This window comes from Dama dama, chromosome 6 (genome assembly GCF_033118175.1).
Source record: "Dama dama isolate Ldn47 chromosome 6, ASM3311817v1, whole genome shotgun sequence".
NCBI classification, from domain to species: Eukaryota; Metazoa; Chordata; class Mammalia; order Artiodactyla; family Cervidae; genus Dama; species Dama dama.
This window is the reverse complement of record NC_083686.1, coordinates 1,030,115-1,308,389: the sequence shown is the minus strand read 5'-3', so window position 1 is coordinate 1,308,389 and position 278,275 is coordinate 1,030,115. Positions and strand designations below refer to the sequence as shown.

At 56.4% G+C, this 278,275-nt stretch overlaps 8 protein-coding genes and 1 non-coding gene across 24 annotated transcripts in view; 4 read left to right on the top strand and 5 right to left on the bottom strand.

Moving 5' to 3' along the window:
• Positions 1 to 74,960, top strand: part of HAUS3 (HAUS augmin like complex subunit 3) — a 159,122-nt gene extending 84,162 nt beyond the window's left edge. Inside the window, exons 16-26 of the mRNA XM_061145370.1 lie at positions 570 to 635; positions 9,493 to 9,550; positions 10,461 to 10,535; positions 11,391 to 11,505; positions 53,905 to 53,987; positions 57,449 to 57,580; positions 59,967 to 60,077; positions 62,152 to 62,230; positions 70,044 to 70,111; positions 72,642 to 72,703; positions 74,722 to 74,960. Coding sequence (XP_061001353.1) covers positions 570 to 635; positions 9,493 to 9,550; positions 10,461 to 10,535; positions 11,391 to 11,505; positions 53,905 to 53,987; positions 57,449 to 57,580; positions 59,967 to 60,077; positions 62,152 to 62,230; positions 70,044 to 70,111; positions 72,642 to 72,703; positions 74,722 to 74,901 — 1,029 coding nt within the window. The 3' untranslated portion in view covers positions 74,902 to 74,960. The remainder of the gene's footprint in view (positions 1 to 569; positions 636 to 9,492; positions 9,551 to 10,460; positions 10,536 to 11,390; positions 11,506 to 53,904; positions 53,988 to 57,448; positions 57,581 to 59,966; positions 60,078 to 62,151; positions 62,231 to 70,043; positions 70,112 to 72,641; positions 72,704 to 74,721) is intronic.
• Positions 74,961 to 80,200: 5,240 nt separating this feature from the next.
• NAT8L (N-acetyltransferase 8 like) lies at positions 80,201 to 84,185 on the bottom strand. Its single transcript, XM_061145132.1, has 3 exons — positions 83,810 to 84,185; positions 82,370 to 82,534; positions 80,201 to 80,593 (listed from the first exon to the last, which is right to left on the bottom strand). Exons 1-3 carry the CDS (start codon positions 84,183 to 84,185, stop codon positions 80,226 to 80,228), a joined length of 909 nt encoding a protein of 302 aa, XP_061001115.1. The 3' UTR covers positions 80,201 to 80,225.
• Positions 84,186 to 89,952: 5,767 nt separating this feature from the next.
• NICOL1 (NELL2 interacting cell ontogeny regulator 1) lies at positions 89,953 to 92,516 on the bottom strand. 2 transcript variants are annotated; one of them, XM_061145130.1, is made up of 4 exons: positions 91,883 to 92,516; positions 91,205 to 91,375; positions 90,904 to 90,992; positions 89,953 to 90,063 (listed from the first exon to the last, which is right to left on the bottom strand). In XM_061145130.1, exons 2-4 carry the CDS (start codon positions 91,347 to 91,349, stop codon positions 89,998 to 90,000), a joined length of 300 nt encoding a protein of 99 aa, XP_061001113.1. In that variant the 5' UTR covers positions 91,350 to 91,375; positions 91,883 to 92,516; the 3' UTR covers positions 89,953 to 89,997. The 2 variants fall into 2 exon arrangements, with proteins under 2 accessions (XP_061001113.1, XP_061001114.1); XM_061145131.1 differs by lacking the exon at positions 91,883 to 92,516 and adding an exon at positions 91,651 to 91,713.
• A 15,382-nt stretch (positions 92,517 to 107,898) lies between these two features.
• On the top strand, positions 107,899 to 128,663 carry NELFA (negative elongation factor complex member A). Its single transcript, XM_061145369.1, has 11 exons — positions 107,899 to 108,223; positions 123,016 to 123,187; positions 124,324 to 124,485; positions 125,260 to 125,349; positions 126,110 to 126,240; positions 126,319 to 126,388; positions 126,533 to 126,621; positions 127,129 to 127,240; positions 127,737 to 128,017; positions 128,090 to 128,189; positions 128,303 to 128,663. The coding sequence occupies exons 1-11, from the start codon at positions 108,014 to 108,016 to the stop codon at positions 128,485 to 128,487; spliced, it is 1,602 nt and encodes a 533-aa protein (XP_061001352.1). The 5' UTR covers positions 107,899 to 108,013; the 3' UTR covers positions 128,488 to 128,663.
• A 720-nt stretch (positions 128,664 to 129,383) lies between these two features.
• On the bottom strand, positions 129,384 to 200,873 carry NSD2 (nuclear receptor binding SET domain protein 2). 4 transcript variants are annotated; one of them, XM_061145365.1, is made up of 22 exons: positions 200,780 to 200,873; positions 173,397 to 174,021; positions 171,369 to 171,531; positions 162,697 to 162,863; positions 161,713 to 162,195; positions 156,018 to 156,162; positions 153,783 to 153,901; positions 151,729 to 151,810; positions 150,535 to 150,659; positions 141,583 to 141,714; positions 141,368 to 141,491; positions 140,476 to 140,676; positions 139,562 to 139,741; positions 139,113 to 139,269; positions 138,780 to 138,985; positions 137,860 to 137,963; positions 136,713 to 136,982; positions 135,619 to 135,735; positions 133,737 to 133,878; positions 133,404 to 133,510; positions 132,703 to 132,907; positions 129,384 to 132,276 (listed from the first exon to the last, which is right to left on the bottom strand). In XM_061145365.1, the coding sequence occupies exons 2-22, from the start codon at positions 173,991 to 173,993 to the stop codon at positions 132,005 to 132,007; spliced, it is 4,098 nt and encodes a 1,365-aa protein (XP_061001348.1). In that variant the 5' UTR covers positions 173,994 to 174,021; positions 200,780 to 200,873; the 3' UTR covers positions 129,384 to 132,004. The 4 variants fall into 4 exon arrangements, with proteins under 4 accessions (XP_061001348.1, XP_061001349.1, XP_061001350.1 ...); XM_061145366.1 differs by lacking the exons at positions 139,562 to 139,741; positions 200,780 to 200,873; XM_061145367.1 differs by lacking the exons at positions 150,535 to 150,659; positions 151,729 to 151,810; positions 200,780 to 200,873.
• On the bottom strand, positions 133,961 to 134,084 carry LOC133058915 (small Cajal body-specific RNA 23). The gene has a single exon (XR_009693426.1). It is a non-coding gene; the product is annotated as a small Cajal body-specific RNA 23 (non-coding RNA).
• LOC133058572 (collagen alpha-1(I) chain-like) lies at positions 195,067 to 215,116 on the top strand. The gene is made up of 9 exons (XM_061145282.1): positions 195,067 to 195,204; positions 195,382 to 195,541; positions 197,770 to 197,869; positions 200,320 to 200,818; positions 200,952 to 201,977; positions 203,894 to 203,984; positions 206,349 to 206,623; positions 213,757 to 213,872; positions 214,546 to 215,116. The coding sequence occupies exons 1-9, from the start codon at positions 195,067 to 195,069 to the stop codon at positions 215,114 to 215,116; spliced, it is 2,976 nt and encodes a 991-aa protein (XP_061001265.1).
• Positions 215,117 to 215,206: 90 nt separating this feature from the next.
• LETM1 (leucine zipper and EF-hand containing transmembrane protein 1) lies at positions 215,207 to 242,223 on the top strand. 2 transcript variants are annotated; one of them, XM_061145364.1, is made up of 14 exons: positions 215,207 to 215,327; positions 219,210 to 219,270; positions 224,038 to 224,449; positions 225,626 to 225,769; positions 226,298 to 226,435; positions 227,119 to 227,322; positions 231,439 to 231,558; positions 232,106 to 232,237; positions 232,493 to 232,651; positions 232,965 to 233,096; positions 236,233 to 236,367; positions 237,896 to 238,086; positions 239,255 to 239,393; positions 240,114 to 242,223. In XM_061145364.1, the coding sequence occupies exons 1-14, from the start codon at positions 215,249 to 215,251 to the stop codon at positions 240,261 to 240,263; spliced, it is 2,196 nt and encodes a 731-aa protein (XP_061001347.1). In that variant the 5' UTR covers positions 215,207 to 215,248; the 3' UTR covers positions 240,264 to 242,223. The 2 variants fall into 2 exon arrangements, with proteins under 2 accessions (XP_061001347.1, XP_061001345.1); XM_061145362.1 differs by having other exon boundaries at positions 215,219 to 215,327; positions 232,962 to 233,096.
• A 3,898-nt stretch (positions 242,224 to 246,121) lies between these two features.
• FGFR3 (fibroblast growth factor receptor 3) lies at positions 246,122 to 260,310 on the bottom strand. Of its 11 annotated transcripts, none has more exons than XM_061145350.1 (17): positions 260,156 to 260,310; positions 254,747 to 255,013; positions 254,579 to 254,632; positions 253,013 to 253,185; positions 252,799 to 252,922; positions 252,528 to 252,718; positions 251,747 to 251,897; positions 250,271 to 250,467; positions 249,832 to 249,977; positions 249,347 to 249,468; positions 249,153 to 249,263; positions 248,781 to 248,971; positions 248,572 to 248,694; positions 248,422 to 248,492; positions 248,122 to 248,259; positions 247,923 to 248,028; positions 246,122 to 247,834 (listed from the first exon to the last, which is right to left on the bottom strand). In XM_061145350.1, exons 1-17 carry the CDS (start codon positions 260,262 to 260,264, stop codon positions 247,688 to 247,690), a joined length of 2,421 nt encoding a protein of 806 aa, XP_061001333.1. In that variant the 5' UTR covers positions 260,265 to 260,310; the 3' UTR covers positions 246,122 to 247,687. The 11 variants fall into 11 exon arrangements, with proteins under 11 accessions (XP_061001333.1, XP_061001334.1, XP_061001337.1 ...); XM_061145351.1 differs by having other exon boundaries at positions 249,832 to 249,980; positions 250,277 to 250,467; XM_061145354.1 differs by having other exon boundaries at positions 250,277 to 250,467.
• Positions 260,311 to 278,275: the final 17,965 nt, after the last annotated feature.

Sequence of the window (278,275 nt, the reverse complement as noted above, 5' to 3'; positions counted from 1 at the left end):
GATACAAGTAGAATTTCTTTAAATAGTCTAATAGTCTTGAAACTATGAGCCACAATTTTGTTATTTCAGTCTACAGTGTAAGCTGACATTTCACCTTAAAATCTCGTATTTATGTGGAAGCTCTGCTGCCGACCACATGCTTTTGCAACTGTTGCCGCATGTCCTTTCCACAGTCCTGGAGGGGGATGTTGTTTCAGTTCATGCATGAGAAGTCTGCGGTCAGAGGTGCTGCGGCTTGCGCGAGGCCACACGGCAAGGGACAGCCACCGCCTGTCAGGGGAGGGCGGCCCCTCTTCGGGTCCACGCTGAGCCCTGCCACAGCATGTCAGCCCACATGCAGCCTCTTGCAGCCTCTGCACCAGTTGGGGAGAATCTCAGTCACCCTGACCACGTGTGGGAGTCCTGTAACCCCAAGAACACTCGAGTTGGGAGTTCAGGACCGGTGGCCCCCGTCTCTCCCGGGCAGCGCTCTGCGAGCTGTGTGCTGTAGCAGAGACTGGGGGGCCAGCATGTGGGAGCCTCTGCACGGCATCATCAGAGCCTAAACTGATTCTTTCCAACTGATCAAGGGCTCCGTATCCTCCACGTGGAACCAGACGGGCACCGTGAGCGGAAGGCTGTCAGCGAAGCACCCCGTGAGTTAGCGCTGGTGAAGCGCCCGTCTCTGTGTGAGGGTGAAGTTTCACCTGGATGCGTGGCTGCCTGTGCACTTTTTGTTTCTGAAAGGAGATCTCATCCCTGTAGACCATGGGGTTTTCTGCGTGTTAATCCAGCTGTCTCTTATTTAGCACGTGCTCAGTTTGGGGGGACTCGGTGGGGGATCGGACTAATAACCCTTGCCCCTGTGGTCCCAAGCCAGTCTGCCTCATTCTGTCCCCCTGCTCGCCCGCCTTGGTTCATCCGGGCCTCCGGGTGTACCAGTGGGGGGGTGGGAGAGCACCCTCACACCTTCCCGGAAGTGTAGTCTCCTAATTGGCAGCTTTAAATGAACAAAAGCCTTGCTTACACAAGGAAGCTTTCAAAACACTGTCTTCTGTGGATTTCATTCCCAGCACCTCTTGGGGCCGAGGCCTCTGTTTCTTCAGAGGGAGAGGGGGATACAGCTGAGAATAAAGAAGTCTGTGTTTGGCTCTGGCTTTCAACATGGAACTTGTGAAAGTGTTCAGCGGAAACAAAGTGTCAGGAAGACTGTCAGAAAGTGGGTTTTTTTTTTTTTTCCCCCTTTCAGAAGCTCCCCTTTAAATATCAAGACTATCTTTCAGAGTTTATAATGTAAGGTATGCAAGTATGCTATACGGGCAGGTCCATTTCACAGGGAACTCCTCCTGGTCTTGGAGGAAGTGCTGAGAGGGAGGCAAGCACCTGTGAACGCCTCTGAAAAGGGCCTCGCCAGGCCCTCTGGGGGAGAAACCCAGAGTAGGGTAGGCTGACACAAGCTGCAAGCCACAGGGCTGAGGCTTGCTTCCAGCCCAGAAGCCTGGGAGAAGGAAGTGTTTCCAGGAGCTCCAGGCCAAGATGGGGCATGAGCCTTGGGCAAGAACCAGAAGTGGCTCTCCTACCAAGACTCCGCAGGGCCTGAGTGAGGGCTGGGAAGTCCCTGGGTCCTGGGTCCCCTAGTGTGGAAATGCAGGGCTACCACATTTGTCTGGTCTGAACAGGTCACGGCGGGGGCTATGGACAGTCCAAGCCCAAGTCCAGGACCTGAGTTTCAGCAGATCAGCAGTATCTGGCAGAGCCAAGGCCGGAACCAGGTCGGCAGAGGAGGGGCCATTAGATGTTGGCCGTGGTGTGATAACTGGCTTCATCAGCCAAAGCAGTGAGGGCAGGTAGCCCCAGGCTACTGACATAGGTCCCACCCCTTCCTGATACTGTGGGTTTGTAGGCTCCTCCCCACAGATGCCACCCGGAGTGGGAGGGGCATGACTGAGACAAGTCAGGGAGAAAGGCTGGGCTTGGAGGACCGTTCATCCTTTGCTGAGTGGGTGCCTCTCCCCACGTCTAAACTGGTGATGAAAACACCGCTAGTCCACATATTCATTCAAATACCTTCAGCTCCAAGTGGCAGCAAATCAGACTAAATTGACCTCAACAATCTCAGCATACTTGACTTAAGAAGGTCAAGGAAGGGCTGGCTTCAGGCAAGGTTTGATCTAGCAGCCAAAGTCATATGGGCAGGTCCAGCTTCTGTCCCCTATCTCCCAGCTTCTCTTTCTCAGCATCTAAGCAGGTCTTGGGGATACCAGCTTAGTTTCTCTCCAGTGGAAATGAGCAGTGTCTCTCCATGCCCCTTCCATGAAAGGAGGAGGAAACACCTTTTGCAGACACTCTCAGCAAGCATGTCTTTGCATCTCTGTCTGGAATAGCCACTGGTCATCCTTGAGCTAGTCACCGTGGCCAGAGGACAGGCTCTGCTGGCTGATGGAAAGTGGGGAGGGGGACCCTCGTGAAAATTGGAGTGCTGTTTTCTAAGGAAAAGGAAAAAGAGCTGCAAGGCCCAAACCAAGTGGCAAGATCGTGGTATTTTTCACGTTCTTAGCAGAAATAAGGGTCACAAATTTTAAACCTACTACATAAGTTTAATTTAACCAATGTCTCTTTGAATGCACTAAAAGGGGTACTTATTCCTCATCTTTTTGCTCCTAGTAGCAGATGTTCTAGTCTGCCTTCCAGTGGGCCAGTTGTTCTTACTTTGTCATTTGGTGAGGAGTCTCAGAAACCTGCCTTCAGGCTCAGACTGTGCCCCAAACAAAGAGTCCTGCTCTCCCTGTTCTGTGTTTGAGCCCAGTGCTCATCTGTACTACCAGATGTTACGGTGGCTCGTTTGGAATAATCTAGTCTTGCTCTTTCCATTGTTCGTGTGTGAATTTTTCAGCTTTGCTTATTAATATCCCTCCCACGTGATATCATTTAAGTGAAAGTTCCTCAGCCGTGTCTGACTTTTTGCGACCCCATGTACTATTATACAGTCCATGGAATTCTCCAGGCCAGAATACTGGAGTGGGTAGCCTTTTCCTTCTCCAGGGGATCTTCCCAACCCTGGGACTGAACCCAGGTCTCCCACATTGCAGGCAGATTCTTTACCAGCTGAGCCGCCAGGGAAGCCCAAGATTACTGGAGTGGGTAGCCTATCCCTTCTCCAGCAGATCTTCCCGACCCAGGAATCAAACAGGGGTCTCCTACACTGCAGGCGGATTCTTCACCAAACTGAGCTATCAGGGAAGCCCTGATATCATTTAAATATCTATCAAAATATTTATTAGCAAGATTTTCATAAATTAGATAGTTATGGCCAAAACTGCACCACTATTTGAACCCAAGTGAGATTTTTAAGCCTCTGTGTTTTGTTATTTTGGTGACTTACTACTTTCCTGCTCTCATTGGGGTAACATGGTCCGTCGCCTCATGGTCCTTGGCGGAGTCACAGCCCCTTCCACGCGCCCGCCTTCACGGAGCCCTGGTGGGTGGAGGTGATTAGGGGCAGGTACCACCTAGCCGCGCACACTGCTGCTTTTTGTTCTATCCAAGCTCATCTTTGAAAGCACTGGTTGTGACCTGCAGCTGAACAGACCTTCAGAGTCAAAGAGCCGCCGGGAGAGGAGCCTGTTCTTGGAGTCACGCTGCCCGACGCCCTGTGGCCCCACGGGGCCCAGCCTCCCTCCTCCTCTGCTTGGCAGAGGCTCAGACTCTCCCTGGTGGCCGAGCGCTTGGCTCCGCTCCAGGCTGCCCACACTGTCCCCCTGCTGGTGGGCTGGTTCTCCTTCCTCCCAGGGATGGTCCCTCTCCTGTTCCCCTGGGGGTGGGGGTGGGGGGGGGGAGTGCAGGGGGAGGCTAGTTCCTTCCCCAGCCCCCTCCTCCTTGCTGCTCTCACCAGCCCCATGCCCCTCCCTCCTCTGGGCCCCCTGCACACACCCCTTCCCCACCAGTAGCTGCCCACTCACATCTCTCTTTACTTAGCTCTCCTTCAGATCTCTCAAAAAACCCCACGGAGTCACAGTCCCTGTCTCAGCCCCCTGGTGCCTCAGGCAGGACCAGCTCCTGTGGGGCCTGCCTCCTGGTCTCTCCTCTCCCCCCTTCTCACCCTCCTCCATCCACCAGCCTCCTGGGCCGCAGCCAGGAAGCCTCTCAGGTGCCAGCCCGGTGCTCTTCAGGCCCACCTGCGGCCCAGGCTCTCAGGCTGAAGTCTGGACCCCCGCTCCTCTGCCCGCCTCCCTTCCTGCCTCTCCTCACTCATTCATTTCACAGAAGCGCTGGGCACCAAAACCTCTGCCCTCGTGGAGCCTGGGGGTGGAGGGCCCGAGACCGACAGCAAACACGCTCAGCTGGCCGTGGTGTGGGTGACGATGAACGCTGGAAAACGCAGAGCAGGGGAGGGGAGGGCCGGAAGAGCGGGGAAAGGCCGCGTTCCGGAGAGGAGTCGGAGCGGGCTGATGGGGGAGGCGACGGCCAAAGGAGGCCCGCCCTCGGGGGTGCGTCCTGGGGAGCCCGGCTCTTCATTTACCCCAATAGCCCCTGGCGGGCGTCCCACACAGCGCTCAGAAGACGGGGAGCCGCTCCACTGGAGAGCAGGGCAGAGGAAGCCGCGGCCCGCCCTGGGTTATCCGAGGACGCCGCGGTCCCCGCGCCTGGGCTCCCATCGCCTCCCCGGCTGCCTGGAGTGTGGAACCGGCGCGCCTGAGCAGCGAGGCTGCGGGAGAGGCCCGCGGGCGCGGCTGCCTTCTCCACAGGTCAAATTGTTCCCTGTTTTTGCTAAAACAACTGCTGACATTCCGACAGACGCCAAAGGAGAGACTTCAGATGACACCTCTGCACCTCGCCTGTCGCTGAATGTGGACTGAGGGTTGTTAGCATTGAGTTTTTTCCAGATCAGTTCTCTTATTTTTCTTACACGTGCCAGAGTCCACCATGAAGACAAATGCGCCCCGAGTGCCCAGCCGTCACCCCTCCAGAGCAGCAGGCGGAGGCTGAGGAAGGGACTCAGTGCGGAGCCCCGGCACTTCCCGCAGGGCGTCTCAGGGACCTGGGGACTCTGGCAGGGTTTCCACACAAAGGACTGGGAGGTGGTTTTCATTCATTTCGATGTCCACCTCATCAGCAGAAAATTTTATGCCCTATAGGAGAATGAAGTCCCACTTGCTTTCAGTATCCATAGTTTGGGTGCCTTTCCACACAGTCCTCCTGACGTGTGGTCGCGTCTGTGTGCCCATGCTGCAGCCACTCTGGAGTGTCCCCGAGGCTCGTGGACCTGGTCCTGCCCACGGCCCGGTGGACCCGGGAGAGTGACGTCGTCACCGATGGCAGAAGCCAGGTTTCTCCTGTTAGACTAGGGAGGAGGCTGGAGTGATCCATGTGGTGGTGGACCAGAGTTGGAGACAGCAGGGTGGACTCCCCTTTAACTCCATACAGACACAGTTTAAACACACACCTATCTCCTTCTTTGTCAGCCTAGAGGGCCTAGAAGCAGTGACACCCCTGGCAGAGAGCACACCCAGCACCCAGATCTCACACCTGTTGGATCATAGAAAAAGCAAGGGAGTTCCAGAAAAACATCTGCTTCTGCTTCATTGACTACACTAAAGCCTTTGACTGTGTGGATCAAAACATACTGGAAAATTCTTCAAGAGATGGGAATATCAGACCACCTTACCTGTCTCCTGCAAAACCTATATGCAGCTCAAGAAGCAACAGTTAGAACCAGACATGGAACAGCGGACTGTTTCAAAATTGGGAAAGGAGTGCTCCAAGGCTGTATACTGTCACTGCTGCTTATTTAAATTTTCTGGAGAGTACATCATGTGAAATGCCGGGCTGGATGAAGCACAAGCTGGAATCAAGATTGTGGGGAGAAATATCAATAACCACAGATATGCAGATGATACCACCCTAATGACAAAAAGTGAAGAGGAACTAAAGAGCCTCTTGATGAAAGTGAAAAAGCTGGCTTAAAACTCAACATTCAAAAAACTAAGATTATGGCATCCAGTCCCATAATTTCATGGCCAATAGATGGGGAAACAGTGGAAACAGTGACAGACTTTATTTTCTTGGGCTCCAGAATCACTGTGGACAGTGACTGCAGCCATGAAATTAAAAGATGCTTGCTCTTTGGAAGAAAAGCTATGACAAACCTAGACAGCATATTAAAAAAGCAGAGATATTAATTTGCCGACAAAGGTCCATCTAGTCAAAGTTATGGTTTTTCCAGTAGTCATGTACGGATGTGAGAGTTGGACCATTAAAGAAGGCTGAGTGCCAAAGAATTGGTGCTTTCGAACTGTGGTGCTGAGAAGACTCTTCAGAGTTTCTTTGGACTGCAAGGAGATCCAACCAGTTAATCCTAAAGGAAATCAACCCTTAATATTCATTGAAAGGACTGATACTGAAGCTGAAACTCTAATACTTTGGCCACCTGATGCGAAGAGCTGACTCATTTGAAAAGACCCTGATGCTGGGAAAGATTGAAGGTGGGAGGAGAAGGGGACAACAGAGGATGAGATGGTTGGATGGCATCACTGACTCAATGGACATGAGTTTGGGTAAACTCCAGGAGTTGGTGATGGACAGGGAGGCCTGGTGTGCTGCAGTCCATGGGGTCACAAAGTGTTGGACACGACTGAGCAACTGAACTGAACTTTTCTGTAAGATTGTTCTAAAATAAAACGGTTACTTTTATTAAAAAAAAAAACAAAAACCATTTACCATGATAGAAGATTTTATAGATTTTTTTTTTGTGTTCTCCATCAAAATATTGTGGTTCTATCTTTAACAATTGATTTAATAACTTACCTCTAGACATATTTGGGACACTTCATAAAAGCAATTCTGATTGAAAGTAACTTATTTTTTCTTATTTGGTGATTGTACATTCCTCTAGTCTCCAGTCAGCGTGAGCAACCTTTTTATCTGGCTTGTTTTAAGATTAACTTAAGGGAACTCAGCCTTAAACTCTTGTTTCCCTGCAACTTGACAGTGACAGACGGTGTTCAAGGTTGAGGTTCTCTGCCACAGTCAGATGCCAGAGCCTTCCTTCTGCTCACCGTGGGCAGAGCGGCTTCCATGTAATAACAGAAAAGAAGAGAGGCTTGAGATGAGTGAGGGTGCCTGGGAATTGAGCTCATGTCTGTCAGCCGTGGTGGGGGAAAAAAAAGCTATACCCTTCAAGCCCCTTCTCACCATGCATTCTGTCATATGATCAAAGGACAAAATACACATTTTAACTCTCCTTAAAATGTGCAAACTATAGAGCGTTATGTAGTGTGCAAAGTGTGCTACACAGTTAGATATTTAGTGAAGTTTCTGTTGTTTTTATGGGGCTTCCAAAGTGGTGCGGTGCTACAGCATCCGCCTGCCAATGCAGGAGATGAAAGAGACCCAGATTCAATCCCTGGGTTGGGAAGATCCCCTGGAGTAGGAAACGGCAACCCGCTCCAGTATTCTTGCCTGGAAAATTCTACGGACAGAGGAACCTAGCGTGCTGCAGTCCATGGAGTCACAAAGAGTCGGGACACGACCGTGAGCACTCACTGTTATTTGATTATTTGTTATATTGTAAAACATAAAAAGTAGCGTTTAATTATAAAAAGTTTCCTTTAGCAAAAGGTAATCACATTTCTGCTTTCTCAGGACAAATAAGTTTCTTTATCCCTCTTTCCATTGGTAAAGCAACTTTCATTAAGCAGACATTTTATGGGCTGTGGAAGGGAAATGATTTTAGGAGCCGAGTCCTTGCTTGCCAGGTGAGCTGACACCAAGCTGTGATCACCAAGAGCTTTTAGCCGAGCACGTTAGTTACAGTCTGGTCTGATCCTAGTTTGACATGCTATTAGCTAGAGAACATATTCTGTTTTATACAGCTATAGACCCTGACATTACTCAGAGTGAGTTAATTTTGTAGGTGTTCTTCTATTAACTTGAGAAAAGTTCTCTTCCTAGAAAATGAAATATTTTAATATGAAAGAGTGTTGGATTTTTGTTGAAGGCTTATGTTCTGTTGTGGTGATGATGTGTTTTTGTCCTTTATTCTACTAATCTGGTGTATTATATTAATTTTTTTTGGATTTGAACCCACGCTTGCACTTCTGAGATAAATCCCGGTCGGCTGTGTACAAACCCCTTTTTGTATGTTACTAGTTTCAGTGTGCTAATATTGATTGAGGATCCTTGTGCCTGTTTATGGAGGATGTTGTATTTGGTATCTGGTCTTTGCATCAGGGTAGCACTTCATAGAATGAGTTGGCAAGCTCCTCACTCTACCATTCTGGAAGTACCTTTCATTGCTGACTTTTTTTGAGAGTTCCTTTTTCTTGGCCATACTGTGGGGCATGTGGAATCTAGTTCCCTCAACAGGGATTGAACCTATGACCCCTGCGTGGAAGGGCAGAGTCTTAGCCACTGAACCACCAGGGAAGTCTGAGAGTTCTTTATATGTTTTGAATCCAACGTAATTTGCAAAAAACAAAAGTAAGTTTGATAGAGTCCAGTTTTTCATTGTTTTGTTTTATGGACCATGCTGAAGGGATATATCTAAAAATTCTTTGTCTAATGCAAGATTACAAAGATTTTCTCTTAAATTTTCTTCTAAAAGTTTTAGAGTTTTGCATTTTACATTTATATTTATGATCCATAATTTATAGAATCAGCTTGTTGATAGCTAAGAAAAATACTGCTACTATTTTAATTAGGATTGTATTGAATTTACAGATCAATTTGGGAGTCATTGGCATATTAATGTTGAATGTTCTAATCCATGAACATGGTATATCTTTCCATTTATTTGGGCTATTTATTTTCTTTCATCAGGGTTCTGTAGTTTTCAACATACAAGTTTATACCTAAATGTTTTGGGAGTGCTGTTATTAATATAAATGGCATTGTTTATTTAATTTCAGTGTCCAATTATTCATTGGCACTATGTAAACATAGAATTGATTTTTGTATATTGACTTTACATTGATACTTTGGTCTCCCCACCAAAATTATGTTTCAGTATTAGTTGTATTAAGTATTGATACACATATGCATAATACATTGGCGTTAGTTATTTTGTTAGTGTTTAATAAAATGTGACACATTTTAGGGGCTTCCCTCGTGGTCCAATGACAAAGACTCTGAGCTCCCAATGCAGGGAGCCCAGGTTTGATCCCTGATCAGGGAACTAGATCCCAGATGCCATCCCTGAGACTTCAAATGCTGCAACTAAGACCTGGGGCAGCCAAATACATAAATATAATCTCAGTTCTTCCAGTTTATTGCCACCAACCCATCTCCCTCCACTCTCCACATGTGTTCAGTCTGTAACCCCATGGACTGCAGCCCACCGGGCTTCTCTGTCCATGGACTTTTCCAGGCAAGAATACTGGAGTGGGTTGCCATTTCCTTCTCCAATAAAAATATATATATATATTTTTAAACTGTAACACATTTTAAATGCCATTAAATGGTTCAGATTAAGAGAAGATATTTCAACTAAAGCAGTTTCCCCTTTATTATTCGCAGAATATCCAAGGTATCTCCAAGCACCCAATTCAGATAACTAAACCTCAAAGTTTTAAAGGTAACACATTTCTTTTTACTTCACAAAAATCTTGAGTAACATTTTTTTAAGAGCCTAGAAATGTTTGTAATTGTTTTTCTGTTAAAGTAACTGCTTTTTTTTCCTGAAGTTCTCTGTATTTGCATGACCAGGATTTAAATATACGTTGAAAAATAAAACTCAGCTAAAGTGGTATGGCCCCTCCCCTCTAGCGGTTTATAAGTGAAAATAGATGATAATTACAACAGGGAAGCGGCTCCCCTCCCACCACCTCTTCCCTGCCAGCTTCCCAACAGAGAAGAAACAGATGATGGAGCCGGCTTTTATTAAGGTCTGAAAATTACTGGAAATGTTTGTAAAAGCGTAGCAACACTCTTCTTTCTCTCGACCCACCCCACTGCCACGCGGGTGATGACATTTCTAAAAAAGAAAAGGTCAAGCCTGAGCAAAGTTGGGTTCTGTGGCCCGTTCCCAGTAAGCTCCTGCCCCCTTGGCTTCGGGAACTGCTGCTTCCAGAAGGTCGAAGCCAGACAGTGAAGCGCCATGAGCAGTCCTTCTAACGGGCACATCATTGTACGTGAGCAGAACTCCTGGAGGTGGGCAGCAGCTTGGCCTCCGCCAGCCCTTCACCGTACGCTCCATGGGGAGACCTTCCCTGAAGGAGGCCTCCTATTGGCGAGGCACAGAGGGCACAGAGGGTCAGTGTTTGACCTTTCCCTCACTAAGAATTCTGCACAGAATAGGAAATTTTAACAGCAGAAAATCTAGTTTCCTTTCAACAGTCTTAAGGATGTTTTAAAATTGCATTAAGAAAAATTAGAAAAATACTCTTGTGACTTCCGAGTGATGTTAAAATAACTTTGTGTGCGGAATAGCTATGAATCAGCTCACGATCAGTTCACCAAGTGCTCTTGAACTCATAATGATTCAGGTGAAGAGGACGAACTCACCATCTCCCCAAGGACGGCGTTTGTTTCATCCGAAGGCCACACCTTCCTGGCAGCAGGTAGGCGCAGGCCACAGTAGGCACGCCATGTCACTGGAGCCCACGTTGTGATTCACATGTTCAAATATTTAGAAACTGAATAATCCAAAGGCCCTTACAGAACTCATTCTTTAAGGTAAATCCCGAGGCAGATATTTATATGAAGCAGAGGTTTCTTATGCACAGTAGACGAGAACAGCTCTGCCTCCTGGGCTTCTTCACGTGACTGCATCTAGAGCCCAGGTTCCCTGCGAGGCCCCCCAAGTCCACCCCCGCCCCGCTTCTGCCCCGTCACCCTGGCGCCCCTTCCCGCTCGCTGCAGCCCTCTGCCCTCTGCCCGCAGCCCCACCTCCAGCCCCGCGTGGAGCCTTCTGCCCAGCATGGTCCTGCTCCCTCCTCCACCTCCTTGCCCCTGCTGCCTCCCTACCCACACTCACTCTGGAACCTCCTTCCCTCGATCTGTCTTTCCTGTTTCATTGCTCACCTTCTCACACACCGAATCATTCACCCAAACCGTCTCCCTCTCCTCGAGTAGCAGCTCTGCACAGGAAGGGGCCGTCATCTGTCTTGTTCACTAGCGCACCCCAGGCACACAGCCTGGCACAGAGAGCCCTTTCTGAACCTCTGATGTTCTGATGAATCAGTCAATGAGTGCGGCCCCCTGGAGGCCTTGCCAGCCTGATGGAAGAGGTCACAGGGACTCTTAGCCCCAGGGATGGCCAAGAGCCCGGACGCCCAGGGGCCCGGCAGGTGGGAGGTGGGCGTGCCGACCTTGATTCCCCGTGGGGAGGGGAGATTGAGGTCACCTGGGGTGGGCGGCAACAATGAGGTGTGTTGTGGATAGGTTCTGAATTAACGCAGAGCTCTATCTGACAGACTTCTCGCAGATCGAATTGCGCATTCTTGCACACTTATCTGGGGACCCAGAACTTTTGAAGTTGTTCCAGGAATCTGAGAGAGAGGATGTATTTTCCACCCTGACTTCACAGTGGTAAGATATACGTGCTCATAACAGTATCAGATCCACAGGAATGCAGGCATGATTTTAAAAACCTGAAGTTGGTCCAAACCTATTTTCAATAAGAAATTATGTTTTTCTCTAGTGGTTAATCTTTTTGAAAAGAGTAGATAGCTACGATGCCAAGCATCTCCTAAGTATGAAAGAGGTGGTTGTTCTTCAGCTCCAGAAGGGACGTCAATTACTAAAAAATGTACAGAAATATCAAAAAATCAGAAGTGAAAGTCACATATGCCTTCCAGATGAGTGTCAGTCGGGGAAGACAGAACCCGCTGCCTGCAGGCAGCCTGGTGGAGACCCTGGCGTCAGCCCCCCGCACCCTTAGCTGCTGTCTGGGGGCAACACAAGCCTGCACTTAACCCCTCTTCCTTCTCACTGCCGGCTCCTTCTTGCTTTTTCGTTTTGCCTACTTAGGCTTTTTTTCTGTCAGTCTGAAGCCTAGAACTCCTCCCATCTAAGGCGATGATCACATTTCTTGAGGATGCAATTGTCCTGAGGTCCAAAGTCAGCAAGAGCAGGCTCAGACCCTGCCCGCCCCTCCTTGCCCGCCCCCAGCTCAGCGGCTCTGAGAGGCTGGGTTGACCCGGCGCTGCCAAGTCCCGGAGCTGGCTCCCCTCCCGGGCTCCCAGGAAAGGCCCTTCTCCTTAGTGTGTCCTGTGTACTCTTTTAAAAATTGTGATTTTATTCACATAAAACTCACCCGTTTAAAGTATACAATTGAGTGGGTTTTAGCACATTCACAAGGGTTGGCAACCATCACCACTGTCTAATTCCAGAGCATCTCCTCTCCTTAAAGAGAAACCGCCCCCCCCCCCCAGGAGCAGTCAGTCCTCACCCTTCCTGCCCCACGGAAAGCATTCATCTTCTTTCTGTCTCCACACTTTCCTCTGTTCTGGACATTTCACATTAACGGAATCATACAGAGTGTGGCCTTTTGTAACTATCTTCTTTCACTGAACATAATGTTTTCAAGGTTCATCCATGGTGAAGCATGTATCAATACTGCATTCTTTTTTGTGGCTGAATAATATTCCTTTCTATGGAATAATGTATTTTATATATATATATATATATTAGTATAAACAAGCAAATAATATTCCATATTCCATTTGTTTACCTCTTTATCAGCTGATGTGTATTTGGGTTATTTCCATCTTTTGACTATTATGAATAATACTGCTGTGAACATTCATGCACAAAACTTTATATGGAAATATGTTTTCATTTCTCTTGGATAGATACCTAGGAGTAGAACTTCTGAGTCATATGGTAATTCTATGTTTAACTTTTTAAAATTATGGTAAAATAACAAAATTTATCACCTCAACCATTTTTAAATGTGAAATTCATATCACAGCAGTAGCAACTATATTTAATTTTTTGAGGAATTATTGAACTAGTTTCCAAAAGAGCTGCAGCATTTTATACCCCACAAATAGTGCACAGGTCTCCAGTTTATCCACCTTCTTGCTAATACTGTTTATCTCTTTTTTATTCTAACCATCCCCGTGGGTATGAAGTGATATCTTTGCGGTTTGGTTTGCACGTCCTTGATGACTGCTGATGTTGAGCATCTTTTCTTAGAGAATCGCTGTCTCTTTCCCTCCCCTACACCTTTACACAAACGCACCTGCGTGTTTTGCTCACCCCAGCTTTCTCTGTGCTTCTTCCCAGAAGACGCACTTTCTTCCATTTCAGTTTCTCTCCAGTAAGGATATAAGACAGCATAGAATTTTCAAGGCATGGAATAGATTTAGTAGTACCCCTGCCCTCTCTCCAGAGGTGTGCAAAGTCTGAGAAGAGCATTTCTACCAAGGCAGGAAGAGTGTTTTGCTTGTTCAGTTCACGTTTGAGCTTCGTTGCCATCTGAGTGTGTTGGTGTAATGGTGCCCTGGAGTTCTCCTTGCAGTGTGTGAGAGAATCTGTCTGTGATTCAAGGTGAGTGCTTGTGCATAGATCACCAAGGGTGTTTTTTGTTCAGTGGGCCAAGAGCAACTCTGGCTGTTGCTGACGAAGTGTTACAGAAAAACATTCTTTTCAAAGTGTCAGGCGAAGGATGCCGCTAAAGCGGTCCCAAGCGGAAAGTGTGCCATACTGAACGCTACATCAGAAATGAGGAGAGACCTCAGATAAACAGTCTAAGCTTCCGTCTCAAGAAACCTGAAAAAGGTGAGTAAGAAGGAAGGAAATTGTAAAGATAAGGGCAGAAACCTACGAAAATGAAACATAGAAAACAACAGCAAAAATCAATGGAAAAAAGTTGATTCTTCAAAAAAAATAAAATTAACAAACTCTAGCAAGACTGACAAAAATAAAAATAGAGAAGACACAAATCATCAATATCAGGATGGAACAGAAGGTATTAGTACAGATTCTGCAGACATCGAAAAGACAGTGAGGAAATGCTATAAACAACTTTATGCTCAAAAATTCGGAAGAAATGGATGGATTTCTTGAAAACTACAAACTATCAAAACCCAACTCTGATGAAATAGATAACATGAATAGTCCTTGAACTTTTAATTTAAAATCTCCTGATAAGGAAATCTGCGGGGCCAGATGTCTTCCATGGAATATTTTACCAACTGTTGAAAGAATTAACACCAGTTGTATATGACCCCTTTCAGAAAGTAGAGGAGGAACACTTCCCAGTCATACTCGCAAAGCTAGTATTGTCCTGATACCAAAACCAGACGAAGAATAAAAAACAGAACAAAACCCCACACAGACCAATATCACTCCTGAATTTAGATGTAAAAACTCCTCAGCAAAATATTAGCAAACCAAACCCAACAACATAAAAAACTATATACTATGTCCAAGTGGGATTTATTCCAGATGGGCAAGGCTGGTTTAATAATATTAGAAAATCGATCGGTGTGGTCCAACATATGATCAAGCTAAAGAATAAAAATAGTATGACGATATCCATTGACCCAGACAAAGCATCTGACAAAATCCAACACCCATTCATGATAAAAATTCTTAGGAATTTAGAAATAAACAGGAGCAACCCCAACTTGATAAAGAACATCTATTAGAAGAAAAAAAAACTACAGCCAACAGTATGTTAAACGGTAAAAGGCTGAATGCTTTCCAGTCCAGGTTCGATACATGAGACAGGGTACTCAGGGCTGGTACACTGGGATGACCCTGAGGGATAGGACGGGGAGGGTGGTGGGAGAGGTGTTCAAGATGGAGAAACACATGTACACTCATGGCTGATTCATGTGAACGTATGGCAAAAACCACCACAATATTGTAAAGTAATTAGCCTCCAATTAAATAAATTTAAAAAAAAAGATCAGTAACAACTTGTTAGTACTGAATGTGGAAGTTCTGGCCACTAAATGAGTCAAGGAAAAGAAATAAATGGTATATAGATTGGAAAGGAAGCTATAAAGCTGTATTTGTAGGTGGTATGATTGTCTATATAGGAAGTCTTAGAGTATGTATAAGAAAACAATATTTTTCAACTTCTAGAACTAGTGAGTTTAGCAAGGCTGCAAGACACAATGCCAATATACAAAAGTCAATTGCATTTCTATAAACTGACAACAAACCCTGAAGAAATTGAAATTAAAAATGTAATACCATATACATTCACTCCAAAGATAATGAAATACTTACTTCAGTTGGCCTTCCCAGGTGATGCTAGAGGTAAAGAACCCGCCTGCCAATGCAGGAGACATTAAGAGATATGGGTTCAGTCCCTGGGTCAGGAAGATTCCCTGGAATAGGAAGTGGCAACCCACTCCAATGTTCTTGCCTGGAAAAGTCCATGGACAGCGGAGCCTGTTGGGCTATAGTCCATAGTGTCACAAAGAGTCAGACATGACTGAAGAGGCTTAGCATGCACGAATGCATGTATTCAGTTAACAAAATATGTATAGGGGGACTTCCCTGGTGGTTCAGTGGCTAAGACTCTGTGCTTCCAATGCAGGGGGCCCGGGTTCATACCCTGGTCAGGGAACAAGATCCCGTGTGCTGTAACTAAGACCTCATGCAGTCAAATAAATAAATAAATATATATATATTAAAAAAAATATGTATAGGATCTGTATGTCTAAAACTACAAAATGCTGATGAAGGAAATCAAAGATTTGATAAATGGAATGACATCCTGTGTTTGTAGAATGGAAGACACAACACAGTAAATATGTCAGTTCTCCCTAAAGTGATCCATAGGCTTAATTCAATCCCTATTAAAACCTAAGCAAGTTTTGTAGACATGAACAAGCTGACTCTAAAATTTAGATGAAGAGGCATGGCACTAGAATACCGAAAACAATGTTGACAAAGAAGAAAGTGGGAGGAATCACTGCCTGATATTAAGACTTAACACACAGTAATCAAGAGAGTGTGGTATTGGCAGAGGAACAGATACATAGACCAACAGAACAGAAAAGAGAACCAGAAATAGATCCACACAAACAGGCTCCACCGATTTCAGGGAAAGTATAAAGTCCCAGACAGAAAATAATTCTCTTCCGATTCATGCTAAGCTGATCACTCACAAAGCCAACTTGAGAAGTTCATTTCTATATTGGATGTTGTATATGTCTTTCCTGCATTTTTTTTTATCTTGTACTAGTTTTGGGGAGAACTTCAAAAATAAGAAGCTTTTAATATTTGCATGATGGTTGCTTCTAATTTCCTACTAGCAGCAGTAATCCAACACTTGTGACTTATACTATAATTAGTTGCTTTGGAAATGATTTTTGTGTTCCAAACAGAGGACTAGAATAGCACATGGTGAAACAGTCGCAGGATCAAACACGCTCTTAAAAATGTTTGTTTCATGTAAATGGCTTATTGTTTGAAACACAAAAAGCAAAAAAGATGTAATAACATTTTCAAAGAATAACAATTTTCTTGAAAAGCCTTTGAAAATATGTAGATTATATATAAAAATGGAGACTTGGGAGAAGCATTGGAGATCATCCGTGGAGCCACGATGTCCCTGACGAAAGCCTTGATTCCCAGAGAGCCGGGCCTGCCCCTGGGCCCACGTCTGAGCCGGGCCAGGTCTCAGAGCCACCTCCTCCAGCCCCAGTGTTGTCACCCATGCTCAGAAGACAACCTTCTGCACGGAGGTGTCCTTCCCAGTAATCACTATGTATGTACCCGATTAGATGGTTTCCTAAAAGTTTTACAAAATGCAGATAAAAACCATTTCAGTCATATGTTCACCTCAACATTTTCAAACTTGAAGCTTAAAAAATAATTTTCACTGCAGAATATATTAGTTTTTCTTCTTCTTGGAACTCTTCTTGGGTGCTTTTCTGAGATATTGTCTCATAGGCAAGTGTGGAGGATGGTATCGTGGGTTGCTCTCCTTCTCTGGGGAACGATGGTGCTTCCCTGTCTGGTAGATGTCAGACTTGGGTGTGTGATTTGCTCTGGCTAATGACAGTAAGTGAAAGGGACACGGGTCACGCCTACACTGAGGCTTATGTGACTGCGTGTTTCTTCCATCTCTTTTCTCTCTATTTTGGCAAAACTGACAGAGGCTGCTCCATCCTCCTGCGTTATAAATGGTGGACCAGCCCTGCAATGGGAAGGAGGTGAAGGGGACGTGCCCCCGTGCTGGGGGCGTGGTTTCAGAGGGACTTCTACGGCGAAGTAACTCGGCCTCTCATAGAGTCTACAGGCCTGGGTGCCAGGAGAGAGCCACTGCTGCGTGGGGTCCTGAAACCGCAGCACTGGCTCCAGGGCCTGGTGGACCGCAGAGAGGGGATGTCTGTTGGAGGCTGGAGGGTGGCATTTGGTACCTGGTATGAGTGACAGTCGCTCAGTCATGTCCTACTCTTTGTGACCCCAAGGACTATACAGTCCATGGAATTCTCTAGGCCAGAATACTGGATTGGGTAGCCTTTCCCTTCTCCAGAGGATCTTCCCAACCCAGGGCTCGAACCCAGGTCTCCCACATTGCAGGCGGATTCTTTACCAGCCAAATCACTGGGGAAGCCCATGGTACATGGTATGTATGATAGTTAGTAAAACTGTCTCCTGTGATAACTTGTGGAGTAGATGGAGACCCAGGTTTGATTCCTGGGTTGGGAACATCCCCTGGAGAAGGCAATGGTAACCCACTCCAGCATGCTTGCCTGGGAACTCCCATGGACAGAGGAGCCTGGCAGGCTATAGTCCAGGGGTCTGAAGAGTTTGACACAAGCACCAAGATCATACCCTAATGAGCTGAGGTTTGGGCTAGCAGAATGCTAGAGTGTGTTTTGGTGGCTGCTGTCTGCATGGGACAAGGTACTGTAAGAAACACTTGGAAAAGAACTATCCCGTGTACAAGTAGGAATGAAAAGAAATAAGGAGATTCCAAAAAACATAAATTTTACACATCTGAGTATAGAAATTATTCTCACCTCCAACCAGTAAAAGGTGGATCTGAAAAGGGCTCTGAATGACAAAAGCCAATCAAAGCACTGCCTTCCACAAATTAGCTGTGTGGCTCAGATGCCTACTGTTAACATCTCTGAAAGACTTCAGGTGACACCCATAAGTCCTTGCAGAGACTAACGGTAGCTTTCTCCCAGTTCCTGATAAGCTTCAGGCGCCTGCGTTGAAGTCCAGGGAGAGGGTGCATCTCTCTCTCGGTGGATTGTGGGTATGTCTGTGGGCGCATGGAGCTGACTGAAGTCAATAGAGCTGCTTGTGTTTCTGAGCCCTGTGCCTCCAGCTGTGCTGGAAGAGACTGTGACCGCAAACCTTGGGACCCGGTGCCTTTGATAACCAAGAAATAGCCCAGGAGACATGCTCCTTTCTCCAAGGAAAAGAAATCCTTCAGTGCCTCTTACACGTAGCCAAGAAAGAGAGTGGAAAAGGGAGGTCCCAGGAGTGGAGAGAATGATCACAGCAAACAGGTGACTGAGCAAGGGTCCTCTTCCAGAAGGTCTCTCAGCCCCTGCCCAGTGAAGGTCAGAGCTGCCGTGGACCAGTGACACCATGTGCCTCCCACTCTCCTGCTTCCCACACAGGAGTGCTCATTGTGGTCCTCTCAGCCCTGCCCCACCCACCACTGCCTATCACACGAGTGGCGTGAAAGGTAGACTCAAGTTCTTAGTTCTTTGGCCTCCAGATTAAGACCTGATATAAACACACAACCCTGATGCCCTACCACCTGGGACTTTGGATTGTCACTCTTGTCAAGGGGGAGGAAAGCAAATATGTGTGGTCAGAAGGGTGAACTGTGGTGGTAGGTTATTATTCAAACATATTGTTATCTCTCCTTAGAGGAAGAGTGTACTTCCTTGCCCATTGATTCAGGTTCGGCCACATGACTTGCTACCAACGCTATGTGAATAGAAATGATATTTTTCGCAGATGGGTAGAAGAGCCAACCATGGTTATCCATATTTTCTTCTTCCTCTGCCACGACAGCCGTCAGTGTTCCAGATGTAGGCTGGACTCTGCTCCTGAGTAGCTTCAGCTGACCCAAGATGGACATGTTGCATGAGCAAGAAGCACACTCTTGTGTGTGTAGGCCTCTGAGCACAGCCTAGCGGGTCCTTACTGTATAGCAAAGGTGCATCCATTTGTGTTGTCAACACTTGGGTATTTCTTCCTTAAAGATGAAATTCAGTATCACATCTAACCCACTGACCAAGGTCATATCAAGTGTTCTCACCTGTATCAACTTGGCATCTCACAGGGAGGACAGAGAGAAGGAGGTTCAAGAAGCTTTTGAAGGTACAGCAGCCGACAACGTTCCAAAACCAATCAGAGATGCCCGTCTCCATGCCCAAAGCTCAGCAAACCCTCAGCACGTCAAAAACAGAGAAAGGTGCACACTAGGCACATTAACCTCAAACTCATGGAAACCAAAGATAAAAAGAACCTTGAAAACCACCCAAGGGAAAATGAATCTCAGCTGACTTTTTATAGAAAGAGCAGAAACCAGAAGACAATGGAGCATACATCCTTGCCATGCCGAAACAAAATCAATCTAAAGGTCTAGATCCAGGGCTTCTTGCTTGGGAAATCCCATGGACAGAGGAACCTGGCAGGCTACAGTCCATGAGGTTGCAAAAAGTCAGACACGAATAAGCGACTAAACAACAATAATAATATATAGTTTACATGTGGTTTTAAATTGTCTATTTGCTTGTTTATCTCTGGCTGTGCTGGATCTTCGTTGATGCACTCGGGCTTTCTCTAGCCGTGGAGAGCGGGGGCTGGTCTTCCTGGTGATGCACAGGCTTCTGGTTGTGGAGGCTCCTCTTGTTGCAGAGAGCAGGAGGAGCCGTCGTTGCTCAGGCTTCAGCAGTCGCGGCTCACAGGCCCCAGAGCACAGGCTTAGCCGTGGTGGTGCGTGGGCTTAGGTGTTCCATGGCCTGTGGGATCTTCCCAGACCAAGGATCAAACCCATGTCTCCTGCATTGGCAGGCAGATTCCTACCGGCAAAGTCCCTATATATAGTTTTGAATTCTTGAAAAGACTAAGGTGTCCTTTTTTAAGTTTATAGCATAGAAGTAAAATGAAAGGCACTTAAAAGTACAAAGGGTGGGAAAGGGAGTATATGAAATTATGCTATTTTCAGGTTCTTACACTGTCATGAAATATTATTTAAAGGTATACTATGAACTTAAAGATATATACTGTAACACTGTAATTTCTAGGACAGCCTCTAAAACAATACCAGAAGAAGTATAACTTTAAAAATCAATGGATTTTTTGTTCTAGTTCTGTAAGAAATGGACAGCTACATATAAAAAAAATGAAATTAGGTCATTCTTTAACACCAAACACAAAAATAAGCTCAAAATGGATTAAAGACTGAAGTGTGAGACCAGAAAATATAAAACTCCTAGAGGAAAACAGACAGGATACTCTCTGACATAAACTGAAGCAATATTTTTTTGCAGTCTGTCTCCCGGAATGGAAATAAAAACAAAAGTAAATACATGGAAACTACTTAAACTCAAAGCTTTTGCACAGCAAAGGAAACAATAAACAAAACAAAAAGACAGCTCATAGATTGGGAGGAAAATATTTGCAAATGATGTAAAGGTGACATCATTTGATGACAAGGTACTAGTCTCCAGAATTTACAAACAACTCATCAAAACCAACAACCTAATCAACAAATGGGCAGAAGACCTAAAGAAACATGTCTCCAAAGAGGACATACCAAAGATGGCCAAAAGACACATGAAAAGACTTTCAAGATTGATAATTATTAGAGAAATACAAATCAAACTGCAGTGAGGTATCACCCCACACCAGCTAGAATGGTTATCATCAAAAAACCCACAAACAGTAAATGCTGGGGAGGGTGTAGAGAGAAGGAAGCCCTTCTACACTGTTGGTGGGATGTAAATTGGTGAAGCCACTGTGGATAACAGTATGGATGTTCCTTAGAAAACTAAAAACAGAGCTACTACATAATCTAGCAATCCCACAATCCTGGGCATATATCCAGGGGAAACTATAATGGAAAAGATACAAGCACCCCAATGTTCATAGCAGTGCTATTTACAGTAGCCGAGACATGGAAGCTACCTACGTGTCCATGGACAGAGGAATGGATAAAAAGATGGCACATATGTAAAATGGAGTATTACTCAGCCTTTAAAAGGAATGAAATCATGCCATTTGCAACAACATGGACAGACCTAGAGAGTGTCATCCTGAGTGAAGCAAGTCAGATCGAGAAGGAGAAATATTGTATGACCTTCCATTATATGTGGAATCTAAAAAGAAATGACACAAATGAACTTACAAAGCAGAAAGAGGCTCGCAGACTTAGAGAATGAATTTACGGTTGCTGAGGGGTAGGGGTAGTTAGGGAGTCTGGGGTGGACATGCACACTCTGCTGCATTTAAAATGGATAACCAACAAGGACCTCCTGTAGGGCACAGGGAACTCTGCTCAATGCTATGTGGCAGGCTGGCTGGGAGGGGAGTTTGGGGGAGAGTGGATACATGTAGATGTGTGGCTGAGTCCCTGTGCTGTTCACCTCAAACGATCACAACATAGTTCATCGGTTATACACCAATACAAAGTAAAACAAAAAAAATCCATGGAGGCAATGAAATTGGATATTAAAAAAAAAAATCTGTGATTCACCCAAAGGAATTCAAGGAAAGAGAGACAGAACAAAATGCAAATAGTGTAAATGAAAACCAAATACCAAGATGGGAAGCTGACACTGCAAAAACATACAGTGTCACAAGAAGTGAAGAGAAAATTTCATAATGATAAAAGACTGGTTTGTCAAGAGGACACAACAGTCCTAAATTTGAATGTACCTAATAAGAGAGCTTTAAAACACCTGAACCAGGGGCTTCCCTGCTGGCTCAGTGGTAAAGAATCTCCCTGCCAGCGCAGGGGACACGGCTTTGAAATCTGATCCGGGAGGATCCCACCTGCCACGGAGCAAGCAAGCCCAAGCTCCACAACCACTGAGCCCGCACTCTAGACCTCATGGTCCGCAATCAGAGGAGCCAGCTTAACGAGGAGCCCGAGCGCCACAACTGGGGGGTCGCCCTCACTCACTGCACCTGGAGGAAAGCCCGTGCGGCAGCAGAGACCCAGCAAAAATACTTGAAGCAAAAATCGACAGAACAAAAGCGAGAAATAGAATTAGCATTTCATTCATTCACAGAAAAAGTCTTCTTGCATTTCCCACAGGGGAAATTTATTTTTAAATGGAAGTTTAATAAATACATAGTTAGGATGTCCCATTGTATCATTTGGATTATTGCTCTTTTAGGATACAGTTTATGCACTGAGTTCAAAATACATGCAGTGTTAAACATTTGATTACCACATATCATTATTTTTTTCCCTAGATCCTGTATAGTGCTTCCATAAGAAAGTTCAGACAGGATGATTAATTACAGCAAAGGAGTCCCCTCATGATTAGTTCTGCTTCAGAGGGCTTGTTGTTGTTTTGTTTTCCCTTATCCAGTCACTTTTTCCTAAATGCTATTGCTTAATCTTTCAGACTCTTCTACTACACAGTTGATCAGATCTCTGGCACATCGAACTCCCTCCAATATTCCTACAAGCACTGGCAATTTTAAAACAATTTCATGTTAGGGGCTTCCCTGCTGACTCAGTGGTAAAGAATCCTCCTGCAATGCGGGAGATGTGGGTTCAATCCCTGCATCAAGAAGATCCCCTTGGAGAAGGACATGGCAACCCACTCCAGTATTCTTGCCTGGGACAGCCCATGGACAGAGGAGCCTTTCGGGTTGCAGTCCACGGGGTCGCAAAAAGAGTCAGATATGACTTAGTGACTAAGCAACAAGTGTTCTATCAGCTCAGAGCTTCCTAAGGTCACACATTCTCCCAAACAGCACAGCAGCGACTTTCACAGGTTAGCAGACAAGGCAAGGTCTCCAGCATCCGTGAAGAACCATCACCTTCAGCCGGAGGAGGTTGTTACTGTTCTCATTAAAGAAGAGAGTCCTGACCTGCCCGGCGACCTTGGCTGTGTGCCTGCTTCCCCACCAAGGTGCCCAGAGCCTCAGAGCTCGGAGGGGGCTCCCCAGGCCTTTGCCCAGCACACCCCCCACATCCTCCCCAAGGCAGCTCCCATCAACGCAGCCGAGTTACAGCCTCGGGGCGACACAGTCTCCCTGCATCCCTCACAGTGGTGACAGAATCACCTGGACCTTTCTTAATCGTAAAGGACTTCGGTACACGCATGACTGTTATTCCCCCGTGTTCTGGAGACGCTGAAAGTGCTAAACTTGCCCAGGTCACATGGCCGCCGCCTCAGCCCGTGATCCACACACATCAGTGGAGGGCATCTGGGGCGGAGGCGCTTCACCCTCAGAGCTTCGGGGAGTCCGTGCCCACACCTCATTCTCAGCCTCTTGCTTCTGGAACTCTGACAGAGCCTCCGCCCAGATTTCACTGTGAAGAGGGGGCCACTGATTGACAGTGGTGAGAGCGGGCAGCCTTGTCTGTTCCTCATCTTGGACGAGATGCTTTCAGCCTTACACCATTGAGGACAGTGTTGCTGTGGGTTGTCGTATATGGCCTTTATTATGTTACGTTCCTTCTGTGCCTCCCTTCTGGAGAGTTTTTACCATAAATTGGTGTTGAATTTTGTCAAAGGCTTTCCCTGCAACTATCAAGACGATCATGTAGCTTTTATCTTTCAGTTTGTGAATATGAATCAGTATCACACTGATTCATTTGCACATGTTGAAGAATCCTTGTACCCCTGGGATAGCCCCTGTATCCCTCTTAAACCACCTCCCACCTCCCTCCCCAGCCCACCACTCTAAGTTGTCCCAGAGCGCTGGCTTTGGGTTCCCTGCATCATACAGCAAATTTCCACTGGCTGTTTGACAGTTGGTGATGTACATGTTTCAATGCTATTTTCTCAAGTCATCCCACCCTCTCCTTCCCCCACTGTGTCCAAAAGTCTGTTCTTTGCATCTGTGTCTCCTTTGCTGCCCTGCATGTAGGACCATCAGTACTATCTTTCTGGATTCCATATATATGTGTTAATATACGTCATTTGTCTGTCTCTTTCTGGCTTACTTCACTCTGTATAATAGGCTCTAAGTTCATCCACCTCATTTGGACTGACTCGAATGCATTCCTTTTTATAGCTGAGTACTATTCCATTGTGTGCATGTACCACAACTTCCTTATCCATTCATCTGTCGGTGGACATCTAGGTTGCTTTCATGTCCTAGCTATTGTAAACAGTGCTGCAATGAACATTAGAGTGAAGTGGAAGTCACTCAGTCGTGTCCGACTCTTTGCGACCCCATCGACTGTAGCCTGCCAGGCTCCTCTGTCCATGGGATTCTCCAGGCTCCTCTGTCCATGGGATTCTCCAGGCCAGAATCCTGGAGTGGGTAGCCATTCCCTTCTCCAGGGGAACATTAGAGTACATGTGTCTTTTTCAGTTGTGGTTTCCTTGGTGTGTGTGCCCAGTAGTTGGATTGCTGAGCTGTATGGTAGGTTTAGTTCTAGTTTTTAATAATCTCCATACGGTTCTCCACAGTGGCTCTATCAATTTCCATTCCCACCAACAGTGCAAGAGGGTTCCCTTTTCTCCACATCCACTCCAGCATTTATTGTTTGTAGACTTTTTGATTATGGCCATTCTGACCCATGTGAGATGATACTTCATTGTGGTTTTGATTTGCATTTCTCTAATAATGAGCGATGTTGAGCATCTTTTCATGTGTTTGTTTATTAGCCATCTGTATGTCTTTTTTGGAGAAATGTCTGTTTAGGTCTTATGCCCACTTTTTGATTGGGTTGTTTGTTTTTGTGGTATTGAGCTGCATGAGCTGCTTGTATACTTTGGAGATTAATCTTTTGTCAGTTGTTTCATTTGCTATTATTTTCTCTCATTGCGAGGGTTGTCTTTTCACCTTGGTTATAGTTTTCCTAATTATGCAAAGGCTTTTCCGTTTAATTTGATCCCATTTGTTATTTTTGTTTTTATCTCCATTACTGTAGGAGGTGGGTCATAGAGGATCTCGCTGTGATTTATGTCAGAGGGCATTCTCCCTGTGTTTTCCTCTAAGAGTTTTACAGTTTCTGGTCTTATGTTTAGGTCTTTAATCCATTTTGAGTTTATTTTTGTGTATGGTGTTAGGGAATGTTCTAATTTCATTCTTTTACACGTAGCTGACCAGTTTTCCCAGCTCCGCTTATTGAAGAAACTGTCTTTTCTCCATTGTATATTTTTGCCTCTTTTGTCAAAGATCAGGTGCCCGCAGGTGGGTGGATTTGTCTCTGGGCTTTCTATCTTGTTCCATTGGTCCATAGTTCTGTTTTTGTGCCAGTACATACTGTCTTGATGCCTGTAACTTTGTAGTGAAGAGGAAGCTGTTTGCAGGCCGCTGGGGGTGCCTGGAGGAAGGCGGCCCTGGAGCCGGCTGAGTGCGGGGAGGGGCGTGGGGTCACACGGGGGTCACACGGGGGCACAGGTGGTGGTGGGCAGCAGCGCCCCGGTGAAGGGCAGGAACCCAGGCAGCCTCCTCCCGGCCGTCCTCTCTGCCGCTGCCCTGTGGCCTAACCGGGGTTGTCGGAGGAACCAGAGCCGCCCCTGGAGTCCAGTCCCTCAGGACACGGGGTGATGTGGGGGTTCAGGGAGAAACCCACTGAGGAGCATTCAGCCCCGCCACCTCCCGATGGAGCCGACTGGAAGCCAGCTTGCCCTGCGGTCAGACGGCTGCCCCACCCAGCCCTAAACTGACCCGAGCCCACGTTGCAGAGGTTGTCCTGCCAGGGTGGTGGTCACCCACAGGAGGGCAGACCGGAACGCGTCCAGGCTGGTGCAGAGCAGGCTCAGGCCTCCTCTCCCCTCCCCAACATGCGAGTCAGCCAGGCTGCCCTCCCACCCCGTGGGGATGAGAGAGCAGGTCCAGGCAGCCCCTTACGCCCCCTGAGGGGTCCCCGCGGCTCTGCTCAAGGCCCCTCCCTCCTCCTCCAGCTCCCGGAACCCGCTCCCCTCCCTGGTTCCAGCCGAGCCTCAGCTCCTCGTGTCAGCTCAGATCTCTTCATCCAAGTGGGAACCAGGACGCCTCGGCCCCGGGACGATCATCCAGCCGCCCGCTCCTCGGATAACTGAGCAGCAATCTCGTGTTGATGGACAGCTGGGCAAGACGGTTGGCCCTGCCCACAGAGCCCGCGGCGGACATTGCACAACGCAACCAGATACTTCGCTGCAAGCTTCTGAAGGTCACACAGGAAAAGCCCAGAGCACCGCGCCGTCAGGAAGCCTTCCTGGAAGAGTGGAGGTCGCCCTGAACCCCCAGGAGTGAGGAGGCAGGAGGGAAGAAGGGGGCTTCGAGCGTGGAGACCTCGAAAGGGACGGCGCGTCCTTGCAGCGCCTCTGTGCTGAGCTCCAGGCCAGCCCCCCGGGGTCTGGGCGGCCGTTGCCCTGGCTGTCCCAGCAGACTTCAGACGGGTCTGGAGAGAGCTCAGTGCCAGGCCCCTCCCTGCAGGACCGTCCAGCCTCTCCCCTCCCTGCAAACCCCTGCTCCAGCCAGGCCTGCGGGCCTTCTCACCAGGCGCTTCTGGCTGCGACCCCAGCTCCCGCCTCGGTGCCCCTGCCCTGCCCTCCCCACCCCCTGACCAGCCGCTCCGCGTCTGTGTCCCACGGCCCTGCCTCACCCCCCTGAGATGCAGTCAGATCACAGGACGCCCAGCCCCTCACCCCCCACAGTGATACTCACCCACCGCAAGCCAGCAGACCACAGCCAGCCAGGCAGGAGCCCCGAGCAGCCCTGTGAGGCCCAGGACGGGAGAAGCCGCTATCACCACTGCCCTGGTTGGTGAGAGAGGAGAAGCGTGACAGCCGGGAAGGAAGAGCAGGAGGGTCCCTGGGTAACGATGGTGCTGGCCTGCCTGGAAACCAGAGAGTCAGCTGGAAGGAAGCCTTGACCCTGGGGTCCAGAAGGCCAGGTACCAATGGACCACGGACACTTCCTCCCGAATACAAACATCAGCCACTTAGAAACGTGATGTAGGAAGGACACAATGAGAAAGACACAATACCTATAATAAACTTAATTAGAGATGTGCAAAATCTAGATGGAAAAAGTTAAAAATAGAGAAACACAAAAGAAGATAGGAAATCTCAATTTTAGAGCAATATTGTTTACTTTAATGTATAGATATAAAACTGCCCAAATAAATATGCCAAAAATACCAATAGGATTTTTTAGTAGCTAGACAAACCAATCTTTAGTTTATGATGCAAAAATAATCCATAATAATCATGAAAAAAATTAAGAACGATAAGGAAGACCAAGTCCTACCAGATATTAATATTTATTATAAAGCCACGATTACTAAAACATTGTTATATGATGCAAAATAGGATGGATTGACTTATAAAACAAAGTTCAAAAATAGGCCCACAGATGGATAGATAGATTAGCAGTTGGTAAAGGAGATATTAAAGTGAAAAGCAGGATCTCAAATGATTTATTAAATAGTCCTCTGGGAGCTGTGGGTTTCTATTTAACCAATGCCGTGTGTATTAGGAGAGACGGGCAGTAACACTTTTCTTATTTAACGCCAAGTTTTATAAGTATACGAATTAAGAACACAGACATGCCAATTTTAGCATTATTCCCAGGGCAATGAGCCAGCAACAACCTATCAAAACGCCAGGGCCTTTTGAGATGATTGTCACAAGACGCGGCAGTGGGTTGTCCAGTGGGGGCCGTTCGAGACTTCGAGGGAAAGTCCACGATGAGAGGGAGTTGCGGGGTTCCTGCCAGCTCTCCTGTTTCTCAGGAAGCCAGGAAGGACATGCATGGGAAATTCCCTGCTTCGCGTCTTTTCAGGTCGGATCTAGGGGTGCTGTCTCTTCCCCCACAGCTGTAGGGCAGAGGGGACATCTCTCTTCGATGTGTTCTTTTTTGAGAGACTTGCATTTTTTAAAGCCAGACTCTGGAATTTCTTTAGTTAGCATTAGGAGGAAAAAGCGGACCTGTAGGGATGACCTTGGCGAGCTGGAATGCAGAGGAGCCGACGGCGGGGTTTATGCCCTTCAGTGTCTCCTTCAAGGGCGTCCACATGCACCCAGACTGAGAGGCTGCCAGGCTCGGCCACGCGGGGGTCGTGGGGAGGTGCGGGGGCGCTGCAGCAGCGTGGAGGGCAGACCCAGCGAGGGCACGCCTTTGTTCAGAGTTCAGGGCGAGGCGGTGAAGGGCCGCTCAGGGCTCTCAGTTCCACCCTGAGTGCTGGCCAGCAGCCTCCACTTTGGAATGACCAGGCCCTTGGCACAGCGCACTCAGGACCCCAAGCGCCCCGATACGGACGTCGCTTTCCGGGGGGGCCTTCAGTTTCCGCAGGGGACCCTCCCCGGGAGCGCAGCTGCCCGGCTGGACTCGCGGTCACGTGGGGTGGGGTGACGGGTGGTGAGGCAGGGACGGGCGCGCTCCCCCCTGTCCACGCGCTGATGTCCGCCCGCCCCGCCTGCAGCCCCGCTTCTCCCTCCCACCCAGGAATGGGCCCGTCCTCCAGTCCCAGAGACGACCCTGGCCGTCACCCTGGTGCCCCTGTGCTGGCCTCGCCCCCCGTCACGTGTGCGTGAAGTCTCCCCGCTGCCGGCAGCCTCTTCCTTCCGTGGATTTGCACTCTCGCTCCTTTGCTCTGTTTTAGGGGGCTCTCAGGAGGGAGCAGGTAGCCGGGTCTCAGTAGCATGCCATCTTTTTAAATTTTATTTATTTAGATGAATTAGAGGGTGATTCCAATATAGTGATGGCCTCTGCTGTAGTCCCCTCCTGGACTCCCCTCCCACCCCCCTCCTCCCCACCCCAGCCCTCCAGGCCTTCACAGAGCACCGGCCTTGGGTTCCCTGCGTCAGACATCAAGCTCCCGCTGGATATCTGTTTTTCATATGGTAGTATATATATATATGTATGTATTTCAATGCTTTTCTCTCAAATCATCCCCCCTCACCATCTCCCTCTGTCCGAAAGTCTGTTCTTTTTGTCTGTGTCTCCTCTGCTGTCCTGCATGTACCATCATCAGTCTGTCCGTCTAGGTCCCGTTGTTGTTCAGTCGCTCAGTCCTGTCCGGTTTTTTGCAACCTGGCTCCAGGGCTTATGTGGTGAAAGCGCCTGTCTAGTAAACAGGATATCCTGGGTTCGCGTCCCAGTGGGGCCTGAGACAATGCTGTTGGGCTTCCCTGGCAGCTCAGATGGAAGGAATCTGCCTGCAAAGCCGCAGACCTGGATTCAATTCCTGGGTCTGGAAGATTGCCTGGAGGAGGAAATGGCAGCACACTCCAGTGTTCTTGCCTGGGAAATCCCATGGGCAGAGTAGCCTGGCGGGCTACAGTCCAAAGGGTTGCAAAGAGTCGGACACGACTGAGCAACTAACACTTTCACTTTCTTTCCCATTCCATTGAATGTCTGGACCACAGCGTCCTTGTCCATTCATCTGCTGATGGACATCTAGGTTGCTTCCACGTCCTAGCTATTGTAAATAGTGCTGCAGTGAGCACTGGGATACATGCATCTTTTTCAGTTTTGGTTTAACTGGGGCCGTACCGATGGTTTTCAGCAAAGAAGCATTTACACTTCAGTGTGGCTCCTGTGGGGTGAGAAAGGCAGAGGGGCGGTATCGTCTTCTGGGCTCGTGTCAGGGAGAAGTCGGTGAAGGTGGCAGAGCCCGCGGGTGTGGGACTGACTCGCCCGAGGCGGGGCTGGGGGAGGGAGTGGAGGGCGAGCAGCTTGGTGGGTGAAGAGCAGGCGGGAAGCTGGTGGAAGTGAGTCCAGTCTTGAAGGTGTTGCCTGGTCTCTGCAGCAGCCGCTTGGAGATGCCAGGCGGGAGGCTACAGGAGGCAGCCCGGGAGGCCTGGGCCTTGGTGCGCGCTCAGCCCAGGATCACGGTGGACCCGCTTGTGCACGTGTCTGGGGAGCCAGTCTGAGTCAGGGTTGCCCTGGCAGCCCCGGCACAGCGCCTGCCTCACGCCAGGGCGGGGATGGAGGGGGCGTGGGGGGCGGGGGGTGACCGGGCGGAGGGGCACAGGCTTCGGGGGAAGTCGGGCTGGCTGCATGACTCGCCTCCGGCCAGGGCTCGGGACAGCTTGGACTGAGCCTGGCCGGCCCTGACCCGTGACCGAGGCCGTAATCTGCCATCAGGGCTGGCTTCCTCCCCAGGCCGCAGAGGCAACTGCCGTGGCTCCGTGGTCTGCTGGCCGGGGAGCAGGGCCTCAGCGGGTCAGTCAGCTCTCCCTGCAGGGAGCCTGCCCTGCTCATCACAGCTCAGGAGTGTTCTCTGGGTAAAACGGAGGGAAGAGCGCAAGGACTGAGCCTGACTTCTGCTTCCCCGGGGACAAAAGTCGTCAGTTCTCAGACACAGCAGGCGGACACAATGCTGCCGCCGCTGGGGAAAACAGCCTGGCACTTCCTCAGAAAAGTAAACAGAACGTTCCCACATGACCCAGCAATTCCCTCCTAGTCCTGTGTCCAGGAGAAATGAAACACGTGCACCCGGAAACGTGTACAGGGGTGTTCAGACAGCGGTGTTCACAGCAGGTGAAGGCTGGAAACCGCCCGTGTCCGCCGACACGGATGGAAGCCACGGTGGGGTCGGTGCACAGCGGGGGCTGTGACTCGGCCACAGGAGGGGGCGGAGATGAACCCAGACACACACAGCATGACAGAGGCCGGCCAGCAAGGGGCACGTGGTGTGGGACACTCTACCTGAGACGTCGGGAATAGGCGAGCCTGTAGACAGAAAGCGGAGCGCCCCTGACCAGCGGCTGGGGTGAGGGCAGTGAAGGACGACTGATGATTGGTATTAGGTTTGTTTTTTTGGAGTAAAGAAAATATCCTGGAATAAGACAGCACCGATGACTGACAGACCGTATGTGAACACACGAAAAACCCCTGAATTGTGCATCTTTAAAGGATGAGTTTTATAGTGTGTGAATTATATCTCAGCAGTAAAACAAGGTGAGTGATCAGTTCCTCCCCATAACAACATTTTCAATTATAGTGAAACATGAATGGAAATATGGGTACAGAGGTTTGGTTTGAGGTGATGAAAAAGTTCTAGAAATAAAAGTAGTGATTCATAACACCGTGAATGTACTCAACACCAGTGAAGTGTGCACTTAACGTGGTTAAAATGATCAGTCGTGAGTTACGTACGTTTTACAAAGCAAAACGATTCAGAGGGAGCAAGCCATTGTAGATGAGACCCCACGTCCGCCTCTGGCAGGCGGACACAGGAAGTGCAGGGGCTCTTAGCAACGTCTCTACGTCCGGCTGGACTGAGGCCTGCAGCGGGCAGGTCCGGCCTGGCCGCCCACCCCTGGCGGTCCCCGCTCTGCAGTCACACTAGTTCTCTGCTCGCGGGGGCGCAGGTGGGGGCCTGGCCTCTGGAGAGCACAGCCCCAGAGGCTGTCCAGGGGCTGCACGCACCCTCAGGCCAGCGGCAGGTCCCGGGAAGTCCCCTCTGGCCAGCGTCTCCCCGCCGCCACGAGCCGGGCGGTGGGTTCGGGTCTGCACTGCCCCCACCCCACCCTGGGCTCAGTTACTCCTGAGCGTGCACAGGCTTGGCGTTTACTCAGCTGCTCGGTGAGAAGTGCTATCTTGTAATCTTTACTAGAACTTTACAGGGCTATACGGTTCTCTTAATTAGCCCTTCCCATTTCCACCTTAGACGTTATCTGTTTGTATCATTTGCCCAGTTTTCTATTAGAGTCTTTTTCCTAATGACTGGTAGAGGTTCCTTATACATGCTGGATGTTATAATTTTTATTTGTATAATTCTTAATTGTCTCTTAACTTTTTAAGCGTATACTTTTTGCCCCTTATCATCCTTTTTATCATACAGGATTTTCAAATTATGATGTAGAGTACCTCATGATTTCTTATTACAGTTTATACTGTTTTGTCTTTTCATCAATAATTCTTCTATTTGGAGAACTTATATTCTCCTTTGTTTTCTTTAACTTGATCTAAAGCTTGGTTTTGTTTTTTTTTTTCACGTGTAGGTTTTTAATCCATCTGGTCTCAGATTGTTTTATTTGTGGTGCATTGGAACTAACTTGATTTTTCCCAACAGGGTGAGCCAGTCACCCCAGGTCCGCACGTGTGGGCACGTCTGTTGTGCCCACAGCCCAGCCGCTGTCCAGCCTGGGGCCCACGACCACAGGCCTCTACGCTGGCCACACTGCTCTGTACTCACACTTTATCCTCCCCCTTTCACGACACATCAGTTTGTCCCTAACTTATTTTTGTGTATGATATGAAGTAGGCACTTAACTTTATGATTTTTCAAAGTTAATTAATTCCAACCCAACAGAGATTTGAAATGCCAAATCACAGACTCCACCACAGTGCACCCTCTGGCCTGCTCGAGGCTTTCTGCTTTCTCCGGCTGACCTGTCTGCCTTCTGTCAGCGTTGTACACAACCGCTGTTCCCCGTCACCTGCCCTTCTTAACATCGTCAGGACTGTTCTCCTTTGGGTAGTTTTTCAAATGGGCTTTCGAATCACTCTATCGAGTTTTCACTTTACAATCCCACTGATGTCTTGATGACGAAACTTACTGTGCAGAGTTGGCATCTTTTCGGCGTCTCAGTCTCTTCTTCCTGAGTGTGGCTTATCTTCCGTGTGTCTTGTGAGTGCAGTCCTTTCATTATATTTTCTATCTCAGTACTGGTAGGAAAGTTGCTGATTTGTTTGTATTTATGGTGAGATTTTTTTTTATGGCCTAAATTTTCTGTAGAATTTTTATTGGTTAGAAAAAAGTTTAATGGCCAGATGTTAAAAATAATAAGAACCAAATAGCCATAAGCCCACTAGAGTTCCTCTTGTTTTTCCCCCACATACTTATTTATAATTTTGACTCAGAACCCAATCATATTATATATGTTATTTTGTAATCTGGCATAATTTTGTCTGTTTTTTAAATAAACTTTTTGTTTTAGAGCAGTTTTAGGTGTACGTAAAGATGGTAAAGACAGTACAAAGGTTTCCATATATCCCACACCCAGCTCTCCCTGTTATTTTCATCTTACTTTAGCACGGAACCTTGGCCACAGTTAACGAACCTGCTGCTGATACATTATTATCAGCTAAAGGCCATACACTATTCCTGCTCCCTCTGTACTTCCCTCCTATCCCCCTTCTGTTCCAGGACCCACCCTGCATTTAGTCGTCACGTCCCCTTGGGCTCCTCGGGGCTGTGACAGGGCCTCAGACTTTCCTGTTCTCAGTGGCTGTGACAGTCTTCCGGAGAGCTGGTCAGGTGGGTGCTGGAATATGCCTCAGTGGGGTCTGTGTGATGTTTCTCTCGGGGTTACACTGGGGATACAGGTCCTGGGAAGGGTGACCACGGAGGTGACATGCTTCCTCACTGATCCCGGCCAAGTTTCATTCCATCAACAGGGCCCACCGCTGCTGGTGTTGACCTTGATCACCAGCCGAGGGGGTGTCGGCCACGTTTCTCTAAAGCTCCTCCTTCGTCCCCATTTGAAAGCCAGTCACTAACCACAGCGCATCCTTGTGGGAGTCAGGCTCTGTCCTCTTGCTGACAGAGTGTCTACATGGGTCATGTGGGATTCTTCTGCATGGGCGGTCTGCCCCCCCGCAGTTAGTTAGTTCCTCAGTCTCTTACTTATATCAATATGAATGCATATGCATTTATTCTATTCTTTGGGTTAGACTCCAATATGACAGTATTTTGTTATTCAGATTATTCCGGTTTTGCTCAGTGGGAGCTCTGTCACTTGGCTGCCTTGTCTCTATCTTCACCTCTTCCGTGTGTGTGTGTGTGTGTGTGTGTGTGTGTGTGTGTGTGTAGACATATGCTAATTAAAACAATTCCCCAAATGCCTTCTTAATAAATATCTTCAAACCAAATCTATTTCCTTAGGACAAATTCCTAGAAGAGGATTTTGGGGGTCAGAGAGAATACGCACATTTTAAGGATATGCACATTTTAAGGATTTGCTGTATACTCCCTACATGCCTTCCAAAAGAATGTCATAGTTTGTTCTCCCATCAGATGTGTAACAGAATGCCCTTCCCCCTGCACCTGTGCTAACAGCAAGTATTTCAGTTTTGTTTAATGTCTGCTAACTTGATAAGTTAAGTCTCTCATTAATTCACTTGATTGTATTTGCCTAATTATGAATGAAAGATGAACTTTTATTTACTCATTGAACATTTCTTTTTCTTTGTGAATTACCTGTTCATATCATTTGCCCATTTATATCAGAATATTTTTTTTTTTTTTTTACTCTCATTCTTTCTGAACACGTTTATCTCCTAAGATCTCTTCTGAAACAGAGACAGTGTGCCCGTGACCACAGAGGAGGCCCCGCCCTGCAGGGCCAGGTACAGTGGGGTACGCCCAGCACGCGCTGGCCTTCGGGTTTCCACGGCCCAGGGGCCCTGCCAGGCACCGAGAGGCCACCGCCTGCTGCCCCAGAGCAGCTCCTCAGGGCGAGACCCGTGGCCTGGAGAGTGGGCACCCTCATTACCGCAGGCTGCAAGCAACGTGGCCATGGGGACCCAGGCACAGCCAGGGATGGGCAGCCGCTGTCCTTTATATCAGAATATTTTTAAATTTTTAAATATTTATTTGTTTGGCCTCTCCGGGTCTTAGCTGCAATACTCAGGATCTCTGACTGCGGCGTGTGGGATCTAGCTCGCTGACCAGGGGTGGAGCCCTGGCCCCTTCAGTGGGTGCTCAGAGTCCTCGTTACTGGCCTCCAGGGAAGTCCCTTAGGGTATTTTTTTCCTTATTACTTTTCAGGAACTCTCTTTGTAATAAACATATTAGCCCTTTGGCAATATGAAACAAGTAGTTCTCCCTGTTTTTTTGTTGGTATTTGATTGTTAATTATTCCTTATGTTCAAACATTTTAAATTTTATACCATAAAAAAAATCTGTTAGTCCTTTTATTGCTTGTCTTTGAAACAAAAGCTAATAGAGGGAAAAAAGCATTAATCCAAAGGAAGGTAAGAAAGAAAAGAGAAGATAAAACAGGATAAATAAAAACTGTAGAATAACACATCCAAAAATAAGTGATTATATTAAATTTAAAAGACTGAGATTTCTAATTAAAAGAATATAAAAGTCACACTGAACTAAGACCTCAAGCCCAACTATATACTGCTTGTGAAAGTGACAGTGTTAGTCAGTCAGTCGTGTCCAACTCTGCGACCCCACAGACTGTAGACCACTGGGCGCCTCTGTCCTCGGAATTCTCCAGACAAGAATTCTGAGTGTGTGACCTATTCCTTTCTCCAAGGGGTCTTCCCGACCCAAGTCTCCTGCATCGCAGGTGTATTCTTTACCCTCTGAGCCACCAGCGAAATCCTATATACTACTTATATAATACTAATACTATAATCCTATATATACTGCCCATATAATACTAAATCCTATATACAACTACAGAAGACGCTGCTCTTGCTTTAGTCACTAAGTCGTGTCTGACTCTTTGCGACCCTGTGGACTGTGGCCCGCCCAGGCTCCGCTGTGGGATTTCCCAGGCAAGAATACTGGATCAGTTGCCGTTTCCTTCTCCCAGGGATTGAATTGTGTCTCCTGCATTGGCAGGCAGTTCTTTACCACAGAGCCACCAGGGAATCCCCACTAAAGACATAGTTTATTTATTAATTTATTTTAACAACATATTTGATGTACAATATTATATGTTATAGGTGTACAGTGTAGTGATTCACAAGCTTGAAAGGTTATACTCCATTCAGAGTCATTATGGAATATTGGCTATGTGCCCTGTACTGTGCAGTGTACCCTTGTAGGTTGTTTTAGACATGATGGTTTGTGTTTCTTAATCTCCCACCTCTATGTTTCCCCTCCTCCATCCCCTCTCCCCACTGGTAACCACTAGCTTTTGATTTTGCAGTCTTAATGTTCTCACAGTGGTTAAGGACAGCACGAATCATTGACATCACCGACCATCATATGTTAGTTCTCCTCCCACTTCCCAGACAGCGCTGTGACCTCAGGGCCCTTCGACTCTCTTCACCCCTTCCTACCTTTTGAGTTGTTCCTAATCATGCATTTTACTTCTACATATAATTAAATTTCATAAGGTGATAATACAGTCAGTAATCTATTATTGTAAAATGTTCTCCAGCTCTAGTATGTGTCTTATCTTAAAGTCTTTGATATTTTCTACAAAGGCTTTCTTTGGTCAGTGTCTTCATGATATATCTTTGCTTATCTTTTTACCACCCACCCTCCTGTGTTTTTATATTTATAGTGTATCTTTTTAGGCCACATTTTAAAAATTTTACTATTTATGTATTTCTGGCTGTGCCGGCTGGGTCTTTGTTGCTTCAAGGGCTTTTCTCTAGTCACGGTAAGCGGGGGCTACTCTCCAGTTGCAATATAGTTGGGCTTCTCTTGTTGCAGAGCATGGGCTCTAGGGCACACGGGCTTCAGTAATCATGGCCTGTGGACTCAGCGGCTGCAGCTCAAGGGCCCTAGAGCACAGGTTCAGTAGTCACGGCACACGGGCTTAGTTGCTTCACGGGCTTAGTTGCTCCACGGCATGTGGGCTCTTCCTGGACCAGGGTTCTAACCAGTGTCCCCATTAATGGCAGGCAGATTCTTAACCTCTGGACCCCCAGGGAATTTCTCTATGCAGTATTTTTTAAATGTAATACATTCTGACAATTTTTGTCTCTAGATTGGAGTATCTTTCTCATTGACATATAGTTGCTGATGCATTTAGGTGTCAATCTCTCCTTTTAGTATTGTTTTCTATTTGTCCTACTTTTTCTATACTTCTTTTCCTCTCTCGTTTGACCTTTTTGGACTTCAGTGTTTTTTGGTATTTCATTTCCTGCTCTATTACCTTGTTAGTTATGTGTTCTTTCACTATTCTTTTAGAAACTATTCTAGAGATTATGATAAGCATCCTTCACTTATGAAAAATGTGATATAAAGTTGTACTTTTACCACTTCTCAGACTATATAGCACTTTAACTCGGTTTATCTCCCATATATTTTAATTCTACATATATTATGAACCACACAAAACATTACAATATGGTTTGTATAGTCAATATTCATTTTCAGTTCAGTCGCTTAGTCGTTTCTGACTCTTTGCGACCCCATGGACTGCAGCACACCAGGCCTCCCTGTCCATTACTAACTCTCAGAGCCTACTCAAACTCATGTCCATCGAGTCGGTGATGCCATCCAACCATCTCATCCTGCCGTCCCCTTCTCCTCCCGCCTTCACGCTTTCCCAGCATCAGGGTCTTTTCCAATGAGTCAGCTCTTTTAAACTTGCTTGTATATCCCATCCACTGATCTTTATTTCTTTCCACATCTCGGCGCTTCCACATGGAGCCGTTTTTCTTCTGTCTCAGCATTTCTTTAGAGCGAGTATCCGGGTGACAGACCGGGTCGGTGTCTGTCTGTCTGAAATGCGTTTTTCTCCTGTTTGTTTGCTCTCAGCTGTGCTGGGTCGTGGTTTCTGCACTCAGGCTTTCTCCACAAGCAGAGGCTGCTCTCCGTGGAGGTTTGCGGGCTTCTGATTCGCAGTGGCTTCTCTTGTTGCCGAGCACAGGCTCTTGAGCTCAGGCTTCAGTAGTTGCAGCTCGTAGGCTTAGTTGCCCCGCGGCATGTGGGATCTTCCCGGGCCAGGGGTCAAACCGTGTCCCCTGCATTGGAAGGCAAATTCTTAACCACTGGGCCACCAGGGAAGTCCTTCCTACCTTTATTTTTGAGGAATATTTGTGCTGGAGGTGGAATTCTAGTTTCACAAGTTGTAAGGTTTGTTTTTGTTTTTTTTTAAGCATCTCTATGATTTCATTCCATTAACTTTATTAAGAAGTCACTGTTATTTGCATTGTTGCTTCTTTGGAGACAATCAATTATTCATTCTAGATGTTTTTAAGAGTTTCTTTTTGTCTTTGTTTCAGCAGTTTTACATTATTCTTATATGTGCTTTTCTTTGGATCTGTCTTGCCTATGGTTCCCTTTATCTACATTTTTATGTCTTTCATCATCTTTGGAAATTTCTCTGTCATTATCTCTTTAAACATTGCGTCTCTCCCTTCTGTCTCCTCTCTTGCAGGAACTGTGGTTACGCCTATATTAGAACTTTTTACCGTATTCCATGTTTCTTTCATTGCTCTTTTCTGTATTTTCCATCTTTTTTCTCTACATGTCGCAGGCTGGACATTTTATGTAAACTTCAATTATTTTCCCTATGTTCCATCCATAGTCTTCTCTATAGGCATAATCAATAGGCTGTTAAAGTTAAACCCTACTTAACTATACTTTTGAGTTCTTATTTTTAATTACTGTACTTTTCAGTTGTTCAACCTGCCATTTAATTAATTTTTATAGTTTTCCGTTCTTTGCTCAATTTCTTAGCTTGTCATTTCTCTTAAACATATTAATCACAATCAACTGGTAACTGCAGTGTCTGTGTCTCCCATAGACCTGTTTCTATTGTTTCTCTCTTGGTTTTTAGTCATTTGATCTTGCTCCATGGGATGCCAGGTGATTTTTGATCAAATAGTATGAACAAAAATGAGAGCTTACAGCTATGAAAAAATGAGATGTCACAGCTATGAAAAAATGCGACGTTGCAGCTATAGTTATTTTCCTCAAAAGACGACTTTGTTTTGCTTCTGGCAGTTAGACTGGGGCCAGATGGCCTTAGTCCACCCCAAGATGGATCCTTTGGGAAGACAGGCTTCAGTCTTTGTGAAAGCTAGTGAATTTCAAAGTCTCATTTCCGCCTGGAGTACCAAGGATCCTCTTTCTTGATAAGCCCTAAACCTCAAGTTTTTCTCCAGTCCCATAGACTTCAGGAAGCTGATATCAGCCTTTCAACTATCACTTGAAAAATATCACCAGCAAATCCTCCAGGGCGAGTCTGGCCCCAAACACCAAGCTTGCATTTATTTCTAGATGTCCCCTTCCTGAAGCCATAGCCTCCCAAGTTCTTACTGCCTCAGGGTTTTACTTACTGTTCTCTCATACCTTCAAACAGATGCTTTTTAACATTTTCTCCAGCATTTATAATTGTCCTACATGGAAACTGATTTACAGCGTGCTGGTCCATCACTTCCAAAAGCAGACAACTCTCCAGGTTGTTTAAAAGTTATACATTTAAAGCATAAATTATTATGCTTTTTGCCCTTAAGAATCATACCTATTCATTTCTTTACACACTCACTGACTAAGTACTTACTGACTATGTTCTATGTTCCAGTCACTGTGTTAGGTACTAGGGTAAACACTCACGTTCTTTTGTTCATCCTTTGATTACTAAAATGGTCAATGTTTGATCTTCCTTCTAATACAGCACATGACTTAGTGTGTCTTCTTGTCCCCTTTCTGCTCCATGCTGTGCTGACGTTGTTGAGAGTTTCTGTGTGCACTTACAGATTTCTCTCTGTCATTTGACCTGAGCTTTTTCGAGAAGAGAAAAGCCAACGATAAATTTGCCAAGATGTTGTATCCCCCAGTCTCTTACAGCAACTCCTGACGTTGTTTCTTTTATTCTGGAATCCTCCTTCTGGAGTTTCCTCTGCGTGGCTTTGTATGGCGGACTCTCCCACCCATCGGTGTTTATCAGCTCCGTTTCCTGAAGTCCTTTCTGGAGCCCCATCTGTCCCAGCCTCGCCTGATGCCCTCTCTCTCTGCCTGGTGCACATCTGTCAGCCTGTGCTTCTCCTCGCCATCCTTTGGGGACCCTTCTGCCCCTCTTCTCTCCCAGATTCCCACTTCCTGCCTCCCTTTCTTGGGTTATTCCCCTGTCTTGGTGGAACACCAAATGGAACACCAAGACACCAAGACAACATTTCTGGCTCCCTCAGATATGGTACATGGAAGGTTAATTTTTAGCGATCTTACCTGTGTGAAAATGTCTCACATTTGGTTGATAATTTGGCTGGGGATAGAAGTCTATGTTGGAGATGGTTTTCCTTCCAATTTCTTTCTTTTTTCCTTCTTCTGGCTGTGCCAGGTCTTAGCTGCCACACAGGAGGTCTTCATTGCAGCAGGGGGAGCTTTAGTTGCAACATGAGAAGTCTTAGCTGCCACATGTGGGATCTGGTTCTCTGACCGGAACTGGAACCCAGGCCCTCTGTGTTGGGAGCTCAGCGTTTTAATCACTGGACCACCAAGGAAGTCGCTTCCTTCCAGTTGCTGAAGGCAGTGTTTCCTTATAATATCTTGTGGGTATTTTTCTTCATCTACCAGAAGTCTTTCTTCTTTATAGACCTTTCCCAAGGACTATCTCTTGCAAAAAGAAGTTATTATGTACAGCTCTCTGCTACCTAACATGTAAGTGTTAATGATATGAATGGAAAATGTAAATTACTTACAAGGATCCAAGAAAAGGCAGAAAGCCCCAAAGACCAATAACCTTTTCAGAAGAAACAGAAAAAGAAAGAAGAACTGCACTTCCACAAATTCCAAAAAGAACAAAAAAAAAAAGGCATCCCGGCCAGCTAGTGCTTTCAAACCGCCAAAGGATGGAGGAGGGTGCTTGTGGTTTCAGCCGGTTCCCAGTCCTGGGAACATGGACAGGCTCACTTCAGCCTGTGGCTGGACAGGCGGGCTGTTTCAGGAGGGCAGGGGCATCCTCTAGGAAAGTGGGCTGGCTGGGCCAAAGGCAGGCCCCCAGCGTTGGCTCCCCGCTCCTTTCTGTCTGCCATTCACAGCTGTGACCTCTGGGAACCAGCTTGCCCACATTTCCTGTCGTTCCTGCTCCCTCCAGTCGTCACTGGACCTGGGTGCTGCTCTCAGCCCTGGGGAGGAATTCACAAGGCTGCCTCCCCTCAGGAAGCCACACCTCTTCTCTGGATAGCATTTGCTGGCCCTTTCCAGTTTGGGGGCAATCCCCTTCCAGCAAGGAAACAAGACGCAACAAGGAGTCCGTGTTCCTGGGCCATCCCATGTCTGTGGGCTCTGGCTGGAGGGGGCCGTGAGCGTGCTGAGCCTCCTGGCTCGGCAGGCCTGGGCCGCCAGCGGGTAAGGCACCTGGGGGAGTGTGGACGCCCTGCAGTGGTGCTGAAGCAGTCTGGCTCTTGCTGTATGTAGGTGAGGGGACCACCTGTCGCTGCCCCGGGCACAGAGCTCTGGGCCACAGCTCCCAAGAGGCACAGTCAGTGGGCTCTTAGAAGAGAACCCGGGGAGCCCATTCCTTCCAGGGTCTGCTGTCCCTCTGCCCCTGTGCTGCCGATCACTTCTGCTGGCTGTGCCATGGGGTCCAGACTGGAGGCCTGTCCTAGCAGCCCTGTTGGAGGTAGGGAGGCTCTTTGGCCTCCTTTTCCCTGTGGGGTCTGACTTATCTGCCCTCGCCCCTGAAGCGGCCCCTCGTGAGCCTCCGGTGCTCCCGGGTGCCCTGTCCACCCTGTCTCTGCCAGGCACTTGCAGGCCTGACCACAGTCTCTTCCCTGCTTCTCGGCTGCCCAGGGACAGCCTCTGGCATGGCTGGCATAGTCAAGTTTGGGTCTGACAAAGGATTTAGATAGCATTGTACTGACGTGATTTTTGTACAGATCTCATTTCATCTTTCTATTTCTCACCCATGGGGCGGGAACACACGTCTGACTTCACTGAACTGGGGAGCCTCTGATCTCTTGTACCCCTGGCTTCTGGACCACCACTGGGTCTGCGTCCATTTTCTCCTTGGCTAAGGCCACATACGGGGGCATTTTGCTCCTCACCCCACATCTGTCTTCCTGCCAGATTTCCCTTCCTATCCGTCCTTTCTCTCTGTCTCAGTGTCCATCTCTCATACACACACTTCTGTGCTCCTGATGCCCACTCCTTTGTTTTTGTTTTCAAAATCTGGGTCTAGTTGTATAAATGTTTCGAGGGTTTTGTTCTTCACGTGGTGTGCTGAGCTGAATAGTGGCCTCCAAAAGAGATCCGCATCCTAAGACCTGGGACCAGTGCAGGTTCCTTATGCAAAAAAGATCTCTGCTGCAGGATTACGTCAACCATCTCGAGATTATCCTGGATTATTGCCTGGGCTCTGCCTGCCGTCGTAGTTCAGTTCAGTCACTCAGTCATGTCCGACTCTTTGTTGTGGACTACAGCACGCCAGGCTTCCCTGTCCATCACCAACTCCCACAGTTTACTCAAACTTATGGGCATCGAGTCGGTGATGCCATCCAACCATCTCATCCTCTGTCATCTCCTTCCCCTCCTGCCTTCAATCTTTCCCAGCATTGGGGTCTTTTCCAGTAAGACAATTCTCCGTATCAGGTGGCCAAAGTATTGGAGTTTCAGCTTCAGCATCAGTCCCTCCAATGAATATTCAGGACTGATTTCCTTTAGGATGAACTGGTTGGATCTCCTTGCATTCCAAGGGACTCTCAGGAGTTTTCTCTAACACCACAGTTCAAAAGCATCAATTTTTCGGCACTCAGCTTTCTTCATGATCCAACTCTCACATCTATACATGACTACTGGAAAAACCATAGCTTTTTGACTGGACAGACCTTTGTCAGCAAAGTAACATCTCTGCTTTTTAATATGCTATCTAGGTTGGTCATAGCTTTTCTTCCAAGGAGCAAGCGTCTTTTAATTTCATGGCTGCAGTCACAATCTGCAGTGATTTTGAAGTCCAAGAAAATAGGGTCTGTCACTGTTTTCATTGTTTCCCCATATATTTGCCGTGAAGTGATGGGACCAGAGGCCATGATCTTCGTGTTTTGAATGTTGAGTTTTAAGCCAGCTTTTTCACTCCCCTCTTTGACTTTCAAGAGGCTCTTTAGTTCCTTTTCACTTTTGGCCATAAGGGTGGTGTCATCTGCATATCTGAGGTTATTGATGTTTCTCCCGGCAATCTTGATTCCAGCTTGTGCTTCATCCAGCCCAGCATTTCACATGATGTACTCTGCATATAAGTTAAATAAGCAGAAAGACAATATACAGCCTTGACATACTCCTTTCCCAATTTGGAACCAGTCTGTTGTTCCATGTCCATTTCTAATTGTTGATTCTTGACCCGCATACAGATTTTTCAGGAGGCAGGTAAAGTGGTCTGGTATTCCTATCTCTTGAAGAATATTCCACAGTTTGTTGTGATCCAAAGGCTTTGGCGTAGCCAGTAAAGCAGAACTAAATGTTTTTCTGGAACTGTCTTGCTTTTTCTATGATGCAATGGATATTGACAATTTGACCTCTGGTTCCTCTGCCTTTTCTAAAACCAGCTTGAACATCTGGAAGTTCTTAGTTCACATACTGCTGAAGCCTGGCTTGGAGAATTTTGAGCATTACTTTGCTAGTGTGTGAGATGAGTGCAATGTGAGGTAGTTTGGACATTCTTTGGCATTGCCTTTGTTTGGGATTGGAATGAAAACTGACCTTTTCCAGTCCTGTGGCCACTGCTGAGTTTTCCAAATTTGCTGGCTTATTGAGTGCAGCACTTTCACAGCATCATCCTTTAGGACTTGAAATAGCTCAGCTGGAATTCCACCACTTCCACTAGCTTTGTTCGTAGTGATGCTTCCTAAGACCCACTTGACTTTGCATTCCAGGATGTCTGGCTCGAGGTGAGTGATCACACCATCATGGTTATCTGGGTCATTAAGATCTTTTTTGTACAGTTCTTCTGTGTATTCTTGCCACCTCTTCTTAATACCCTCTGCTTCTGTTAGGTCCATACTGTTTCTGTCCTTTATTTTGACTATCTGCTTCCCTGATAGTTCAGTTGATAAAGAATCTGCCTGCAATGCAGGATACCCCAGTTTGATTCCTGGGTCAGAAAGATCCACTGGAGAAGGGAAAGGCGACCCACTCCAGTATTCTTGGGTGTCCCTGGTGGCTCAGCTGGTAAAGAATCCACCTGCATTGAGGGAGACCTGGATTTGATCCCTGGGCTGGGAAGATCCCCTAGAGAAGGGAAATGCTACCCACTCCATTACTCTGGCCTGGAGAATTCCGTGGACTGTACAGTCCATGCGGTCACAGAGTTGGACATGACTGAGCGACTTTCACTTTCACTTTTGCATTAAATGTTCCCTTGGTATCTCTAATTTTCTTTAAGAGATCTCTAGTCTTTCCCTTCTATTGTTTTCCTCTATTTCTTTGCTTTGATCACTGAGGAAGGCTTTCTTATCTCTCCTTGCTATTCTTTGGAACTCTGCATTCAGATGGGTATATCTTTCCTTTTCTCTTTTGCCTTTGACTTCTCTTCTTTTCTCAGCTATTTGTAAGGCCTCCTCAGACAGCCATTTTGCCCTTTTACTTTTCTTTTTCTTGGGGATGGTCTTGATCACTGCCTCCTGTATGATGTCACATACCTCCGTCCATAGTTCTTCAGGCACTCTATCAGATCTAATCCCTTGAATCTATTTGTCACTTCCACTGTATAATCACGAGGGATTTGATTTAGGTCATACCTGAATGGTCTAGGGGCTTTCCTCATACCTCAGTTGGTAAAGAATCCGCCTGCAATGCAGGAGACCCCAGTTCAATTCCTGAGTCAGGAAGATCTGCTGGAGAAGGGATAGGCTACCCTCTCCAGTATACTTGGGCTTCCTTTGTGGCTCAGCTGGTAAAGAATCTGCAATGTGGGAGACCTGGGTTCGATCCCTGGGTTGGAAAGATCCCCTGGAGAAGGGAATGGCTATCCACTCCAGTATTCTGGCCTGGAGAATTCCATGGACTGTATAGTCCTGGGGGTCACGAAGAATCGGACATGACTGAGCGAATTTCACTTTCACTTTGAATGGTCTAGTGGTTTTCTCAACTTTCTTCAATTTAAGTCTGAATTTGGCAATAAGGAGCTCACGGTCTGAGCGACAATCAGCTCCTAGTCTTGTTTTTGCTGACTGTGTAGAGCTTCTCCATCTTCAGCTGCAAAGAATATAATCAATCTGATTTTGGTATTGACCATCTGGTGATGTCAATGTGTAGAGTTGTCTCTTGTGTTGGAAGAGGGTGTTTGCTATGACAAAACTCTGTTAGACTTTGCCCTGCTTCATTTTGTATTCCAAGGCTAAACTTGCCTATTATTCCAGGTATCTCGTGACTTCCTACTTTTGCATTCCAGGCCCCTATGATGACAAGGACATCTTTTTTTGGTGTTAGTTCTAGAAGATCTTGTAGGTCCTCATAGAACTGTTCAACTTCAGCTTCTTTGGCATTAATGGTTGGGGCATAGACTTGGATTACTGTGATATTGAATGGTTTGCCTTGGAAGCCAACAGAGATCTTTCTGTCGTTTTTGAGATTGCGTCTGAGTACTGCATTTCGGAATCTTTTGTTGACTACGATGGCTACTCCATTTCTTCTAAGGAATTCTTGCCCACAGTAGTAGATATAATGGTCATCTGAATTAAATTCACCCATTCCAGTCCATTTTAGTTCACTGATTCCTAAAATGTCGATGTACATTCTTGTCATCTTCTGCTTGACCACTTCCAATTTACCTTGATTCATAGACCTAACATTCCAGGTTCCTATGCAGTATTGTTCTTTACAACATCGGACTTTACTTTCATCACCAGTCACATCCGCAACTAGCCATTGTTTTCACTTTGGCTCCGTCTGTCTCTTCATTCTCTGGAGTTATTTCTCTAGTCTTCTCCAGTAGCATATTGGGCACCTATCAATCTGGGGAGTTCATCTTTCAGTGTCATATCATTTTTGCCTTTTCATACTGTTCACGGAGTTCTCAAGGCAACAGTACTGAAGTGGTTTGCCATTCCTTTCTCCAGTGGACCACATCTTGTCAGAACTGTCCACCACGACCTGTCCACCTTTGGTGGCCCTACACGGCATGGCTCATAGTTTCATTGCGTTAGACGAGGCTGTGGTCCATGCGATCAGTTTGGTTAGTAGTCTGTGACTCCGGTTTTCATTCTGTCTGCCATCTGATGAAGGCAGGGCCGTCACAGGGCCCTTGTGAGAGTGAGATGAGGGAGACTGGACACAGACCGAGGGGAGGAGGCCCTGTGACCACGGGGCGGAGGCTGCAGCGATGTGACCACAGGCTGGAAGACACAGGGGCAGGCCCTCCCCGGAGCACCGGCAGGAGTGGGCCCTGCTGGCTCCTTGATTTTGCCCAGTGGTACTGACCTCAGACTTCTGACCCCCAGGACTGGGAGGGAATAAATATCACTCTCTCTAAGTCACATACTTGTGGCAGTTTGTTGCAGCAGCCACAGGAAGCTAATACATATGCCAGCCCTCTCCAAGGTTCCTTCAGGCTCCAGGTGTGCTAGTCTACAGGATGTCTGCTCTGACTTTAGTAGTGGTCACTGCAACAGGAAAATGCAGTTAGTGAGAAATGTATACTTTTTCCTGGAATGCAGTCCCAAAGAGTACCGGCGGCCTCACTCTCTGCTGTTGTGTCCAGGCACAAGCTATGGAGCCGGAGAAGCGTGCTGCTCAGGAGGCCCCAGACTCTCCCCAAACCCGGGCACTGGTGACGGAGACAGTGCTCGGTTGAGTGGATGAGAGCATAGACTACAAACCAGGAGCTCGAGACTCATCAGACACATGTTTGAACGGCTGCGCTAGTCGCAGGCAGTTAGATGTCAGGACAAGGACTATTACGAGGGACAGTAAATAAAAGGGCCAATTCATCAAGAAAACGTAACCATTCTCTGCAGGGTGCATCGAATCGGAGAGATTCGGAATACATGAAGCATACCTCATAGAAATAAAATGAAAAATCCACAGATCCACAAGAACAGCTGGAGGTTTCAGCAATACTTTCTCAATAATTAATAACAAATACAAGGAAAGTCAGAAAGTATATGGAAGACTTGAATTATGTGATTGACCATTGCAGAATATACTGCATTTTATGTGCACAATAAATCGTTCATCAAGATGGACCGTATATTTGGCCACAGTACGTGTCTTAATAAATTTAAAACAACTGAAATCATAGAGACTGTATTTTCTAATCCAGTGAAGTTAAATTTGAAGTGAAGAACAAAAATATGTATAGAAAATCCCCAAATATTTGAAAATAAAGATGATATTTCTAAATAACTTATTTGTTGTTGTTCAGGCACTCAGTCCTGTCTGACCCTTTGCGACCGCACGGACTACAGCGCGCCAGGCCTCCCTGTCCTACACTATCTCCTTGAGTTTGCTCAAACTCATGTCCACTGAGTCAGTGATGCCATCCAACCATCTCATCCTCTGTCACCCCCTTCTCCTCTTGCCCTCAGTCTTTCCCAGCATAAGGGGTCTTTTCCAGTGAGTCAGTTCTTTGCTCTAGGTGGCCAAAGTATTGGAGCTTCAGCTTTAGCATATTCAGGGTTGATTTCCTCACAGGTCAAAGAAAAGAGTCAGAAGGGAAATTAGAAAATATTTTGTGCTAAATGAAAATGAAAACGTCAGAAATTTGGGAGGCTGTTCTGGAAGCACTTAGAAATTTATGACATTAAATGCTTAAAAATAGAAAATAAGAAAAGTCTAAAATAAACTCTCAAAGCTTCCCAGCTTCCACGTTAGGATGCCATAAAAATAAGAGTGACTTAAATCCTCAGTAAGTAGAAGGAAGTTAGGAGGAACAGAAACCAATGTAATGGAAACAGAAAAACAGTAGAAAAATCAGGGAAGCTGAAAGGATATTTGAAAAGACGAATAAAGTTGAAATTCTTAGACTGATCAAGAGAAAAAAAAGAAGGAATTCACAAATTACAAATATCAGGAATTACATAAGGGCACATCAGAGAACTTCCCTGGTGGTCCGTGCTTCCACCGCAGGGGCCACAGGTTTCACCCCTGGTGAGGGAACTAAGATCCGTAAGACAAGGGGTGCATCCAGGAAAAAAGGTGCGTTATTAGCATAATCTCTGTAGGTATTAAAAGCATAAGGGGGGGTGTGATGAGCAGGAAGACACACACACAACAGATGAGTGGATTAACTGTTTGAATGGTGGTGACTCACTGTTCAGAGCGGAGGCGATCTCCAAGGGCCTTCCCCCTCGCCATCCTCACGCTGGGTGAGCCGAGCGGCAGGAGGGTTGGTCCTGCTGTCTTGGGGGCAGAGATGGGCAGGGGAGGCAGGAGAGACAGGCACACCCAGTGCGATGTTTTAGAAATACATCGAAATTTCTGCCCGGCTTGACTTCTTTGCTTCTTTTTTTCTCTTAAGGCACCGATCCTTCTTCTAACTTTTGCTTTGGCTCCAGCGTCTCATCACGGGGGGAATCCATGTCTTAAAAGAAGTCAAAGCCAGTCTTGAATATCGGAGCCCTTCTACCAGGTTTGGTCCTGGCGTGGCTTCCTCTACGTCTTCCTGTTTGTCTGGCACCGGTGGGGAAGTTCTCATTTCCATCAATGAGAACTTCTGTGAATTTCTCTGGTGTGGGGGTCTGCTAACTCTTAAGGTTCTCCAAGATCCACGTCTTGAAACCCTTCACCCCTGATCTATTTTTCCCAGCCCATAGTTTCTTTCATGATTTCCTTGGTTGGCTCCATCGTAAATCCTATGGAGTCATACACAACGTCTGGTCACAGTTTTCGCCAGCAGCAATTGATTGTTTGGGGTCTGATGGCTTTCACGATCTGTCTGTAACAATGGTGGCGCCTTCAATGGTGTGATCCTTCCAGGCTGCCGTGAAGTTCTGTCCCTCCCGCGGCATTGACAGTCCTTTCTGCGCAGCGCCGAGTTCGATGAGCCTTAAAGGTCCTTCTGGCCCCCCTGGAGAGGCCAAATAGAGACGTCGTATCTGGGGGCAAGTAGACCACTCTGACACCCGCGGAGCTGAACCCATGAGTTCTGGGTGGCCAGGGGCATTGCCCACTATCAAAAGAACTTTACAGGGCAGCCCCGTACTGGAAAGATGCCTCCTGACCTCAGGAGCGAAGCGTTGATGGAACCGGTGCAGGAGAAGCGGTCTGGTTGGCGAGCCGTCTTGCAGTCCAACGAAAGCCCAGTAGCTGTACCCATCTTCTCCCTTCAAGGCTGGGGTTCAGCAGCTTGATAGATGGGGGTAGTTCTGACCATAAACCCGACAGATTTCAGGCAGAATGAGGGTCAGCCCCTCCCTTCCTGCCTTCAGTCCTGCTCTCGATTCTCTTCCTTTCTGGTAAAAGCCTTTGTGGCATTTTTTCTCCCAGAATAGGACACTTTCATCTGCATTAAAAACCTGTTCAGGCAGATATTCTTCCTTCCCCGTGATTTTCTTAACAGCTTCTGGCCCTCGTCTGCTGCCCTGTGATCAACAGAAGCTGCTTCTCCTATCTTTACATTTTTAACACCAGTCCTTTCACTAAAATTATCAAACCATCCTTTTCTGGCATTAAATTCTCCCAGTTTAGATCCTTCACCTTCTTTTTGCTTTAAGTTGTCATGTGATGACTTTGCTTTTTCTCAAATCATATCCGAGTCTATATCTATCCTGTACCCACATAAAAGCTGCATTTTCTTTTTATTTATTTATTTTTGGCTGCACTGGATCTTGGTTGTTGCACGTGGGCTTTCTCTGCTTGCCGTGGCTTCTCTTGTTTCAGAGCTTGGGCTCAGTAGTTGTGGCAGGTGGGCTTAGTTGCCCCGAGGCATGTGGAATCTCCCCTGACCAGAGATCAAACCCGTGTCTTCTGCATTGGCAGGAGGAGTCTCACCACTGGACCACCAGGGAGGTCCCATAGAGGCATTTTCAGTACAAGATAAAGAGGTTATTTTGCAAAGGATCCGAGGTTTTTGTGCCTGCAGGCATCAGTTCAGCTCAGTTCAGTTCAGTCTTTGTCTTGTCCGACTCTTTGTGACCCCATGGACTGCAGCACGCCAGGCTTCCCTGTATAGCCTGCAGCAACAGCTTCACAGATTTCCTTTTCTTTTTTTACAATGATCCTTATGCTGGCTTCGTTTACCTTGAAACAGCAGCAACCACAGCCGCAGACCTTAATCTACTGTACGTATCACAGAATTCAACTTTTTCTCGGAACGTCATTCATTTTTCTCTGCTTCTGGGGAGCGCTTCCAGCGTCACTAGTGGCACTTCGTGTGGTGTTATTGAAGGCTCACGGTGTTGCTCTAAAGTGCATGAGACATGAGAGGTCACCTCTTAACTGCGAGGATCAGTTTACGGGAGAGACAAACTGCTCACTCGGAAGTGACAGGCGTCCCAGGGCATTTGTAAGTGGATCCTCAGAGCACCTGAACTCAGCGTGGTATCAATAGGAGGAGACGTCGCAGTCGTCACAGCAACTCAGCGGGCACCGAGGTTCATTCCTGCGGGGGCGGTTCCACACCGTGGCGTCACGTCTGTCTGCATTCCTCCCCACTGCCAATGACTCCATGTGTGTTCTGTCTGTGTGCTTCAGTTGTGGTAAATTTTAACATTTTATTGCAGATCTGGGTGCAGTTTATGGTAGTAAATGACAAAATAAATTAGCATCTTATATTTTATGTGTTCATGATGCACCGAGTCTTTTCTTAATTTTTTCAATATTCAGACTATAAAGTTCATCTCCAAGTTTTTTCAAATTGTTTTAAATCTCAGAAACATTTGCAGTCTATCTATTGGAAAAAATATACATGCGTATGTGGACCCACTGCCCTAACCCGGGCTCTTCGCGGCTCAGCTATTCTTCCAGCGCATTGCTCAGTGGGCAGGCGGCGGACACCTTGCCTGGGGTTCCCTTAATAAGAAGCTGGCTTTAAGAGTCTTGCTTTTCGAGTTTAAGGAAATACGCAGCTACTCCTGTTTTCCCAAGAGTTTTTATTCAGAGTAGGATCAGGCTGGACTGGAGTTGGATTTTGTCACAAGGGGTTGTTTTCAACAGCTGTAATTTTCTCCTTAGTCCTGTTCATGCAGTGAATTGTGTTAATAGACGTCCTAACACTGAACCGACCTTGCTTTCCTGGCATTGGCCTTGGCCTTGAGATGCTGTTTTCTCAATGTAGTGTTGGACTCTGTTTGCAAATATTCTATTTAAGATGGTCACGTCAGGAGAAGGAAATGGCAACCCACTCCAGTATTCTTGCCTGGAAAAGTCCATGGACAGAGGAGTCTGGCGGGCTGAAGTCCATGGGATTACATGACTGAGCATGTGTGCACGAGGGTGGAGGGAAATGGGTTGGTAGCAATAAAGTGGTAGAACTAAAAAAAAAAAAAAAAAAAAAAAAGATTGTCACGTCAATCAATATTCATAGGCAATATTAGTCTATAATTTTCCTCTTTTGTGCCCTCTTTATCATGTTTTGGTATAACGGTGAGACTTTCTTACTGAACTTTACTTGGACATTTTTGTTCATTTTCTCTGAAATGGTGTGTACAGTATGAGGACTCTAGTCTGAAGATTTGTAGAATTCCCCTTCAGAACCACCTACGCCTGGTGCTTTGTGGGATAGTTCCTTAATAATTTTCTCTACTACTTCTACAGACATTGGTCTATTTAACTTTCTTTCTACAAGAGTCAGTTTTTATGACTGTGTTTTCTTAAGAAACTATCCATGTGAAAAAGAAAAAAAAAAAAAAGAAACTATCCATGTCACCTGGGTTTGACAATTTACTTGCATAACATAGTGCAAAATGATTTCTAAGTTGTTTTTAACTTCCTGTGTGTCCTCTGCTGCTTTCCTGGGTTGCTTCTTATTTTGTGTGTCTGTGTTTGCCCGTTTGATGAAACTAGCTGGTGGTTTGTTTTGTATAAGAACCAGGGTTTTTATTTACTAATGAATCGTCTTGCTGTTCTCCGCTTTATTTCTGCTCCCATCTTCAGTCTAACTTTATTATTTCACTCCTGTGTATTCTTTCGATTTGTCTGTCTTTTCTTGTGTTTATTTAATTCGTATGCTTTTATTCTTTCATTTGTATTTATATAGGCATTTAAGGTTGTGAAATTTCCTCACTTTTAGTGTAATTCATTGGTTTTGACATATGCTATCTTCATTGGAAACTATTTGATTTCTGTTTATATTTCTCTTCAACCGAAAGTTGCTGACAAGAGTGTTTTTTGTTTTACTTTTTTTAGGTAAAACAGGCTTTTGGGGATTTTGTTTTTGTTTTCAGTTCCTAGTTGTCTTGCACTGTGATCCGGGTGTTATTTTAATTTTCCTACTGTGTGCAGTGTTTGAGGTTTTTTGTGCCCTGGCGCTTGATGGGTTCTTGTGTGTGTGCCGTGCATGCTGCAGAAGAAAGTGTGTTCTGTTATCAGAAAGTGAGGCTCGCTACACATCCACCGCTTCTGTTGATTGTGTGTCTGGATTCTGTCACACCTTGACTCGGAAGAAGCAAGTCCCGGGAGAGTTTAATGCTGCTTCCTCAGACAGCTTTGCAGCTCTGGATAGAACTGAGGGGTCACCAGCGTGGTTCCATTGCGGGGTGCCTTCTCCAAAATGCCTCCCTTGGCCTCTCTCTGCACGGTCACCAGACCGGGTTATTGGGCCTGGGCCCTGGGCAGCTAACGGGGAAGCGGGTTAGGTAAGGTTTTCATCAGGGTCCTTCCTGATCGGGTTTGGAGCACCTGTGGATTTCCAAAATAAAGGGAGGTGGGTGAGGACCAAGGGTGGCTGGGCACAGGGGCGGGCACGCATATGCTCTGAGCTTGGGCGCATTTTGGTCTTATGCCCCTCATCTAAAGACAGCTGCTCTCAATACCAAGGTCAAGGGCAGGGTTTTAAAAAGTGGGCAGAACCGCTTCACACAGAAGGGAAAGGAAAATGCGTCAGAACTTGGAAGTCAGGTAGTGAAACAGACGAACTCTAGGACATCACTGAAAATGGTGAGGCAGGCAGCTCCGAGGGCCTACCTGCCAACAGAAACATCCCAAACAAGCACAAGCCGGCACCGTCAGACTTGGCTTTGTGAGAATGCTGAGATACTGTCGGCTGTCGGCAGCAGTCACGCCAGTGCTGAGTCACGGAAAACGGACTGAGACGGTCGGGAGAGCTGTGTGGTCTTCTCGCTGCCCGCCGCACACCCGCGGCGTGGCAGCCCCGCCCAGGGTGGGCCCCGTCCCTGGCCCCAGAGAGCGCACACAGACAGCCTACAGAGCCGTGTCTGTCTGTCCCGACCCATCCAGGGGCAGCCTGAAGCGCTGGCACGGAGTTGATTCCCCAGCTCAGAACCCTCTCCAGGCAGAAAAGGGCGGACTTGCCGGGAAACATCAGAGATCAGCAGCAGCGGGGGCTGCGGGGGTGGGGGGGGGGAGGGCAACAACAGAGCCCACAGCTCAGGGGTGGGAGGAGAAACTGGAGGCCAGGGTCTTCAGGAAATAGGACGTTCAGAACCTTGGCCTGCAAGGACAGCTGGGAGCCACGTGCAGGCCGGGGCAGCCCCCACGCCGCCCCCCCCCCCCCCCCCACAGAGCCCTGAGTAGACCCTGAGCGTTGCAGCCGCTGCAAAGAAGGCGGGCTCTGCAGGAGGCCCCCTCAGGCAGGACAGGCTCCTCTGTGCCGCTGCTCTCCCTTCCTCCTCCCTGTCTCTCTGTCAGGGAGACACGGGGTGCATGCGCAGCTGGGCCAGGAGGGCCTGGCAAGGGGAAGGGGCCCAGGTGCCCGCCTGCCCCTGTGCTTCCCAGGCTCAGCTTTACCCTTAGGAGATTGCATGGGCACGCGCTGTCATGCATGGGCCTGCTTCTGCTGTCTGGGCGCTCGGGACCAGCTCATGCCCCGGCCCCTCCCTCTGGGCGCAGGGTGCAGGCAGCCTGTCCAGTCCCATGGAGAGTGCAGACGCCACCCCTTCGCCACCTCCAGCAGCAGGGCCCGGCCCAGGCCTCTCTCCTGGCAGGCTGGCTCTTGGGTGCTGGAACCGCTGTCTGGTTTGGGGTGTGGGCGCCCCAGAACCTGGCTGGCTTGCATCTGTTGGGAGGCCCCGGCTGACACAGATGCTGCAGACGCTGACCCGTCTCCCCTGGGAAGGTCCTTGGGGTGGGGGGAGGCCGTGTGGTCGGACCCCCGAGGACCTCTGCGGACAAGGCGCCAGCCTGCCTGACCGCATGCTGTCTTCCCAACGCAGGAAGGACATCTCCCCAGAGCGCATGACGCACGCGGACAGGGAGCAGACCAAGAAGGTCGTGTACTCGGTGGTCTACGGAGCAGGTAGGTGCGGCTGGGCGGGAAGCCTGCATCGCCAGGAGGCCAGACGGTGGGGGTGCCTATGTTGAAACGTGGCTGAGACCTGGAGAGGTGCTCGGGCCCTGGAGCTCGTTCTGCGGGTCCCCGGGCCCCGGTTCACTCATGTGTTGGTGACTTGGTGGGCACCGGGTGCAGGCAGACCGCTCACCCCCTTATCCCTCCGTCTCCACAGCCTTTGCAGTGGGAGCAGGCGGGCGGGCGTGCAGAAGCGAGGCCTTCCCGAGGCCTGCTCCCCGTCACAGCCTGGCTTCCAGGGGACTCTACCCTGGCCCTCCCAGTGAGGAGCTGTGTGCGCGCTGGGGGTGCCCCTAGACTCAGTCCAGCTCCTTCTGGAGAGGCCGCTGTGTGGTCTTCCGCGGAGGAGCAGAGCTCCGTGCTGTAAACACTCGGGGAGTCGGTAGCCGTGAGGGTGAAGAGGGCGATTCGGCTCCTCCCAGCCCTCCCGGTGACGGGGTTCCCACCCCGGGCCTCCGCGTCTGTGGTCCCCAATGCCGCCGTCCAGGCTGACGGCCGGCTTCTGTGCGCCCACCTGCGGGCTGTGTCCGCCTCACGGGAGGCGCGGGGCACCCTGGGCACCCAGGCTCTGATGCTGTGTGTTCACCCAAGCACGCCAGAAGCGGCCACTTTGGGCATGGAGGGCATGGGGCCAAGGCCGGGGTTTGGGGTCGTGATCATTGTGACGGCAAGAGGCCACAGAGAGAGGGCAGGACAGGGACGAGTGAGACGACGTCCCCCTCCCCCTCCCCGTCCCCAAGGGGTCCCCCCGCCCCTCTCACCAGGGCTCAGCGAAGGGCTGTCCCCTAGAAACGGAAGTGTCTGATGCCTGGGGCCTTGGCCAGGAGGGCAGGGCTGGGCTCACTGCTCCCCTCGGCCCCCTGGACTCCCTGCCTGCCCCCGAGCCCAGCCCCGGCCTGCAGGCACCTCTGCCTGGAAGCGGCCCCTGGGCTTCCCGTCCTGCTCTGAACTCCCACCACCCATAGAGCTGGTTCTAACTTGATTCTCCTCCAGCTGGTGCCGCCTCTGAAGCTCGCCTCCACACCCGGTCTCTGGGGGCTGCTGCGTGCCAGCTCCACCCCAGGCTCCAGGGCTGCTGCTCTGCGGGGCTGGCGTTTGTCAGACGAGCCACACGAGCCGGTCCACGGGGGCGCACTGAGCCCCCAGACTTGTCCAGCGCAGCTGCTGGTGCCCGCGGGGCCCACTGACCCCAGCCGGGCCGGGCTGTGCTTTAGGGGCTGCCCAGGAGCCGGCCGGCCGTGGGCCAGCATCCCAGGATGCGCGCCAGGCTCTCATGAGGCCCTGGGGCTGAAGCAGGAGAACAGTTCCAGTTCTGCATGGAGCAGAGAGTGCTGGGGAAGACGGAGTGGAAGTTGCTCCTAAACCTGGCTTCCTCTCACACACACACACCTAGACACATGCAGACACACGCACACGCATGCACACAGGAGGCAATTCACTGTCTGCGGGAGAAGCCAGAGGTGTCCACGTGGGGCCTGGGAGGTGCGGGCCCCTCGAGCTCCTGCCCAGGGCATCCTCGCCCCCTGCTGCCCCCAGGGAGACCGGCCTGCATTTTCACAACTGAAACAACAGGAACTGATCAGCTCAATCGAAGTGTGGAGGGAAATTGTGCCTGAAGAAGGGGCAGGAAGCTCAGGACAGAAGCCCTCACGGAGCCAAACAGCGTCACACTTGGGGGCAGGGGCACCGTGATCCTAGAGCGGGACAGACCCCCAGCAGGGGCGTGGGGAGCAAGTGCCAGGGCTGGACAACTGAGCGGAATTTCGGTCTCCGGCTCAGCCCGTCTCTGCTTCTCTCAGACTTCCATAGCACTGGCCCCTCCCGGGAGCAGGGACCTAGGGACGCCAGCAGCCCCACAGACAGAAGAGGAGCCCTGCCCAGCCTCGGACACAGGGAAGGAGACTGTGGCCTCTGCACCACGCTCTCCGCAGACACCGGCTGTATAGCACCATAGCAGCCACCCGAAGGCCCTGGAGGTGCCCGAAAGCGGGCAGAACTGCAGGGGGCCAACACTCGGAAGGAGGGAGGGACACGGGGAGCCTTCTCACTCTCCACTGAAGCGGCCTCGTCAGTGCCGGGTGTGGCTAAGACTCCAGCAGGAACAAGAGCCTCACTAGCGTGAAGACCCAGGGGACAGAGGCTGGGCAACCAGCGAGTCTGGAGAGTGGCAGGAGAAATCTCAGAAAGCGGAGCCCTGGAGGAGAACGCCGCATCCTGACCGTGCACTCGGCCCACACCTCTGGCTACCCCCTCCCCGCCCGGGCACGAATGGGCCAGCTTCAGACAGCCCTGCTTCAGCCAGCAGGACCGGGCCCACTGCAGGGGGACCAAGTCTGAACTTTGACTTTAGCCAAATTAACTGATTCTATGCTGCTGAGAGAAACATAGGCGAATCTAGAGCATCTATAACATGCCATCTACAAGAGCCAGGACGGTCAAAAATTACAGAAATACGAAGACAGAGGATAGCTTGATCCACACGCAGAAGAGATGTGTATACCCGAGTCACTTCACTGCACACCAGAAACTAACACTGTACGCCAATGATACTTCAGTTACTATAGGTCCAACAAACTACTGATCCATCTGTCAGTGTGAATGAACCGCAAATATGCCAAATGAAAAAAGAAATCCAGGCACAAAGGAGAACTTATAGTATATAATTGATTACACCATTTAAATGAAATTCTAGGACATTCACAGTTAATTTACAGTATGACATACTTTATGTTATATGCATTTTTCCACAATAAAATAATGAAAATCTGCACTGATAGTGGTTTCCTGGGACCCAGAGTTGACTACAATTCGGGGTGTCATCCTAGAATTTGGGGTCCTGGCCTGGAACTTGGGGGGTTGTCCTGGAATTCAGGGTGCTATCCTGACCAGACACCTTGCTATTGGAAGCTTCATCAGAACACCTGTGTCCTGAAAGAACTAAAGATTAACCTGGACCAGATGTATTTGTTTAAAAAAAAAAAAATCCCCTGGAAGGGAGCTCCCCACCACCATTCCCTCATGACCTGGCCCGGGGACTTTCCCTTCTTCTTTATGCACCCACACTCCCCAGCCTTCCCCAGTTCTGGGGCAGGCCTCCCTCTGGACAGGCTGCAATCAGGTCTGCATCCCCTGAGGCACCTGCCAGGCCCTCGGTCAGCATTCTAATAAATGAGTGTTTACCAGGCCCCGGTCCAGACTGGCCAGTGCCAAGCACTTAGATCCTGGAGCTAAAAGCCAGCACCATCCTGACTGGTCAGAAGAGGCAGAGGTGCCCACCGGACCTTGACGCCCCGAGTCTCTCCAGAGCCTCTGTGGGTTCGCTTCCACGCATGCCGGTCACTGCCTGGCACCCCCCGGGCCCCACTGGGTCAGAGGTAGGCTGGCCGCTGACTGAGTTTCTGCTCACACAGGGAAGGAGCGGCTTGCTGCTTGCCTCGGAGTTCCTGTTCAGGAAGCTGCCCGGTTTTTGGAGAGCTTCCTGCAGAAGTACAAGAAAATAAAGGACTTCACGCAAGCAGCCATTGCCCGGTGTCAGCAGACAGGTGAGCCAGCTGCAAGCGAGGCCATGGGCAGCCCCCTCCTCCCAGGGCCCCTGTGCAGTAGCCAGGGGGTCTCCCGGGCCCTCCTCTGCAGGGAGGGGGCGGGGGGCGCTGGAGCCGGGTGAGCTCCTCCCCGCCGGGTAGGTGGGACCACAGACTCCACGCGAGGAGGGTCCAGAGCCAGGCTCTCCTCGAGGGCTCACCCCAGCGTGAGTGAGGAGCGGGAAATGCCGAGTGGGGGGACTCACGGAGAGCAAGTCCTGCCCCTGAAAGTGGAGAACGGTGGTTTATCTACAGAATTTGCCCACAGTCTGGCCACAGATTTCAGAGGATATCAAATAGAATATGTTCTGTGACCATGGTGGAAGAGGAAGATAGTTTCATATCTGCGTGTGAGGCCATCCATCCATCAGCCTACTTGAAAGACTCACCGCGCTCCTGAATAATCTCGGAGTTTATTTTGTTGCTTAATTATTTATTTGGCTGCACCTCACGGTGCGAGGGATCTTAGTTCCCTGACCAGGGATCAAACCCGTGCCCCTGCAGTGGAAGCACAGAGTCTTAACCACTGGGCCACCGGGGAAGTCTCCGATGTAGGACTTTAAAAAGAAGTCCCAAGCGAATGACAGACATTTTAGAAATAAATGACACTAAAGTATCCCATTGTAAAACTGTGAGACATGGCCACCATTTAGAGATGAAGGGATTTTTTTTTTAAGTGTTTCAAAAAGGAAGACAAATCTCTGGACATAAAAGACAGTCTTCAACCCGAGACACGTGGCAAAGAGCAGCAGGGCAGACCAAAGAGGGAAGGAGGTCAGCGCCGCAGCAGCTCCTGGAACAGACGTGGAACGGGGCTCAGCGCACGTCCCAGAGCAGGCCCCAGACCCACCCCCGCCCCGGGGGCTCACTGCTGACCCTCTCTCGAGAGCCCAGCCTGAGTGGGGCCTGCGGCAGCCTGGGGGCTCCAGAAAGCCAGCAAACCATCTCCACCCCACAGCGAGCGCCCCACTGGCCTCGGGCTCCTTGGGCCGGGGGTGAGCCCCACACCTGGATGAGACGAAAGGCTACCGATTAAGAAATGTTAGAACGGTGACAGAGCAGTGTTGATGAGTCAGTCCATGGAGCTGCCGCCGGTGGAGACAGTCAAACGCAGGCCCTCGTGCCGAGCGGTGTGGGCCAGTGTCGACGGGCTCCTGTGATACTGACCTAGTCCTCGCTGCGACTCAGACGCTTGGGCGGCCCCGTTGCCCGCCTTACAGGGGAAGAGGAGGAGCGCCGAGGGGGCAGCCGCTTCCCAAGTCCACGTGGCTCGCGGAGGTGCCGGCTGGGACCCCCGGCTGCCCGGTGGGGCCAGCGTCCCCTCCGTGGGCGGCCCTGCAGGCCTGCCCAGTACCTTTCTCGAAGGGCCCAGGGCCTCCCGTGTCCCAGAGCAAAGCACGCGTGCCCTCTGACCCACTGTTGCACATGTGAGCACACACTCAGTGACCCTCAGTTACGCTGCAAGCATTTGTGGAAGGCCTACCTGGCGCCAGGCGCCGTGCTGACACCAGGAGCTCATTGCTTCCCTGGAGCCCCGATCCTGGGACGCAGCCCACAAGTGAGCAAGTCCATCCAGACAGCGCAGACGTAGGAAGCACTGTGCCCAGCACGCAGTCAGAAATCCCTGGAAAACCACAGAGGCAGAGGCGGCAGGCACGGCTCACGCGGCCTTAACTACGCTCTTCGTCACAGGTGCTCAGGACACGGTCATTTTTGTAACAACCACACCTACAAGCAGTTCTTCCAGGCCCCAGACACGTGTCAGATCAAGCTGGGGATTTCGTTCTTACCAACACCTAGTAAAACCAGCGTCCTCACCGGTCAGGAGCATAACCAATGCAGCACCTCTCGGTTCTTTTTCCTGAAGAGGATCCCAGGGACGGAAGCGTGGGGCCCACAGAGCCTGGCCCTGGAGTGAGGGATGTGGTCTCTGCCGCAGACCCCCAGCCCCTCCCTGAGCGGACTAAGGAACAATGTTTCCTCCCCAGTTCCAGCTGCCGCCCGCCCAGAATTACTCCTGCACCCAAGTCCCGCACGTGGCTTTTCACCTCTTACTGTAAAAACCGTGCTTCTGCCCCATGTCAGATGTGAGCGCGGCACAGAAGTCAGAGCGGGTGCAAAGCCCAGGCCCCTGCCGCTGTCCCGCTTCCCGACACAGAATCCGTGTCCACACAGAACAGCGTGTCCTGCGCTGGATGAGGCCTGAAGGCCTCTGGGCGGAGCTCCGGCTGCGGCAGGGTGGGGTGGGGGCGGGACCTCCACTGGAGCAGCCACGGCCAGAGGGCAGGGCCCCAGGCACCGCTCCTGCTCACCGCTGCCCTCCTCCCGCTTCCCTCCCGAACTGCAGGCTACGTGGAGTCCCTCATGGGCCGCAGGAGGCCGCTGCCCAGGATCCGAGCTCATGACCCGCAGCTTCGGGCGCAGGCGGAGCGGCAGGCGGTGAACTTCGTGGTGCAAGGTGCTGGAGCCCCTCTCCTCCGGGGTTTTCAGCCCCGCGGGATGGGTGACTGTTGGAGCTGCCCCCCGTGGGGCCAGCTCTGCAGGCGGCGGGCAGGGTCTCGGAGGTCGTCCACCAGTGCTAGAGTCAGTCGGAGGCCCGTCCCACGACCCTCAGCCCGGACTCTCCCTGCAGCCCTGGCAGGTGTGAGGCTGCGGGGCCCAGTGCACCTTCCAGGGATCCGTGCAGGAGGCAGGCGGAGGGCCCACGTGCACGGGCCTCCAGGTCCGGGAGAACCCTGGGCATCCAGGTGGAGAGAAGGCAGGGGTGTGACCACAGTCCACATGCCCGGCGCCCTCCTCAGGAGGCCCCAGGGAGCCTGGGAGCCCAGCTGTGTCCCCACTTGTGACCCCAGGGGTCAGGGGTGGAGAGCCAAGGCCGGCAGGCCCAGAGGCAGGGCCGGAGGCAGGACGGAGCCCTGGAGGGGCGTCTGCGGTAGGAGGCACCCAGACCCGGAGCAGGAGGCGTGGGCCGCAGGGGACGGAGGGCGAGCCCCACGGAGAGGCCAGAGCGGCGCTGCCCCAGGCTCAGCCTTGCGCCTCGCTTTGCCAGCGGAGAGGACGCTGCAGGCGGGACTGGTCTGGGCTCAGGGTCGCGCCTCTCCAGGTCCCACCCCATGTGACCCCCCAACAAGAGCTGGGAACACCGACAGCCCCAAGCCTCAGAGGGCCTGCTTCTCAGGAGGCTGTCTCGGGTGGAGACGTGGTGGGGCCACGGCCGTGGTCTGTTCCCGAGACGTGGGGGTTGGCCCTCAGGCTGGTTTGGAGGGGGAACCGCACACAGACGTCTCCACGTCGGGGGCTGACGGGAAGACTTGGCCACGGGGTCACCTCCTAGCCGAGCCCCCTCCTGAGGGGCCGGCTCAGAACTCGTGGCCCACCTGCAGGCTGGGCTGCGCTCATCTGGTACACCCTCTGCCCGGGGCCCCACCTCCGCCCAGCCCCCCCCCACACCCTGCTTCCTCTCCTGTCTCCTCACCTCGCAGCCCTGCCCACTCCTCCTAAGGCAGCAAGCCTCCCGACATCCAGCCAGGGCAGAGGGTCTCCAGGCCCCAAGATCCCGCGAGGCCGGCAGGCTGGCTGCAGAGACCAGGGGGTGCTCCGGGTGCGGCTGCTGCCCTGAGGTGGGGGGAGGCTGCCCACGGACAGCAGACTTGTTCCTCGGTGAACCTCGGAACTCTGAAGGGCTTAAGGCCAGGAGTGGAGACCTGAGCTTCAGTCTCATCCCAGGAGCAGAGCCAGTTGTTGAGACACCCACCGTGAGCTGGGCACCAGAACAAGCAGCTTCCCCCGTGCCGGCCCACACCTTGCAGGGTGCCTGCTGACCATGTGACTGGCCTCGCCCACGTCCTGGGGCTGGGGCGGCAGCCACACTCCATGCACCGGGAGCCTGAGGCTTGCTGAGTGCCAAGGGCCACGTGGCAGGCGGGCTGCGGGAGCAGGGAGTGACCCACGGCCTCAGTCCCGGCCCCATCGTCCTGCCGGCTGGTGCAGTGGACACGGTGTGGTCAGAGCACGTGAGCGTGCTGAGACCCTGCTCCCAGGGCTCCTGGGGAGCCGTGTTATGTGGCAAAAGGGGGTCTGCAGGTGTAGGGTCCTCAGTCAGCTGACCTCAGCTCGTCAGAAGGGGACATCCCAGGTGGACCTGGCCTGACCAAGTGGGCCCTTGAGAGAAGGTTTAGGGGCCAGTGTCCGAGGCTCTGACCGTGGAGGAGTCAAGCAGACTCTGGGGAGATGCCCATGGCCCCCAGGAAGCAGGAACCTCAGTCTGCTGGCTCCAAGGAAGTGAACCCGGCCGTCACCCAAGGTCGTCCAAGAGGGAGCCTTCCCTACTGGAGCCTCCAGATGACCCAGCCAGGGGCCAGGTGCGCAGGAGCAGAGGGGCCCCACACCTGCAGGAGCTGAGGGAGACCCACAGTTCTGACCCACGGGGTGCGGCCCACGTGCCCCGCGGTGTGGACAGCTCAGGCCCCCGGGCAGCAGGCTGCGGGCGGGGCCTCACACAGCGCCTGAACCGGAGCCCTCTGGTCCCACAGGCTCGGCTGCTGACCTCTGCAAGATGGCCATGATCCGCGTCTTCACGGCTGTGGCCACGTCGCCTACCCTGACGGCCAGGTCAGTGAGCGAGCCGCCAGCCCCCCGGCCCCCCAGGGCCTGCCCTCCCTGGTGGGGTGTGAGCCTGCCGCCCACCCCGGTTCCAGCTCTGCCCACCCAGGCTCTGCTGCCCCCTGAGGTCCCGGCCTGGGCGCAGGTGGGGGTGAATTCTCCCCCTGGATCCCAGGGTCCCCTCCTGGCAGCCCCCTGGTCTCCCCCTCCCTCCTTGGCCTGCACGTGCATTTGCCTGCCTCACCCTAGGGGCCTCCGGCTCTGCGTGTGGCCGGGGGGGCCTGCCCTGCTGAGGCGCCCCTCCCTGGGGCCAGCCTGCCCACACCTGGGGCAAAGCACGCGCGGGTTAGGTGGGAAAACCTTCTGAAGCGCTGTGTGTCATGGGCCCACCCTGGGGGTGCGTGCTCACCCCCACGTGCTTGCAGCGCGTCCCCAGCGGTGAGGACAGCTGGACTCCTCTCCTGCCGCTGCTGGGACACGGGACCCCCAGGGGCAGGGGACCCTCTGGGACATGGGACCCTCTGGGACAGGGGACCCTCTGGGACACAGGGGACCCTCTGGGACACGGGACCCGCTGGGACACGGGACCCGCTGGGACACGGGACCTTCTGGGACATGGGACCCTCTGGGACACAGAGGACCCTCTGGGATACAAGGGACCCTCTGGGACATGGGACCCCCTGGGACACAGGGGACCCTCTGGGACACGGGACCCTCTGGGACACGGGACCTTCTGGGACATGGGACCCTCTGGGACACAGAGGACCCTCTGGGATACAAGGGACCCTCTGGGACATGGGACCCTCTGGGACACAGGGGACCTTCTGGGGCAGGGGGACCCTCTGGGACGGGGCGACCCCCTGGGACGGGGACCTGCACCCGGGCCGCCCTCCCCACAGAGCTTTTGCCGCGTTCTCGGGCTCCTGGTGCTGTTACATCCTCACGGTGAAGGACGCTTCCCGCACCTGAGGCCGTCCACCTTCCCTCAGGAAGCTTTCTCCTTTACGTCGTCAGACGTTTCCTCCTGCTCATGGTCACCGTGGAGCCTGCATTCTTTGTTTAATTATTTACTTTAATTGAAGAACAATTACTTTACAATACTCTGATACTTTCTGCCATACGGTGACATGAATCGGCCACAGGTGTACCTGTGTCCCCCCATGCTGATCCCCCCGCCACCTCCCCCCCCACCCCATCCCCCTGGGTTGCTCCCGAGCACTGGCTTTGGGCCCTGCTTCATGCACTGAACTTGCCCTGGTCAGCTGTTTCACATATGGTAACGTGAAAGGGAAAGTCACTCAGTTGTGTCCGACTCTTTGCGACCCCATGGACTATAGAGTCCTGGAATTCTCCAGGACAGAATACTGGCGTGCGTAGCCTTTCCCTTCTCCAGGGGATTTTCCCGACCCAGGAATTGAACCGGGGTCTCCTGCACTGCAGGCAGATTCTTTACCAACTGAGCTGTCAGGGAAGCCCTATGTACCTTAGTGCCAAATTCAGACTTAAATTGAAAGTAGAGAAAACCACCAGACCATTCAGGTATGACCTAAATCAAATCCCTTACGATTACACAGTGGAAGTGAGAAGTAGATTCAAGGGATTAGATTTGATAGAGTGCCTGAAGAACTATGGACGGAGGTTTGTGACATTGTACAGGAGGCAGAGATTAACACCATCTCCAAGAAAAAGAAATGCAAAAGGCAAAATGGTTGTCTGAGGAGGCCTTACAAATAGCTGTGAATAGAAGAAAAATGAAAAGCAAAGGAGAAAAGGATAGATGTATCCATCTTAATGCAGAGTTCAAAAGAATAGCAAGGAGATATAAGAAAGCCTTCTTCAGCGATCAATGCAAACAAACAGAGGAAAACAGTAGAATGGGAAAGATTAGAGATCTCTTCAAGAACATTAGAGATACCAAGGGAACATTTCTTACAAAGATGGGCGCAATAAAGGACAGAAATGGTATGGACCTAACAGAGGCAGAAGATATTAAGAAGAGGTGGCAAGAATACACAGAAGAACTGTATGAAAAAGATCTTCACGACCTGTATAAAAAGCTGTATAAAAAAGATAATCATGATGGTGTGATCACGCACCTCGAGCCAGACATCCTGGAATGTGAAGTCAAGTGGGCCTCAGGAAGCATCACTACGAACAAAGCTAGTGGATGTGATGGAATTCCCGGTGAGCTGTTTCAAATCCTGAAAGATGATGCTGTGAAAGTGCTGCACTCAATGTGCCAGCAAATTTGGAAAACTCAGCAGTGGCCACAGGACTGGAAAAGGTCAGTTTTCATTCCAGTCCCAAAGAAAGGCAACGCCAAAGAATGCTCAAAATTCTCCAAGCCAGGCTTCAACAGTATGTGAATCGTGAACTTCCAGATGTTCAAGCTGGTTTTAGAAAAGGCAGAGGAACCAGAGATAAAATTGCCAACATCCAATGGATCATCGAAAAAGCAAGAGAGTTCCAGAAAAACATCTATTTCTGCTTTATTGACTATGCCAAAGCCTTTGACTGTGTGGACCACAACAAACTCTGGAAAATTCTTAAAGAGATGGGAATACCAGACCACCTGACCTGTCTCTTGAGAAATCTGTATGCAGGTCAGGAAGCAACAGTTCGAACTGGACATGGAACAACAGACTGGTTCCAGATAGGAAAAGGAGTACGTCAAGGCTGGATCTTGTCACCCTGCTTATTTAACTTACATGCAGAGTACATCATGAGAAACGCTGGGCTGGATGAAGCACAAGCTGGAATCAAGATTGCCAGGAGAAATATCAATAACCTCAGACATGCAGATGATACCCTTATGGCAGAAAAAGAAGAACTAAAGAGCCTCTTGATGAAAGTGAAAGAGAAGAGTGAAAAAGTTGACTTAAAACTCAACATTCAGAAAACTAAGAGCATAGCATCTGATCCCATCACTTCATGGAAAATAAATGGGGAAACAGTGAGAGACTTTATTTTTCTGGGCTCCAAAATCACTGCAGCTGGTGACTACAGCCATGAAATTAAAAGATGCTTGCTCCTTGGAAGAAATGTTATGACCGACCTAGACAGCATATTAAAAAACAGAGACATTACTTTGCCAACAAAGGTCCATCTAGTCAAAGCTATGGTTCTTCCAGTAGTCATGTATGGATGTCAGAGTTGGCCTATAAAGAAAGCTGAGCACCAAAGAATTAATGCTTTTGAACTGTGGTGTTGGAGAAGACCCTTGAGAGTCCCTTGGCCTGCAAGGAGATCCAAGCAGTCCATCCTAAAAGAAATCAGTCCTGAATATTCATTGGAAGGACTGATGCTGAAGCTGAAACTCCAGTACTTTGGCCACCTGATGCGAAGAGCTGACTCATTGGAAAAGACCCTGGATGCTGGGAATGGGTTGAAGGCAGGAGCAGAAGGTGACGACAGAGGATGAGATGGTTGGATGGCATCACCGACTCGATGCACATGAATTTGAGTAAACTCCAGGAGTTGGACAGGGAGGCCTGGCGTGCTGTGGTTCCTGGGGTCGCAAAATGTTGGACACAACTGAGTGACTGAACTGAGCTGAAATGAACATACATGTTTCAATGCTATCCTCTCAAATCATCCCACCCTTGCCTTCTCCCACTGAGTCCAAAAGTCTGTTTTTGGAATTTAGAAAGACGGTACCAACAATCCTACATGCAGGGCAGCAAAGGAGCCTACATTCTCTGGGCGATTTCAGCAGCTTCATAGAGAAGCACGTCCCGGGCAGAGGCCTGGCCCAGAAACGTGGTGTTGCGTCCCAGCCCTGTGGACCCCCGTCCAGCCCTGCACCCTGGCCCGTGGGTCACCTCATAGCCCAGGGAGGAATGCTGTCACCCAGGCCTGGAGGAAGGACGCAGCGTGGGACGCCTGAGAGCCAGTGCTTACGGCTCCTGCCCGGGGTCTGGGCTGTCGTCCCGCCTCTGCAGCAGCGGGGTGGAGGGAGCCCAGTGGGCACATGCTCGTCTCTCAGGGTCTCTCCTGCCGGCTCCCTGACCGGATCCTGAGTTCGCGCCTCCTGCTCGCCTGTGTCGTTTCCGGGGCTGACATGGCCGAGGGCTGGGGGCCCGGGCCCGCTCTCTGTCTTGGCAGCAGCCAGAAACCGGGGCCTGCTCTGCCCTCGAGCTGCTCTAGGTCCCGGAAGTTTCTGTGGGCCGTGGGAGGGAAGCTGGCAGACGAGGGTCTGGGGCTGTTTAGAGGAATCCAGAAACACAGCGGTCACCTCTGCCCGCTGTCTGCAGGAAACGTCGACCGCATCCTGCCGCTTTAGAAACTGCAGCAGGCCATCCACACTGTGCCCGTGAACGTGACCGCAGGGACGGAGGGCAGGTGCAGGCCAGGTGCCCGGAGCTGAGGCAGGACCGCATCACGGCCTCACCCGGCTGGAGCCGCAGGGCGGCCCCCGCTCGCTGCCCACGGGCTGCAGGGGAGGCTGGGCGCTCCTGACCCCCATACCCTCTCTGCGGACGGGGGACAGGCCCTCCAGGTCTCAGGACACGTCGGGCCTGGAAGGAAGCTCTGGGGACTGTGGATTCCATCTCGCACGTGCAGAGAAGGGAGGCTGAGAATGCATCACAGCACGGTCCAGCTCACCCGACCTGGACCAGCACGGGGCCTCCTCGCCCTGGGCTCTCAGAGGCCTGCAGCCCCTCGGCAAGACAGCCTCCAGAGGATCCTCCCTGCCCCTCTGCCCGGGGCTGCGGGACTGCAGGGCCATCTCTCCACATGGGCAGCCCTCTGCCCTCTGCCCTCTGACCTCCTGAAGGCAGCAGCCACCCCAGGGCCCCGTCAGGCTGAGCCGCACCTGGGTCCCTGCACTTCCGGCCGCAGGAGGGGCCTGGGGCACAGAGGAGATGACCAGGACCCCGAGGTGGCGAGGGCACGGGAACCTGGGCCGCCCACGACGCAGGCGTTCGGGCCGAGCCCCACAGGCGCTTCAGCCCCAGGACGCGCCGACCAGCCCTGCCGGGGTGGACACGAGCCTCCCAGCAGCTGGCCCTGCGGCCCCCAGTGACCGTCTGTGCCCCCAGGCCCCCAGTCCGCACCCTCCGGGCACCCGTCCGCCAGCAGCCACCTGTGGGCGCGAGGCCTAGAGCCGCCTCCTCCTGGGGCGCTGGTCCGTCCTCAGTGGGAGGGAGCACTGAGCGTCAGCGCGACAGAGGACGAGGGCCTGGCTGCGTCCCTCAAGGCTGGAAGCCCAGGCCTCCTGCACTCTCAGCACGCAGAGCTGGGCCGCCTGGAGGGCAGCCGCCCCGGGCACAGACGGGAGACGCGGTGCGGCTCTGATGGGGCGTCTCCACAGGAGCGCATTCTGTGCAGCCTGGCCTGCCATCAGTGCAGGACTAGTGGACAGGACATCAGCTGGCTTCCTGGGAAGCAACGGGTCTGACAACCCGCGCTCACCACCCACGTGGGGCACCTCCCGCTCCCCAGTTCGCAGTTAGAAACACGGTGACGTCGCAGTCAGCTGCAGAGTGAGGTGTGAGTGACTAACGGTTGTGCTCTTCGGTCTCGGCTGCTCCAGCAGCTCAGAAGTTCACCGTGTGATTTCAGGAAGTGTGAGAACGCTTGCTGCTAAATCTGGAAGAAGTTGCAAGTGCCTATTCTGAGTTCTGCCCATTGGAACACTAAGTCCCCCTGGGAGCCTAAGAGTACAGCAGAGGCCTTGACATCGGCCAGGCTGGCATCTGGGAGGACCGCGCCGACAGCCTTGATCCCAAGGCTGCACAGAAAACTCAGGCCCCTACCAGGGGTCTGCTGGCCCCCAGCCTGCTCCCTGTGGACCCCACGTGCCCTGTGGATGAATCCGTCCCCCAGGTGGGCTGTCCCCACGGGGAGGAGTCCAGCACCAGCACTGGCTTTGGTTCAGAGGCTCAGGGCGGCAGGCTGAGGCCTCTCTGGCTCCCTGGCCTTTCCCCTCTTGGTGCCAATGTGGAGGCGGCTGCTCCGGCCATCACAGCACCTCGCAGACACAAGGAGGAAGTAGAGGTGATCGAAAGTGTACCTGACCCCCATCCCGGCCAGTCAGCCCTTAAAGAGCCTTCCTAGCAGGTAGTGGGGCCTTCACTCTGGTGGCGGGGGCCCAGCCTCATCGCCACTCCACCCGGCCCCAGAGAAGGGGCAAGTGGGCCGAGTGGCCTGTGCTTCTCAGTTCCAGCGTCCTGCCCTTCGGTCTTGAAGCTCCCCGCCCTCAGCCAGGACCCACCACCCTGCTGCCCCGTCGGGGGTGGGGGGCGCACCTCGCTGCCATGTGCTGCCCCTTGCCTGCTGCGTCCAGGCCGCGGCGGACAAGGACAGAGCGCGGCCCCTCCCCTGGGAAGCAGCGTGCTGGAGGCAGAGGCTGGCTCACACAGAGGGCGGGCCGCCCACCCTGCCGAGGGCCACGGGCACTGCCCCGCCGCCCCTCCCTGAGCGCTCCGTCTGACCAGCCAGGGGCCGGTTCCAGGCCCAGCTCATGGCCCCAGCAGGTGTCGCCCGCACGCCGGGCCCTCGCTGGCTGGGTCCTGGGCAGCCACGCAGAGCTGCAGGGGCTGATGCCTGGGGTGCCCCCCTCCTCCACTCCCACCCCGGGCACACAGGAGCCCCCCGCCAGCCACGGGGGGTGAGTGCAAGTCCTTCCGGAGCCCCAGCCCCTCAGCAGCACCTCTGCGGCCCCCACATCTCTCACCGCAGCGTCTGTGTACCCTGAGGTGGGTGGGGACAGACCTCCTCCAGGGGGTGCGTGAGGGCGCTCAGAGAGGACGTGGAGCCAGGACCCGCCCAGCGGAAGGGGCCGGAGTGAGCATGAACCCTTCCCCTGCGGCTGAGCCCCGGACCCGGAGTCTAAGGTGCGGGGTAGGGGGTGAGGAGTGGCCTGGCAGGCAGTCTGAGGCGCCCAGGCTGTGGGCTGGGGTCGTGTGCCCACAGAGTGGCCTCAGCTAGAGGTCAGTCCCTGTTGGAGTCCTGCCCCCATGACGGTCTCAGGGGGGTTCTCTAACATCTATTGGAAAGAGCCAACTTGTTGGAAAAGAGCCTGATGCTGGGAGAGATTGAGGTCAGGAGGAGAAAGGGACGACAGAGGACGAGATGGTTTGAGGGCATCACCGACTCGATGCACATGAGTTTGAGCGAGATCCAGGAGTTGGTGATGGACAGGGAGGCCCGGCGTGCTGCAGTCCATGAGGTCACAGAGTCGGACACGACTGAGTGACTGAACAGCAGCAGCGGGGGTCTTCGGCCCCTGTCTCTGGCGCACGTTTCTCTGTTTGTTCACGTCTGGCCGCGTGAGTCTCAGGCGTGACACACGGGGTCCCTGCTGTGCTCAGGCTCGGTGCCCATGCCTCGCGGGCTCAGCTGCTGAGCTGAGGCACCTGGGATCTCAGTTCCCTGATGCGAGATGGAACCCACGTCCCCTGCGCTGGAGGCAGATTCCTAACCGCTGGACCACCAGGGAAGTCCCGGGTGGGGGGAGAGGCTCTTCTCAAAGGCTCAGCCCCGCCGTGTCCTCAGCTTCCTCCGGGGGAGGGGGCAGGAGGGCCCCCAGGCCCTCGTCCTGACCCTCTGCCCGCAGGCGCCTCTCTCCTGAGCCCCGTTCTCTTCCTCCTGGAGGCTGTCTTGTGACGCTGCGCTGACCCCAGCCACTTGCCCACCCTGGTCCTCCCGCTCCCCTGAGCCACAGCCTCCCAGGCTGCCGGTGCCAAACCCCAGGCGGATTGCCCAGTGCCGTGGGGCGCCCTGCACGCCCCCAGCCACCCGACCCCCACCCCGCGGCCTCCCCTGGTCGCAGGCCGAGGGCCCACACCAGGGCGTCTCCTTCCCGTGTGTCTTGCAGGTTGCTTGCCCAGATTCACGATGAGCTGCTGTTTGAAGTGGAGGATTCACAGGTTCCTGAGTTCGCGGGTGAGCCCCCAGGGGCCGGGGTTGCTCCTGTTTCAGGAATAGTTAAAGCTTCTCTTGGGGGGCTCACAGGCCCCTTCCCTGCCCCCTGCAGGGGCCACCGGCAGAATGCCCAGGCTGGTCTAGGGGCCCTTGAGAGGCCCAGAGGGCTGCACCCTGGCCAGCAGCCCCCAGAGAACGCCAAGTGCCCTGCTGGGGGCCCCGGAAGATGGGGGCAGCACTGGGACCCCCTCTGCAGGAGCTGGGCTGCAGGACAGTGGCAGTGTCAGCCCCGCCCCCGGCTGTTGGCCCAGAGCCTGGCCTCCAGCTCGGTCCTCAGGGGGGCCCGGGCCTCCTGCCGTGGCAGCCGCTCCTGCAGCCGTGGGGCCCCTTCCGCCTCCCGTGAGAGCAGGAGCAGACGGCCCGCTGGTGGAGGAGGGATGCCGGGCAGGGCGTCTCAGGGCTGGGTCCCCAGCTCCACCGGCTCTCGGGGGATAACTGGCCACGCACCCCCAGCGCCACCACCTGCCTGCAGACCTGCCTGTAAAGGGGGGGCTCTGGGCCTCAGCGCCCTCACCTCCAGGGACCACCCCTGATGGTGGGGAGGCCACCCTGCGTGGACCCCCCCCACCCCCCACCCCCCCCCACCCCCCCCACCCCCCCCCACCCCCCCCACCCCCCTCATGGGACCCACCCTATGTAGGACCCATTCTACCTAGGACCCACCCTGCATGGGACCCACCCTACATGGATCCACCCTGCATGGGACCCACCCTACTTGGACCCACCCTGCATGGGACCCACCTTACATGGATCCACCCTGCATGGGACCCACCCTACGTGGACCCACCCTGCATGGGACCCACCCTACGTGGATCCACCATACATGGATCCACCCTGCATGGGACCCACCCTCCATGGACCCACCCTACATGGGACCCATTCTACCTAGGACCCACCCTGCATGGGCCCACCCTACGTGGATCCACCCTGCATGGGCCCACCCTATAGGGACCCACCTGCACAGGGTCCCATCTTACATGGTGGCTGTGGGTTTGGAAATGACAAGTCTGAAACAAACCATTTGAAGGGAATGCTGTGCGCTCACTTGCTGCTTGAAAAGGAAGGAGAAAGTCCCACATCTGGAAGGGAGCCCTTTAGGAACAGTCCTGTCCCCCGCAGGCAGGCAGCGAGGTGAGGCTCCCTGAGACACAGGGGCCCCCCGCCCGCACTCGGGAGCCACCACCTGGCACTGTGCTGAGGGCGCCCCGGGGTCCCGGCCCAGCCAGGGACCACGAGACAGGTGACATCTCTGAAATGCTGGGTGGTCACGACACACGCGGTGGGGCCCGGGGGCAGATGCCGGCTGAGGCTGCATGGTGCTCTGGTCCCTGCCCTCAGGGGCCCTACAGAGCGGGCTCAGAGCATGGGTGACCACGGGGAGCGCCAGCTCCACCCGGGGCTTACTTGGTGTCCCTCGGCAGGTCCATCTCACAAAGGAGGGGACACGCGAGGGCCTGGCGTCGTCTACGCACCCGGTGAGGGGCCAAGGTCCTGACTCCCCTTGGGAAGCCCTGGACCCCCGCGGTCCCCAGGGAGGCCGGGGCCTCTGCCAGCGCCCTGAGAGCAGGCTGGGGTCCCCCAGCCCGACCCACCCCCCTGTCACTGCCAGGGTCCTCTGCCAGCACAGGGGCAGCCGCTGGTCCTCCTGCAGGCACCCGGGCCCAGCCCCCCGTGAGGCCACCGTGAGCCCCGAGGCCGTGGTGGGGCAGACAGCAGCCGCTGGCCCCGGCCCTCCGCGCCGCCTGCAGTCTTTGTACCCAAGTGTCAGCTGACTCAGGGCAGGAGGAATGTCCTCTCATCCAAGGGGCAGAGAGCTTGGTGCAAACGCTGAGGAAGCCCGAGCCGGTGACCCCGCCGCGGGCCGCTCCCATCCCCAGGCCCACCCACCCCCCGGTGACCGGGCCCCCAGTCCCCAGGGCCTCCAGCCGTCCTTGCGGCTTTGCTGGCACCTGAACCCTCACAGGGGTTTCGGCAGGGGCACAGGCCATCCTACCCGGGCTGCTCTGGCCTGGCCATCTGGGGGTGGGGGTCAGTGGGTGGAGGTCAGGGGGCAGTGGCAGAGAAGTGGGGGGGGCTATGGCACTCCTGGGGGCCGAGGGCCCTGCTCCCCACTGCCTGCGGCTGGGCCAGTTAGGGTGCCTCAAGCATGAGCTGTGGACGCGGCCAGCGGGAGCTGGAAGCTGTCAGGGAGAACCACGGGGCTGCTCGGGCGGCGGGGGACCATGGCCATGTGAACTGGGGGAGCCTGTGGACTCAGGGGGACCCTGTGGACTCGGGGACCCTGTGGACTCAAGGGGACCGTGTGGACTCAGGTGGGCTGTGTGGACTCGGGGGAACCCTGTGGACTTGGGGGGAACCATGTGGACTCAGGGGAACCCTGTGGACTCGGGGGGACCCTGTGGACTCGGGGGGACTGGTGAGCTGGGGCCGAGCGTCCTCCTGGCATGGCTCTGCCGGCGGGCTTGAGCGGTCTCTGTCTTGCTCTCTCCAGACCTCGTCCGGGGAACCATGGAGGCCCTGCAGCACGTGCCGGCGCTGGAGCTGCAGCTGCAGGTGAGGGGTGGAGCCGCGGGCCACGCTCAGCCCTGCCAGCCCTCCCTGGGCCCTTGCCCGGCCCATTCCAGCCAAAGCGCTGGCGGGCGGCGCTCAGAGGGCCCGGGTCCTCGTGGGAAGAGCTCTGGTCCAGGCTCCCCCTGGAGGTACCGGAGGTGGAGGGGTAACAAGGGGGCGGGAGGCCCTGAAGCCGTGCAGACGGCCCCCGAAGGGGCCACAGGTGGCCCGGGGCCGCTGGAAACACGCAGGAGAGGGCCGGCCTCCCCTCAGCCCACCTGGGAGCAGCCTGCTCTGAGCACCATGCCCTGTTCACTTCACCCCGACCTCGCCCTGTGGGTGAAGGAGCGCCCCCGGGGCCAGCCAGGGCCAGGACCACCCGTCATCCAGGGTGGTCTGTGCTTGTTCTCCTGGTGGGTGGAGACGTGGGGACCCCGAGGTACCTGGAAGCCCAGGAAGCCTGACCTCACCCCGCTAGTAGCCCCGTGGTGGCCACTGCAAGTCCCCCCCCCCCACCCTCCAGTGGGGATGGAGCTGTTGAGCTGTGGTCAGGGCCCACGCAGCATCAGGTCCCAGGGAGAGCTCTCCAGGGCCCTCTGCACCCCTTGGAGCCGGCCGATCCCCGGGGGCCCACAGGGCACCGGGACACCCCCATCCCCGAACCCCTCACCTGGCCCAGCCCCCAAGGCCTCCCTGCCACACAGAGGCCCAGCAGGTGAGGGGGCTCAGCCAAGGTCGAGGCGTCATGATGGGGTGGGTGTGCCAGAGCCTGTAAGCCTGCCAGTGTGTGTGAGTGTGTAAGTGTGTGTGTGTGAGTGTGTAAGTTCATGAGAGTGTGTCTGAATGTGTGTGTGCATGTGTGTGAGTGTACATGTGTATGTGCATGTATGTGTATCTGAGTATGTGTGTATGAGTGTGTGTGCATGCATGTGTGTGTGTGAGTGCATGTGTGTGTATCTGAGTGTGTATGTGTGTGTGCGTATGCAGGTGTGTATGAGTGTATGTGTGAGAGTGTCTGAATGTGTGAATGTATGTGTGTGTGCATATATCTGAGAGTGTGTGCATGAGTGCGTGAAAGTGTGTCTGAATGTGTCTGTGTGCATGTGTGTGTGTCTGTGTGAATGTGTGTATGAGTGTGAGTGTGTGTGTGTCTGAATGTGTATGAGTGTGTATCTGAGTGTGTGAATGTATGAGTGTATATGTATGTGTGCACGTATGCATGTGTGTGTCTGAATGTGTGTGCATGAGTGCATGTGTATGAGTGTGTGTGTGTGCGTGCATGTATGCATGTGTGTGTGCCTGAATGTGTGTGTATAAGTGTGTGCATGTGTGTATGAGAGTGTGTGCACACGTATGCATGTGTGTGTGTCTGAATGTGTGTGTATAAGTGTGTACATGTGTGTATGAAAGGGTGTGTGAATGTATGAGTGTGTGCGCATGTGTGCGTGTGTGAGTGCATGTGTGTGTATGAGTGTGTGAATGTGTGTATGAGAGTATATGTGTGTGTGCCTGAATGCATGTGTATAAGTGTGTGCATGTGTGTGTATGAGAGTGTGTATATGTGTGTGTGTGCCTGAATGTGTGTGTACAAATGTGTGCATGTGTGTGTATATGTGTGCATGTGTGTATATGTGTGTGTGTGTGTATGAGTGTGAGTGTGTGTATGAGAGTATATGTGTGTGTGCCTGAATGTGTGTGTATAAGTGTGTGTATGTGTGTATGTATGAGTGTGAATGTGTATGAGTGTGTATGTGTGTGTGCCTGAATGTGTGTGTACAAATGTGTGCGTGTGTGTGTGTGCGTGAGTGCATGTGTGTGTGTCAGTGTGTATATGTGTGTGTGTGTGCGTGTGTGTGCGTCTGTGTCTGTCCCTAGCAGAGCTGCCAGGCTGTCTGGTCGTGTGTCTGGGCAAGGGGCTGCCTGGGCACCATGGGCCCTGGCCTGCCTGCCAGGGGGCGCGGGAGGTGGCGGTGGCCGGGAAGGCCAGGAAGGCCGGGCACTCACCTCTGCTGCCCGCACAGGTGCCCCTGAAGGTAAGCCTGAGTGCAGGCCGCTCGTGGGGACACCTGGCACCTCTGCAGAGGGCCCCTGGCCCCGGCCCCACCACCGTTCTGCCAAGTCTCCAAGCAACAGCTGGGCCCCCGCCAGCTCTAGAGCACCGACCCCCGCGCCTGCATTTTTTGCCTTCATTTGGCCTGTAGCCCCAGGCAACAGCGAAGAGAACCGCGTCCACCAGCGCTTTCTATGTGGTCAGGGCCACCTTCCCCCGGGGCCGCCTGCAGTAAACGCTTCTCAAGGAGCTGTCCTCACCTGTCTGTGTGAATCCTTCCCGTGGGTAGGAAACCGTGCCCGCAGCCCTCTGCCACTCTGGGTCCCCCCACCGGGCAGCTGCTCCGCACCTTGCAGGAGCCGGGAGCAGCCAGCAGCCTGGCTCCCGGAGGCCCCCCGGCGCCAGCGGGCGGGTGGCGGTGCGCTGGGCGGAGAGCACGGCCCGACCACCCTCCTGAGGGCCAGAGGGGCCTGTGCCTGGGCGCTCAGCAGCCACTTCTCACAGACACCCCGGGCCCGAGAGAGGGTCTGGCCTGAGCACCCCAGAGCCTCCCCGCGGCCTGAGACAGAGCTGCCCCCTTGGACGACAGGGACACTGTGGCCAGAGAGGTTGCCTCGCCGGACAGGCCCCAGCAGGCCTGCCCCGCCCCGGCTCCTGGTCTGGGTTCCAGCTCCGCGAGCCACCTCCAAGAGGGGCGCAGTGCTCGCCGGGCAGGGCAGACCAGCAGGGCTGAGGGAGCCCCTCCAGGAGGGGAGCAGGCTCCCCGCCCCAGCCCGGCTCCCAGCCTTACAGCGACTCGAGCCCACGAGACACGGCCTCACTCTTCCGGGTGACGGGGTCGTCGCCGCTCACCATGCCCAGGCCCGTTCCTCTCACGGTTTCAAATCGTTGTCGCTGGTCTCCCAGGGCGTGCAGGGCCTGACGGCCGGGCCTGCCCCTCGCAGCGGGCGCGGGGCCCCCCACACCACTGCATCCGGCGTGTCAGTGTCTGAACGACGTCCTGTGTTCATGCCATCACCACAAAGGCAGAGATCACCGCCTCCTCTCGTGAGGACCTCGCGCAGACCAGCGACCGTCCTGGGAGCGCCTTCCTGGGGCCGGGCTGGGCCCCTGTGTGCAGGCAGCCCCGTGGGGCAGGCGGGACCCAGTCAGACTCAGAGAAGAGGGCGCACCCCCGCCCGGAAGGCGGCCCCAGCAGGAGGGGGCAGCCAGAGCAAGGCCCGCCTGGGGGCCGTCACACTGGGTGGGCTTCAGCAGCCCTGGGGCATGCTGGGCGCCTCCCCCGGGGTCTCAGCGCCCCTGTCCCTGGCTGACACCCCAACCCCCCCACGGCCCTTCCTTACAGGACCTGGAGGTCCCAGTGCCCTCCACCCACCCCATCCGGTGAGCCCATGGCTCCAAGGAGCGTCAGACAGGCAGGCAGATGCAAGCGGGCAGGGTGGCCAGGTCAGGGCTGCAGACACAGGAACGGGGGGCCCCCCCGCCCACGGGTCACCCCACCACTCACCCCCACCCCGGGGTCGGGGGGAAGCCCAGCACCTCAGGGAGGAGCCCTTCCGGGCCCAGTGTTACACAGAGGACACGGCAAGAAAGCACGGAGCCCGATTCCATCAGCTCGGGTTTTATTGAAAAACAGCAGCATCGGGGGCCGGGCAGGCGCAGGGCCGTGGATGCGGCCCCTCCCGTGGCTCACACATGCACAGGGGGCCAGGGACCCCCCGCCCGGCAGCCCACGCCCCCAGAACTCGGCGCCCCTTGGGGCCCTCCCGCGGGCCACTGAGCACGTCCTGGACACACAGACGGTGGACTCAGCAAGTGGTGGTAGCCCACCCAGGGCCGCCGTGGTCAGATGGCCTGGCCCGGGGCCCCCCATCCCCAGATCTGACCTCCAGCCTGCAGAGTGTCACCGAGTGTCCCTGCCCTGGCCACCCTCCCCACAGTGCCAGCGCCCCGGGCAAAAGCTCACCCCAGGCACCCCTGCTGCACGCGGGCCCATCCAGCAGCCTCAGCCCAGGAGGAAGGAGGGCTGGGACCCAGGCCGGCTGGGCCGGAGGAGAGCGGACGAGGCCGCGGGGCCAGCCCGCCCCGGCCAAGCACCCCCGGCCCCCTGGGGCCCTCAGACACCAGGCTCTCCCCCTGCACACGTGCACACACACACAGGCACACACGCACACACACAGGCACACCCCTTCTCCAAAGTGGCTGATTATTGCTGTTAAAAAACCACATCCAACACTGGGAGTCAGCAGATCTCATGCCGCCGAGGCACCCCGAGCAAACGCAGCCCAGGGTCTGCCCGCACCCGGCCCAGAACTCAACCCCAAAAAGTCCCCAGGGCCACCAGCTCAGGTTCAGGGGCTGGAATGATGCACAGCAGTGGTTTCGGACAGACATGGGAGCAGAGGTGGCACACGGCACGCGCCAGGGAGGGCCCAGGGCCACAGTCCAGCAGCCCCCGACACTGACAGCCCCCAAGGGCAGGCAGATGCTTGCACCCATACTTCCAGCATGCCCCCTGGAGGCCAGAGCAAGGCCAGGGGCCCAGAGGGCCTCCAAGCCCTTGCCAGACACAGGAAGGAGCCCCTCACCCCCAGAGGACCATCTCTGAGAAAGGACCCCCAGAGCAGGATGGGGGCCCCGGGACCACGTGGCCTCCCGGTCCAAGCCCCTCATCCGTCCACCCCCAACCCTGCCCTGGGCCAGCCCCAACACAGACGGAGGGACCAGGGGGGACACCACCTCGGCCCTGCGTGGGGCCAGACCACCCAGCCGGCCCCAACACATGCCCACCACCCGCTCTGGCTGCCCGCCCTCAGGACCAGCTGCCTAAAGAGCCTTTACCCGGGCAAAGCCTGCCAGTCACGGGCCAGGACGCTGGGCCTTCCAGCAATGCTAGAGCCTCAGCCACCCTGGGTCCCGAGACCCGGATGGGCCCCGAGACCCGGATGGGCCCATCGGACCGGTGCTCCAGGCCCATCTGACAAAGACGTGCTCAGGCTCCGCCTCCCGCTTCTGTTGCCTGGAAGCTGGGCCCCTAAGCGCGGAGGGGCCCAGGGCCGCCCCACACAGAGAAGCTGCCCAGACACACCCCCAGGCAGGACCCCGGGGCACGCTTCACAGAGGTAGAAGTGACATCAGGATTTCTACAAAGGTATAAAACTCACAACGCAGTGCATGTTTGTGGAGCAGTTAGCTCCCAGGCTGAGGGGAGGCTGGAAGACCTGTCCCCAGGAGCCCAAGCCGCACGCTGGCCGCGCAGGGGTCCCAACCTGGGCTCAGCACGCACCCAGCCTGGGGTACACGGGCACCTCAGGGCAGGGCGGCAGCTGGACAGCAGCGTTCCTGACATGCGGCCACCCTGCCACACCCCTCCTGGTGTCCGTCCCGGCAGCAACAGAGGGCACGAGGGGAGGCTGAGGGCCCAGCCCGTGCCCAGCACCCTCTGGGCCATCTGCAGGGGTGGACAGGGGGCCCAAGCAGCAGGGGACAGGAGGGGCCACACCCCTGCCAGGAGGGACCCCCTCGAGGTGCTCCAGTCCACACCAACAGATGCTGAGGGCCCCCCGCGCCCACGCCCCCACCGGGGACAGGGGCCCCAAAGGCACAGGGTGGGAGGAAGCCCGCGGCGTCCCGGAGCCGCCACCGAACAAGGACATGACCCGGCAGGCCCCAGGCCGGCCGCAGCCCCACCGCACCCCTCGCCACCTAAGGCCACCCCGAGCCGACACCAAACCCAACAGAAAGAGGAAAAAGGCACAGCTTTGTTTTCCGTTTTGCTAAAACACTTTACGTCTGTCTGTATTATCCAGATTAACAAAATCTGAGAGCTGCAAGAAAATAGGGGGCCGATTTCTGTACAGTCTACAAAACTCCCACCCCCGATGGGGGCCGGGCGCCACCGGGGAGAATGTACAGGGGAGCGCGGGGTCTGTACAATGTTCTGCAAGTTATCTCAGCCGCTCACAGTACCCAGGGCCCCTCGGGAGGCCAGGCGCAGCCCGCTCAAAGCGCCTCTGAGGACGCGCCCTCCAGGGCCCCACATGTGGGGCCCAGGTCAGTGGCCCACGCCACCTGCCACTCCCCGCACCCCCAAAGTAAGGGGTCTCGGCGGGCCTCTATGTCCCTCCGGCCACCACCTTCCTCCCCTGCTCTGGGCCACCCCCGCTCCCAAAAGCCCCTGCCTGCGACCTGGGGCAGGGGGTGAGCACCCCGAAGGCACCCCACTCCTACACTGGACGCTGCTGGCAAACTGCTCCCGCCCGCGCCCGCCCAGGAGTGCCCTCAGGGCGGAAACGACGTTCAGTCAGGGTCTCCCTCCAGACTCCAAACCAACCCTCCATCCCCCGGCACCCGCCCCCACCAAACTGGGCCGGAAATAGTGCATATTCTAGACCACACAGGTGTGTGTGTGTGTATGTGTGTAGGTATCAACTACCATTTTGTCCCAAGAGTTAAAGTCATGCAGAGTGCTATTCTGTCTAAATAACTTATTAAAAAATAGGTCGGCTTCAGGCTGGGAGAAGCTACGGGCTCGGTGGTGCGGGCAGCAGCCTGGGTTGGTCAAGATTCACAGGACAGAGCCCGGCTGCCCCGGGGCAGGAAGTACCCAGGGGGTCCGGGAGCGGCCACCAAGCCCGATGGAGCTGGCCCTGGGGGAGCGGGGACCCCCACAGCCGCCTCCACCCTGCCCTCCCAGAGGGCCCTGACCGCTGCTGGACCACACGTCGCTATGGGAACCACACCTGGATGACGACGCCAATCAGCAAAGCCCGGGCGGAGGAGGGGCAGGTACCGAAAGGAAAGGGTGTGATCCGACGTCGAAGCAGAGCTGGACTGGGGGAAGCGAGGGGCGAGGTGGACAGCAGGGCTCCAGAGAGCCGGGTGGGGGCCAGGGCGCTAACCAGTCTGGTCCAGTCTGGGCGGGGCAGGGGTGGGGGCTGCGGGCATGCGGCATGCTGCAGCCAGGCCACATCCTCGGCATGCACAGAGCGGAGCAAAGCGGCCTGCTGGCAGCCCAGCGCCCCGGGGGCGCGGCAGGCCACGCCCGCTGGGGGCGGACGGCCGAGCCCCGCCCCACTGCCGGCCATGGGTCTGCTGGGCGCGGGGGTCCTCACCCCAGAGGCTCTGTGCTTGGTGGGCAAGGCGGGGCCCCTCGCCACCTCAGGGCTAAGCGGGACGGGGCGCACCGGCCGGGGCCAGCAGCTGCGTGGGCTCGTGGCGGCCCACGCTGTCCCTCTTCAGGGCGTGGCCCGACCCAGGGAGGGCGGGGGGCGTGGCTGGAGGGCCCACCCACCTTCCCACGTGTCACCGATGCACTCCGCCCCGGCATCCTCCCGGAACCAGCCAAGGAACCGTGTGGTGTCGAAAAGGGAGAAGCCCAGCACACACGCCAAGGTGAGCGTCTGAAAGCGGCCCGGGCGGCGGGCGGGGCGGGCGCAGGCGGGCGGCGGGCGGCGGGCGGGCGGACGGCGGCGGTCACTCCTCGCGCAGCTGCAGGCGGTAGCGGTGGTAGCGGACCTGGAAGAAGAGGCGCTCGGCCAGTGAGAGGGTCATGCCGGGCATCACGTAGCGGTCACTTGAGCCCATGTGTCTGAAGCCCAGCGACTCGTAGAGCTTGTGGGCGGCCACCTTGACGGCCGTGGTGCCCAGCACCACCGCGGAGTAGTTGTGCACCAGCGCGAACTCCAGCACCTTGCGGCCCAGCGCCTTGGCGATGCCCTTGCCGCGGAAGCGCGAGTCCACGGACATGCGCAGCAGCTCCACGGTGTTGTCCGCCGCGTGGGCCCGCGCCGCCACGATGCCCACCACGTTGCCGTCCAGTACGGCCACCCAGAAGCAGGAGCCTGTGGGGAACAGGGAGGCGGTCAGGGCCACGGGCACCGCCACATGTCAGCCGGCCCGCAGGGCCCCTCTGGGCCAAGCGCCGGGCCCAGCCTGCCTGCCACCCTGCCCCCAGGCCCGGCCCAGACCCTCCGCAGTTCCGGGCAGGGCAGGAGGGGGCTTTGGGGGGGGGATCTCTGGGGAGCTGAGAGGCACAGGAGGGTCAGAGGGACGAAGATGGGAGGGGAGAGGCCTGGGGGCACTGGCCACAGGGAGACCATCGCCTCCAGTGACCCGAGGTCCAGGGGCTCCAGGAGATTAAGCCGGGGTGGTGCCCACTCCAGGGAGCCTGCCTGCGCACGCCCTACCCACGGCCACACCAGCCTCCACTGCCACGTCCTCTCCCTAAAGCGCCTTCACATGACCCCGCCGGGAAGACACTCTTCTCCCGTCCGCTTGACACCTCAGGGTCCCCCCCGCCTGCTTCCCCAGCACACCCCCCGCCCCGGCCTGTCACCTCTGTGGGGGTCTCCTCACTGCCAAACCCTGAGACTGAGCCCGGGCACGCAGCCAGAGCTTGGGAATGACCGCCCCCACCCACCCAGCCCGCTGACCTGCCCACTGGCCAGGGGCTTGGGCTCTCCCCACCCACCCAGCCCGGGTCAGAGGTCAGCACAGACTCAGTTTCCCCAGAGCAGAAGCAGCCCCCACAAGCCCCAGCGGGGCCTGGTTAGCCGAGTCCAGCATCCCCGCCCCCCGAGGGGTCTTCCTGTAGAACCCCCCCCCCCCAGCTGTCTCCGCCCACCTGATCTCGCGTCCAGGGGGACTACGCCCCAGAGAGGGTGGGCCATTCCAGGCTTTGGTGCAAGGCCCCTCCCGTCCTGGGCAGAGCTGGGCTGAAGATGCTGGTAAGATGCTTTGTTTGGACTTGGGAGAGGGTAAAGCAGAACCAAGGGTGCCCAAGGTCTGCCAGGCGGCTTCGGGGCTGGGAAAGGACCTACCGCCACGGCCCGGAGCTGGTCCCACCAGGCAGATCAGCCTGGCCCTGGGAGCCTTGCTTCCCCTGGCCCGGCCACCCTTCCCTGCCGCCCACCAGGGTCCTACTTGACCCTCACCAGCCGTTCAGGCCCCTCTCCACACAGACCTTCCTGCACCTGGGGGACCTTCACGCCCCAACTCCAGGCATGGAGAAAAGCCTGCCCCTGCCCCCAGGCCAGCCTGGAGCATAAACTTCCTGGAGGGGATGGCTCCAGAGCAGGTACCAGCCCCTCCGTCTACAGAAAGCCAGGGCCGGGGCGAGACCCTGGGATTAGTTAAGTGGCCCAGGGACCAGAAGTGGAAGCCGTGACGTGAGACCCCCGTTCTCCTAGGGTTCTCATCCCCTCACTGTGCAGTCCCCTTTCCTGCCACTCAGGGCCCCAGCATTCTGGGTCAGCCTGGGACCCACAAGACACACCGAAAGGGCCCCTGGGGGGCGAGACAGGCGCCAGGCGACGGGCAGCGGCAGCCCGAGAAGCAGGGCGGGTCAGCGTGGCCCAGGGCCAGCTCGGGCCACCGGCGCCCGGCCCTCAGAGGACACAGGACGGAAGCCGGCGACGGTCCGGGAGGAGGACCCAGTCCTGCCAGCCCGGCCCTGCCAGCGCGTGGCGCCCCACCCCTCGGCCAGCACCCTCGTCCCCAGGAGGCTCAGTTCACCGGGCGCCCGGCCCAGGCTGCCCCCGGCCCACCGGAGGCTGCTGGGGCGGGGGTGGCTCTGCCGGGAGGAGGGACTGGGGGGCGGGGCACGGCTGGAGCCTCACCGGGGGGCTTCATGTAGTACTGCTCGATGTCGGCCATGTCCGTGTGCAGCGCGCAGTCCAGGTAGGCGAGGACCACCTTCCGGCTGTAGTAGTAGCGCAAGGCCAGCAGCCCCGCGGGCACCAGGCAGGTCAGCAGGAGGGAGCGCGTCAGGGCGAAGCAGAGCGCTGCGGGGAGACGGCGCGCTGAGTGCCCGCCGGGGCCGCCCGAGTCCAACACCGCACTGGCCCCCGGCCGACAACCACCGGGCGTGGGCGGAGGGGACCCCAAGCCCACAGCCCGGCCTGTTTTCTCTGGAAGAGCAAAAACCAGCACAGCTGCTGCTTCCACTTGGCCCTGATGGCAAACTTCTCGCCCGAGGACACGATGCCGTCACACCTGACATCACGACTTCCAAGTGTCCTGGGCACAGCAGCGGCCTCTGGCAGGCTGCCCTCAACCGCTGGCGAGCATGGGTTAGGGCATGACTGGGGGGGCAGGGGGCCTGCCCGCCCTGCCCATCACCCGGACCCTTAGCTGAGGAAGGGCGCTTTGCCCATATCCTGGCCCACATGAGGCTGGGGGAAGTCAAAGAGCCGGCAGGCCAGGCACCGTCTCTCTCCGGAACTTGGGCGGGGGCCCCACCCCAGCCAAGAACCCTCAGGGCCGGCTTCTGGGCGTCATGAGGACAGGGGCCAGGGAGGAAGGCCGAACCGGGCCTCCAGCGCTCAGAGGCAGACGTGCCTGCAGTGAAAGGCCTCTGCTGCGTGACCTTGGGAAGTCCCGCCCGCCCAGCCTCAAGCTCCACATCTACGAAATGGGGAGAACCGCCCTCCCGCTGCAAGGCCTCAAGGGGCCAAGCCTCAAAGCCCCCCGCGGGGGCGCCGCGTCAGGCCCACCGCCCCTCGCCCCGCCTCCTCAGCGTGCTCCCTCCGCCCGGCACCCCGGGGAGCTGGCTGCCTGCCCCTCATAAATTAGCACTTGGAGCCGGCAAGGCAACCTCCCCCGCCCGGCGGATTATATATAGTTACACGCGCCGGGCGCGGGGCCTCGGCGGCGGGCGCTACCTGCCGCCCCCCCCCCCCCCCCGCCTCCAACCGGGATGACTGGGGAGGGGACGCCGGTGGAGACCCCAGTCCTCCCCGCCCGCAGCCCCTGCACTCGGCTCGCACCGGTTCCCACGCCCCCGCCCCGCGCGCCTTGGCCGGGAGCCCGGATCGGCCCCAGCGCCGGGGGCCACCTCGCCCCAGGGCCGCCGCAGAACGTGCGCGTCCGAGGCGCAGGCAAGGGTCCGCCTCCCTCCCGGGACGAGGCCCGGGGCCAAGGTTGGGGGGTGGGGGGCGAGAGGACCGGAGGGAGCCCCGTGCGCGTCCCCAGAGGGCCGGGCGGGCACGGACTGCGGCAGGCCGGGGTGCGCCCCGCGGCCCGGGCCCCGCCGCCCCGCCGGGTCCCCGCGCACTGACCGGCCAGCAGGGCGTAGAGCAGCTGCGCGCGCGGGTGCTGCCGCAGGCCGCGGAAGGCCGTGTTGGGGATGCGCTCCATGATGCCGTCGTAGAAGATGCGGCGCGCAGCCTCCTGCTCCGCCGCGCGGAACTCGCGGATGTACACGCCGCGCCCCTCGGCCGGCTCAGCGCCCCCGGCGCCGCCGAGAGCCTGGGGGCCCGGCGCGGGCGGGGGCGCGGCGGGGGCGGCGGCCGGCCCGGGGGCGGCGGGCAGCGGGGGCCACATGGCGCCGGCGGCGGCGAGCAGCGCGTCCTTCTGGGCCCCCGGCAGCGCCTCATGGTCCTCGGCGGCCACGATCTTCGTCTCGCAGACCATGTCGGGAGGCCCACAATGCATGCACCCGGCCGGGCGGCGCAGCGCAGGGACGCGGGCCGGGCGGCGGGCCCAGGGCAAGGGCGCGGCGCCCTCGGACCCGCGGCGGCGGCGGCGGCGGCGGCGGCAGCGGCGGCGGCTCAGGAGCGCGGGGCGGAGGCGGCGGGCGGCCGGGGCGCGCGCAGGGAGCTGCGCCGCATTTTGGAGAAGTATTTATAATGCAGCGGCGCCGGTGCAGTCGCGGCGCCCGGGGTCCCGCAGGGTCCTAGCGTCCACTGCATTGGCTGCCGAGGGTCACCATGTGATCTCGAGGGTGGGAGCAGACGCCGCCCCCGCGCCCGCCCGATGGCACACTCGGGCGCTGCACCGCGGCCGGCCGGGGGCGGCGCGGGCGCCCCGGGAGCGCGACGGAGCGGCCGAGCCCCCGCGAGGCCGGCCGGGGACGAGCAAGCGTGCGGCCGGGAGTCGCGGCCGGGGTCCCGGCCCGGAACGGGCGCTCCGTGGGACTCCCGGCCGGGCGCCTCCCGCCCGGGCCCTGCGCTCCCGCGCGTGCCGCCGGTGAGCGCTCGGACCTGGGGCCGCGCCGCCGGACCCCGCAGCGCCTCGTCCTCCTGCTCCTCCTCCTCGGCCGCCGGGCGCTGTCACGGAAGCGTCTCCGTCTCCATCTCCCGCCCCTTTGTCTGAACGCGGCGCTTGACCGAGATCCTGGGGAGGGGGCGCCCCGGCTTGCCCCGCCCGGCGTCCCTGGGAACCTGCGACCGGGGCCGCACGGGCTGGCGGCGCGGGGACGCGGTCAGAGCGGGGTCCGATGCCCACGCCGCCCGCAGCCCAGCGGGTCCCCGCGCTCCGATGCCGGATCCCCAGCGCCGGCGCGGGGGCGCGGGGCCCTCAGGACCCCTCCCGGCTCGGCCCCCGCCCTCCGCGGCCCGCGCATGCGCCCCGCGATCTCGGTGCAGGTGCAGGGAGGGCGCTCGGCGCTCGCCCCGGGCCCCCGCGAGCCCCCCGCGCCGACGCCGCGGGCAGGGGGCGAGAGGGCCAAGTGGAAGGGGGAGGGCGGGAGTCCCAGGCCCGCCCCCAGCGCTTGACTAGCCCAGCCCCCGCCCCCCGCATCCCCGCACCCCCCTTCCCCGCGTCGCCCCAGTTCCCGGCAAGTGACCCCGCGGGCCGGTCTGGAGCGGAGCTCACACCCGCCCAAGTGGAGAGCAAGCCTCGGGCTCCAGGCCTGAGGACCTTCGGGCCGCTAGGGCCCAGTGAGGCGGCGGCGGTCACCCAGAGGCCAGGAAAGGGACCGCCCCTAGCGGGGTCGCGCTGAGGGACCCAGGGGGCGCGAGAAGAGGGAGGACCCAGGGCCCAAAGCGCTGGGTCGTAGCGGGAGGGGCAGCCGAGCTGGGCCGTCACGCGCTCGCCGTGTTTCGTGTGTCAGGATTTGTCCGGGGTCCGCCTGTGACCTTCCAGGAGAGCCGGGTGGGATCACGAACAACGTCAGAGGCACTCCTCTGGCCGTTCAGAGAGCCCTCCACGCGCCGCCAGGGGCTGCCCCGCGGCGGCGGAGGCCGGGCTCCCGGGCATCCTGAGGATGGCCGGCTCCACGGCAGGAGGAAGGTCGCAGCCAGAGGACAGCGTGCAGGGAGTCCAAGAAGGAAGAGGGTCGGGGGTGGGAGTGCCCTGGGCAGCGTCCTGACACCCGCCCCCAGATCCGGGGCTGCAGGGGTCCCTACAGGCCCGTGGCCTCTGCTGGCCGTTGTCAGTCACTCAAGCATGTCCCACCCTTGTAGCCCCCCAGGCTCCACTGTCCATGAGATTCTCCAGGCAAGAATACTGGAGTGTTTGCCATGCCCTTCTCCAGGAGATCTTCCTGACCCAGGGATCGAACCCGGATCTGCTGCATTGCAGGCAGATTCTTTACTGTCTGAGCCACCAGGTCTTTCCTGGGTCCATACATAATCAGCCCTGCCCCTCCTCCACCCCAACAGCCAGGCCCAGATACGGAGTGGGGGCCTGGGCCCCCACTCAGCCTGACCTCGTAGGGCCCCCTCCCGCCTTGGTGGGTTGAGCTCACCCTCCAGCCTGCACAAGTGGGAAAGGCCGCGGCGCCCTGAGGCAGTGGTCCAGCTCCTGGGGGGGAGGGAGAGCGCCAGGACCAGGTGGCAACGGACAGGGCTGGCCCCCAAGGGGCCCGCCCGGGTTCTGGACTTCAAAGGGCCGCCAGCTGGGGCAGCCTGGGAGAGGCGTGAGGTGCGTGCAGGTAGCTGGGTGGCCCCAGGCCCCGCTGCCCGGCCTCAGTCCAGGGCCCAGGGAGGGGACTCCCCTCGTGCTGTCGGGCGCAGCTGGACTGGGGGCAGGGTCCTGGATGCTGTTGGGAGCCTGGGGCGGGCGGAGTCTGGCTGTCTTCCCAGCACACCTGGGTCACCCACCCTGGCCCAGCCCACAAATTCCCGCCCACTCCTCTTGACTTTGGCTGACCCGACTATCCTGACCTGACACCTACCAGAGCCCCACGGGTCCCTGACGGCGGTAGTGGGGGTGCTCTGAGCACAGCGAGAACCCCGCCCAGACCCCAGAGTGGGGAGGAGGAGGGCCCAGCACAGGACCGTTCGTTCAGCGAACGAACCCCACTCCCAACCCCAGGCGAAGAAAGGGACCCATGGGCAGAGAGGGTCTCCGGGATCCCAGGGAGAGGAGCACCTGGGAGGACTGCAGAGGTGGCAGGGGTGCTGGCGGAAGTGGGCCGGAGGGCCAGGAGCTGGGAAGGCGAACAAAACCTGGAACAGACTTGGCGGGGGCCAGGGCCCAGCCCACGGGAGCTCTTCCCAGAGAATGCCAAGGGGAGGAAGCAAGAGAAACCTAGACTGCCCAGCTGGGGGACTGGGCCCCCTGCTTAGAACCTGCCCGGTGCCTGGCTGGGCCCTGGGCTCTGAGAGCTCCTGACGGCGGGGAGGGAGTGACGCTCCTGACCCATCCGCTGCACCCCAGGCTCCTAACCAGGAGTCTGTGACCCAGCACCCAGCCTTCCTGCCAACAGGCTGGGGGGTGCCTGCCCTCTACCGGGCCCTGAAAAGGACAAAGCAGCGCTCTCCTGGTGCTTTACAAGCTGGGGGTGGGAGCAGGAGCCCACCAGTCACAGAGGCCGGCGCTCCAGCTGGACTTTGGGACTAAGGAAAATAAGCTGGGACAAGGGCTGAAGAGCAGGGCGGGTGGTGGAGGCCACGTGGGAACTCTGTGGAGAGGGACAGCACATGTAAACACCCGGGGGTGGCGGGGACTACGAGGCCAATGTGCCCGCAGAAATTTTCAGACGGCTGATTTACCACACAATTGTCTAGGAAGCTATTTGAAGGCAGGCCACCATGAGAAGATGGTGTGGAATCTAGGAAGCAGTGCCTCCAAACCAGAAGCGTGAAGGTGGGCAGCAGGAATGCCCAGCTGGTTGGGAGCCGGAGGGCACAGGCCACGGAGAGGAAAGGCTGGGAAGGACCAGACTGCTGGAGGATGAGACAGATGTGACGAAGGCAGACGGGAGGGAACAATCGGATGAACAGTCTGCAGGGGCAACAAAAGCAACGCCTTCCCAGCTCACGCGGCCCCGACGCCGTCATGAAGATGCTCTTGGTCTCGTCAGCAGAAAGCGGTGGAACTGCTCAGGGCAGAGCCAAGACGCCCTTGGCCTTGACCGCACGCAAGGCTAAACCCTTCACGGGGCCCAAGCTGCTTCTCCAGCATCACCCCCGAGCAGGCCTTCCCCACCCCAACCAACTCTGCTCCCTTCGAGGCTGACTGTGGCCAGAGCTGCCCACCCCAAAGGGCCCACCTGGGGCCTTGCTTGACCTCCGGGGCCTGTGACAGGCTGGCTTCTGCCTGAAGCCCCCCCCCCCCGGGTCTCCGCTCTCTCCCTGCCCCGTGAAGACCCCCCCCTCCTCGGGGGCGTCGCCTCCCCGTCCCCATCCCTGAGCCCCAGGGGCCTTCTCTCCCCAGCGCCTTCCCGGGCGTGTCTGCCCCATGGCCTCCTGGGCTTCTCTGCTCACCCACCTCCCCCAGCCCCGGCCCCTCACTCCCGACGGTACCCACTCTGTCCCCAACCTGAGCCCATCCTCGGCCAGCAGCCAAGAAGGTCCAGCTCAGACAGACCTCAGCCTGCCCACCTCCCCGGCCCAGGCCAGAGGAGGCCCCATCCTTCACGCCGCCCCCCACCCTCAGCGGCCAGACTGCCCAGAGCTGCCGCCTGTCCCTTCTGCCTGCGGCCGCTGCCTCCCCACCCAGCGGGGCCCTCGGTTCCTCCCAAAGGGCAACCCCTGCAGAGGTTCTATCACAGGAACTCCAGCTGGAGCCAGGCTTTGGGGCTGCCCAGCCCAGTTAAACTTCGATTTTGGATACACCGGTGATTTTCACTTTAAACGTGTCCCGAGTATTGCCTGGGACATGCGTTCACTAAGTGCTCACACTTCAAGTGCCTGCTTGCTCCCACCAAGAAGGGCTCAGCGAGCCTCGTGTTTGGGAATCTGGGCTCCCTGGCAGCCAGGAATGTCCACGTGACTGAGGCCAACCTGTGGGACATGGGCACTCTCTGGCAGTGCCCTGATGGAGGTGCCTGTTTCTGCCACCCGCTGCTCCTTTGGGGCCCCAGGACAGGTGGCCCTGGTTCCTGCCCCCCATGCCCAGGCCCGAAGACCACCGAGGCCGGCCGTGGCTCCAGCTCTCCTTCCCCGGGGCCTCGCTCTGGCCTGACTGAAATCAGCCCACGGGCATCATCACCCCTAGACATCGAGCTCAGCCCCCCATGAAGCCAAGGTAGGACTCTGGTTCGCTCCCTGTGGTCCTAACACCTGGAGCAGCACCCGCAGGCTGGGCGGGTCCAGCAGAAAAGAATTGAGGATGGGAGGGAGGTCACGGTCAAGAGTCGGGAAGCCACTGGGGCAAGGAAGGGCCTGGGCAAAGCATCTGAACGGCTGTGTGCACTCAGACCCCCAGGACAGGACAGGACAGGCTGGGCCGGGGACTAGGGTCACCCTCCCGGGCAGGGGACCAGGAGTGTCCAGCTCTGGCCACCTCGGGCAGCAGTGCCAGGTGTAGAGACGGCCACGGCCGAGGAACTAAAGCCACTGAGAGGCCACATGTCCCATACCGGTCACTTGTATTTGCAGCCCTGCTGAGTTCCTGGATGTTTCTTACCATATGCACACGTTACTTTGAAAAAGAGATTATAGTATTTACTCAAAAAAAAATTCCTCCAGAAATGAACGGAGGGGAGGAGGAAGGCCTCTGCCTGTTGTTGTGCACACACACGTGGACACGAGTGTGCACCACCCCAGAGTTCTCGCTGCCCAGGGGCCAGGCCAGGGTCGGCAGGAGGGAACCAGCAGGCAGGGGGGAAGCTATGAGGGGGCCCAGCCCGCTCCTCCCAGAGGAGCACTCCCCCACCGCCCAGTCACCCCCTCTCCCGGCACTTGCTGGCTTGGTTACGGGGCCTTGGCCACAGTGGGTCCACCATCCAGACCCGGGGATCCCCTGACCGCAGGGTCCTCACTGCACCAGGGCCTGGGGGGGCCTGGGGTCAGGCAGGCGCTCCAGGCACCCCGCCCCCCAGCGCACCCTCCGTGCTTCAAAGGAAGTGCAGACAGGGAACAGGGTGGGGGGGGGGGCCTGGAAGGCGGTGGCCCCCGTGCCCACGGATGCACGCCCCCAGCCTGGCGCCGGGGTGGGAGAGTTGCCTGGCAGGGAAACCAAGGCCCAGGCAGAGACTCCGGGGGACGACGGTGGGCCCTGGGGGCCCGAGCAGGGACACAGGACACAGGCGTGGGGACCAGGCCTTTATTGGTTGGGCACGTGCTGGTGCGGGTGCTCAGTGCCCGGCCGGCCAGCAGGCACACAGGGCCCGGCGCTCGGCCTGCAGCAGGAGGCTCTCCGTCTACAAAGCAACGAGGGGTGTGAGGGCTCCGCTAGGCGGCACCCAGAAATACAAGCCCGGGGGCCGCCCAGCTCCTGGCTTCCCCCCAAGACACGCCGGCTCCCAGGACTCCTGACGCCTAAACCCAGCTGCATCCGGACAACCCCCAGCCCCAGCTCCGCGGACTGACTGCAGGGGAACCTCAGGGGACCCTCAGCTGCTGCCCAGACCTCCCCGCACTCCACCCGCCTCTGCCGCTCCTGCCCGGGGCCCGGCCTTCCTGAGCCCCCCACCTAGACAACTCTTCCAGCTTCTCTTTCAGGGGCCCCTCTGTCCTGACAGCTCCTCCAGCCCCCAAGGGTGGGCTGGCCGCAGCTCCTCTCAGGAGCCCAGCTCCAGATGCGTCCCCAGGGGGCACTCCAGATCTGGGGAAACCCTTGGGAACTGGGAGCAGAGGGAGCAGGGCGGTATGTTCCCTTCTTCCTACTTCTCAGAGTGCTCCCCCTTCCCAGAAATACACATTTCTGTCACAAAGGAGAACTTCCTTGGCTGGGGCCCAGCGAAGGCGGAGGGGAGGGGCACTGTTCATTCCACACTTAGGGGGTGACTCCGGGCACCCCGGGCCTGCACCCACCCCCTGCAGAGGAGGGGGGGAACTCCCGGCCCCCGGACTGCTGGGCCCAAGCTGGCCTTCCAGCTCATACGGATGGTCTCCCTGCCGCGCCCTCTCTGCCCGCTAGGAAAGACTGGGTTGGGGCAAGCTGTCTTTTCCAGTGACCCCGGGAAAGGAGCCGGGAAGGCCACCGGGAGGAGCGGGAACTGGGCTGCCTCCGCCCGCCCCGCACCCCTCGGGAGGCTCACCCGCGCGTCCAGGCTGTAGGCCGTCTTGCGCAGGTCCTGCAGAGCGCGCTGCATGAACTCGAAGGCGTGGCAGTCCACGCACGGGCGGCCTGCGCGGGGGTCGGGGTGGGCCGTGTCCGGGTCAGGGCGCGCTCGCAGCCGGACTCCCCCAATCCCGGGCAGCGGCCTCCGCGCGCCCCCCGCCCCCCGCCCGCGGGGGCGGGGGGACCACCCGGGAACAAAGGCGAGCCACGCCCCTCCCGCGCGCCCGAGTGGGGTCAGGGCACCCGGGGACCCCTCCGCGTGCGCGCGGGGGACCTACTCTGAGCGGGGACGGCGCTCCCGGCGGCGGGCTCGGCGTGGGCCTGGGCGCCCAGCAGCGCGGCGCTCAGCAGCAGCAGCAGCAGCAGCAGCAGCAGCCGCGGCGGCGGCGACCTCGGAGGTCCGCACGGCGGCGGGGGGGCCATGGCCGAGCTGAGGGAGCCCGGGCGCCCTGCAGGAGCCGACGGTCAGCGGCGTCCGCCCCTCGGGCCTGCGGACCCCGACCCCGAGCTCGGCTTCGCGCGACCCACCCACCCGGACCCCCCGGGACCCGTGAGCCCACCTCGAGGGCCCCGCCCCCCGAGACGAGCGAGCCTCCCAACCCCGCCCCCCGGGTCTGGAGGCTCCCCACGCCCCCGACCCCCCACTCCCGCCACGCCCCCCGGGCTCTGCGACCCCTTCCCTCTCCGTCCTCCCCAGCCCATCGAGCCCCCGCCCCGCCTTTACCGCGGTTCCGGGGACCAAGCTACAGCGGCGCGGCGACTCGAGAAAGACGCGCTGCGTCCCGCGCGTACCGCGCATGCGCCTCGACCCCGCCCCGGCCACCCCCATCCAACGTCGTAGTCATGGAAACCCGGGACGGCGCGAACCGCTCGCTTAAAGGGACCGAGGTGGTGGCTCCCGGACTCGGTACGCGCGGCCCCGACCGGGATCCGCACCCAGACGCCGTCAGGCCTACCCTATAGGCGTGGGCTCCTGAGGGCTGCTTGGAGGAGGCGGCACCTGGACAGGAGCTCCAGAGCCACCGCCGGCGGCCCGGGCACCCGGGCGTCCCTGGACCGATTCCGAGGGAGGGGGCTCGGTGCCCGCCCGGGGCTGGGGGCCGGTGAATGCCAACGCGCGGCCTCTGCGCCCAGTGGGCTAGTGGGTCCAGTCGGGGCGGGTTGCTCCGGGGAGCTCGGCTTCGGGAGCGACCCAGGCCCCGGGGCCCGTCCGGTCTCCTCTCCTCGCCCCGGCTCGGCCTCGTGCCTGACCCTCAGGCCACAGGCACAGGTAAGAAGCCATCGGGCTGCCCGGTCCCCTCCAGCGCTCCGCGTCCGGACACACTCCACGCCAGCTGCGTGACCTGGGACGGGTCGCGTGGCCTCTCTGCGCCCTTGGCTCCTTCGCGATTGCACAAGGTCGTGGGAAGAGTCTCAGGTCCCCGCCCGGCTCACGCGCGCGGGGGCCACCCGTCCTTCTAAGAAGGGTGCTGCCTACTTGGCGTCCACAGGGTCTTTACGAGGCGCAGCACCGTTGCGGAGGCGGCGACCTCCGGGCCGTGCGCCCAGGCCCTCGCGTCCCCGCCCTGGAGCCACCAGCAGCCCGCACGGCGCGGGGCAGCGCCGGGCTTCCTTCGTGGTGGCGGCGCCCGGCCGGATGGACTCCGCCCCACCCCTGGGCCTTGGGTCGGGTGGCGGCCGGGCACGGGATGAGACGTCCGCGGCCCCGACCGTACGCGGGCGCGCTGGCCCAGGGGCGGGGCAGGGCTGCAGCAGGGCCTGCGCTGGGGGCGTCCGGAAACTCCGACCGGCCGGGCGCGGGGGCGCGGGGCCGGCGGGCGGCCTTCCCGGACGCGCGCGTTTCCGCGCCCTTCGTCCGGAGCCCCGCGACGCCGTCCAGCCTCACCATCCCTGCCCCGCTGACTCTCGGGCCTCCGGCTTCGGCCTCCCCGAGACCGAGAGGGGACCGAGAGGACCGCGCCGCCGGCCCGCGAGGGCGGCACCGCAGGGCTGCCTGGGTCCTAAGTCCCTGCCCAAACCCCGTCCGCGCCGGGGTCCAAGCGCCACGCCGGCCCCCCGCCCCTCCCCGGGTACGGGCTTTCCGTCTCCACCAGGTCTTCCGCAAGTCGGCTGTGATTTCTTTCATATCCCAGTGGGACAGACTTCGTGAGCCCCTCGACCCCCATCACTTCTCCCTAACCAGTTTCTCCCCCTTCCTCTCTTTTAAAATGCCTTTATTTTTGGCTGTCCTGGGTCTGCGGGCGGGCTTCGTCTAGTTGCCTGGCGGGGGCTTCACACTGCAGTGTTTCTCCTGCTGCTGAGCCCGGCCTCAGTGGTGCCACAGCGGGTGCAGTCTGCCCAGACCGGGGGCTGACCCTGTGTCCCCCGTGTAGTCAAGCGCATTTTTAACCACTAGACCACCGGGCAAGTCCTTTCTCGAGCCCACACCTGTTGCCTGGGTTGCCTGCAGCTGTCCGGCTGGAGATGGACACGGAGAGGTGTGGTCCGCCAGAGCGTGGCCGGTGCGTGACTCCAGGAAGCTCTGGGAGCAACTGGCTTTGATGGCCCAGAACCCCCAACCCCTCGGAGCCCTCCGCTGTGGGCTCCGCCCAGGGCGTCGTCTGGGGACCCTGGCCCCAGTCCGGAGGAGATCCGCCCCCAGACTCACTGCGCCCACTCTCGGCTGTCACCGACCCCCTGCACTTACCCCCCACCCCCGCCCCGCCAGGGGAAGCCCAGGAGGTGGATCCCGGCGGGGGGGGGGGGGGTGCCAGTGAGCCAGCGGAGCAGAGAAAGGGAGGAGGCGAAGGTGTATGTGCTTGGAGGTGGGGGGCTGGCAGGCTGGTTTCCAGGGGCAGAGGCTCTGCCAGCAAACAGCGGCCCGGCTTCGCGGCTTGGGCGCAGCGTGAGTCCCAGGTTCACACACACGCCCAGTCCTCCTCCGTTCGCCCGCAAGCCTGGGGGCGGACTGTCTTGACACTGTGGGGGGAACAGTGGCTATAACACCGGCGCCACAAGCAAAACCCACACCGTTAAAAGCACCAAGAATGTGTCCGCGAGGAAGTTATTTAAAAATGGCTCTGGACTAGGGATGCTCCCTCAAGTGGCAGAGGAAAATTCACATGCTACTTGGCAGAAAGCATCTTCATCTAGGGCCTTGGAAAAGCGGAGTGGAATGGATAAAAACACACAGTCCAGCTCCGTGGTGTCTGCAACAGGCTCACTTTATTTTTTTTTTTATTTGCATCTTTTTAAAAAGCATGTTTATTTATTAGGCTGTGTTGGCTCTGAGCTATGTCCTCGTTTGTGGCAGGGTGGGGACTCTATCTGTGGCTCTGTAGTTGCAGAACGCAGGCTTATTGCTCCCCAGCTTGTGGGATCTTCGTTCCCCACCAGGGATCGAGCCCGAGTCCCCTGCCTTGCAAGGCAGATTCTTAACAACTGGACACCAGCAAAGTCCGTCCCTGAAAGAGGCTCAATTTAAATCCAAAGACACAAATAGATCAAAGGTAAAAGGATGAGCAAAAGTATTCCCTGCAAATAATAACTAGAAGAGAGCTGGGGTGACTAAACCATGGCCAGACAAAAAGGAGTTTACATCAAAAAAGTTTACAGTAGACAAAGAAGGACATTATCACATGTTAATAAAAGGTTTGATAGGGCAGGAAGATAGGACAAATATAAATGTTTACATACCTAACGACAGACGGTGAAAATATATGAAGCCAAAGCTAACGGAATGAAAGAAACAGACAGTTCTACAGTAACAATAGACTTGAATACCCCACTCATAGCATTGGCTAGAACAACCAGACAGAGGACCAGTGAGCCAGACCTAACGGATGTGTCCAGGACACCCACCTGATGACACCCATCCTTCTCAGGCACATGTGGGATGCTTTCAGGAGACCACACATTGTCACTAATTGAGTCTTCATAGACTTGGGGGCAGAGAGGCACTGCACAGCTTGTGAGATTTTAATTCCCAACCAGGGATTTGAATCCAGGCCCTCAGCAGCAAGAGTCCAGAATCCCAGCCGCTGAACCACCAGGGAATTCCCATCAATAGATTTTAAAAGCCAGATGCCGTAAAAGGTGTATTCTCTGACCACAGCAGGATGATGCTGGAACTCAATAACAGAAGGAAAAGTGGAACGTTGAAGAACCAGAGGACCAAAGGAGAAATCACAAGGGAACTTAGAAATGACTTGGAGAGGAATGAAAACAAAACGAAACGTACCAACATGTGCGGGACCCCGCGAGCACAGTGATAAGAGGGAAAGTATAGCTGTAAACACATTAAAAGAAAAAGATCAAATCAACAGCCCAATTTTACAATTTAAGGAACTAGAAAAAGAAGAACCGAAACCCTAAAACTAGCAGCAGGAGGGAATTCCATGGTGTCCAGGACTCTACTGTCACTGCTAAGGACATAGTTTCAATACCTCGTTGGGGAACTGAGATCCCGCAAGCTGGGTGTTGTGGCCAAAATGAAAAAGCCTAGCAGAAGGAAAGAAAGATTAGGATGGAGATATAATGAAAGAAATAGAGAATAGAAAAACCATAGAGAAAGATCAATGGAACAAAAAGTTGGTTCTTTGAAAAGACCAACATACTTGACAAACCATTAACCAAATGGACTAAGAAAAAAGGAGAGAAGACACAAATGACTAAAATCAGACATGAAGTACGGAGGCATTCCTACCAATTCAGCAGAAATGAAAAGGATTAAAGGAGACTGCTGTGAACAGCTGTGCACCAGCAGGTCGGGTCAACTAGATGAAATGCACCAACTCCGAGAAACAATGGAGACGTGAGGAGATTGATCAACAGTCTCCCAACAGAAAAAAAAGCCCTGGATCTGATGGCTTCACTGGCGAATTCTAGCAAACATTTAAAGAAGCATTAGCACCAAGCCTTCTCAAACTTTTCCCCAAAATTGAAGAGTATAAAATAGTTCCTAACTCATTCCATGAAGCCAACCTACCAAGGCCAGCCAGAGAGACCCTACAAGAAAACCTCAGACCACTCAGACCAACGGTTCTTATGAACACTGAGGCAAAACTCAACAGAACGCAAGCATCCCGAGCTCAGCAGCACAGTTGAAGGAGGGCCCTGGGAGCGGGCACAGCAGCGGTCCCGGGGCGTGGGCGGGTTTCCGGGTCTTGATTCCGGTGTTAGAGACACAGTGTGTTTACTTTGTGGAAGTTCAGCTGTGTATTTATGCTTGGTGCACGTTCCTGTTCGGATTTACTAAGGAAAGTTGTGTATAGTTCTAAACAAAGAGCGATACAGAATAGACACGCATTCAGACAGAGACAGAACGTCCTTAGGAAGGAAATTCTGAAGGATATAGTTCAGGCTGAGATAAGAGATCTGAAATGGAAGATCTGGAACTAAGCGGGGGGCACAGTGAGAGGAGAACCTGGGGGTGAGTATAAAGAGGCTGTGTCTCGGCTAAACGACAGTAGGAAAATAGAATTAAAATACAGGACAACATTAAATCAAGAAGGGGTACATGAGGTTAAAGTGTTCTGGATAAAATACCCTTTAAAGGATCTATATGTCTGGTAGGACAGTGAAAGGATCATTAAATATGTTTTGTCACTTTTTTTACGTTTATTCAGGTGTGGTTGACAGGTAATACACAATTTGATCAATTTTGGGAAAATTAATAAAGGGAAACCTCACTAAAATGGAGTTGGGAGGCCAGAAGGGGGCGCTCTCTGCAGCACCACTCAAAATCAGTCACGGTAAGAATTAATCACAGGTCCCCCGCAGGAAAACTGGGCTTCCCTAGTGGCTCAGCTGGTAAAGATTCCGCCTGCAGTGTGGGAGACCTGGGTTGGGAAGACCCGCTGGAGAAGGGGTAGGCTACCCGCTCTAGTACTCTTGGCCTTCCCTGGTGGCTCAGATGGTAAAGAATCTGCCTGCAACGCGGGAGACCTGGGTTCGATCCCTGGGTCGGGAAGATCCCCTGGAGAAGGGAGAGGCTACCCATTTCAGTGTTCTGGCCTTTGTATTGCATGTTTATCCCAAACTGCAATTCTTTGCTGTTCTCCATTCCGTACAGCCCATGGGGTCACAAACAGTCAGACTACTGAGCGACTTTCACTTTCAACTTCACAAGAAAACGTACCTGGCCTCTCCTACAAGGAGTCCACCACTCCAACACCTCAGACAGAATCCGTCCCCACTCTGAACTCTCCCTTTTCTCCAGCGGACTTTGGCTCAGGACCACCCCTCCCCACATCCATCCTCTCCTCTATAAAATAACACGCCTCTCCTTTGTTAGACCTGCCTCTGGCCCTTCTTTGCATGTCTGTCCCATATTGCAATTCTCTGCTATTCTCCAGCAAACTCATTTTTGCTGGTAAGATGACTGTTTTATTTTTAAGGTCAGCATGCAGCTGTGAGGCCATCACCTCCTGAAGGTGGGGGCACCCCACCCCACCCCCACCCGAACACCCTCAGCCTCTTGTCGATCTCCACCTCCGCTCACTGGCTTCTCCCCTCAAAACAACCACCGCTCTGCTTTCTGTTGCTAGTTTGCATTTTCTACAGTTTTATGTAAGTGGAATCATGCCATATTCCACTTTTTGTCTGTTTTTATTTTTTGGCAACACCATGCAGCATGTGGCATCTTAGTTCCCCCACCAGGGATCACGCCTGCGCCCTCTGCGCCCTGAGCAGAGTCTTAACCCCTGACCGCCAGGGAGGTCCCTCTGTCTGACTTCTTTAAATTAGTAAAATTACTTTGAGATTTGTCTGTGTTGTTGGGCTCATCCATAGTGCATTCTTTTAAGAATAAAAATAAGAGAAAAGAAGAAAAGTTTTTTAAATAGCGCATTCTTTTTATTGGTGAGCAGTGTTCCATTGTTTGAAAAAACCACAATTTGTGCATTTGTTTGTTGATCGACATTTGGGTAATTTGCAGCATTTGGCCATTACAAGTAAAGCTACTCTGAGTATTCACGTACAATTCTTTACACTGACATGTGCTTCCATGTGGGGTTTTTAATATCACTACTTAACACCTTTTCATCTTTCTCCTAGCTTCCCAACTATTTCAGATAGTTGTATAACCTTTAATGCCCGTGTCTGTTACCTTGTCATCTGTCTGATTTCTGGCGCAGTTCCCAATTGATTTTTTCTTCTTTATTATGAGTTGTATGTTCTTGCTCCTTTACATTTATGGTGATTTTTGTTGGATGCTGGATATTGTAATTTTTATAATGTTGGGTCCCTGGGATTTGTTTCTTTTTTAATGTTTTTGAGCTTTGTTCTGGAATGCACTTAAGTTACCTGAAAAATAATATGATCCTTTTGGGTCTTCCTTTGAAGTTTCACTAGGTGAGCTCAGAACACTCCTTGTGTGTGTGTGTGTGTGTGTGTCTGTGTGTGTGAGTCACTCAGTCGTGTCTGACTCTGCGACTCCATGGACAGTAGCCTACCAAGCTCCTATCCATGGAATTCTCCTGGCAAGAATACTGGAGTGGGTTGCCATTCCCTTCTCCAGGGCATATTCCTCACCCAGGGATTGAACCCAGGTCTCTTGCACTGCAGGCAGATTCTTTACCATCTGAGTCGCCAGGGAAGCTCAGAAAACTCCTCAGTCTGGGCCCATCTGACCCTATTACTAAAGCAGTAGCTTTCTGAGCACTCTGCTCAATGCCCCATGGCCGCTGGAAACACAGCCCCTTTCTGGCCCCGTGAGGGCTGTTAGACGTTCTCGTTCCGGGGTCGCGCCCGGCCTTGGGCGCTCGGTCCACACACTGAGGACCTGACGGGACTCAGGGCAGAGCCTGAGAGCTGAGCCTCTTCTCTCTACAACTCCGCCGTAGAAGTTCCAGTCCCCGTGGGCCCCCAAATTCAGAACACTGTCTCCTCAAGTCAGGGTACACCAGTTGTCTTGGGGCTCCTCCCCCCGTCACACAGCCGGAAAGCCCCTCTGGGGCAGGTCAGCCGGCGTGGGCCCGTCTTGCTGTCTCCCTTCTCCACTGCTCTGCAGCGCTTATCTCCACCTGAAAAGCTTTGGTTTGTATTTTGTCCAATATTTTTAGATGTTTAAAGTAGTCGTAGGCTGACACAAAGAGCTGATTCATCGGAAAAGACCCTGATGCTGGGAAAGACTGAGGGCAGAAGGAGAAGGGGACGACAGAGGATGAGACGCTTGGATGGCATCACCGACTCTATGGACATGAGTTTGAGTAAACTCCGGGATTGGTGATGGACAGGGAGGCCTGGTGTGCTGCGGTTCATGGGGTCGCAGAGAGTTGGAGACGACTGAGCAACTGAACAACAAGTGTGTGATTTCTACAAGGTAGTAGGCCGCATGAACACGCGTTGGAATTGGTATCATTCATTTTAGATTGTGATAGGTGAAGCAGATCCATTGTGATTGCTGGTGAAACTACTAAAAAGAAAAAAGAAACAGTGAATAACTGCTAAACTAATGTGTGTGATAAAATGAACGGTAAAGAAGAATCCATCTGAGAGAAGACACAAAGCAGAGAACCAATACATCGATGATTTTTATTCAACAATAATGGACAAAATGGTCCAGTTAGTAGACAAAGACTGTCACTGTTAAAAAACGACAACAAAACCAACACAGCTACATGCTGTTTGTATGGGACACAACTGCATCCTAGGGAGACAGAAAGGGTGAAAGTAACAAAACGGACAGGACTTCCCTGGGGGTCCATTGTTTGAGAATCCGCCCACCCGTGCTGGGAACACGGGTTTGATCTCTGGCCCGGGAAGGGTCCACCTGCGGCAGGGTCCCCGAGCCCGTCACCACCACTGCTGAGCCCGCCCTCCCCAACGAGAGAAACCACCCCAGTGAGAAGCCAGCATTGCCGCGGAGGCCCAGCACAGCCAACAATATGGGAATTAACTAAATTTGTTTAAAAAAGAATGGATAAAAGCTATACCACGTAAATCCTCATTAAAAAACAAGGTTAGGATCACCATGTTAGTATCAGATAAAATGGATCTTAAGGCAAGAACAGAAAAGACACAGATGATCCACTGTGATGGTCGGAGACTTCCACAGCCCGGTCAGCGAGGAGACCCTGCAGGCAGAGACCAGGAAGGACGTGGGTGAACTCTGCTCCACCGTGAACCGCACATAACGGACATCTACAGACGGCATCCTCCAGAGCAAGACTCGCTTTCTCCGGGACATCCCTGCCGGTCCAGGGGTTCAGAATCGGCCTGCCAGTGCAGGGGCCACAGGGGCCGTCCCTGCTGCGGGGCGGCCCCACGTCCGGGAAGCAGCCAGGCCCGCGTGCAGCTGAGAGCCGCGCTCTGCGACGAGAGAGGCCGCCGCCGCGAGGGCACAGCGCGGCTCGGGAGGGGCCCGCTCCCGCACACAGCTCGAGAGAGCCTGTGCAGCGACTGAGACGCAGCGCGGCGGGAATAAAGAGACACATTCTTCTCACGCTCACTGGAAACACTCACCAGGACAGACCACACTCTGGGCCGTAACACACTCCCTCACCAACTCAGGATCACAGAAATCACACGGTGTCTGCCCTGAGACCGCGAGGGAACTGACGCAGAAACCGGTGACAGGAAGACAACTGGAAAATCTCCGAACACGTGGAGACTCAGAACGCACGCCTGGAAATTCCCTGGCAGGCCACTGGTTAGGACGCTCCATGCGTTCACCTCCAAGGCCTCAGATTCAATTCCCATCAGGAACTAGGATCCCACGAGCTGAGCCAGAGCCAAAAAAAAAAAAAAAAAAACCACCCGAAAACAACAGCCACAAGAAAACCTACACACTTCTAAAAAACACATGAATCGAAGAACTCTCGAGAAATTAAAAATAATTTGAACTAAATGACTAAATAAAAATGAAACACAACTGATGAGAATGTGTGGGATTCAGCAAAAGCAGTGCTTAGAGGGAAATTTGTAGCATTGCTTGCATATATTAGAAGAGAAGAGGCTCTGTGGGCAACCATCTAAGCGTCCATCTTCGGAAATGAGAAAATGAAGAACAAGTTAAATCCCAAGTCAGCAGCAGAGAAGAATTAATAAAAGTGAGAGTGGAAATTAATGAAATGGAAAAGAGAAGAGACTACAGAAAATCAGTGTGATGAAATAAAATCCGTATTTTATGACAAAACAAAATCTTTTTTTGTTTTCTCGTTGAAGTAGAGCTGATTTACAACGCTGTGTTCATTACTGCCTTACAGCAAGCTGATTCAGTTATCCGTATGCAGACGTTCTCTTTTTATGCTTTTCCATGATGGCTTCTCATAGGACATTGAATGTCCCTGTCTCTGCTGAGCAGTAGGCCCGTGTTGTCTGCTCGTTCCGTCGACATATACAAAAGCTTAGGTCTGCTAGCTGCAACTTCCCACACCCCAGTCTGTTCTCTGTGTCGTGATTCTGGACAAAACAAGAAATATTTGAACGTACAGTTTTTCTCTGCCCGTCTGAGCCCCCTCCCACCCCTCGAGTGAGGGCTGAGTGCCTGCCTTCACCAGACCCCAGGAGAGAACCTTTCTTCTTGCCCTACTGGGGGGCGGGGGGGCGCCACGGCCCACCCTCACGGGTGTGTGCAGGCCTGGACTGCACGGCCTGCGGCTGAGTCATCTGATGTACAGCCCTCTGTCTCAACAGCTCACATACCTTGCTCTGACCTCCGACGGGCAGGCCTGAGAGCTTCTGAAAGGCTGTCTCCTGGGTTAGGATCATCAGGTTGGTGCCAATAAAAATTTACCTTTCTTTCTTAGATCAATTATTGATGAGTCTCTTGTCGATGCTAGCTTGGTGTATCAGAGATAACCCACCCTCCCCAGAGGATGGCTGGAGTTCGCCCCTGTGAAATGGAATATTTCCGGCCACATCAATAAACAAAGACGTCTCAGCTGTCAAGGGTTTCAGCCCTCCAAACATGAATTTCTGAGCCCGGGAAGAACAGAGCCCACTATCAGCCAGTGAGCTGCCACCGCCAGCCGCCAACACTCCCTACGGTGAGCAAGGAACTACAGACGTATAGCGTCAAATCGCAGGACCCTGACCCAGATGGCTGAGATGCCTGTGAGAGGAGTGATTTCAGGGATCCCGGATGCCTGCATCTGCCCGTACACAGGTGGCGCTAGCGGTAAAGAACCCGCCAGCCTAGCGCTGAAAGCTGCCTATTACCCTGTGTGAAACACGTGACCAGTGCAAGTTCGATGAGTGAAGCAGGGCACTCAAAGCCGGTGCTCTGGGACAACCCAAGGGATGGGGTGGGGAGGGAGGCGGGAGGGGGCTTCAGGATGAGGGGACACATGTGCACCCGTGGGTGATTCATGTGGATGTATGGCAAAAACCACCACAATATTGTAAAGTAATTATCCTCCAGTTAAAAAAAAAGAAAAGAAACTGCCTGCCAATGCAGGAGATGTGAGACGTGGGTTTGATCCCTGGGTTGGGAAGATGCCCTGGAGAAGTAAATGCCTACTTGCTCCAGTATTCTTGCCTGGAGAGTTCCACGGACAGAGGAGCCTGACTGGCTACGGTCCATGGGGTCGCAAAGAGTCGGACATGACTGAAGCAACTTAGCACATACATAGGAAAGCGCTAAATACCTTAATTGGAGCTATCTGGCTTTCCTTAATTACAATAATCCTTTGCTGTTCAGACTACCATGGCTTGTTACAAACTTCTCTCCGCCCCACCCACCTCCTCAGAACAGTTTTCCCAGGATCACCTGAGATGCTGTCTCCCAGGCTTAAAGTCCTAAAAACTCCCACCAAATAAAATATAACTCTCAACTTGTGGGCTGTGACCATTTTTTAAGTCGACACCCGACCCTGTGCTCAGCACCACGGGGGCCCCCGGGCCCCACTGGCTCCTTGGTGCCCCTGGGGGGTTCCGCTGGGCTCTCCTCTTGGCCAACCCTCGCTGCTCTTAAGGGACGATCCTGACATTTTTATTCAAGCTGTTTCTACGTGCCCTGGAGCCTTTCAGGGCTCCGGTGCATTTCCGAGTCGGGGACCCAGGAGGGCAGTGAAGGAGGCCCAGGGAAACAGAAGTGGCTGGTTTGTTAGGTTTTGCTTAAGTTGGAAAAAAAAGAAAAAGTTGCTACATGGTCTGAATAAACCCTCTGGTAGTGAAAGGACAGATCGAATGAATTCAGCTCCCAAGAACAGGGAAACCTGGGTTCGATCCCTGGGTCGGTAAGATCTGCTGGAGAAGGGAAGGGATCCCCACTCCAGTATTCTGGCCTGGAGAATTCCCAGACTGTATAGTCCACGGGGTCGCAAAGAGTCGGCCACCCTGAGCGACTTTCACTTTTAAGAACAGGGACCTGTGCTTCTTGCAGCCGCAAGGTGTCCCGGGAGACTGGGAGCCCGGTGGGGGTGTCCGAGGGCCCACCCCCGGGCGCGGCTCGGTCCCGCAGGGGACCCGGATCCCCATCCACTGCTCGTCCAGGACACACAGTGTGGCACGACCGCCCGGGGCCCCAAGCCCCCGCCGCCGTTCCCCCGGAGGGAGAGACGGGACCCAGGAGAGTCAGCCGCCGCAGGAGACTCCGCGGGGGGCTAGGGGCAGACCGGAGCATGTGCACTGCCTCGCCCGAGATTCCTCCGGAAGCTGGGCTCACGTCTCACCGCCAACTTGGGCGCCGCGCCTCAAGGGCCCAGCGGTCCCGCGCAGACGAGGGCGCCAGCTGAGCTCAGACGGCAGCACGTGTGTGCACGCCAGCGGCCTGCACCGGGAAGTGCAGGGCCATCCCGAGGCGCTCCTGGCCTCACTGAGCTTTGTACGCACAGAGAAAGGCGACAGAGGACAAGGTCCGCTCCTGTTGGCCCGTCTCTGGTTCCCCTGCCCACAGGGTCTGTGGGACACAAGGGGGATCAGAGCTCTCCTCTTCTAAAATAGATCCCTGGGACTGGAGAGACTTCTAAATTATAAAAACGCTAGAGAGCTCTCATCCTGTTATTGTACCTTTTTTAATTGGTATGCAAAAGCCCCGAAGGGCTTCAAAACTCCAAAATAGCTTCTAAGGATGCTGCAGAAGACTAGTGAAAGGTAAGGGGTGCAAAAGTGCCTAAGGCAAACAAACAGAACCCCTGAGGCTGACCTCACCTCTGCTCCCTCCACGCCCCTGTACTGAGCCCCCCGCTCTGGTCTGCCGTCTGAATGGCCTTCTATCCCAAAGACACTATTCAATGGTCACGTTCAGAAATGGGACCACCCGAGGCTGGAGGCAAGCCTCTTCACATCAAAGTTGTAAATGAGGGCCGTAGGTAAAGAATTTCTTAAACCCAAGTAGGAGCCTCTCAGGTTTCTGTAAGTAGATTACCGAGATTGAAGGCCACGGGTCTGACTGAACTAAACATAGCTGATATTCAGAGCCTGGGAGGATTTTTTTATTTTTTTGGCCTTCTTCCCTGAGCTAGATGAAGGAAAGTAAAACATTCCAAAGTCCCTTGGACAGCAAGATAAAAACAGTCCATCCTAAAGGAATTCAGCCCTGAATATTCATTGGAAGGACTGATGCTGAAGCTGAAGCTCCAATACCTTGACCAGCTGATGTGAAGAGCCAGCTTATTGGAAAAAAAAACTGATGCTGGGAAAGACTGAAGGCAAAAGAAACGGGTAGTAGAGGATGAGATGGTTGGATGGCATCACTGACTCAATGGACATAAGTTTGAGCAAACTCAGGGAGATGGTGAAAGACAGGGAAGCCTGGCGTGCTGCAGTTCACGGGGTCACCAAGAGTCGGACATGACTGACTGAACAATAAAACGTTCCATCAGGTGGACGGGTATGTCAGCACTTTGGTATCATTTTCCCTGAAGTGGCCACCCCATTCTTTGAGGAATTAAAAGAGCTGTCCTTATTTCACAAATCTAGTCTTTAGAGGACTGAGATGAGGCTCCAGAAAAACTCAAAGCCCATCAATCTTTTTACTGCTCCTCAGACCTCCCCTACTTAGCGTGAGGCTTAAATATATATTATATATTAATATTGTGGCCTTAAGGGAACAGAAGTTACTCCTAGAATTTGCCTTCTTCCTCCTATGCTTCTGAGATGTAAATGGCCCACCTGGTCTTCTCCAGAAACACTTATCTAGACCACCTTTTGAAATCGCAAATTTCAGGAAAGTAACTCTTCTCAAAAGAGAGAAACAAAAGTGGGATAGGTAACTTGAAACTTGTCAAGGACAAGACAACTCTTGCGTCTTCTCCATAAGTATTAGTGAAAAGACTTTCGCCATCTAAACAGGTGACCTTTATTTGTTCCATCGGTCAGAAACCCAATTTGAATCCAACTTCTTTTTTTTTTTTTTAGCCACACCATGAGGCTTGCAGGATCTCAGTTCCCAGACCAGGGATTGAACCCAGACCACGGCAGGGAGAGCCTGGAATCCTAACCACTAGGCCGCCAGGGAAACCAACCTCTTTTGTTACTGTTCCTGATTCATGGATGAAATTTGGGGATGTGAAGTGATGCCGAAACTCAGTCTCTGTGAACCAGCACTGAACTGAATCTTGGAGACAAGAGTTTTAGGTGAAGCAGGAAAGTTTTATTGCTTTGCCGAGCAGAGAGGGCCACTACGGCTAATGCCCTGAAAACTATGGGGGGGGGGGGGGTAGCTCATGAGGCATCTGTAGTCAAGGGGACACAGAAAGGTTGTGTGCCCAGGAGCCCCACAGGGTCCTGCTTGGTTTCGAAGCTACAGGATCTCTGTTGGTTTGAATCTGTGTGTATGTGTGTACTGCAGGTATGTGGTCCTGCCAAAATTAACTGGTAAAAGAGGCCTAACTGGCTAATACTCAAATGAATTTCAGGATCACGTAACCCAGGGTTTATTTTTATTCTTGGCTGTCCTAGGTCTTTGTTCCTGCATGTGGGTTTTCTCTAGTTGCAGGCAACAGGGGCTGCTCGTCATTGTGGTGTGCAGGCTTCTCATCACACTGGTGGTGGTTTAGTTGCTCAGTCGTGTCCGACTCTTTGTGACCCTATGAACTGTTGCCCACCAGGCTCCTCTGTCCATGGGATTCTTCAGGCAAGAGTACTGGAGTGGGTTGCCATTTCCTTTCCAGGGGATCTTCCCAACCCAGGAATTGAACTCGAGTCTGCTGCCTTTCAGGCAGATTCTTTACCCACTGAGCTTCTCATCACACGAGTTTCTCCTCTTGTGGCTCTAGGGCGTGCATGGGCTCAGCAGTTGTGGCACACTGGCTTAGCTGCCCTGCGGCCTGTGGAATCTCCCCAAACCAGGGCTTGAACCCATGTCCCACACATTGGCTAGCAGATTCTTAACCACTGGGATCACTAGGGAAGTGGTATTAATTTTTAATGAATGAAAACAAGCTTGGTTTAATGACTATATCTCTAGACTCATCAACATTAATATTTTCATTGTCCTTAGGTTTACTAGAAGTCAAATTTTAAGATCTGATGATTCCTGTTACAAAATTTGTCAGCAACAGAGATAACTTGAGATGATAAAACTTAAATAGGGCAGGACCCATGCAAACTTTTCTTCTGGTGCGCAGAGGCAGAGTCAAAGATTGTTAAGTACATGTCAATGAAGTAAGAGCTTTTAGATGAACTCTTTTAGGAGTAATCAGCTCCCTTGTGGCTCAGCTGGTGAAGAATCCGCCTGCAACACGGGAGACCTGGGTTCGAACCCTGGGTTGGGAAAATCCCTGGAGAAGGGAAAGGCTACCCACTCCAGTATTCTGGCCTGGAGAATTCCATGGACTGTATCATCCATGAGGTTGCAAAGAGTTCGACACAACCAAGTGACTTTCACACACACACAAGTAATTATGTTTTAGGACTGTCTACTTTAAATGGTTTCTCCATATTTTTGGTAACTTGAAACAGCTAAAATAAGTTAAGATGCTGGTGTGGACTGAAAAAAACAAACAAAAAGTACAACTTGAAAGTTACGTTTTATTTGGTAGACAAAACCAAAGACTTAAGTCCAGGACACAGCATCTCAGCTAACCTTGAGACAGCTCTCGAGGTAAGGGGGGAGCCAGGATATACAGGAAGTTTTGTAACAGAGACTAGGTAGGTGGAACATCTGGTGACTCAGCGGCAGTCCGCCCGCAATGCAGGCGACCCAGAGGTCAGCGGGCCCTGATAGGAAGGATGTGGTGGGCCCGCTGACCTCTCCATAGCCCGGGCTCCCTGACCCTCTCCCACCAGGGGTCTGGGTGAAGGGGCAAGGCTGGAGCCTGTGGCCCAGAGGGCAGAGTCGGGGCGCTTGGGCCACAGGCCCTCTTTCCGGCCGGGCGGGGCAGACGGAAGGCAAGTCTGCGCGGTGAAGAGCCCTCCCCGACAGCAGCGCCCTCCCTCCCCGGGCCGTGGGCTGGAGCCTAAGGGCGCACAGCCCGAGGTTCGGCCCGAGGCTGGCTGGAGCCTTAAGGGCGCTAAGAACCGCCCCCCTCACCACCCACCAAGCAGGGCCGACTCTCTTTCAGATGGGACTCCCACCGCCTAGAAGGGCACCTACGCTCGGGCCCCCAGGGGTGGGGGGGCTCCCTGAGACTGGGCAGGAGCCCGGAGGCCGGCCGTGCGGCGTGCAGGGCCCCGCGCCAGCTCTCCGTCCGCAGCGCGCGCGCCCCCTTCCCCGGGGCCGCCAGGGCGAAGGCTCGGGCGGGACAAGCTCCCCGCGTGTCCCCAGCAGCTGGGGCAGCTCAAGGCCCGCGGCGGGGGGCGCGGGCTGGACCCCAGACGCCCCAGTTTGGCGAAGACTTCCGACTAGCTCAGCTTCCCTCCGGGGGGCGCGGGACCCGGATCGCGGCCGCCCTCCGGGCGCCCGTCCCGCGGGAACAGGGTCGGTCAGCGCCGCCACGCCCGCCGACCACCCACATCCTGGACTCGCGGCGCCCACGCCCCCACACGTCATCTTCCGAGGCCCGGGAGGCCCGGCCGCAGGCGCCGCCATATTACCTTACGGCCGCCGGCGAGAGGACCTCGCGCAGCCACGAAGCGCCTCGCCGAGGCCCCGCCCCGCCGGAACGTCACCGCGGCGCGCCGGGCGGGCGCCGCCATATTGGGGGGGGGTCCTCGCCGCGGGAGCGTAGGTGTCCTCATAAGATGCCGGCTCGGCGGCGCCCGGCTTTTTCCCCCCCAAGATGGCGTCCATGCGGGAGAGCGACACGGGCCTGTGGCTTCACAACAAGCTGGGGGCCACGGACGAGCTGTGGGCGCCGCCCAGCATCGCGTCCCTGCTCACGGCCGCGGTCATCGACAACATCCGCCTCTGCTTCCACGGCCTCTCGTCGGCCGTGAAGCTCAAGCTGCTGCTCGGGACGCTGCACCTCCCGCGCCGCACGGTGGACGAGGTGAGGCGGGCGGCGGTGCGGACGCGAGACCCCGGCCCTCGCGGCCCCCTCGCGCGCCGCCGCCTCTCCGCTCGCGCCCCTCGGACCCCCTGCCCCCCGGCCGCGCCCGCTCCCTGGCCCTCCCCGCGCTTGAGGGGCTCGGGGCGCCGGCCTCTGTCCCCTCAGCTTTTGGGGTCTCCGCCCGGTTGGGTCGCCTGGCGCTCCGGGTTCTTGCCACACGCTCGCGTATTTCGCTTCGTTCTCCTCAGTGGGTCTGTCCTCTTTCCTTTTTTCCTCCTTAACGGTACATTGTGTCACTTTTTGCGCAAAATAAGGAGTTTTTCAAAACGTTGAGGCACCATCCTCGTTTACACGCCCTCCAGCTCCCGTCGCAGCGCCTCTCCCGCTCTGGTGGTTTCCTGTCCCGTCGTGTACAGGACGCCTAACGTGTCCAGTTCAGTTCAGTCGCTCAGTCGTGTCCGACTCTTTGCGACCCCACGGACCGCACGCCAGGCCTCCCTGTCCACCACCAACTCCCGGAGTTTACCCAAACTCATGTCCACTGAGTCGGTGATGCCATCCGGCCATCTCATCCTCTGTCGTCCTCTTCTCCTCCCGCCTTCAATCTTTCCCAGCCTCAGGGTCTTTTCCAGTGAGTCAGTTCTTCGCATTAGGTGGCCAAAGTATCGGAGCTTCAGCATCTAACGTGCACAGGAGTGCACATTGATCAGTTTACCGAGCCACACGGCAACCCGCCTGTCCTCCTCACGCTGCTTAAGGAGCAGAAGAAAGCTGTGTCCGGAGCCCCCTTCCCCTCCGCCCGTCCCCTTGGGAGGGGACCGATTCTCTGCCCCGCTTTGCGACATGTTAGTTGTAGGTGCCTTTTCCAGCCGTCCGTTGGGTTTGCCCTGGTTTGAGCTGGGCTCATGGTGTCGTGTGTTTTGGGTGAGGGGTGCGGGTGTGTCTGTGTGCTTCCGGTAACACCTTTGACAAATGCGTCCGGCAGGCGCCCCCGCTGTGGTTTAGTTTTCACTGCTGGATCGTATTCCGTGCGCATGCGTGTGGTGGAGCACCTTCTCCCGTGTTTGTTCACTGTTCTTTTTTGTGAATTGTCCCAAAGTTGTTTTCCTCATTGGGGTTTCTTTTTTCCATTGTCTTGTAGGAGCTTTTAAAAGTTATAATTTGTATTGGTGTCCCAGGTAGCTGGTAGCATCTTAGTTCCCGTTCCCCCTGCAGTGGAAGTGTGGAGCGTGGAGTCCTAACCACTGGACCCACAGGGAGTTCCCACTTTGTAGGAGTTTTCTTAAAAAATAAATTTTGAATAGCAGACTTCTTTTTCAGTTATGTATGTTACAAATGTCTTCCAGTTGTGTCCCTGCTTAGCTTCCTTCGTGAAGTCTTTGGATCCCAGAAGCTCTTAGCTGTAACTAGGCAGGTGTACTCCTCTTAGGATATGCTTGTGGGGTGGGGGTGGGGGGGAAGCTCCCTGATGTCTGGTTTTGCCTTTCACTTCTGCAAAGCATTTCTCTGGTGCAAAGCCCTCCAGGAACCTGGCCTAGTGTGGGTGGAAGTTTGCCTCCTGCCCCAACCTATTTATTAACCATACTTGTCCTGAGTTCATGGCCAAACTTTAAGAAAAAGCCATTTTGGGCCTAGGCCATTTTGCCATCTAAGCCTGGCCACAAAGTTTGCCCTTGAGCGGGTTCTCAGTAATTAATGATCTTAAGGGAAGTGAGAGAAGGCAGGAGCAGAGGAAAAGTAGTCAAGAGACTGTTGTTGTTCAGTCACTCAGTTGTGTCCAACTTTTTGCGACCCCATAGACTGCAACACGCCAGGCTTCCCTGTCCCTCACTGTCTCCCAGAGCTTGCTCAAACTCATGACCATTGAGTCAGTGATGCCATCCAACAGTCTAATCCTCTGTCGTCCTCTTCTCCTCCCGCCTTCAATCCTTCCCAGCATCAGGGTCTTTTCCAATGAGTCATGTCTTCACATCAGGTGGCCAAAGTATTGGGGCTTCAGCATCAGTCCTTCCAAAGAATATTCAGGACTGATTTCCTTTAGGATGGACTGGTTGGATCTTCTTGTAGTCCAAGGGACTCTCAAGAGTCTGCTCCAGCGCCACAGTTCAAAAGCATCAATTCTTTGTTACTCAGCTTTTTTTATGGTCCAACTCTCACATCCATACATGACCACTGGAAAAACCGTAGCCTTGACTGTACGGACCTTTGTCAGCAAAGTGATGTCTCTGCAGTCAAGAAAATGTAGTTGCCATAAAACAGAGTCCTAGTTCTTCCTCAGGGGACATGCACAACAATCTGATACCTGTCTTGGAGTTCTGCAAGAACTGAGACCCCCACCCAGGTAGAGGATGGAGTGATGATCTTGACCCCTGGGATTCAGTCACCTAAAGGTTGGACTGGCAACCACCAAAAACCCTTTGGTGAATACGCAGGCAAGGTCGCTTCGGGTCGCTTCCTCCTCACTCCCTCCTCCCACCATTCAGCCTGCTTGTGTCTTCTGGCTCAGTGCCAACCAAGAGGTGAACCCAGTTTTGTTAGCAGTTGTGGTGGGGGTAAATATGAGTGAATATGGAACTTATCAGATGTTTTTAATGTCTATTGACATATTGGTTGCCACATTTACAAAGTAGCGTTAATTGCTAACCAACCTAGCTTCCCTGAGGTAAACCTAACTTGGTCATTTTATGTGTAGGACTGTGCCATCCCAATGGGCTTCCCAGGTGGTGCAGTGTGAAGAATCCGCCTGCCAGTACAGGAGACACTAGAGATGTGGGTTCGATCCCTGGGTCAGGAAGATCCCCTGGAGAAGGAAATGGCCACCCACTTCAGTATTCTTGCCTGGAGAATCCCTTGGGCAGAGGAGCCTGGTGGGCTACAGTCCATGGGGTTGCAAAGGATCAGATACAACCGAGCGCACATGCAGTGTGTAGGAATTTTGTATCTGTGTTCATGGGTGAGATTAACCGCTAGTTTTACTTCCCCAGGCTGTCTTCGTTAGATACTGGTATTGAATTTCTTTATAAATGCGGTGGTAATACATCTTCTGTTTTCCTCTCTTTTGGAAATTTTGTTTAATAGTGGAATTATTTCTTCCCAAATGTTTGGTAGAACTTTGTAATAAGCCAGCTAGGGGACTGGATTTTCCCTGTGGGAAGATATTTGAGTACTGATGTTTGGTTTTATGTTCTTCTTAAATTTTTTGGACACTGTATATTTTCTAGTGGTTTGGCAGTTTGCATTAAAACTGCGACTTTATTAGCATAAAGTAGATGATAGCCTTCTTTTATCTTTTTTAATGTTAGGAGCATGTGTACTGTTGTTTCCTTCCCCCCTCTTTTCCCCCTTGATTGATCTCATCAGCTGTTTGCCAGTCTCATAAGGCTTTTCCAAGTATCACCTTTTGACTTTATTCATTTTTCTGTTATCTGTTCATTTTCTGTTCGCTAATCTTTTTTCCTTAACTTTAAGATTTGTTTACTCATTTTATTTCTTGTCTGTGGTGGGTCTTCTTGCTGTGCTCGGGCTTTTTCTGGCTGCGTGGAGAGGAGGCTCCTCTCCAGTGTGACGCGTGGGTGCTCACTGCAGGGGCTTCTCTTGTGGCCGCGGGCTCAGTCACCCCTCCGCGTGAGGGATCTGCCGGGACCAGGAATCAAGCTGCTGTCCGCTGCGTTGCAAGGTGGATTCTTAACCACTTGACCCCCAGAGGAGCCCATGGTCAATAATTCTCCTACTTTAATTATTTTCTTCCTTTATTTGGTATGTATGTTGTTCCTTTTCTGATTTCTTAAGGGGGATATTGACCTGATTTTCCAGTCGTTTTCCTTTTCTAAAATATTCTATTAAGTCAGGTTTTTTTCTCTTACGTCTTTAGCTGTGTCCTACAAATGTTGATGGTGTTATCATTACCAAGGGGCAATATTTTGTAATTTCTATGCTGATTTCCTCACTGACCTCTTTGTAATTTAGAATGTTTTTTAATTTTCGTACATTAGAGGGAGTGAGGTTTTACTTATGTTTTTACTAGTGATTTCTAGCTGGGATAAGTGCTTGTCAGAGAACATAGTCTGTATTATTTCAGTCATTTGAAATGTAAGATTTGCTTAATGGCAAAAATAAATGGTCAGTTTTTATAAGCATTGCGAGTGAGTTTGAGAAGCATTTTTTTCATCTAGTTTTGCGATCCATTGCCCAGTATATATTCAGTAGGTCAAATCTGTTTAATCATCTGTATCAGTTAATGAGAGGCGTATACTTACCTGAGTCATGATTGTGCGTTTGTCTGGTTTTATAGTTTTATCGACTTTTGCTTTCTACACTGTGAAGCTATGTCGTCAGGTGTGTGCAAGTTCAGAATTGTAACTGTTGCCTTGTGAGCTGAATCACAGATCTTTATGTAAAGGTCTCTGTAGCTGGTCATGTTTTGTCTGGTTGGTTTTGGTCTAGCTTTGCTATAAGTAGACCAGCTTTCTTTGGTTGATTCTTCTATAGTTTATTCTTGGATTTGCCTATCATTACAAGAAATTATAATGAAAACTTTACTTAGCTAGATTGAAAGAACTAGGCCTTTCTGGATAATTTACTTTTCTGAAAGACATTTTTATTTATAGATTTAATGTTAAACTTTTTATTCCAAAACATCTTGATTTACTTAGCTATCTTAGTTCCTTTTCTTCAGTTACGTAAGGATCTGATACCTTAGGGGATAGCGTTCTGCGTTTTTTATGTAGGACCATAAATAAAGGGACACCAGATAGCTGGGCTGTGTGTGCTCCACCCTAATGGCAGAAAGGGAAGAGACACTGAAGAGTCTGTTGATAAGGGTGGAAGAGGAAAATGAAAAAGCTGGCTTAAAACTCAGCATTCAAAAAGCTAAGGTCATGGCATCTGATCCCCTCACTTCATGACAGGTAAATGGGGAAACATTGGAAACAGTGATAGATTTTACTTTCTTGGGCTCCAAAATCACTGTGGACTGTGATTACAGTCATGAAATTAAAAGACACTTGTTCCTTGGAAGGAAAACTATAACAAACCTAGACAGTGTATTAAAAAGAAAAGACATCACTTTGCTAACAAAGGTCCATCTAGTCAAGGCTATGGTTTTTCCAGTGGTCATGTATGGATGTGAGAGTTGGACTATAAAGAAGGCTGAGTACCAAATAACTGATGCTTTTGAACTGTGGTGTTGGAGAAGACTCTTGAGAGTCCCTTTGACTGCAAGGAGATCCAACCAGTCCATCCTAAAGGAGATCAGTCCTGGGTGTTCATTGGAAAGATTGATGCTGAAGCTCCAATACTTAGGCCACCTGATGTGAAGAGCCAACTCATTGGAAGAGACTGATACTAGGAAAGACTGAAAGCAAAAGGAAGAGGGGGGCGGCAGAGATGAGATGGTTGGATGGCATCACCAACTCAGTGGACATGGGTTCGAACAAACTCTGGGACATGGTGAGGGACAGGGAGGCCTGGTGTGCTGCGATCCTTGAGTTTGCCAAGAGTCAGACACGGCTGAGCCAGTGAACAAGAACAACACGCGTTCCACACTGGGTCAGGGTTCCCCAGAGAAACAGAACCACCCGGATGCCCCTGTGAGCCTCATGTACCCTTGGTGCTCGTGCCCAGCCGTGTCTGACTCTGCGACCCCGTGGACTGCAGCCCACCAGGCTCCTCTGTCCATGGGGTTCTCCAGGCGAGAATCCTGGAGTGGGGTGCCATGCCCTCATCCAGGATCTTCCTGACCCACAGACTGAACCCTGAGTCTCCTGCATCTCCTGCATTGCAGGCAGATTCTTTACCATGGATCCATCAGGGAAGCCTTATGTGTACCTATATATGCCATATAGAGGGGGAGAGAGAAAGAGGTCCTGGCTTTATTAAAAGGAATTGGCTTATGACAGCCTCCTGAAAAGGCCCAGGATCTGCAGCCAGCAAGTTTGAGACCAGTCTGAAAAACCAGCAGGCCGGAGAACGGCCAGTATCTCATCTAAGTCCCAGGGTTGGGAAAGATCAGTCTCAGCTCAGTAGTCAGGCTGAAGGAGTTTGATCTTACTAGCCTGTCTGTTCTGTTCAGGTCTTCAGCTGATTGAATGAGGGGCAGCCACGCTGGGGAGGGCGGTCCACCTCACTCCTTGCAATTCCGGGGTTGATCTGATGCAGGTGCACGCTCGGACACACCCAGAACAGCTTTGGACCCCTTAGCCCAGGCGTGTGAGCGTAAACATACGTGGCTTCTGCTCCAGCTTGTGTTTCTTAATGAAATCTTCAAATCAGTCCATGTGTTTTGTGATGTATCTATTTCTCTTTAAAGCTAAGTAAACAACAGTTCTTAACTAATCCCAGGGAGGTAGAAAAAGTAGTTTGATGACCCAGTATTTTAAGTTTATTCATTGAGGGGGGTACAGAAGTGATTTAGGGCCCCTTCTTCTAAGTATTTTGAAATTGTCTCAGGAAGTCAGAATGATGTCAGGAGGCAGTGTCCATAGGTGTCTGGCCAGCTGCCAAGTGTCAAAAAGCATAAATACTGACTTCATGATGTTTTAGCTATATTTGAAAGGACTTTGAGGAAACGAGATGCTGCTGCTAATAAAACCAGGGATGGCTCTTGTCTGAGACCTTGTCATTGCCACCATAGGACGTTTGAGGAAGAGTTTTAGGGATGACTGAGATAACACTTTAAATCATAAAGTTATCCCGCTTGCGAGACTTCCATGGGATCCCTGTAATCCCTGACAGGGTCAGCTGGTTCGTCACCCGGGAAGCCAGGCCAGACGCCCAGTGAAGGAGAGACTGTTCTGCCCACACGCGCACCAGCTCTGGCTATGGCCAGGACATGTTTTGGTGAAGACATTTTGTCAAAGGAATCCTCCAGAGTCCGTTGGGCTTCTGAAATTGCCCTCGTCTTTCCCCCGCTGACCCGCCTGTCGCCCAGTCCTGTCCCTGCTCTGCGGCCGCAGTCGGCTATGGGGCTGCCTCTGTGTCCTCTGCGGCCGCTTCAGTGTTTTCTGACAGCGTCTTCCTCTCTGGGGATCTGGGCAGCCTCTGACTTACCCATGTCTTCCTTCTCCTATTGTTGAGCTGATTTACTGCCAAAAATAAATAAGTTAAAAAAATTCTTTTAGCTTTACTTTCCGATTCCCTCCATATTCTCATCAGTTTCACTTCTCTCTCACCCCCATTCCTACTCCCGCTTCCCCTAGGCAGCAGCTTTCCCTGTTCTTCCTGTGCGGACATTTTTAAAATTGATCCTGCAAAGCCTGTTGGGCTTCCTGAAATTATGTCTTTCAACATGTGTGTTGTTTTTAGGGACTTTTTTCCACTCTAAGTGCAGCGGGCATAAACGTGGTTGAGTGTGCACTCTGACACGTGCTCACCTGTGAAACCACCCCGTGAAGGTGGGGGCTCCTCCTGCCTCTCCGTCGTCAGCCCCCCTCCCGTCGTCCCCCGACCCCGCGCCGAAGGAGCCGCTCACCCACCTCTGTCCCCATAGCGAGCTGGCGCTCCCTGGACTGCTGTATCAGTGGTGCTTGGTTTTGACCTGGCTTTCATCCAGCAGCAGCATTTCAGATCCACGTGTGTGTGGTGTGTGTGAGCAGCCCATAACTTCCTGCTGACGGGTATCGTCCTGAGGGGACACGTTTCCTGTGTGGACTGTGGCCTACTGTAGAGGCAGCGCCCGGGAGGACGGCTGGGTTCAATGGTGGGAAACTGCCAGGCTGCTTTCCGAGGCATTTCTCTCATTCATTTCACTGTCCCGCTTGGAGCGTGAAGTTCGTGAGTAGATTTCAGATTCAGTTTCTGTTGTCCCTAACGATGTTGAGCATGTCTGGTAGAGTGTTCAAACTGAAGGGAGGTGGCGTATATTTTTAATTGATTTAAATTATATTGTCTTCTATAGCTCTATCAGCTTTTTTGCACAAAACATTTTTAATATTCATCCATGTTGCTGCTCCTCTAACCCAGGGGTTGACAAGCTGAGGCCTGTGACTTGTTTTCTGTGCGATCTTTAAACAGAGGCTGTTTTGAACTTATTAAAGGGGTTGGTTAAAAAAGACGACAGAGCCTGGGTGGCCAGAAGGCCTCACGCGTCCCTGTCTGGCCCTCGGCGGGAAAACGAGTGACCCCTGGCCCACTGTTGCCGCTGTGCGTCCCCCTCCAGCCCAGATGGCAACAGGCCGCGACCCGGGGCTCCTTACTTAGCGTGCACGCCTGGCTGCAGTCTGTGCCCGACGTGGGGTGAGGTGAGTTTGCCGCCGGGGCAGCGAGGCGCACGCTCGGCTCGCAGTGACCCACCCCACCCTCGCCCCAGCTGTGATCACGTGCCTGCTCCTGGAAGGCTGCTGGTGGGCAGCGCTGCCGTGGGTTCCTTTGCTGCTCTGTGCTCCGCCCGGGGCCTCTGGCCGCGTGTGCTGCCTTCTCAGGTGTCCCCTTTGCTCGTTGCCTCTTAGTAATGCCGGCCCGTGTCCTGCCTCCGTGTGTTTCTGCTGTCCTGTTGTGGATCTGCAGGGGCTCTTTGTGCATTTCCATGTTAAACGCTGCTGGGTTTGAACATTATAGATTGCGTCTGCCATCTTGCTACCGCCTGCTAAAATTTTCCGTCTGCTCATCACTTAGGTACCCAGTAACGCATTTTGGGGCTCGTGGTTTATGCTTCTGAAGTTCCGTTCGAGAAGTCGTCAGGCGTGCTGCTTTCGTTTCTCTCCACGCTGCGTCCGCAGTCCCGCGAGACGCCCCAGCGCGTCTGTCTGGGCCGTGGGTCCCCGCCGGGCGCCTGCATGAAGCTGACCCCTCTTTTCTCCTGGGTCTGTGGGGCCGCGTGGGTCTGTGTATTCAGGGCAGCCCGTGCCAGTCGGCCCTCGGGGCCGGAACCCTGTCCCCGCCGGAGCCACAGTCAAGCCTGGTCACTGGGAGAGCGTGGCTGACAGCAGGCCTCCCGCTGTGACAGTTTCATCTGAAGGCCTGGGCTGCCGGAATAGGACACCTTAAGCTTGCTGATTTACACAGTCCGCGTCCTGGATGATGGGACGCCTCGATGAGCCATCCTTCTGGGCGGGCTGCTCGGTTTCCCTGGAGGGCCCTCCTCACCCGCGTGGCCGTGAGAGGGGCTCCTTTGAAAGGACGCTGAGCCGCTCAGGACGGCCCGGCCTGCTCACCTGTCTCCGGAAGACTAGGCTGTCAGCGTTGGACCGTGCAGTTTGTAACAGTGGGCTTTGGGTCTTTAACCCCCTTCTTTTTTTTTCCTCCCTTTCTGCCCAGCCGCCTCCTGTAGCCAGGCTGTTCTGCTCGGGTTGCCCTCGGACCCACAGCGGCATGCGGTGTCGCAGCTCTGAGGGCCCCTCCTGAGCTCTGGCTGGGGAAGGCCTCGCCCCTGACCCGAGCCTGGCTCCCCCGTGGAGGCTGCACGCCGCCCTGCCTCTGCGTGTGTGTGTCTGTCCAGACGGCCCTTTCAAAAGGACGCTAGTGCCTGATCCAATGAGCTCATTGTAACATGGCCTGTCTGCGAGTGGGGTTGGATTCTGAGGTCTGTCAGGACTCCAGAGCTTTTTGGGGGCCCGGTCAGCCCGTAGCAGTAGCTTTTGTGGACACAGCTGACATCTCTGTGTGTGCAGTGCTTGCCCGGGGCTGCCTCTGAGACCCGGTGCCCTGGCCTGCTGTATGCCGAGTGCCCCAGGCAGCCGGGCCTGAGGAAGGGGCCGGTGCCTGCGGGGCGGGTGAGTGGTGGGGCTGTCTCGCGACGTCCTGGCGCCTGTTCCGCGCTACAGCCTCGTCTCTCCTGCCCAGGACCTTCTTTATCGCTCGGTCCCCCGTCCGTCTGCCTGGGTGGGCGTGCAGTCGTTTGCTGTCTGCTGCTGCGAATTCTCAGGTGTGCGAGGTAACTAGAGGGCACATCCTTTGCTGTTGTAGTTTTTATTTTTGTTAAATATAGCTGCTGCACAGTGATGTCAGTGTCAGACATGTAGCGTAGATATTCACACACAACGCATCTTCTTTTTTAGATTCTTTTCCTTTATACATTATTAACAAACTATTGAGTATAGTTTCCTGTGTTATATGGTAGATTCTTGTTGGTTATCTCTTTTATGTATAATAGTGTGTATATTTTAATCCCAGACTCCTGATTTATTCCTCCCCCTTTGCCAAGCCTAAATTTGTGTTCTATGTCTTTCTGTTTTGTGTGTAAGTTCACTTGTATAATTTGTTTTAGATTCCACACATAAGTGACATCATGTACTTCTCTTTCCCTGTCTGACGCACTCAGGTCACCTGGTATGATGTCTAGGTTCACCCATGTTGTTGCACATGACGCGGTTTCTGTATTCTGTTGTGTGTGTACACCACGTCTTGTTTATCCACTCCTCTGTCGATGCACATTCAGGTGGCGTCCATGCCCTGGCGGCTGTGAGCATAAAGGTGCGTGTGTTACAGTTCTCTCTGGATTTACGCCCAGGAGTGGGATTGCAGGGCCACGCGGCAGCTCCATTTCTGGTTTTTAAGGACCCTCCTCACGGTTCCCCATGGTGGCCGCACCAGTGCCCACCCCACCAGCAGTGTAGGAGGGTCCCTTTGCTCCACACCCTCTCCAGCACTTACCTGTTGATAAACTCTTTGATGGCCATTCTGACCGGTGTGAGGTGATACCTCAGTGTAGTTTTGGTTTGCATTTCCCTAATATTTAGCAGTGTTGAGCATTTTTCCGTGTGTCCTTTTGGCCATCTGTAGGGAGGCCTGGCATGCTGCAGTCCACAGGGTCACAGAGCTGGACAGGACTGAGCAACTGGACTGAACTGATGTCTTTGGAGAAATGTCTACTTTGATCTTTCTTCCAGTTTTTTAAATTTTTTATTGAGCCATATGAGCTGTTTGTACATTTTGGAGATTAATCCTTTGTCGGTTGCATCATTTTCAAATATTTTCTCCCATTTTGTGGGTTGTCTGTTGTTTCCTTTGCTGAGTAAAAACTTTTAACTAGGTCCCATTGGTTTATTTTTGTTTTTGTTTCCATCCATCTCTGGGAGATGAATCCAAAAATATATTGCTGTGTTTTATGTCAAAGAGTGTTCTAGGAATTTCTAGTATCCATTCTTACCTTTAGTTCTTTAATCCAGAGGATAAGTTCTGAGATATGCCAGTTGCTCAGGCAGCAAGTGCATTCGTCATAAACTGATGAGCATCACTGAGGTGAACTTGGCAGAGGGCGTTCCCTGCTGGTCCGCTGGGTAGGAGCCGCACCCTCCCTGCCGAGGGCGCGGGCTCCGGCCTCGGCTCCGACCCGTGTGTGGCCCCCTGCTCCGTGGGAAGCACTCTGGCTCCTGCTCGCCGCGGCCGCACCTGCTGAGGCCCCGGGTGAGCGCGGAGCTGCTGCTCCTGCCGTCCTGGGGGCGGCCAGGCCGGCTCGGGCCATGGCCCTCGGGGGCTGGACGCAGGCTAGACGCGGGCCCGTGCTGCCAGCCCTTCACTGTCCTGCCCATTCTCCTGGGGCCCGCAGCGGGCCCCCCTCACGGGGCCCTCAGGGCTTGGATGCACCTTGGATGCGGGCCTGTGTGGCCAGCCCCTCACCATCCTGCCTGTCCTCCTGGGGCCCACAGCAGCCCACCACTCCACCCCGCCATCCCTCACGGGGGAACTGTCTCCTTCTGTGTTTGTTTTGCACTTCTTTTATGTTGAATGAGGCCAAGTATCCCTTGCATTTTTAAGGGTCTTAAATCATTTTTCTGATGGTAAACTTTAAAAAATTGACATGTAGAATCAGTCTCTTTGTTCTCTATGTGTAATAGAGACATCTATATGATATAACACTCGTGTGTGCCTGTGTGTGTTTAATTGCCTGTGAGAGGAGTTACAAATTTTTATTTTTTTACCCAGTGTGACATTTCTCTTGATTTCATTTATGGGATTTGGATTTTTTTCTGTAGTTTTTCATAGAAAAAATACTTAAGTGGTAAACTTCAAGCTCTTGTCTTTTATGGCTCCTCAGCTGAGAATCGTAACTCCAGAGGACTTGCTCTCACCAGTCACACAAAAGAAAGACTTCTGCGGTCCTTCCAGGGCATTTAGGTCTCATTTCTCAAATTGAACTTCGATCCATTTGAAGTTTATCTGGGAATAAAGCGAGAGGTAAAGGACGTGTTTAATCTTATCTGGCATTTATAATTGTGATATCTGGTGGAACTGATCTTTCTTGTGTTATCTTCTTTTACAACTTCTTACTTTTATTGCTTTTCTCATAGGAAGTTAGAATCAGATTGTAGTTTTGTGAAGGAAATATTTCTGCAGCTTGAGTGGGGTCCCCCGAACTTAGGGGTTACTGAAGGACAGCATCCATCTTTACATACTGGGAGCACCATGCCCTTCATCTCTGTCATCCATTCAAGCTTGCGGGAGGCTCCTGGTCATTGGAGTGCATTCTTAGAGACTGCATGATGCCTTAAGTCTATTTCTTGGTATGGTCTTTTTATTGCTTTTATTACCTCCTGTTGTCTTGCTGTGTCTAAACTCATTTCTCTGCTTTATCTCCTTATTTTGTAGAGTGTAAAAAATTCTTGGCGCTGTAAGTGGTCAGAGACATCACGTGCTCGGTGGAGGCGTGTCTCGTGGCTGTTGGTGTTTCTGCCCTTTGCTCTTTGTTTGACTGTGGCTGCTCCTCTGCCTGCTGGTTCCTCCCTGACTGTGACTCCGCTGGACTGAAGCAGGCGCTTCCCAGCGCGGCTCTTCCAGGGTCTCCGTGTCAGGGGGGCCGGGCTGAGGACTGTCCCTGCCCCTGCCGGCTTCCCTCCAGAGAGCCCAGCTCTGTCGCCCAGAACGGACACCTGGGCACGCGACGCCCAGCCAGGGCAGGGACACACCGCCTCCAGGCAGGCGCCCAGGTCTGCCGCCAGCTTTGGGGACAGCTGCGGGCTTTGGCTCCCCTGCGGCCCCCTGTTCTTTGCGCATACAGTTTTTCAGACTGAGATACTCAGGTCAGATTCACTCTTAAAGTGCATGAGTGGTTTGGGTACCTCACAACGCTCTCTGAGACCAGAACACTTGTGTCACCTAGAGGAGGCGACCGCGAGCTCACTGGAAGTCTGTCCCTGTCCCAGCTCCAGCCCTGGGACCTCCGTCCACCTCCCGCACCTGCTGGGCAACCTGTCCTGGTGTCTGACCCGCGCAGAACCACACGGCGTGTGTGCTCAGGGCTGGCTGCTTCCCAGAGCTTTCATGGCTCACCCGTGTTACCACGTGTGTCCTTTTGTTGCCCGACCAGTGTTCCCTTGTGTGGATGAAGCTTTCATTAGATGGTGGCCTTGGCATCGCTGCTGCTCTGGGGGTGTCATGAATGTAGCCGTTCGCCTACAAGTGTGGTGAGCGGGCTTTCCTGGTTTCTGGGTCTGTGCGCGGAGTGGAGTGCCGGCCCTCCTGCTGCTCTCCTCGTGTCTGTTTCTGTAATTCTGGTTGTGCCTGGTGGTCTCTGGCATCTTGGTTCCCCGGGCAGGGGCTGAACCCGGCCCTCTGCGGTGAGAGTGTGGGAGCCCCGTGGGAGGCCTCCCGGGAACCCTTTGTTGGTCTCCTTGAGGACCGGCCAGGTGGTCCTCCTGACGCTGCCCGGCCCACCGCCCCGGCCCCCTGCTTTCTGACTCTGGGCCCAGGCGCAGGGCGGGCCGCCCTGCCATCTGCCTGCCTGGGTTTCACGGTCCTGACGGTACCCAGGGCACAGCCTGCCTGTGGAGCCCCTGGGGAGACGGGGTGTGAGTTGGGGTGTTCTTGTTCTGCATTTTATATAAATTTAGTTTGTCGTCAACATGTTCTTACCCTCTAACTCATTGTAGTAAGTGACAGATAAAACTTTTTCGTTTCATACCTTTTGTTTTTAATGGAGGAAACAGTGGAGCTCAGCTAAATCAAAGGTGGAGGGTAGTAGACGCCGTGATAGCCCCCAGCACAAGCGTTAAATTAATAAAAGGAACTTTTACTGTTTAGTCACACGTAGCGAGAACACGTTTCCAGATATTTCAGGGTACAGCCTTGCAGAGCTGGGTCAGCTGGCCCTCGACCCTGCACGCAGCCAGCGGGAGGGACCCAGTGTCGGGCACCAAGGCTGGGCCTTGCGCTCTGAGCCCCGGACGCTGGTGGGCAGCCAGGCGTGCAGGAAGGGCGCTGGGCCCAGGCAGGAGGGCTCCCTGATTCCCGAGGGCTGTGCTGGGGGGTTCGGTCTGCGGGGCGGGGCCGGGAGGCGGTGCGGCTCTCGCCAAGTCTGGGCCTCCAGCCGTAGGGAGCACAGACACTCAGCCGCTGGCGGCCTGGGGAGGTGGCTGAGGCCTTGGCAGAAGTGGCCGCAGCCCAGGCCCAGGCCCCTGTCACCAGGGCCTCGGGAGGGCGGCCTCCCTGGGCGCTGCTCCGTCCCAGAAGCCCAGACGTGGCAAGGGGCTCAGGTCCTCGTGGCAGCCTCTGCCTGTTCCCTGCCCGCTCCCTGCCCTCTGGCTCTGCCCGCCAGGCCCGCTCTCCACTGCCCGCCCTGGCCAGCTCCACACCCGACGCCCCGTCTGCAGGCTCCCGTTTTGTCTGCCGTGCACTGGGAGGCCTTGGGGGCTCTTGATGGGGGTCTGCGAGCCGGGGATCCGGGGCAGCCGGGTGACCTTGGGGCTCGGGGAGGGCCCCTCGAGGCTGGGCCCCTTGGTGCCTGCGGGAGGTCCGCAGGCCTGACGCGGGCCCGCGTGTGAGAAGGTGAGGTGCTCAGAGGCCCAGCTCAGCGCCCGCCCGTAGGCCCACGCAGGGGAAGGACAGGGTGGCCCAGGACGCTCTTCTGTGCTCTCTGGCAGATGAAGGGCGCGCTCACGGAGATTATCCAGCTCGCCACCCTGGACTCGGACCCCTGGGTGCTCATGGTGGCCGACATCCTCAAGTCCTTCCCCGACACCGGGTCCCTTAACCTGGATTTGGAGGAGCAGAACCCTAACGTCCAAGATATCTTAGGAGAGCTCAGAGAGAAGGGTAGGTCGGGTGTGCAGTCTGCAGGGCAGGCAGGGGCCTGCCCTGAGAGCGCTCCTGAAGTGACTGTTGTGTCCTGAGTCGGGTCCCCGCCCTGTCCCGGGCACCGCGGCGACCTGTGCTCACCTTGCACACCCCCCCCTCAGTTCCCGGCGGGCCGGCCCGGCCCACGCGGGCCGTTCCCCGGAGCCTGGGTGCTGCCTGGCACGGGCTGGCCACTCCTATGCGTGCTGAAAATACTCGCAGCGCGTCTGTCCAGAAAAGAACTCCAAACCACTTAGGAACTACTTGCAAACGGACAGAAGAACATGAAAAGATGGGAAGGCCTGTTCCTCCCCGAACCCCTCTAGTTTTGAGAACTGGCACCGCAGCTCGTGAAAGGCGGGCCTGTCGCCCAGCGCTGCTGCAGGGCCGGCGGCCTGGCTGTCCGGGGTGGCTGCCCGTGCCTGCTCTCAACCCTGAGGTGGCCGCTCCCGCTCTTCAGACTTGCGCTCGGCCCACTGACCCATGGTCACCCCAGAGCACCAGGGCGGACACCGGCTATCTGTGTCCCAGGGACTAGCTCGTCCAGGGTCCCGGCAGGTCCAGGTCCTCCTGGGCGTGCTCTTGCGGGGGAGGGGCCCACTCTGTCTGCAGCCCTGGAGAGATTCAGAGTGCTCCCCTGGGGCCGGGAGTGTGGGGCCGCCTGCTTTCCTTGCTCCTGAGCTCTCGCCCCCAGCTTACACACAGGCCGGGAGGCGGGCCTAGGTGCCGTTCCGGGGGACCAGGGTCCAGCGGGACAGGAGCGCCCCAGACGGGGTGGGTGGGTGGGGAGACCGGGACCGCTGCGGGCACCCTCGTCCTGCTGGCCCTGGGCGTGCACGGAGCACTGTCCAGACAGCCGTGAGGCTGCTTGCTGTGCTGGGCCAGGGGCTCCGGCCTTCAGGCCGCTCCTTGGGGATTCCGGCGCCCTTGGGCCCAGGTCGGTGGCTCTGACTGCTGGGTGACGGCAGGCATGCGGTCAGCGGATACTTGTTCTCTGTTTTGAGATCAGAGCAGAAGCTCCACGAACACAGATAGGAAACTGCGCTTCCACACTGGCTGTGGAAACGGGGTCTGAGTGCGGGGTGTGCCTCCTGACGCGCTGGCTCTCCGAGCAGTGAGCGAGTGCGAGGCGTCCGCAATGCTCCCGCTGGAGTGCCAGTACCTGAACAAGAACGCCCTGACGACGCTCGCCGGCCCGCTCACCCCCCCGGTGAAGCACTTTCAGCTGAAAAGGAAGCCGAAGAGCGCCACGCTGAGGGCCGAGCTCCTCCAGAAGTGTGAGTGCCGCGGCCTCCGCCCGCCCGGGGTGGGGGCGCCCTGCCCGGCCGGGCCTGGGAGGTCCTGCAGGCTTGGGGAGCCTGGCTGCCGGCAAGCTGTCTTTCTGTTCCATGTCAGTGGTTTTTATTCTGAGGTTTCCTTCAGGTTTTATGGTACCTAATTATCTTTTAAAGACAGTGTTCTACATAATTTTTTGTTTTATTAGAAATTCATTGCTTGCTGTGCTAAACTGTAGGTTCTAAAAATCTGTAGAAACTTGCAAGTTTTCAGGTTAAGGCATTTATAATCTTTGTTCCAAAAACTATCTGAACCAGCTGAGTCACACAGGTGACAAGATAGTCCCCTGACTGTTCTGGAGTTGCAAATGGCCTGAATTTGACTATAAAGATGTTTGGTCATTTTCTTAAATGTTTCCTTAAGTAGCAGCTATAAAATGTACCTAGAAGGTGCTTGTTGGGAAAGAGGCTAGGATATTGATTGCTTTGACCGATAGCAGACTTCTGTTTTAAGTGGTTCTGGTGTTGGTGTTGATAGCTGTGTAAGTGGCCTGTTTTCAAAGAATCAGATAGAGCACCGCCACCCTGGCTCCCCTGGACAGTGTCCGGGGTCCACGCTGGTCTGTGGCCTCGCGGAGCTGGGGCCTCGGGACCCCCCCCACCGTGCTGACGCTCCCCTGCCAGGGAGGAGCCCCAGGCTCTCCTCCTCGAGGCCTCGCCGCTCTGCCCTGTGAGCCCACAGCCCCCCGGAGCGCTGACACGGCCCTTGTCTTCCAGCCACCGAGACAGCCCAGCAGCTCAAGAGGAGCGCAGGCGTGCCCTTCCACGCCAAAGGCCGGGGGCTGCTCCGCAAGATGGACACCACGAGTAAGGCTGCCACCGGGGCGAGGGTCGGGGAAGGCTCGGCTGTGCGGACTGAGGGGCTCCTCTGCCCTGCCGAGGAGGCATGGCTTGGAGGGGGACGCGCGTCACGGCGGGCGTGGTGGGCCGCCCCCTCCTGCCTGGGTCCTTGCACTCACTGGGGATGGCCCGGCTTCTCCGTGCGGAGCTCCGTCGGCCCCCGTGGCCTCCGTCGTGGCTGGAGCTCCGGTGCTGTCTGCCGGGGCTGGCCCACAGGTGGGAGGTCGGAGAGGGCAGTGGCCGAGCTGCAGGGCGCCCGGCCCCCACCGCCCTGGGGCCCGGGCCTTGCGTCAGGTGGACGAGAGCCCCTGTTCCGCCACGTCCCTGCCCCTGCGCCCCATCCTCTGATCGAGTTGCCGCAACCTCCTCTCCAGCCCCAGCCGGGCCTGATTTCCACAGGGGGTTCGGGGTCTCCCCACTGTCTGGCAGACCTGCTGAGGACCCACAAGAGCTGGTGTCCACTCACGGGTGCTGGGCTGGGCCGGGTGGCGGGAATGGGGGCCTACGGAAGGCACCGTGCCTCGCGTGTCAGGGGCCCCGTGAGAGACGGGGCAGCTGGACCTCCAGCTGAGACGGCGCCCGGGCCGCTGACGGGAGGAGCTGCGGCCCCGGCCTGGGGTGTGCATGCCCCCTGCCCTTGAGGAGACCCAGGACCCTTGGGGCGTGGATGGGGCTGTGGGGACTCGCCAGGCAGCGCCCGAGGCTCCTGACAGCCGCCCCCTCACAGCCCCGCTCAAAGGCATCCCGAAGCAGGCACCCTTCAGGAGCCCCACCGCCCCCAGCGTCTTCAGCCCCGCTGGGAACCGCACGCCCATCCCGCCGTCCAGGACGCCCCTGCGGAAGGAGAGGGGCGTGAAGGTGGGTGCAGGCCCCGCGCAGCCCTGGGCCGGCCTGGCGCACCTTTTCCGAGGCTGAGGGGCTTCTTTCTGTTGGCAGCTCCTGGACATCTCCGAGCTGGATGTGGTCGGGGCCGGCCGGGAGGCCAAGAGGCGCAGGAGGGCCCTGGGTGTGTACTTGGCCGCTTCCCCGACTGTCTGTGCCTGCGGGCGACCTCGTCTCCTGAGACTGGCCTGGCTTCCCCTCGAGGCGGCCGTGGCCTTGGGGGCCCGTTGCCCCGGCCTGGGGCACTGAGGCTATGCTCTGCCTGCAGACACGGAGGCGGTGGAGAAGCCCGCCAAGGAGGAGACGGTCGTGGAGAACGCCACTCCCGACTACGCGGCCGGCCTGGTGTCCACGCAGGTAGCAGGGCGGGCCTGGGCGAGCGGGTGCTGCTTTCCCAGTGTTAGCCACTGGGGCGTGTCCGCGGGGACACACGCGGGAGCATGGGGGCTGACGGGGGCCTGGTGTGGACACGGGCTCAGGGCAGGGGCTCCTCGGCATCCCCTCGGTCCCGCGGGGCGGCCGGGCAGCCTTGCAGGAGGGTGTCCCTGCACCGAGGCCCCTCCGCTGTGGGGGCCACACAGGCGGGTGGCGGGCATCCCCTTGTCTGCCGAGCTCCTCCGGGGAGCATTGCAGAGCTGTGTGTTCTCACCGTCTTGAAAGGACTGGGTTTTCCCTTTATCACATATTTGTGGTAAGACAAGCATCGTTGGATTTTTTCCTCAAAGACGGCTGCTTTGGGGGGAGGTCCCTGACCAGACAGGACCACCCAGCCCAGCCGCCACGGGCGGCTCCAGGCTGGGGGTCCGGCCCTGAGGGGTCAGGGTCCAGGGCTCTTCTGGGAGGAACATGGCCTCTGTCTTCCAGAAACTCGGGTCTCTGAACAGTGAACCCGCGCTGCCCTCCACGAGCTACCTGCCGGCGACGCCCAGTGTGGTCCCGGCCTCCTCCTACGTCCCCAACTCCGAGACGCCACCAGGTGAGCGGCCTGCTGCCCACTTGAGCCTCACCACGTGGACGAGGCTCCACCCTCCCGGGGCCGGGCAGGCAGCGACCCCGTGCGGCCTGCTTTGGGGGCAGGGGGCCAGGCCAGGGTCCCTTGACTCAGGGCCCACCCAGCCCTGTGGTTTCAGAAGTGGGCGGGAAGGAGAGGCGGCCAGGCCCCTGAGGCCCAGCCCGGCATCCGCCCCGGGCCCAGCTCAGATGCTGGCAGGAAGCGCGGCCCCTCGGGGAGCCCGAGGCCTGGGGCGGCCCGTCCCCTCAGAGCCCAGGTGCCCCCGGATCCTGGACGCCTGTCTGCTGGGCTCAGGGCCCTGTGCTCCCGCCTTGCCCGGGTTCGCCCCCACGTGCCGGCGGTGTGGAGCCTCAGGGCGGCTCCCTGGCCGTGGACGAGGGTGCGTCCGCTTCTCGTTCAGGGGTTGGACGCAGAGCGGGGGTCTTGGGCCTCAGCAGGCAACGCTCTGCTCTGCTCGCAGCCCCATCTTCGCGGGATGCCAGCCTGCAGGCCAGCCGTCCCCCAGAGGAGCCTGGCGCGCCGAGCCCGGCGCTCCCGGCGCAGTTCAAGCAGCGGGCGCCCCTGTACAACAGCGGGCCCGGCCCCGCGGTGCCCCCGCCCGCCGCACCCCCCTCGCCCCTGACGCCCGCCACGCCCCCGGCCGCCGCCCCTGCCGCCCAGACGCCTCCGGTGGCCATGGTGGCCCCCCAGGCCCAGCAGCCCCCCGCCCAGCAGCAGCCCAAGAAGAACCTGTCGCTCACGGTAGGTGGGGGGGCTGGGGTGCTGGCGGCGCCCAGTAGGGGGAACCCAGTGCCCACACTGGCCTCCCCGCAGAGGGAGCAGATGTTCGCGGCGCAGGAGATGTTCAAGACGGCCAACAAGGTCACGCGGCCCGAGAAGGCGCTCATCCTGGGCTTCATGGCCGGCTCCCGAGGTGGGTCTGGGGTGGCGGTGCGGGTGGGCGCGGGTCCCGCGGGGGCCAGGGGCGGGTCCGGGGGCCGGCCCTGTAGCCCCGGCCCCGCCCAGCGGCCCCGCCCGCCCCCACAGAGAACCCCTGCCAGGAGCAGGGCGACGTGATCCAGATCAAGCTGAGCGAGCATACGGAGGACCTGCCCAAGTCGGACGGCCAGGGCAGCACCACCATGCTGGTGGACACCGTCTTTGAGATGAACTACGCCACCGGCCAGTGGACGCGCTTCAAGAAGTACAAGCCCATGGCCAACGCGTCCTAGGCCCGCCGGGCCCACTTACGCTTCAGACCTGGTTTCTCGGGTGTCCTGGACTTGTTTTCTAAATTTTAATATGGGTCCTTTTTGTGTGATTTAAGACACTTTTGGATTCAATATTACGTTTTTGAATGTTAAACTTAGCCAAAAAAAAAAGTTATAACTTCTTAATCTTGGCAACAGCTCCGCCTGTTGGACTTGTACCTTTTCTTAGTTTTCCTTACATCCCGCTGCCCTGGAGGGCTTCCCTGCCGGGGCCGCACAGGCCCCACCCGCACGGTTGAGGGACCAAAGGTGGCGCCGCGGTGGTGCAGAGCCGGGTGGGGCCGGCTCAGGACCCAGGGTGGGCTGCGCTCACAGCCACAGGTTTTGTATTTACCTTTTGTACAGTTGTGAGCATTTATGACCAGTCCTTGGGTACCTGTTTTCATTGTAAAAAAACTACCTAATTAAAGTGTAGCTTTTCTAAAGAAAAAGCACCAGAGCTGTCTTTCCAGCCAGCTCAACTTCTCTGCTCTGGGGCGTCACTCTGGACGCTGGGGGTGGGGGGCACATCAGAGGCTGGGAGTCAGGAGACCCAGGGGCCTTGGGGCTGAGGCGCACGAAGCCTCCTCTCCTGACTCTGCCACGTTTGGGGGGCTGGGGGGTGTGCAGAATCAGAGCCCCCCCACCACTTCAGGGCCATGGTGGCCTCTCCCTGGGCGTCAGGACGGTGTCAGATGCTCAGAGCAACAGACAATTCCAGGGCGGGACGTCCTGGTGTCCAGGCTTAGGACCCCTGCTTCTGTTGAAGGGGGTGCGGCTTCAATCCTGGACGGGAACTAGGACCCCACATGGGCGGCGAACCCCCTCTACCCACCTCCCCCCACAAATTGGAAAAATTAAAAAAAAACAATCCCACATAAAATAAGAAAAAAGCCTTTAAATTTTTTTTAATACAAAAATACTCATACAATCTTCAGACAGTTTCCAACCTTAAAACGCTATTTCCCCCCAACCAGAAATTCTCAAATCTACATTTCAGTATATCCCCCCAGAAGTGAAGTTCAAGTTTTTAGTCTGTCAGAACTGGCGGTAGCACCAGGTACCCAGAGCTGGAGCCGGGCCCGCGTCCACGCACTGCTGAGACACCAGCGCGCGTGCGGGAGTCGTTCCAGTCCACGCCTCGGCAGGGCGGCGGGCAGCGTGCCGCCCGCAGACAGCGTTGCACGTGAACGTCCTTGTTCACTACACGTTTCGTGGGGTCGAGGGTCTGGCGCCTGACGGTCTCTGAGTGATGAGAACGGGCTCGTCTTCCTCCCGAGCGTGAGGTGGCTGGAGAAGGGGCTGCACACGCGTGGTGGTCCGCGGGTCAGGGGGTCCTGCCTGGGACGGCGGCGGGGTGACCCCAGCCCCTGGGAGGACGGGATGGGGGCCTGCGTCCTGCCCACAAGGAGCCCTGAGGCCGTCGGCACTCAGGGAGCCTGGCCACCCCTGTGCTGAGTCCTGAGGCCCTTGGGCAGCTTTGCTTTCTTTTCTGCCTCATGTTAATGACCAAGGACTGAGGCTGAAGTTCAGAGAAGACCGAATTCCCCACGTCCAGCGCCCCTCTGATTTGGGGCAGAGGCCTCTACGGAGGGAGGCCGGGGCCCTGCCAGGAAGGCCCTTCGCTGCTTCTCCAGGCCCGGGTTCTGCTCAGAGCTGTGAACCGGCTTCTAGAGATTCTCAAAACTTAGTGTTATTTGCTCATTAGTTTATAGTAATTTTTGGAAAGAGGGCAACCACATCTAAAGTAAGTTTTCCAGTATTTCCTTCAGAAAGATCATAAAAGAATTTGGAAACATCAGAGTGACTCAAAGATCACAAAACTTGACTACTGTCAAATATAAAAATAAGTTAACCTGTTCCCAAAGTGAAAAAGCAACTGCAAAACCAGTGGCGGTGCTCTGGGGGGCAGAGGCCCCACCCTGGCAGGAGAGGACGGGGCCGCCCCCCAGGCCCCCCAAGCACAGGGCCTCAGGAGGTGACCTCCATCCACCCAGTACTCCTAAGAGTCTGAGAGCTCTGCACGGAAACGCCCCTAGCCCCCCAGAGACGGCGGGGACGCTGAGGACGCAGCTGCTTTTGCCTTTGGTCCCACGTGGTCACTCGTCCCAGGGTCACCAGAGAAGGGCCAACAGGATACCTCGGTCAGCAGCTCCTGGTCTGTGCCCGGGAGGCCGCGGGAGCCTGGGACCCGGAACAGATGCTTCCCGGGGGTCGGCTGCAGAGACCCCCACCCCCTGCTGACGGCTCATCAGTGGACCGCACACCCCGCGATTCCGAGGTGGGATGGTGAGAGAAACAGGCACCCTCGGGCGTGGTTTCCTGGGGCAGGTGTGTGAACCGCAGGACAGGCGTCCTCTGCGTGGTCTTAGTGAAAGGGTCAGAGGACAGCACCTGCCGAGTGGCCGCTCCCCTCGCCTGGAGACAGGCAGGCAGGGGGCTCCTGCTGGGCTCGTGCCTGGGGCCCAGGTCCACGCGGCGCCCCGGGGAATCAGCCGGCTGTCGCAAGGCCAGGTGCCCATGCCCGTCCGCCCAGCCCGGCTCCCGCCGCCCCTGCCCAGGCGGCCTCTCCTTGGCCCGAAAGGGCTGTCCGGACACAGGCTCCCCTCAAGCGCCAGGCCCAGCACCAGGCAGCCCAGGCTCCTCGGCGGGGCCATGGCCACCGCTCCGTCCTGCGGCTGCAGGAAGTCGGGACGCATCAGTAAACAAGCATTGCAGTCGGTGGTAGTTTGTGAAACAAGTTTAGCAAAAATATATTGAGAGTAAAAGCCAGAAACTGGTAAAGATAAACCAACCAAGCCATCCACAAACGCTTCCCCACGCGAGGGCCCCTCGGGGAGCTGCCCACAGGCCTGTGCTGCAGGCCCGCTGTGGGGCCAGGTCCACAGACGGAGCCGCTCCAGGGAGCCACACGCTATACTATTGGCTTCTAGGATGGAAAAGAAGCATTTTGAGGAAAAACTTCACATTAGTACAAAAAAAAACCATACAGCTGTTTCGTAAGCGCAATAGTCAAAACCCCACTCCCAAGGCGTGCAGGGTCCCGGTCTGTGCCAGGCCCCACCCTGGGCTCCTCTCCTGAGTGACGCGGGCGGGCGGGGATTGGGCAACGTCATGAAGATGGGATAAGACCCTCAGGGAAACACTACCCTACCCCTCGGTGAGAGAAACGCATTTCATGTGCCAGTTAATCTTCAATCCTAAATTTGGCCTAGAACAACAGCGGGCACGGACGAGTTGAGGTTCAAGTGTGGCTGTGGTGCTGTGTAGTGAGGCTGTCTGTCCTGGGACGTCGGCGCCGCGCGGGGTAGCCGCGGGGCCCGGACGGTCAGTGCGGGCGCAGCGGGTGCTGCAGAGATGGCTCAGTGGTGGGGCGCTCCCTCCCGGGGAGGCCTGTGCGTCTGTGCTGGGGGGCCGGGGGCGGGGGCCTCCGCCGCTGCCAGGCCCGGCCCTCCGCCCGCCCGTGGCACCCCTGGTCGGACCCAGGCCCAGCCAGGCGCTATTTGCCTTCCGTGACCCTGCGCCAACACCGCCGCCGCCGCCGCCGCCCCTTGGCCTTGCCGGGCCCCGCACAGGGCTGCTCGGTCTTGGTGCTCCGAGCTGGCTCCGCCCGGAAGTCGTGCTCGCTGCAGTAGGACCGCCCATCCTGCGTGGAGCTGAAGGCTGCCGCGTCCTGGTGCTCCTTGCAGAAGGAGTTGGGGCAGAAGTGGCAGAAGGCAGTGGAGGGTTTGCCACACACGTCGCAGTGGTGCCAAGGGCACTCCCACTTCCCTGCAAGGAGAGTGAGTGTCACTCACCAGGGCCGGGCCTCGCGTCAGCTCTCACTCCAGTGAGACGGGCCCGACTTTGCACATGACTCATAAGATGGAAGAAAAGCTAAAGCTGGTGCTCAGAAGCCTGGTGGGCACGCAAGCCCATGTCCGTGCCCAGGCCAGCGGCCTCCCCAGCTGCTCCCAGGACTGGCTGTAACTAGACCGAGCTTCTGGGGGCCCTGCCTCGGAGGTGCACCTGTGAAGGCGCTCCGCTCAGTCTGGAGAACCACCGTCTGTATGTCGGCCTGTCCCCCACCCCCAGCTTCCTATCCAGGCTCGCGTGTCTGCCTCCCTCCGGTCTGGGGCCAGGGCCTCGGGGCTCCCTCCTGACCACAGCTGGCGGCACCCCCGCCCCGCAGAGACCCGGGCGCCCACCGCGACGCACCGAAGGGCCGCTTGCCCAGGCCCAGGCAGGGCAGGTGGTAGGCCTTGGTGCAGCACTTGCGGTCGCAGAGCACCAGCTGGCCGCCGTCGCCGCAGCGGAAGCACTCGTCCTCCGAAGGCTTCTTCCCTTCGCCCTTCATGCGGCGCCTCCGGGCCTTCTTCTTGCTCTTCTTGCCCTTCTCCTCCGAGGACAAGGGTGCCGACGTCTGCAACGGGGAAGTTGGCACAGTCAGCACGGAGGCTGGGAGCCCAGGCAGGGCCGCGGGGGCCACAGGGGGTGAGGGCGCGGCGGCCCGTCTGCCTGAGGACCACGTGGCAGACGGGCTGCTCCCCACGTGGCACGCCTGGGCCCTGAAGGACCTCATTCAGGACGCGAGAACACACCAGAGCCGGGCCAGGCCGGGCCGGCCCGCACACGGCAGCTCCAGGCCAGACGCCTGCAGTGACCCAGCATCCTCGCGAGGGGGCCGGTGTCCCGAGTCCCGGGCCTCACGGTCACGCAGCTGGGATGCAGGCCCGGGGAGGTGGGGCGGCAGCCACGGGATGCTGAGGACACAGGTGCGGGCACCAAGCCCGGGAGCAGACCCGCCCTGACCACACCTGGCCTTGGCTCATGGCCCCAGACTGTGAGCGCCCCCAACCCCGTGATGCTCCGCAGCGGCCTGCCTGTGCCCCACAGACCCCGTTCCTGGCGTCACTCGCCTTCGGCCTGTCACCGAGGAAGCCGCTGCAGTTGGAGGCTCCGCAGCGACACACGGTCTTCTCGTTGCCCAGACAGTCAAGGTTGTAGTTGAAGGTCAACTCTGTCCCTGCGAGGACACACAGCACTAGGGACGTGGCCTCCCGTCTTCCCCAAGAGCCTCACAGCTGCGGGGGCAGCCCCCGGAGCCTCCCAGTCTGCTCTGCGAAGGGGACACTCCCAGCAAGACACAACTGCTCCACCACCCCGCACTCCTGACCCGCCACGCGGCCTGGGCCGGGGTCCTCTGCTTGCCCCTCGGCTGGGAGCCCCGAGTGCAGCCCGAGGCAGCATACCTGCGGGAATGTCACACACGGCGAACAGGCCCACACGCGTGTCCCCGTTCACCGTCCACTTGAGGGTCTCGCAGTTGGGCTGGCAGCTGTGGTTCATGAACCGGGAGTAGTTCCCCTTGGGGCCGGCATCGATGATGCGGTCCTGCAAGGCACAACCCGGGCGTCACGGGGCCCCCGCGGCGCATCCAGCGCTCACCCAAGGCTCTGCCCCACGCAGACAGCAGTGTTGCACTGGAAACCGTGGTCCCCCACGGCTGCTCGGATGGGACACCCCCAAACCAGTCCTGTTTCTCTGGCTCACGGAGGGCAGGTCAGCACCACGTGGAGAGACCAAGCGCTGGTGAGCGGGCGGCAGGGAGGGAGAGGTCGGGGGTCACCCCACCACCTAGACACACACGCTGATGGGGGCAAGACGGACCCGCTGAAGACACAGACTGCCTGCGGGTCCAGCCAGGCCAGCAGCGAGCAAACGGATCAGAGGACACGTGACCGCACACTGCGGGGGAGCCTGGCCGTCCCACTGCCATTCCGAGAAAACGCCCTTCTCTTCTCCGCCAGCCTGGGAAGGGCCCTCACTGCCCGACTTGTGGGGTCTTACTTCCGGGACCAGGGACAGACCCCAGGCCCTCGGCAGTGACAGATCCCAAGTGCGGGGCCACGAGGGAAGCCCCTCGCTTGCTTTCCAAGTCTTCACAACGTTTGGCATCTTACAGTTTTGTTTTTTTTAAACAACATATAAAGGCATAGATTTATTTACCCTGCTCAAAAAACTTGGTCAGGTTCATCCATGAAATGACCCGTGTCACACAGATCCTGGAGGACTCTCCCCAGGCCTCCTGTCTCTCCTTCACGCCTATGGACCGTCCCTCTGGCATCTCCCCGCCTCTCCCACCCGGTCTCAGCACATCTGCTGCGTCCAGTTTCTTGGGAGCTTCTTCAGTGGCAGTAACTTCCTCTGTCACCATCTAATTTTTCTTAGCCCATCCACTGGGTTAATTTCACTGAATTTATGTTAACTCCCAGTTTTAACTGTTTTATCAAATATGCCTGATTTATTCCTCAGTATCTTTTGTGTCTCTAAATCTCCTTTTAAGGTTTTAACCATTTTGTAACATATTTAATACCCTCTTTCAGATCTGGGCTTCTTGTCCCAAATTCTCAGCAGAGCCAAGTCTCTGTGAGGTCGTTGCACAGAGACCTCGCTCTGTTGTGCTGGCGCACATTAGGGGGGCAGGGCTTCTCCTCTGGTTCTCGCGGGAGAAAGGTGAGGGCGGGCTGTCAGGGCTGCTGTGTCAGGAGGCGCCCTCAGTGAACGATCATCTCAGGGGCTGATCTGTGTGTCAAGTGATCAACCTGGCATTTCTCACAAGATACAAGTAGTTCAAATATAGACTCTCAAACACAGGGAGGCACAGGCCTAGGGTTTTCATTTCTAATAAAATAACCTCCCTCACCACCACACCCCAAAAGAAGGGGGGATGGCAGGGGGTGCGGAAATCGGCCACCTCCTGGGATGGCTGTGTCCCCTAGAGCCCCCAGAGACGGCTGGTCAGCAGGGCGCTGCTCCCGACGAGCCTGCTCTCCTCCACCCCCTCCTGTGACAGTCCAGCTCAGCACCGCCCGAGCGCTGGGCCCCGCAGAGGACACATGCCCCCACTGCTGACGGACGTGGGCCCAAGACAAGGAACAGACACTATGGGAGTCTCCCCGAGTCCCTGAGGGTGACCTCCCGAGCCCTCCTCTCTGGCCCTGGGAGGACTGTTGGTGCCCCTGCGCGGATCAGGGACACACAGGGCTCCCAGAAGTTCTGCGCGGGGTGCTCGGCCCCAGCAGATACGGCGGAGCACATTCCTGCGAGACGGGCGGGAGCCGCCCCCATTACCTTGTCTATGGTGAGCATGTAGAAGTGGGTGATGTCGTTCTCGTGCGCACGCTTGATTCTCGCCATGCACTCCTCCTCGTCAATCAGCTCGCCCACATACTCGTTCACAAACTCCCCCTGGAGGCCAGAGGGCACCGCGCGGTGAGCAGCAGCCCCCGCCGGGCGGAGCCCCGGAGCCCCACATCCCCGCCCGCTCGCCAGTCAGGCGACCACACACTCTAAAGGCTGTCAGTGAGGCGCTTCCCTCAGCACCCGGGAAGGAGCGACACGCCGGCCCCCGCCCCCCAGCGCCCCGTGTCCGGGCACTGCAACAGTCGCCCGCCCCAGCGGACAGCAGGGTGCAGACCACCAGGCTTGCTGGTGAGAGCCCATGAGCCAGGGGTCAGGGCGGGACGCACGGGGCCGGGGCACCTGTCCTTCAAGCACCTCCCGACTTCTCTGTCCTCGACACCGCTAGGGTCAGCCATGGCAAGCAGCCTGAATGTGGACGCCGCGTGGTCTGTCTCCCTGGTAGCCTGGCCCTGCCTGCCCTGTCCTGGGACGGCCTCGCAGGAACGACTCCACAACACTGCTCAGTGACCCTCCTGCCACCCATCTCAGTAAACCTTTCACTTCCCAATGGCTGCCGTCAGAACTCTGGCAGAAGGCCGGACTCGTGGGATTTTAGTTTTACTTCGGTAAACATCTTCCATTCAATGTTTTATAATCTTCAATCATAACAATTCAGAAACCCTTTTTGAAATCCTGTTCTCAGTGAGTGCGAAAGCAACATGAGCAAGTGAAGTCTAGGAGAAGGAAGAGGTGAGTGAGCCCTGGACTCACACACACACACACGCGCACACACACACACATGAACACACACACATACATGCACACACATGCACCCACGCACATGCACCCACATGCACATGCACCCACATGCACATGCACCCACATGCACACAATGCACCCATGCACACGCACATCAATACACCCATACATGTACACACTGACATGCATGCACACATGCACGTGCACATCCACACACATACGCTGCACACATTCACACATCAACATGCACAGGCAGGCACACACATGCACGTGCAAGCGCGCACCTTTCTGATGTCCCTCTTGGCCACCAGGCCCCAGCCCTTGCCGTCCGTCTTGATGATCTTGGTCTCGGGGTACTGGCGCTTGGTGAAGCACTGGTTCTGGCAGAACTCGCCCGCGGGGCACACCTGCGGGTGGCACTCGAACATGAGCATGCGGTTCAGGCACTGCGAGTCAGAGCCGCACGGGTTCTCGTCGGTGGGCTTGCAGTTGCACTTGGGGATCTCGGAGATGTCCGCTGTGTGGACCTGCACCTTGCCGTAGGGCTTGTTCACCTGCAGGCGAGTGAGAGCCGCGCTCAGCCTCCCGGCCCCTCCCCCTAGCCCCTCCTCCCGCGGCCCCTCCTCCGGGCCACCTCAAGGCGGCACTGAGCTCCAGAGAACCCCCAGGAGGGGCGAAGGGCCACCGGACCTTCTCCTCGGAGCAGAAGTGCAGGAGGAGGGGGCGGGGCAGCCCCCGGCCTCCTGAGCTCAGAGCTAACGCAGGAAGGCAGCAGGGGAGGAGGGGACAGGAGCAGGAAGGGCAGCAGAGAGGCCGCGGTGAGAGGCGCCTGCTCACTGGCACCCGGGGTGGGCCGGAGGAGCTGGTACAGCCTTGGGAACTCCAGCGGCACCCTCGGGCCCCCCATAATTCCATTCCAGGGGACTCATCCCAAAGCGAAGGCTAAATGCACCTTAGTCACAGATGCTGACCACAGCCCAGGTACGGGGAGCGAAGACAGAGCCCCTGACCTGCCTCGAGGTGGAGCACGGGCGCCCACCCTGGTGGCGCGGCTGGCAGCACGTGGGAACACAGCCCCCGCCCCACCCGCTCACTGCCTGCACCATGTGAAGGTCCGTCTGGGCCGGGAGCCCCGGCCGAGCCCTGGCTGGGCCGACCACCTCCCATCTGGGCTTGTCCCCAGCGCTTGGTGGCAACGAGTGCTCCAGGAGGAGGGCCTGTCCGTTCGCCCCCTGCTCCAGGCAGCCTGGCCAGCACTGTGGTTCTATGGCTGACCATCAGGCTGAGCGCAGACCTCCTGTGCAGAAGCCCTGCCCGCACCCTGTCCTCCTCGAGTCAGAGGACACATGGCCAGTGACAGCATCGACCCCCGCCTAGGACGCCTGGCGCAGCTGTCCAGGAGGAGAGGCCCAGCCCCGCCAGGACGGTCACCTTGATGTGCTTGTAGGGCGGGGGCCTGCGTTCGCTCTCCTGCGTTTCTCGGGCTTCCCTTTGAAGTTTGATTTCACGGAAACGGGCTTCGGCTTCTTGCAGTGCTAAAGTCAGTGAAATGGCAGTAAAAGATTTTAACAAATAGATACATCCACCCATTGCGGTCTGTATGTTAATGACTTTGTCTAGACTTTCATCTCGCTGCTAAGCGTTGTCTCTAGTCTCCTTAAACCAGGAGGAGGCCACATGGCACCCACATAGACAGGGGCACAGGACCACTGGCCAGCTTAAGAACTGGGGAGCTCTGCAGGGCCTCTGACATGGGGGCTGACCCTGCCCTTGCCCAGCCGCCTGCCTGGCCGACCTCTCCTGAACAACCCTGGAGAAACCTGGGTGGGCCACGTGCAGGGGCGGGGGGGGGGGGGGTCACCTCCCCAGGGGGTGAGTGCCCAGGCTCCACGGCCCCGCCACCCTCACGTGCCGCCCTTCCTGACCCCTGTGTCCCCCAAGCGAGGCCAGCACTCTGTCCCCTCTGTCCCCTGCCCGGCTGTGGGATGGAGGCGCCTCTGCAACTGCTGACGGGTCAAGGGAGCCCCGAGAGCTGGTGCAGCAGCCGCGGACTGCAGCGTGCTCCCGCCCACATGAGGCAAGCCGGGAGAAATCCCTGCAAGCTACTACTAAGACAGCCTCCTGAAGAGAGCTCTGATGCACGCTAGTGGAGGTCACCACAAACAAGGTTAGGAAACTTATTAAACGTCACATCTTGTCCCCTGCTTCAACAAACCCATCCACAAACATGTAAGCTACAGCTAGAAGAGAATGCTGCGTCCAGCGCTTCCCAGAGAAACCAAACAATAGAAACGCAGTCAGGATTAGCAGAGGCCCCCGAGCACCGTCCCCAGCCCCGCGGAGCCCCGTACCGTTTTTGAAGACTCTTCCGATCCCTCTGACCCCCTGGTAGCGGCTGCCCCGGTCCCCCTCCATGTACGGGAACACTCGCGCCTGATGCGTCCAGTAATAATCTTTAGACCCAAAGAAAAACACAGGGAATTCTCCAACCTCGTGCTTCATTTTCTGAATATTTGGGGGGACATTTTTGGGATGGCAAACTTCTGCCGGCCACCATCTATTATAAATATTAAAAACAGGGTTCACAGACTCTTCAGAGAGAGTGACAGAATTTCAGTGCGTTCAGCTCTGTAAAGGAAAAGAAGACAGTGACCGCGGCGGCGGGCGGGCGCCTCCTCCCCCACCTGTAGTTCCCGAGCTTCACCCAGATGATGTCCTGGAAGTGCAGCTTCTTCCCGGCCCTGCAGTCGTTGCAGAACCAGCTGCCGTCCGGCATCTCGATGCTCAGGCAGTCGGGGTGGAAGGCCGCCGGGCAGGCCTCGCAGCACAGCAGGCTCCCCCCTGCAACAAGGGCGCCCTTAGCCCCAGACCCCACCCCGACTCCCGGAACCTGCGTCACACAGGAGCACGCTTTCTTTTCACCATGAAAGCCAACCCCTGAGTCTGTGATACGCCATGGTTAACGCAGAGACCACGAATGCGACTACGTGGGCAAACACGAGCAGCCAGAGGGTAGACAGGGCTGGAGAGGTGTCACGGCCAGCCCTCGGCGTGCGGCCCCGGGACAGCCCGGAGCAGCCACGAGCGTGCGCGGGGCCGGGGGTCCGGGGGGCCAGGGGGCCAGGGGGCTCACCTTTGGAGCACACGAAGCACCAGCTCACGTTGACGTGCGCGTGGTGCCTCTTGCCCTTCCGGGCAGTGAAGTGGTTCGTGCAGATGATGCTGTTGGACGCAATCACCGAGCAGCCCGCGGCCAGACACGCATCCCCTCCGTGGTAGGCGACGGGGCACCGGACACACCGCAGCATCTTACCTGGAGCGGACACGCCCACACCCCACACCTCAGCGGGGCAGCCGGGCCTGGGCCTCTGCAGGCTCACAACGCTGCTGTGGAAATACCCGGGGGGCAGCGGAAGAAAGCAGGGGCTCGGGTGGGAGGGTAAGAATGTCACTAGGCACTGTGAAGACACATTTCCTTGAGGCGATGGTGACTCAACAAGGCGTCAGAAAACGGCCAAGCACGTAGTGCTGCTGTCTAAAATGAGGTCAACCAGGGTCTCTCAGCCGGGGTACTGGGGCCCAGCGGGGGCCCGTGGGGGCAGCCCTGCGCATGCCAGTAGGGACCCCCAACGCCTCCAGACGTGGCCTGACGCCCCCTGGAGCGCACGTCCGTAGCCAAGGACCGCTGGTGTCAGGGAGCAGACACCCACTGCCCTTGAGTCCCAGACGCCACACAGCACGACACAGATGGGACTGGACTTGAACATGCTGTCCTCACACATGAGGCCCATCAAGGCCCGAACAAATGACATCTGTCAAAAGCACTCAGGCTCCCTTTTCTAAAGTCAGCAATCGCTAGGATGACATTTAGGGCAGGAAAAAGGGGAAACAGCAAGAAAAACCGTAACCCCACTCGCGTCCAGTCAGTGACAGAAGGTATCTAAACCTACGCCGAGGCAAAGCTCTCGGGGACAAGCCTGACACCCCCGCCCGCCCTCGACGGCTGGGACCCTGTCACACCCGCGCGGAGCTTCTGTGTGTCTGTACCTTTCGATGGCCTTGGGTTCGAGGGGTTGGAGGCGTGGCAACTCAGGCAGCTGTGAAGCGGGCATCGGAAGCCCCGGCTCTCGAACACCGTCAGGGGGAACCTGCGCACGCAGGCCTCGTGGTAGAACTTCCCGCACTGCGACACCACGCAGCGCTTGACGTCGCTCTTGCTCTCCTTACACACAAAGCACGAGTGGATCCCTGGCGGCCGGGGCGAGAGGGGCGCAGAGCGGGGCTGAGCCGCCACGCCTCGGGGCGGGCTCTGCTCCTCCTCCAGCCTGTCAGCCCTTGAGGGGCCCTGCCCCCGGGGGTCTGACCAGGCTGCCCGGGAGGGGCTGCGCCCTCCAACAGGCGAGCAGCTGCAGGAAGGGGCTCTCCAAGAAACGCTCCCCATCTCCTTCCGAGGGGAAGACCCGTGAGCACTAGCAGGGACGGCGCCCCACAGCCAGCGCCGGGAGTTCCAACAACTGGACCGTTCCAAGGAGTCCAGACACCCTCGGCCCGGCCAGGGAAGAGGAGGTGGACGATGACTTCAGCCGCATGGGCTGTCCACACCCCTCCCCAGACGGCGCAGCTAACCAGGAGGCAGAGACCGGGCGCGCGGGGGGCGGGGCGCGCGGGGGGGCGGGGCGCGCGGGGGGCGGGGCGCGCGGGGGGCGGGGCGCGCGGGGGGCGGGGCGCGCGGGGGGGCGGGGCGCGCGGGGGGCGGGGCGCGCGGGGGGCGGGGCGCGCGGGGGGCGGGGCGCGCGGGGGGCGGGGCGCGCGGGGGGCGGGGCGCGCGGGGGGCGGGGCGCGCGGGGGGCGGGGCGCGCGGGGGGCGGGGCGCGCGGGGGGCGGGGCGCGCGGGGGGCGGGGCGCGCGGGGGGCGGGGCGCGCGGGGGGCGGGGCGTACCTGAGCTGCACTCGCCACAGAGGAGGCGCCCCTCCGGCCTGCGGGAGAGGCCCAGGCAGGCCAGGTGGAAGGCGCCGCAGCAGGGACCCTCGCACAGCACCAGGCTGCCCGGCTCCTCGCACAGCTGTGGGGAGAGGGCCGGAGGCTCAGGGGGTTCCCCGCGCCCGCCGGCCTGGCGGAGGGAGGCCGCCCCGGCCCCTGGCCCTGCACCTCACCTGGCACACGTGCTCCTTCCTGGCTGTGGCTCCCCGCTCCGACCTCTTAGAAGAGACGGACGCCTCGGTCTGGGTTTCGTCCGCGCTCTCGTCCGGGGACTCCGGGGGCTCGTCTCCGGGGCCGTCCGAGACCTGGGAGGAAGGAGGCGGACGACAGTTCACAGTGGCCGCCAGCAGCCCCGCCGGCTCCCCCTGGGCGTGGGCCCGCTGCGCGCCTGCACACACGGGGAGCGGCCCCCGCCTGGTGTCCAGGTCATGGTGTGTGGAGCGCGCGCGCCACATCTCGCCACGTTCCTTAGAAACGAAGTAACTTTTTTGAAAACCCAGTTTGCTTTTACAGGTGAGTTAGGACGGGCAGGGGGCCAACGAGCTTGCCTTTTCTTACCCGATCTAAAAAGGGTCAGTGATCTTAGGCTAAGAGAGACGTGTCCACAGCCAACACTGTGTCAGATGCGGGCCTCTGAGGCAGAATCACGTCTCACTGCGGCTGTGGTCGGGTGGGCAGCAACTCGGGACGCGTGTCTACAACGCGTGCTCCCCCAGAGCAGGGGCCATCGTCCAGACGTGCCGCCCGGTAACAGACCGAGAGCCCCGCCCGCCCCCTCCCACGGCCTCGAGCCTGCGGAGGGGCAGGGGGGCAGTCTCTGGGAGAGGCGGGCGAAGGCCCCTTCCTGCCGCTGGACACAGCCTTTCCCTCACAAGACCAGCAACAGTAAATCTTTATGGATAGAAACCAATAAATCTTTAATCAGAAACCTTAAATTCAAATTTTCTAAAGCCTAAAAAATACATTTAGTATTTACCAGATGTTAGGCAAATAAACACTAAAAACTGAATTTTCAACAGAGCAGAAGTAATAAGCTAATTTCCTGGTCACCTCAATAACCACAGCAACAAGTAATTATGACCCAGGCTTGCTATTTACCAAGAACACAGAACTAGAAACTCAATCGGGCCAAGTTTCTTCTTTTTTAAAAAACCAACAAAACAAAATAAACCCTGGCAGCCAGTTCATCCAATTCTGGAGCTTTATCAGTGGCACTTCGCCAGGTTTACCTCCCTGAAATGACAGGGTGCAGCGGAAGGAAAAAACCCTGACGAAGGGGCTTCTGCTGACTTGAAACACGGAGTTAAGGTGTGCTGACCTCTCTGGGGTTTGCAGGCTGCCTGGCATCTGAGGGCGGCTGCCGGGTGTGAGCCCCCGTGCCAGCCTGGCCAGGCGCCTAGGGCTGACAGAGCCCCGTCTCCAAAGAAAGCAGCCTGTTCCCTTGATTTCCCCACCTTCTCCCGCAGGAAGGAGATGGCGTGGACGGGCACTGTTGCCCGAGGCCCTTCCTATGGCTCACCGCCTCCTCCACACTGGTGCCCCAGAGAAGGCAGCCAGAACGCCCTGAGTGCAAACCCCGTTTGACGTGTGCGTCAGAGGCACCAACAGGCCGAGCCCCTGCCCAGATGAGTCTGCAGAGGCACCAGGCAGCAGGTGGGCAGCGGTCCCCCGGCCCTGGCCCCACACGGCCGCCTGAAAACCGACCCGTGGGAGGGCCTTCACGGGGGCTCCGGGGACAAGCCCGGCGCCTGACCCACCACCCAGGTCCTCCCCTTGACAAGGCTGCAACAAATCTAAAAGCTAAAAAAAAAAAACAAAAAAAAAAAAAGAAAAAAAATGCACGGAGAGAAAGACAGAAAACACAGACCAGTCCAGGGTCAAAGGAAGGAACAGCACCTTTTATTTAAGATTTACAGAAAAAGTGACCACGTTTCCACTTGGAGATATTCCTAAATTAACAAAGTCTGGTTTGAGGAAATAAACACTGAGTACATATTTTTGAATGGAAATATAAATGTTCAAGACACACAGGAGGCGCATTTTCTGCCGGGCTCTAAGGTACACATACAGCAGCAGACCTTACAACAGTGCAGTCCGTGGCAGGTGGGGAGGGTCCGCTGGCATCCCAGCGCGCCCCTGCCCGCGCCCAAGGCCCCTGCGCCGGCCGGGATCTGACGCACGACGGCGGAGCGCGCCGGCCGGGGTCTGACGCACGAGGGCGGAGCGGGCGGCACCGGCTCTGGCTGCAGCTCCACCTCCAGGGCACCAGGGCCGGGCTTACTCGGAGACACATTCACCTGCACGGTCCCAACACAGTCCCAACTCTCAGGCTACGACCTCTAGGGTGGGCTCCACATCCAACAGGAGGCGCTAGGAGAGACGCCCAGGGCCAGGCGGCGGGCGCAGCTGCCCCCCACGCACACCCGCTACCTACGCGCCCCGCGGCAGGGACACGCTCCTGTGGGCCGGTGCGGTCTCCGGAGCGTGCCAGGGCCTCGTCAGCGAGACACGAACGGACACGTGTGCCTAGGGGACAGGCGAACCAGCTTCTAGAAGCGACTCGGGAGTCCCAGGCAGGCCCTACGCTCGGACAGCGTTACACAGTGAGGTTCAAATCTTTTAACAAACATCCCTTCACAAGTTGACACTACATCAGTTTAAATACAATTACAGACCTTGAACAACATATTTCTATAAACCAACATTACTTTTTTGAGTTACGCTTTTGTAAAGGGGGAAACAGATCACTAGACGCACGTTCACAGAGGGTGAGGGTTGACAGGTGATAGGACTCCTGTGCCGGGGAGCGTTAATGAGCTTAAAACCAAAAGACTAATCTCAAACAGGTCTTCCAAGTTGACATCACAGTGAAGTATTAGGGTGGAATTAAAATAATTCATAAGTTAGTCATTCATCACCTGAAGTGCTACAATGCAAACAGAAGTTATTGAACATGTGTTACAGCGACCCTTCCTCACTGCCCCAGCCCAGGTCTGAGTCGAGAGAGCACACACCCTGGCCCTGTCCTCACACCACCGTCTAACCAGCGGCCCTGGGAGCCCCGACAGCCCCCAAAGGTGCCCTGGCAGGTTGTGGGGCTGCTACTCCACATTCAAGGCCGGCCCTCGTCACAGGTGAAAAGGAATCTCTACAATGTCCTGTGAACCCGGTGTGGTCCCAGCTGTGTCCCCAGCAGCTGCCACCCGCAGAGTGGACTGGGGAGGGCTGCTGGGGAGGCCCGGCTGGCAGCTGTCAGCAGAGGCCAAGCCCCCGAGTTCCCCCCACTGTTGCCCCCACCCTGTCATTTCTGCAAGGTGCAAGATGCCCTGAATAAGCGGTGAGCACACGCTTCCAAACACACACTAAAGAATTATGTGCAAAGACCCCACACCTACACCGAGGCCAGAGAAAGCCGTAAATGTGGATCCAACACAGGAAGCTACCTGCGGAAGACGGTCAACCTCTCACCACTGGCAAGTAAGTCAGTAGTAACTTCTAATATTCTACGTAAAACAGCAAAAACAGTACTTAGAAGGATGAAAATAAATTTCACTGACCAAATATCCTAAAATATACAGGAGTCAGCATATTTCTTGGGAAAAAACACTGAAAGCCAATCATAGATTTGAGAGCACTTTGAGAAGCCTTTTCTAATAAGACAGTAGTATTTCAACTCTTTCAGCAAAAAAACTATAATTTAGGTTCATAATCTAATAGATAAACTGAGTCCTCAGAAATTATTTCTGTTCACAGATTTTTAAAAGCTGAGGTGATGAAACTATTGATTCTAAAAGCATAAATGCCAGTTTCACGCTGAGTCAAGGTAGCTCTCATCCAGTCTGAACACACACAAATCCCTGACCAGAACACACTTAACAGTGAACTGATAATTAAAGGAGACAGATGTGTCTCAGAAGCTGTGACGTTAGAAGCCAAATGGAAAGGAAGTCAAGTCAATCAAGTCAACTTGCCGAAACCACAGTGGTCGTGTCTGCCGCCCCCTCTCCTCCAGGGAAGGGCCACCTTCTTGCTCAGCTGGGCCGTGCTCACCTGCCCGAGCCCTCCAGGAGCACCCTCCAAGCTGGCACTGCCCGATCAGCGGAGGACGCTCTGCACTTAAAACGCTTACATTGTTACTGAAAGGGACAAAGTCTCAGCACTCCGTCTGCCACAGCAGGGCCAACGTCCACTCACAACTGTCTCTGGGGAGAGAACCCTAACTTTAAGCTCATACATGGGCACCTTTTATGTTTCTGGATCTAGATACTAATTGACAGTCTGAGTTTTCTTCTTTACACCATCTCTGAGACTCAGTGGGTGTGAGAGCCGCCCTGGTCTGGCCAGGCTCACGTGCTCCGGATTCAGCGTCCAGGCGAGCAGCTGGGCCCAGAAACCCAGAGGTGGCAGGCCTCCCCCTCCTCTGCCCTTCCTCCGCTGTGTCCAGCTGCTCCATCCACCTGGCCACCAGACCTTTTGAACTGGCCACCCTTGTCCCCCACCATGGACCTGAGCACTCCGCCTAGAACATTCCTATGGTTTTGCATGGACTTCCATGAATACCATAGGGCTGGGCCTCCCAGAGACCACTTGGGGTGCAGTCTAACCCTTCCTAAAGGGTGGGGGTGGGGGCGGACACGCCTTGCAAGAGACACCCTCTGCTGTGTGTTTACTCGCAGCTGGGAGGTGCAGAGACATGAGATACTGGAGAGTGGTGAGATGCAACCTCCCCTAACCCCCACGAGGACGTCTCACAGAAAGGCAAAGAGGAGGGGAGCCTGCGGATGGCAGGGGGCCACTGCACTACAATCTCAGGGCCCCTTTGTTTCTGGAATGGCCTCCACCTCTGGTCTCCTACTTTGCCAACACAGGTGTGGGGTGTGGAAGGGGTGGTCACGGCAGGGACCTTGTACGCAGTGTAACCAGATTCACCTCAACAACAGGCAGAAACAAACAGCATAACTCTGACTTCAGGAAGTGAAGACCGCCCATGTTACACAGCACGCAGCCCATCTGCACTCCCGCACACACTACTGCTCATCTCTAAGGCCTCTCCAACCAGGAGCCCCTTCCACTCAGCTCCTCCAGAAGCCAGAACGCCCTCTGGGGAGCTCGGCTCCCCCAGCACCCCAAAGCGAGACGCCACTGTATCCAGAGCAGACACAGCCGCCCTTCCCGCTGGCCACCCTCCCGACGTCCCAGCCGAGGCTCACTGCGTGGCCTCACGCCTGCCCCACGCACCCTCCCCACTCCGCTGATGCAGACTCCGTGCTGCTCGTGGGGCGCACCGAGTCCTCCCCATCAGAGGGAGGCTCGCCTGTGGCCGACTCTGACTGCACCTGTCACGTGTTGGCAGTTGGCAGGCTGGCTACAACTCAAACTTCCTCAAGCCATCCTCTCCCATGAGCCTCTTAACTCTTGTCACAGGCCTCCAGGAGGAGGTTTTACTCTGGGTGGTGGCTTTTTGGACTCGGTCATTTTTACACCACTGTTTTTTGACATTTTACAATTTCGTGACTGGTTTTGGGGATTCCTCCACCATTCCTTTAGGAGCCGCGTGACTGTGACCATCCTGGAGGCCCACATCCCACTATGTCTGAGCAGGGTCACTGGCCAGCCTCAGGCCGCACCCAAAGCAGGGCCACGCCCAGTACACGCTGCCTCTGGGTCTACTTCAGCCCCATGAGCATCGTGCAGTCCCGAGGACCACTCTGCATGCCAAAGCAAAATTTATACTTTTGGATAAAAATGGAATGGATGATGATTTTATTATTTTTATTGTTATAACCATTTTTGTCACAATAGCGAACCACTAAGTCCTTGCAAGGTGCCAAGCACCCCAAGTATTTTACATGCGGTACATTACTTAATGGTTTAGAATACAAGTATCAGTGAGAAACTCGTTAAACGTAAAACACATCTGAAGCGTCTGCTCAGCATGAGTCAAGTGCTACGAGCCTGGTAAAGTGAAGAGCCCCCCGCCTCCGTGAGCTGACAGGCACACAGGCCTCTCCCCACCATGCGGGTGCGCGGGCCCCTGGGGCACACCAGGTGGCCGCCCAAGACTGAGACATTTAACGTGATGGCCCACGTTCCACAAAAGCAACCGAGGGAGAGGTGGGTGAGAGTAAGCTAGTGACAGGACCCCTAGAGAACGGTTACTGAATCAGGAGATTAAATGGTTCACAGCGATATTGCAAACGACAGTTTTTCCTATAAATTTACTACAGCTAGTGTCATAGTAAAACTGTTTAGTAAAAAAAGACAGAACCAAAAGTCTTCCTGCCTTTTATGTTGGAAATTAGTTTGCTATCTACAGGGTTGAATACATTCCATTAGCAATGAGAACAGTCAACCATGAGAACAGTCAACCAGGACTCTTTTTAAAGTGTGCTGTTTGTTCTTTGTTTTTGAACATTTTTTCAAATGTTTTTGACATTTTTTTCAATAAAAATTCAGAAAGTTATGAACTACAGGAGAAAAACGACCTCTAACAGAATGAACCCCTTCAGTGTCCTGTCCTTGTCGCAGGCCCAGGACAGCCCCTGACCAAGGGCACCCTTTCGACCACTGGAATATGAACGTGTTTCTGTTATGAGATGAATGTGACTGGTTAAATGGCCTTGATTAGGTATCTTACCTTGGTCTTAACATTTGTTATCTGTTTTCTTCATTGTGTGTGTTATTAATACCAGTAAAACAGACTATCACACATCTTCCATAACTGACTGTGAAAGCAGTGCCACCGAGTGTGCACGATGGCGCGCCGCCTGCAGCAGACATCTCGGAAAATTACGCGTGCAAAGTGCAGCACAGAGCAGCTGAGTTCAAATCCAGCTTGGCTGATGTGGCTCCCACAAAAGCTGTTACCGTGAAGGCGAAAAAAATAAGAATTTGCTCTACTAAGGGAATTAGAAACGAAATTACAAAACACTTATATCACATTGACTCTGCCCAGGCCTCTGCCATGCAAGCGTGTGGCTGTCATCTGTCCTCACCGGCCGCAGCGCTGCTGCAGAAGGACTGCTCTGCTGTGAGCCTGACTGGCCACACACACCTGTTTGAGAGGAATTTAGACCGCAGCATGACCTAAGATGTCTGGACATACCAACCCTGTTAAGCTCCTTATTTTAGTGAAAGGAGAAACTGTAAACACGCAAAGGGCATGTGACTCACCCCGAACGGGGCCTGACAACAGCAGTCCCATGGTCACCCAGGGCCCACCGGAATCAGAGTCAGTGGCTTAGAGGGTTTCTTTACACACTATAGTGCCTCTCGTGCTTAAAAAAGGCACTTAGCCTGGCCGACACTGTGAATGCCCACTGGAGTGCAGTCGTGTTAACACAGACACACACAAGCCTTCTAGCTCACCTAAAGTGAATTCTAACAAACAGTACAATTCTGTAAAAATGAACTCTAATGTGAGATTGACATATGCTGCACAGAAGTGGCTGATAGAGAAAGCCTAGTGATCTAAATGTTTTTATGTAAGGGACAGAATGCACACCATGGAATCTATGTATCACCTTCAAAATGCAAAACGGTGTATGCATGTATCATCTCAATGTGTTTAATACATAATATATAGGTATTTAATTATCTACTTCTGAAGTTCCAAATAATTAAAAATTAATTAAGTCTAATGACTGTAAAATGCTCCGTCAGTCTTCCCAAGCTCAGACCAGATGTCTGAGCCAGGGAGACAAGGATCGCCCTAGTCCGAAGCAACCCAGGGCCCCTGACAGACGTCCTCCCCTCCGCCCGCCATCCTGGGGCACTGCTCCAGGTCCACACCTCTGACCCACAGGACTCATGACGAGGAACAGGAGATGAGACCTCGGTGACCTCGTGCGTTTCTGTTGACGGTATCGCTCAACAGTAGAAGTAAAAAAAACCCACCAAATAAGTGGGCCGAAGTATGAAACCAGAAAAACTCATTAAAAAGTTCTTTGACAAAACAGCTGACTGAAGAGAAACGGTCTATAGAACTGAAACTTGTAGTATTCCTCTTCTTTAGAGCTGCAGACCACCTTTTATTTAACGTTAGGATACGTGGACAAGAAAAACAGGAAAAAGCTTTGTACGGAACCTGCCTTTTCATGTGTCAGTCAGCTCTAGGGCCCCAGTGAGGCAGACTACTGCTGTATCTGGACAAACACTGCATCACCTGCGCTGGCTCAACGACAGGGAGCCCGAGCCCACACAGGCCCGCAGGGCACCGTCCCAGCCCTGCCACCCCCAGCTGCCCATCGGCCTGAGTGCCAGCAGAGCCCTCGCCCCAGAAGGCCTGCCCGCCTCTAACGGGCACGGGCACCCGAGCATCCCCACCACAGCCCGCAGTGGAGGCCACATCAGCAGTGCCAGCTCCTGACCCACCTGCTGCCTTACAACCCTGTCCCAAAACAGCCCAAGGTGAATGTCTCTTCAAAGACATTCTCGAGATAGGACTCATGTCCACAACGAGGAAAGGACCACAGGGATCAAGATAACCAGACGCTTCAACCTGAAAATAAGCTCCTTGGGCAGTCCTGAAACTGGGAATCCCAAACTCCCTCTGCACAAAAAAAGACCAGACCTCCTTCCGGAGGTTGCCTCCGTTTGGTTTTTGGTCATGCGAAGAGGCAGGCCTGACGGTGGTGCCCTGGCCTGCGGGTGTGAGAGCCTTGAGCGGCTCCGTCCACAACACGGGCCACCAGGCCCAGAAAGGAGGGCCACGGCCACGGCAGTCCTGACTCACCTCGCCATCAAGCACTGAACAGCACACCAGGCTAAGTAGGAAGCTGGGGGCCCGTGGCCACGGACACACAGGGCCTGCACACAGCGGCCCGCCCTCCCTGGGGGTGGCTGCCCTAGGCCCGCGGGCAGTCCGCCAACGCGAGTCAGCTCAGGACCGTGTGGAACATCACAGACCAACATCTTGAAGACAGATTCCAAGCACAATGAAATGCATCCATACTGAAATGCAGCCACGCACGAGCAACTCATACTGTGCACGTGTTTCTATATGAAGCACACACAGCTCAGAGAACCTGCGCTCACTGTCAGCTCTGACCTCTACCACACTTCAACGTGGGCAACTACACAGCCTCCACATGAGTTCGTGCTGACCACCCTCATTAAGATTTTACCTCGTTCTCAGTTAAGGACGCGGAAGGAGACGAGCTTTTGCTAAAGGTGAGGGTGGTGGCGGTTGCTGCGGGGGCCCGGTGGCGCTTCTTCAGGGGCTTGCAGGCATCAGACAGGTGTTTCGTGGCTGTAAGATAATTTCGGTTTATAAAATAAAGTTTGAAACCTTAAACCTTCCATCTCCCTCCTCCTTTCAAAGTACCCCTCTAATAACTGAAGTTCTAAAGATGAATTTTCTGGGCGCTAAATAACTCTTTGCTGTGGGACAATGAGGGCTGGTGAGCTGGGCGGTGAACAGCCGGAAGCTCGGCCTGGGCCTCGCCAGCCCACCCCCACCTGGCGCCAGTCCCCCTGCCAGTTTGTCTGCAGCCAAGTCCCGACAGATCATCTCACCCACAAGGAGTTAGCATCTCTGAACAGAAGGCAGTCAATGTAACAATACCACTATCACACTCAAAACTATCAATTCTTTCTATTATCAAATATCCACTCTGTTCAAACTACTTACAAATACCTGTTTTGTTTTGTTTTTAAAAAAAGTCTGTTCAGTTAACTTTTAAAAACCAGTATAGTTCTTTATGCAAAATAAGGAAAAGAACCACTTTCAATCTTCTCTTGCTCTGAATTTAATTTTCCTTTTAAATTAAGATTTGGAGATGGTAAGCTTTCTTCAGACAGATACATCAAAAACATAATTAATGAAAAGGTTAAAAAAAAAAAAAAAAAAGGTGGCCTGTTCCTCTTTATTATTTTGACAGCTATTTTTCCCAAATATTTTAAGCTAATTTCTTCAACACATATAACAGAGATAATTAGTTCATTACTTTCACCTTAGCAAATACACATGGAGAACTGGGTACTAAAAACAGTGGAATTTACCACAACAGCTAGTACCATCAAGTCACAAGCCTGGACATTTCTGATTTGAATCACCTTTCTAATATGACTTTAAACTGAAGACAGTAAAGCCAAGTAGAAGTCAGAAGAGCAACTTGGGTGAGCAGCGGCCAAGCACTGCAGGAATTTCCCACCAGAGCAAGGGCCCTGCAGCACGGGTGCCTCCTTCCAGCTCAGCCTCCAAGCCTGGCCTCCCGCTCACCCGCCGTCCCTGCCCCCAGGGAGGCTCCCTGAGGACAGGGCTGGCGCTGCATCCCCAGCCCAGCCGGGGGGCCTGGCAGCAGTGCTGACCACATTACCTGCCTGGCTCTTCAGCGAGGACGCTGCCTCAAGGGCCTTGCAAGAGTTCGTGCGGGCTGTTTTGTCAGTGATCATCTCTCTCTGTTACAAAAAAACAAGAAGGAGAGAGGGAAGAAGGAGGGAAGAACAAAGATAAAGCAAAGAAAGAAAGAAAGTCTCCAATGGGAACTAACACAGTGGCTGGAAAGCTGTACCGCAGAAACGCTCCTGTGGACATGTGCTCCGCACACGCATCGTGGCTGCCCACCGACCCCTCTCCATTCACAGGGGCCGATCTCCTGCCCACCCCACCCTACGCACTCGAAGAGCCTCCCGTGGGACCTCCTCGGTGCACTGCCCACCCTGTCTGCGGACTGCAGCAGACTGACTCAGAGGAGCCACCCTCCTACTCGAGGGCAAGCCCGGGATAACTCCACCCTCTCACTGATGGTTTCCGGTTCTGAGACCAGCTCCACATAAAGCTCACACACAGAGACCATCAAAAGACACATTTCACAACGGAATAGCAAAGAAGAATTTTAAGAAGTATCATGAACATGTGTCTAGTGCTCAAATAACAATGTGGTCTGGACAGCACATTGGCACCCCTGCCCCAGGAGGCTGTGGACCCCAGCGGGGACGCGGGCGCAGGGACCCAGCGGCAGGCGCAGCACGCAGCACGCGCCCTGGCCGCCCCAGCGCTCAGGACGCACTGGGGGTGACACACGAGGCGGCTCAGTGAGCTTCGTACAAACCGAGCCAACAGCACCACTCTGTTTAAAGTCACGCAGTACTTCCTGAGCTACTAGTTAGTGAATTTCTATCTAGCTACTTAATATGAATTTTGATATTTCAAAAGTCCGGGGTCACACTTTTTTTTAGGTAAATGACTTATACAAATATTCCAAAGCAACCAGTGTCTGCGTGGTTGCCAGTAAAGGACCACTTCCAAGGCAGCAGCCAGAGGAGACGCTCAGCCCAGGCCCTAGTCACTGGACACGGATGGCTGAGTGCTGGGGTCACCTGGCTCATTAGCTAGCTCACTGCTGGAGCCAGCAAGGGCCCCGGGACAACGTTCTCCGAGCCAAGAGAACCGGGCGGGGCCTGCCTGCTCCTCTGAACTGCAAATACACCTATAAAGAAATAAGACAGATGATGTGGTGGCTACATTTCTGTGCTTGAGCAATACATGGGATTTATTTTCCAGTCTTTGAAATAAAACAATAAAAAGAACAACTTCTCGATTCAGATCAGTGAAAGACAGTTTGGGAAATTCCCTGGCAGTCTGCTAGTTATTCCATGGCAGGGGGCCTAGGTTCAATCTGTGGTCGGGGAGCTAAGATCTCACATCCCACCACGAAAAGACCCCACAAGCCGCACAGCAAAGCCAAAAAAGGACAGTTTAAAGTCACACTCAAAATGATAAATCAGAGTACAACTACCCTGGAAGAACTACCATTAGATAAACACACGCTCAGCCATGACCTCGCTTCGTGACGACCCTACCTGGGTCCCACGACAGAGCACCTGGCATGGCCCGCGTGCTCCTCACGCGCGAGCACCAGCGCCGGACACAGCAGGCCCGGCTCCCTGAGTGCCCGGGCCTCGGTCAGCTCCGCGCTCCTCCAGGCCCCAGGTCGGCCATGCCCTGGACACCACCAGCCCCCGCTGAGCAGGTCCTGGGGCTGCCTTTACATCAGTACCTTGTTGCTGCACCAAACTGGTCTGCACAGCCTGCCTAGTATCCCTGATTGTGTACACAATTACAGGAATTACTAATAAACGGGGTGAGTACATAAAACCTATTTTTAATGGATTTTTCAACTTCTTGTTGAAGACTAACACAGATAGTGGACTATGACGTTCATCTGTCAACTCAGTATTTACACATGGACTAACACAGCCTTCACTGAAGAGTTACTTTAAACATGCGATTTTGCTGACTCAAAAACATCCAGTGTTACCAGTGTTCAGACCTGCTGAATCCCCTGGCAGACAAACACTTGCTCTGCTCAGCGGCCTCCAGGAAGGCGCTCCCCAAGGACACCCCCGCGGCTCAGCCCGGCGTAGCTACCTTCCGCAGGCCGTGCCTGTCGGTCCTCAGCCTCTTCCTGGGGGCCTCCTCAACGTCAGCGTCTTCGCTCAGGTCCTGGGTCCTCTTTGTGTGGTTTCTTTTCTTCCCATTTAAGTTACCTTGGGATGGGGATGGGGAAACCGACGTGAAAACCCTTCCACAAACCACCCTCTAGGGCGCCAAGCAGCCGCCCAGCGCGCTCAGGTGCAGGTCCAGCTGTGACGGGCCCCCCGAAACCCTGCTCGTTTCCGGGCCCAAGGGTCACAAGTGGAGCTCTGGGCACGTCCCACATGGCGAGCAGAAACCCTGATCTCATCCAGAGGCGAGCATCCTGCCATCTGTTACACAGCATAAATGTACCCAGGAATTTGAGAAAATCCTTCACTTACGTTCAAAGACTAGTAGAATTTAAGTCAAACTTAAAAAATATAAACGACCTGCTACTTTTAACACATTTCCTTAAAGAAGCATCTTAAGGAAAACACGTCCATCTGCAAACTAAGCACTTTCTACGCAATTGTGGACAGTGCACATTAGGTGTCCTCAGGGTGACCACCTGACCCGAGACTTAAGGGGTCCAAACAGCACTGACAGAGAGATAAGACGTAGGCTGAGAGTGCAGGTCTAGAGAGAGGGCTGATCTGAGCACGCCGAGGTCTACTCAATGCAAACCCAGGACTTGCATGTGCAGGACTGCATCACAGAGATTCAGGGTTTCCTCCTGGACTGTTCGCCTCCCACCGGCATCCCGTGGGAGGGCACCGTCACCCTCAAGCCCTGCCGGGGCCGCGGGGCACAGTGACCAGAGGCTCAGGTCCCTGCGTCCGGAGGCGCTGCTCAACATGAAGGCCCGGCAGTGTGCGCGGAGAGCCACGCCGGCGTCACCAGCGCTGGACCCAGACCGGCTGAACCGCCCAGAGCAGCCTTCGCCGAGCTCTGGGCCCGCACAACGCCGGGTGGCCTCAGGGAACACCGGGAGAGGCTGCAGAGCCGTGGCTGGTGGGGCCACCGAGCTGCTGCCTGATGGGAACCAGCAAGGGCCAAGGTTGGCCTGAGCTGCCAGGACCCCTCAGCATCTGCACGCCAGGCAAAGAACCCCCAGGGTGGTGAAGTCACTGTCCTTCCCTATCAAGGGAGGCGCTCCCCTTGCCAGGGCATCTCTCACGGAAACAAGCAGGAGGGGCACCTGTGAACCCAGCACCGACAGGATGGGACAGCGGGCACCGCGCCTGGCCGAGCATCCTGGGCGTCGGCCCTGCAGGAGAGCTCGAGGCCAGCAGGGCAAACACACTGGACATCCCGGGGGCAGGGACCGCACCTGCCCATTACTCAGACGGTCCTTGGTGACACAGCGGATATTCAGGTCACACTCACCCCTCCGGGGTGAGGAGACTCTGGCTTCAGTAAAGCCCACCTATTCTTAAATCAGCAGTCACTGGAAAGGAACACTTTCCTAGATTTACGCACTGATGAACTGTTTAGTAAATGTCTGCCTTTTAAAAAAAATACACAAATCCTAAACATCCTGCTATTCTGAATTGTAGCATTTGCAACCAACTCTGCACACACGAGCAAAGTTTACTACTGGTGTCATTGGACGGTGCTGTGGGGTCTAGAGCCCGCCAACCAGGGTGGGGTCACTGGGGCACACGGGCGAGCGGCCCTCTCCTCCTGAGCTGGCCTCTGGCCCCCACGTGCACGCCCTGCACCTGGCTTCTCCAAAGCGCCTCAGGAACGAGCCTCAAGAGACGTAGGCTTCTTCTGTATTTCAACTGACACCCGAACATGCCACTTATATCCATATCAGGGGTGTCCGTCCCCAGCGTGGGCGTCCAGCACGCAGATGGCATGCCTGATGCAGCACACGTGTCCCCAGGCTCCGTATGAATCCTCCCTCCTCTTACAAGGGCCCAGGGTGAAGGGACACTTTGCTTTTTCACAGTGACAACCAGAAGCTGCCCACACCCACCACCAGGCCATGGCCAGCCTCCTCACCTGGTGAGCTCCCAAGCCCACAGCCCTGCCCCAGGAATGTGGTGGGCAGGCGCAGCCCCCACCAGGAGGCCTGACCCTGGCCCATCAGGCGCGCCTCTGGCCCTAGAGGCCACGTGGGCTGCCTGCCTCCCTCACATGCCCACTGCGCGACTCCGGCGACAACGCGCTCGGGTGGCTTTCTCGTGACCGCGGTGCGCTGGGCAGACCCAGCAGAGGACGTGGGCACAGAGGCGCCATTACCAGAGTCTTCTTCGGACTGGGGCGGAGCCACGAGCGCAAACTTGGTGTGATAGCGCGCCTTCTGCTTCTCATTGAGCATGTTCCACTGCGACGCGAGCAGCTCTTCGATCTCCTCGGCAGATGCATCCGGGTGCTCAGCAACCACCTGCGGGCACAGCAGGGGGCGGTAGGAAGGCGCCACGGGCACACTCACCTCCATGCCCTGGAACCGCGTCCCAGAAAAGCTCCAAAGGAAAGCGGTGTCTAATGATGTCGTAACTCACTGAAATCAGGCCTGGTGGAAATAACTCAACTGTATCTGTATAAATGCAGGACATGATAAATGATGAAAGACAAGACAGTACACATTCCCAAAATCAGTCAATCACGGGTACCTTACGACTTCCCAGGCACCCTGGAGAAGCCGGCAGCAGGAAACGCCCCTCTGGCCAGCATGCTCGCTGTAGCAGCACCAACCCTCATGCTCCCAGGTACGCGCCTGGAGGGTGGCGAGCAGGCCAAGGGGCCGTGCTCCCTGGGCGCAGGGTCGCAGAGCGCTCTGGGGACCCCTTTCCCATGGTGACCAGCAGGGCCTGCTGCCCCGTGAGGAGGACTGGGGCAGGCGGGGCCACGGCCACGGCCCCTCCACCCCAGGGGCGCCGCTCTGCTCTCCCGAGGTTCCGTGCGTGTCTGCGCGCCCCAGCCTGAGGATCACCGACAGAAGAGCAAGGCCGCACGCTGCGGCCACAGAGCAGCCCCAGCCCACCCGGTACTGACGGCTCAGGAGCCAAGAACTGACTCTACACTGTTAAATGCCGAAACTAGCCAGGGCATCCCGGGCAGGCCAACGGTCAGGCCTTGCTGTAGGTCAGTGAAGCAATGACCACTCACTCTGCCCACGGGCTCACCAGGACGCCACCCAGCACAGCTGGCACAGGGGCGACAGGTATCGGTCGGGCTGGTCCCAGTCCGCTCCCCCCGTCGCCCTGCACCCCTCTCATTGCAAGGGGGCCTGGCCATGGGAGAAGGGGTCACCACTCCAACCTCACCGAACATAGTTGCTCATGAAAATGCACTAGCAATGGGCCTGAAGTGTGGTGTGCGCTCCGCAGTGACCACCGCCTCCTTTAATAAACTACCTTAGACACACGAGAATACGCAAAGCCAGCAGTCAGTCCTGACCTCCCCAGCGAGCCAACCGTGTTGGGCGGGGGTGGGCCAGGTGCAGCGGGACAGAGTCTGGGCACGGGATGAGGAGGGAGCCACTGAGCAGAGCCCGGCCTGGGGCCAGATGCCCACGGGGAAGAGGCGGGCAGGGAAGGCAGCCACCCGGAGCTGGGAAGGTAGCGGTCGTCCCAGAGGAAGACTTCCACAGCCTGGTCAAGATCAAGTTCAGCGGGAACAGCCTCCAGAAGATGCTTCAGGAAGGGCTCAACTATACCCTGATGGACATGGGGAACCGAAGGGCTGCTGACAAGCTCGCTGGGAGGCGGCACCACCAGCGTCAACACCCCCATCCCAGTCTCCTCCCAGGCCCCCTCTGCCCCCGGAGCCCTACCCTCTCTGCTCCCCCAGAGCTTCCAGAGGGAGGAGGGGTGCCCCCCGTGAGAGTCTCAGGCCGGGAAGCCTCCCTGAGGGTCTCATCCCCGTAGCCAGGCGGCCCCTCAGCCCCTGAGACAGTGTTTACCCACCCAGCCCACCCGCCCTCCTGCCCTCTGAGGCTCCTGCCCGAGCACGTCCCCCGCACCGCAGAGGCCAGTGGGCAGCGTCAGGGTGCCCCTCCCGGTGGCGCCAGCCCCCTGCTGCCTGGGTCCCTTCACAGTTACAGAAACCTTCCCCTCCTTGGAAAAAGGAAACATGGAAAGCCAGGTACTCACAAGCCCACAGCGCAACTTGAGACTCCAGAAGGAGGCTCTCCCTCTGCACACATGTGCCCTGAGAGCCTCCTGAGTACAGGGCGGGGAAGGCCTCCGCCCGGCCCAGGGGCCACCTGCTGGGGGGCTGGCCTCCTGCTGTGATGACACCCGCCCCCCCACACCCCCAGCTACTGGAGAGGCCACCCGGTGCGGGACAGAGGCCCCGTGGCCGCAGATGTGGCACCTTGAGGAGGGCTCCCAGCCCCAGGCCAGTCCTCAGGTGACGCAGCCCCACCAAGTCGACATCTTAAAGCGACCTCACGAGAGACGCTGAGGCAGAACCGCCACGCTGTGCAAACCACAGCCTCTGAGATCATCAACGCAGGTGGTTGTTTTAGGCCACTGAGCTTTGAGGTGACCCAAACAGGAACCCAATACAAATGTACATCCAAAGAACTGAGACTAAACACTGCCACCCTCTAAAGGAGCTGTAAAAATCAGGGTCAGATAAAGTGGGAAAAGATCCTTTAAAAATCAGAAACTGTGTTGAAAACACCTGCCAGTAAAGCTGCTCCTGGGGACTCGGCCGGTGGTCCGGAGGCTCAGAACTCGGGGGCTCAGTCCCTGGTCTGGGCGCTGAGGTCCCGCAGGCCAGCTAAGCCCAAGCACCACTACTGAGCGTGCGCCATAGCCAGAGACGCCTACATACCGCAACTGAGGCCCCGCACAGCCAACAACAGGTGAGCCACTGACACGACGTGCTAGGCTAACCCAGCGGGAGGCCTGCAGACCACATGCGGGCACCGCTTGGCTGCTGGGGGTCGTGCCCCCGCCCTGGTCCCTGCAGGGGCCTCTGCCCCATGGACCCGCATCCTGCACGCTCCTCTCCCTTGCCTCAGGGGGAGCTGGACGTGGGGGGAGTCCTCAGCCTGGGAGCTGGACCCCAGGAGGAGCCAGGGCGGCGTGGCCAATCTAAGCCTGCTTGGACGAAGACTAACGAGCAAAGCGTGTGACAAAGAACTCAAGCCACTGCCAGAAGCATGGCGCTCGTCTTCATGTGCAAGAAGAGAGTTGGAAACTGATTTTTAAAAACAGGCAGCAAGTGGTGACCAGATGTCCTCAACGGGCACAGTCTTCTACCTAGTGAGTCCAGAAAAGGAGACTCCATCCACTCCATCCCTCCAGGGCCGGCCACCGATTCAGTAACAACCAAACAAAAACCACCCTGGGGTGCACGGCCACTCTCCATAGGAAAAGAGCACCTAGAAAAGCCAGATCATTCTACAGGCTGGAGTCAGCAGTTTCCTGCATTCAAGACCAGTGTCACTTACTACGGAGCCAGCACAACACACCTGCAAACAGGCAAACACCATCCCGACAGCACCAGACCCTCAGACCAGCCCAGCCCCGCACCCAGCAGGAGGGCGGGCCTGTGGGCCCCAGCCCACAAGGCCAGGGCCAGGCGGGCGTCTGGAGTGAGCGTGCGCTGGGGTGCTCACAGCAACGCTCTGGCGGGAAGCTCAGACAGAGAGGCGCACTGAGCCTCAGGGCTCTGGGCTCTGGGCACAGCCCCTCAGCACCGGTTGCATGGTCGGCCTGCCTGCTCTTGGCACGTACCTTAGTGCTAGGAGGGTTGACTAAGAGCAATCTGGGTCCCCACAGCAAAAAGGGCATCCTCCGGAAAGCGGCCTGAGGTCTCGCTCATGAACTCGGATGAGTGAGATTCTAGGGAGATGCAGGTGGGGAACCGGCGCGAGCCTGGCTGACGGGCAGGGCTGTCACGGCAGCATTGCCTGGCACCTGAGCAGGCACGGGCCTGGATACGCCCAGCCTCTGTGGACCGGCGCGGGAGGCAAGGAGGCACAGGCTGGCAGCAGGCGAGCGTGCTACACTTTCACTCTTGTCGTGATGGGATCTGAGGGTCCCTATCCTGGAAGTGGAGTGAGGCCACCTTCATGATTGTCTGAGCAATGCCGCAGGAGACCACCGCCTGCTGGGCCTTACCAGAACACCTTACAGCTCTGAACACCGTGCGAGGGTGAAATTTCTCCAGGGCAAATCCCTAGGGCTGAAATTGTAAGACAAAAAGAATGTGCATCTTCAGTTTCACTAGATATTGCCAAATTTCTCTTTAAGCTAGATGTAAGGAATGCCCCTTCACAGCCTTGCATGTGGATTCCCACCGCAGCCTCGGCCCTTGGTCACAGAAGTGCTGGCCGTGCGGTGACCATGACGTGTGGATCGCCCCGGCCCAGGCTCAGCAGCCACTCTGTGCTCACTGGCACCCAGGGTCTTCTGGGACCTGCTCTTCTCAAAGCCTCTCCTCTTCCTCCTCCAGGACTATCCTGAGCTCTGCACACGGAGCTCTCGTTTCACTTTAACAACGTTCCTTCACGGTCTGTGAACTGTTTGGCTGAAGCAGCCCTCCCTCTCCTACACTGACAGAACTCTCCTCCTGGAGCTGCTGAATTCTGAAGTCAGCAGTGTGGGCCAGCGCCCGTCCTGAGCTGCAGAGCCACTGTTTGCATAAGAGCTTCCTCTGTGCAGGGCGAGTCCTCGGGCTGAGCTTCCCTTCCAACATGGCTATGCTAGCATCTGCTTAAAAGGCAGAGACATTCCTGCTGAGAGCTTCCCGGGAGCACACCGGACTTAGAGTTAACAGAGGGGGATGACAACTCTAGCTTCAGAATAGTGAACCCTCCTATTACTCTCTACTGAGGTCTGCTGCAACATCAGTGGCTTTTCTCCAAAGTCACAGCTGCTCTGTCACCTTCCCTCCTCGTAGCCTCACAGCCACGTGGCGCCCCGGCCCCTGCGCTGGCTGCCCCGTGTCAGCCGCTCCCCGGGCTGGGCTCTGCCGCGGGGCCCCTCCTGCTGACACCAGTGACGGCACCTGCCTTGCTCATGACTCGAGAGAGGACGCTTCTGAAGTCTCCTCAACCACCACGATGCTAACAGCTTCTGAAAGTCACCCCTCAGCAGACAGAAGGACGTTCCCTTCTACTCCTGCCTGCTAACTTTGTATCAAAAAGCAATCACTACTAAGGACCTCCCCAGTGGTCCAGGGGTGAGGACTCGATGCTCCCACTGCCGACCACTCAGGCTCAATCCCTGGTCACAGAACTAAGACCACGGAAGCCACACGGCGTGACCAGAAGAAAGCAATGACTTTTATCAAATGTTTTTCTCCACCTACTGAGATGATTATTTAATCTACAATGACGAATCACAACAGGCTTTCTAACATCACATCTGCCTTGCAATCCTGAGAAAAGTCCCAACAACCCACTCATTTCGAGTAACAGCAAAGAACCAAAATGCCGGTCTGAGCCCTTAAAGAGGACTCAAGACTTGACGATATCCAAATAAGCTCGGTCCACTCTATGAAAACGATTAAGAAAACTAGACAAATGTTTAGCTGCTGACACCATGCCGCCCTTCACATACCACGGCAGCAGGTGCCTGACATGCCCAGGCCCATGGCAGCATCAGGTTCCGTAAATCCAACCCTGTACCACCTCCTTGAGGCTTCTGAGCTGCCTCCTGGAGAAGGCGCCAACCTGGGCTGGAGGTCAGGATAAGGCCAAGCTTCTAGCAAAGAGCAGCCCACCTCCCGCTGTCCCTGGACCTTCCCACCATAGTTGGGAGGAATATTCTAGAGCACAAAGGCAAGGATCTCTGCCCCCCAAGGGTCGCACTGGCTTCCCCCTAACGACAGTTGCCCCTGAGACCCGCATGTACAGGAGGCACAGTACGGCCGGGCCGACAGCGCTGGGGGCCGGGGCCGGGCGCTGTGAGGACCGGCCTCACGGGCAGACCCCCGCACAAAGCACAAGCCCTCAGAGCGTCCCCACACCGACCTCGTCCCGGTGCTTCTGACAGAAGACCAGGAACTGGGACGCCGCGTCGCCCCTCCTGCTCCTCGGGGTGGGAGCCGTGGCCTTCTTCCTGCCGGGGGGGGACCCCACGCCCCTCCTGGAGTCGGCCTCGGCCGTCTTCTGCGGCGTGGCCCGCCCCGGCCCTGGGTCGCCAGGGAGGTTCTCGGCGGAGCCGGACAGCTTGGCCCTCCGTCTCCTCTTGACGGGTGCGCCCTCCTCCCCCGAGGACTTAGGGCTGTCTGCAGCTTCTTCCCCAGCTCCTGAGGGCTCTGCCGCTTCTCCCAGTGACTCCACAGCCACGCCCGCCTCCTTGGCCACGTGGGGGTTGAGGCGGAGCTGGTCCCCCACGTAGAGGAAGGTGAACTTGGCTCTCCGCTCCTCTACCGCCATGCGCGCGGCGGCCTCAGCCTGAACGAGGCCCATTTCCCACTGGGCCCTCAACTTCCCTGAAATGGGCTTCAACAGCTGCAAAGAAAACATGAGACATGTGTAAGTTTCATCAAACAAACATTAAAAATTAACCTACTTTAAAGGATACTTTTAGAATTTCAGGTAAATTTAGAAATCAAAAACTATAAAAACCAATTAACTTGAAGGTTTTAGAGTTCAGACCAGTATAACTCTACTGTTTCTTTAAACTAGAAATCAACTGCAATTACAATTAATACTTATATATATTATCATGTGTGTGTGTGTGTGTGTGTGTGTGTGTGTGTGTGTGTGTACATAAAGGAAAACAAAACTTAGAAAGACTGCCCCTGGGAGTCATCACGGAGTAAACAGGATAAACCGTGTGTCCACCGAAGCCGCCGTGCTGTGGGACACACGGCACCAGGCAAAGCCAGCAGTGACGGACGTGAGAGGCCATCACACGGATTCAGGCAGCCACAAGTTCAAAGCAAGACACATCATTAAGAATGAAAATAAAAGTTTGGTCTAAAATTGTACTTAAGGAACATCTGTCACCTTAATTTTCTCAGCTTTCGTGGGTGCCTGCTTGGCACTTTCCTGGCATAATTTTTCAAACTGTCCTTCTCCTTCAAAAGCTACAAGGCTCTTCTCAAATATCCAAGCTCTTTCTGGGGCATCACCAAAGAACTGTACGTGATACTGGCGTGCACTCTTTTTCTGACCTAGTTTTTAAAATAAAATGTTAGAACTTGAAAGTTAGAATTTGGGATGAAATTAGGCAAATCTATTAATAATTACTGATATCAAGTTAGGAGCGGCCTTGAAGTCGTTTTACTTGGTACTATTGGACTCTGTTAACCTCAAAATAAATCCTTTTTTTTCCCCCACCACACTCTACAGCAAAAGAGGAAATATGTTTGCAAGACTTAGATAGGGTTCAAAGTCGACCGGGACAGAACGCTGACCAGATTCACTTCTCATCTCCTCCCTTCCAAGAGCCACCGAAGAGGATACTACGTCAGTCAGAGCAGAGACGACACCAGCGAGGGCCGGGCAGCGTGGGTTCCAATCCCAGCACCCCCCACATCAGCTGGGGAGCCAGGCCGCCCTGCCCTCACCACGCTGGGGGGTGGTATGGGGAGGGGGCAGCTCGAGGCCACGGAGTCCCCCCAGATGCTGGAGAAGCCACACCCCCGGTGCAGACGGGGAGCTGGGTGAGGAAAGAAGGGCTGCCCCTGGGGAACCCCGGTCCCTGTCCCCTCACACAGCACGCCGGACACGAGGCAGCAAAGCACACTTCCCGGGGAACCAGCACACCACAGGAAGAACTTCCCACCTTGTCTCTGCCCCAGAAGCTGGAGATTCCCTCAACCAGGCACCACCAGCCAGTCAGCGCCTCTAACACAAGCCAACAGCGCCCCCTACAGGCCGCAGGCAGCTGAGTGCCGTCCACTGGAAGAAGGCCCAGCGCAGGCACCCCAGACCCAGACCCAGAGAACACACAGAATCAACAGTCTCTGCAGGGCCACAGACACCACGCCAGGAGATGACGCCTGACAGAGACGAACTCTAGTCTGCTGTCAGAAGAGGACAACAGAGAGAAAGCGCCATTCGAAATTTAACAATACAACCACGAAAATAAAACTCAAGAAGAAAATTTCGGTGGAAAGGTAGGAAATCTCCCAGAAAGAAGAAAAAAGTTAAAAGTGAAAACACCTACTCTAATAAGAAACCGACAGGATCAATCTGTACAGGAGATGTGAGACCCAAATAGCTGGCCTTCCACAGAGAAAAACAGAGAGACCCATCAGGGAATCACCAAACACAGGGGCACGCATCAGAACCAACCCCTCCCAGCGCTGCACCCAACACCCACGTCCGGGCACACCTTGGGGACAGCCAAGCTGCTGGGGAGGAAGAGACAGCTCCATGTTCGTGAAATGACAAGCAGAACAGCAACTCTGGATGCTCGAAGGAAATGCAATAACACCTTCAAAATGCTGAGAATTATGTTCAACATAAAATTCCACACCCAGCCAACCCGAAAATCGAGTGTGATGATAGCCGCATCCTCCAAACCCAGGAACTCAGAGTGACCCCCCACCCCTTCCTCAGGATGCCAAAAACCACGCTGCAGCAAAAAAGGAGAACTGACCAAGAAAGAGCACAGCGTGGAGCCACAGAAACAATACGGTAACCAGGAAAGCATCTCAGAGTCTCAGGTGCCTGCTGGCCAGAGACAGTGAGGCAGGAGCAAGCGGGGCTCCAGGAGCGCGAGCAAGGGGACAGAGGCCGCACGGAAGGAGACCAGGCGGTGCAGAAGGCGGGTGAAGGAGATCCAAGAAGCAGAAAGGAAGCGGGACTCGAACACAGCGTTCCATTTTTCCCCCCAATCAGAGAAACTCACCACATGATAGGATGAGTTTTAAAGACAGAAGAATAAATACTTGAAAAAACTAAAGCTAAATGGCAGCGAACTATACAATTTCACAAGAAATGCAATAGTTAGCTCCAGAAAAAAGACAAAAGGTTGTACAAGAAATAAAACGCAATTACAGAACACAGCTGAGTTTTTCACTGAATGATATTTACATAGTCAAAATTAAATGAACACTGATGTTTGATGTAATAAAAACAGTGAGTTAATTATATGGGAAGAATGGAAGGGAAAGAAACAGGATATTATTGAAGAGATCAATCTTCATTTACCATAATAGAAAGTCAACAGAAGATATCTAGATGATAAGAGAGTAGCTGAAACCAAAAGAAAATGTTTAAAGAGTTAAAAATAATTACTTCTGGGGAGGACAGGGAACTATTTTTCACTATTAATCTCTCAGGACAATTTGACTTGTTTATAAGTACGTATACTTCTTTGATTTTAAAATAGCTCAGGTTCAAAACTATGTCAAGAGATTTGTGACTTCTTCCATTATTTTAGTATTTCAAAAGACCTTCTCTTGATCATGAAAATGAATATAGATATACGCCATAGCATTTGCATAATTAAGAAAAATATGTTATGGTACATATTTGAACATATAATATGAACACACATAATTTTTTAAAATAAATAGCTAAAGACAGTAAAAATGCTCCTTACATGTCAGCTGGAAAAAAAAGAAAATCAGAGAATATGACAGGCTGATCCCAAGCTTATGAAATTAATTTAACATTTTTAAAGTTCTTTTCTGCTTAGAAATTTCACAACAAACCTAACCCAACTTTCTCTTATTTTTAAGGTTTTTTCTAATCCATCTGAATTTTATTTTGGTCCAAATTGAGAGGTGAATTCCTTACTTTCTTTGACCACCATAATTAACCAACTGTCCCACCACCTGTTAGCAACCCTTCCTCCCTGTGACCTTGGATTTTCATCCTCACGGTTGGAAGGAAAACACTGGTCACTGAGGCCCCACCTACACTCCCTCCTGAGAGAACCTGGCCTCCACCACTAGCTGAGGCACTTTAACGTTGTACTGCACTCGCTTCCTCCCCATCACGGCCCATCAAACACAAGGTGGATCCTGAACCTGAGTGAGACCAAGCAGACCAGAGTCTGCTCCATGGGAAACAAAGAACAATGATGGCCAGGTCCATATTTCCTGCTTCGGTCCCTGGAGGTCACCAGAACCTCAAACCAGGTAAAGTAGAAACTGACAAAATCTCAAATAGAAAAGGGCACATCCACTACCACAGTGGGAAATCCTCACACACCTCTCTTTCTAGTTGACAGAACAAGCAGAAAGGAAAAATCACAGTATCAAGTAACTCCAAAGGTGAGAAAGTCAGATTACGTGTAGTATTTTCAGAAAATGCTGTAATTTAGAAATACAGCAATGAGGGTTCCTTTCCATAACACAGAAAAGGTGAAAATTAAAATCTCCATAACAGAAGAGAAGCTGACTTGATGCCCCAGTATCTAAAGGGAAGACCAGTAGGATCCAGGTGCACCAGGGAGATGGTAACGTTCCCAGGTGCAAAAGAATCCAATCTTCTTCACAGTGTAATACCCAAAACACCACTCATCTCCTGATTCCAACCTAGAGGGTCAGGCCTCAGAGTTGCTGGCTCGTCCATCTGCATGCCCTGGCAGGCAGTCGCCAAGACAAGTTCTGCTGCTACAAATGACAAAAACACTGTTAGATTTGCAAAGGAAATCTGAACTCTAAACAGCTGTGCTCTCTTCCACACATAAGATTCTGCTTCAGTTTTTATAGCTCAAGTGTGGGCTTCCCTGGTGGCTCAGTGGTAAAGAATCCCCCTGCCAACGCAAGAGACACAGGATTGATCCCTGATCTGGGACGATCCCACATGCTGTGCAGGAACTAAGCCCACACACCACGACTGCTGAGCCTGTGCTCGAAAGCCCGGGAACCACGACTGCTGAGCCTCCACTCGAGAGCCCGGGAACCACGACTGCTGAGCCCACACACTGCAACTACTAAAGCCTGTGTGCCCCTAGGCCTGTGCGCCGCAAAGACACCACCGCAATGAGAAGCCCAGATACTGCAATCAGAGAGTAGCTCCCACTCATACCTGGGGAAAAGCCCGAACAGCAAGAAGACCCAGCACCGCCAAAAATAAATAAATAAAATTATCTTTTAAGAAGAGTTTAAATGTGTTGCTACTGATTCAGATTCAAGTACTTCTCTAATCCCAAGTATGATAAGTAAAAAGAAGCACATACACAAAGAGAAAATCCGGGGTGGGAATCAGGGGTAGGGTGAGGGAGTTCCATCTTACAGGAATCAAAAGGCCTCGTTTCCCAAGCCCCTGCTCAGCCAGCTCCACACCCGAAGCCACCCTCCTCCATGCCGTCCTCCTGCAAGGACTCCTGAGCCTCAGGCCCACCATCACAGGTGCCGCAGAGGGAGCGGGGGCAGCATGCCCGCAGACCCACCTCACACTCCATCCTCTGCCTTCCGGGCCTTGGACACAGCCAGAGCCCAGACCTGGGCGTCCACACACCACTCGCTACTAAAAGGACCCAGGCTTCCTCTGAGGAACAGTTGCTTCAAGGACTGGGGCAAAGAAAGTATAAAGGGGGCCCGCAGTGTGGTTCGTGTTTCGCACACATAAGGAAGCGCTCCAAGACAGACAGAGCCAGGGCAGGGGCACACAGCTGGAAGTGACTTCGTGGGCTCCCCGAGGCCACATCTGGAACAATGGGAGTATTAAAGGGAGTGAAGACTGTAACATTCAATACATAAGTAACCTTTTAGAAGGGAGCTCACCTTCAGAAAAGTGCCAGCTCCTTAACCATGAAAAGAGGATAAAAATGGAGAGCTAGCATTCAACGGGCCAATGGGTGCTCAGGGAGGACCAAACCTCAGAGGAAGGTGGTCAGGGAGCCGGGCCCCGAGTGCAGCATGGGTCAGCCAACATGACAGCAGCCAGCCTCCACTGGACACTCTGGTCCAAACCTCCTGGGCGGGGGCCACGGCACAGGCCAGCCCCATGGTCTCACAGGTTCCTCTGACTCCTTCGCTTTCCAAAGGTCATCCCCTTTGCAACTCATCCTGGCTCTCAGCCTTCTGAACTGCTTTCCAAACGCACACTGTCAGTCCTCTGAAGTTGGCCTGTGCTGACCAAGGCTGCCTCCCCTGCAACCCAAGGCAGTTAGTTCCTGGTGAAGCACACTGTTGGACCGAACCTTCCTTCAAGGTCTTCAGTAAAGGGCCAAGTCTGGGCCCCACCTGCGTGGCGCTCGCCTGCCTCTGCGGGCCCGAGTCTGCTCTCACCCGCAGGGGCTGGGGGGCACCCGGACTCAAACTCAGGGTGAAGAAAAGAGCAATTGCATGGCCACACTGGAGCCTCCCGGGAGATCTAAGCAAGGCCCCAAGAGACGAAGGGTCAGTTACTGATGGGCCACTTTCTCACACGCAGGCGAGGTACTGGCCTTGTTCCGGGAGGACTCCCGCTGACAAGTTAGGGTGAAGAGTCAGGATGGGTGCAGCACCCACTCAGCTGAGCTGGCAAAGGGGAATATAGTTATACACAAAAGAGGGAGACAGAGCAGGTGAAACAAAGCATTTAAGGGCTGGCAAGTCTAGGTGAGAGTGGATGACGTCCACAGCACTCACTGTTCCACTCTGAAGTGTGGGCTTGAAAAGCTTCTAAATGGGGAAAAAACAACAACAAACAATAATAAACAAAATGTTTCACATGAAAAACAAGACAGAATCCAAATGTACCCACTTGGCACTGGGAAAGTTGGGGGAATACTTGGCAACATAAACCACTGAAAGTGGGCACAGAATTATTAGATCACCAAACACAAGGATCCTGCTGGGGGATAACTGCTCAAACAGCAATGTTTTCCAGAAAAAGCCCAGAGGTGACCAGGGGAGAGGGGGTAGATAGAATATAAACTCTGGTTTTAAAAGTTAAAAAAAAAGAGGATGATAATATCTGATAGCTCACCAGTCTCTGTGCTAAGATCTTTCCCCAAAAGTAGCGTTATCATCACCTCTGTCTCTCACACTTAGGGAAGATGCCCTAAGAATCTCTGGAGCTTAGCGACACCGAGGAGCAGCTCACTGCCAGCTGGGCCGCCCCCTGGCAGTCGACTCTTCAGTCCGTGCCTCAGCCAGGAGCCACTGCTGCGGTTCCTTAAGCGGAAGCGCAAAAGCACCAAGCCAGAGCACGCACACCAGCGGCGGTGCGTCGGTCTCACTCAGGGAAGCTGCGGTCAGCTCAGTCACTCAATCGTGTCCGACTCTTTGTGACCCCACAGACTGCAGCACGCCAGGCCTCCCTGTCCATCACCAACTTCTGGAGCTTGCTCAAATTCATGTCCATTGAGTCAGTGATGCCATCCAATCATCTCATCCCCTGTCGTCCCCTTCTCCTCCTGCCCTCAATCTTTCCCAGCATCGGGGTCTTTTCCAATGAGTCATACTCACAAAGTCATACATACAAAGTATTAAGAGCTTCAGCTTCAGCATCGGTCCTTCCAATGAGTATTCAGGGTTGATTTCCTGGATAACTGGATACACACTCTGGTCCACACCTCCTGGGCGGGGGCCACGGCACAGGCCAACCCCACAGTCTCACAGGTTCCTCTGACCCCTTCACTTTCCAAAGGTCATGTGAATCCCCTTGCAACTCATCCTGGCTCTCAGCCTTCTGACTGGTTTGATCTCCTTGTAGTCCAAGTAACTCTCAAGAGTCTTCTTCAACACCACAGTTCAAAAGTATCAATTCTTCAGTGACTAGCTTTCTTTATAGTCCAACTCACACATCCGTACATGACTACTGGAAAAACCATAGCTTTGACTAGACAGACCTCTGTTGGTGAAGTAATGTCTCTACTTTTTAATATGCGGTCTAGGTTGGTCATAGCTTTTCTTCCAAGGAGCAGGCGTCTTTTTTTAATTTCATGGCTGCAGTCACCATCTGCAGTGATTTTGGAGCCCAAAAAAATAAAGTCTCTCGCTGCTTCCATTGTTTCCCCATCTATTTGCCATGAAGGGATGAAGCTGCTGTAGACTATAGAAACTACTCAACCCTAAATCGGGGGAATGTGTAATGAACTTAATTAACCCCAGTAGCTGGAACAAAGAGATATGGAAAGACGCCTTCAGTTCTACGGTCTGAGATGTGGGGAGGCTGAAATGAAGCAGAAATCCCAATGCTAAGAAGGACCCCGAGAGGTTGCATTTGACGTGCTCTGCAGACGAGCAGTGTGGAGGTGTGGGGCCTGGACGGCCGCTGCCCGGACCGCCTGGAGCTGGGAGGGGGGCTGCCACCGGGTCAGAAGGCCCACGCCGACCACAGCAGGACAGCCTGGCTTCTGCCTCAACTGGTGCTTCTGTCCTACTCTGACCAAGTCCAGAGGCCTCTGGGGTGCATCCTGGGGCCCCGGAAGCCCCAACAGGGACAACCTGATGCTGACAAGCTGACGAAGCTACACATCCTGTACCGAGTCAGAACCAGAACGGGCCCACAGGCTCCTCCCCAGCCCCGGCGTCCTGCACACCTTCACCACGCACGTGCGCGCCGGCGTCTCGGGATGCAGGAGAGGGCCTCTCATCCCAACCTGTGCCTCCCAGTCTGCCTGCCAGGGGGCACCGCTGCACCCCACTCCCAGCAGCAAGGCCCCGGCAAGGCTCAGGCCTCAGGCCTCTAGCCAGAGGCCAAGAGGGGCACACCAGGCAGGCCCCGCCCTGCCGCCCACGCCGCTGGAGGGCACCGTCACCTGGGCACCAACGCGGCCAGCTCCAACCCTGCATCTCCACACCTCACCTTCCTCACACCAAAGTCAAACTTCACTCTAGAAGAACTGCTTATGAGACTCTTAAATCACCTGATTTCTTTTTTTTCCTCCAAAACCACATGAGATCTTATGTTTCATGAATTGTCCAATTATTATTTAAGCATCTGCTCTAATCTGTATCAATAACACATTACATTCTTAATATGTTCTCTAACTTCTCTGATTTATAACTTAAGTTTCATGACACCAAAGATGATTATCTCTAGTTTTTTTTCCTTTTCCCCACCTAATAAAATAAACTGGGACATTTTTTAAACTAAAATGCAATATAAAATACTAATTTCTGAAAATCATGTGAACATAAGTAATTACTATATATCTAAATAATAATAAATTATCATAAAACCTGAAAAGCAAATGACAAGGTAGAGACCATTCTCCTTTAATACTAATTCAATCAGATAAAGTACATATCTAAGTTGGATATAAAAAAAAAAGTAACGTGTCATGTCTGAATCACTAACTTCAAAGTTGCAAAATGAACCACAAAAAATTTAACAATCCAACCCACCCCCACAAACAAGCCGATTCAAATGCTGTATGAATGGCTAATAGGCACATGAAAAGATGCTCAACATCACTCATCACTAGGGAGATGCAAACCCACACCACAGACAGCAGGCCAGAAGCAGAGGGGGCCGCCAGGGTCTGGGGTGGGGCACTGAGGAGCTGCCACCTCACGGGCACAGAGTTTCGGGTCTACAGAGTGAGCAGAGCTCTGGGCACAGATGGTGGGGACCACTACACGGCAATGTGAATGCATTTCATACACTATCTGAGCACTCGGTTAGGACGCTAAGTCTCATGTCTGCGCATTAAAGCACAATAAAAAAGGGGAATAAAGAACCATAGCAGGGCTGCTGGAGGAAGAGGAAGAAGGAAGCTGGGGGATGAGAACAATCAAGTGCAGAAGACAAAGATGGAAAAGCAGCCCCAAACACGATACCTTTCAGTTTGGTGTAACTGTGCAGGAGCGGGTCAGCAGAGACCATGCACGGCCACCAGGGGTAACCGGACACCTTGGACCACACCAGGTCCCCGACATTGTACTTCAGCAGCTGGTCTTTGTCTCTGCTGCTATTCGGACAGGATTCTCTCTTAGCGGGAATCTGAAAATGAACAAGATATACATCGAGTACCTACCCCTAAATCCAGCTTCCTATCCACAGAAGACCAAGGGTGAGTCAGACCAGAGATTCTATACACACACGTGTACACACACACCTAAAAAGAAGTGTGCTTTCCCTCACGGTTCCCTCACTGCTTTTTAGGTAACAGCCCTGATAGCACTTCATCAAAACTGTTCATCTCCTGCCCTCAGCTAAAAGGTCAGCAAGTACCTGGCATACAGAGGTGCCCAACATTACAAAGGCTTCTGCAGAAATCCAGTTCCTTGGCCTGGTGGGAGGCCTTTAGTGGAGCTTTATTTGCAGGCTGGACAAAAATTCTCATGGAATTCATCCTCTGGCCCTCCACCCCTCTGAGCCCTTATAGACAGTCAGTCCTCGGGAGAGAGGACCCCAGGGGGGCCAGGACACAGGGGCTCAGCAGCAGGCCCAGCCCCACCTCCACCAACCAGGGCCTGGGCTCTCTGAGCCTCAGCCACTGCATCTCAGAACCCAGGCCAGGAGGAGGCTGAAGGCCTGGCAAGAGCAGCGTCCTCGTCAGGGGGCTGAGCACAGTCGAATCGCTGACCTGCTTTGAGCCTCAGTCCCACATGTGTGAATGGAGGAGAGCGTGGTCACCGCGCCTCATCGGGGGGTGAGGGCTGGCACCGAGCAGGCACATCACACACTTCTCAAAGATGCCGGCTCTCAGGCTATTCCACAACATCCCAGTATCACACTCAGCCTCGCCACCACACCCTCAGGACAGGTAGTATTTGTCACCACTCGGAGGGTGAAGTCAGACTCTGAGAGGCAAAAGCAGGTGACTGCCCAAGTCTTAACAAAACCAACCGGCAGCTTATTTCCTATAAAGGAGCATGGACCCACCAGGGGCTTCACGCAGGGCCGCATCAGCCCAAGCCGCCACCACTGGGACTGCGTCAGAGTCGCCCCACGCCCCCGCCCCAGCTCTCAACAGACACTTTTAAACCCTGAAGGTCTTCATTAGTTTCAACTCCTCCAGGGAAATGTCAGTCCTTTTCCGTCTTATCTGTGGGACCATAAACAAGATTCCTCACTATAATTTTACAGTGATTACTCTGGCCTTGGTGAGAAGAAACCCAAGCTGGCCTCAAGCCCCTGCCCCTACTCCTCAAAGTGGGCTTGGAGCTTCGCCTGACCAGCACACAGAGGCCTGCCAGACCCTGTGAATGCAGACCACCAGCCCTCAGGAACAGGGGCACCATAGAGCCCTCTGCAGCTCCTCTGCCAGGGTCAAGGTTCCCGTGTGTCACTGAAGACTTCTGGCATAAACACCATGTTTTCGTCCCACATTCCCACCCCAGCCTTCGAAGCCTGAACACGCATTCATGAGCACTCCAGCACCACACTCTGCGCTGGGCACCGAGAGTGTGCAGGCGGGAGGCACGGCCCATGCTCACTGGGGTGAGCCATCCGCAAGACCCCTGCAAAAGGAGCCCCGGGTGGACAGTGACCAAGGGGAGGCCGGCGGGCCTGCCCCCTCCTCAGACAGCACAGACCAAGGAAGGCCCAAGGGGTCTCCCGCTGACCGCCATTAGGCGGAGAGGAGCTCTGTGAAAACAGGACCGCCTGAAGGCCAAGGGCTCTGGAATGGCCAGGCCCAGATTCAGAACCTCATTCAGTCTTCACAGTTCATCTCCAGGCCTTGGTGCTGCTCAACAGGATGTGAGCGTCCCCGCAGCACAGCCAGGCGCCCAGGCCGAGCACACAGGGCGAGCAGAGAGCAGGCCGCGGGGGCCACGCCCACCTCCTACCGCCTCTCGCACGTCGTCGAGTGTCCTCCGAGGCCCCCTGCCACCCGCCCAGAGCTCCTCACTCACAAATACCTTTTTGTCCGTGGGGCTGGAGACCCTGGGCACCAGGGCGGCCTCCACGAGGCCGTGCTCCAGCAAAGAGCCACACTGCGCACTTCTCTTGCGGCTCCTCCGGGCCTTGTGCTCTGGTCTCTGTCCGTCTGCTTCCGAATGGGACATGGCGGCCGCACCGTCGCCACATATGGAGGACTCAAAGAGAGGTTTCCCATTCATATAGGTTTTAGTGATTTTCAGCTTAATTTCTGGAGAGCCATTTTTGACCGGGGTAGTGTGAGGTGGGGTCCCAAGTCCCTTCACTTCCTGGGATTCAAAACGCAGTTTGGCATCGTGAGCACCGGGCTCTCCATTAAAGACGCGGGAGGTGAGGTCTTTTAGCCTCTCGGCCGGGATGAATGGCAGCGCGTCATGGCCGTTGAACTTCTGCACGACCCCGTCCTGCAGGCCGGCGGAGAGCTGGGCTTTGCTCAGGAACACGGAGCACTCTCGGCTCACGTCGCAGCTCGGGGGCTTTCCATTGGCACCGCCCAGAACTTCCGGGGCCTGCTTCATCTTCACGCACTTCACCACCTTCGGAGCAGAGAGAGGGCTTTTCCTGACGCTGAATTCCATTCAGCCTAGGCGCCTCCGTCTCAGAACACTGCAGCATTAGAAAAAGAGGAGAAAAGAAACATCTTAATTTCAAACCTAAGATGAGTACGCCAATGGAGCTGTCTATACATTTGGGGAGTTTCGGGGATTTTGAGGCAATTTATGGTGTTTGCTGTGATTTCGGTCCCAACAGGCAGTTCTAATATCACAGAAATGACAGGAGTCACAAAACAACAAAGTGAAAGGATATAGGACTGGGTTTTCGTGGCAGAACACAAAAGTCAGGCGAGGAAAGGAAGTCACGCCACTGCCCCCAGAGCCCTCGGGAAACGGAGGCTGTCCCCTCCACCTGCCGCCACGACAGCACCCAAGGCGGCCGGTGAAAAGCCAGGCCCGGGCAGAGGACAAGAGGGAGGACCTGAGACACAGCTGGAAGCAGAGCCGGGCAGGGGCTCCGGGCCCACCCACAGCCACTGGGCAGCAAAGCTTAAGCCCAGACGGCCGGGCAAGGCGCAGCAGGCTCCCTACCATCCGCCTGGCCCATGCTGACCACAGGGACGAGGAGGGGGCGCAACGTCAAGGACACTCAGTTCTCCTTGGACGGGGCACGCCAAGCATGGCCCACGGCACCCAGGGCCAGCTGTGCTGCCTGAGGCCAACGGGTGGAGAGGCTTCCCCGGGAGCAGCAGCCTGTCACTAGGGACACCCAGTGAAAGCAGCTCACAGGGAACAGGCAGGCGCCCACTCCGCTGGGAAGAGTTCCCCCAGACCACCAGGAGCACACCACGACGGCAGCAAGGAGGCCCTCCGAGATGAGCTACCGGGGAGAGCAGGGCGCCGAGACTGAGTGCCCCCATCGGGGTGCCTGCGACGGACAGCACTGCACCGGAGCTCAGCCCTGTCACCCCGAGGGACCGCCACACGGGGACACCCCTGGGGGCTGCGCGTGCAGCCGGGCCAGCTCTGTGGGAGCCGGGCAGTGGGGGACCGCCCCCACCGACAGCCAATGCAAACGAGCACACACCGGGACGGTCCGCCGGGACCCACAAGGGGCTTCTAAGGCAAATCTGAGTGGGTTCCCAGCCCCGCTCACATCAGACTAGCTGGACAAAAAGAGTCGCCGACGACCTCAAGGCACAGGAGCACACATGTGGCCGCTGGGGCCATGGCGGGCACAGCGCAGGTGGCGGGCACACACAGACCCGCCCAGCCCCAGGCCACACAGCCCGCGCACAGGCCCGCACGCCCACTGCCCGGGACTCTGTACTCTCACTCTTGGGAGCCTGGGTTCAATCCCTAGTCAGGGAACTAAGATCTTATAAGTCGTGCAGTGAGGGCATTCCCCCCACCGAAAACAAAAAAAGAAAAGATCAAAACCCCAAAGAAATACCACCTCACACAGCACCTATGAGGATGGCTACCCACTATCAAAACACAGAAAGCAGGGCCTGGGGGGAGCCCTGTGCACTGGGGGTGGGACAGGAAGGAAAACAGCGGGGCTTCCTCAGAGAATCCAAAGGACCCAGCAAGCCCACCCAACACACACTCCAGGGCACAGAAGGCAGGGATGCGGGGGTATCGGAGCCCCATGTCCATCCACAGAGCGAGGCGTGCTGAAGCCTCGGACAGGAAGGGGAGGCGGACACCTGCCATGGCAGGACCTTGAGGGCCTTACGGAGTGCAGTCAGCCAGTCACAAGAGACTAACAAACACTGCGTGGCTGCATTCTCGTGCGTAATCGAATCCACAGACAGAACGTAGGAAGGCGGACACCAGGATCTGAGGGAGGGGAGATCAGGGAGGTGGTGTTTTACCAGGGGCAAAGTTCCAGGTTCACAAGATGAAACACTTCTGGTGGCGATGGCTGCAACACTGTGCATGTACTTAACACCCTGAACTGCACGTTTAAACATGGTTAAGAGGGGGGACTTCCCTGTGGTCCAGCGGCCAAGACTCCATACTCCCAATGCAGAGGACCTGGGTTCGATCCCTGGTCAGGGAACTAGATTCCACACACTGCAACTAAGAGTTCTTGTGCTACAACTAAAAGATCACGCATGCCTCAACTAAGACCCAGGACAGCCAAATAATTTTTTCAAATGGTTAAGATGGTAAATGTTACGTGTATTTTAACACAACTGAAAGAAAAAGTCTACTCTTAGGAAGAACATAATGGGAAAAAAACAGTGTCTCCAGCGCATCACTCGCAATATCCAGGATAAAACCAGGTGTGCTCATCTCCTGTGAAGGTACTAAAATTGCAACTAGCTGTTAAAAACCATCAAAATGACGATGCTGGAACCCACCAAAAAAAGATACCCAACGTCCAAAGACAAAGAAGCAACCATAGCAAGACGGCAGGGGGAACGCATTCAGGATAAAATCAAACACTACAAGCGCTGGGTGGGTGACCCACAGACTGGATAAGAACACCAAAGGGCGTGAGCACTGCTGTGAAGGCTCTGGGCCCCACGTCAGGCTTCCTGTTGGGGATCCAACAAAGGGGCTGGGCATCCAGCCTTGAGGGCCAGCAGAATTTGATTATAGGTCTTCCAGAGGACTGGGGGAACCAGAGACTCCACCAGTTCAGTTCAGTCGCTCAGAAGTGTCCGACTCTTTGCAACCCCATGGACTGCAGCACGCCAGGCCTCCGTATCCATCACCAACTCCTGGAGCTTCTTCAAACTCACGTCCATCGAGTCGGTGATGCCATCCAACCATCTCATCCTCTGCTGTCCCCTTCTCCTCCCGCCTTCAATCTTTCCCAGCATCAGGGTTTTTTCAGATGAGTCAGTTCTTCGCATCAGGTGGCCAAAGTGCTGGAGTTTCAGCTTCAGCATCAGTCCTTCCAATGAATATTCAAGACTGAGTTCCTTTAGAGTGGACTGGTTGGATCTCCTTGCAGTCCAAGGGACTCTCAAGAGTCTTCTCCAACACCACAGTTCAAAAGCACCAATTTTTCAGTGCTCAGACTTTCTTACTGTCCAGCTCTTACATCCATCCATGACTACTGAAAAAAATCATAGCTCTGACTATACAGACCTTTGTAGGTAATGTCTCTGCTTTTTAACACTCTGTCTAGGTATGTCATTGCTTTTCTCCCAAGGAGCAAGCATCTTTTAATCTCACGGCTGCAGTAATCATCTGCAGTGATTTTGGAGCCCAAGAAAATAAAATCTGTCACTGTTTCCATTGTTTCCCCATCTATTTGCCATGAAGTAATGGGACTGGATGCCATTATCCTCATTTTTTGAATGTTGAGTTTTAAGCCAGCTTTTTTATTCTCCTCATTCACATTCATCAAGAGGCTCTTTAATTCCTCTTCACTTTCTGCCATAAGGGTGGTGTCATCTGCATATCTCAGGTTATTGATATTTCTCCTGGCAATCTTGATTCTAGCTTATGCTATAGACCAACATCAAAGGGTCTGGATTCCCACTCCTACCCAGAGGAGAGGGAAGAAACAATGAGATAGAAAAAACATTTGGGAAAAATTAAACAGAAAAACTTTTCAGATTCAGTGAGACAAAAATTCACAGATTCAAGAAGCTCAGCAAATCTCAGCAAAAGTGAAGTGAAGTGAAGTGAAAGTCGCTCAGTCATGTCCAACTGTTTGCAACCCCACGGACTATATATATATATATAGTCCATGGAATTTTCCAGGCCAAAATACTGGAGAGGGGAGCCTTTCCCTTCTACAGGGGATCTTCCCAACCCAGGGATCTAACCCAGGTCTCCTGCATTATAGGCGGATTCTTTACCAGCTGAGCCACAAGGGAAGCCCAAATCTCAGCAGGATATATGTAAAAGAACCCACACCCAGGTATAGTCAGTGGAAACATTTAAACCAAGATAAAGAGAAACCCTGAAGAGCAGAGGGGGAAAAAGACCCATTAAATACAAAACAATGACATGGATGGTCACTCACGTCTCGTGAGAAACAGAAGCCAGACCTGATTAGAGTAATGGGGGAAAAGAAAAACAGCTGCCCACCTGGTATCTGCTATCCAGGAAAAATACTCTGTAAGAACGACAACTGAATATATTTTAAAAGAAATACCAATTACGAAGTTGTTGCCATCAGATCTTCACTGTGAGAAACGTTAACAGAAGCTCTTGAGGGTGACGAGAAATGAGACCAGACTGACCCTGAGACCTTCAGGAAGAACTGAAGGACACCAGAGATGGCGAATGTGAGCAAGGCTATTTGCTCCCCAGTTCCCTAACATTCAAGGGCCTTAAGGTGCAACACCGCGTTCACACTCACAGACAGGACACAGCCAACAGCTGCAGCGCCCCGTGCTTGCTACCCAGAGGCTCCGTGCGAGCTCCGAGGAGCCTGTGCGAGTGAAGGGTGCCAACGGCAGCCTGAGTCAGAGCAACAGCTAAGACCATGATACTGAGAAACAGCGCCAATGGACAGATAATCAGGAGGTCAGTCGCCAACAACTGGAGTCTGGAATATTTACACAGAAATTCAGGTTTATGGCTCCTCTCAGGATTTAATACCAAGCCTAGGTAATCATGACCTACATGTGAACCACATTTTCAAGATTGCCTATTCCTGTTGGAATTTTCAAGTTTCTTTTAAATCTTTGCATATATCAGACACAACTTTTAAATATCTGGTCTTTGCAGACCTGTGTCTACTGATGGTACTTTATTTTCACTCATGGTACCTGCTTCTCTGTGCATTTGGTCTGTTTCCTTCCCTCAACCTGAAACTGTGGGCTGCTCACTACTTCTCAGGATTCCATCTGGGACAACGCTTGAAGCCATGGCCCCCTAGAGAGGGTCCACTCTCACTTCCGACACGGCACTGACCACTGACTTGATCTTTCAGGGAGTTCTCATTTTTTTTACCAACGTTACACCAGTGAGTTAGAGAATCTTTCATTCTATCTAGCACTCCAAGAAAAATATAAAACCTAACCAAGAGGTAGACAACCTGCAAAGCTCACCACCACCACAGAAGAACGGCCCAGAGGGCTTCACTGGCTCAGTGACCCTCAATCGGGGAGGGGGACGAGTTTTAAAAGCAGAACAGTACAGACAACAACAGGACACGTTTGTACACCCACCAGTCCAAAACGACAGTTTTTAGCATTTTGCTACATTTCCTTCAAGTTTTTTTGACATAAAACAAGACCTCTGGACAATGGTGTGCCTCCAGCCGAGGACAGGCAAGACGGGCTCAGGGCACCCCAGGGCCCCAGGCGAGAGAAGCCAGGCTCAGCCCAGCAGGCTGCCTGCTGCCCACTACACATCCACAGCAGCGTCCTGGGGTTCTGGTTCTCCGTGCCCACAGCACCCACCGGGAGCCCCAAATCCAACAGCCAGAAGCCAAACACAAGCTCCCAGCGCAGCGCCACCTCCCGCAGGCCTTGGACAGGATGACTGAGGAAAACAAAGACGGCATTTGCCTGTTCAGGAAGCCCGAGTCCCACTCAGTCCCCCAGTCAGCTCACAAAGCACCCTTCCAGGCTATGGAGCACACCAGGAACGGAGAACTGCTGCATGGGGTTTGCATGCCAAGAAATGCTACCACACTGGACCTGCGATTTGATCAACACATGTTGATTTCTGCCGTGTTGATATAAACAAGTACCACTCAGTCTTTCCAACTGCTATGTATTATTCATCACGTAAACACAGCATTCCTATTGTTTAAATTACTCCGGAACATGGAAAGTGATGGAGAGCTTCCCAAACATTACTACATAGGCTGGCATACCTCTCCCACCAAAACCAGAGAAGTAGTACAAAAAAAGCTATCAACCAAGATCAGTAAAGTAGGACCGTAAAAAAACATGACAAAACAGAAGCAAACCAAAGCCAGTTGTTACCATACATATTAAAATAAGGTATCACAGCTAAAGAGCATTTATTCAAAAATGATGGTTCAACATTAGGATGAATTCCATTACCATTTTAACACATTTCAGGAGATTTCTGGTGAAGATGGCCAAATTATTATTTTTTTTAAAGAAAGGGAAAAAAAGTTAGCTATATACATCACCCAATTCAAAACAAAGGAGGGAAATCTCCAGGTCCAGAAACGAGGTGGGAAGAGCAACGAGCCCCCAGGCCTGGCTGCAGGGGACAGGACACAGGCCTCCGAGCCGGAGGCCCAGGAGAGCTGCGGGCTCAGAGGGCGCAGAGTGTGGGGCCGCGGCTGGGCCAGCCTCGGGCTGTACCACTGCCTCCTCACAGCAAGTGACCGCCCCCGCGCTCCAGCTCCTGGGGACTGAGCACCGGCCTCGCCACAGTCAGCACTCAGAGCGCTGTGGACCGAGCCGCTCCTCCAGCCAGCCCAGGGCTGGGCCCAGAGCAAACACCCCCGGAGGCCCCTGGAGAGACAGTCACCCTCAAAAACTATGCCTCAGAAGGCGGCAGGGGCCCAAATCCCGAGCCAAGAAACAAAAGATGGGCCTAGAAGGAGTGACACTGCGCAGCCCTGCCAGGCAACAGGGAGCTGCCCAGGGGCTTTCCCACCCCACAGCCGGCCTGGGAGGGGCCCCGTGGAGGACCGCAGGGAAAGCAGTCACTCCACGCCGGTCAGCACGGCCAGACTCCACCACAGCGACAGCACCAGCTGCCCAAGCAGATGCGGAGCAGCAGAAGTCTCCTCACCGCTGCTGGGAACACAGTTCGGTGGTTGCTACAACACTGGACATGCTCTTATCATATGATCCAGCAATCCCACTCCTTGGAATTTACCCAAGGAAGCTGAAAACTTACAGCCACAGAAAAACCCGCACATGGAGGTTTATATCAGTTTCATTTCATCATTGCCAAAACCTGGAAGCAATTAAGGTGTCCTTCAGCAGGTGAATGAATTGATAAACTGTGATCCTCAGACAATGGAATATTGTTGAGCCTTAAAAACGAATGAAGTATTGAGACATACTACAGCACGGACAAACCCTGCATACATTATACTAAGTAAAATAAGTTGCTCACAAAAGGACAAATATTGTATGACTCCACTTTTTTTTGGTCACACCACACAGCTTGCAGGGCTTCCCTGGTAGCTCAGCTGGTAAAGAATCCACCTGCAATATGGAAGACCTGGGTTCGATCCCTGGATTGGAAAGATCCCCTGGAGAAGGGAACAGCTATCCACTCCAGTATTCTGGTCCAGAGAATTCCATGACTGTATATTCCATGGGGTCACAAAGAGTTGGACGCAACTTTCACTTTTTCACACAGCTTGCAGGATCTTAAGTTCCCTGACTGGAGGTTGAACCCACACCCTCAGCAGTGAAATTGCAGAGTCCTAACCAGTGCACTTCCTCAGGGATCAGTGCAAAGAAATAGAGGAAAACAATAGAATAGGAAAGACTAGAGATCTCTTCAAGAAAATCAGAGATACCAAGGGAACATTTCATGCAAAAATGGGCTCAATAAAGGACACAAATGGTATGCATCTAACAGAAGCAGAAGATATTAAGAAGGGGTGGCAAGAATACACAGAAGAACTGTACAAAAAAGATCTTCACGACCCAGATAACCACGATGGTGTGATCACTCACCTAGAGCCAGACATCCTGGAATGTGAAGTCAAGTGGGCCTTGGGAAGCATCACTATGAACAAAGCTAGTGAAGGTGATGGAATTCCAACTGAGCTACTTCAAATCCTAAAAGATGATGCTGTGAAAGTGCTGCACTCAATATGTCAGCCAATGTGGAAAACTCAGCAGTGGCCACAGGACTGGAAAAGGTCAGTTTTCATTCCAATCCCAAAGAAAGGCAATGCCAAAGAATGCTCAAACTACCGCACAATTGCACTCATGTCACATGCTAGCAAACTAACGCTCAAAATTTTCCAAGCCAGGCTTCAACAGTCCGTGAACCATGAACTTTCAGATGTTCAAGCTGAATTTAGAAAAGGCAGAGGAACCAGATATCAAATTGCCAACATCCACTGGATCACAGAAAAAGCAAGAGAGTTCCAGAAAAACATCTACTTCTGCTTTATTGACTACGCCAAAGCTTTTGACTGTGTGGATCACAATAACCTGTGGAAAATTCTGAAAGAGATGGGAATACCAGACCACCTGACCTTCCTCCTAAGAAATCTGTATGCAGGTCAAGAAGCAACAGTTGGAATTGGCCATGGAACAAAAGACTGGTTCCAAAGAGGAAAAGGAGTACGTCAAGGCTATATACTGTCACCCTGCTTGTTTAATTTATGTGCAGAGTACATCACGAGAAACGCTGGGCTGGATGAAGCACAAGCTGGAGTCAAGATTGCCAGGAGAAATATCAATAACCTCAGATATGCAGATGACACCATCCTTATGGCAGAAAGTGAAGAACTAAAGAGCCTCTTGAAAGTGAAAGAGAAGAGTAAAAAAGTTGGCTTAAAACTCAACATTCAGAAAACTAAGATCATGGCATCCGGTCCCATCACTTCATGGCAAATAGATGGGGAAACAGTGGAAACAGTGTCAGACTTTATTTTTCTGGCCTCCAAAATCACTGCAGATGGTGAGTGCAGCATAAAATTAAAAGACACTTGCCACTTGGAAGAAAAGCTATGACCAACCTAGACAGCATATTAAAAAGCAGAGACATTATTTTGTCAACAAAGGACCATCTAGTCAAAGCTATGGTTTTTCCAATGGTCATGTATGGATGTGAGAGTTGAACTACAAGGAAAGCTGAGCACCACAAGAATTGATGCTCTTGAAATGTGGTGTTAAAGAAGACTCTTGAGAGTTGCTTGGACTGCAAGGAGATCAAACCAGTCAATCCTGTAGGAAATCAACCCTGAATATTCACAGGAAGGACAGATGCTGAAGCTGAAACTCCAGCACTTTGGCACACCTGATGCAAAGAACTGACTCATCTGAGAAGGCGCTGATGCTGGGAAAGATTGAAGGCGGGAGGAGAGGGGGATGATAGAGGATGAGATAGTTGGATGGCATCACAGACTCATGGACGTGAGCCTGAGTAAACTCTGGGGGTTGGTGATGGACAGGGAGGCCTGGCATGCTGCAGTCCATGGGGTGGCAGAGTCGGATACGACTGAGCGACTGAACTGAACTGAACCACTGGACGACCAGGGAACTCCCTGACTGCACTTACATAGGTCCCGAGAGTAATCAAATTCATAGAGACAGGAAGTACTGATAGAAGGGTAGCTGCAAGGGAATGGGGAAGAGAGAATGAAGAGCTGGTGTTCAATTAGGAAACAGTTTCTGTCTCACAAGTTGGAAAAGTTCTGGAGCACGTGGCAGTAATGGGTGCACAATAATGCAAATGTACTTAATACCCCTGAACTGTGCATATAAAGACGGTTAAGATAGCAATTTTTTGCACAAATACAAACGTGAAGAACATTCTGCTTTCAGGGAGTTTACATTCCCCTGGAGTCCCAGGAGAAACTAGGAAGGATGGGGGAAATGCAATTTTCAAAAGAATAATGATGGAAATTTTTCCAGAAATGAAACAAAACTTAAGTATTCAGATTAAAAAGGGCACCCAAGGTTCTGAGCAAGATAAAGAGAAACATATCAATACCTAAACATGCACTTTTGTGAATATGAAGGACAAAAACAAAACCTTCATATCTAAGTCCCCATAAAGAATGAGTTAATGGACAGACTTCAGCACAAGGAGAGGAACAGAAACACAGGCTTTGTGCAGCCTCAGCTGAGAGAAGCAGATGGCGGAGCCTCTCCAAGCACTCAGGGAAGAGATGACTTCTCCTCTAAATCATTACCGAGCACGAGCCGAGGTGCACACTCAGACACGCGAAAACTAAGGGAGTTTCATATACACACTCCTTTCACAAAAGAAATGCTAAAAGACATACTAGAGTAAAAATACAAACCCAGAAGGAAAAAACAGGGTGCAAAAAATAAGGGGGGAGTGGTAATTCTAAAACCACTTTTGTATTAAAAAAAAAATGTAAGGCTTCCTTTCTCACATTTACTTACACTCCTTATGGAAACCCCAACTAAAAGGACAGTCAAGAATATCAGGGACTTCCCTGGTGGTCCAGTGGCTAGGAGTCTGCCGTGCAATGCAGGGGATGCGGGTTCGATCCCTGGTCGGGGAACTAACACCCAACATGCTGCAGGGCAACTAAGCTCACACACCACAACCATGGAGTCCACGTGCCTCAGCCAGAGTCTGTGCGCCGCAACAAAAGATCCCACGCGACGCAACAAGGATCTGACGCAGCCAGATAAATAAGTATTTTTAAAAAAGGATTAGTATGACAAAACCCACTGGAAAAAATAATAATAATAATAAAAATTTTAAAAAAATAAAAAAAATTTAAAAAAAAAAAAGGATTACAAACGAAGGGTCAATCCACAAGGACAAAGACAACAGAGGAGTGAGGCGAGCGGACGTGGGGAAGCTCAAGGGAAGGGTCACCTCTCCAGGAGGCAAGCTGCTGCTGCTGCTGCAAGGAGGCTGGCGACTTAGGGCGCCTCTCGTCCACAAAGCCTTTCCCTTTTAAAATGGCTAAAAACAAAATGCAATATACAGTCATTGTAAAAGAAAAGAAAGCCCTGATGCCCTTACAGTGAAAACTGAAAACGTGTTAGTTAAAGCAGAAACTAACAGCTCAGAGTGGCGAGTGGTTTTCCAAGGGGAGCGAGGGGAGAGTGGGGGCAGTCAAGCATCGCCATGCGGCCTTGTGTAACAAGCTCTGAAGATGGCGTAACCCACTCCACGCACGTCACAGACGCACCACGGCAGGCGCTGGCACGGCAAGCGGCTGGGGAGGCCACATGGAACAGAGGAGGGGTGTCCAAGATGAAGGGGAAAGCGCCACTCTCCGAAGAAGTGCCCGGATGACACAACCAACGTTTAGAACCAGCCAGTGTGCACAGGCCCAGTTCCAGCATGTGGAGACAGAGCAGTAAGCAGAGCACACACCTTATTCTTGGGGAGCTAATACTCCAGAGGGGAGAAGCGGAGGCTCGAAAATACAGATGGGGAAAGGGGAGGGGAAGGCCTGGGTGGAAAGGTGGCAGAAGAGCGTCCTCCCTGCGGACAGGAGCTCTGCTGGCGGCCTGGGAGGACTCCACGCCTGCCCTCCCGGAGCTCCCAAGTGCAGCTACAGCCTGCGGAGCCCACGCTGCGACACTGAGCCAAGTCCCCAGGGGCAGTCTCAGTGCCGGACAGCAGGCAGACCTCCCCCAGAGCCCAGAGAGGGACCAAGCTCATCATTCATCCAGAAGCAGGAGAGAGACTTAAATGGAAAAGTCAAGTCTGCAAGCACAACTGAAGCGTGCACACACACTCCCTAACACTTCCTTGCCCTCCAACATTTTGCACAAGTCTCCCTGGAACAGACTGGTCCTGCCTTCGTGGAATGACCACAGGACCTCCAGTCTCAGGGCCAAGAGATCCTTGTGGAGCACCGGGATCAGCATGGACTCTGCCACAGAACAGGGGCTGAGGACACAACAGCTCATCACTCTGCCAGACTTCTCTACTGAAAGGCTTTAGTTTACAGAATGTAGAACTGACTCACAGCAAAAGTTTTGCTCCTTCTGCAGACAGTAAGACCTTTATAACAGAGCTGCTCCTCAGTTTGTGTTCACTTCAGAGAAGCCTGGCGCACAGGCCAGCTCAAGGCCAGCCCCGGGCCTGGCCGCCTGGGTGCTCTCTCCACGCGGCCCATCCCTGACCTCACGTTGACAGACAGGCTGGCACCTTCCCTGGCCCCAGGCCTGCTTGTTGTCTTTTCTCTGTGCAACATGGCAAACCTCGGGACCCCTCGCACTCTGCCAGGGATGGAAAATGGAGCAGCTACAGCCAGGAACAACCAAGAAGTCCCTCAGCTGCCACGTGAACCAGCAATTCCACTCCTAGGATCCACCCAAGAGAGAACTAAAAACATATATTCATACAAACACTTGTACAAGAATTTTCACAAAATTATTAAAAAAAAAAAAAACAAAAACTCAATGTCCTAACAACTGATAAGCAGATGAAATCAGAAGAGATCTGGACTCTCCTGGTATCCAGTGGTTGGGACTCCGTGCTTCTCCTGCCGGGGGCCCAGATTTGATCCCTGGTTGGGAGAACTAAGATCCCATCAGCTGTCTGGCGGGGGAAAAAGTGGACCCAGCCATACAATGGGATAGTCAGTCATAAAAATGAAATACTGACACATGCCGTAACACGGACAAACCTCAAGGCTTCAAAAACATCGCTGAGCTAAAGAAGCCAGTCAAAGAAAGCCACTTACTACATGCCTCTATTTCTACTAATGTCTAGAACAGGCAAATCCAGAGACAGAAAGCAGAATGGTGGCTGGAGACAAGCAGGAAGGGGGAGTGACTGCTCAACAGGTACCTGGCTTCCTACTGGGGTGACAAAAATATTCAGGATTTAGACAGTGGTGATGGTTGCATTAACACTGACAATGTACTAAAAAAAAACCCACCAAATTATATACTTCAAGATAGTTTAACTGATTAATTTTATGTTAATTTTTAAACTATCAAATCTTTTGTTGAGTAGGAAAGGCATCATCATATTAAGGTGTATCATTCACATATCTGTAAGGTATTTCCTATTTTCCCTCTAAAATATGCCTCACAAGGCACATAGCAGTGGCATGTGCTACACACACTGGGAGCCGGAAGTCTGAAGACCGGATCAAAGTCGCAGCCGCCCCACCTGCGGCCTGGCGGCCAGCGGAGAAGTGGAGCGCACTCCAAGGATGGGGCACCGGAGTGGGCGCTCCAGGCAGAGCCTGCAAAACACAGCCCTGACCCATCGGCCCTCTGCGAAGCCCCCACCCAGGGCCCCGCCGTCAGCTCCTGGACCTCAACAGCGGGCATGCATCGAGGGCCATCAGGCATCTGAGAGACAAGAATGTGAAAGCAAAAGAAAGCTAGGCGTCTAGAGGGACACACAACAGAGGGAGTGAGAGAAGCCGCAGAGCACACACCCGTCCCCGGCACGCTCTGGCAGCCCTGGGGCCCGGGCGCCTCCAGCGGGCCAGGTGGCTGGGGACGGGGCGGCGCAGAGTTTTCACACCACACTTTTCAACTCCGAAGCATGTGAACATACTATCTAATTAAAGTTTTTCTTTCGATTTTTAAAGGAACATTGTGAAAATGTAAACATACTTCCAAAATAATTAAAAAATCACTGCTCTCTTTGTAACTGCATTTCACAGCCACTAAGGGGACAAACAGACCCAGATATCATGGATTCCTACAGAACTGTCAGAGGAGAAAGGAGGGATGGAGACGGGAAAGGAGAAGGAAGGAGAAGAAACACAAGGGGAGGAGGAAGAGGAAACCTAAGGAAACAGGAAAATAAATGAGGAAAGGGAAGGAAAAAAGAAACACAGGGCAGAAAAAGAAAAAAATCTGAAGACTGTGCTAACGAAACATCCATGTGGTACAAGTTCCAGAAACAGAAGATTTTTAAAATTCTGAAAGAGACATGAACTGACATTTCTCCATAGAAGACATACAGATGGGCACCAGGCACAGGAAAAGATGCTCAGCAAGTGCAGACAAAACCATAATGAGCCCCACCTCACACCTGTCAGAACGGCTGTCATCAAAGGGAGATCACAAGCGCTGGTGAGACCACAGGGAGAAGGGAGCCCTGGCGCACTGCTGGTGGGCACGTAAGCCGGTGCAGCGACTGCGGAGACAGAACGATTCCTCAGGAATCGAAACCAGAGCTGCTGTGTGCCGCAGCAAGCCCACCTCTGAGGGCGCACCAGATGCGAAACGAGCCCGGACACTGAAGACACGTCCGCAGACTCAAGTTCTGTAGCATCACTCCCAACAGTCCACTCGCAGAGACAAACGGAAAAAGGAAATGGGGTTTAGGGACTCCCTGGTGGTCCAGGGGCTGACTCCATGCTCCCAATGCAGGGGGCCAGGGTTCAGTCCCTGGTGGGGAAACTGAGATCCTGCATGTCATACAGAGTGGCCAAAAAAAGGAGGGGGTGTATTCATGTGGTGGAATATTATTCAGCCATTAAAAAGGAAATCCTGCATTGGCACATGGATAAACCCAGAGGACGTTATATTACAATGTTGCATGCTGTCACTCATAGGTGAAATCTAAAATAAAAGTCACACTCGTAGAAGCAGAGAGTAGAATGGGCGGTTGCCAGAGGCTGAGGGGCAGGAGAAATGGAGAGGTGCTGCCAAAGGGACAGATGTTCATTTGTGAGATGAGCAAGTTCTAAAGACACACAGTCCAGGGACTACAATCAGAACACTGGACTTCGTACTTGAAACTTGCTGGGAGAGAAAATGTGAAGCATGCTCACCACCCACACACAAAAGGGAACTAAGGGAGGAAACAGACATGTTAAGTTGATTATAGTGACCACTTCACAATGCATATGGTGGATCAAACCCTTACTTTGTACACAATTTTTTCAGTTCTCTTAATTCTTTTACTCTTCCAGTTTTATTGAGATACATACAATCATGCAGCACTGTATAAATTTCAGGGCTTCCCAGATGGCACAGTGGTAAAGAATCCACCTGCCAATTCAGGAGACACAAGAGACTTTGGGAAGATCCCCTGGAGAAGGAAATAGCACCCTACTCCAGTATTCTGGGCCGGAAAATGCCATGGATGGAGAAGCCTGGTGGGCTACAGCCCAGGGGTCATGAAGAGTGGGACGTGACTGAGCACGCACACGCACTGTGTTAAGTTGAAGGTGTACGGCATGATGATTCTGATGTTCAAAAGGAACTGATCTCCACAGTAAGTTCAGTGAACATTCATCACCTCACAGACACATGTGATGAGGATTCTGAGGGCTTACTCTCAACCCCCACGTACCACGTACAGAGGTGCTGAATATATGCATCAGGCTACATGTCACCCCCAAGACACTGTGCACTGTGAAACTGGACAATTTCATTTGTCAATTACACCATAACAAAGCTGGGAGACATATAAATAAGTGGAGTCGAGATTTCTAAAAATTAGGAAAGAAATAACTCAAGATAACCTAGAATCAAGAGGCTGAAAAGACCCACTGAGCACTCCACAAGATGAACACAAAAGAGACCACATGGCTTTGGGTGAAGGTAGGTAACAGGTCAGAATCAGTACTCTTGGTAGCATCAGTTATCTTAAAAAAAGAAAACACCCATGAAAAGCCCCCAAATAATAAGCAGTATCGTCAGATTTTTTAGCTATTTTCATTTTTGGCCACATTGCTCAGCTTGTGGGATCTTATTTACCTGACCAGGGATTGAACTCATGCCTTCAGCAGTGAAAGCAAGGCATCCTAACCACTACACCACCAGGGAATTCCCATCTTTGGTTTTTTGAGAGAAACTATTTTCAAACTAAATTACGTATCAAGACAAGCTATCAATCAAGTTTAAGCACAGAACAGATCATTTTGTCATGCAAGGTCTCTAAAAACGTTGCCTCCCACACTTTCTGAGATAACCCCCCAAAAGATGTACCACCAAAACATAAAGGCAAACCATGGAAGACATGGGACCTAAGGGGGGAGAGGTCTCCCGCAGAAGATGAAGCGCCTGCTAGGCCTAGGAAGCCCCGTCTGGAGCAGGAAGACAAACAGTTCCAGCGGACAGGCTCCCCAAAGAAAAAATGCATAACTGACCATCTCAAAAGGCTTTCTACACGACTCATCTGGAAAACCTGAGGCCTGCATTAGTAACAGATGCAGGGAAAACTAAGCAAAAAAAAAAATTTTTTTCACTAGGAAAATAGTGTTCAGCTAAACAATATAACAATAAATATTCATTCAAACCAAAAACTGTTGGAATTCCCTGGTGGCCCAGAGATGAGGGATCTGCACTTTCACTGCCAGCTTTAACCCCTGGTCGGAAAACTAAGATCCCACAAGTCTTGCAGTGCTGCCAAAAAACAAAAACAGAATTTTAAAAATAAGTAAAACCTGTTAAAACTGTGGTATATTAGGTAGGAGAGGGGGGTTATGGGGGGACACATGTGTACCTATGGCTGATTTATGTCAATGTATGGCAAAAAACCATCACAATATTGTAAAATAATTAATCTCCAATTAAAATAAATAAATTTTTTAAAATTAAAAAAAATAAGAGTTAAAAAAAAACCTGTGGCATATTAAAGATGGCCAAAAATTCTTTGTCATTCCCCCACCAAGAGATAAAGTCTATTTCTCCATATCCTTGATTCTGGCCTGGGCCTGTGACTGCCCCCAACTGCACACAGCAAGACTGATGTCAGGCCAGAGCTGGCCTCATCTCTGAAAGGACTGGCAAGACTTCTCTGGTGGTCCAATGGTTAAGTCTCTGGACTTCCACTGCATGGGTTCAATCCTTGGTTGGGGAAACTAATATCCTGCATGCCACACAGTCAAAAAATAAATAAATCAAATGTATCCTTTTTTTTTTAAGTGTTTTTTATAAATAAATAGAAGGCTTGTCAGCAGGGGAGTTCCTTGATGGCTGAGTGGTTAGGACTCTGGGCTTTCACTGTCGTGGGCCAGTTTCAAGCCTGGGCAGCAGACCTGAGACCCCACAAGCTGCGTGGTGCAGCCAAGAAATAAGCAAAAATCAAAAGGACTGGCAGCTTCGCTTCCTGCAGCAGGAAGCAGCCACCATGCTGTGAGGAGGCCCAAGCAGCCTCAAGGGCGGCCGTGCAGGGGCAAATGGTGGTCCCGGGCCAACAGCCCACACCAACGGCACCACGGGAGCGACACAGTCCGACAGCACGCCGGCAGACGGCGAGCCCTGGCACACCCCGTCCACACGGCAAGACTGCTGCGCTCTCGGCCACGGGACTCTGGACAGCTCATCAGGAAGGAGCCAATTACCGGATACCACTGCACTGGGAAGACCGGGAAGGGGAAGTGGGGCGGAAAGAACGCTAAATCTTTATCTCCTGAGATAGAACTGAATGCGTAACACACAAACCCCAAAGTTCTCAATTCCGTGAAATAGACAAGTTTTCTTAAATGTACAGATGTAAGAAGCAGCTGAAAGAGCAAAAGCAGCTGTCTCCTTGGAACAGTCACCTAGACTGTGGCATTTTGTTACAACCCTCACAGAGGGAACTGTCTTTAGGGCACCTGGTTCAGTCTGACGAATGAAAAAGTAAACAGGAAATATATATACCTAAACATTTGGTTGGTAAGATTACAGTTGTCTAAGTTTCCTTCCACTTTTCTGATTCTTACAAATTTTTCATGAAATGTATTCTAATTATAAGAAATAAATGTTCTGGCTGCACCAGCTCTGTTGCAGCAGGCGGATCTCCAGGCGTGGCATGTGGGCTGCTGCTCCGGACCGGGAGCGGCCCGCGGCGCCCAGCACTGGGCGTGGAGTCCGAGCCACGGGACCCAGGGGAGTCCCCGATCATCAAACTACTAGCACCACCTGAGCTTACTATTCTGCCCTGATGATCTGTCAACAACCTGTACATCCTTGAAAAGAAGCTTTCCATAAACTCTAGGCTAGAATTCACAACTGTTTCTGCTACCTCATTCCCATGCTGGGCACTCACAGAGGGAGGGGAGGGGAGGAGGTGCCAGGCCTCGGGCACTGGCTGAAGACTGAGCGGCTTGAACCCTCTGCTGCGAGCACCCAGGGGCCTGAGACACGCACGCGGGCTCAGCCTCCACGCCGCACAGACAGAACACCAGATGCATCTTCAAAGAAGTTATAAGAAGCTGCACTTTAAGAAATAAATACTTTTTTATACAGATTTCAGAACTGAACAGAAGAGAATCCCTAAACTGTCAACATGAGGCCAAATCCCAAGGGGTCTTCCGCAATCAGGGACAACTTCAGATGCAGAAGAGAGGGAGGAACCCTCAGGGGCGCGCCCTGAGGGTCTCCCTCAGCTCCCCTGCTCCCCCCAGGCCCTTTCCCTTGTGCCTGAGGAAGAGCAAAGAGCCTGAAGCCGACCACAGCTCCCTCCCCAGGACCCCAGCTGCTGAGCAGTCGGGGATCTTGGTACCCCACCCAGGGCAGGGCCCAGGCTCCAAGTCACAGAGACGGGACCCCTGCTGGCCTGGAGCAAGCTGCCCGACACGGACGTGCCCAGGGTCCTCACTGCCCACCAAGGGCCCGTCCAGGTGGCGCTGTCCTGGGGGCACCGTGGGGAGCAGGGGTGAGGGCTGCCAGCAAGGAGCCTCCACTCACAGGGAGGGCAGGTGGGGGACAGCAAGCAAGGCGTCAAGACAGAAAGGGCACAGTGACAAAGAATGTGGGCGCCCCACCAAGAATGTGGGAGAGACTGGCCTGGGACTGAAGGCTTCGATGAAAATTTTAAAAATTCCTCTTTAGCCTTGTCCTTGTTTCTGAACCTCGAAACCCAAGTAAATGAAATCTTACAAAAATAGATCTTGTTTGGACAGTGAACAGGCTTCTGTCTGGCTTTGTCGAACAGAAACTCGGGGGTCACTGACACCCTCCCCACAACCCATGGGCCTCGTGGCCTGACTGCAGGCCCTTCCCGCTGACTCCTCTGCGGGACCCACACCCCTCAGCACTAGGCCTTCGGGGAACTCCAGGCACAGTACTCAGCGCAGTGGGCTCGGGCACCCCGCGAAGGCGGCCGCCTGCCCGGGGGGCTCAGCCCTCAGGAGGCAGAAGGTGGACCCCAGACCACGCTTCTAAGACAGTCCCGGGGAGCCCACGCAGCCAGTCTGGGGACCAGGCCTGGTGAACCACTGGACCAGGTTACAGGGCAGTGACCTAGCTCACCCCAAGGCTTTCTTCTCGCTCGGAGCGCGTTAGCTGTGCACTGCCACCAGGAACAGGGGCACGGGAACGCGACTGAGCACTCAGCTCTCGAGGCTCCAGTGAAAGGTGACGCATCCCTTTCCATTGTCCACAGCAAACCACGTGGCCACACCCAATTTCAAGGGGGCAGGCTGCCCGGTCCTACGGGGCACCCACAGAGAGACAGCTGGGGAGACGAACGCAGACAGCCAGCGTGCACAGGCCGCCTCCCACGGCCTCCCCCCAATCCACCCTGAGAAACACGCTTTCCAAAGCAAACAGACACGCATCGCCCACCCACACACGCAGCCCCACACCTGCCTGCCTGAACCCGCAAGGCCTCACGCTCCTCTGCAGATGAAAATGCTCAGCGCAGCCTCAATAGCGGCCCCCGCCCCACAGCCTGCTCTGCACTCAGCGCCCTCCCCTCTGACCTTCGGGCCTCTCCTGCCACAGGCTCTCTGCCGGCGTGCCCTCTTCTAGAACCCTCACCACTGATGCCGAGCCCTCTTCTGCTCACTGTACCAGCCTCAGCTCCCAGGCAGGCCTAAGGCCCCATGGATGTACAGATGGACCAAGTGCGGCAGAGTCTGCACTAAGTCTCCTTCACGACGTTCCCCCGTCACGGAGCATCACGACTGCACGAACCCACCCAGTGTGCCGCCATCGCTCAGGCCAACCCTGCCCAGCTGCTCCCCCGCTGCACAACTGGGAAGCAAACCCCAGATGGTGGATCACCTCTTTGACAAATTCTGTATGCAGCTCTGCAAGACACAAATTCTTTTCTTAAACAAAACCACTATAACAGCCGAAAAAAAGAAAATTCCTTAATGAGAAACTGAGTCAGTGTTCCGCTTTCACAAATACACAAGTCGTGTTCCTTCTCATCCCCAACTAACTGGCCTGCCTGGGATGCACACAGCCCTTCAGCGGGCATCCGGCCAAGGTGCCTCCAGGAGCCTGCGTCACCCACATTCCCCTTCTCCGCTGGAAGAGACCTGTCGCCGGTCCTGCAGGGTCCCACGTCCTCAGTCAGCCAACGCAACCCTGCAGTGCAGCTTCCTGGGTTCCTTTCCCCACCCCAGATCTCCTGGTAAGTGCTTGTGGGACGAAAGGTCTGATCAGTTTTCTGGTTTGGTTATTTAGCAAGACTATTTCACAGATTTTTCAAAGATGTAATCTTCTGTCCACCATCTCTCCTGTTTTAGCCCCCTCACAGGTCTGTCAAGTCCAGGGGACCAAGGACACGAGTTTTGGCTCATCACTGGAACACAGCTGATTTCTTAATTCCCCATGAATGAAGGAATGTCACCAGAAGTACATGGCCATAGTAACTAATGAAACATATTCCTCCTATTCGTGTCTAGACGGCCTGATGTTCAAATGTCCCCAGAGAGGCAAAACAATGAGCTCCCAGAGCACAGAAGCAGAGATCAGGCAGGAGTCCTGACACTTACAGCCTTGTGACTCTGGGTCAGTACTGAACATCTCTGGGATTCAGCTTCCTGCTGTGAGGATTCAATGAGAGGAGGGAAAGAAGATTTGCTGCTCCAAGACACGGGGCCGTCGGGGGTGGGGGTGGGGGGCCGCTCTGCACAGATGGCACCAACTTCCAATCTTTGGGGGAATGCAAACAGGAGGCTCTTATTTCTTCCTGTTTGTCCGCTGTGCGCCCTAGGAGATCTTGGTTCCCCAGAGAAGGACTGGACCCAGGTCCTCAGCAGGGCAACCGGGCACTCCTAACCACCGCACCACCAGGAAATTTCCAGGAAGCTCTTATTTCTAACATATATTTTAATCATAAAAACCTAGGAATTCAATTTTTACTAAATAAAAATTTTTAGGGGACTTCCCTGGTGGTCCAGTGGCTAAGACTCCACACTCCCAATTCAGGGGTCCTGGGTTTGATCCCTGGTCAGGGAACTAGATTTCACATGCCACAACTAAAAAAAAAAAAAATTCCCCCTGGCACAACTAAGATCCAGCACACCCAAATAAATAAATTTATATACATATATATACATATATGTACATATATTTATGTATATAAATTTATATATATATAAATCTTTGGGAAAATAGAAGACTCGAAAGTACAAATATCTCCATAAGTTAACTCTCAGTTAACACTGGGCGCTGCTTGAAGCCCAGAAGACAAGTCAAAGGGCCCTCACCTTGAAAAACTCACAACCTGGAGAACTGAAGGGTGAGAACCCAAGCCATGTGCTGCCAGGACAGGGCCTGGTGCTCAGAGGAACAACCTGGGAGCATCCCGAGCGCCATGGACACAGGGCTGGCAGCACTGGCGGAGACAGGTGACGGGAGGAGCCACGGACGTGCACACAGCGCGCGAGAGAGCGCGGCTCATCCTGGGGGGCAGCAGCATGGTGCTGAGACCTCAGAGCAGCTGCAAGGGGCCAGCCAGTGAAGACCCCAGGAAAACACAGGGCCCTCACGCCACACTCAAGACCAAGGGCTTCCTCTTCTATGAACAGGAAGGCACCAGGGACACATCTCAGCTGGTAGATGAAATGAGGGTTTCTTTCTGAAGGAACCAAGGTAAATCAGAAATGAGGCCCACTTTCCGTTTTACTAGCTTGCAGTGAGATAAAAATGGTGTCCTCTCAAATCTTTTGAAATGTGAATGCTAGGGTCACTCGGCCACCCCCCCTTACCCTCAGCCCCATGCCCTGCCCCAGCCCGTCAGGACCACACCGGCCCGCCCTCCTGCATCGGTCCACCTTTCCTGGCGACTCCTGGGTCTGGGGAAAGCCATCATCCTCAAGCACTGGCTTACCAGCCTCCTCTCTGGCCTCTCTCACCTGCCCGGGGCCTCCACCTTTGCCACCTCACACCAGGGCAAGCACACTCACACCACTGCCCTCAACCCACACCACTTCTCACACGCGGGCCAACACACAGGGGCTTCATACAAACAGTTACTGACGGACTGACAATCACTCAGGTACTGTTCTAGGCACTGGGAGCCTGACAGTAGTTAAAGCCAAAAGGAGAAAAATCTCCGCTGTTATAGACCTCTTGATGCAGTTAGGCACACAGACAAATAAGGAAAACATCCGGAATGTCAGAGGATACAAGCTAGGCAAAAGAAGCGGAGGCAGATGGGTAGGGCCAGACAGCAAAAGGATATCATAAATCAGGGGTCAAGGGTGCTGCCTGAGAAGGGAAGTCTAAGCAAAGACTTAAAGGCAGGTAAAGAGCTAGCCAGGCAGGTATCCGAGTTGAAGGAACTGCAGATGCAGGGGCCAGGGGCCAAGCATGGCTGCAGTGCTTAAGACAGGCCGGAGGCCAGTGCAGCTGGGACAGAGGAAAGGCAGACCGGGCGGAGGCCGGTGAAGCACCAAGCACTCAAGACACACTCCTGAGGGCTCCCAAGGCAGGCAGGGGGTCTGGGGTCACTTTCTAGGAGTGAGGTGCACGATGAGAGCTGAACAAGAAGGAATGCATAGGAAAGCCAGCGGCGCCCACACAGGCACTGGAGTGAGTCTATGTGGGTGTGGGGGGTCACAGGGGAAAGCAGGGGCAAAACTGACCGAGCAAAGGCCCAGGGAAAAGCTCAGCCACAACAGAGGGCTGAAGAGACCAGGAGAGATCAAAATAAGAAGTGCAACGAGGGAACTCCCACCACCATCCAGGCCTGCAAGCTCACACTGCCCAGGACCCAGGTTCAACTCCCGGCTGGGGAACTGAGATCCCACAAGTTGGACAGCACAGCGAAAAAAAAAAAAAAGTGCAGTGAGAGGCAGAAAGAGCAGTAAGAGATTGGTCTTGAAGCCCAAAGGGCCCTGAGATCCCTGAAAAGTGGGCTTTCACAGGACCACACGCACATTTTGGAAAGACAAGCAGAGCGTGGAGAGCTGACTGAGGGGAGGAAAGCTGGAGTCAGAAACACCCTTCCTGACCTGTCAGCCTCCGTAACACAACAGCAAACACAGTGAAAAAGTAATTAAACTGTGAAACACTGCTGATAGAAACATGCCCTTAACAGCATAACAGACATTTCATACCATTGATTTCTTCTGTGACAACCCAGTTAACTTAAAAATTGAGCTCCCAACTCCTTCCAGGAAGACAAAACATTCTTTTCTCCACAACCAACAGGGAAGTTTCACCACTAGGGCTGTTGGGCAGCAGGCTGGCACTCAGCTCAACCAGCACTTAGCAGTTTTCATCCTTGCATATCTTGTTGAAACTATTAAGTATTACAGACATTAAGGCGCTCTGAAAAATTCATCTTTGGCCCTTTGCTTTCTGGAAGACAGACTCAAGAACAATACTAATTTGAGATATCTTGAGTTTTTTAACCGGCAAAAGCAAATCTCATCAAATCAATCAGGTCCTTGAAAAGCTATACTGTAACCAACAGACAAGTGCCAAATGCTGACCAATCGCTGAGGTAACTCATTTGAGTCTTTTTCTCCCCAAACTGCTTACCCTAAATAACAATTCCTAAAAACAAAATTAACAAATCACATAAAGACAGTCTGCAAAGTATAAACATAATCCTCTGGAACTTCCATGTTACCTCCTGCTTCTGTATATTTTATATTTTTACTTTCCCCAGGGGCAGGGAGAGAGGTACGGTAGAAACATCACTGCTTGATTCATCCTGGTGGTACATACAGGTCTGTTCTGTTACTTGTTGTACTTATATGCTTGCAATATTTCATAGTTAATTTTTATTTAACATTTGAGTTAGGTGCAAAGACAAAAGGAAAAGAAAGGAAACAGGCCTTCCTGGCAAACAGTGTCTTGGCTCCCCGATTAAAGTAGGGAGACCTTAGGCCAGCCCCTTACTTTCCATATTCAGTTTCTTCCAGAAGGTTCCTTTCTGCTTCACCATGACTTACAAAAAAAGAGAAGCAAACAGGCCATATGCTGGCATTAAAATGGGTTGTTTGTCCCAAGTCATAGCCTATTTACTCAGCACTCACTGACTGCCTGCCGTGGGAAGGTATGAGCAGAGGCCAGTTCACCCAAGACAGTAAGAATCCCACCTCCAAGAGCTCATCCAACAGGGAAAAAGTCACAGAACGCCACTAAAGGGCTGGGTCCTCCGTGTTCAGAACGGGAGGACAGGGTTCCCCAGTGGTTAGGGACCTACCTGCCAGCACAGGAGTACGGGTCTGACCCCGGGTCGGGGCGACTCCACAGGCCTTGGAGAAGGTACGTGACCAACTGCTGAAGCCTGAGCACGTAGAGCCCGTGCTCCGGAACAAGAGCAGCCCCTGCATGCTGCAACTAGAGAAAGCCCGCACAAAAGCGAGGGGGACACAGCACAGCCAGAAACAAAGATAAAATTTAAATAAATAATAAAAAAATGTTAAAGGAAAGACAAGCAGTGGTCCACACACAACAACATTCCATGCAGAGGCCTGGATCAGGACAGGGCACCACATATTTGAGGGACAAGGACCCATTTACTGCAGCCGGGCAAAGATGAGAGTGAAGTTTAGAAGACTAAGAGGCTTATCCAAAACTGCATACATTCTATAGCCAAGCATTATATCCAAACAAAAACAAAAATCAACCAACCAAAAACCATCTAACAGAAAATGTAAGTAAAAAGCTTAATAACTTCAACTCCCACTGATTAAATGTTTACTTAGAATTCAGTTGTTTACTGAGTAAGGTTATTTGTCTAGATTAAAAAATGGCAGGAGAAAATAAATTTGGAACTTTAGCATCACCTTAGCACATGCTTTTGGGTGTGCTCAACGACAACCCCAATCTCATATAGCAACATTTTATTAGTGTTTTCTATCCCCTCACCAGCAATTCTTAGTAAATATAACTTTACCTACTTTTACCCATTTTACACTGAAGCGTCAAGCCATAAAAAAGGAAGTAACTAGTTAGTTTACACTCTGCCATATGAGTAAGCCTTTTAAAACTAGACTACTTGTAGGGGCTTCCCTGGTGGCTCAGAGGTACAGAATTTGCCTGCCAAAGCAGGAGACATGGGCTCCATCCCTGACCTGGGAAGATCCCACGTGCTGCAGAGCAACTAAGCCCACGCGCCACAACGAGTGGGCCCATGTTTCCTTGGACCTGTGCTGCACAGACGAAGCCACTTCAGTGAGCAGCCCAGGAACCGCAGCTAGAGAGTAGCCCCCACTCTCCACAACTAGATGAGAGTCTGCACAGGAACAAGGACCCAGCACTCCCAAAAGTAAATAATTTTTTTTAAATTGGACTACTTGCAGGAGGAGAGGTCATTTGAGTAGGTGGCAGGCTTGACCCACTCTTCCATAAGTCACAAGATCTCTAATTTCTAACGTGTAAGTCTCGCAATTCTGACTTATTCCTCATTTGATTCCTCACATTTAAGCAGGTACCATTTTAACAGCCCTGTTTAAACCGGCTGAATAAAAACCATAAACCTAGTAGTCATACATGGTAGCCTGTTTAACTTTTTTTTTTAACTTATTGTTTTGTCCTTTTGTGTCTCCATAAATTTCAAATTATGTTAGTTTAGACATAACATATATCATATATGTGCACACAGAATAATAAACTGCCCATCATTTTTTTTTTGGTAGTGCCACACAGCATGTGGGATCTTAGTTCCCTGACCAGGGATCAAACCCATGGCCCTGCACTGGAAGTAAGGAGTCTTAACCACTGGACCACCGGGGAGTATCAAGCCCATCACTTTTTGAAATTCAGAAAGTTATTTTTCTGATACTTTTAAATTGGAAAGTTCACCACTGGAATCCGAGTCCAGCCTGATCTGCAGTAATGCAGTCAGGGGGCGAGGATTTTTGTATTATATAGATCAGAGTTCTTAAAAAAAAAAAAAAAAGCTTACAGAAACTCACAAACGTGCAGAAAGTACTCACTTTACCAACCACTGGCCCAAAACTGAAGGCTGCTGAGCGTCTGAGAAAATGGAAGAAAAGAAAAGGAAATGACTCAAAGTAATCGTGCTTAAGGCATGAGTCCTCTTCACTTCCAGGCAGCAGTTTAGATTTGAACTCCGCTCGGCGGTGGGGCGCCGGAGCACGCACGGAGCACACCGGCAAAGGGCTGCGCTCCCACGACTTGTTTCCTCCGAGCTACTGGTTGGAGTTGTGCTTTTTCATGTTGCTCTGGTCACACTTACACATGTAACGAGGACATGGAAAACATTTGGGAAAATGAAAGCGCTGCATAAATGAGATGGCTCCTAACTTATCTTCCATGTCGACCATCTCATTTCATTTTAAAATACATAAAATGAGGATCGAGGTTATCAACGCGCAGTGGCAACGTTAAGTTTTTAAGTCGTTGGGCCATTAGGGAACACGTATCTTGGTGTTTAAGTCATTTAAAAGTCAAGGCCTTAGAGCGCGGGGTTGTCAGTCCTCAAGAACTTCCCTAACCTCGCTCTGAAGTCCCTCGAACCGAGCGGGTCCCCGGTTCTGGGACGCGCGCACACGCGCCCCGAGCCCTCCTCACCTGCCTAAGAAGCACTAACTTGTCAAGTCTGTGACCGCTCACGTCCCGGCACCGGCGCGGACACCGGGGAGAGCAGACGGCCGCGGCACCGGCTCCTGTGCCCTCTGCCCGGGCTCGAGACCCGCGTGTCTTAAATGCCGAGATTTTTTTTAACTGCCCTCTGGCGAGCGGGGCAGAGCCTGCCGGGCGGCCCCGGCTGCTCCGCCGCGCGCGCCCCCGGGGGGAACCACCGTCCGGCCGACCGCGGGCGGCCGAGGGCCGGCAAGCCCCCGGGCGGGGTCCCCGCGCCGCCACCTGCCAGGCCCCGGGCTCCCGGCGCCCGCGCTGACCAACGGCCGGCAACCCGAGTGTCAACCCGGAGCCTCGGCGGACAAAAAAGCGCCTCCCCCCGACCCCGGCCGCCCCTCCCGCCGCCGCCCGGCCCCGGCCCCGGCCCCGGCCCGCGCCTCACAAAGGCCGGCCCGGCCCGCTCGGCGCCGCAGCGAACAAAGGCCGCCGGCCCGCGTAGGGCCGGCACAGGTGCAGCCGCCGGCCGCCGGGCCCAACATGGCCGCGCCCGCCCGGCCCCTCGGCCCCTCGGCCCCTCAGCCCTCCGCCCCTCAGGCCCGCGGCGGTTGGGCCAGCGGCGCCAGTGACCTGTTGTGCGGCGCATCCTCAGGCGGCGGCGGCTCTCCGGCGCGGCGGCTCCGGCGGCGGCGGCGGCGGCGGCCGGGAAGGGGGCCGGGGCCGGGACCGCGCGGGGGAGGGAGGCAGGGCCGAGGGAGGGGAGGGGGCGGCCCGGCGGCGGCGGCGGCGGCGGCGGGCGCAGCGCGGCCAGGCCGAGGCTCTCCGCGCGCGGCGCCGACCCCGCCCCCGCGCCTCCCGCCCGCCGCCGCCGCCGCCGGGCCGCCGCCGCCTCGCAGAAGCCGCGGGAAAGTGCGCGCCGCTGATTGGCTGCGGCGCCCGCGGGGCTGCGGCCGGGCTTTTCAAATCCGCGCGGGGCGGGGCGGTGGCGGCGGCCCGGCGGGCGGGCGGGGACCCCGGGGCCGGGGGTCTGGGGCAACGGCCGGCCGCGGGGGGCCGAGGGCGCGGGCCGTGGAAGGGGGCGCGGGAACCCCGCGAGCCGCCTCAGCCTGGCGCCGGGCGCGCGCCCCGCTCCCGCTACTCGGCACGGGCGCGCGCCAGGCGGCGGCTCAACCGAAAGCCCGGAGCCCGGAGCCAGGCCCCTGAGCGCGCGCGCGCGCGCGGTGACGTCACGGCCGCGCGCCCAATCGCCGCCGGCGAGGCCGCCCCGCGCGAGCGCGGCCCCGGCGGCCCTCAAGCCGGGACGTGGGAGGTGGCGCCCTCTCGGCAGCCCCGCGCGCCCTGTGCAGGGGGTCCGCCCCTGCTGGCCGCGGGCCCCGCGCCCCAGCGGTCATTCGCCCCCGTGACTCGGGGGTCCCAGGCCAGCAGGAGCTCTGGCGGGGGAGGGGGAACCTGGTCTGATCGTGCCGCCGGGATCCGGGAGAGCGGAGGTCAGGCTCCAGCCGGCCCCGCCGGCGAATCCCAGCCGGAACCTTCTCAGGGGAGCTTTGTGGAGGGGCTCCCGGTGCAGAGGTCCTCGCCAGGCCTGCGCTCCTGGGGCCCACATTACAAACTGGGCATAGATAGTCACAAACGACAGGACGGCCGGCGCGGTGGAGAGGAGGCGGGGGGCTCTCTCTGCAGAATATCTGCAGGGCGAGGATTCAGCCCGTTTTCCCCACCGCCCAGGCTCCTGTCTGGCTGGTCTGGATCTGGGGATAGTGGGGAAATCCGTGGTCAGAAGCAGGTCTCGTCTCAAGCCCAAAAACTGCCGGGGGCTTGTGCCATTCTAGTGAGGCTGGGGCGGGGAAGAAGGGCAGGGCAGGCCCAGAAGTGCCAGCCCATGGTCAGGGGCCAGCTTTGGGAAGATCACCGTAGCTTGCCATGAGGACAGTGGGCTGGTAAATAGAGTGGACAGAGCATGCCAACCGGGGCCCCGTTCAAGGAGGGTCTTCCCATCCAGCCTCAGCTCCAGACAGCCACCTCATTGCTGGTCTCACCGGTCCCAGGGGTAGCCACACGCGGTGTCCAGCTGAAAGGGATTACAGGATTGTTCGTCCTTCTGTCCAAGAGCCATGTGGTGAGGTCCTACTGTGTGCTGCCCCCTTGCAGCATGCTGGGGAGCCTGAGCCGCCAGAAAAGACACCCCTCCCCCATCTGGCACTGCCAGGACTCACCTCTGGCCACCAGGAGCCCCTGGAAGGTGTCTAACTAGGTGCTGGCCCATTCACATTTGCCCTTTGCCATATTTCTAGGCTGTAGGAAGACTAGTTGCCTCTCTGGCCCTGGAATCCCTCTGGGGCACAAGCCTGAAAACTGCTTGCCTCCTCAGTAGCGCAGTACAAGACAGATACCACCACATCTCGTTTGAGTTCACAGATTCAGAATTAGGGCTCCTCTTTAAAAAAAAAATGCATTTAGAATAGTGTGATCAACATGTAAATTTATTCAAAACATGAAAGCGTGTGTTTGGATTTTCTTGAAAGTTATTTGGGGCTGGCTGATCTTTTCCCGCCCAGCACAGACCTTCCTGGGCCAGCCCTACTGTGTTGTGGGGATCTCGAGCCCTTTTCATCGAGTCTGGCCAGCTGGCCAGCCCCAGCCCTGCACAATCTGGGGCCTCTGCCGTGAAAAGTGTATTTCCCGTGATTGGGTCTCCATCCATGCAGAGGAGAAAGAGGCCCTCACAGGACTGACAGGTAGGCTCCTGGTTGGGGAGGCCCAGGGCAGTGGGAGCCCCAGGCCCGGTGGGCCCAGAGGGCTGCAGGGCACTCAAGGACGTCAGCAGCTGGGGCTGAAGCTTGTTTCGGCCTCTTGGAGACTCAGTCACTTCTCCAAATGAAAGCGCTGCACTTGGATAGCAGAGAAGAGACTACAGAAGACCAAGGGACTGCGAGTCTGCTCCCAATGTGAAGTAGTGACCACACAGGAGAGGATTTCAGAGGGCAAAGTTAGCCCCACCCTGACCTTTTGGGGTTCAGCGGTCCTCCATCTCAGCCCCCACCTGCTGCCCCCCTCCCAACCTCTCAGACCAAGGCCACGCTGGCAAGGCATTTAGGACCAGGGTACCCCAGGCCTGCCTGCTAGCTCTGGGACCAGCCCAGCAGACAGAACAAGGGCTCACGTTGAGCTGGATGTCCCCTGGCCACAAGATCTGCAGCCAGGCCACCTCTGGCTGCCTGCCGTCTGTTACCACCCACCAGGGCATACAGTTCTAGGAGGCCCGACCCGTTCCATGATTTCCATGTGACCCAGGCTGGAGCCACTCTACCTCCCTGCTCCCCATCGACCCAGGCCCCGCAGCTCCTGGCCCAGGCCTCCCTGTCAGAGCTGCTACCAGAGGCCAAGCCCAGGCCCCTTAGCTAAAGGAGTCCCTGAGCCCCGGTTTGGCTGCCCCACCCCCCACCAGGGCCAGGGTCCCCCAGAGGCCGGGCTCATTGCTGTTTCCATGGGGATGTGTGCACTCTGACCCCAGCCTTTCTCCATCCCTGGGCAAAGAAAGAGGGCTTCCAAGTGGAAACCAGTGGTCTCAACTCCCCCTCCTCCCGTTCCCCAGGTGGCCCCTGCCTCCAAGGAGGGGAGGGGAGAGACCCTCCTTTCTCAGCCCAGGGCAGGCCAGAGCCCAGGCCTCATGGGCAGGAGGCCTCCCACCCCCAGCCTTCTCTGCAGCCCCTTCCCAGCTCAGACCTGTGTTCCCTGGGCTGACAGCTTGCCCTTCTAAAGGCCCAGCTCGCCTCAGCTCCTGCCAGGCCCAAGCACCACTTCAGCTCCCTGGGCCAGCCCACAGAGCCAGCAGGCCGTAAGGCCCCTTGGTCACGTGGGCCAACCCTCCATTGAGCAGGGCCCCCCGGCAGGCCAGGAGATGGACATGGAGACTGAAGCCCTGCTGAGAAGCCCCCCGCCCAAGTCCTGGCTGGGAGGCCCGAGCCGGAGGCCTCACCAGCTTCCCTGCCCACCTCCTCTCCATCCGCCTCGGGGCTGACCTCTGGGAGGCCCTGAGAGGACTGCAGTGTCTGTCCTCAGTCTCCAGGAGTAAACCGCAGCCCAGAACAGTGGGCCGGTCCTGAGGGCAACCTCAGAACCATCTTCCCCACCTCCCCACCCCCACCAAAGTCCCCTTCCGGCCTGGGGTTCACCCCTCCTCCTAAGTCCTCCACTGAGCTGGCCGCTCCTTCCCTGCCACTCTGCCCCTCCCCCACAGGCCCTTAGTTCGGCTTCTTACTAGGAATTAGGAGGCAGCTTTCAACCCACCGATTTCTCCTCCTTTAGTTCATTCTCTGCACCCAGCCAGGGGAACTTTTTTAAACCACAATGTGTCACCCAACTGCTATGGCTCCCCAGCGAGCTTCACACAAAGCCCACTCCTCAGTGAGACTTGAATCCTACATTCAGGAATGGGGAGGACATCGAGCTGTGCCTCTCCAGCCCACCCCTCTCCCCAGAGCTTGTTGTTCAGTTGCTCAGTCGTGTCCGACTCTGCAACCCCATGGGCTGCAGCACACCAGGCTTCCCTGTCCTTCACTGTTTCCCAGAGTTTGCTCAAACTCATGTCCATTGAGTCGGTGACACATCCAACCATCTCATCCTCTGTCGTCCCCTTCTCCTGCCTTCAATTTTCCCCAGCATCAGGGTCTTTTCCAATAGGTCGGCTCTTAGTATCAGGTGACCAAAGTACTGGAGCTTCAGCATTAGTCCTTCCAATGAATATTCAGTGTTGATTTTCTTTAGGATGGACTGGTTCGATCTTGCAGTCCAAGGGACTCTCAAGAGTCTTCTCCAACACTACAGTTCAGAAGCATCAATTCTTCGACACTCAGCTTTTTTTATGGTCCAACTCTCATATCCATACAAGACTACTGGAAAAACCATAGCTTTTACTAGATGGACCTTTGTCAGCAAAGTAATGTCTCTGCTTTTTAACATGCTATCTAGGTTTGTCATAGCTTTTCTCCCAAGGAACAGTTTTTTTAATTTCATGGCTGCAGTCACTGTCCACAGTGATTTCGGAGCCCAAGAAAATAGTCTTGTCACTGTTTCCATAGTTTCCCCAGCTATTTGCCATAAAGTGATGGGACCAGATGCCATGATCTTAGTTTTTTGGAGAGCTCCTCACCAACAAAGTTGATTCCCCACTGCTCATGCCCCCTTGGACAGCCACATGGACCCACCCCTGGACAGGGACCAAACTGAACTTCTCCACTTCCCATCCCCATGCCAGCTCTCAGTGGGGACACTACTCTCTCCAGAAGCCTCCCCCATCCCTGCTTAGTCTGCTTGAGTCCCCTGGGGGTTTATCTCCAGGTACCAGTGCTGCCTGGGGACAGACTGCTGGGCCTCCAGTCCTGGTTCCCCCTGTGGGGGCACCTGAGGACCGCTGATAAAGTGCCACAGGACAGCACAAAGCTGTCCTCTAAGATCTGGAGGCCAGAAGCCTGAAACCAAGGTGCGAGGTGGGTCTCTGCTCTCGAGTCTGTGGAAGACCCGCTGCTGGCCTGGCCCCAGCTTCTGGAGGTGCTCTGTGGCCTGTGTCCGCATCGCTTCGCTCCCAGGCTCTGCCTTCACAGGGCCTCCTCCCTGCCTCATCACCTGACTCTGGTTTCTCTTCCTGCAAGGTCACCAGCGATTGGATTAGGGCCACCTAATGACCCCATCTTGGCGACATCCGCAAAGACCCTGTTTCCAAATCAGGTCGCATTCACAGGGTGGGAGTTTATACTTGCACATGCCTTTTGTGGGGACACAGTTCAAACCACAGCCCCTCTCTTCCTAGTTGCATTAACTTGGCAGGTTGTGAGGCGCGTGTGTGTGTGTCTGTGTTTGTGACAGAGAGAGAGAGAGAGAGAGATAGAGAGAGAGATAGAGAGATAGAGAGAGAGAGAGAGAGAGAGAGAGAGAGAGAGAGAGAGAGAGAGAGAGAGAGAGAGAGAAATGGTGACACCAATAGCGCAGTGCCCGCTTCGGGAGCGGCTGCAAGCCAGGCAGGAATGGCTGCACCGGGTCAGAGCCCGCCTCCCTGGAGAGTGCCAGCTCGCACGTGCCGGGCTGCCCTCCTCTGGAACCGCTGGGTGGTGACGGTGGGAGCCGGGCGCTGCGGAGGCAGGGACCCAGGGCTTAGGGACCTGCGGGGAGAGCAGGCCGAAACGCTCCCGCTGCCGGGCCCCAGCTCCCAGCCCGCAGTCCGGCCCCCGCATTGGCCACGCGCCTCCAGGCCCCGCCCACCGCCCCGACCGCCTTCCACCCGGCGACCCGCAGGGCTGCCTGGTTTTTGCATCTGTTGAGAGTCTCGGGGAGGGAAGGGAAGGCCGCCAGAGAACCGAAAGCAATGGTGGGAAGACGGGGATCTCCACCTTGCCCTCAGCCCCGCCTGCGATCCCTGCACCCCCAATCTCCACGGGAACTGCCCTGACCCAGGACCAGCCAGGGCAGCGCCTGCGGCCAGTTAGTTCAGTCGCTCAGTCGTCTCCGACTCTTTGCGACCCCGTGGACTGCAGCATGCCAGGCTTCCCTGTCCATCACCAACTCCGGGAGCTTGCTCAAACTCATGTCCATCCAGTCGGTGATGCTACCCAGCTATCTCATCTTCTGTCGTTCCCGTCTCCTCCCACCATCAATCTTTCCCAGCATCAGGGTCTTTTCCAATGAGTCAGTTCTTCACAACAGGTGGCCAATGTATTGGACCTTCAGATTCAGCATCAGTCCTTCCAATGAGTATTCAGGGTTGATTTCCTCAGGATTGACTGGTTTGATCTCCTTGCAGTCCAAGGGACTCTCAAGAGTCTTCTCCAACACCACAGTTCAAAAGCATCAATTCTTCGATGCTCAGCTTCCTTTATGGTCCAACTCTCACATCCATACATGACTACTGGAAAAACCATACATAGCTTTGACTAGACGGACCTTTGTTGGCAAAGTAATATCTCTGTTTTTTAATATGCTGTCTAGGTTGGTAATAGCTTTTCTTCCAAGGAGCAAGAGTCTTTTAATTTCATGGCTGCAGTCACCATCTGTAGTGATTTTAGAGCCCCCCAAAATAAAGTCTGTCACTGTTTCCATTGTTTCCCCATCTATTTGCCATGAAGTGATGAGACCAGAGGCCATGATCTTTGTTTTTTGAATACTGAATTTTAAGCCAGGTTTTTCACTCTCCCCTTTCACCTTCAAGAGGCTCTTCAGGTCCTCTTCACTTTCAGCCATAAGGGTGGTGTCATCTACATATCTGAGGTTATTGATGTTTCTCCTGGCAATCTTGATTCCAGCTTATGCTTCATCCAGCCCTGCATTTCACATGATGTACTCTGCCTATAAGTTAAATAAGCAGGGTGACAATATACAGCCGTGACATATTCCTTTTCCAATATGGAACCAGTCTGTTGTTCCATGTCCATTTCTTTTTTTTTTTTTTTTTTTAATTAGTTGGAGGCTAATTACTTCACAACATTTCAGTGGGTTTTGTCATACATTGATATGAATCAGCCATAGATCCATGTCCATTTCTAACTGCTGCTTCCTGACCTACATACAGATTTCTCAGGAAGCATTAAGGTGGTCTGGTATTCCCATCTCTTGAAGAATTTTCCACAGTTTGTTGTGATCTACACAGTCAAAGGCTTTGGTGTAGTCAATAAAGCAGAGATAGATGTTTTTCTAGAATTCTCTTGCTTTTTGACCCAGTGCATGTTGACAATTTGACCTCTGGTTCCTCTGCCTTTTCTAAATCCAGCTTGAACATCTGGAAGTTCTCGGTTCATGGACTGCAGTCAGTACTCACCTGTTTCCCCTAGTGTTGACACCTTACATTTCCCCAGTAGCTTTGTCAAAACAAGGAAACTGGGGCTTCCCTGGTGGCTCTGTGGTAAAGAATCCACCTGCCAATGCAGAGACACGGGGTCCATCCATGGTCTGGGAGGACACCGCATGACAGAAGCAAGTGAGCCCGTGCGCCACGACTATCGAGCCTGTGCTCCAGAGCCCAGGACTGCAACTACTGAGACCAAGCACCCTAGAATCCGTGCTCCGCAACGAGAAGCCACTGCAATGTTCTAGAAGCCCACACACCGCAACTAGAGAGCAGCCCGCACTCGCCACAACTAGAGAAAAGCTTACATAGCAACAAAGCCTCAGCACAGCCAAAATCAAATAAATAATTTAAAACAACAGCAATAACAAACTAGGAAACCAACATTGTTCTGTTACCATGAACTAATTCCCAGACTTGATTCAGAGCTCACAGGTGTTCCCACAAATGCAGGCTCTCAAAAGGCAAATCTGACAGAGATTTCTGCTCTAAGAGAGACGCTGGGGCCAGACTGCCCCTCCCACTGTAAACAACTGTAACTTGGAGGAAACAGACGAGGCAACCCATATTCAGGTGGTGGGGAAAGGGATGAGCAGGACTGAGCTCCCTGGAAAAGGGAAGTTTATGAGGTATACCTCGACCCCCCGCCCGCCCAGCTTTCTGTCTCCCATGGCACAGAGGAGCAGAGTCCAGGCAGGACAGCCTGTAGCACTGGGCAGACAGAGGTGTGGCTGGAATCTGTGGGGAAGACCCTGGAGGAGAGGCCAATGTGTAGAGGGGAGTCAACTGTGGCTCAGTGGCTAAGACTCAGTTCTCCCAATGCAGGGGGCCAGGGTTCGATCCCTGGTCAGGGAACTAGATCCCACAACTAACAAAGATCCCTCATGCTGCAACTAAAGACCCAGCACAACCAAATAAATACTTTGAAAAGAGAGAGACTGGTCTTGAACAACGGCAGTCCAAATGTCACTCTTTTACCAAGTCTGTCCAAAAAGGAAAAGAGCCCTGTGAATACACTGACTCGTCTGAGTCTCACACAGGGAACTCCTTAGCGTCTGGGTGGCTGTGCCTCTGAGGGGGATCTGCCATGAGTGGGGTAGCGGTACAGGGGACAGCTGACCAAGGAAGGACAAGGACAGATGGAACTCGGACACACGGCAGAGGGCCGCGGCAGACTGGGGGAGAAGAGAGACCTCTCAATAAGGAGGCCCAGGGCCTTCCCTGGTGGCTGCATGGTAAGGAACCCGCCTGCTGATGCAGGAGATGCGGGTTCAATCCCTGATCTGGGAGACAGCAAGTTAGCCCATGCACCACAACTGCGGAAGCCGGTATGCCCTAGAGCCCGTGCTCCCCAACAAGAAAAGGCACCACAAGAAGTCCGTGAATCACAACTGGAGAGTAGCCCCGCTCCCTGAAGCTAGAGAAAAAGCCCAGCACAGCCAAAATAAATAAATAAACACAATTTAAAAAATTAAGGAAGCCTAGGAAAATAAATTATCCATAGGGTGAAAAAAGCGAAGCTGGGCTTGTACCTCACACTACATGCAAAAAAATGCCTGGAAACTCTAAATGGATCAAGATCTTAAATAGTAAAAGGAAATGTTCAAATCTTTTGGTAGGGGATATAAATGAATACACTTTTGACCTTCAGTCAGGAAAGATTTTGCTCAAAAGCCCAGGGGAAAATCTGTTAGGTGTCAAAGGGATGATGTCACTGTACTAAAACGAAGAATTTCTGTTGCATCAAGAACACCCAGGCTAAGCTTGAAGAAGAACAAGCCAGTGGTCTAATGGCACATTTCAAGCCTAGTTATGAGCTATAGTAATGAAACCCACTGGGTATTAGCTCAAGAATTAAGAAGACCAGGCCACAGAATGGAATCCCATGTGCACGTGGCCACCTAATTTATGACAAAATTGCCCCTGCAATTCAGTGGGATAGATGAGTTATTTGCTTCTGTAACGAATTCTTTTAAACTTAGTGGCTTAAAATCACCCAGATTTATCATCGTAAAGTTCTGTAGGTCAGAAATCTGACACAAGTCTCACTGGGGTAAAATCCAGGTGTCCGTCATTCCTTTGGGGGGCGGGGCTAGGAGAGGATTCATTTCCTTGTCTTCTCCAGCTCCCAGAGGCTGATTGCTTCCCTGGCTCAAGGCCCCCTCTTCCCTCACTGAAGCCTGCACTGGCTGCCTGAGTGCCCTCACACCCATCACCCCGGTCCCCTGCTCTGTGGTCAGGCCGCCCTCTGCCCCTCACTTCTGTCTCTCTCTTGCATTTCTAAGGATGCTGATGGTTACACTGGGCCCAGCAGAATAATCCAGAGCAAACTCCCATCTGAAGATCCTTCACATAATCCCCTTTTCTGCAAAATCCCTTTTTCTGTACAAAGGAGCATAATCGCAAGTCCCAGAATTAGGATGGAATGCGGACATCTTTGGGGACCGCTACTCTGCCTACAGAAGGTGAAGGGAGAAAGTTTTTTCCATAAGCGGTGCTGGGTCCATTCTGTACCCACAGGGGAAAAATCATTCTTGATCCCTGCTTCGCAACACACAAAACAAAGAAACACTGTTCAAATCACCACAAGCCTAAGTATGAAAGAGAACAACTGGGGCTTCCCTGGTGGTCTAGGGGCTATGGATTCCCCTGGCAATGCAGGAAACACTGGTTTCATCCCTGGTCCAGGAAGATCCCACATGCTGCAGGACCACAACTGCTGAGCCAAGAGTAGCAACTCCTGAAGCCCGAGTGCCCATGTTCTTCACCCAGAAGCCACTGCAAGCAGAAGCCTGTACACCGCGACTAGAGAGCAGGCCCCATTCTCCACAACTAGAGAAAGCCCAAACACCACAAAGACCCAGCACGGCCAAAAATAAATATTTTTCCTAAAAAAAAAAAAAAAAAGAACAATTAAGTTTCTAGAATAAAACATGAGAATATCTTCAGGACCTTTGGGTAGCAAAGATTTCTTCAATCACAAAAAGCAGTCACCAAAAGAAAACAATATTAAAACATTACAATCAAGAACTTTTCTTCATCAAAAGACACCATTTAGGAGTTGAAAAGGTAATCCTGAATGAGAGAAAATGTTTGAAATACATATAACCTAAGGGCCCATATCTAGAATATACAAAGAACTCTCACAAGCCAGAACGAAAAAGGCAGATGACCAATGGGGAAATGGACAAGAAACCAGCCTTACGCAGGCACTCCATCGAAGAAGAGGTCCAAATGCTCAGATGTATATGAAAAAGTGCCTCAAAATTCTTAGTCATGGAAGGAAACGAAGCCATGCAAAATGAAGCCATGCCGTGTCCCCACCTTCAAGAGTGATTACCATCACAGCAACTGGACCTCTGGGGACCCGTGCTCCTGCTCCGCTGGTGGCCAGGTAAGCTGGTAGGAACATTCTGGAGACCAACTGTCAGTAATGCTGAACTTAAGCACAGCCTCTGACCAGCAGCTCTTCTATCAAAGGCATTAAGTGCATGCAGCAAAGCCACGTGCAAGAATATTAATGGCGTCATTTGTTAGAATGGCCGAAAATGGAGACTCCATCGACCACAGCACTAATAAATCAACTGTATATTCATGTAAGTGGGCTTCCCTGGTGGCTCAGAGAGTAAAGAATCCACCTGCAATGCAGGAGCCCCAGGTTCAATCCCTGGGTCGGGAAGATCCCCAGAGAAGAAAATGGCAACCCACTTCAGTATTCTTGCCTGGAGAATCCCACGGACAGAGGAGCCTGGCGGGCTACAGTCCACGGGTTGCAAAGAGTCAGACAGGACTGAGCGACTAAGCAGGCATATTCATATAATGGAACACCGCATAACAATGAAAAACAGCAAACTAACACTACCCATTACTTTGTTATGCTGATGAATTCCATAGACAAAATGCTAAGTGAAAGCAGCTAGATTTTTTTTTTAAAGTATTAACAGATACACTAGTTGATTCCATTTACATAAAATAAAAGAACAGGCAAAAGTGATTTTTTTTAAGTGAACACAGACTCTAGGGCTCCCAGGTCCAGCAGCTGCTGCACTGGGGCTTCACTAGTTGAAGCTGGCGGGCTCTAGAACTTGGGCTCAGCAGTTGTGGTGCAAGAGCTAAGCTGCCCTGTGGCGCATGGAATCTTCCCACACCAGGGATTGAACCTGTGTCCTCTGCACTGGCAGGCCAATCCTTAACCACTGGACCACCAGGGAAGTTTGCTGAAGTGATTTTTGAGATAGAAGTTATAACGGAGGTTATTTCTGAGAAGGGGTGATGTCGGAGCAGGCATGGGGAGGTGTCTTCAGGGCTAGCGGCCTTCTGCCTTGATTGGCGTGGGGGCCAAAGGGGTGTGTGCATGATGGAAGATGCTTTGGACTGCACACTTGGGACTTGGACACTTCACTACACACACATTGAGGTAAAATTAATTTTTAAATTAAAGCGTTTAAAGATTTGTAAAAAGGTTTTCCAGCGAACCCAGGGCTTTGCTATGAAGAGGGGAGGACAGGGTCGGTGTCGCTGTCAGGAACCAGTAGGTGCAACCGTGGCCCCACGGACTCTACCCTTGGGTCTCAGGACTCAAACACATGTCCCTCCCATATCCAGCCCACAGCCACCATCCCACCTGAGCAGAGGGCTCCCTGCTTGTGCCTGGCTGCTTACTGGAGGAAGGCACACCTGGGCCCTCTCCCCAAAGGCCGTGTCCTCCAGCCTTCCCCTCCTCCCCAGCTCAAGCTCCCTCAAGCCTTATATAAAGCCCATCTTGCACACACCGTGACGCCCCTGTCCCTCTCTCCCTTCATCACACCTCTGGGCAAAACCGCAACCTGGTCCAATCCAGTTCTGCCCGCCTTCACCTGGGCGTGGCCAGAGAACAGCATGCAGTCCCGCCAGTCCTCTTCCGGTATCCTGACCCCTAACCTGATTCCCTAAGCTGATCTCTAGTCTGAACCTCTAATCCGATCCCTAACCTTCCGTGATCTCTAATCTGACTCCTTAACCCGATTCCTAACCCGATCCTCTGACCTCCCTAAGTGGAGCGGCGTGCTTCCCAGACGTCCCACCTTGTTTCTTCAACTCTGTCACTTGTGTAAGGTTGTGTAAATTTACACAAATGACACTTGTGTAACTGTGCAGTGGCTATGGAAGTCTATGTACAGAGTGTGGGGCGCACAGAGAACAGGAAAAAGGGAGCCCCCCAAAAAAGAGAAAAGGCAGAAAGAGCTCATGATTTTAAAACTCGCTGCACCATGCTTCTGCATTCTTGGACTGCAGCGTAACGTAAAGAGAGGCGGGGCAGGAAGGCAGCCTTCATCTGGCATTAAGGGTGTTCCCAGCGGCCACCAGGATGCCAGGTTTCTGTTAGTGTGTACTTGTTTTTATAGACCTGAAATGGCTACAGGGAGCATACGTTCTTCCTATAGTAATCAGGAAACCCAATAAAGCTACTGATGGTTGAAAAATGAGTTTCTCTAACACTCTACCCTAACCAGTTTGCAGACAGCATCAGAGATGGTGCCCAGAGGCCCCAGACATGGCGCCACCAGCCCTCTATGATGACCCTCGTTTCGGTTTTCTCCCTTCCACTCCACCTGGCTGGGCCAAGGGTGTCATCCCAAGTGCAGGGGAGCTGCGTTGCTGTTCCAGGTCCTGCAAACTGACTCTCGTGCCCACTGGCTGGTCGCTGCCTCCTGCTCCGCCCGGTCTCAGGCCAGCTGGAACCCTGAGGCATTACCAAGGAGCAGCTTTGACTCTCACCCCCTGTGCCTCTCAACAGATGGGGGACAGCTTTGGGGCAGAGCCCTCAGAAGCTCAGGGCCAATATCAGTTCCTAGTACTAAGACAAGCCATACTCCTACCCTCTGGGCCTAGCCCTCGGTTGGCGGGAAGCAGGTAGGACTATCCTTTCTTGTGATTCCCTTCTCCCCTCCCCATCCTGAGGCACGGATAGGAACCCGGCTTTATGGATTGTTGGCAAGGGGGTGAGGGGTCGGGGTGGGGCCTGGGTTTCAAGTATCTCTGAGCTTAGATTAACCCTGTATTTTAAGGCCATAGCACTCAGCGCCCAGGGCCGATACAGGCACTTCATGACATTTTCAAAGTGCCCTGCACGGACAAGCGTCACCCTCTCCCACCTGAGGTGGGGACTGAGGCCAACGTGGCCCAGCACCTGGCAGTTCTGGCGAGCGATTTCCTCCTGACAGCGAGGGCTGAGTGTTGGGGGAGCCTCCTGGGAAGACTGCCATTCCAGCAGCTGCTGAAGACTGGGGCGCCAGCTTCGATCAGGAGTTCCACACTCCCGCACCGCAGAGAACGGGTGCGCACTGTTGCAAGGTTCAGGACCTCGCCAAGCGGTGCCCTGAGGTTGCCTCTGCGAACAAGACAGGCAGGCAGAGGGGGCGAGCACTGAAAAGGTCTTCCAGGAGGAGGGCCTGAGAGGGGCAGAGGCTGGGGCTGGGGCAGGATGGGGCCTCCCGGGGAAGGGCTGCGGTGCAGGCCGGTGGAAGTGACCTGCTGGGGAGGCCACCCCTGGGCCCCGGGAGCCGCTGACCCCCACGGCCCCCAGCCTGCTTTCCTTGCATCACCTCATCAACCCCCCCGACGACCAGCTGACCGCATCTGTGTGGAAGGGGAGGCGGGGCACAAATGTCAAGGATGCGCAGTCTCTGCCGCCCGGGAGCAGGCGCGTGAGCGGCCAGCGGGGAGGACCCGCGAACCAGGGGCGCCACCCCGAAGCCGGGGCCCTCGGTGTGGCGTGCGACAGCCCGGACTGGGCCGAGCCGGAGCAGGGCGCTCAGCCGGACTGGGAGGAGCTACGCGACGCGGCGGAGTCCTCTCCGGCCGCACGGCCACCTCACCCCCGCGCTGCCGCCGCAGACGCAGAACAACGCAGCGCGCGTGCGCCGCGGTCAACCAGCGCGCGAGGCCGAGCGGCCAACCCAGAATGCAGCGCGCCGCAGGGGCAGCCGGCCGCGGGGCACACCGGGACCAGCAGTCCGCGGCCGCTCGGGCCCGCCCCTCAGCTGGCCTGCGCCGTGCGCCCGAGGGGCCCAATGGGAGCGGCGACCTGGCCGCCCCGCCCCGCGCCGCCGGACGTCGATGCCGGGACATGGCTGCTGCCGGCGCCGGGTCCTTGAGCTGAGCGCCCGCTGCCTGCCACCAACCGCCGCCCTCAACCGTCCGCAGGCGGGCCGAGGCGCCGCTGGCCGGCGAGGAGCCGCCGCCGCTACCGCAGCAGGAGGAGGCCGGGCGGCCGGCGCGACGGGCACATGGCGTCCATCTTACTGAGGAGTTGTCGCGGCCGCGGGCCCGCTCGCCTCCCGCCGCCCCGCGCCGCCGCGCCGAGGGGTAAGGGGCCGGCGATCGACAGACGGCGCGGGGCCCGGGCCGGGGGCCGGGATGGGCGGGCCGCGGTACCGGCCGCCCCCTCAGAAGGGGCGGGTCGCGGCTCTCGGACCCAGCCCAGAGCCGGGGTCCCGTCTGGGGGGACCTTGCGCGGCCTCGCCCGTCCGCCCTGCCCCAGCCGGCCGTTCGCCCCGGGGGTGGGGAGCGCCCGGGCCGTGGGTGCGGGCGGGAGCGGGCCCGTGACTCATTCGCGCCGTGACCTTAGTCGCCCGGCCACCGGCCGCTGCGTCGGGAAAGTTTCGAAGAGAGCACGCTGCCAGCCAGCCTGGGGCGGTGTCGGCGCTCCCCGTTCGTGGTCGAGCCCAGCGGACCTGGCGCCCACTCGCGAAGACAGTCTTGCCCTCGGGCCGCCTTCGGGGCTGCAGAGATGGCGGGGGTCACGGCGGGCACTTGTACCCGTCCTGCGGGACGTCCGTGGGACCGATACCCTTATGGTGTTCCACATGGGCGTCGTGCAGGGTCCCAGGGCCTTTCTCTATGGCCTCAGGCAGGTCTCGTTGTCCCTGGAGCCTCAGAGACGCTAGCTGGGACCCAGAGACCGCACCTGAGGCCGGGCTCTCGGGAGCCCACATGGAGGGCGCCTGCACTGACCAGCTCTCCGTGTCTCTTTTTATATTATCCTTTCTCAGTTTGTTGCTTATTATTTTGTCCAGTGAGATTGAGATTCTCAAGTAAAATTATCTGTTTCAAGGCATTTACCCTTTGTAAAGGCACCCTAGAAAACATGGTTCTTGTCATTTTTGACACTGATGGCTGATCAGCTGCTTAGACCTTTGGAGCCAGGAGAAGGGCGTGGAGCCTCAGCGAGCACTCCTCTGTGAACCCACAGTCTGGCTGCCCAGTCCAGCCTGTAGTCGTCTCCTCTGTTCTCAGGGCGCGCTCTCTCTCTCCTTTCTTGCTTCTTAAGGATGGTGGTAAAGATACTTTGGCCATGCACATTTCTGTAGCATGTTTACAGTTTAGAAGTTAGCTGAATTTGTTTTGTGCTTGAATCATTTCGGGAACACAGGTGTTTCCCATAGTAACTAAGACATGAAGGGGCTGAGAGGTGGTCAGGACCCAGGGCTGGACTGTAGGGAGCCAGTCCCAGAACCCTTGAAATGATGCTCCCAGCTGAGCTGGGGGCAGCCTGTTTCTGGAGCACATTTCCTCCATTATTAACATCTTACATCAGTTTGGGTCTTGTCATAATTAGTAAACCCACAGTATTACATAATGCATAAAGTATTCAGGTTTCCCTTATTCTGCACATAGTTTATTCTGATGTCCTTTATTTTTGTCCCAGGACCCCATCCAGGACACCCCATTACATTTAGTCACAATTTCTTTTTGGTATCTTGACTGTAATGGTTCCCCAGACTTCCCTTGACAGTTTTGAGGAGGTCTGGTCAGGTATATTGTAGGACGTCACCTGTTGGGATTTGTCTGATGTTTTCCTCATGTTTAGACAGGTTCAGGGTTTTGGGGAGGAAGATCCCGGAGGTGAAATGTGTCCTCATCCCTTCCATCTAGGGTGCCTCCTGCAGCAGGACTTACCATGGCCTGCTGACCTTGATCAGCGGGCTGAGGTGGTGTCTACTGTAGAGTTACTTCCTGCCTTTTTGCGCACTGTGCTCTTTGGGAGGAAGTTGTTGTGTGTGGCATGGACTTGGGAGTCGGCTGGGACTTGCAGAGGTGGGCTGACCTGATTTGCCAAGGACTGGGTGTGAGACGGAAGGCCTGGCTTCCCGCCATTATTGAAACAAGGGAGCGGGCTGGGAATCCAGGAGTTCTTGGAGCTGTTGCCTGTGAGGTGCCCGGCAGACCTGAAGGCCTCGTGTACCCATGTGTGTTCAGGTACGGAGTGCCTGGGGAGGATCCTGCTGGAGCTTAGCAGGGAGAACCCAGAGAACGTGGTTCTTGGAAGCCAGGTGAATAAAGGTGTGGGACAGGAAGAAATGAGTTTGGTTTCTTTTTCTCATCCTGGGTTCCTGGCGGAGCCCCCAAAACCCTAGGAATTTCTTGAATGATAAGCAGATCTTTTGCTATTCATAATGAGCCGCTTTCCCACATACCAGAGTTTGCACTAGCTATGCACCTGTGATTAGAGAGTGGGACCTTCCAGACCCACAAGGAGGGGAGGGGTCTGGAGACGGAATTCAGTTGCCAGTGACCAAGGGTGTAATTGATAATCCCTAGGCCCTTAAGATAGGGACTGGGGATGGGAGGCTTGGGGAGCTTTAGGGCTGGGGGGTGCCTGCCAGGCAGAGGGGACAAGAGCTGCTGTACCCAAGGACTCTCCCAGATCTCACATTGTATCCGTTTCCATCTGGTTGGCCATCTGTATCCTTTATAATAAACCACGGTATTGGCTTGAGTACTTTCTTGGGTTCTGGGGGGCTTTCTAGCAAATTATCAAAACTGAAGGGGTCATGGGAACTCCCGAGTTTATAGTTGGCAGAAGTGTGGGTAGCCTGCAGACCCCACTTGCAACTGGCATTTGAAGTTGTGACAGTCTTGTGGGACCAAGCCCTTCACCTCTGGGTCTGCACGCCCTCTGGGGAGTTAGAGTAGAACTGAGTCGTAGGAGACCCAGTTGGGGTGAGAGGTGGAAGGTGGGTGTTGGGAAAGAAACCATAGAAGGGCCCTCAGGAGGACGGAGTGGCCCGGCAACCCCCTACAGAGCCTGGAGCCCAGTCTGAGTTTACTGTGAAGGCTTCTGAGTGGGGAGAGCAGGGGAAGGGGCTGGCAGGGTCGGGAGGGGGCAGGCCAGGGGGCGCTGGGTGCTGTGGCAGCTGGTCCGGTTGTTGCAAGGTTGTGGGGAGGCTTCTGTTTGGGAGACAAGGTAGATGGGTCCACCTCGGCTGGAGTGAGGCCTTGGGAACTAGAGTTAGAGAAAGTGTTAGAAGTGTATCAGAATCCTAAAAATGTGCTGTGCGCTCATCAACATGGTATATCCAAGAAACAGTTTACTCTTGGTTTTGGTTTTCCTGGTCATTCTCATAACCCCTACCCTTCACATGGGCATGGAGGGTATTGGGTCATTTGGATGGGGCCCTTGCCATCTAGTCAAAGCTATGGTTATTCCAGTAGCCATGTATGGATGTGAGAGTTGAACTATAAAGAAAGCTGAGTACTGAAAAATTGATTCTTTTGAACCGTGGTGTTGGAGAAGACTCTTGAGAGTCCCTTGGACTGCAACGAGATCCAACCAGTCTATCCTAAAGGAGATCAGTCCTGAATATTCACTGGAAGGACTGATGCTGAAGTTGAAACTCCAGTACTTTGGCCACTTGATGCGAAGAGCTGACTCATTGGTAAAGACTTTGACGCTGGGAAAGATTGAAGGCGGGAGGAGAAGGGGACGACAGAGGATGAGATGGTTGGATGCCATCACTGGCTTGATGGACATGAGTTTGAGTAAACTCCGGGAGTTGGTGATGGACAGGGAAGCCTGGCATGCTGCAGTCCATGGTGTTGCAGAGTCAGACATGACTGAGCAACTGACCTGACCTGACCTGACCTGACCTTGCTTGCTCTGTGCAGCTGTCTGCCTGTTAGGGGTCATGTGTGCCCTGCCTCTTCAACCAGAGGCAGCTGGAGTGAGTCGGGGTGGTCCCACCTGGGGAGACCTGACGACCTGGGCCCGTGGCCACCAGAGTCTGGTCCCCAAGTTAGGGTGTGTTCAGCCAGGGATGCTACCAAGACACTACATTCCACCTGGGGCAGAGCCCTCACCACACAACACTCAGAGTGGGCTTCCAGAAACTTGCTCCACAGAAGGAAGAGATGCCTGCATAAAGCCACTGTTTGAAACTGACTTTGTTTTTTCTATTTTCATCACAGGTCCTGTTGGGAATCCGGCCTGCCTTAGTGGTGCCAGCGCTGTGGGGTTGATGAGCTACGTGTGAGTAAATGAATGTCACTTTCTGCCTGTTTAAACATGGGGGCTTGAAAGTGCTCAGGTGATGTGATTCTTGGCTTGTGTGGGTGGTATATCCTACTTTGTTCTTTTAAACTGGTATTTTTTCATCTTGACGTATGTAACCACATATTTTAGTGAATATTTGGGAAATAAACACTCATAATCCCAGGACCTGTTACAGGTATTATTAGCCTTTTTGGTGTATTATTCTGGTCTTTTTTTTTTTTTTTTTTAGGCTGTGCTGAGTCTAAGTTATGGCATGTGGGATTTAATTCCCTGACAAGGATCGAACCCAGGCCCCCTGCATTGGGAGCATGGAGCCTTAGCCCTTGGACCACAGGAAGTCCCTTGTATTTCTGCTCTAAACCTGCAGCGGTGTCTGCAGTCTGCACAGTTGCTGAGTCTCTTCCATCCTCACGCAGCTGCTGTTCCAGGGCCTTCTCATGTGAACGCCCACAGACCCTCCCCCACACCACGCTCGGTCTTTCCCAAAGGACCCTGTGGATTGATCGTGGGGCTTTCCCTACTGGTTCTGGGGATGGATCTGGAGTGTGGTGGGAGGTCACTGGTACTGCTGAGAGGCGGGAGGGCTTCCCCGTTTTCCGTCACACACAGATGTGTTTCCTGTGGGGCTGCTGCGCTCTCCCTGTCTGCCATCACCCCCGTCCGCACCCCAGGCTTGGTCTCCTGACCCTCACATATGGTGGGGCGTCCATGTCCACCTGCCCTGGTGCCTGGAGTGGACACCCACGATCCTTCTTGTGTGACAGTGTCCAGCCCCTTATGACCCCTTGTCCCCAGAGCTGGGGGTGTTTTGGGTTCTTTCGTTAATTTGTCTCCTCCTCTTGGCTCTGAAACTCCGGGAGGGTGCTTCCTGTGACCGATTCAATTCCCTAAAACAAAGACTGCACAAGTTACACGCTTGGCTGTTAAGGCAAAAGTGTGTGTAAGTGTATTTTCAGTTTTTTGGTCCTAACATCAAGTGCTGGAATGAGGAGCTTACCCAGCCTCTCTGCCCGAGAGCCGCTCCTTCGTGGAGGGGCAGGGGTGCGTGTGCAGTGTGTGATGGGGTTGCGACAAAGTGTTTTCAAAAGCCCCTCCCCGCAGGCCCCTCCTGCTGCCAGGGTGCTCCCAGCCAGCTCTCGGCTTTGATTTGATCAGGCTTCTCTCCTGACAGTCCCCAGACTTTGTCTCCATGCAGTCTCTTTATGAGGTGGAGGTATTAGCATCCGAGCCTAGAACCTCTCTGCTCTCGCTAAAGTGCACCCTTCCGGCTGCCAGAGTCCTCAGTGACCTCTGTAACCTGCGGCTGGCGCTCCGGGGTTGGGGGCCCAGGGGGGTGACTTGGGGATTTTGTGCAGGTGTGGTCCTGCAGGCTCAGCTGTCGGGTTCTGGTGTGAAGTTGTTGTTTTAAGGTAGTGACTGCCGAACAGGTGTGTGGACTGGCCTCGCCCGTCTGGACCAGCCCGGGTGCCTCGGGTCAGCGACCCCAGCACTCGTGGGGCTGGCGCCCGCCGCCCATGAGCAGGAAGGGTCCACCCCTGCTGGCACCTCTGTTCTCCACAGCCTTCCAGACGAACTTCTGAATGAGTTCAGTTCTGAAATGGTCTTTGGGGGACTGTAACTGGAACGTCATTAAATCTGTAACATCATTTGGGAATGTTAACTTTGTAGTCTTTCCATGCTAAGTTGTTTTCTTTATTAAGACTTTCTCTCTTTGGGGAAAGAGTGTGTCATGTTCTCTGCTTAGGCAGAGTGCATGGCCTTTAAGACGGCTCCCAGCTGTGCTCCGTTTGGAGGTGCCGGGCGCTCCCTCTGTGTTGCCTTTCTCGGTGATTGTTGGTGGCATGAACGTCACTCACTCGGGGTCTCCTGTGTGGCCACTTCACACAGCTCTGTGAGTTGTTTTTAGCTCATCTGGTAGTTAATCGCCAAGTGCACTGTAATGATTTTTTTTTGTCTTTTCCTTCCCAGTGCATTTGCTTCTGTTGTAGTTTTTTTAATCTCCGTGGCCAGGTCTGTTATCAGAGAGCTGTAGTCACTCGTGCATTATCATGATAGCAGAAAACAGCGATCTAGCGTTGTGTAAGTTCACAGCATTTAGAAAGTTAAAATGCCCTCCCTCACAAGGCTGTCCTGTGGCCTCCAAGGCTCCAGTGGGTGTTGTGGGCCGCGGTCCCCTGGTCCCAGCCGACGTGCACATTGTTCTGCGGGTGATGGTGGGGTCCCCGGGCACCTGTGCTTTGGGGCCGCCTCCGGGGTCATGTGTTGCTGCGGTGCCTGTTGCTCCATCCTGCCTTCCCTCTCCTGTTTGCCCTGAGGAGCTTCGGGGCACAGGGAGGGTTGGCACCCACCTGGCCCGACCCCGGGCCGCCCTCTTGGCACGCTGACCGCTGGGTTGGCAGGCGTCAGAGTCGAGTTGTGCCTGTGTGCAGAGCTGGTTGGGTCCCTGCGGCGGGCACCTTGGGCGCAGGGGCGCCCTGGCGGCCCTGCTTGGCTTCTCTTGCGGAAGGTGTGGGCAGGTGCTGGGCTGAGGTGGACCTGGGTCCAAGTCCTTGGGGCAGACGGGCAGGGCCTCCGGCAGCAGTGTGTGTTTCCTGTTGAGATGCAGCTTTCACCTAGAGTGGGGTGCACACACACACTCTCTCTCTCTCTCTCTGAAGATGGTTTATCCCAAAAGAGAGAAGGAAAAGAAAGGCCGCGGGGCCTGGGGTAGGTGGTGGGGTCCTGGCCCCGCACAGCTGAGCAGCCAGCGCTTCCAGGACACGGATGCCTGGGCCCTGGCGGCTGGGGAGAGTGGGGGCCACCCTCTGCCCGCCAAGAGACAGTGGTGCCCAGGTTAGTTTCGTTTCGATGGAGATTTTTAAAATGATAAATTATATAATTTGTACTTTTTGAAAATAGCTAGATCGCCCTGGCTAGACAGTTGATAAACTCTCAAACGTGCCTGAAGGCAGCCGGATTCCTGGGCCCTCACAGCCCTCGCCCAATACACCCTGGGCTGCTCTGCTGGGTTTGCCTTCCTGGGTCTCTGTCCTTGCCTCCTGACTGCCCCTTGTCACTGACGTCTATACCTCATGGAAGCCACTTGCCTCCTCGGTAATGGGTTGGAAAAGTGGATAGTTAAGCTTGGTGAAGACAGGAGGTGAGGCGCCTTCCTGGGTGGGCGTGGTCACCGCCCGCTGGGAGGGCAGAGGGTGCAGGCGGGGGCCCTGCTGGGCTCTGGGCGAGGCCATTCTCCAACCACTGGGACTTGGACAGGGCAGGGCTGAGGGACCGGTGGGACAGGACCGACCTGGCCCTTTAAGGCAGAAGCAAGGGCCTGGGACAAAAGAGAGGCCGCAGCCGTCCCTGCCCAGCTGGCCAGAGCCAAGGCGGCCATCCAGTGCCCCCGCGTGTAAGGGCAGAGCTTCCTCCACCCCGACTGGCGGCGTCTCAGCCGCAGGCGTGCCCGAGGAGCTGCTCGGGGTTCATCCCCACGGGCTGCTCGCACAGCAGGGAGGCTGCCTGTCCCAGGTCACGTGGCAGTCAGCAGCAGAACCAGAGTTTGACCTGGGCCAGGCTGCGCAGACCTTGAGCCCCGCTGCTGGCAGCAGACCAGGCGTGCAGAGATGACCAGACAGGTGGGAAGAAGCTGGGGTGTGCTGGCAATAAACAGCCCTGTCGCCGGGCCTCTGGCCACCCCAGGGTGGACTTGTGTGTGAGAGGAAGAGGTCTCTAAGGGACAGGTGAGGTACAAAGGTGTGAAACACAGGAGGACAACTGTGAAGTAAATTCTGTTTCAGCAATGGATTCTGAGTGGCCTTCTGCCACTGGAGGAGGACCTCCTCATTGTGCCCAGACCTTGGGCCGTGCTAGGTCTGGATGGGCACTGAGAGCTGGGGAGTGCCCGGCGCAGGCTCCAGGAACTCAGGCTGCAGCCAGCGGCCCTCCTCGCGTGGCCATCGGCAGGCAGACCCGAGGGCACAGCTGTGTCGCGCTGGAGGAGCATGCTGGTTTTCTCGCTGCCACAGGGTCAGGTGCCCTGCAGGCCTAATGTGGGGCCAGTGGAGAGGGTGCCGAGGCGTGCAGGCAGCTCACCCACTCCTCGCTGGGCCTCCTGGAGTTGGTGGTCCAGTGGGAGGCGGTCCGCATGTGAGGATTTGAGAGGGCGAGCACAAGGGTGGTCGTGCAGGTCAGGGGCCCGGGGAAGCCCCAGGTGGAGCCCTCCCTGCCAGGCTGAGGGGGGGTCGGTGTGGGAGGAGAGGTGGGCCTGGGCCTGGCGGAGGGGCCTGTGTGGGAGGAGAGGCCTGGGCTGCGGGCTCTACCCTGCACGTCCGCCCTTCTGCACAAAGGCCTGTGGTCAGCTGATGCATAGGTCCGGGTCATTCTTGACTGGAACATTCTCCCTAAGTTTCAGCACTTGTGCAGGAGCCGTGGGTCTTGGTGGAAACTCGCCATTAGGGGAAAGCACTGGCCTGGGGGCCCCGCCCGGAGGCTGGGTCCGTCTGCTCTGCGGGTTGAGCCTTTGCTGGTTGGTTGTGTCTGACCTGCTCCTTTGAGGCTGTGGGTACCGGCCAGCCCTGCTGGCCTCCCGCAAGACGTCTGTGAGCAGCCCCTTCGCCTCTGACGGTGGGAGTGGCTCCCTGTCAGGAAGGGGCTGGGAGTCTGTCTGTCCTGCTGGGACAGTTGGCTGGGAGGTGTGACTGGGCCACTGGGCGGCCACGGCAGGTGGCTGGCACCTCACCGCTTCTTTTCTCCCTCCCCAAGGCCTATTCCGTTGGGCGGCTGCACTGCCGTCCACCCCGTATACCTTTCCTTCCGCGGTGACCCCCTGGGCTGCTGGACGCTGAGGCCCAAGCACGCATGCGCGGTGCTCACGGGGCCGAGGCTTCTCCCTGCACGCTGCTGGCACTCCTCGCGTCCGCTGGGTGATGACTCCGTGGTGGAGAAGTCCCTCCGGTCTCTCAAGGACAAGAACAAGAAGCTGGAGGAAGGCGGCCCCGTGTACAGCCCGCCCGCACAGGCGGCGGTGAGGAAGCCCCTGGGGCAGCGAGTCCTGGACGAGCTGAAGCACTACTACCACGGCTTCCGCCTGCTCTGGATCGACACCAAGATCGCCGCGCGCATGCTCTGGCGCATCCTCCACGGCCACAGCCTGACCCGCCGCGAGCGCAGGCAGGTAATGGGCGCCTCCGCACCGCCCCCAAAGGACCCGGCTCTGGATCGGGGGCTGGGGCAGCAGGGTACTAAGACCACCTGTGTCAGAGAATAAGCAGTGGGGCGCTCCTGGGGAGGGCCTGGGGGTCGAACAGGACTTTTCCTGGTCTCCTCTGCAGTCGTGTGTGGTTCCATGTTTTTTCATGATATTTAAATGGAATGTTCCTTTGTAGGAAAATATGCACCCTAAAATTTATTTTTACCCATTTTTTAATAAACAGTCTGTGACATTAAGTCCATTCACACTGGTGAAGTCGGTACCACCAGAACTCTTCATCTCTTCCTCAGCTGACACTGCCTCCGTTAGATAACAGCTCCCCGCCTCTTGCCCCCAGCCTCTGGCCCCACCATTCTACTTCCTGTGTCTTAATCTGACTCCTTAGGGACCTCATATCAGTGGAATCGCAGAGGGTCTGTCCTTTGTGACTGGCTTGTTTCCCTGAGCAGATTGTCCTTGAGGTTCACCCTTGTTGTGACAGGTGTCAGAATCTCCTTCCTTTTTAAGGCTGGATAACCTTCCATCGTGTGGATAGACCACAGTTTTGTTTATTCATTCATCCATCTGTGGACATTTGGGTTGCTTCCATATTTTGTCTATTGTAGGTAAATGGAATTTTAAAACTTCATTTTCCATTTGTTTATTGAGAGTATAGAGAAACAGTTAATTTTTATCAGTGTGTGGAGTACGAGGTGTGGCTGCAGCCCTCCTTGGGGCTTCGCTGAGGGCCAGTCCTCAGGGCATGGTCTTGTCCAGCTCTCCGCCGGGCCAGGGGGCAACTGCTGAAGCCCTGGGCCGGTCCGCATGCAGCAGCTGCCAGTGACGGGTGCCACTTCTCGCAGAGTTAGCTCCCACCCAGCTTTTCTTTTCCTTTTTTAAACTCTTTTGGCCGTACTCCACACAGCATGGGTGACGGATCCCCAGCCAGGGATCTGACCTGTGCCCCCTGCAGTGGGAGCAAGGAGTCCTAACCACTGGCCTGCCAGGGGAGCCCCCGCACCCAGCTTTTCTGAAACCGCATGGTTTGGCCCCCGGGGTGCCTGCGGAGCCCTGTCTGCTCCCCGGGAGGGCCCACTGCCGCTCCCCTGCCGTTGTGAGAAGGCGTGCTCCCCGCTCACCCTCGGCCCTCTGCCCGTCCAGTTCCTCCGCATCTGCGCTGACCTCTTCCGCCTCGTGCCCTTCCTGGTCTTTGTGGTGGTGCCCTTCATGGAGTTCCTGCTGCCCGTCGCTGTGAAGCTCTTCCCCAACATGCTGCCGTCCACGTTCGAGACCCAGTCCAGCAAGGTGACCGGCCCGTTCCAGACCCAGCTTGAAGTAGTTCCAAAGCTGCATTGTTTAAGTGTCATAGGTTACAGTTTCTCTAGAGCAGTGTCCCCAAGCCACAGACCAAGGCCTGTTACGGGGGATGACACGGGTCTGGGGCAAGGATGGCCAACTGAGGCCCACGCCGGCCCCGCCCCCTGGGCAATAAGGCCTTCTGGGGACACGAGTGCCCCATTGTGTATGTACTGTCTGATGGCCTTCACGTTTCCCGTGGCTCGGCCCACAGGGTCTGAAAAGCTTTACTAACTGGCTGTTTATGGAATTTGTGGGTCCCTTCTGTGGTGAGGTCTGGGGGGGCAGGTGTGTCACCCAGAATTTCCTGTCATGAGCTAGAAAGTTTGGGAACACAGCTCATCGGTGGAGGAAGCGCTGTTCGGAGGCGTCTGGGAGGCTGGGCTGGGGGCACGTGCACTCGTTGCTGGGGCTGCACCGTCACGCCGGCGGCTGGCGGCTGGGGGCTGGGGTGCAGTGCCCTCTCTGACCTCGCAGGAGGAGAGGCTGAAGAAGGAGCTGCGGGTCAAGCTGGAGCTGGCCAAGTTCCTTCAGGACACCATCGAGGAGATGGCCCTGAAGAACAAGGCTGCCAAGGGGAGTGCCACCAAAGACTTCTCCGTGTTCTTCCAGAAGGTGCTGTGATGCTTTGTCCCTGTGGCTTGGCCTGTGGTCCCTGGAGCTGGTTACAGGCTGGGGCCCCTGCCTCCTTTCCCCCTCTTTCACTGTGCACAGTGAGGGTGGGGTTCAGGGCCAGGGCTGGAGGGGTATAACTGGTCCTGCCCCGCACCCATGGAGGCTACACCATTGTCCCAGGGATGTGCACCGCCGTCCACCAGCCTCGTCTTGGTCTCCAGACTGCAGCAGCCCTGGGGGAGGAACTGAGGGCCCACACTTGTGATAGGCAGGGCCTGGGCTAGAGGGGAGAGGGCAGACTGCCTCATGGCCATGTCCACCCTCGGGGAGGGAGGCGGGCCTCCTGCCCCACGTGGAGAGGCCCCAGCTCCTTCCTGCCAGCCACCTCTGCCTGCTGGCACAGCATGCGGGGTCCAGGGACGAGACTCCGTGTGCTGCATGACGCCCTGCTCGAAGGAGCCCGGCCGGTCAGCACTCAGGTCTGGGTCCCAGGGGCCGCTCCCTGTGGGTGTTTCTGAGCGTAGAGCTGAGGGAGGCTGTAGACAGCCCTTCTGCTTTGTTTCCTGACTCGAGGCGTGTGCCCGGGCGTTGTGGGGGTGCTGGGGGGCACACAGCCCACCCGCTGTAGGGGTGCCGAGGGACACACAGCCCGCTAGTAGTGACACTTGCGATGGCTCCCGCAGATCCGCGAGACGGGTGAGAGACCCAGCAATGAGGAAATCATGCGTTTTTCCAAGCTGTTTGAGGACGAGCTGACCCTGGACAATCTCACGCGCCCACAGCTGGTGGCGCTGTGCAAGCTGCTGGAGCTGCAGTCCATCGGCACCAACAACTTCCTGCGCTTCCAGCTCACCATGAGGCTGCGCTCCATCAAGGCGGACGACAAGGTGGGCGCGCGCCGGGCTGTGCTGGGGTCGCGTGGGTTCAGCCGCCATGACAGCCCATCTCCGTGGTGGGAAGTAGTCCCTGAGAAGGTGGGTTTTACAGCGGCCTAATGTTCCATTATACGGGTATGTCATAATTTATTAACCGTTACTTTAACTAATCTTGTGCTTCCCTAAAGAGCACTCTAATCAAAACCTTTTAACCTAGATTTTACCCCAGACCTTTGATAGATCCTATAAAAATAGTGACCTAGAACTGGGGCCGCCCGAGTAAAGGGCAGGAAGTCAAAAGCAGGTCCTGACCACGACCTGGTTGCCCCCCTGCCGGCCTGCAGTGTGCCTCGAGTGTGCGTCTCCTGGGAAGAGATCTCGAGGCGCCCACGTCCTCCCCGGTGCCCTTTCAGCCTTCACTCTGTGGTGTTTGGTGTCTGAGAGCTGGGCCAGCTTGCTGCTGTTTTACTTACAGGATTCCCGTCCTTACATCTGCTGAGTGTGCTTGCTGTTGTTCTGACCTGCGAGGACAACCTCCTGTCTCATAGCTGGCATATTTAGTCTATACTCTGTTCCTCCTGCCTGTTTTATGTTCCACTTAATCTCTTTTCTTGCCTTCTTTGCATTAATTAGGTATTTACTCTTGTGTCCTCTCTCCATTAGCTTGTTATTTACTTATTACCTGAGCTGTTTCTCTACAGTTCACAGCCGGCTTCCCTGAGCACAGGAGTCTAGCAGAGTAGATGCTTTTCCCGCCACACCTGTGCTGGGGCTGCGGGGCCCTGCCGCATCACCCTCCCCCTTGCGTGCATTGCCTGCGTGTCTGCGCCCGAGCTGGTGTCTGTGCACCACCACATGTTTCTCCTCCTGACCCTGGGCCTTCCTGCCTGTTTCCACCCAGGCCGTTTCCTCCACTTGACAAGCCCCCTGTGTATTAGCCTCCCTCCTGCGGGGTGTTGCCGGGCAGAGGACCCAGGGCTCGCGGGTCTTTCTCATGTTTAAAGATGCTGCTGAGTGTGTGTCAACCACCAGGCCGGTTACTCTTCTCTGAAGACGGCCGTCTTTCTCTGCAGCACCTCAGATCTTGTTTGGATTTATCAGTTTCACAGTAACGTCCCAAGGTGGTGTCTGTGCTCCTGTTTCCTGGTTCTGGTGTTTCCGTTGTCTCATTAAATACCACCCACCCCCCAGTACATCAGGTTACCTATCCTCTCTTCCTCTTGATCTGATTACTCTTAAATCCATCCTCTGAGATTCCCGTTTTCAGGTAAAACTGTCTGTCTTGTTCTCTGGAAGCAGATCAGTACTGCATTTCGTAGGCATGAAGAGACATGGTGTGGAAAGCCTGCCGTGTGGCTGCCCCACCTGGGAGCAGGCAGCCTGAAGGCAGGCAGCCTTGGTTGGGGCCTGGCCACTCACTGTTGTGTGACGTTGAACAGGTGGCCTGACCTCAGTGCTGGGACTCCCGGGAGGTGGGGGGCAGCCAGACCTCTGCAGTTGAGCAATGGATGGGGCGTGCTTTCCTCCTGACGTGAGGTGAAGACCTGCATAAGACGTCTGGAAAGCAGGAAGAGGCACCTGAGACCCCAGGACTGACGGGAGGTCTGTGCCTCAAGAGACCCAGCCTTGGGCCTGAAGAGGCCCAAAGGCACTGAAGAGGACAGACTTTAGAAGCCCGTCCTTTGAGCACAGGAAGGTCACCCCGCAAGACAGAAGACATCTGAGAGCATTGCTGCAGCCAGGTGCCCGGGAAGTGACCCCACCGTGCCCCCTGTGTTGGGCGGCAGGGCTGAGCATGGACCCCGTCCGTTGTGATGTCTGCCAAGGCCAGCTCGTCCCCCGCTGCCCGTCTGTGGTGGGGACCTGCCGGGGGCCACCCTCCACACCCATCCTCAGGCCCAAGTCGTGTGTTTCCGCCCCCCCCCCCGCCCCCCGCTAGAGTGGTGTCAGGAGGGGCCAGTCAGGAGGCTCTCCTGCCACTCCCAGCCAGCGAGCATGCTAACGGGGGCCCAGAGTCCACCCACCCAGTCCAGCAGTCAGAAGAGCCTCTGCCCCAGCCTCAGTGGAGGCCAATCCCACCTGTTCCAGAACGTGCCCAGGATGCAATTTACGGGTACAACTGAGTGACTTCACTGACAACTCAGCACTGTTGGAGGGAGCTCATGCTCACAGTTCCCGGAGACGGAGACCAGGAAATGAGGGGAGACGGAAGCGTGACTCGGCCTTTATCCCTGGTTCAGTGGGCGTGGTCAGCTGGAGACCACGCCCACTGATTGGGCAGGAAGTGAAACAGAGGTTTGGGTTTGTGGTTGGAGAGTTTGAAATACGATTTTTGCACACCCAGGAAGGGCCACAGGGGCAATGTAAACATCTTTGGCTGTTAGCTTGGATCAGTAGATGCCAGACTGTCCGTTACATGCCTGTGAACGTGGGGTGTCACACCCCTGCAAGAGTGCTGTAGGAGGGAACCTGCTAGGACAGAAGAGAGAGCCAGGACCTTGTAGCCCCAAACCCAGAGTGTCCAGCCTCCTCTGAAAATCACTCCTCGTGCTAAGAACCAGGAGGAAGGACCTCAGTGAGAAAAGGCAGTTGGTGGGCGCCAGCGCTGAGTGGACAGATACAGTGGGTCATGTTGACCACTGGCCATTTCCCAGATTCAGTAAAAGACATAAATCAACAGACTTAAGAAACCAAGTGAATTTCAGACAGGATGTACCCATAGAAATCCACACGAAGACAGAATCAGATGAACAAACTTGAAAGACAAAGAAATAATTTTGAAACTGATGAGAGAGACTGCAGGACAAACAGTTTGAATGAGAGTGCATTTCTCATCAGAAGCGTGGAGGCCAGGAGGAACTGGAAAGTGTTTCTTTGTGTGCTGAAAAAAAAAAAAAACTGTCAACTCAGTCCTGTATTTAGCAAAAATAAAATTAAAAATTTAGAAAAAACTGGGATGAGGGGGAAATCAGGATGTTCTCAGGTGAAGGAAAACCAAGCTTGTGGCGGAGCATCCGAAAGCGACTATGTGTGACAGGCGACAGGCTTTCACTCCTGCTGGTGAGTCGGCCTTGTGAGGTGAGGTGTGACGGTGGAAGCAGAGATGGACTCCGTGTCCAGTGGTGGCGTTCGGACGAGTTCAGCCGGCGGGGGAGGATGGGGTGAGGCCCCTGCAGGTCACCTCATGATGAGTTGAATGCATCCTGCCATCAGAGCAGCCCCTGAAGAAGGACGCGGCGATGCACTGGGAAGCGCAGAGGGGCCACGGGTGCTGCTAGAGGATGGGCAGGGGGAGTCATCACGCCACGTCTCATAACCACTCAGCACTGGAGACAGGCCAGACGTCCCGCCCTGGGCCAGCGGTGGGAGCAGGACCATTGTGGGTGTGGCATGCTCACCGACACGGGCTGCCTGCGTCTCCAGGGCCAACTGGAAGCTTCCACAGCGTGCAGACGACCGATGGCAGAGCAGACTCTTGTCCGGGGGCAGCTGTGTCTGAAGGGGCCTCTTGAGGTCCTCGTGGGCCCGGCTCGGTGTCGCCTCCCGGCCGTGCCCCGAGACCACCCGTCAGGTGTGACGGGGGCCCGCGTGGCTGTCCCCGGGCTGACAGGGGGCGCTGTTGGCCTTCCTCCTTCCCTCCTGTCCCCTCATCCCTGCACAGGCTCCTCGAGACCCCGGTGCTGTGCCCCCTGCCTCGGGCACTCCTGCATGCTTCCCGCTCGGTCACTGCGGCCTCAGGCTGCACAGGGAGGGTCAGGAGGCATCTTGAGTGCAGACACCCCAGTCCCATCCTTCCTCTCCCATCCTGGGAACACAGAGGACGCTGGCCGTGTCGGGGACGGGAGGACTGCGGGGTTCAGGCAGCGCGGGGCCTGGGCCTGGTGGAAGGTCTGCATCCCGCAGTGGGTCCTGGCCCTTGACCCTGAGGTCCCGCCCTCTGTCAGATGGTCTGGTCCCTGCAAACTCGGAACTGGTGCCTCGGGTGGGTGGGGGGGTGTTTACCTCATGTTTGGCAGAGTGTGTCGGGAAGGTTCTAATCACGCTTAGACTAATGTGTGTATGCAGACAGCACAGACCCTCCCTCGGGGTGTGAGCCCTCTGGAGGTCACCGGCTTCTTCCTTTGACAGCTGATCGCCGAGGAGGGCGTGGACAGCCTGAACGTCAAGGAGCTGCAGGCGGCGTGTCGGGCGCGAGGCATGCGGGCCCTGGGTGTCACAGAAGACCGCCTGCGGGACCAGCTGAAGCAGGTGCGCGGGGCAGGGCCCTTCAACCCCGGCCGGAGGCCCCTGCGGCTCTGCGCCCACCTGGGCGGGGCCTGTGTGTGCCTGGGCAGGGCTCTGGGTCACCGCTGGAGTCTTTGCTGCTGCTCTACCTGGTCTTGTGAGGATGCCCGAGGGCCAGGCCAGCTTCCTGTGAGAGTCCCGAGTGTCCCTCAGCGGAGACCGGGGTGTGGGCCAGCGGGCCCCAGGCCAGCCCGGCCGCTGCCGGCCCTGCTCTCAGCAGCACCGGGCGGAGCGTCCTGCTCCACGTGCCCCAGGCCCGTGGTCTCGCCGCAGGGCGTCTGCTGCTCCCGGGACTCAGGTGTGAGCGTGGCGGCCGACAGACCCCTTGTCGGGCTTGAGGCAGTTTTGGGAGAGCTCGCTCGGGTGATGGGGTCCACTCAGTCACTGCTATGGTTGCTGCCAGCCTGCACCCCGCTCCCCTCCCCGACGCAAACCAGAGCGGGGAGGGCTCGGCCAGGTCCGGTAGCGGCCAGGCCAAAGATGAGCCTGGGTCTTGACCTCCCGCTCACAGTGGCTGGAGCTGCACCTGCACCAGGAGATCCCGACATCGCTGCTCATCCTGTCCCGGGCCATGTACCTTCCTGAGACCCTGTCACCCGCCGACCAGCTCAAGTCCACCCTGCAGACCCTCCCGGAGATCGTGGTGCGTGCGACCGGACCCCTCTGCTGCTCTCTGTCGGGCCCCTCCCTTCTCGGGGAGACGCCCCCAACTCTCTCTTGTCTGTCTTTCCTCCCCTGAGGGCCCTGCGGGATGTGGGAAGGTGGCCCTTGGGGTCCTTCTCCTTGGGAAGCAGGCCTGGAGGGGACAATGCCTGGAGACACTGGCTGGGTGCCGGGGCTGCGCTAGTGGGGATGCTGCCCGGCATCAGGGCACGCTCACGGGCTCCCCTCCCTGAAGGCGAAGGAAGCCCAGGTGAAGGTGGCCGAGGTGGAGGGCGAGCAGGTGGACAACAAGGCGAAGCTGGAGGCCACGCTGCAGGAGGAGGCGGCCATCCAGCAGGAGCACCGCGAGAAGGAGCTGCAGAGGAAGAGCCAGGCGGCCGCGGCCCAGGCAGCAGTGAGTGGGGCTGCGCGGGCGTGGGCGGGGGTGAAGCGGGTGCTGCCAGCCTGGGCCGCGGCCCTGAAACTGAGGATCGCGGCCCCGTGGATGCTGGGGCCTGGAGGAGGAGCAGCCCACACAGCGCCAGCTTGGAGCGTCCCCCGGGGGAGCCTTGCGGAAGTGGGCTTGCTGCAGGCCGGCCAGGCTCCACAGACCTCGACCCTCATGGAGCCGGCCCTCTGGCCAGCGGCGTGTCTGCCAGTGTGGACGCCCCAGAAGGCCGCGGTCCTGTGGGGGTTGCTGAGCCGGCAGCGGCCTTGCATTTCAGAAGGAAGTGGAGCCCAAGGTGGTGGCCGAAGGTGCCCCGGGGAGGCCGGTGGCTGAGCTGCAGCCGGAAGAGCCTGCTGTGACCCTGCCTCCCGAGGTCTTGAAGGACAGCGCGCCCGTCCTGGAAGGCTTGAAGGTAACGGTGCTCGCCAGAGGGAGCGGTGTGCAGCCGCCGGACGCCAGTGGCTCCAGGGGCTCCCGAGGACGCGGGGCCCGGACGGCTGCAGCCTGGCTGCGGAGGGTGATGGTGGACGGTCGCGGGGTGTGGAGAGCGAGCCCGGAAGGGAGGCGGCCCAGCCTTGGCTCAGCCCGTGCTCCTCGGGCAGGACGCCCAGCAGGGACAGGGGTATGGTCCTTGCGGAGGCTCACTGTGCTGTCACCTTCGGATGTGCTGCGTACCTGGGTGCTCGCTTCCGGCAGCCTCGCCGTCCTGCCCTGGACCCACACTCAGCACCCCGCCCCGGGCGGGCCTGGGTGCAGGGGCGCGGCGGGCGGGGCCGCGCTCACGGGCAGGTGCAGTGTTGCCGGTCGCTGGAGTAGGAGAGAGGAGGCGGGCGGCAGGTCAGCCTGGGGCCTCCCAGCGAGTTGTGGGCTGGGGCCCCGTGAGGTCACACTTGTCAGCACCGGGGTGGGGCTGGGCTTCGTGAGGTGTGCCGAGGGCCCGGGGGTGCCATCTGAGGATGGAGCCCTGAGGGCCAGCGTGGGGTCATGGAGGTGGAGGAGAAAGCCCCACTGCAGGGCCTCAGGGAGGAGCCGGGGGACATGAGCCCTCCAGGCCGGTGGGTGGGAAGGGCCTCTGATGGGGCACGGGGTGGTAAAAGGCTATTCATGTGAGAAGAGAAGGCATGAAGCGTCAGGTGGGGCTCCTGCTGATGTGAGCTGTGACTGCGGGCACGGCTTCGGGGGGCAGTGGTGGACGTGGGCTAGCATAGCCTGGGGTATGCCCAGTGGGCTCTGCTTCACCTGGTGATGGCCTGGGAGACAGATGAAGACCAGCACTCCATGTCACTGACGTGAGGCTCGAGGAAAGAGGCTTCTGGGAGCCTGGGCTGACCGTGGCTCGAAAAGAGACCTGGGAAGGGTCAGGGACCAAGGAGCCACGGTCATTCTGAAGGCAGTTTGGGGCTGAGGCGGGAAGCAGAGCAGAGGCGGGATCTGGTCGGGCTCACAGAGCGCAGCCTGGTGGAAGGACTCATCAGTCTGCACTCGGGCTGGGGTGATGGCTGTCTCCATGGAGAGAGAGGCGGCCCATTGCCAGTGCATCAAGGACTGAGACAGAGAGGGACGTTTCAACTCTTAGGAGAGCTTGTGAACTAAGGGTTGCCAGGGATGACTTAGCAGGAAGCACACAAAACTTCGAACAAAGAACCTCGGCTTATGAGAAAGATGCCTCAGAGAGCGGGGCAGCGCCATTTCCTGTCTGCAGTGGAGGGGTCTTGGGGTGTCGGCCGTCTCCGGGGACAGAGAACCCAAGTTGCTGAAAACCTCACCGCAGGGAAAGGCTTCGGGGTAGCGGTGCTGCTGTGTCCACACGGAGGGAAGAAGTCCTTCCCGTACCGCACATCCTCTTGGCAGGAAGCTGAAGAGGAGGAGGACCCTGAGATGAGCGCCTCCTGAGGCCGCACCAGGGGAGTCAGAGGCAGCCGCAGAAGGGGTCTGTCCTGAGCAGAGTGCGGTTCTCCGCGAACTCCAGGAAGTGCCGTGTGGCTGCTCTGTAAGAAGGACGGTGCGGCGTGACTGGCTGCCCTGGTGGTCAGTGGTCAAGAGTCCACCTGTCCGGGAGGGTCCCACAGGCTCAGCCCGCGAGCCGCCGCTCATGAAGCCAACACACTGTGGGGCCTGTGCTCTGCGCCAAGAGAAGCCACTGCAAGTAGAGCAGGCCTGCACGCGGCAGCGAAGACCCAGTGCAGTCAAAACGATTAACAGATGTTCATAAATAAGGATTAACATGAACAAATAGTTAAGTTAGAAAATGCATCATGACCTGGTGGGGTTTGTCTAAGGAATCCAGAAATATTAGTGTCACAAGCACATTAACAGACTCAAGAGCGAAACTGTGAGCGATCGTCTCAGCAGAGGTACAGAAAGCAGTGGGCTGAACTGAGCCCTGTTCTCAACTAACGTGGGAGTGAGCCTTCTGACCGCAGGGCCGTGAGGGGTGCCCCCGATCAGAGGACCCCCGGCAGCTGGGGTGTCCACGCCCCGCCTGCTCCGCGTCGGCTGCAGGGTCTAGCCAGGATGGTTAGATGAGAAGAAGATGAAGTCACGTGGCGGTGGACTGTTCACAGGTGCCGTGAGCGCCTGAGAGTGCATTGGAGTTCTTAGTGCTAGAGATGAACACCCACATTGAAATTTTCAGAGGCATATCGCAGATAAATCATATCCCTAAAGTGAACTACTTGGGGTAAATTTGGAAATAGGCATGAAGACCTCTACAGGATGCTATAAACTGTTGTTGAGGTAAATTAAAGCAGTAAGTAGAGAGCTTCACTGCACTCCTAGACATGAAGACTTAATGTTGGTAGGCTGTTAATTCTTCCTAGCTGATCTGTGGATTCAAGACCACTACAATCCCAGCATCCTTTGTTGTTGACATTGACAAGCTTATTAACATATGTGGAAATTCAAGGGACCAGCCATGTTTTCTAGACTCATTAAAAAAGACCCTGATGCTGGAAAAGATGGAAAGCGGGAGGAGAAGGGGATGACAGAGGATGAGATGGTTGGATGGCATCACTGACTCAATGGACATGAGTTTGAGTGAACTCCGGGGGTCAGTGAGGGACAGGGAGGCCTGGCGTGCTGCAGTCCATGGGGTCACAAAGAGTCAGACACGACTGACGACTGAACAACAGCAAAGGATAGCCATGACGATGAATGAGCAGGTCCTCGTACGGGTGGATGGAATTGTACGTGGCGGTTAAAGGAACACGCCGTCACGGTGAATCTGAGTGACGGAGCTCGAGCCGTGTGACACCGTCTGTCAGAATTCCAGCAATGAGTCTTTCATGGCAGAAGTCCCAGGGTTGGGGGGTTCCTGATTGAAGGAAACTTCTGGGGTGATGCTGCTTCTCGGTCGGGTGGTGGTGGCTCCGTGGGGGTCTGCCAGACACACCTGCGCAGGCGCCCTCAGGCATGGGGGGCGCACCGGGGCGCGACGATGCTGCCTACACGGACATGGCTTGGACGGAAAAGTGGGCCAGCCCTTCCGGCAAACCCAGTTACTCCCTTTCACTTAGGTTTTTTGGTTTGCTGGTTTGTTTTGTTTCCAGGAAGAGGAAATAACTCAAGAGGAAATTGATGTACTCAGCAATGCGTGCTCGAAACTGAAGGAGCAGAAGAAATCCCTGACGAAGGAGAAGGAGGAGCTGGAGCTGCTAAAGGAGGACGTCCAGGACTACAGCCAGGTGGGCCGCGTTCAGTGCCCGCCACGCCTGCAGCAGGCCGGGGCCCGCTGGCCTGGGGGCCTTTGGAGGGAAAACTGACTTTAAAGAAATCCCACTTGGTAGCTCCTCCAGTCATTCCAGTGGGTCCCTTTCCCCTGGAATGCTGGCCATTCACCCTTGTAGGTGACGAGCAGGTATCTTTTTAGTTTCTAAACACATGAAGGTATCAGATGAATAGTCTGGTCACTGGGTATATGAAATCTTATGTTTGTTCGTGATTTCCCAAAAGAGACTTCTTTCTTACATACTAGTTCTTTTTCCTTTTTGAGATTGGTAAAACTAATTTGCCATTTTCTCCTCCTCGTGGCAGCCCTCTCATTGTGCGGTCCTCGAATCCCCATGTCACCTCCCATTGTTCCCAGTGACGCTTGCTCCTAGGGAAAGCAGACACTCCCATTCCTTGATTCTTTTATCCATTAGGAAGACAGTCGGGGTTCAGAAATGAGTCCGGATTTCCTTTGATACGAAAACCATGTTTGAGTTTTCAAAGATGAGAACAGACCTGCATGGTGGTCAGGAATGAATGAGCAGCTTTGTGGCTGAAGTAAGCGGGTCTGCTCCACCACAGCCCAAACCTTTCCACTTCCGTGATGTAGTCTGGACTGACCCACTTACTTTATTTTTTTATTTTTTAAATAAAAAGTTTTTTTGGAGAAAAATAGAACCACCACGTACACAGGGAAAAGAGCACAAAAATTCAACTGATACAGAACTGAAAGTCACAACTACCCAATGTTGTTTGCGATTACTTTTCAATTTCTTAAATGGCTTCCCTCAATTTTTTAAATAGCCTTGCCAATTTTTTTCAGCTGAAATAGCATCAAGTTTTCAAAAAATTAAGAGCCTCAGCGAAGGGACCAGCTTTTAAGATAACAAAGGTGACACCAAGAGTCTCCTATAGGACCAGTTCTACCGAAAAATTCCTGAAGCACATAACTACTGAGTCTGGTACAACAGTAGCTCAGAGACCATCAGGGATTAGTTAGAACACTGACTCAGACAGTCCAGTATGCAGAGAGGGCAAACAAAAAGGCTGCATTTCCCTGTCAGATGAGTTCACGTAAGAAAACCACGGAGGTGCTAAGAAATACAGGCAGTGGCTGCTCAAAATAATTAAGAAGGCATTCTAAATACCACATATTATTAGACAACAGTGTGTAAAGTGATGCAGTTAGAAAACAGGCAACTTAAAAAAAAATATGGTCACACGTCTTTGAGAACTCAAGAAAATAATCAATAGCAAACAAGAGCTGAAAGTCTCAGCTGAGGGTTGAAAGTGAAAAATGAAGTCATTCAGTCGTATCTGACTCTTTGCGACCCTGTGGACTGTAGCCCACCAGGCTCCTCCATCCATGGGATTCTCCAGGTAAGAATACTGGAGTGGGTTGCCATTTCCTTCTCCTGGACTGACCCACTTACTTTAAAAGGTAAACTTAAGGTTTCCTTTTTGCCGTAAGACGATCTGTTTACAGCTAAATAATTTTATTAGGATTTACAGGAAATCAAGAAGGAACTTTCAAAGACTGGCGAAGAAATGTATGTGGAAGAATCTAAAGCCAGCAAGAGGCTGACCAAGCGGGTGCAGCAAATGATCGGGCAGATGGACAGCCTGCTGGCGCAGCTGGAAGCTGACCAGAAGGCAGGCAAGCTGGGCCCTGCCGCTGAGGGCGCGCCTGCAGGGTGAGTGCGGCGCCCTGGACTCCAGCCCGGGGCCTCTGACTCGGCACCGTTTTCAACCTGGGTACCTGCCAGCCACCCCTTCCCTCTGATCTGGCAGCTGTAGCTTCTCCATGATGCTGTCAGTGAAGCAGCCCTGAGTCAGGTCTTCCTAGCACACTGCATGCATGCACACGCACAGTCACATGTGCGCACACGTGCACATGCACACGTGCAGACTGCAGACGTGCACATGCACAAACACGCACACAGACATGCACACGTGCAGACAGTGCACACGTGCAGATAGGCACAGGTGCACACGCTTAGACATGTGCACACGCAGTCACATGTGCACACGTGCAGACACGTGCACATGCACACGTGCAGACTGCAGACGTGCACACGCACAAACATGCATGCAGACACATGCAGACATGCACAGGCACAGGTGCACACGCTTAGACACATGTGCACACGCACAGTGTGGTGCTGTCGCCATGTTGGGAAGGCCTCTGGCAGCTTGCCTGCTCTCTGCATCCACCCTCCTGGCCCTCTCAGGCCACCGTCGCCGGTCCTTCCAGAGCCTCCGTGGGTCACAGCGCCCCCGGCCTCTCCCTCCCTCCCTCCAGCCTCAGCCCCGCTTGGCACCTGCGTCCTGAGGCCACTGCACTCTCTCCCGCCGCCTCCCTCGTCCTGAGCCCCTGCAGTCAGGAGCCCTGTGCGGGGGCCAGCTCTGCACCATGCGTCCCAGGGGCCTGTGTCGGCAGCCAGCAGCGGGGTGTCCTGTGAGGGGCTGCAGATGAAGGAAAGCCCTCCAGGTGGCAGCAGCTGACTCCTCGCTCCTGTGGGCTGGGCCCTGCGCCGCGAGTGCCCACATCTCCGGGGGGCCTTCCTGGGTTAGTGGCCCTAACTCCAGACGAGGCCATTGTCCCCTCCCGGCCCCTCCCACCCTGCCCTGGGCACAGACGGGCCTGAGGAGCCCCCTGTCCTCATCACCCCGGAGAGGCCAGGCGTACCAGGCAGCTGTGCGCAACAGGCGACCTCCCAGAGTGGTGGCTTCTGCCTATGTCCGCCCTGGCTGGGGGTCCCCAGCTGATGGGGCGAGGGGGCCCTGGGTGGAGGACTGCTGGCTCAGGTCTGGGCTACGGGCCCGCGGGGGTGAGGTGCTACATGCAGGCTGTGTCCCCAGGGAGACTGTGATCAGCGTCTCCGAGCTCATCAGCGCCATGAAGCAGATCAAGCACATTCCTGAGAGCAAGCTGCTGAGCCTGGCCTCGGCGCTGGACGACAACAAGGATGGCAAGGTCAACATTGACGACCTCGTCAAGGTGGGTCATGGGTCGCCTGCGCCTGCTCCCGAGAGGCCAGGCCTGCCCGCCCTCTGAATACCACGTGGAGAAAGGGGAGGGCGGTAAGGCCTGGGCACGGGGCCTCTCCTAGCCCCGCAGGGCCCTGGCAGAGTCTGGGAAGCACAGCGTTGGGGTGCCTGGGGCGTGCAGCCCTGGAGAGGAGCCATATGACCCTCAGCATCCCTGGGGGCAGCTGGTGGGCGTGGGGCCCCTGAGGCCTGAGAGGCACCCAGCGCTGGGGCTACGCCTTGTCAGAAGCCTGTGGGCTCTGGCGTCTCTATGGCTCCTGTGTCCCCAGCCCAGTGGGGACTCTCACCCAGAACACTAGCGGCTGCGGCCCAGCGCCCTCACCCTGGTGGTACCTGCAGCCTCTGGGCTGTACAGCCCCCCTGCCTGCGGCCCTAGGTCCCGGGAGGCCCAGCTGGCACCCCGCCCAGGCCTGCGGCCTTGGGCTTCCTGCCCCCCGAGCCCCTCTCCGGGCTGTGTGTGGCCTGGGCTCTGGGGTCTGTCGGCTCCTTGGGGTGGGGGGTCTGGGCCTCAGAAGGCCAGGGCGGGTGGAGGACCCCAGCCCCGGGGGGGGCGGTGCCGAGGGCCCGCCTGGCCGGTCGCTGTGTCCCGCCTGCCCGCTGTGCTCTGAGGGGAGCCTCTGCCGTGAGGGGCGGAGCCACCTGAGCCCCGCGTCCCCTCACTTGTGCACAGGTCATCGAGCTGGTGGACAAAGAGGACATCCACATCTCCACCAGCCAGGTGGCCGAGATCGTGGCCACGCTGGAGAAGGAGGAAAAGGTGGAGGAGAAGGAGAAGGCCAAGGAGAAGGCAGAGAAGGAGGCGGCCGAGGTGCAGAACTAGGGCCGGCCCAGCCCCCGGCATGCGGGCCCCCACGCACCCCCTCCCGCCGCAGTGGTCCCGACGTGATGCTGATTGCTTTGAAGTGATTCTTAGTGACGGACCTAATATTTTATCTGTAATAAATCAGAAACTTCATAATCAAGTAACTTTTAACACTCATCATTCCATGAAGATTGAGTCAGCTCGGAGCCCTCGTGCCCATCCTGGGAGGCTTCTCTGGGTCAGCAGGGGCCTCGTGCTGTGGGGTCCCAGCCATGGTGGGCTAGGGCGGCCGGCCGGCGAGGATTGTGGCCCTGCACACCCCCCGGCTCCTAAGGCGGCTCGGGCTTTCCCGCTCACCCCCTGCTGGTGTCTGCCGCAGAGGAGAGGACCCGCCACAGGGGTGCACCGGGCAGACACAGCCTCCTCAGCCTGGAGAAGCTGTTTTGCATGTCGCGGACTTAGATTCCTGAGTGTCGGTGTGAACCAGTGAGCAGACCACACCTGCCATCTCCGTGGCTCCCAGGAACCTCGTCTGATGCTCTTGTGTGGGCATCCACGTCCTTTCCTGAGTGACCTTGGATTCTCACCTAATCCTTCAACCAACTAGCTAGCGCTGAGCTTCCTCGTGCGCCAGCCAGTCTGTCCAGCTGAGCAAAGTGAGTGTCAGTTACGCTGGGAGAGGTACTGATGAAGCCCTTGAAGATGAAGCCTCCCCTGTGCAGGAATTGGTCATGCTTCTAGACTGGGATGTCATCGCCTCACCCCCCATTCTGGGTGTTCAGATGGATTTCATTGCATCTCACTACAGAGGGCGCTCAAGGGGCCTGTCTGTGTCCGCCTGAGGCCCCTGGCCACATGCATGCCGCAGGTCAGGGAGCCGGGTGGCCGTGGCCCAGCACCGTCTGGCTCTCCCTCTGGAAGCTTGGCAGAGCCAACCAGAGCGCTCCGTAGGGAACCGACGTGGGTCCTGGGAGATGGGGGGCTGGTGGGGCTGGCGGAATGAGCGAAGGGGACAGCTTCTAGATGATTTGAAACCTGGTGCTCAGCCGATGACGGACCTTGGACAAGAGTAGCAGCTCTGAGTCCTCCTCTGGACACCCATGTGAGGGGGCAGTGGGTGCTAAAGGTTTTTATTTCAGTTATTTAAGGGGGCATGTTCTAGAGGCTTCCTTGGTATTTATGAGTTATCTCACGTGTTTAGTGTCCCAGTTTTCCGCTGCAGAAATGTGTGTGCTTGTGAACCTTGTGGTGGCTGGCGTGCTTGAGGAGAGGCTGGTCTTTTCCGGCTCCATCCTCATCTCGCCGCCTTTGCCGGGCGCCTGGGGTGGCCCCCCCATGCTCTCAAGCCCCCGACCTCCCCGCAGGGCCTGCCATAGGCAGCAGGCAGCCCCCTGCTCCCACTGCCCCCACCCCAGCGCGGCGGGCCCCTACTCTGGCATCTGTACCCCGGGCCTGTCTGCTGCAGGCTTCCCCTTGGAGTCGCTTGTTTTTATTGTCCTGAACTTATATTTATTACATCTGAGGTGAGTGCCTGGGTGCGGGCGTAATGGGTGAACAGTGCTGGGATTGAGCGTGGGGTGTGATGCGGCGTTGGGCTGGCTGGCTGTCGGCTGGGTGCCCGGGGCCTGCACCCACCTTCCTGAGCTTTCTCGGGAGTGCACTCGAGTCCCCGGGGCGATGACACTGTGCCCACTGGAAGCACGACGGCATTCTTTCTGCTTTGCACCAGCTGAACACCCCCCTGTTATGAAGGATTCAGGAGACTGACGTAGCTTCCAGAGTCACTTTGGAATATCCAATTTCAGATTTTAAAAGCAAAGGTCACCGTGTAATTTGTGCGGCATCACCTCCAGGCAGTGACCCTCATAGTAGGCCCAGGACCAGCTTCGCCTGAGGGCTGCCTCCTTGGGCTGTGTGTAAACACCTTTTCTAGAAATAGCTTTTTTTATTAAAATATCAAACTCATGTTCATGTAACAGCTCAGAGCAAGATTTCTGAATCCCGGGGCCCGTCCACAGTTGGGGTGGGAAATGGCAGGGTTGTCTGAGCGTCTGGCTCCGGCCGCGCTCCAGCCCAGCCTCCGGGGTCGCCTGCCCTGGGAGCACGTGTCCCACCCGTCCCCGCAGACTGTCCTGGAGGCTGGACACTCGACTTCCTGTGCGGAGAGGGCTGAATAAAGTGCCGTCTTTCTGACCGGACTGTTGAGGGACGCTCTGTCTGACCAGGTTGCTATGGCAGCCGCTGCCTGACCAGGCTCTCCTCCCCACAGCCCTCAGTGGGCCTGGGGGTGGTCCGCAGTGGGCAGGGCTGGGACCTTGGCCAAAGGATCACCAGGAGGGGGAGATCCTGAGAGACTGAGGGCCCCTGGGGTCGGGGGGGAGCACCTGCCAGAGCCTATCCCTGTCTGAGGGGCCCTGAGGCCCTGCAGGCCTCCCAACACCTGGGCAGAGCCGAGAACCGACCAGGCCTGCAGCCCCAGGCCCACATCTCGGCTCCAGGGCTGTGCCCTCCCTGGGCAGAAAACTGAGGCCCAGCGGGAGGGCTGCCGGGCAGACGGTTCAAGGAGCAGGACAGACCCCGTCCTGTCTCCCTCCCTTCCAGCAGGGATGTCCGGCCTGCTGCAGGCGGCCTCCCCCTGTGCTGGCCACAGCGCCGCGGGGGCTCCTCCTGCCCTTGCTGAGCCCCGACACCTGTCCCCCTGAAGTGGGCCATGGCCACTTGTTTTTGCCCCGTGGGTTCTGCGCTCACATACGGCTTGTGACCGGGTGGGAGGATGATGGCCCCTGCGGGTGCAGGCATAGACAACTGGCTGCTGGGCTGCAGTGGCTCCCGTCCAAGGTTCATCTCTCCCCCAGCAGGCACCCAGACCCCTTATGCTGTGCACTGAATGTGTCCACTCTGCTGGGAGCTGGCCAGGGACAAGGGCTGCATAAGATGCAGGCACGAGCCGGTGCCCCGGGACAAGACGCTTCTCACTTGCACAGTTCAGAAAGCCGCATCAAGGGGCACCAGGCCCTGGCACGGCTGACCCAGGGCGGGGCAGGGATGGCTTACGGAGTCAGGGCTGCAGTCACGGGATTCTGCAGCCAACCTGAAGGGATGCTTCTGGCCAAACTGAGGTCAGAATGAGTATCCATAAGAGCGAAGACTTAATCGATTGTAAACAAAATCCACACACCCAGGTGATGCTGAGGAAGTTCCGTCCCTGCCACCAGAGTGACAGTGAGAACAGGTGACAGACGGGAAGGACCTGGGGGCAGCCGGCCTTCTCAGGAGGAAGTGGAGCCCATCCCAGGAAGGTCTTCAGGGGGAATTCCAGCCCGTGGACTGGCCGGGAGAAACGCTGGAAGCCACCTGTGCTGGGTGCAGCCTCCCGGAGTGGCCATCATGGGGACAGGGAGCTGGAGTGACCGGTGGGGAGCTGCGTGTGAGGGCCGCCGGCCGTGTGTCCCAAGCACTGCCTTATGCCCAGCCAGGGAAGTCTGACCCACAGGAGCCACCAGCATGTCCATAGCTGTCCCGCCTCCACAAGCCACATGCAGGAGAGGAGGGCAGGGATGTTTCAGACGAGGCCTGGGGAGGGACAGCCAGATGGGGTCCTGATTTACAGCCTGCTCTGGGTGGCTGGGGACCTTCGTTCCTGGTGGGGGCACATGTTTTTACATGGGCGATGCCACAGCTCCCTCAAGCCGGCGGGGCAGAAGTAGACAGCTGCAGCCAAGCATGTTCACGCACCCACCTGGGGAAGAGGACACTGCGAGGTCGGTGTCCAGCCTGGCGAGGTGGGCAGGAGGCCTCCACAGGGTGGGAACAGGATTCCGAAGGCGAGGGGGGCCAGGACTGAGGTGCAGACACACGAGCCCGGTGAGGCATCCCAGGCCGTGAGGGGAAGGCGGAGGGTGAGACCAGGCCAAGAGTCCAAGATTGGAGACTGGGGGCTCTAGAGTCTCCGAGGGCAGGCAGGGTGTTTGCTCCTTGCACCCTAAGCCCACTGCGGCCCGCCCCGGGCCTGGGCCGGACCCCCACCTGCTTGCCGCGGGGCCTCGGGGCCGCGGGTGGAGGTGGGGCCAGGCTGGTGAGGGGCGGGGCAGCAATGGGAGAGGGCGGGGCCAGGTGCGCGGGGGGCGGAGCAGCGATGGGAGGAGCGGGGGCCGCGGGTGGAGGTGGGGCCAAGCTGGCGAGGGGCGGAGCAGCGATAGGAGAGGGCGGGGCCAGGTGCGCAGGGGGCGGAGCAGCGATAGGAGGGGCGGGACCGCAGGTGGAGGCGGGGCCAAACTGTTGAGGGGCGGGGCAGCGATTGGGAGGGGCGGGGCCGGGAGCGTGAGGGGCGGGCAGGTGCGGGCGCGCGGAGAAATGGGCTGCGCCGCTGTCCGGCCCGCTGCCTGGCGCCCCAGCCTGCCCGCTGGGGCCCGTTTCTCCGATCGGCGGCCAGCCCCGGGTCTCCGTCCTGTGCCCCAGGAGGCCGGCCGCCGGGCCCCTGGCTGTTCAGACAGCGCATAGAGCCCCGCCAGGTCCGGGCCGGAGAAGAGCCCGGGGCGCGGCGGGGACGCTGCCCGGCCGGCGCTAGAGGGCGCGCCTTGCCCGCGCTGCGCCGGTCCCGACGGGGACCGCCTCCCGCCTCTGGCCTTGCCCGCGCCCTCCGCGCCCTGGCCCTCCCTGGCCTCCTTGCCCTTCCCGGCGCTATCGCCTCGTGTCCCCCGAGCACTGGACACAAACACGGGGTCTCTGGCAGGCTGGAGAGGCTTGGGAGGGGCCGGAGGCGCTTTCCCGAGTGGTCAGGCGTTGGGCGGCGCCGTTATCCAGAGGCAAGCCCCTGGCAGCCTCTCCTGGTCTCCAGAAAGAGGGTCCAAAAACCCCTCTCTTGAGAGGTGAGCTGAACACAGCGGTAAGGGCAGCAAGTTTCTTTGAAGCCAGAGTAAAAGTTTACAGTGCCCAGGGGCTGATTTGTCCCTCAAGATGGTGGGACATGAGGGACAGAGGGGCACCAGGTCGCAAAGCAGGGGCGCATGGGGTAGCGCCAGCCGGCCCTGGCCAGAGCTCAGTTCCGGGCAGGACGGGACTCCACACGGCCACCTGTCCCTGAAGCCACCCTAGCCTCCCCGCTGGGCACCACCGTTGCCTCCTCCAGGAAGCTTTCCCAAACTCATCCCCACCACTGCTGCATGGGTGTTCTGCTGTCTTGCCTCCCTCAGGCTCTGAACTCTGCAGTAGGCGGGCCCAGATCCTGTTACTGGGCCTCAGCTCCCTGACTGACCAGCCAGAGTATTGGCATACAGTGCCTGCCGGAAGTTGTGTAGGGGGTGATGGTGGGGCCCAAGGGGGTGCCAGGCCTGGGATGGGGAGGGAAGCCAGCCAGGAGCAGGAGTGTGGCCAGGACTGCAGACTGTCGAAGCCCGGGTCCTTGTTTACATGGGGTCCCATGGTGGGGTAGGGCACCCACCTAGAAGCCTCCCTCTCCCCAGCTGACTGGGTAAGCAGGCACAGGGGACAGGGCGGAGGCAGGGGGCCTTGGAACCAGCAACAAGTACCTGGATGTGACCCCCCAGAGTCCCTGAAAACCATGAGCTGGGGACAGACAGGATGGCCAGGCCCAGCCTCTCCTCACTGCCCCTTCACACAAACACATCATCCACATCCCCTGCCCCTGGAGACCCCAGACCAAGGCAGTGAAGACCACCGGTGATCTTGAGGTTCTGCCATGCCAGTGTCGGGCCCCTGTGCCAGAGATCTGGGCTGGAAAGCCCTGGAGAGCGAGACCCAGGTGGCCGGTCCAGTCTGGAGGCCTCCACCCCTGCTGCAACCAGGGACCCCGCCCTCCTGCAGGGAGGACCTGGGAGCTGCCTGGGAGGCCAGGACGAGAGACAAGAAAGCATGGATCTGAACCAGGTGTCTGTTTATTTTTTGGAAAGCACATCTGCCGGTTTGGCCCCCACAAGGCTGGGGTCCCTGAGAACAGAGACCACCCTGAGCCTGCTGACAAGCAGAGAACAGCCGCCCAAACTCAGGGCCGTTAACAGTACAAAAAGTAACAAAACTGAATCTGTGGCTTTCTCTCCCAAGCTTTGAAAGGTAGCAGTCCGGGCTATAAAAGTCTAGAAGCATTGCGTAAGAAGTGTTAAATCTACAGCAAATACATCTTGTAAAAACTCAATAAATTATATATATAGATATATATAAACTTGTAACATCTAATAACATCTGAACCTGCATGCAGGGGTGGCCCCCCCTGAAATTGCCTCCCTGCCTGGAACACATGGCAATTAGAAGAAATTGTATGAAAATACCAGCTTGCTTTGAAGTCTAAAAAAATAAATCTCCTAGAGAAAAATCCTATAGAAATCTACTTCTCCTGCAAAAGAAGGCCAAAGGGAATAAAATATCCTCATGGAATCATCTCAAACTATTAATGACTCTTCAGGGTGCCCAGGGGTTGGCTCCAGCCTTGGGGTGCGGGCTTGGAGGCACCCTCAGCAATCCCCTAAACGAAGCATAAACCTTTTCACTGTTAATAAGTTAAAACTTAAACCTCTGCCATGCACCTGGCTAAACACTAGGGCCCTGGGGAGCGACGGGACACGGCTCTGGGTGTCGATAAATAGCTTTACAAATATACAGGTCCAAGGACAGAAAAGCCCCTCCCTACTCCATGGTTTCTCAACAGCGAGTCCCGGGGGGGCCTCCCCTGGCTGAGGGGCCCCGGCCCCCTGCCCCTGCCCCCTGCCCGCTCAGGGTCCCGAGCCTCAGTTGTACCGGCCTGCCTTTTCCCATATAGATATTTATATATATATGTATGTGTATATCATATACACAGCATCTATTTATATAAATGTACACTCATTTCTGGAATAAACCTTTCAGATAGAAGTTAAAGGCTCCCGCCTTCAGGTACCCGTAATTTCAGTCTCTGGGGGGGCGGGGTGGGGAGTGGGGAGGCCTGGAGGTGGGGGGCTGCTAACACCCCAGGCAGAAGGTGCCACTTGGGGGGGAGGTGCGCCACATTGGGGCTTCCCTGTAGGCTCAGCTTGGGCACTTGGAGGGGCCTCGACCCGCTCTGGACACCGGAGCCTGGCCAGCCCCCCGGGGCTCCCTGTGGGGGACTGCGGGAGGGGCAGGGAGCTCGGGGAGGGGCCCAGCGCCTGTCCTGAGGGGTCCCATGGGAGGAGCCCCTTACATTCTACGTTTGGTCCCCTGGTGCTGCCCGTCCAGGTGGCCAGGAGGTCACCGTACAGCAGGGCGAACACCCCAGGGACCCCAGAGCACATGCGTGTGTGCACGCACGCCCACACACACACACGTGACGTTGTCTGTGCATCCGTCCACCCGTTCCAGGTCTTGGGCCCCGGGCCGGCGGGACCCAGTGGGACCCAGTGATCACGGCACGCCAGCGGCAGCTGGGGTCTGTTCTCACATTGATGGGGGCTTGGCCGGCTGGCCGCGGCCCTTCACGTCCGCGAGCCCCCGCTGCCGGGTGGGGCCGGGGGCAGCAGGTCGTGAGCGAACACGGAGTCATCTCCCGAGGAGCCAGAGCTGGGGGTGTCCTGGCCGCCTGGCGAGTACTGCTCGAAGGGCACTGACAGGTCCAGGTACTCCTGCAGGTGGTAGGTGGGCTACGGTCAGCGCGGCAGCCCCTCCGCACGGGAGCCATCGCGGGGCGGGGCGGGGCGGGCCCACACTCACGTCGGTGGACGTCACGGTGAGAACGCGGTCCAGGTCCTCCACCAGCTGCTTGAAAGTGGGCCTCTGCGAGGGCGCGGCGTGCCAGCATTCACGCATGATCATGTACCTGGGGGACACGCAGGTCGGCCCTGCCCTCCGCTCGCCAGCGCCCCGCCCTCGGGGCTGGCCTCCCCCTCCCCAGCGGCGGGGACGCACTCACAGATCATGCGTGCAGTTGGCCGGCTTGTCCATGCGGTGTCCTTCCTTCAGCAGCTTGAAGAGCTCCTCCACGGGGATGCCGGGGTACGGCGAGCCCCCCAGCGTGAAGATCTCCCAGAGCAGGACCCCGAAGGACCAGCTGTGGGTGGTGGGGGGCGCGGCCGCGTCAGCCCCGGAACAGACCCCACCGGAGCGCAGGGCTCAGCCCAGGGGGCTGCCCCCAAGACCTCCTGGGTGCCTGCCCCCAGCGGCCTGTGCTCCACTCCCCGCCCACGCCCCTGCCAAGTTTGGGGCCACATACACGTCACTTTGGTGGGTGTAGACGCGGTCAAACAAGGCCTCGGGTGCCATCCACTTCACGGGCAGGCGGCCCTGGAGGGATGAAGGGAGCGTGTTGGCTGCCAGGCGCCCTCTTGGCTCAAGAGCCCCCACCTCCCCGGGCTGAGCTCACGTTGGTGGTCTTCTTGTAGTAGTCGAGGTTGTGCACGTCACGGGCCAGGCCGAAGTCGGCGATTTTCATCACGTTGTCCTCGGTCACCAGCACGTTGCGGGCCGCCAGGTCCCTATGGATGCACTAGGGGTGGAGGGCGCGGGTTTGAGCCGGTCCCATGGCCTCTCCAACCGCCGCTCCCTGTCCCCCCACCCCCTGGCCCCGCTCACCTTCTGCGAGGCCAGGTACTCCATGCCCCGCGCCACCTGGTAGGCGCAGGACACCAGGTCTTTGAAGGTCAGCTGCTCCTCGGGCAGCCGGCAGGTGTCGAAGGAGTAGTCAGTGCCCGGGGGCCGCCGCGCCCTTAGGTATTCCCGCAGGTTGCCTTTGGCCGCGTACTCCACCAGCACGTAAAGGGGCCCTGGGGGTGCGGGCGGCTCAGAGGGGTGCCCTGCGGGCCTCCCACCGCCCCACCCCCACGCGGCCCCGCCCCCACCGCGTCTGCGTGCAGGCCCCGCCCACGGCCCTCACCGCCCCAGTGCAGTCTACGCCCACCGCCCCGCCTGCAGACCCCCGCCCTGCCCGCAGGCCCCGGCTCTCACCGCCCTGCGTGCAGGCGCCCAGCAGGTTGATAATGTTCTTGTGTTTTCCAATCATCTTCATCATCTCCATCTCGGACACCAGGTCCGATAAGTCCTTATCCGTGGCATCATCTGTGTGGGGATGGGCAGCGGGGTCAGGCAAGGCCGTCCAGCCTGGCACGGGCCCCCTCGCCACATCCCAACCCAACCATCACCTTTCAGCATCTTCACCGCCACCGTGACGGGCTTGGCAGCTCGGTCCTTGTCGATGCCAATGGCCTCTGCCATGACCACCTGGCCGAAGCAGCCCTCCCCGAGAGGCTTGCCCAGGGTCAGCCTGGTAGCAGAAGCAGAGAGGCCATGAACACACCAGCCTGCTTGAAGTCCTATCCCAGGCAGCCTGAGGTCAGTCCCGCCGCCTCCACGAAGCCCTCCACACTCGCCCCGGCAGCCCTGCTAATGGTGATAAAGGACACTACCCCGCGACCTCTGGACCGTGAGGTCACTTTTCCGAGAGTGGGTCCCCCCTCACCCGTCTCAAGAGGGGGCATCCAGCCCCATATTCATCAGGGAGTCAGCCTGACTCCCATCTGATTTCAGTCAGGCCCGAGTGGGAACCCCTCCCCGCCATGGGACCCCCACCCTCTGTGCCCCCACATCCCCCAGTGGGTCAGGTCCCAGGCCTGCGCACACCACTGACCGGGCCCGGGACAGCTCCCACTTGGGGTCGGCGGGCAGCTCGAGCTCAGAGACGTTGGCCAGGGTGGGGCCCTCGCCCGAAGACAGCCGGGCGATGCGCACCAGCGGCGTGTTGGAGCTCATAGACGAACTGGACTCCAAGGACACCTGCTGGGTCGGCAGGGGCAGGTTGGTGCCGCAGGGCCGGGCAGCCAGGACCCGGAGTGCGGTGCCCACAGACCGCGTGCCCGGGCGGGGCCTGACTTCTGCGTGGTGCTGAGTGGAGGTTTTTAACACATTTTGCACCAGAGTAACCCAGCTCTGCGGGGTGACTGTGAAGACTGGGGAGGGCTCGGCACACACCCCGACGTCCTCAGACTCTACAGATGGGACGCGCCTGGGGGCCGGGGCAGTGGGCCGGGCAAGGGCACGGGCGGGCTCGGAACCTGGTATCTACTTTCTGTTACCTGTCGCTTGAGCGGGAAGCGGGAGACCTTGTGCACTGCGGGCGAGCCCAGGCCCTTCTTGGGTGGGCTCCTCAGGCGGTAGAGCGTCACGGCGGCCACGGCCAGGATGAAGAGGAGGAAGCCCAGCCCATAGCTGAGGACGCCCGCAAACACACCGCCAGCCTCACCGGCCTCCACCAGCTCCTCCTCGGCTGCAAAGACACAGGAGTCGGCGGCCTGGCCCAGCATCGCAGGAGCCTGCGCCTTGCCCAGGGCCGGAGCTGCGGGCATGGTGGGGGTGGGGGCCAGGACAGGGTACAGGCCCCGCCCCTGGCGGGGTAGGGGGAGTGCCAAGGCCTCGTTGAGTCTTCAGCAGCCAGAAGTGCACAGGCCACGAGGAGCAGACAGACCCAGGAGAGAAGAGAGCCCAGCAGAGCCAGCAGCACCCTCACCCGCCACCCGGGAGACGCCAGCGCCACCACGTCAGCTGCCAGGGACCCTGCTGGGCCGGGGCGCTGTGGGGGGGAAGGCCCGTCTGGGTCGAGATAGGGCCCGGTGGACTCTGCCCGCAGGCCGGGTGTGGAAGCCGGCCGGCGGGCTCTGCGGTCCCCTGGCCTCCCCGGCGGCACTGGCGCGTCCCGAGCCCCCAGAGGACAGAGCGAGAGCGGCAGAAGCTGGTACCTGGCAGCACCACCAGCCACGCAGAGTGATGGGAAAACCCGATAGAATTGCCCGCCAGACACGTGTACTCCCCCGCGTCCTCAAAGGTGACATTGCGCAAGGATAGAACCTCTAGCTCCTTGTCGGTGGTGTTAGCGCCCGCCGTCTACAAAGAGAGAACACAGCGCGATAGGAGAGCGCCAAGAGCCGCCCGCGGGCACCGCAGCCAGAGTCCACTCGGCGCCGATCCGGCCAGGCTGCAAGGAAAACGCCGCCACCGCCACCGCGGCCCCCGTGGCCGAGCGGCCTCTGCCCCGCGCGTCCACACCGAGCCCGAAGCCAGTCCCTCCACCGGCGAGTCCTCTGTCCCAAGTGAGCCAGACATGTTGGCCATCAGCACAGCAGGCGGGGTGAGCGTGCACCGGGGGAGGGGGGCAGGCGGGGGTCGGGGAGCAGGCAGCCGGCAGGGCCAGGCAGAAGTGAGTAGCCGTGGGAGCCGGGGCCAGAGAGAGAGGAGGGGCCAGAGAGACAGACAGACAGAGAGAGAGGGCACGCGTGCTAGAGCAGCTGAAGGTGGGCGCTCGGGCCCAGACATCTGGGGCACACACGGGGTGCAGGCGGGTCAGCGCAGGCTATGGGGACTGAGAGCAGGCTGTCATAACGGAGGCCGGGGGTGGGGGGTGGGGGTCAAGGTGCAGAGGCGGCCACGCTGGGAGCAGAGTGTGAGCCAGGGTTGGGGGGCGGGAGTGGTGGGACGTGCAGGTGGGCACAGGGCCAGGGCATCGGAGCTGGAGCTCGGCGTGCCAGGCAGGCGTGGGACAGAGCTGTTACCTGCTGGGGGCCCGTGAACACGCAGCCAAAAGGCCTTCTCAGCCACGCCTATGAAATTGGAGGCTCGACAGAGGTACTCGCCCCCGTCACGCTCGGACACATTGGCCAGGCGGAGGCGCGCGTCGGCCTCCGCACTCTCACTGATCCACGACTGCGGGGACAAGAGACCCGGCTCAGGCGCGGGGGCCCCGCCGGACACGCGGGCGTGACTGCCGAGGAGCTGGCCCTCGCCCGGACCGAGGGACAGCCAGGAGGGCTGCCTGGAGGAGGCGTGGAGACACCTTGCGGCGGGCGCAGTGCTCACACTGGACACAGCTGCCCGTCATGCACCCCCACTGCCCACGGACCCTCAGAGAGGCCTTCCGCGGGGCGCTCAGGCCGCCCGCCCCTGGGGTCCCAGCTGTGTCGCTGCCAGGCCTGAGAGCTCTGGGCACCGCCCCGCCCCCAGTCTGCACTCCCGTCCTGTCTCTCAGCCCCATCGTGTGTCTTTAATAGATGTTTCTCTTTGGGCGGCAGATGTCGCAATCACCCCAACTCGGGTGGCCCCCACCCCGGGTCCGTGGGAACCGAACGGACACAGCCCTGCCCTGAGGGCCCAGGGAGGCGCCTGCAGGCGGTGGAGAGCCCCGCTCTGGGTCTGCAGGCCGCTGTGGACAGACCCCGCCCCCTGGGCCCACCCTGCTGCATCTCCCCAGGCCCAGCGCCTGTGTTCCCACCCCGGGCGGACAGGCTTCCCGCCTGGGACGCCCTCCCCGCCCGGCCAGCCGGCAGCGGTGCCCACCTTGAGCACGGTGACGTAGGGCGTGCCGTCGGGCCCCACCTTGCTGCCGTTCACCTCCACGTGCTTCAGCCACTGGATGTGGGGCTGGGCGTCGCTGTAGACCTTGCAGTGGAACTCCACGTCGCTGCCCAGCACGGCGGTCTGGTTGGCAGGCAGCCCCGCCTGTAGGATGGGGCGGTGCGGAGAGCGCTCTGCGGGGCGGGGAGGGCTTCAGAGGTGGCCTGTGCGCGCCGCCTGGGCCCACCCACCGCGCCCGCGCCCGGGGCCTCACCCAGCACGTCCAGGGTGTAGGTCTGCTGGATTCTGCCGAACTTGTTCTCCACGACGCACGTGTAGTTGCCGCGGTCCGAGGGCACCACGCTCTCCATGACCAGGCTCCACTGCTGGTGCCGCAGCTGCAGGCGGACTCCGGTGAGCCAGTGGCGGGCCCCGCGCCCCCCACCCCCACCCCGAGGCCCCCGCGCCCCCACCCCCCGCGGGCCCACCTTGATGCCCCCGATGCGGTGCTCGCCCCGGAACTCCTTGCCGTTCTTCAGCCAGGTGATGGACGGCATGGGGTTGCCGGCAGCCGGGCAGCGGAAGCGAACTGTGTTGGCGGCCGGCACCGCTAGCAGCTTCTTGTCCATCCGCTCGGGCCGCGTCCAGTAAGGGGCCCCTGCTGTCGGGGGAGGGAAGGCTGTGACCGGGGTAGGGGTGGGTAGAGGCTTGCCTGTCCCCCTCCAGCCTGTTTCCCGCTTGCGGAGGGGATGTCAGCCTTTTGAAGACCCCCGCCCGGGGCTGGAGGAGCTTCCAGTAGCCTGAATGCCACTTCCGGGCACACCCAAAGCCAGGTCCCCTCACCTCCCTCAAACGCCAGCTCCAGTCGGGGGTCTAGGGTGCCGCACCGTGACCCAGGATGCAGAGGTGTCTCGGGGATCTCCACCCACCCAGGCAGGCCCATCGGGGCGGGCCCACCGGGGCGGGCCCACCGACTGGCAGAGGGACCAGGGCACGGCAGGTGAGGAAGTCCAGCTCAATGGATGAGCAACACCCAGCCACCCAGAGAACCCGGAGCCCTGTGACCGGCCGGGAGTCCGTGGGCATCTGCGAGACCCCGGGCCACGCTCTGCCCCGTGGGTGACAGGACGTCCGGGAGGTCCTGCTCCCCTCCCTGCTTTCCGGGACTGTTCACCCCACCCTCACGGCCCAGCTGGTTTTTCTCCTTTGGGGCTGGGCTGGGGAGGCCAGGCAGGCGTCTCCCAGGAGGCAGGCAGCCCCACCAGCGGCCCGCTGGGTGTGCTGCGGCCACGGCGGAAGACCACCCACCCGCCAGAGTGGGCGGGACCCACAGGGGCGGAGGGAGAAGACGGACAGGGCGCCCGCTGGGTCCCCTCATCCCCGCCCCGCATCTCAGGGCGTTGCAAACTCAGCTCCTCCAAAAGCAGACAGCATACCTCCCCAGACCGGCCGCTCCACAGCAGGCAAAGCCCCTGGCTGCTTGCTGTTCCAGGCCCAGGTACCTGGGCACTGTCACCCACAGGCTGCCACCAGGAACCACCGCGGGCAGCCCCTTCCCCATAAATGAGCCTGCGCCTGACACCCACGGCCACCCTGACACCCAACACCCACCGCCACACTGACACCCAGACAGCCCGACACCCAGAGATACCCCAACACCCACGGCCAGCCCCTTTCTCCTGCCTAAGCTATCCCAGGTGCCTCCTGTTTGCCTGAGCCCCTGACTGCTGCCCCTGCCCTGGTTCACACGCAGGTGGGAGTGACCACAAGCCTCGCTCCCCCAGCCCTGGCCACGCCAGCCCCCCAGCTGCTCCCAGAGCCCCGGCCCTCGGCCCTGCAGCACAGTGTTCACCCCACCCCTCACCTGCCCCAGAGCCCAGGGGTGGGCACCCACCGCCCCACACAGGCGGAACCCCGCAGAGGTGGTCCCCCGGCCCCGGTCTCACGCCTGCCTGCCGAGCAGGGGCCCAGTGCCTGGGGCGGGCGGGGCTGGGCCCCGGTGGGAAGGCAGGTCCCCGCCCGGGCAGCCCCACGCACCTGAAGCCTGGTCTCACCTGTGTCCTCGGCCTCGTCGTCCTCATCTTCGTCGTCCCCCGAGGACGGGGCGTCTGTAAGGCAGGCGAGAGGGCGATGTGGGAAGCGGCCTGCAGCCAGGCAGGGCCCTCACCGGGGCGGGCTTCCCCGCGCCTCCCCCACTGGGAGCACCGCGCCCTGGCCACTACCTGTCACGCGCACGTTGAAGAGGCACAGCACCCGCTGGGAGAGGCGCTGGCGGCAGCTGTAGGCCCCGGCGTCCTCGTGGGAGGCGTTGATCACCTGTAGCCGCTGCGGCCCCACCAGGACGCGGCCCGAGGGTGCCAGGCCCACGCCGTCCTTCACCCAGATGGTGGGCTCCGTGGGCGCCCCCGCCGGCAAGCGGCAGCTCAGCTCCACAGTGTCCCCACTGCCAAAGGCCCGCTCCTGTGGGCTGGGCTCGGGGCCTGGGACCTCTGCGGGCGAGATGGGGGTGTGAGGCGGGTGTCCCCACGCAGCACTGGACATGCCGGGCCGTCTGGGGCCTGGAGGCAGGGACCGGGGAGGCGGTCTTGCCAGCTGTCCCATAGGGCGGGCCGGGGCAGGGGCGACCGTCAGCGGTGCCAGGGCCGACTCTCCTATGTTGGCAACGCAAGGAGACGGGTGGGGGGGGGCCAGTCAAACACGTGGACACGGGACACTCCAGAGTGTCGTGAAGCATTTCTCCTGCTTTTTTTCCAACCACTTGGAAATGTTTAAGATCCACAGTGACCTCACGGGCAGCAGCACCGTGGGAGGTGGGCGCGCGCGCGTGCCTCGTGGGGACGTCAGGTGGGGATGACACGGGGAAGGGACAAGGCCACTCATCCCAGGAGGGGGTGCCACCCTCCCCAGGACCTGAGAACAGATACTGCCCAGCATACGACGGAGCACTCCAAACTTCCCAGAACGGCTGAGGCTGAGACAGCCTACATGCGGACTTGGAAGGGAGCGCCTTAGACCTAAACTAGCCTCAGCAATGAGCACCAGGAAAGGGGTCAGCAATGCACGCACGTGTGGTGTGCACGCACCCGTGCACGCACCGGTCTGGTTGGTGGGGTGAGGGGACCGAGGGCCCCACGTTACGGACAGGGACACGGGTGGGAGGAGCAGGAGGGCTCCGCGCTCGGCTGGCGGAGAGCCCCCAGGCCAGGCAGGCAGCCCTGGCCCACCTCCCCCGCAGGTGCCAAGAAGCTGGGCTGGAGGGTCCTTGCAGATTTATGCTAGGCCCCTGGGCCCTCCCGTTGCCCATTGCCTGCCCAGATCCCAAGGGGCCCACAAGGCCTGAGACCCAGGGGCTGACCGCCTGCCCAGGTCTCCCTGCCAGGGGCAGACAATGCCTGGTAGCCTGGGCTTCGGGCCCGGGACAGGGCTGGGTGGTCCCACCGCGCAGACCCAGCTGGATTCGCCGCACCCTTACTTGTCATTCTGCCGATGCATGGCCTAGATTCGAGGCCCAGCTGCCCACTCTGGCCACGCCAGCTCCCCAGACAGGCCCCGCTCAGCCTGCCCACCTCGGGAGGTCCACCGGCTCAGGGCCCACCAGGGGGCTCCCTCAACCGTCCACGGTGTCTGCGTCCCCTTGGCCCCCAGTGAGGGGCTCCCAGCCTGACAGGCAGCCCCCAGTCACAGCCACGGTATCGTGTGGGGACCACCCAGGGCTAGGAGTCAGCTGAGGCCCCCCAGAAGGCCAAGAACAGGCTAGCTGTGGCCACCTCAGCCTCAGGCCCCAGCCCAAGGGCAACAGTGGTTGGTTCCGGTTTGGTCTGGGAGGCGACGGCAGGTCAAGCCACCCGCACAAGTATCCGCTTCAACCCGGTCCAGCAGGGGCTGGAAGGACTCAGGACCGACCCCAGGCCAGACTCAGGCCTGCAGCCATCACCGGTGGCGGGGTGGGGAGAGGTGGGGCCTGGACCCGGCCGACGGCCGACCTCTGACCTGCCCACCACCCTGCCCCACCAGATGGCCGCAGACCCGGGTGGGGACAGCAGAGGCATCACTCCTTCCTGCATGTCCAGTCCACCGGGCCTGCCCTGCGCCAGGAGGGCCCCGGGGAGACCAGGAAGGGCCAAGAGGGTGGTCAGGCAGGGAGACAGAGTGATGGACAGGGTGCAGGGGGCGCTCTACCTCGGGGGTGGGGGAGCCACATGCCGTGGACTGCTCAGCCTCCTATCCCCAGGGGCCTTGGGAAAAGCCTTCCTTGAGCCACACAAGGGGGTCCTCCCACACCCAGATAGCCACCGGGGCCACACCTGGTATACAACAAATGTCCTCTGTGCCTGGTGGGTGCCCGAGTGCCACGTGCCAGCATCTGTCCCCGAGGGTCCACAGCACCTGCTCCCGCCTGCACCCCCAAAGCCTAAGCTCAGTGAGGGGCGCCAAGGGGTACCGTGCCCTGGAGGAGCCAGGCCAGGCCCTCCTCTGGCCCTGTCTCCCAGGCCCAGAATCCCCCACCCGTGACTCAGTATCCCCCACTGTCAGAACAGGGAGACCACCCAAGTAGGGGGACTCCGCCCCAGGGCTGCTGTCCACCCGGCCAGAGCCGGAGCCCGTCTGTGGGGAAGGCAGCGACCTCTGCTGGGGGGACGTGCTCCTGGTTTGGGGTCACTGCAGGCTTGGAGTCACTACGTTGTTCAGTTGCTCACTCCTGTCTGACTCTTTGCGACCCCAAGGACTGCAGCACGTCAGGCTCCTCTGTCCTTCACCATCTCCTGGAGTTTGCTCAAACTCACGTGCTACAGTTCACTCATTCACTACAGCTGAGGCCCCCTCAATGCATGGGGGTGTGCCCGGGTCAGGGGAGACCAGGAGAACAAGGATCGAATTCACACCCCACTCAAAGGAACCCCCTGGAGCCGCTGGAAGAGAAGAGCCCTCCGGCCCTGGACACGTGAGGCTCTCCGCCGCCAGGTACGTGCTTTAAGCATCCCGGAGGGTGCCCCACAGGGACCCTGAAGTCGGGGCCTTCCCCCCACCCCACCTGGAAAGAATCTGAAAGGTTTGGTAACAAAGTTAGAAAAAGAAAGGGGTGGGATTCGGAGGCCTGACTAATTCGGAGGCTAATGAGGGTTTACAGGATTATCCAGCCTAATCCTCCTACAACTGGCCACCAGGACTCCTGGATGGGCAAGGAAACTGAGGCTGTGGGCAAGCACCCGGACCTGGGGCAGGCAGCCAGTCCCTCGGGGCCCAGCAGGGCCTGGGGTTAAGAACCCGCCCCCCCAAAGAGGCTCACCACAAGCCTGCGTTCACTTGTAAATCACGGGCCAGCCAGGCCACCCCCGACCCCAAACCGCTGCCTGGGCACTGCGTCCCCACCTCCTCAATGAGACCCTGGCTCCTCTCTGGGCCCAACTGTAAAATGGGGTGTGCCGGGCCACAGATAGGGCCCCAAGTGGGACTTGAGGGCTTGGGGGGGAGGGCGGGGACGCTCCCCAGCTCGATGCAGGCGCTCAGAGGCCAGAAGTCCAGACTCGGGCTCAGCCCAGGTTAATGAACCACCCAGTGGCCTGTGGGGCTCAAAGTCCAGCCCTGCTGAGGAGCAGGCAGGGGAGGCTGCCACCAGGGCCTTCCTAGACGTGCCCGGCGCCCCCAGGGACCCGTCCTGGCCGGGTGGGTCCCCTGCAACCTCCCCACCGGGTAGGGGCCCCTGCCCAGGCCCTCACTGAGAATGTGGCTCCACGTGGAGAGGAAGCTGCTGGGGTGGCCGGGCGGTCCTGCCATGGACACCTCCTCCACTGTCCTTGACCTCTGCCAGCTCCCTCGCCATAACTTACGCTCCCTGGGAGAGAGCCAGGCTGGGACCTTTGTAAATTTCACGAGGGCTCTGCAGCTCTTTCAGGAACCGGATTAAGTTTATTGATCTTTCAACTGGCTACCTGTTTCGCCAACTTTCCTGCGGAGGCCGGCCCGGTCCTCGGTCTTTCTACCCCAGGCCCGCATCTGGTGGGGACGCCAGCAGTCCCTTAAGGCGGCGCGGGGGTTGGGGGACCCGCTGCCCGTCCCCCCCCCCCCCAACTCTGCGCCGCAGGGGATCCAGGAGGCCTGGGCCCCGCCCCCCGCCCCTCCCCGGGGGCTAGTTGACATTCCCCAGCCGTAGGGAGTAATATCTTTATCTGAATGCGAATGCTAATTCGGCCCCCCCTCCCCGCGGCCGCCTATTCGGCGCCCCTGGAAGCGGGGGCCGCCCTAGCAGGCGCTAAAAGCGCGCGCTGACCTCCTGACGGCCTCTGTCACGCCGCTGAATGACACGCACATTCAAGCGCAGGGCCCACTTTCATTCATAAAAAAATGACATTGTTCCGGGAGGCCGCCGCCGCCGCCGCCGCAGGAAGGGGAGCGGGGGGCGCGGGGAGGGGCGGGCCGCCATCTGCCTGTGTCCAGCCCGCGGCCGCCGCCTCCCTGGCACCGCGCGCCCGCAGCCGCCCGGCTCACACCTCCCCGCGAGGCCGGGCCGCCATCAATGCGCGTCTGTGGCCGCGCCGAGGTACAAAGGAGCGGCTGTTCGGGTCCCGCCCGGGTGGGGCGTGAGCTCACCGGGCGAAGGCCTCCCTCCGCGCGGCCGCCCGGCCGGGGACGGGGGTGCGCGCAGCCCCTCGCACGCGCCGACCCTCTCCAGCGCCGCAAAGTCGTCGGTCTCCAGAGGGGCGGGCTCCCTACGGCCGCCCCCCGGGCCTCCCCTCTCTGCCCGGCCGCCACCGGGAGCCTGGCAGAGCGCGTGCCGGGCGTGGGCACACGGAGCGCTCGGCCGGGGGGCGGTGCGCGCTTGCACCTCGGGGGGCCCGGCGCGTGTGAGGGGCGCGGTCCCGCGCCAAGACGCGCTCCATACCCTCTGCTGCCCGCGCCCACGGGCCCTCCTTGCCGACCCTCGACGTCCCGCCGAACCTTGGTCGCCAGAGGGGGACCACAGCCCCACGCCGCTCGGGCATTCGCGCTAACCACTTTCCAGCCCGGCCTGGCGCTCGGCGCGCGCCCCAGGGGAACAGTTATCTTAACTCCCGGAGTGTGAGAGCTGGGAGGAGGGGAACAGAGGCACTAGAAGGTGTCACCTGGTCGTGCAGGCCACTGAGGGGCTGGGGCCCAGCCGCGGGCTGACGCACTTTCATACCCTCCCTTCAAAGTCCAGAGTCTGCTTTGGCTGCAGCTGGCCATGAACTGGGGCCCGAAGGGGGCTGGGGCAGGGGCATCAACAGCAGGAACTTTCTGTCAGTTCGGACCCCGCAGAACAATGGGAATCGTGGAAACGCAGCCCCCAAGCCCTCCCGACCGCGCCCGGGGGGCAGGCTGCGCCCGGCTGGGGAGCCGCGGGGGGCGGGGAGCGCGGATGCCACCGCGGTGCCCAGCTCGCCGCCACAGCCTCGTACTTGGGTGGCAGCCCTGCGGCTCCAGGCGCCCCACAAACTGCCGCGCCAGCTCTGGCCCCGATCCCCGGGGAGGGCGGGCGGCAGAAACCCGGACGCCGGCCCCGCGATGCCAGCGCAGAGCGCGCCCAGGGGCCCACTCAAACATCCAACGCCCCACACCCACCTCGGCGCCCGTTCCCCGGCCCCGCCGCCGCCGCCCGCCGGGTCCCCGCGTACCTGCCGCTCTCCGCGCGACGCGGGGCTCCACGCCCGGGGAACCGAGGACGGCGCCGGTCATGACCGCCACTGCCACGCAAAACGCGAGGACGCGAGCCGGGGCGCCCATCGCGGGGGCGGGGGGTGCGGCGTCCTCAGGCGGCGCGCGCCAGCATGCTGCCCCCCATGGCCCGGCTCTAGCACCGGCGGGAGGAGGGCGCCGTTGCGGAGTCTGCGGGAGGAAGCAGGCAACTCGTTAAGCGGGCGGGCCGGGGAGCGCAGGGGCGGAGGCGGCGGTGGCCGGGCTCCTGCGCCCCGGCCCCTCCGATCCCCGGCCGCCCCGCCCGCCCGCCCGCCCGCCGCCGCCGCCGCCGCCGCCGCCGCCCAGGGCTCCCGGGCCGCCTGGCGCCGGCCGCCGCCTCCCCACCGCGGTCCCTCCTCCCCCTTCCCTCCCTGGCTGCTGCACAGCCCTCCCAGGGCGGCGGCGGCGGCGGCGGCGGCAAACTTTCCAGAGCGGGAAGCCCGCGCCCCGGCCGGGCCCCGCCGCAGACACCGCTTGGGATCCGAGCCCGCCGCGCGCTCCGGACCCCTCGCGCCCGCCGGGTCCCCACGCACCGACCTGGCGGCCCCGGGCGCCCGACTCGCTGAGCGCGGCTCCGGATCGCGCCCGCCGCGCGCCGGCCCAGCGCCTGCGCCTCGTCCCTCCGGCCGTCCGCCCGGGCTCAGTGCTCGGTGCGCCCGGCCGAGCTGGACCGCGCGGCGTCAGCTGCCCGCGCCGCCGCCGCCGCCGCCGCCACCGCGCACTGAGCCCGGGCGGCCGGGCGCGCGGCAGCCAGTGGGGGCCGGCCCGCTCCCTCCCCGCCCCGCCCCGGCCACGCCCGCCCCGGCTCGCTGGGCGCGGGGACACGCCCCTCCCCTGGGGCGGTCCGGGGGCGGGGCCGCGGCCGGCCTAGCCCCTGCCCGCCGAGGGGATTAGAGGGGGCGGGGCGGGGCGGGGGCGCCCGGCGGTCTCGGAGGGCGTGGGAGCCGGCTCCTCCGCGAGGCCCCCTGTCGCACCGTCGGGCCCCCCCGCGCCGGGCCGGCGCACAGAGAGGCCGAGCGCGGTTTCTCTTTGCACAGCGCGCTGTCCCGGTGACTAGCGGGCCGCTGACCAGGGGCTCAGGCCCGGGGAAGGCTGGGTGGGGAGGGGACGTAGAGAGGGGTGGTCTCTGCGGGTGAGACTTGCCAGGGAGGCTTCACCGCACAGGCTAGGCCCCAGGGCGGGCGTGAGCAGCCCGGAAAGCCCGGGACCAAGGCCAGTTCGGCCTGCCCGCCTGGGGTTGGGATGCTAGGGGCCTGCACTCCCGGGACTGGGGGGCCTGGTGCTGCATTTATGAAGCGCCTGCTGCATTCGCGCAGAGCTCGGCTGCCTGAGTTACTGGCCAGAGAGGCTCACCCAGGCATACTCCACCCCAGGGAGAAGTTTGGAGACAGGGTGCTTGCTGTGCATGAGAATGGAGAGAGGGGACTGGATGGCCCTGGGTGCAGGACCCCAACTCTGGGGCTCTGAGGAAGGCCGCGGTGGGGGGCTGGTGGCAAAGCCTGAGATGCCTGGAGTGGGGGGAGAGGGGCCTGGGGCAAGTAAGGCAGGAGGAACCCGAAGGAGCCAGACGGGAGAGGGTGACCCCTGGGTCTGGCTCTGGGTCCCCCAGCCAAGTGCCTCTGGCTTCTCAGACTCTGTGTGCTCATCAGCAGATTGGTCGAGGAGAGTGTCTCTGACCTGCTGCTCCGGCCACCCCACTGTTCCAGGTGAGCCTGGAGACACCCCAGCCTTTGGGGCTAGACCTTGGGACCCTGAAGTGTCACAGGGAAAAGTCAAGTCTGACTCTATGTTGGAACTATTTCTTTGAATTGCTTTCCATTCCTTTTTTCCTTTTTATTTTAATCATACAGAATGGCCTGCCTTAGAGAATCCTGCCCCTCTCCTTGTTAAAAGGTGCCTTGGTTCAGAACCCTGTCCACCTTCCTCCAGATGGCAGGGAGGAAGAAATCAACACATCACCCTGCCTAAGGCTTGCTGTTCTAGGAGGTATTGGCAATGTTCATGGACTTTTTCCTTTGTTTTCTCACCTCCCCTCATCCCTGATCTGTAAAAGAAGCTGGCATCCAGACCCCAATAAGGTAGTTATTGCGAGACATTAGTCTGCCACCTCCTCAGTCACCTGGCTCTCAACACCTTGTCTCTGGTTCACTGGCCTGCCGCGCGGCGAGCAGCGTGAGCTTGGACTTGCTGACTGAAGGGCCCACTGCTCTGTGCCCACCCGACAGATCAGCGCCTCTGCCGTGTGCCGCCTGGGTTGCTGGCTCTGCTCAAGCCCACGTCCCCCAGACTGGGCAGGGGCACCATCCACGTCCGTGTGGGTCTGGCTGGTGGGCGCTGCTAGCAGAGGAGGGCAGAGGGCACTCCCACGGTGCCCCCAGAGTGTGCCGTGAGCCCCCGCTTCCTCCAGCGAAGGGCCCTGGTTGACCTCTGGGTGCTTCACACCCTGGATTCCCTTCCCAGGGCTGCTGCACAAATTCCCACAAACCGGTTGAGTGAAATTTAGTCTCTCCCAGTTCTAGGGGCCAACAGTCTGAAATCAAGGTGTTGGTGGGGCTGTCCCCCTGCCTCACATTCCCCAGCCCCATCTCAGACTCTAGGGGAGGGCCCTTCCCGCCTCTTCCTGCCGCTGGTGGTTCCTGGCTGTCCTTGGCTTGTGGCTGCATCCACCCCAGTGTCTCCCTCCATAGCCACGTGGTTTTTCTTCTGTTATATAAGGACACTTGTCTTTGGATGTAGGGCCACCCAGATCACCCAGGCTGATCTCTTGATCTCATGAGCTTAATTTAACGACTGCAAGACTCTTTTTCCAAATAAGGCCGCATTCCCAGGCTCCAGGAGTGGATCTCCCTTTTGGAGGCCCCATCCTGCCCCTCGCCACACACCCTCCCCCCACGGTGGCTGGTCTCTTTGGTGCTGCCCACGGTTTGAAGTGGTCCCTCCACTGCAACCTGTCTCCAGCGGCACCGTAGGGTGGCATCTGGGTCAGGGTTCAGGAGCATTTTCACGGCTCTTGGCAGCGGACTCTGCCAGATTGCTTCCAGAGGGTCTGACACTGCCTCTTGCAGCCCCGGAGGAGTTGCTGCCCACTTGGCCCCACCCTTGCCACCAGGGGATGGCACTGCTCGAAGGCATTTTTATTATTCTTGACAAAATAATTTTATTTGTTCACAATTATTGTTTCCAAGTCATCACGTTCAGCTGGAGCAAGCTGTCCCATGGGGCCTTCCCAAGACGGCGGGCGGGCCCTTGGTTCACAGGCCCCTGTGCTGGTTCCCCCAGGGTGGGCAATGCCCCTGGTAGCCAGGGTTTCATCACAGCCCACTGACGGGGCATCTCCTCCGAGACCCCCTGCAGCTCCGCCGGGCTGAGTCTTCCCAGCACCCCATGTGGTGGGTGCTCCCCAGGCCCCCTGGAGCCCAGGGCTTACAGTTGACCCCTCCCTGCCCGCTCCCCTCTCCAAACACTGACCCCACCTCCCAGGGCCCACAGCACGGGGAAGGAAGGTGGGTGTGGAGGCTGAGGGCAGCCGGGCCCAGCCCAGCCCAGCCCGGTGGGTGAGTCAGAGCTGGGCGGCCCTGCGTGCCGGGGCTTGTGCGGGTGAGCAGGCCGCCCTGGGCCCCGGGTGCGGACCCCAGCGGGCTGTCAGCACCCCCCCCCCGCCCCTCCTCACCCCCCGGCCCGGCCTGGGCCCACACTGGGTTCATGGCGCCAAGGTGCACTCAGCTCGGGGAGTTTCAGCCTCTGCCCCGCCTGCATCCACAGCGCTGCTGCCCGCTGCAGCCGCCGCGGTGCCCAACGGGCACCCGTCAAGGCCAGCGCTAAGCCAGGGGCTCAGGATAGGGGACCCCCAGCCAGAGCCTCCCGCTCAGCCTCCCGAGGGACTCAGGCCCAGGGAGGGGCTGCCATGGGCTCGGGGCTGGGCTGGGGGAGACTGAGGCCCCAGGGCGACTTCAGGTGTTCAGTGCCCAGCCCACCTCTTCCAGAAGGCTCGGGGGACCCCCCGCAGGGGCGGCTCAGTCTCCGAGCTCCCCCCTCCTCCCAGCACACGTCCCCACCATCTCGGGAAGTCACTGCCACTCCTGCCTGCTGTCAGGGCCCAGGAGCTGGGCCCCAGGGCTCAGAGCAGGTCAACAAGGGACGGGGAGGGGGCCCCTGGGACGCCCTGCCGAGCTGTTCTGAACCAGGTCCCTCCCCCAAGGAAAAGCAAGCAGATTTGAGAGAGGTGGTGGCTGTTGTGAAAGCCGCTCAGTCACGTCCGACTCTATGTGACCCATGGACTGTAGCCCGTCAGGCTCCTCTGTCCATGGAATCCTCCAGGCAAGAATAATGGAGTGGGCAGCCATTCCCTTCTCCAGGGGATCTTCCCAACCCAGGGATCAAAAGTGGTCTCCTGCACTGCAGGCAGATTCTTTACCGTCTGAGCCACCAGAGAAGCCCTGTTGTAGATCGTGGGTAATTTCTGCCTTTTAAATTCATTCTCAGAAAATAAAAAGCACAGTTGACTTGCTCATTATAGCAGAGATGTTAAAGAACATGGAGAAGTGGAGAAATTCCAAGGTCCGCTGGCCAACACTAACTGTTGTACAAGGTCCTTAATTTTAGCTCCGAGCTTCCTGGCAGGCTGAGCAAAAAGGGCAACACCATGAATCATGTGCTGTCGGAGGCTGTCTTCTCGGATGTGCGCTGACAGCCCCAGTGCAAACATTCCGGCCTTGTGCCCCTTGGTTCACTCTGACCACTAGACCTCAAATCCTGACTTCAGGTTTGGAAAATGTGGTTGCTCCCAGATGAGCAATAAAAGAGCAGTGCTGTCTGTAGACACAGGAGAGTGACAGGGCGGGGGGTGGGCAAAGCTCAGGCTTCTCCTGGGTGCCACCCCAGCTAGGGGGAGCGGAGGGGGCTGGGGAGGTCCATCCCTCAACCCCGTACTGGAGCCTGGCACAGAAGGCTGCCTCAAAGTGCACAAGGGCAGGAGGTGCTGGTTGGGGGAGAGTCTGGCTGGGGAGGGCCAGCCCAGGTGTGGGGGTGGCCCCCAGGGGAGTGGGCTGGGGAAGGAGGACGGTGGAGAAGGACCCACTGCTGGCCAAGGAGGGGTTAAGGCCTCCACAGCTCCCAGGGCTGGCGGGGGCCAGGCCGGTAGCCGCTGAGCAGCTCAGAAATCTATTTTCCTAAGCACTTGGCATTTGCCTGAAACCTCAAGTGTATTTTCCCTAAGTTTTATTTTTTCTTTGACCCCAAACTCTGGTAAATTTAAGGGAAATTTAATTATGGTGTTTTGGGTCCATTTACACTTAAACCTTCTCAGCATTTTTTCCAGGACCCTTTTGGAGTTCAGCACGTCTTGGGAGCCTTCTAAATGAGCGTTTTTATTATTATTATTTTTTGAAAAGGCTTTACTCCCCCTGCCCCCACCCCCCAGGACCAGCCTTCCTGCCAAGAATAAACAAGGCTGACTCCACAGGCTCCGGCTGAATTAGGAATCCATCGCCGGCCGCCAGGCCAGCCCCACGGCACGTCACGCCCTCCTCCCTCCGCTGGGCAGCCTTCACCCCCAGAGCAATGCCCCTTCCTCTGGGTTCTGTTGGCCCTCCCAGGAGGGGGTGTCACCTGCTCCGGGAGCCTCAACCACACACCCTCCCGGGGCGGGGGGACCTCGATCCCTTGCTCTTGGCCCTGCCGGTCCCTGTGTGGGTCACTCATGGACCCGCCCCCGCCTGCTGCCAGGCAGAACCCAGGAGTTCAGAGGGGCCACAGGATCCCACAGGCAGCAGCGGTGGCCTCAGTGTCTGTGGCTGGAGGTTGTGGACACTGTCCAGTCCAGGCTGGGGCCAGGACATGCCCCCCACCCCCCAGGAGGCAGACTGGGGCACCCCACAACCTGTGGACCTGGGAACAAAAAGACTGAATTTTCGGGTGATGTGGCCCCTGGCAAAGCCCACAGGGGCCAACTGCTCACACCGGCTGCAGTGTCTGTCCTGTGTGACGGGGGGACCCCGGGGGCGTGGAGCTGCAGGGGGACCCTGAGGCATGGAGTTGCAGCTGGCAGGGCCTCCCTGGGGACACAATAACCAGCTGCAGCTGCCCACTGCAGGGAGGCTTCCTGGCCTTGGGGAAGGTGCGTGTTCCCCGCGCTGTGTGAGGCTTCCCTGAGAGGCCGCTTGGCCCCGTGGGTTCTGGGTGAGAAGGCTTTAGCTGGACTCTGCTAACCCCAGACCCCGTGGCCTCCCATCTCCCCCACTAGCCACTGGGAAGGAGGAATGGGAGTGGTGGTCCCCGGGACCCCTTCCCAAGCCCAGCTGTTGGGGCTTTAAGGAGAGGGACTGTAGTTCGTGAGGGGTCTTGCCCAAGAACATGCTCGGGCGGGAAACCTGCTGTAGTCACACCCCTCCCCAGGGAACTGGGGCTTCTGTGTTCCCCCCCCAGGCCTTGAGCACCCCTGGGCCCGGCTCCCTGGATGCTTGGAGCCCCAGGAGCCGCAGTGCACATGGGCTCTGGGAGGCACGTATTTAAGCTGAAGAGCTGCCTGAGCGGCCAGCACTGCCCCATTTTACAGAAGGGTACACTGAGGCACAGTGGCGTGGAGCGCCTCCCCAGGGTCTGCCCCTCACTGTCTGCTGAGCGCTCGCTCAGAGCCAGGCTGAACAGTCCCCCAAGAGGGAGATCTTTCAGAGCCGGGGGAGAGGATGCCCTGGCCTCCTCACCCCCCACCCCGGGCCCCCAGCATCCGGGGGCTCCTCTGCCTAATGGCCAGCCCCCCGGGGGCTGAGTCCAGGGGCCAGCGGGACGGGTGCTGCTGGAGGGCGAGCCTCTGGCCTGTGCTGTGTCCGAGGGCCACCTCTGCCTGTGCCGGAGGCCCCCTAATAGAGACATCTTTGAGGGCCCTCCCGAAGCCCCCCGCCCCTGCCTGCCTGCCCCAGAGCCCAAGTCTGCTGACAGCTTTATTGTCTGCCCAGGCTGCCCTGCAGGCGCTGAGGGCGTGGTCCAGATAGACCTGGGAGACTCCGACCTGCCCAGGCAGAGGGCGGCTGAGTGAGATAAGCGACTCCCGCCCCCTGCCCGCAGGGCCGCGTCCATACCTGTGCCCACGCCACTCTGTGCCCCGCTGAGACCAGACCACCCAACAGGCCACAGACAGGGAGTGGCCTCCCGGGGACCACCGGGCTCAGAGTGAAAGTGGGTGGGGGCGGCCTCCTGGCTGGGTGACACCGCTGAAGCTCTGGGACGGCAGCCGCCCCAGGCTCCCCTCACTGCTGCCACACTGCTCCAGGGAGCACCCCCAGGGCTCGGCCCGGGCCAACCCTGCCCCACTTTCCAGCCATGCCTGCCCGGAGAACCGGTCACAGGGCCAGGGTCAGCCTCCAGCCAGAGTGGGTGGGGGCGGAGTGCCCCAGGCCAAGGTTATCTCAGGATGAGGGTCTGGGTTGTCTCAGCTCAGATCAAAGAGCCTTATCTGGCCAGCCTCCCTTCCCATCCCACCATCCTCCTGTCCTTCTTCCTGGCCCAACCCTCCCCCCAACCCCGCTCCAGACGCCTCCCAGGCCGTGCACGCCCCTCCAGCTCTCCGGCACAGCCCCGATCCACAGCCCCGCAGGGCCCTGGTCTCCGACAAGGCCCTGACTAGCCTCCCCGAGCGGGTGGCTGGGGAGTGCCCCGCCTGGCCAGCAGTGGAGGGCCACTGGTGGGCAGTACAGTGGGTGACTGCGACAGCAGGCAGGTGGGCCCGGTGGCCCGGGAGGAGCCCCCCACACCCGGCGGGTGCGCCCCGTGCATCTGCAGGCACATGTGTCCACCGGCCTCCCAGCTCGTGGGGGCAGCCTGGGCCCAAGCCCTCAGCGCGTGGAGCCAGCGGAGGCCCATTGAGCTTCTGTGGGCCCCAGCTCCCTGTCCTGCCGACCAGCCCTGCGAGCTCCTGCTGCAGAGGCCGCCCGCCTGCCCGAGCAGCGAGGGCCGGGCCGGGCCTGGGAAGCTGGGTCAGAGCAAGGCTGGGCAGGGTCCCCACCACACCCAAGCGTGCACCCTGCGAGGGCAGGGGCTTCGGATCCCAGCACAGCCTGGTCCAGGCGAGCCTGGCACACCTGTGCCTACACGTGCGTGTGTGTGCTCATGCGTGTGTGCCCTGCCGCTCCAGCCGACAGCCTCCGCGCAGGGATCTGGACGTCCCCGTCCCCACAGGCGTCCCCATCTCCTGGCCAAGGGCCACCTTTGGCCTTGCAGACTCTGAGCCAGCCCAGTTCCCAGGCTAGCCCACAAAGGTGGGCCGACCCTGGTCCCGTGGACCTGTGGGGCCAAGAAGAGGAAGCTCAGATGGACAGAGACGCTGTCTGCCAGCTCCAGAGGTGCACGCAGCGGGTCTAGGAGGCCTCCCCGCGGGCTGTGGCTGTGACCTCCTGCTGCTCCCAGGCGCCCTGCCCTGACTTGCACAGGTCGCCTCCTGCGATGCTCGCCCTCGGAGAAGGCCCCAGGGCTTAGGCCTTGGGCTGGCCTTGGTGCTTAGGGTTTATCATCCTGGTGGGGGGGCTCTGCTCAATCCAGCCGAGGGCCAGGTGCCCAACCCCAGGGGGTGAAGAGTCCAGGGCTCCGGCTCACGCCCCTGCCATCCACGGGCCACGTTCTGTCCCCGTGGCCAGCTGTGGCTGGGGGACAGGCCTCACCAGGGCTGGCTAGGAGAGGGGCTGTCCACGCTCCATGCTGGGGTGAAGCAGCCCCCCGGCCAGGTAGTTGGGTGGCCCCCTAGCTGCATCCAGCCCACCGAGGCTGGGGCATGTGCACGTAGTCATCCAATCCTGTCTAGCTCTTTGCAACCCTGGCGGACTGCAGCCCGCATGAGATTGTCTAGGCAGGAATACTGGCGCGGGTTACCATTTCCTTGTCCAGGGGATCTTCCTGACCCAGGGATCCAACCCACATCTCCTGCGGCTCCTGCATCACAGGTGGTTTCTTTACCACTGCGCCACCTGGGAGGGCTACACTGAGGGTGTGTGTGTGTATGTGTGTGTGTGTGTGCGTGCGCGCGCGCTCGTGCGTGCTGCTGGCTTCAGCTGTGTCCAACACTTTTCAACCCCATGGACTGGAGCCCACCAGGCTCCTCTGTCCATGGGATTCTCCAGGCAAGAATACTGGAGTGGGTTGCCATGCCCTCCTCCAGGGGGGTCTTCCCAGCCCAGGGATCGAACCTGTGTCTTCTGAGTCTCCTGCATTGCAGACAGATTCTTTACCACCACCTGGGAAGCCCCCTACTGAGGTTGCAGAAAGCAATAAATCTTCAAAACCAAGAGCTGATGGAAAGCCTCAGACATCCCCTGGTCTCCATGCCTTCGTCCCTGCCCTAACCCTGTCCAGCCCCGACCCATCCACCCTCGCTGCCAGGATACCCTTAGTCCTGCCCCCAGAACAAGGCAGCCCCCCCCCCCAGGGGTCACAGGTGGGTGGCAGGAGTGCCCCCCCCCAGCCCCAGCTCCCTGTGACTCTGGAGCACCCACTCCAGGGAGGCCCCTGGACATCCGGCCTCGCAGACCTGGGGGCTCAGAGTGTCCCTCCTTCCCCTAAGATGTGCTTACCTGCACACACACGGGCGCGCGCGCACGCTCACACACACCACGAGGCCCAGAAGCTTCTTCTTGTAAATTGCTTCAGGGAGTGCAGGCCGCTGTCTGCTTTGAGCTCACAGAACTGGTAGTGCCAGAAATCCAGCTCGTTAGGCAGGTGGAGACTCGACGGGGGCCGGCCCACCCCCGGGGGCCTCTCAGTTCAGGCCCTCCCACCCCCAGATGACCCTCAGCAACAGGGGGCCAGGCCCGCGACCACCTGCTGCTTTTCCACAGGCTTCTGAAGGTCACGGTGCCCTCCACCCCCACCCAGACCCACCCTCCCTGCCCCAGAGGGAGGTGGTCCCAGCTCTGCGGGCTCCTGAGGGGTGGTCTTGGCCTGTTCGTGAAGTGAGGACCGTAAAGGGGAGAAGAGCCATAGGCCGAGGTGACCAGACAGGCCAGGGGCGGGCTGGCCCGGGTCCCTTCCTGCACCCCCCGCAGTTCCGCCGTGGAGGGGGGCTTCCCCATGAGGCCACTCCCTGCACACCGTCCTCCGTGAGAGATGCCTGAGGTCCCCGGGCCCAGAGCTGGCTCCTCTGGAACCAGGTGGGGCCCCACCAGCAGCCGCTGACTCAGAGGCCTGGGCCGAGCCCCTGGGGATAGAGGCTGTGAGGTTTCTGGGATGTACGTTCGTGACCCCCGGGGCTGGAGCTGAGGGGTCAGGGGCTGTCCCCGGGGCGGCGGTACCACCTGTGCCCCGGCAGACCTCACTAGTAACTGCAGCCCCGTCTCTGCCGCCGCGGCCACGGTCTCAGCCCCTGTCCTCCAGACGGCTGCCCCCCACCCGGGGACCGGAAACCCACGGCAGAGTCTGCCTGCAGCCCCCCACGGCCGGCCCTGGAAGGACCTCAGCTGGGCCCTGTCCCCCCACGCCACCCGCCCCCAACCCAGGTCTTTAGTGATGCCCCCCGGGGCGCCATCCTCTGTCCTGGATTCCTGGGGGTCCCCTTATTCAAGGTGGGGAGCCTGAGGTGCCGGGGGGACAGGGTCCGGCCGAGTGTCCTGAGCCCCTGCCAACCTGGCATTGGGAGCTGGGACTGGAGACCTCTGGTCCCGAGGAAGCAGGCCCTGCGGCCCCAGGAAAGGTGAGGGCTATCAGGCCAGAGCAGCTGCGGAGCTGGGGCTGGCCGCTCTGCCCTCCTAGGCGGCTTGGAGCAGGGCCTGGGGGACAGCCGGCTACATGCAGGGCTCCCTCTCTGCTCGGGTCGGGCTCCCACAGCCCCCCAGGATGAGCTGCAGCCCCTGGCCGCGTGTGGCTGCCAGCTGCTGCCAGCTGGAGTTGGGGCCGGCCAGCAAGTCCACGTCTGTCCGCCAGGTGGGTAGGATTAGCGGAGCACAGCGGCCCGTTGACGGTGTCCCGAACAAAGCCATCTTCCCGGGGACACCTGCCAGGCCCTGGGCCCACCAAGCCCCCAGCCATCCACCGCCGGCCAGGGCCCTGCCCTCCGGGAGCACCCAGGCAGGGCGGACCTCAGCAAGTCCAGTGGGACGCCAGGCGTGTCCCCCGCTCGGGGCAGGACGCGTCACCCACAGCAGCTCTGCCCAGGTCTCCAGGCTGGCCTCCACTGGAAGCCCTCGGGAGCAGAGAGGGCACCCCTCCTCCTAGGAGGCAGCTCGGGCTCAAGGACGGGCCCAGGTCTTTACCCTTGCAGACACGTGACCTGGCTGCTCGTGTGGGGACGGGATGGGATCTGGGCTGGCCAGCTGGAAGAACACAGGGTGACTCAGAGCCGCCCCGCCTTGGGTCCAGGGGCCAGTCCTGATGAGGGTGGGACTGCAGGTCCAGAGGCGGTGGCTCTGCTGCGGCTGCGGGGGCAGGGGGGCTTGGGTCCCCATCCAGGCACCGGGGCTGAGACAGAAGGAGATCGCATCTGCGGAAGCGGGCCCAAGGGTGTCTGCAGTGCAGGTTTGGGCTTCAAGCTGCTGAGAAAACACACCTTTTCCACAGCGGATTTATTTAGGCCGAGAAAAAAGAAACATTCCTGAGCCCACTTGTTGTTGCTGCTCAGTTGCTAAGCCGTGTCTGACTCTGTGACCCCATGGACGGCAGCACGCCAGGCTTCTTCATCACCAACTCCTGGGGCTCACTCAAACTCATGTCCATGGAGTCGGTGATGCCATCCAACCATCTCATCCTCTGTCGTCCCCTTCTCCTCCCACCTTCAATCTTCCCCAGCATCAGGGTCTTCCCCAATAAGTTGGCTCTTTGATTCAGGTGGCCAAGGTATCAGAGCTTCAGCTTCAGCCTCAGTCCTTCCAATGGATATTCAGGGTTGATTTCCTTTAGGATGGACTGGTTTGATCTCCTTGCTGTTCAACGGACTCTCAAGACTGTTTCTCCAACACCACAGTTCGAAAGCATCAATTCTTCAGCACTCAGCTTTCCTAATGACCCAACTTTCACATCTGTACATGACTATTGGGAAAACCATAGCTTTGACTTATATGGACCTTTGTTGGCAAAGTAATGTCTCTGCTTTTTAATATGCTGTCTTGGTTAGTCATAGCTTTTCTTCCAAGGAGCAAGGGTCTTTTAATTTCATGACTGCAGTCACTGTCCCCAGTGATTTTGGAGCCCAGGAAAATAAAGTCTGTCTCCATTTTTTTCCCATCTATTTGCCATGAAGTGATGGGACCAGATGCCATGATCTTAGTTTTCTGAATCTTGAACTTTAAGCCAGCTTTTTCACTCTCCTCTTTCACCCTCATCAAGAAGCTCTTTAGCTCCTCTTTGCTTTCTTCATAAGGGTGGTGTCATCTGCATATCTGAGGTTGTTGATATTTCTCCCGGCAATCTTGATTCCGTCTTGTGATTCATCCAGCCCAGCATTTCACATGATGTGCTCTGCATAGAAGTTAAATAAACAGGGTGGCAACATGCAGCCTTGATGTACTCCCTTCCCAATTTGGAACCAGTCCATTGTTCCATGTTCTGAGCCTATGGGGCACAGATTTTTTGCCCTTGCCCGGATCCCGAGCTCCCTGGCAGCCAGGGCGAGGAGAGAAAGATGCTGCTGTGGCTGGCGAGACGGCGAGCCCTTGGGCATCTGCAGCCTCCCCCGCTCCCAGGGCTGAGACCAGGACCCTAACCTGCAGGTGGGCCCCGGAAGGGACTGGAGAGCCACCTCGTGACCTCAGAACAGGGCTGAGCCACGCTGGTCACCCCCAGCTGGGGCCCAGACCCCACCCCAGGCAAAGAGGAGCTGAGGAGTGCCCGGGGTCGTCTGAGGCTCAAGGAGCTGGCCCTGGGTGCGGGGAGACGGGTGTGTGGCAGGGCCTCCCAGGTGGGCCCAGCCCTGCTGGCTCCTGTCCCCTCCCAGAGCCGCCCCATCCTGACCCCTCCGTCCCGCCCCCAAAGGCGGATAGTCCCACCCAGTGTGGGCTCCCGGCTGAACCCCCACCCGGCAGGGGGCTCGCCTGGCACCCTCTCTGACCACCCTCCTGCCGGCCGCTCCTTGCGCACTCTGAGACCAGCGCCACCCAGCAGAGCCTTCCTGTCCCCGGAGCCCAGCCCCCTCGCCTCCCCAGCACCCACTCCCCGGCCCAGGGCTCCTCCGGGGCAGCCGTGCACTCTCAGCCCCGGGCAAGCGCCCAGAGGACAGCTCACATCCAGGGAGCCCCTCTCTGGCCCCACAGCCTGGACACGGGGCTGCCGTGCGGAGTCGCTCCCGGGGCTTGGGAGGGAGGAGGGGTGAGGGGTTGGCAGTGAGGGGCCCGGCTCAGCCTGGGGGCTGCAGAGCAGGGACGGGCCTTGGGCTGTGTGGGCCTCCAGGAGGAGGCCCACCAGTCTGGTCCCCCGGGAAGAGGTCCGCCAGGCTGGTCCCCTGGAATGAGATCCACCAGGAGGCTGGTCTCCCAGGACGAGGCCCTCCAGGCTGGCCCCGGGGCAGGCAGTCCCAGAAGAGCGCCCGCAGCACGTCCTTGTCCTCTGCACACAGCCGAGGCCTGGCCGCCTCCCCAGCGCCACCCGCCTGACGAGGAGCGAGAGACGGAGGCCAGCAGGGGCCCGGGGCGGGCGGCCCCAGGGGCTGCACACCCCACTCCGCTGGCCCAGCCAGCCCCGCGCTTCCTGTCAAAGGCGGGGCTGGCGAGGGGTCCCCACGACGGAGCCGCAGGCCTCGCAGTGGGGCCTGCGAGGACAGCTGGACGAGAGGGGTGGGACGGCTCCCGACCTGGGGGTCCTCGGGACGGGGGCGGTGAGGGGCCGGGCCTGGGCTCCCTGGGCACACCGAGGGCCTCCCGCGCTGGGCCCGCCCTGCTCACAAGCCTCAGCGCCGGACTCGAGAGGCAGCGCGCCTTCCCCCATTCTGTAGCAGCCCCCCAGCGCCTCTGTGAGCCCGGCGCTGCTTACAGTCCTGGGGGCTCCCAGGAAGACACAGACCAAGGCCGGCCTCCAGGGCTGGACAGTCACGGGATGCAGTCCGCAGTGGTCCGGGCTGGGGGACGGCGGCCACACGTGCTGGCCACACGTGCTGACCACGGACGTCCACAGGCGACAGAGCCGAGCCCGGCAGGGGAACGCGCGGGGCCGGGCCGGGGGGCCCAGCGGCTGTGGTGCGGGAGGGGCAGGCACCCCAGGGGGCTTGCTTCCGGCAGGGTGTCAGCCACAGCAGGGTCCCGAGCTGGGGTGGGGCTGATCTGACCGGGGTCTCAGGGCAGAGGCCGCAGCTTGGAGGGGCTACTGGGGGGGAGTGGGCTGCATCCTGGATGCCCCGGGCAGGCGGAGGCCCAGTGGTGCCTCGGGCAGCTGTCCCCAGCAGCAGGCTTTTCTTTTCCTGCCTCTGGCCCTTTGGCCCTGGATCAGGTCCGGAGGGTGAGGATGACTTGCTCAGGCCGCTCTGCGGAGTCCTGGGGCGGTGGCTGGGGGGGTGGTCCGTGTGGTCAGTGTGGCCGGAGTCTGCAGGGAGGCCTGCCTGGGACCTCCCCCCCGCACCTCCCTGGAGGTTCCCACAAAGCCCAGACCCCGCGCCCCGCACCGTCCCACCTCACTCGCCTGGGTGCTCTGACACCTTTCTGTCTGGGGGAGGGAGGCCCCCGTGACCACCTGGCATTCACAGCAGACCTGGCAGGCTGCCCATCCCGGCCGAGGACACCCCCGCTCTCTCTGGACCCCCGGCAGCCCGCCCACCCCAGGCCACAGTGGGGGAGCTCCTCTTCCCAGGAGGACGGAAGGAGGTGTCCGTTCCGCGCCACCCGCGGGCCCCGCGCCAGCCTCTCTTCGGGCCCCCGAGCTCTTGCCAGCTGGGGGCCGGGCCGCCAGCGCTTTGTGCCTGCTGGGCACCCCCGCCTCCTGGGACCACCCCTCCCGGGCTCAGGTTCCCTGGTGCCCTGCCCGACATCCTCCCCCCTGGGGGCCCAGGACGAGGCCCCCGGCACGGCCTGAAGAGAGGAAGGGCTGAGCTCAGCCCCAGAGGACCAGCACCCCGCCTGGTGACCCTGTCCGGCTGGACGTGGACATTGACAGGCGCCCCCTGGCCCACCCTGACCTCTGAGGCTCCTCAGGGCAGCAGGGGGCCAGGGTGGGGGCCCCAGATCCGAGAAGGGGATGGTCTCGGGGCCTCACAGCTCCCCGGGGGCGGGGCAGGCGTGCCTCCTTTGCCCTCCCCTCCACAGGGCTTTGTAGGACACTGTGCCTCCTCTGGGGTCCTGGGCACGTGGCCAGCGGCCCGTCTGCACGGAGACCTGGATTCCTCGGCTGTGTGAGGACACCCTGAGGGCCGGCTCGGGGTGGGCGCCGGGCACAGAGCACCTGCAGGGCTGATGGTCCAGGGGTGATGGACGCGGGGAGGCGCACCCAGGGGAGACTGCAGAGCAGAAACAGGGCAGCTGGCGGGCAGGCGGCAGGGCAGGCCCGCTGGGCGCCTCCAGGCAGCGAGGGGGCGGGGACAGGATGGGCGGGCGGGGGCGAGGTCAGCTGGCCGGTGGACAGAGGAGGAGCTGGCCTTCGATCCCCGATCCCGGGGGCGGGGGCAGCCCCCAGGCTCTGGGCGGGGGCGTGACATGATCCGATTAAGATGCCGCTCTCTGACTGTGGTGGGGAGGGGTGAGGAGACACGGCCCTGCGGTCAGTGGGTCAGTCGAGGGGCCTGAGGCCCACGCCCGCTCGGGGCCCGGGAGGGCGTGCGCAGGGCCCATGCTGGCAGCTGACGGTGGCGCTGGGAGGGGGCTGGGACAGAGGAGGGGTCCCGAGCGGAGGGCGCTGACGGCTCAATCCCGCCCGTCACCGCTCAATGGCCCCTTGTCCCCGGCCATTGAGCACGGCGTTCGGGCCCCCTGGCGACGCCCGGCCACGGCCATCTCCAGGGAGGCAGGAATGCAGCGGGCGGGGCCCAGGCTGGGGGTGGGGGCGCCCGTTCTCACGCCCGGGGCCACTCGGGCTGACTCAATTGGAATTTAAATGCTGGCCATTGTTGTCCCCAGAATGGCCAGGAGTCACCGCTACCCTGGGGCCTGGACCCGGCCGGCGCTGGAGCAGCAGCCAACCCACCAGGCCCGCCCCCGGCTCTCCTGAGGGCTGTTCCTTGCCCGCTCCTCCAGGCAGCCCTCCTGGACTCCTCTAGCCCTCTCTATCTGCCCTCCAGCTCCAGTTCTGTCTGTGCTGGGGGTAGGGGGGAGTGGGATCCCCTCGTGTTGGGCCCTGACAGAGGCATCTACTCTCTCTGGGGAGACTCGTCCATGGACTGCTTACTCCCTGACTGGCCGAGCCTGGCCTCTTCCTGGGCCCCGTTCTAGGAGTGTCAGGCTCAGGGCAGGGGGTGGAGGTGTGCAGGGCCATGCCCTCAGTTGGAGCAGCTTTCTGAGCACAAGCCCCCTTCCAGCCGGCATCCTGGTGACAGTCACGTGTGCCCCGAGCTCTGGGTTTGCAGGGTGGGGCATCCAGGGTTAGGGCTGAGTGGGAGACGGCACGTGGGAGCCCCCGGATCACGAATCTCAGACCCGCCGGCAGCATCACTCCTCCAGGGTAAGGTTGTCTCCTGGTTCAAACTGGGAAGGACCCTGGGAAGGTACACAGTCAAGGCTGGCATCCGTGTTGTGGGGGCACATACCAGACCACAAACTGGCCTGCTACTCCCATCACCCAGGCCCGGGGCCGCGAACCCGTGTCACTGCCAGACACCCCGGTCTGCAGCCTGAGCTGGCCCCCAGCCCTTGTGGAGCCCTCTGGGTGAGATGCCCCAAGGGCCCCGACACAGCTGGGTGGCCCCGTGTCCCCCGGCTCTCCCGCCATCCGGCTGGTCCCCAGCCCAGCTCGCTCCCAGGGCGGAGGACGCTCCGGCTGGCCCCCCAGCCCCTTCCCACCACCTCTTCCTCTGCGGAGACTTCATTCATTTATTTATTTGCTGAACCTCTGACGTCCCTGAAAGAGGCCTTTGTCCGCTCAGACAATCAATGGCACAAATGGAAATGAAGTTGTGTTTGAGGAAAGTCTAGAGTGTGTTGTCGGGGGGAGTGGTCCAGGCCAGGGGGCCCCTGGGGGTGGGGCACGCGGCCAGCGCGGAGGCTGCCGGGGGGACCCCGGGCGTGCACACCCCAGGCCTGGCCACAAGCCCTCTGAGGCTGCACAGGCCCACACGGAGGGGACACGGAGCAGGGAGGGCAGTAAAGACCAAAGTTCTAGCGCCCACGGCTGCCCACGGCTGCCCGCGGCTGCCCCGCTTGCACCCTCTCAGCAGCCAAGCCGGGGCGGGGAGTGGGAACACTGAGCACATGGCCCTCGGCCTGGGCCCTGAACGCCCGACGAAGGACCCTGGGAAACTGCGGGGACCCTGAGGCTGGGGGCTGGACGGGGGGTGGTTTAACTGTAAGGACTTCTTCACTGGGGTGAGACAGGAAAGTTATGCGGGGTGGAGGGGCTTCCAGGCCAGGGAGGAGGTGAAGGAGGGTCCCAGTGGGAGGGCAAGAGGCTTGGATCGGGTGGTGGCTCCGAGGCTGAGAAGCTTCTGGAATGTCTCGAAAGCAGAGCCCAGTGGATGTTCTGTGGGCATCGGGGAGAAGGTGAGAGGTTGGCTTGAGGCTGCCTGAGTACTCCCTGCTGACCCCACACCCCCTCTGCCCTGAACCACCCAACGGAACCGAGTTCCTGGGTCAGGACCCACCGCACACCTGCTCATACTCAGGGCTGACGGTGCGTGAGGGCCTTGGAGGCCACCAGGCAAAGCTGGGACCCCGAGAGCCTCTTTGCCAAGGGCTTCCTGAGGGTAGTGTCTGTGGCCAGATGGAGAAGCCTGGCTGACAGGCTGGGGCGGGAGGCCTGCGTTCTCTCGGGCTGGGCCTGGGCCCTGGGCCCGGTGTGAGTGGGGAGGGGTGGGAGGGGCGCCCTGCCCTGCCCGCCCCGGGCAGCCGGCAATGCTGAGCCAGCACCGGCCACCTCCTCCCAGCACGGAGCCCGCAGCGGGCAGCGCCCGGCCCAGACACAGACGCGGCCCGTCCACGCTCGGGGGCGGCCGGAGTCAGGAGGCGTCAGGGTCAGCA

Bases quoted from the DNA above. Each gene is read 5' to 3' on its own strand.
- NAT8L (XM_061145132.1), bottom strand. From the start codon at position 84,185: ATGCATTGTGGGCCTCCCGACATGGTCTGCGAGACGAAGATCGTGGCC. The intron at 82,535-83,809 runs GTCAGTGCGCGG...GTCTCCCCGCAG, and splicing joins GCTCTACGCCCTGCTGGCCG to CGCTCTGCTTCGCCCTGACG. The intron at 80,594-82,369 runs GTGAGGCTCCAG...TGTTCCCCACAG, and splicing joins GTACTACATGAAGCCCCCCG to GCTCCTGCTTCTGGGTGGCC.
- NICOL1 (XM_061145130.1), bottom strand. From the start codon at position 91,349: ATGGCCCCCCCGCCGCCGTGCGGACCTCCGAGGTCGCCGCCGCCGCGG. The intron at 90,993-91,204 runs GTAGGTCCCCCG...ACCCCCGCGCAG, and splicing joins GAGCGCCGTCCCCGCTCAGA to GCCGCCCGTGCGTGGACTGC. The intron at 90,064-90,903 runs GTGAGCCTCCCG...GTTGCTTTGTAG, and splicing joins CCTACAGCCTGGACGCGCGG to ACGGAGAGCCTCCTGCTGCA.
- NELFA (XM_061145369.1), top strand. From the start codon at position 108,014: ATGGCGTCCATGCGGGAGAGCGACACGGGCCTGTGGCTTCACAACAAG. The intron at 126,389-126,532 runs GTGTGTACTTGG...CTCTGCCTGCAG, and splicing joins GAGGCGCAGGAGGGCCCTGG to ACACGGAGGCGGTGGAGAAG. The intron at 127,241-127,736 runs GTGAGCGGCCTG...CTCTGCTCGCAG, and splicing joins CAACTCCGAGACGCCACCAG to CCCCATCTTCGCGGGATGCC.
- NSD2 (XM_061145365.1), bottom strand. From the start codon at position 173,993: ATGGAATTCAGCGTCAGGAAAAGCCCTCTCTCTGCTCCGAAGGTGGTG. The intron at 141,492-141,582 runs GTGAGGTGCAGG...CTCTCCCCACAG, and splicing joins GGAAGGAGCACGTGTGCCAG to CTGTGCGAGGAGCCGGGCAG. The intron at 135,736-136,712 runs GTGCGCGCTTGC...TCTGGCCTCCAG, and splicing joins CCAAGAGGGACATCAGAAAG to GGGGAGTTTGTGAACGAGTA.
- LOC133058572 (XM_061145282.1), top strand. From the start codon at position 195,067: ATGGTGCTGAGACCTCAGAGCAGCTGCAAGGGGCCAGCCAGTGAAGAC. The intron at 203,985-206,348 runs GTAAGGCCCCTT...GCCGGGCCCCAG, and splicing joins GCCCACAGAGCCAGCAGGCC to CTCCCAGCCCGCAGTCCGGC. The intron at 206,624-213,756 runs GTTAGTTCAGTC...GCCTCTCAACAG, and splicing joins CAGGGCAGCGCCTGCGGCCA to ATGGGGGACAGCTTTGGGGC.
- LETM1 (XM_061145362.1), top strand. From the start codon at position 215,249: ATGGCGTCCATCTTACTGAGGAGTTGTCGCGGCCGCGGGCCCGCTCGC. The intron at 227,323-231,438 runs GTGGGCGCGCGC...TTCCTTTGACAG, and splicing joins CCATCAAGGCGGACGACAAG to CTGATCGCCGAGGAGGGCGT. The intron at 236,368-237,895 runs GTGGGCCGCGTT...TAATTTTATTAG, and splicing joins ACGTCCAGGACTACAGCCAG to GATTTACAGGAAATCAAGAA.
- FGFR3 (XM_061145350.1), bottom strand. From the start codon at position 260,264: ATGGGCGCCCCGGCTCGCGTCCTCGCGTTTTGCGTGGCAGTGGCGGTC. The intron at 249,978-250,270 runs GAAAGTAGATAC...CCGACCCAGCAG, and splicing joins CGCTCAAGCGACAGGTAACA to GTGTCCTTGGAGTCCAGTTC. The intron at 248,695-248,780 runs GTGAGCGGGGCC...CTCCACCCCTAG, and splicing joins AGTACCTGGCCTCGCAGAAG to TGCATCCATAGGGACCTGGC.